General features: G+C 39.5%; 4 protein-coding genes, 1 long non-coding RNA gene, 3 other non-coding genes and 1 pseudogene across 17 annotated transcripts; 4 read left to right on the top strand and 5 right to left on the bottom strand.

Moving 5' to 3' along the window:
- The first annotated feature begins 25,033 nt into the window (after positions 1 to 25,033).
- On the top strand, positions 25,034 to 60,779 carry HEXB (hexosaminidase subunit beta). The gene is made up of 14 exons (XM_008962826.2): positions 25,034 to 25,444; positions 29,231 to 29,376; positions 33,504 to 33,569; positions 36,553 to 36,599; positions 36,856 to 36,966; positions 44,721 to 44,822; positions 53,007 to 53,136; positions 55,011 to 55,191; positions 56,087 to 56,173; positions 57,785 to 57,857; positions 58,291 to 58,465; positions 59,919 to 60,009; positions 60,136 to 60,240; positions 60,609 to 60,779. Exons 1-14 carry the CDS (start codon positions 25,146 to 25,148, stop codon positions 60,664 to 60,666), a joined length of 1,671 nt encoding a protein of 556 aa, XP_008961074.2. The 5' UTR covers positions 25,034 to 25,145; the 3' UTR covers positions 60,667 to 60,779.
- GFM2 (GTP dependent ribosome recycling factor mitochondrial 2) lies at positions 60,695 to 106,582 on the bottom strand. Its single transcript, XM_003810463.3, has 21 exons — positions 106,445 to 106,582; positions 103,188 to 103,274; positions 100,408 to 100,492; positions 98,876 to 98,933; positions 98,354 to 98,451; positions 90,864 to 90,989; positions 90,067 to 90,155; positions 87,217 to 87,305; positions 85,629 to 85,689; positions 85,202 to 85,381; positions 81,034 to 81,114; positions 79,507 to 79,655; positions 78,020 to 78,160; positions 77,836 to 77,935; positions 76,290 to 76,479; positions 72,520 to 72,596; positions 69,768 to 69,906; positions 65,447 to 65,626; positions 65,146 to 65,261; positions 61,884 to 62,066; positions 60,695 to 61,274 (listed from the first exon to the last, which is right to left on the bottom strand). The coding sequence occupies exons 2-21, from the start codon at positions 103,248 to 103,250 to the stop codon at positions 61,146 to 61,148; spliced, it is 2,334 nt and encodes a 777-aa protein (XP_003810511.1). The 5' UTR covers positions 103,251 to 103,274; positions 106,445 to 106,582; the 3' UTR covers positions 60,695 to 61,145.
- LOC112439874 (U6 spliceosomal RNA) lies at positions 64,605 to 64,710 on the bottom strand. Its single transcript, XR_003028107.1, has one exon. It is a non-coding gene; the product is annotated as a U6 spliceosomal RNA (small nuclear RNA).
- Positions 106,583 to 106,730: 148 nt separating the features above from the next.
- Positions 106,731 to 116,414, top strand: NSA2 (NSA2 ribosome biogenesis factor). 2 transcript variants are annotated; one of them, XM_003810473.6, is made up of 6 exons: positions 106,731 to 106,870; positions 108,438 to 108,625; positions 108,721 to 108,871; positions 110,133 to 110,312; positions 113,364 to 113,556; positions 116,106 to 116,414. In XM_003810473.6, exons 1-6 carry the CDS (start codon positions 106,868 to 106,870, stop codon positions 116,171 to 116,173), a joined length of 783 nt encoding a protein of 260 aa, XP_003810521.1. In that variant the 5' UTR covers positions 106,731 to 106,867; the 3' UTR covers positions 116,174 to 116,414. The 2 variants fall into 2 exon arrangements, with proteins under 2 accessions (XP_003810521.1, XP_034815842.1); XM_034959951.3 differs by lacking the exon at positions 116,106 to 116,414 and adding an exon at positions 111,816 to 111,924 and having other exon boundaries at positions 113,364 to 113,491.
- Positions 116,415 to 117,230: 816 nt separating this feature from the next.
- Positions 117,231 to 210,046, bottom strand: FAM169A (family with sequence similarity 169 member A). 9 transcript variants are annotated; one of them, XM_003810466.7, is made up of 13 exons: positions 206,674 to 210,046; positions 181,488 to 181,622; positions 180,013 to 180,112; positions 178,921 to 179,006; positions 174,378 to 174,549; positions 152,979 to 153,158; positions 144,312 to 144,440; positions 143,649 to 143,761; positions 140,728 to 140,767; positions 140,018 to 140,168; positions 135,177 to 135,333; positions 122,433 to 122,636; positions 117,231 to 121,510 (listed from the first exon to the last, which is right to left on the bottom strand). In XM_003810466.7, the coding sequence occupies exons 1-13, from the start codon at positions 206,854 to 206,856 to the stop codon at positions 120,962 to 120,964; spliced, it is 2,199 nt and encodes a 732-aa protein (XP_003810514.2). In that variant the 5' UTR covers positions 206,857 to 210,046; the 3' UTR covers positions 117,231 to 120,961. The 9 variants fall into 9 exon arrangements, with proteins under 9 accessions (XP_003810514.2, XP_034815836.1, XP_008961071.1 ...); XM_034959945.3 differs by having other exon boundaries at positions 206,088 to 210,044; XM_008962823.3 differs by lacking the exon at positions 206,674 to 210,046 and adding an exon at positions 205,253 to 205,573.
- Positions 118,798 to 118,902, top strand: LOC112439891 (U6 spliceosomal RNA). The gene has a single exon (XR_003028121.1). It is a non-coding gene; the product is annotated as a U6 spliceosomal RNA (small nuclear RNA).
- Positions 138,028 to 140,002, top strand: LOC103784767 (actin-related protein 2/3 complex subunit 1A-like; annotated as a pseudogene).
- A 12,567-nt stretch (positions 210,047 to 222,613) lies between the features above and the next one.
- Positions 222,614 to 222,738, bottom strand: LOC112439971 (small nucleolar RNA SNORA40). Its single transcript, XR_003028189.1, has one exon. It is a non-coding gene; the product is annotated as a small nucleolar RNA SNORA40 (small nucleolar RNA).
- A 15,786-nt stretch (positions 222,739 to 238,524) lies between these two features.
- LOC129397762 (uncharacterized) lies at positions 238,525 to 243,001 on the bottom strand. Its single transcript, XR_008625364.1, has 2 exons — positions 241,945 to 243,001; positions 238,525 to 240,218 (listed from the first exon to the last, which is right to left on the bottom strand). It is a non-coding gene; the product is annotated as an uncharacterized LOC129397762 (long non-coding RNA).
- Between the last annotated feature and the right edge of the window lie 4,276 nt (positions 243,002 to 247,277).

The raw sequence follows: 247,277 nt of genomic DNA, 5'->3' as shown, positions 1-247,277 counted from the left end.
GAGGACAGTGGGGTGCAGGGACCTTCAACTTAGCTGGGCTCACTCATCTCATGCCCAACAGCCATTCCTCCCTGATAGCCAAACTCTAATTGTATCCCAAACAATATGTTCAGCCCTAAATAATGACTTGTGATTGATCAAAGCCAACGATTACAATCCTGTTCCTGTTACCAGGCAGTTGGTTTCCCAGCCTCCCTTTTAATGAGGAGTAGCTGTGTGACTCAGCTTGTGACAAAGAAATGTAAAAGGAAGCCTGCTAGGAGGTATCTGGGAAAATTTTTGCTTTTCTGTTAAAAGAGGCTGATATGGCCGAAGCCACCTCTCTCTCTCTTCCTGCTTCAAACATAGGTCATGATGCCTGAAGCTGTGGCAGCCAGCTTGTAGCTATAAGGGACAAAACAAGAGTGTCACAGGGACACCAGCCGTAATATCATCAAGCCACTAAATGGAGCCATCAGCTCCCACTCCAGATGCTCCCAATCCCAGTCAATGAGAAAAATTAGAACTTGTTTGCCTAAGCTACCCTTGGTTGTATCTGTTCTTCCTAGCAGCGGCTGAATGCAATCCCAATACAAAACTCATATTCTAAGAAAATGTTGCCTTTATGACTGGTAAAATCATATTTTGATTACCACTGGAAAAAAAAACATAAAAAATGTTCTAGTGCTCACAGATCTCATCAAAGAGGCCTCTGATCCCTGGGGATACACAAATTGCCATTCGAGAAGAACCAAACTAAGCCAGAGAAGCAACTACAGACAAGTAAGAAAGACAAGGCATTGACTGGAAGAAAAAGATCAACTCGAGAAAGCAAAAATATAGGAAAAAGACACCGGGCATAACAGCATCTCACTGGTAAAGGGAACATGGCAACAAGAAACCCATGGGTCAGTGAGAGAGAGAGAGAGAGAGAGAGAGAGAGAGAGAGTGGCCTTCACCCTTCATTCCAGACAGCACCAGCTGGAGCCACAGTGAGCCACAATGTCTGTGGGCGTCGGGGGCTGCTGAGAAGTTGCCTCTCTGGCTTTTGGGATGACAAGCCCAGAGCTATAGCACAGGCCAGTTGCTTCTGTAATAAGCATTTGTTAGATTACCCTAGCCTTCCAGAAGCTGAACATAAATCGAAATCCACAGTCCTTGAAATCAAGAGTTATCCTCTGACTGAGAACGAGAATGGGGTGAAATCAACAAAAATGGAAAGGAAAATCAGGAAAAACAGGAGGCAAGCCAGCTGGGGACCCATGTCTTCCTCTATCTTCAGAAATCTTTACTCCTTTAGTCCTGAACAGCATGACTCATATTTTTTTAAATAATATTTTCTATTGTTTTAGGACCTTTTGATTGAAGACAGTGGTGTTACAACAAAGAAGTCATGAATTCATTTTCTCTCTCTCTCTCTCTCTCTCTCTGTGTGTGTGTGTGTGTGTGTCTCTCTCTCTCTCTCTCTCTCTTTCATCTTGCCAATGTTGCCTAGACTGATCTCAAACTCCTGGCCTCAAGGGATCCTCCCACCTCAGTCTCCCAAAGGGCTGGGATTAAGGGTACAAGCCAGAACATCTGGCCTGCATGACTTATATTTGAAACTGAGTTCTACTTAAAGGAAATCCAATACGTAAAATTCCAAACCTACAAAACAAATCGAAAGATCAATAACTTTTTAAGTGGATAGTTCATTTTCCATACTGCAGGTTTTCTTCATAAAATGAGCTTTCCTAGTACATTTACTCCAAAATTTGAATTAAGCAGGAGTCTTGAGCAGCCTGGCCACATATAGCCAAATAGCAAGTGCTTCCTGGTTCACGAAATGACCTGTTTGTCCTCATGACAACCTTATTTGATCTTTATGACAACCCTACGATTACGAGAGGAATAGATACTCTTTCCAGAATGTTTTTTGTTCAAAGAACAAACATTCATTTAAAAAATAGGCTTACTTTTAGCTGAGCATTAAATAAATGTGTTCATTGTAGAGAAGCAGAAAGAAAAAAAGAAATCCTCCATACCCCGAAGAAAACCACCACGATTTTAAGCTTTTTTTTTTCAGTCTTTGTGCTGTGCACAGACATGGTAATACTCATTAGACAATTTTATTTTCAGACTTTTTTCACCTAACATTATAACATGAGTATTTTCTCAGGATATTCAGCTACTCTTACTGTCATTTTTCATGATTGCACAGTATAATTTCCATAATTATTTCTAATAATTGAAATGCTTCTTTGCCCATTTTGTTTTGAGTTACTCTGTCAGTGTCATTTAAGCAAAAATGTAAATGAATTATGCTACTAGAAAATGTAATAAGCTAATCATTCTCCCTATTGTTGAGGTTTGCTTCCTACCAATTATTCTCTGATCAACATCTTTATGTATAACTCTTTTTCTATATCTCAGGTGAATTTTTTTAGAATAAATTACTGGAGATCGAGCTACTGGTCCAAAAGGAATAGATGTTTTAAGGTGCTGTTTGCAAAAGTGCTTCCCAAAATGACTGTACCAATCTACATTCTCAAAATATCCCTTTGACCACACTGTCACCAGCATGGAGTAAGCATTTTAAGAAACATTTGCTTATTTATAGGTAAAAATCATATTTTATTATTATATTAATATGCACAGTTTTATCTCTGAGTTTGAACACCTTTCCAGAAATGTATTAACCAGCTATAATTTGGTTTTTTGTAAAGGATGTGGTCCTAGAGCAGAAACAAACCTCATTTTACTGCTGAGGAAACAAAACCTGGAGGAATTTAAGCCATTTCCCCAAGGCTACACAATTACTAAACTGGCTAAGTGAGGAATCCAACTCAGGCTTTTTGAAGCTGACCTAAGTAATTTCCCCTCCCCACCACCATCATACGGATTTTTTAATTCTTCAAACCTATCTGCAAGATTTAACAAAATAAGTACTTTTTAAAGTACACACTTCCAAGTCATAGCTTCTCTGTCAGTTTAGAACTCAGTAAACGAAGACCCAAGAACACATATGGGCATCTGCTACAGACCTAAAGTCAGTGTCTAATTACAAAGATGACCTCTTTCTTTCTTTTTCCTTTTTTTTGGGGGGGGTGGGGTGCGGTGGCGGAGTTTCGCTCTTGTTGCCCAGGCTGGAATGCAATGGTGCGATCTCGACTCACTGCAACCTCCACCTCCCAAGCTCAAATGATTCTCCTGCCTCAGCCTCCTGAGTAGCTGGGAGTACAGGCACCCACCACCACACCTGGCTAATTTTTGTATTTTTAGTAGAGACAGGGTTTTGCCATGTTGGTCAGGCTGGTCTCTATGTCCTAACCTCAGGTGATCCGCCCGCCTCGGCCTCCCAAAGTGTTGGGATTACAGGCATGAGCCACCGTGCCTGGCAAAAGATGACCTCTTTCTAATCACGTGCTGCCTGACTGCTCTTAGGCTTAAGACTTTAGATGCTTGCACAATGGAGATTCATACCATGTTGAAATACAATGGGCAAGCTAGGAGCAAAATGGAAAAGAATTAGTTTCTAAACAGAACTGTTGGGAGTCAAGGGTTTCAAAGTCAGGCAGAATTATGATTTGCAATCAGCAAAAATAGATCAATCCTATCCATTACATATAGATCAAGGGGAAAGAAATTAGTGAATTATCCGTGAAAATAAATACATTTAAGAAAGACCCAGATAGAGAAATAACCTACACTCTCATCATTTAAAAGATGGATTACTTAAAAATGGAATATTGGGGCCAGGCGTGGGGGCTCATGCCTGTAATCCCAACATCTTGGGAGGCTGAGACAGGAGGATTGCTTGAGCCCAGGATTTCAAGACCAGCCTGGGCAACATAGTGAGATCCTGTATCTACAAAAAACTTTAGGCCAGGCATGGTGGCACATGCCTCTAATCCCAGCACTTTGGGAGGCCGAGGCAGGTGGATCACCTGAGGTCAGGAGTTTGTGACCAGGCTGACTAACATGGTGAAGCCCCGTCTCTACTAAATAAAAAGAAATTCGCTGGGTGTGGTGGCGCATGCCTGTAATCCGAGCTACTTGGGAGGCTGAGACAGGAGAATGGCTTGTACCTGGGAGGTGGAGGTTGCAGTGAGCCAAGATTGTGTCATTGCATTCCAGCCTGGGCAACAAGAGTGAAACTCCATCTCAAAAAAAAAAAAAAATTTAAAAACTAGCCAGGTGTGGTGGTGCACCCCTGTAGTCCCAGCTACTCAGTACACAGTCTGAGGTGGGAGGATCACTCGAGCCCAGGAGATGAAGGTCAAAGTAGCTATGATCGTGCCATTGCACTCCAGCTTGGGCAATAGAGCAAGATTCTATCTCTAAAAAAAAAAAAAAAGAAAAAAAAAAGAGAGAGAGAGAATACTGAATAGATGGTGCTGTTAACCATTTAAAAAAGAATAAATTACATTCTCCCATTTCATGTAGTATGCCAAAATCAGTTCTGGATAGATTTACGTTAAATATAAAAATGAACTATAAAAAAACAAATTTAAGAAAAGTGGAAATCGATAATCTGATTTCAAGCTGGGAAAGCTTAAAAACTGAAAAGGACTCCATAAAGGAAAGGGTTACAGAGAGAAGTTTAAGACTTCTGAAGAGTGTCAGAAGGAGGGAGAGAGGGAAAAAAATCTAGCAAAACAAATAAAATTTTCCAGCTCATCGTCCAAGTTAAGAGGCAAGTATCAAGCTAAGGAGACAATGGCAATTAATAGGGCAGGAAGAGGATGAATATCTTTACTATGGAACTGTTCCTAATGAGAGGACCTAGCACCTGCAGGAAAACAGGATGCTCACACTCTCGTTGTGGGAGGGCACGACATATCCCATTATGCCCTCGGAGAAGTGCATTTGGGACAGTGCATACTAAAACAGACTCAAAAATAAGAGCTCATGCCCTTTGATCCAGTAATTCTACTTTTAAGAACGAATCAGAGGTCTACAAAAAGATTTTCACATAAAGATATTTATCACAGACTATGGTAGTGAAAATGTCTGAAAATTTAAAATGTCCCCAAATAAGAAAGTGGTTCAATAAAAATTAATCCATCCAGACTCATACCTTAAGGGAATATTTTATAAAAGGAAAAAGTTTCCTGGTATTTGCAGTGATAAAAGCAAGTGACAAAGCAATACAGGAAGCATGGCTAAAATTCTGTAAAATGAAAAGTACATAAGTAAACAGTGGTTATAACTGAATAGAATTCCATAGGATTTTTAAAATTTTCTTTTTTGTACTTTTTTTCCTAACTTTCTAAAAATATATATGGATATCTATACATGTCCTCATGCCCACGCACACTTTTCTCTGTGTGTGTGTGTGTGTGTGTGTGTGTGTGTAGGAGGAAGAGAGTTGTGCAATAGTAGCCCCGTGGACAGTGTTCTAGGCATCTCCCATGCCCCTGCTTTCCTACACACACATGTTAAAAACATATTCTTGGAAACCTACAAAGGACTATAAAAATAGAGACTACACAGGTGGGTTACCAGCTAAGCTTTCTTAATGAGAAACTGGGAAGAAGTGAATAGCAAGTTTGATGAAATCATATCTTCAGAAAGCTATAAATATTACAGAAGACAGATAAGAACATAAACAACTGCAAGACCAAAGACTCTGTGGAACAAATTCACTAGGAGAGAAGGGAAAATTTATATACCGAATTCTTTTTTTTTAAGCCAGTTCCCTGTGAGTGTCCAGTTTAATGACTGTTTAAATTATATCTGCAATTTTCTGAGTGGTTCCCTTACTTTTCAAGTTTATAAACCAACACATCAACAATTCTCAGTCAATGGAAGAGCATTTCTCTGGGGAGCTATGAAAATATACCTTGCATTTAAATGCAATAAAAAGCATGACTAAACATGCCTCTGTTCTTTATAACACAGAAGTACCACATCTGGTCATTAAAAAAATGCATTATACAGAGTTGTACGGATGCCAGATACTTATTACAGAGAACTGTTTTATCCATTTAGCCCAATTTTCCAGATGTTTTATTACTTGGAGACAGGAGAATTGTTGAAACTGATGATTGAAGCCCATTTATTTCCAGGGGCTCGACTGCAAACCATAGAAAGCATTTGAGGGACAAGTAATTTATGACAGGCCACAAGGCAATGCTTGAGGAAGGCTGTCATCTCAATGGGTCACAAATAATACCAACAAAGGACAAAACACCCTATTTTAGTAACCCCAGGCTTCATTTACAAAAATTGCCTCTTAGGCAAGCACTTAGTTGTCATTTCACATGCAAATGTGTATGCACATAATTGGAGCAATTTTCATAATAGTAGGTCAAGTTGGCAGTGACATTGAAAATGGCCCAGGTTGGCTCTGATTGGAGGCCTGGTTGTCATTGTCTGCAAGCTGGCAAAATTTTCACCTGGATCAGTTGGAAGTCTTGTCCTCATAAAGACAACAGGATTAAGTTCAGCAGGGGCAGGTGCCGCTTCCCCATCCCTTCCCCAACTCCCCCACTCCCTGCTGCCCCCAAAGTCACAGCCCTAAGAGGCCCTGCCCACACTGCAGAGCAGCAGCCTTGGGGCATTAGCAGAGCTGGCCTTGGCAGCCACAGTCATTGCTGCTAATTAGAAGGCACCTCACCATGGTCAATTCTCTCCCTCTGTCAATCAACCTGCTCAGAGCAGAAATAGGGACTAGAAAGGGGAGCAGAACCTTTTCTAGCTTCACTCTTCTGAAGCTAGAAGAGTGAACACACACACACACATATAGAGAGAGAGAACACACACACATATATACAGGGAAAAGCTCTCAGGACATAATGGAGACGTGTTCTTAGGCCACACTGAAAACTCATCTAAGTCAATGTGTCTAGCAGCAAGTGTTGGGGAATTTAGTTTTTATATGTTGCTATTTTTGTAAATGCTGGTAGCCTCTGGCATTAGAGACAGTAGGGTCTATAGATCCTCTCCCTGACAACCTTGCTACCAGGTTGCGTATATTACAGTGAAAGGGAATCTGACACCACATTCTGCCAATATTTGTTAACAAGCAGGTATTAATTTAAAAATTATTGGCCAGGCACAGTGGCTCATGTCTGTAATCCCAGCACTTTGGGAGGCCGAGGCGGGCAGATCACCTGAGGTCGGGAGTTCGAGACCAGCCTGACCAAAATGGAGAAACCCTGCTCTACTAAAATTACAAAAAAAACTATCCAGGCATGGTGATGCATGCCTGTAACCCCAGCTATTCAGGAGGCTGAGGCAGGAGAATCACTTGAACCCGGGAGGAGAGGTTGTGGTAAGCCGAAATCATGCCATTGCACTCCAGCCTGGATGAGAAGAGCAAAACTCTCTCAAAAAAAAAAAAAAAAAATTACCATACAGTCCATTCTTGTGAGTTTGGAAAAGGTCTCATCTGTCTCTTCAGGCATTACAACAATTCTTTGCCTGAGAGCTTCACTCCAAGGAGGAACAAAATATTCTAACCACAGAATTAGTCAGTTTTCAAGTTCAGTCAGGAGACAGAGTCCACAGGGAAGTGGGAGAAGACAGGGTCAAGTGAATGTCCAGAAGTCAAGTGCTGCTGCAAAGGCTTGGGCTGGGCTTGCTGGGTTTGCTTGTGTGAGGGCAGCAGGGCTGGTACAGTCTTTGTAGTCAGCCACAGATTTCAACTTGCATTTCACTAACTGATCCAATCATTCCCTAACCCCGTGTCGTTAGATTTCAACAACAGTATTCAAATCTGTACTTCTGGAGTGCATCTTCTTGATTAGGGCACTTCAGAGTCACTAATCATACCTAAGTGTGGATTCCTGATTAAGGGGTCCTCAAATACTAGCCGCCATCACCCCATCACACTGTCTATAATAGATTATATTAACATAAATCACCACACAGGTTATATAACATCCACTGTCCACAAGGAGTAAGACTGGGAAGGGCTAAATGGTTCTCAGGGGACAGACAACCTGTCCTATTGCTCCATAAAGTGACAGAGCCTGGCTCTTCAATATCCAGCCATAAAATGCCTTAATTTTGATCCATTTGGAGACTGGATTACCTGATAGGGACAAGAAACATTTACCTGGGAGAGGGCTTCAGGAGAGTTGCAGCCATACACCTCTTCCAGCAGCTAGGTTTTTTATTTTGTTTTATTTTGTTTTTTTGTTTTTGTTTTGTTTGTGTGTGTGTGTGTGTGTGTGTTTCTCAGCACCTTTGTTCTTTGATTTTGAATTCTGCTTTTCTCTTTTCAGTTCTGTTTTTTTTATAACTTGTTCATATATCTTCAGGACTGACGGTGGAGGAGGAAAAAGCAGTGCAGATTCAGGCTGCAACAGCAGAAGCTAACTTTTTCTTTGCTATGTAAGAGAATTTCAGAGAGGTAGCCTGGCCCCCATGGCAAGAGAATAGGATGTGTAGTTAGGCAAAGTGGAGTTCAAATCCTGACTCTCAGACTTCCTAGTAGTGCCTCTCTGAGCTTCATATTCCTCATGTGTGAAACAAGACCAGTCCTATGTACCCTGCAGCGTTGTTATAAGGGTTTGAGATACTGTGTGTAAAGAATCTGCTTTATAGCAAGGCTGTAAAAATAGTGGCTTTTATTAGCCCCCAGGGACCTCCTGCTATAAGCAGTGGACACATCAAGATACAAAGAAACACAAGTCATGATCAAGAATAGGTAACTATAGTGTAATTCATTAAATGTTCTGATGGTCTCCAATCTTGAGTGATTTAGTCTATGAAGGATTGTGTCTCCTTTTTTAAACTGTACACATATTCAAGTGCAGAAACTGAGACTAAACATTCATCTCTATGTTCATTAAACAATTGCATTTCCTTATTTGGATGCAAGTCCTCTGTCCATTTTTCTACAGAATGTTTATTGGTTTGTGCGGGCATTTTTTTCTTTTCTTTTCTTTTTTCTGAGACAGAGTTTTGCTCTTGTTGCCCAGGCTGGAGTTCAATGGCACAATCTCGGCTCACCACAACCTCTGCCTCCCGGGTTCAAGCAAGTCTCCTCCCTAGTAGCTGGGATGAGAGGAGCACACCACCATGCCCTATTAATTTTTTGTATTTTTAATAGAAATGGGATTTCACCATGTTAGCCAGGCTGGTTCCAAAGTGTGAGCACTTCATATAGTAAATATACTATGCCATCACTAGCTGTGTTTGCCATGGTATTTTTTAAAGTTCAAAGAGTACCTTTAAATTTAGGTTACTTTTTTGACATACAAAATTTAATTTAACTATTGTTTTTTTTCAGTTATGAGCATTATTCAAATCTAAGCTAAAAGGGAGACAGTCCTCCTTCTACCACAGATTTGATAAATATGCACTTTCAATTTCTTCTAGGTTTAAGTAACTTACCTCATCAATAAATCTGGAATTAATTTTGGGAGGACTGAGATAATTATCTAAATTGATTTTTCCCTAGGGAACTCATCAATTCTTCCTTTGCTATTTATTGAAAATCCTTCTCTTTCTCCCTGATCTGTCATGTCTCCTCCAGCATAAATTAAATTTTTACACCGAATAGGATCTATATCAGGATATCAATCCTACATCATCGATCTGTTTGCCTCTTCTTAAACCAGCACCATGCTGACTGTAGAATGTTGATAAGCAGAGCTGGGGATACAGGGTGCCAAGTGGCTGGCAGAGGAGAGAGGGAGAATTTCCAGGGAAGACAGTGTGGTCTTGGCATAAAGACAGCAAAACGGAAGTTCAGGGCCTCATAAGACAATGAAAAGTCATATCTCAATTTGGCTGAACACTGGGGTAAATAAGTAAGAGACTGGGGAGAAAAAGAACTAGAAGGTAGTGGGCGATGCAGAGACAGGCCAGGAGCCCCAGGTTAACAAGAACTTCCCATGTGCAATACCATAAGTGATATAAAACTGTGGAAGACGTGTTGATAGCAGCAGGAGGCAGACCAATCCTAGGCAGACGGGGTGGGTCCCCAGTGAAACCTGACCTTCAAACCAAAGAGAGTTTGAAGCCTGAAAGCCAAGGTACTAGTCTTGCATAAATCCATGGACTGATTGAGAACCTCTCTTCCTGTTTGGTGCACTTTCCTCTGATTGATCCCCACCCTTCACCTATTTTACATATACCTACACTTCCCTAATTGGTTTTCTTTTGTACACTCTCATGCCTACCTGTGAGTGGTGCCTTTGTTTTAGCCTCTTTTTTTTTTTTTTTTTTTTTTTTTGCCTACTCACAAACCAGTCAGTACACACTCCTTATTCTGAGCCCATAAAAGCCCTGGACTCAGCCACGCTGAGAGAAACCATCAGCTTCAGGTGGGGGACCACCCTCACGTCCCCTCTATGCTGAGAGCTGTTTTATTGCTCAATAAAATTATTCTCCACCCTCCTCGCCCTTCAATTGTCAGCCCAATTTCATTCTTCTCAGAGGTGGAACAAGAACTCAAGACCCACCAAATGCGAATACACAGAAGGCTGTACTACTGTGGCCCTCTGCCCTCTGCCAGTGAAGGGCAGCTGCCTCATGCAACAGGAAGTAGCAGCAGGGCCAAGCCAGCCCCCCAGAGCTGCCAGCCAGGGTGGGGCAAGATGCTAACAGAACTGTTAACATGCTGTCAGTCAGGCTGTGGATGGCAAGACTAAAAGAGCTAATTAGCACCCTGTAACACCCCCTCTGGGACTTTGGGGTCATGGGTGCACCTGCCTGGGCGCCACTGCATTCCTCTTGTTTAGATGCTGGAGTCCACTGTGGGAGTGGTTTGCAACACGCCTGGTCCAGCCACAAGGCCCACACAGAGCCTGCCCCTGTGCTGCTTGGAACAATTGGCTGGACCCTGCACTTGCTCGCTCACACACCCCCTCCCACCAGGGGCCAAGCACATAGTCATGGTGGCTGCAGGATCTGTACCAGAGTGCAGGCCAGGTGCAGCCCAGGAGGCCAAGTGGACAGAGCATCTCTGCAGCAATCCCAGGTCCCAGCAAGGCTGGCAGGAAGTCTCCTGACAGGAAGTCTTCAGCCAGCAAAGTGACCGAGAAAAGTCCTATGTCAATATTATTGTCATCCTCAAGGGATAGGATGGTACACAGAAAGACTGATGGTAAATAAACAGCTACAGTAAGGGACAACAATGCCACAAGAGTACTAGCAACAAAGTGTTCCAAGACCCATAAAAATAATAATCGTCTCCTCATTAATCTTATATATTCATCAGACCTTACGTCCACTGAACCCTTGAGTACTGGAAACAACCCAAACATCCATCAACTAGTAAATGGATAAACAAATTCCACACACTGAGTACTACTCAGCAATAATAGGAATAAACTGTGGATACACACTACAACCTGGATGAATCTCAAAATAATTACGCTGAGTAAAAGAAACCAGACAAAAAAAAAAGCCATATGATACATTTGTATACAATTCTAGAAAATGCAAACTAACCTGTAGTGACAGAAAGCAGATCAGTACTTGTCTGGATGGAAGGTAGGGCCGGGGGCAGGGAGGGGAGAGAAGGGTGAAGCGGAGAGATTGCAAAAGGGCCTGAAGAAACAATGGGAGTGATGGGTATGTCCAATATCTGATTGTGGCAATGGTTCCACCGCCATGTATCTAAAACTTACCAAATTGTATACTTTAAATATATGCAATTTATTGTATGTCAATCACACTCAATAAAACTGTAAAAATAAATTTTATCTTATACTTGCTGATTCTTGTCTAATAGATCTGGGCCAGAACTCAAACACTGATATTTTTTCAAAGCTCTCAAGATGAGCCTGATGCACAGTGAGGTTAAAAATCCCAGGTCCCATGATACCTGAGATGCTTCCTGGGTGTCCGATTCTGTCTGTCTGCAATGGGAGGACTCCTTGGTGAATGCTAGGAAAGTATTCTCCTCACATGGAGACCGGCGCCTTGGTGAGAATAGGTGGCGGCCGCTCGTTTGCTGTTGGTTATTCCTGCTTCTGTGCCTCACACTGGAATTTGGGCTGATGAGGTCTGTGTGGTTTGTTCCTGCAAAGCTTGCAGTCTGATCCAGGCTTCCGCTATCCCAACATATGTGATGCTTGTTCTCAGGCAATATCCCCCACCCTGACCCCTCTCTAGCGTCATGACACTGTGAACTGTCAAAGTGGTCACCACATGCCCCTCATCCATCTCCCTGCCTGTGGTACACACTGCGAGCCCTTCAGGGAATGTACTCCTTGCTCTGATAGGGCAGCCCTCCAGGGAAGTCCACTGTCCCCTCAGCTAACCAGCATATCTTCAACAAAAAAGCAGTTATTTTTCCACTTGCTTCTGGAGGCTTCCAGCTGAGCTTTCTGGTCCTTTGCACACTGCACAGCTCTTCGTGCCAATATTGCCCAGAGCACTTCCACCAGTGCCAGCTGCCTGCCTGTAAGTCCTGGTGAGAAGTGAGCCCTCACTCCATGCCCCAGAGTCAGGTCCACAGCCTCTGAAGCTATAGACCACACTGAATGCCCCTGACAGAGAGCAGAACCAAATTCCAATCCCTAGCCCCCAAGAACATTCTCTCTCACGAAGACAAACTCCCCACCTCTCTCTAGACTTCTTTAAAAGGGAGGAGAGGGCAGGCTGACATGCCAGCCGATAGCAATGCCCTTTTAGCAAACCCTGCACTGGGTAGCTAGTACCATTTCTGCTTCCCTGAGAGATGTCCTGTCACACCTCCTTGTTCATATCCACACGTCAAATTAAGTCCCTTGTCTATTACATTTTCCAGTCCCCTCCCGGTTCAGCTTTCTCCATCATCTCATATACAAGACAAATCGTAGAGGGTGGAAGGAAGGTTAAGAAGGACTATTTTTAAGAGGGGTAGGAGACATGCAGTTGCCAACATGAACTTTGCCCCCAGTCTGGAGACTTTGGATTTAGAAACCTTAGAAGGTTTGCTTCTTGTGGCATCAGAGCAGCCTTTGGTCACCAAAATGTTTCCAGAGGGATTCAGATTTTTTTTTTCTTAGCATCTTGGTACTTGGTCTGCATTAACAGATCAAATGAATACCCAAATTATATAAATAGTATTTATTCATAGAAAAGGTAGAGAATTGGGGAACAAGATAGTGTGGATTCCCACCAGATGGCACTGTTTAATAGATAAGGAAGAGAAAGTTGTTTTTGTGGCTAATTTTAGCAAAGCAGGGAGAAATGCTTGCCAGTTGCCAGAGCAGATTTAACTCCAAGCCCTCTTCTTGCCCTCTGGACAGGCCAGTTTAGCTCCCCCTTGCCAAATGGCACTCAACCTCAGTTTTCATAATTGCAGTGACAGAATTCACAAATATTTCGGGTTGCTTATGGGTATGTCATGAGAGTAGAAAAATGTGATCATCTAATTTCAGGAGCTCCGTCCCTGCCACAGAATGTTCCCACTTCTGCAGGAGTTAGGCAGCTTGGCTTGCTTGTCTGCCCAGGTCCTAGGCTGTCCACCCACCTCAACAAATTGTATCACTGTCCATGGGGATGCTGAAGTGGCTCACTAGGCATCCATCCATCTCCCCTCCTCCCAGTGTGTCCTCCTGTAGAACAGAGGCTGGCAACTACACTTCCCAGACTCCCTTGCTGCTGGGGTTCCATGTTCTTTAGTTTCTGCTCATTAGATGTGATTGCATGAGCCTTGAATTCAGAAGTGAGTTAGGTGGAGACTGAGACAGGGCATGAGGTATCCCTTTGCTGTGTAGACTGGAGCTGAAATGGTGTAATTCTAGAGTTAGCACCTATAGCAGAGGCTTCTCCATCCGGCATGCAGCTTCCTGGTCATGACAAGAGCAGTTACTCGAGGAATTTCAGCCAAGAGCCAAGTTCTTCAGCTCTCACAAGGATTCTGTGAGCCACTTGATACTCTGTAGTTAGTTAATTCCTCCTAAAGCTAGCTGGAGTGGATTCTGTTCTGTCAATCTACAATAATCAAAAGGGTCAGAATTTAGTTATACTCAAAGTGTGCAGATGAACCACCCAGAAACACCAACTCCAAAGGAATGGAGTTGGCATTCAGAAGTAGGGAAGTAAATATTTCATTTGTATAGGTGGGAACAGAGGAATTTTTAGCAGAATTACAACATTATTATTCATGTGAGTCTGGCACATTCTTATAGCAATTTAATTGGCTATAGGCCATGTTTCTTTTTGAGAAGGGTACATTTGACATTTTTTAACAGAGGGTGTAATAATCATTGGTTGTTTGTCATTTGGTCTAAACAAACTAGAACAAACGGGAAGTTAAATCTATAACAAGAGTCCAAGGTCATCAATTAAGACGAAAGGAGGTTTTCAGCCAGGCGTGGTGGCTCAAGCCTGTAATCCCGGCACTTTGGGAGGCCGAGGCGGGCAGATCACAAGATCAGGAGATCGAGACCAACCTGGCTAACACGGTGAAACCCCGTCTCTACTAAAAATACGAAAAAATTAGCCAGGTGTGGTGGCGGGCGCCTGTAGTCCCAGCTGCTCAGGAGGCTGAGGCAGGAGAATGGCGTGAACCCGGGAGGCGGAGCTTGCAGTGAGCTGAGATCGCGCCACTGCACTCCAGTCTGGGAGACAGAGCAAGACTCTGTCTCAGAAAAAAAAAAAAAAAAAAGAAGAAGAAGAAAGGAGGTTTTTATCTCAGATGCCATTTATTTATCTCCAGTCATTATACAGAATGAGAAAAATAAGAAAGCAAGATAATCTATAATCTGAGAACAGAAGTTGTAAGCATATGTGATGTGGATGACAGTCACATCTCTGTCAAGGCTTAAGGCATTTTTGGAGGTTCCAAAAAGCTTCTAAATTTTATTTATTTTCTCAGTTCTCTGTAACTAAGCATTGAATGACTGATAGATTATCTACCTATAAGTCTGAGCTAGAAATCTGATAAATTTCCTAAATTCCTCTTTTCCTCATTTCCCATAGCTAGCTGATCCACAGATATTGTGAGGATATTATCTAAATAAGTTGTGGTAAAGAAAAAATTATTTGGACACTTGTTAAAATGATAAGGAAGCCTTTATTCAGGACTATTCCAATAGGTGTCAAGACTATTGCAACATGGGAGTCAGATCAGGCTGAACTCTGAATATTGCAAAGACAGCTGGAGATTTATAAGCAACCAGCAGAGTGAGGGGGTCAGTGGATGGAAATTTATTAAAAGGAACCATCAAAGGTAAGAGGATTGTTGCTGAAGGCAGGCCAGGGTGATGAGACATCAAGGATGGGGATGAGAAATTTAATCAGGTATCGAGAGCAATTAAATATCAAGGGTGGGGGATTCTTACTAAACTAATTATCTGGATTCTTGCTAGAACTGGGCTATGGAGGTCCAGGCGAATGGGGGCCAAAGTCGAAGTCTAGTCCAGAAGAGGCTTAGTCAGGTCTCAGAGCCTGACTAAAGTTTGGTCAAGAGAGGGTCTTTGTCAGTTGATACATAAAAAAGTGCTCAGCACAGAGCAGCAAGAGGCTCCACTAGTTCTCTTTCTCCTCCTCATTTTGCTATTATGTGAGGCCATTCTGTGAAGGAGGAGAAAGCTCAGTGGATTTAAGTAAATGAAGGTCACTGCCCCTGGAGCACACACTTGAGGGTGCAAGTGATGTGGTCAGAGAGGTGGTCAGATGCCAGATTCTGCCACACTGTGCAGGCCATATTAAGGATCCTATATTTTATTCGAAAGACAATGGGGAACAAGCCATTGAAATGTTTTAAGCAAGGAAGTGATATGACTGACTTTACATTTTACAAAGATGACTTTGTTAGCTGTGTTTCCACAGCTGACTGGGGTCGGAGGGTGAGGTGGTGGTATAAGCAGCAAGTGGAAAGATCTCTCCAGGCCAACACCTAAAGTTCTACTTCATTCTTGTATAATCTCTCAGAGGAAATTGAGTGGGGAGGGAATCTTATGAATAGCAGCAACAAAAAGAATGAAGCATGCCTAACAGGAAATGTGAAAGACCTAGGTAGAGTATAAGACTTTGGTGACAAGCATAAAATAACTTTATAAATTAACAGAAAGTATTTCTAAGTGGAAAGCCCCAATATGGCAAAGATGTCAGTTTTCTCTGAATTGATCTATAATGTGAATGCAATTCCTATCAATAGCAGTTTTTGTTTTTTGTTTTGGACCTTGTCAATCAAGTCTTTAATTTCATATGTAAGGAAAAATTATTATTGTTATTATTATTATTAATACAAGTAGAGGAGTTTATTTGGGCCAAGCTTGAGTAGTGCAACCCAGGAGCATAGATTCAAATTGCCCTGAATATACACTCTGATTACGAACAGTTACAAGTGCACTTTATTTCTTGTAAAGACGGTGTCTCACTATGTTGCCCAGGCTGGTCTCAAACTCCTGGCCTCAAGCAATTAATCTTCCCACCTCAGCTTCTGGACTGAAGTCCCAGTCCAAAGTGCTGGGACTTTAGGCATGAGCCACCATGCCCACATGCAAATTTTTAAAGGGCAAGAAGGGGCTGGGTGCAGTGGCTCACTCCTGTAATCCCAGCACTTTGGGAGCCAAGGTGGGTGGATCGCTTCAGCCAGGAGTTCAAGACCAGCCTGGCCAACATTGTGAAACCCTGACTGTAGTAAAAATACAAAAATTAGCTGGGCGTGGTGGCACATGCCTGTGATTCCAGCTACTCGGGAGGCTGAGGCAGGGGTAGTGCCTGAACCTGGGAGGCGGAGGTTGCAGTGATCCGAGATTGCACCACTTCACTCCAGCCTTCATGACAGATGAGATTCTCTCAAAAAAAAAGGGGAGCGGTGCAGGAAGGTGGAAGAAGGGGCAGTTCCTAGTTGTTTATCCAGAATTTACATTAAAATAACATAAGCTATTGATTGGCTATACATTGTTCTCTGGTTTTTTGTTTGTTTTGTTTTGTTTTGTTTGAGACGGAGTCTCACTCTGTCACCCAGGCTGGAGTGCAGTGGCGGGATCTCGGCTCACTGCAAACTCCACCTCCTGGGTTCATGCCATTCTCCTGCCTCAGCCTCCCGAGTAACTGGGATTACAGGCGCCCGCCACCACACCCCGTTAATTTTTGTATTTTTAGTAGAGACGGGGTTTCACCATGTTGGCCAGGATGGTCTCGATATCCTGACCTCGTGATCTACCCGCCTCAGCCTCCCAAAGTGCTGGGATTACATGAACCACCGCACCCAGCATACGTTGTTCTTTGCATCACAAATTCCAGAAACATGAAGATAATGAATGAAGCAGCTAGAAAAAAACAAAATAAACAATTGCCCCCAAGCATAAAGGGAGGCCAGTTACACATTTGCATGACTAAGTTCCAAACTCTTGCCTCTCTGGGCCTGCAGATTTCACATAGGTCAGACTGCTCTGAGATATTTTCATTTTCTCTGGTGGTAAAGGAGAGATATGATAAATATCAGTTTTACTCTCAGATTCTATTGGGGCAGGACAGCTGTATTGCATTCTATTAAACAGTTTGCATTTCTTTTTTTCTTCTTTTTTTTTTTTTTTTTTTTTGGTACTACTCTCAGAGGTCCCTGCCAAGTTCAGCTCTCTTTGCCAACACCAGCAATTCAACAGTGCACCTTCATAACAGGTCTTTATTTAATCTTCTTCCTTTCCTGTCTCGCTCTCCCCACTGTCACTGCTTCTTTTTGGAATTATTTTCCAAAGAAACTACCTCAAATTAAGTCTTTTTTTATTATTATTTTTTATGCTTTATTCCAGTAGCTTTTGGGGTACAAGTGGTTTTTTGTTAAAAGGATTAATTATATAGCAGTGAATTCTGAGATTTTAGTGCACTGGTCACCTGAGTAGTGCACAATGTACCTAATGTGTAGTTTTCTTAGCTCCTTTCCCACCCTCCCCTTTCTGAGTCTCCACAGTCCATTATATCGCTCTGTATGTGGAAGGAAAAATTATTTAAAATAGGAAGAAATTTTAGAAATAAAACAATGTGTGTGCATGCTCTTCAAGATATCAAAGCATAACTCAAAATTATAATGATTTAAATAGTGCAGCCAGGAGCAGTGGCTCCCACCTGTAATCCCAGCACTTTGGGAGGCCAAGGAGGGTGGATCACCTGAGGTCAGGAGTTCGAGACCAGCCTGGCCAACATGGTGAAACCCCGTCTTTACTAAAAATACAGAAAATTAGCTGGGCATGGTGGCAGACACCTGTAATCCCAGCTCCTTGGGAGGCTGAGGCAGGAGAATCACTTGAACCCAGAAGGCGGAGGTTGCAGTGAGCTGAGATCGTGCCATTGCACTCCAGCCTGGGCAACAAGAGTGAAACTCCATCTCTAAATAAATAAATAAATAAATAAATACCATGCAATATTGACTGCATAGCAAGTGGCCCAGAAAGAAATATGCAGACCAACAGAACAGAATAAAGAGGCTCATCAGAACTATACAGCTTTATGAAAATTTAGAAGAAACTATACAACATGTTTTAAATCAGTGAGGAATAGCCTATTCAATATATGACATTTTCATGATTGGCTAGCCATTTGGGAAAAAAAAAAGCCTTACCTTAACTATGCACAAAAATAAACATCACCTGGAATAAAGCATACAATTCAAAAACAAAACTATAAAAGCCTTGGGGAAAAAAGTGAATTTTTATCATCGTTGAACGATCATGAATCCTAATCAGGACAAATCCCAAAACCATAAAAGGAAGACTGACAAATTTGATCTAAAAAAAAGTTAAAAGCTACCGTAAGACAACATACCACATAAATAAAGGTAAAAGAAAATTAACAGAAAGGGAGAAAATATTTGTAATATACAGCACAGATGGATACTCCATTTAAAAATCACGCATACAAATCACTAGAGAAAAGAAAACAACACAAAGGGCAAAAAAGGTTCTTAGTAGAAGTTATAAAATGGTTATTTTATTCAATCTCACAAGTAATCAAAGAAGTGTAAATTAAAACAACTTACAAAATTGAAAAAGATTAATAATGTGGAATGAGGTTGTAGAGAAATGGATACTCATACACTGTTGCCGTTTTTGGAGGAAAAATTGGCACTATCTACTAACATTGAATTGTACATATCTTAAGCCTTGGTAATTTGCTACACAGCAATAGATAAATAATCCTTGGGATATATAAACTGATACTTGGAAGTAGGATGCAGCCATAATGAACACCTTAAATATGGGAGTGATTTTGGAATCTGGCAGTGGACAGAAACTGGAATGACATTGAAGATAGGGTTAGTGAAAGCATGAGGTACCTTGAAAAGACTTTTAGTAGAGGTATAGGCTTGAAGAGACTCACTTTAAAAGAGTGAGGACAGTATTATTGGAAACTGGAGAAATAGATCCTTCTTATGCCATGGCAGAAAGATTAGCAACACAGTAGCCAGCAGTAATGTGGAAAGTAGATGTGTCCACCTAAGAGAATTTGTTATCTGACTAAGGAGATTGCCAGCTAGTGTTCAGGGTGACTTCTAGCATGTGAGCAGAGCAAGATATGCTAAAGGGAGGACTGTTGGCCAGGCGCGGTGGCTCATGCCTATAATTCCAGCACTTTGGGAGGCCAAGGTGGTGGATCACTTGGGGTCAGGAGTTTGAGACCAGCCTGGCCAACATGGTGAAGCCCTGTCTCTACTAAAAGTACAAAAATTAGCTGGGAGTGGTGGCCCACACCTGTAATCCTAGCTATCTGGGAGGCTGAGGCAGAAGAATCACTTGAACCCAGGAGGCGGAGGTTGCAGTGATCCGAGATTGCACTACTGCACTCCAGCCTGGTGACAGCGCAAGACTCCGTCTCAAAAAAAAAAAAAAAAAAAAAAAGTATGGCTTTCAGGCAGAAATCAAGTCCAGGCAACCCCAGGAAAACATGGTCTAAATAGGAAACCCAAGTTGTAATTATAAAATCCCTTAAGACCTCAGAAAGATCTATTGTAGTGTCTTAGAGTACCTTTCAATCAGACAAAATGTCCTCTAAATATTTTAACAGTATGACTGACAAATCCTCTCAAACAATAGAGCGTATCTTGAAGAGATGTGTGGAAGTGGCTTTTGTCTAATGGCATGAACTTCAGTAAGATTCACAAGGAACCAACACAGTCTTTAACAGCAGAAACACTGCCAGCATGAACTGAAAGGGATACTATCTTTCATGAAAAAGGAAGGATGACTCGCAAATCAGAACTGCCCACAAGGTGACATCAAGAGCCATAGGGAATTATTTTCAGTCTTTGAATCCGGATCAAGGAACTTCAACATTTGCCTGGCTGGATTTTGGAATTGCTGCAGACTCGTTGTTGCCTCTCATTTTTCCCTTTTTGAACAGGAATGTTTACAGTGGTTATTTTACACCTGTCCACCACTGTATTTTTGTGTCGGGGAGGAGTGGGAGGCAGATAACTTGGCTTTAGTTCACAGGTCTTCACACTAAGAGGAACTGTACCTGAAGAGCTTTAAGGACCTGCATCCTAGGAATCTCATCCACACCTGGATGTAATTTATATGCTAACATTCTGGATTTCAAGCTGCTTTTCTAAAGGGATGAGACTTTTGGGGTTCTTGGGAGAAAGGGAATGTGTTTTGCATGGAAGAAATAGAAATAATTTGTGGTCAGAAAGTATACTCCTCCCTTCAAAAGGTGGAAGCTAATTCCCCTCCCCTTGAATGTGGGAAAAATAAAAGCAAGGGAAAAATAACAGCAGGTACACATGTTAGGATTCCATTTTGGGGATATTTAGCACACAGTGCACCCAGGTGGAGAAACTTGATTCAGATTCTGATTAGACTAGTAGGTTGATGGTCTTTAATTAAAGGTTTGATTTTACCCTATAGAAAGTAAAAATCCAGTGACGCATTTTAAGCAATGGTGTTACGTGTTTAGAAAGGTCCTCAGGGAAACCAGATACCATACAAATGAATTCAGTGGAAACACATTTGCTGTAAATCCATAGTGGTCCACTTTTTCATATTTCAGTCATCTGGGGAAACTTTGTTTCAGCTCCATGTTGTTTCAATTCCATGCGTTAGCTTTAATTAGCTGTGGTATCGTGAGCAAATCATTTAGTTCTTCGGGGCCCTGGAGTCTCAACATAGTCCTCTAAAATGGGGACAATAAAACCTACCTCTTAAGCTGTTTGGGGATAAAATAAGAGGATGATAATAATATGTCTGGCACCTTGTTGTTGGTGAATAAGTTGTAGTGATTATTGCTTAGACTAATGGTGCTCAACAAGGTGATATTTGGCAATATCTGGAGACATTTATGTTTTTTACCACTGAGGCTCAGGGGTTGGGGGTGGTGCTACTGACGACCAGTGAGCAGAGCCCAGATAATGGCTCTACTAAACATCATATAATGCACACGACATCTCCCTAGAACAAAAAACCATCTAGCCAAAAATGTCACTAGTGCTGAGGTTGAGAAACCCTGATTTAAAATATAACCCAAGCTGGGTGTAGTGGTATAGGCCTGTAGTACTAACTATTCAGGAGGCTGAGACATGATTGCTTGAGCCCGAGCCCAAGTCCACCCTGAGTAACATAGTGAGACCCCATTTCTAAAAAATAAAATCTAACCCAACCATGAGTATGTTAATATTTTTCCCGTGTTATAGCACCCTTTTAAATAATGAGTCAGAGTTAATAACGGGGTGCAATAAAAAAGAGATCTGATACTTTCACAAGATCTCAGGGCTTGGTGAATGTAACTCCAAATCTTCCTGAAACCACCCTCCATCACCCTAATTCCTAAATGCCCACAGTCATTCCCACCGATAATTTATCTCTTCCTAGTCTTCTAGCCTTCAATTTCCTTGCATCTGAGATCCACTCTTAAACTCTTCGGTGACTTACTTCTAAGGAATATAATGTGGTAGCAGTGATGCATGTCACTTACAAGATTACGCTATATAAAGGCATTGTGGCTACCTCTTTGCTGTCTTTCTCAGATCATTTGGTTGGGAGAAGCCAGCTGCTATATTGTGGGTATGGCAAGTAACTCAGGCTTTCAGCCAGTAGCCAGCAAGAAACAGATCTGTTGCCAACAGCCATGTAAGTTAACTTAGAAGTAGATCCTCCGGGGCCGGGTGCGGTGGCTCACGCCTGCAATCCCAGGACTTTGGGAGGCCGAGACGGGCAGATCATGAGATCAGGAGATCGAGACCATCCTAGCTAACACGGTGAAACCCCATCTCTACTAAAAATACAAAAAATTAGCCGGGCGTGGTGGCGGGCCCCTGTAGTCCCAGCTACTCCGGAGGTTGAGGCAGGAGAATGGCGTGAACCCGGGAGGCGGAGCTTCCAGTGAGCCGAGATGGCGCCACTGCGCCCCAGCCTGGGCGATAGAGCGAGACTCCGTCTCAAAAAAAACAGAACAAAACAAAAAAAAGAAGTAGATCCTCCGGCACTAGCCAAGCCTAAAGAAAAAAACCTTCAGACAACTGCAACTTCATGAGATAATCTAATCCAGAATCACCCAGCTAAGACTCCTAAATTCCTGAACCACAAGAACTGTGAGATATTTATCTTATTATTTATCTGTTGTTGTTTTAAGCTCCTAAATCTTGGAGTAATTTGTGACACAGCAATAGATAGCTAGTATGCAATGTGAAGTTGTAATTAAGTATATAGTAATTGCAACAACATAAATTGATGATTGAATCTTGGAAACATTATGCCGTGCTTCCATTGACAGTAAAAAGTGGCAGTAAAGATGGATACTGCAAATTATATTTGTCTTAATTATAAGAATAGGGGAGAATAGTGTGCCACTGAAGTTTTCTTTTATGGAAGAATTTTAAACATGCACCATGTAGGGGTGGAAAGATGTGATACCTTTCCTTATCCATCATGAGTCATGGCTGACACTCTTATAACAAAAGAGCAGATTAACACAAGGAAAGCATAACAGATTTATTTAATCAGTTTTACATGACATGGGAGCCTTCAGAATGAAGGCTCAAAGACCCAGGAAAAGCTGCCTATTTTGATGTTTAGGTTTGATGCAGAGCAGACAGCCAGGCAGAAATGCGATTGGGCAAAAAGGATATGACCAACCTAATGGTAATAGAGAGGAGAAACCTGGCAAGATGTGTCTGTTCAAATTCTTCTTGGCCTCTCTGTGTGGTATTCCTTCCTCCAGGATACGGTGCAGGGCCACTCTGGAACAAAAGTCTTGAGAGCCACTATCAGACAAGGTAGGTCAGAGAACTTCTTTATGGCTGGCTCCTACAGAAAGACACGGCAAGATTAGAGTAATATTTCTAGATTTTATGACTGGCTTTGGGGGCATAGGGGCTCTAGTTTCTTCTTTTTTTTTTTCTTTCTGAGACAGAGTCTTACTCTGTGGCACAGGCTGGAGTGCAGTGGTGCGATCTCGGCTCACTGCAACCTCTGCCTCCCAGGTTCAAGTGATTCTTGTGTCTCAGCCACCCAAGTAGCTGGGATTACGGGCGTGTGCCAGCACATCCAGCTAATTTTTGTATTTTTAGTAGAGATGAGGTTTCACCATGTTGGCCAGGCTGGTCTCAAACTCCTGGCCTTAAGTGATCCACCTGCCTTGGCCTCCCAAAGTGCTGGGATTACAGGTGTGAGCCACCATGCCCAACAGTGGCTCTAGTTTCTGTGACCCATTTTGAAAAAGAGGAATTCTAGTTTCTATGGCTTGCTCTGGGGAAGAAAGGGGAGCAGGAGAAAGAAAGGCAGGAGAAGGTCAGAAAGATCTTCTGACCCTCTTTTCTTCAGTTCCAAGTATTCAACATGCCAAAGTGCCACACTTTGGGGTCTCATTTTCTGAGGCCCAATAATCATTACATTTCTTTTCTTTTTTTTTTTTTTTTTTTTTTTTTTTTGAGATGGAGTCTTGTTCTTGTTGCCCAGGCTGGAGTGCAGAGGTGTGATCTCCGCTCACTAAAACTTCCACCTTCCGGTTTCAAGCGATTCTCCTGCCTCAGGCTCCTGAGTAGCTGGGATTACAGGCGCCCGCCACCACGCCCGACTAATTTTTGTATTTTTAATAGAGACGGGGTTTCACTTTGGTGGCCAGGCTGGTCTCGAACTCCTGAACTTGTGATCCGCCCTCCTTCGCCTTCCAAAGTGCTGGGATTTCAGGCGTGAGCCGCCGCACCTGGCCTAATCATTACATTTCTTTGAAGTCTTTCCTTAAAGCTCTTCCACCCTCATTTTCAGAATACTTATATAGCAGATCTGTGGTTTTGGTCTGCCTAGCGTTTTCTCCTTCTGGTAAGAGAACACCTCTTCTCCCTTTGGCATCTCCAGTCCGTGTTCGTCATGTGACTTCACTGGCTCTTCCTTAGGGATGGGTTATGAAATCAAACTTGTCAGTTGGGATCCTTTATATCGGGACCGACACAGATGAGCCAAGACGTTCTCTCTCAGGATTTCTTGGGCATGCTCTGCCCCAGGCAGTTCTGATAGGAAGGCTTTATTGACCACAGCTGAAGTGCTGTTACAGAAAAGCCTAGACTTAGGAGCAAATAAACTCAGCTCTCATCTCGGTTATCTGGTGGTTGGGCTGAGAGGAGAAAGGTGCTCCCCAAGCTTGGCTTCTCCAGCTTCACCGAAGCCAGGGAACCACAGGAGAGCGCCCGCGTTGCCAGCGTGAGCGGCGACCCGGTGTCGGCCTGGCGTCCCGAGCCTGTGCACTGGGCCCTTTTCTTTTTCTTTTCTTTTCTTTTTTTTTTTTTTGAGACGGAGTCTTGCTCTGTCACCCAGGCTGGAGTGCAGTGGTACGATCTCGGCTCACTGCAACCTCCGCCTCCCGGGTTCAAGAGATTCTCCTGCCTCAGCCTCCCGAGTAGCTGGGACTACAGGCACCCGCCATCATGCTCGGCTAATTTTTGTATTTTTGTAGAGTCGGGGTTTCACCATGTTGGCCAGGCTGGTCTTGAACTCCTGACCTCAGGTGATCCGCCCGCCTCGGCCTCCCAAAGTGCTGGGGCTACAGGCGTGAGCCACCACGTATGGCCAGCACCGGGCATTTTTCTTACTTTAGCCATCCCGTGTTTGAGGTTGCTGTCTGGGCTCTGCTCCTACCCGAGGGAACCCCTGGAGGAAATTCTCGAGGTGACCTGGGCAGGGCGGGCTGGGCGAAGACGCGCCCGGGGCCTGGAGGCGGAGTCGGGGGCGGGGCTCGCAGTCATCTGACTCGGTGACTCACCCGCGGCCGCGCTTCCTCTGACCCGGGCCGGGCGGGAAGTCGGGTCCCGAGGCTCCGGCTCGGCAGACCGGGCGGAAAGCAGCCGAGCGGCCATGGAGCTGTGCGGGCTGGGGCTGCCCCGGCCGCCCATGCTGCTGGCGCTGCTGTTGGCGACACTGCTGGCGGCGATGTTGGCGCTGCTGACTCAGGTGGCGCTGGTGGTGCAGGTGGCGGAGGCGGCTCGGGCCCCGAGCGTCTCGGCCAAGCCGGGGCCGGCGCTGTGGCCCCTGCCGCTCTCGGTGAAGATGACCCCGAACCTGCTGCATCTCGCCCCGGAGAACTTCTACATCAGCCACAGCCCCAATTCCACGGCGGGCCCCTCCTGCACCCTGCTGGAGGAAGCGTTTCGACGGTGAGCGCTCCCGGCCCGGCCGGGAGTTGTCCTGGGGGAGGGGAGAGGCGGACCACCCCGGGGCGCTGTGCAGACCCTCACCACCCCACTGCGCAGACCAGAAACCGCCCCGGAGCGGGCAGGCGATCTGCCCAGCGCCACATGGACTGAACCCACGCTCTTGCCCCCACCCTCCTACTGCTTCTTAAGGGACACCTTGGGTGCTCAGGAACCCTGGTTTGAGAGCCGGATAGTAAGTGGAAGAGGGAGTTTGCTCTGAGGCCTTGTTGGGCAAATGACATGGACGGAGGGGACACCGGAGCTGGGGAGGAAAGTGACAGCTCCTTATTTGAAGGACGTTCAAAGGGATGTTACCCGAAGGGCTTAGACAAGCTCTCTTGAGGGACCAGGAATTCCCCAAAGCTGACTGTTATTTATAGGCCAGTTTCGCCCCCTTACCTCTCCTCCATCACCTCAAATGGCAGAAGTCCTCAGTTTCGAGCACTGCCTAAAACTGCCCTCTCTCCTAAAATCTCTTCCATATAAAATGTGACATGTTTGCATCTGACTACGTTTCTGCGGTCAGTGGTTAGGCAGTATCCAACTTTGTTTCTCAACACCAATCATGTTGCCTGCTCTCCCTGCTTCCTCTTTTACAGACCCCTAGATAGCGCCTCTGTCTCTCTCACCCTTTGGCTGCAGACAGGGTGAGTTTTGTCATGGGAGTCAGCCAATCACACCACAGACAAGGCAGGTTCCCCTGGGGAGATGTTTGAAGAAGCCACACACTGTCCCCTCAGTGTGAGACCTGTGTAGATGGGACTGTCATGAAGGCGTATCGTGCCCTGCAGAATTGTAATTTGGTGCTAACTGTACTGCCTCCTGGCATTCCCCAAGCCTGTCGCTGTACCCAGTGGATACTATAGAGCTTAAGTGTGCTTGCAGGACACTGAACAGGTGGGGAGGGAATGTAAAACTAACTGAATAATGTGTTCTGACCCCAGATAGGACAGGTGCCTAGGCTCAAGCTGCAGAGGCCCAAGATGCTGATGGCAGAAATGGTTCATTCTCTACAATCAGAAGGCTCATGGTTTCCTTCTGTTTTGTACAACTAAATGGGTATTATCAGTCTCTATTTTAGACACACACACTAATGAGCCTTTGGTATCCAATCTGCTAAGGCCAGAGTGGGGTTAAGATGTAGAACCAAAGTGTTTGGTTGCATTGGGATATTCAGAAAGATTGCATGGAAAGTACATGAAGGTTGTCTCAGAAGATCATGACTAGGGTTGGAAATCTTTTTAAAACAAACACCCTTATTATGTTTGCCTTGGAGTTCAGCTTGTAGAATTGGATTTTCCTTCTGTGTCATACTGCTAAGTAAAACAAGGACTTGGTAATACGCTGAACTGACTGTGACAAGAAAGCATGGGTGATGTAAGTTAACAATAGGTAGATAACCAGGACTTAAATCAGCTGAGATGGTTCGAAGGCAAGGCTTGGTATTTCAAGGCAGGTGCGGATGATTACCTGAAGAGTTTGCCTAACTCATGGCCTCTGAGTGAAGCAGCCATTAATTATGCCTGGCATTATTAGGAAGCAGGTCATAAAATGCGTTGGCCCTTATGGCTAAGACTTGAAGGCATGCATGTGAGCATTCTAGGAACTCAGGAGGAGCAGCAGGTATCTCAGAGTAAAAGCACAGTGGAGTTGGAAAGATTTGGAAATATGGGAGTGTTCACAAAGTGCGACGTGGTCAGGAACACACAGTCTAGGCCCCAGATTGTTCAGAATCACATAGCCCCTGTCTCTGAAGAGCCCAGGTTGTATCACAAACCTTGCTTTGAAACAGTGTGCTTTTTGCAGGCAGAGTTTGGCTGTTAGATGCATAGCTGCTTCTTTAGCTTCTAGAACAGCGTTCATCACATGCTAGTCACTCATTTTTAAAAATAAACAAATAGCTTCACTCCTTCATTTCCTGGAAGGCTGAAGTAACCCACATACCTTTGACATACTGCCTCACAGCCCTTTGAGTTTTCTGTTAGAATTTTACTACCTAGGGTCAAGGTTCTAAGCCAGCTTCCAACTCTGATCTCAAAGCTGCCAGCAGCTTTAATTTCTTTTTTAAAAAAATTTTAATTAAGGAAAAAATACACATAACATAAAATTTACCATCTTAACCTTTTGTAAGTATGTATTTCGGTGGTCTTAATTTCCTTTTTAATCTGTCAAGGTTTTCCTATGAGAAGGGCCCTCAACACCTACATCCATTCCATTCTTTCATTGGTTAACTTCCATACACTTCCAAACATGTCAGAATTTTCCGACCTCTTCTGCGAAAAAGCATAAGACGCTCTTACACATAAGTAGCATATATAACCTTCTGGCTTACCAAAATCTGTAAAATATTATTTAAACAATTGCCCTGAAGCCTATCTGATCTTTTTTATTTAGTGCCTTTACATTTTTATTTAATATTCTGATTTTTGGATACCAAAACAATTGCTCTGAAGCCTATCTGATCTTTTTTATTTTATGCCTTTACATAATTTTTATTTAATGCCTTTACAGAATTTTTATGTATTTAATATTTAATGCCTTTACAGAATTTTTATGTATTTAATATTTAATGCCTTTACAATATTTAATGCCTTTACAGAATTTTTATTTAATATTCTCTGATTTTTGGATACCAATAAAAGGTACTTTTTTTGTATTTAATATTTAATGCCTTTACAATATTTAATGCCTTTACAGAATTTTTATTTAATATTCTCTGATTTTTGGATACCAACAAAAGGTACTTTTTTTTTTTTTTTTTTTTTTTGAGATGGAGTCTCGTTCTGTCACCCAGGCTGGAGTGCAGTGGTGCGATCTTGGCTCACTGCTGCAACCTCCGCCTCCCGGGTTCAAGCGATTCTCCTGCCTCAGCCTCCTGAGTAGCTGGGATTACAGGCGCCTGCCACCATACCCAGCTGATTGTTTGTATTTTTAGTAGAGACTGTGTATTTTTAGTTTCACTATGTTGGCCGGGCTGGTCTTGAACTCCTGACCTCGTGATCCTCCCCGCCTTGGCCTCCCAAAGTGCTGGGATTACAGGCATGAGCCACTGCGCCTGGCCAACAAAAAGTAAATTTTAAAGGCTCTGGTGAGAATTCTGGACCTTCTTTTGGGGCTTTATATGTAAGCTAGGATACTTTTGCAGGAAGGTAACAGGAACTCTGACTCAATCTGGCTCAAACAATAGGAAAACTTATTTCACACATTAGGATGTCCAAAAGTAGGGATGAATTTAGGGCAAGTTGACTAAGTGGCTCAACAGTGTTATCAGGGATCCATATTCTTTCCATCTCTGCTCTGTCCACTTTAATGTAGTGGCAACTAGTCCAGCTCTCACATACAGAGAAACGAAGTTTTCTTGTGATTTGCTCAGAACTCCCCCTAACCCCCACATCCTATCACTGGTCAGAATTGGTTTTTCATTCCCAAGAGTGATGGATTACCATGATGGTTTCATTATTGGTTCTTAACAGGGGCTTCATATGTCACTTCAGAGTGTGGGGAAGCGTTTAAAATTCCCATGCCTGAATCCCATTCTCATAGATTCTGATTCTGAAGGCATGGGCGTTGGGATTTTCAAAAAACTTCCCAAGTGATTCTAATGTACAGCTTGGGGTGAGAATCTCTAGTTGGACTTACAATGGGCAGCATGGATTTGAGGAGTTAACTACAATGTTACTAGCACATCTGTTTTAAAAATTTGGCTAAAATCCTTTTAAAATGTGTTTACATTTATTTCTCAAACAGATATCATGGCTATATTTTTGGTTTCTACAAGTGGCATCATGAACCTGCTGAATTCCAGGCTAGAACCCAGCTTCAGCAACTTCTTGTCTCAATCACCCTTCAGTCAGAGTGTGATGCTTTCCCCAACATATCTTCAGATGAGTCTTGTAAGTACCTATGCAATGTGAGTGTATTATATCCCAGGTGCTCGCTGACGGACTTAAGTGCCAAAAACTGACTCCATGCTAGGAACCACTGTGAGTTCTCAACCAGTGAGTTTATGATTCCTATTTTAAAAATAACCTTTAAAGTCTGATTATAAAAGTAGTACATAGTCTTTGTGGAAAATTTATTAAGTACAGTAAGTGCAGAAGAAGAAATAAATCACTCATAATCCCAGCAGACAGAATTAATCACTGTCATTTTAGGTGTATTTTTTTGCAGAATAAAACATGTAAACATTTTATGTAGACATAAATACAAACGTGATAAGCATTGACATGAAAATGGCAGTAATTCTGTACATGTGCTTCTTGTATTTTTGTTGTATTTTTATATCATGCTTTTTTGCAAAATACATTATAAATTAAACATGAATTTCACTAGTTTTCTGTGATATCATTTTCAATGGCTGAATAATGTTCTGTCACTATAGGATGAGCTGACTTGGCTAATCTCTTTTGGACATCTAGGTAATTTCTTAACTTTTGTCTTTGAAAACATCTGTATCCATGATCTCTATTTATAATCTAATTTTACAGAAAGATAATGCAGAGCTGGGGGAGAGGGTGGGTACAGCAGTTTCATTTGTAATCTGCTGTACAATATAGTCAACATTTAGCTGTATGATTTTGTCCTCGTTGTTGCCTAAAACGTTATTCTCTAGGGCTTTTCCCAAATTGTTTTAGAACAAATAAGTGGGTGTGCCATTTCTATAGGGTATACTGCCTGAGAATAATGTGGAATTGCACCAAGGAATCAAAGAAGGGCAGTATAAGGACATGTGTAATATAAGATTCGTGCAAGAAAGAGCAGACAGAGGAACTAAGTGTAAAGATAGAGGCCAGACGCTATAGCTCATACCTGTAATCCCAGCACTTTGGGAGGCCGAGGTGGGTGGATCACTTAAGGCCAGGAGTTCAAGACCAGCCTGGCCAATATGCTGAAACTGCCTCTCTACTAAAAAATACAAAAAGTTAGCCAAGCGTGTTGGTGCATACCTGTAATCCCAGCTACTCGGGAGGCTGAGGCAGGAGAATCACTTGAACCCAGGAGGCAGAGGTTGCAGTGAGCTGGGATCATGCCGCTGCACTCCAGCCTGGGGGACAGAGTGAGACAGTCTCAAAAAAAAAAAAAAAAAAAAAAAAAAAGATAGGATGCCACAAATTTAGAGAAAAGAGCAACTCCATTACCCCCAGACTGCCTCACAGTTAAGTACATGTCTTCATCCTGCTGGTTTAGATGAGATTTCTCAATAATACATCTCTTTGAAAGAAAGCTCTCTTTCTCTTCAATTCCGTAGCTGTTCTTAGAAGAGAAATAGGAAAATTCACCAATATCAGGTATCATTTCAATTGATACTCAGCACTCAGACACCATGTGAAGTAGGTTTTGCAACCTGAATTGAGATGGAAATGGTCATTACGTTGCCAAGGAATCTTTGCTGTCCATTGGCAATACAGATAACAGATTGTAAATTCCACAAAATGAAATGTATCGAGACTAGAGAGTCATAGCTTATCTTTCAGTCAGTTCTACAAACCCTCTTTGTTCTGAAAGGGAAGTTTCTTGAGACAAGGTGATTGTGAAATTTTCAGCTGAAGAATAAACTACTTTTTAGTCTTTAGTTGATGATGATGATAAAAGTAACACATATGAATGGAAATAACAAGATATCAAATGTCCAGAGTGGGAGGACATGTTGGAGGAGGTGACACATGTTGAAGCACCACTATTTATTAAAAATAAAAATATGCATGCCCTGAGAAGTGGACTAGTTTTTACTGCAGATAAATGGACACATAAATCAAGGATGTTTGATGCAGTTTGCCTGTAATGTGAAGAACTGTCAATAAAACTCAATGTCCATCAATAGAGGAATGGCTAAATACACCTTGTCAATCTATACTAAACAGTATGATCACAACAGTTAAGAATAAAGAAGCAGTATTACTGAGAACACACATGGCGAACTGACAAGATAAACTGCTGAGTTGAACAAAGGAAGCTGTATAATTATGTGTAGAGGTGGACCCTGTTTATATATCAACACACGTGCAGGAACACACGCATAAAGCAATACTATATTTTCTCCTTCCGTGTACATCTATGTCAAGCCTAAGAAAATGCCCGTTAAGTATTTCCTCTGAGGAAGGTAGAGGGAGTTGGGTGAATATCTCAAAGGAGATTTTCGCCTTATCTATATTATATTGCTTTTAAACAGAATATATAGATATGTCATTTGTATATTCACCCTCCAAAACAAATGTATTTATGGTGCAAAAAGATATAGAATGGGCTAACTGAAAAGTCAGTGATACAATTCCTTTCACACTTCAGGGAAGTGATCATTGTTAACACTAATAACTTGGTTGTGAAGTAAAAATGGAAATTCTGTAGCTATGTGTCCATATATTTAGAAAACCAAATTTCTACTTGTTATATGTATTTTCCACTGAGTTGAATTACAGTCCTGTTTAATATCAGCCAGTTGTCAGCTACTAGAAAATAATTGGTATCAAGTATATGCAATATATTAATGTTTTTTAGGTGACTGTGCTATTTCTGGAAGATCTGAAAACTAGAATGTGGCAAAAAAATGTTTTTAAACAGTGACCAATGGAGCAGTGAGCTCTAGGTAGCTGATTAAGAATTTGATACAGGCTGGGTACAGTAGCTGACACCTGTAATCCCAACACTTTGGGAGGCTGAGGCCGGTAGATGGCTTGAGCCCAGGAGTTCAAGACCAGCCTGGGAAACATGGCAAAACCCTGTCTCTACAAAAAAAAAGAAAAGAAAAATTAGCCAGGCATGGTGGCACATGCCTACAGTCCCAGCTACTTGGGAGGTCGAGGCTGCAATGAACCGTGATTGTGCCACTCCACTCCAGCCTGGGCAGCACAGTGAGACTCTGTCTCAACAACAACACAAGAATTTGCTATAGATGTAGAGGAAACATAATTAGACTATGCTCATAAATAGCAATATAGTTCTTAGCCTGGCATTGGCTAACTCATCTAATGGAGTGTGGTTATCTAATGGAAAAGGCTATCTTGTCAGAAGACTATCACCTGAGATGCTCACACTACTGATAGAGCACTTTTGCCTACCTGCAGCTAACTATTCTGTGAGCATCTGAATGGTGGTGGTGGTAGAAGGTGATAAACCACCCCAGAGGACACAGTATTAAATCATTAATCTCCAGCCCGTCAGTGTCTTTGCCGTGGCAAAGTCCAAAGCTGTTACACTCTTTAGCTTTCAATCTCTTTACCATCTGTGGGTTTACTATGTGGTGGATTCCACTCCAGACCTCTCTAAAAGACTAAATGACTATTTGGCCAACCTTAGAGTGTGCTTCAAAGATTGAAAGTTTAGCCTCTCACCAGAAGCAGCTAACTGGAGTCCCATTCTGGATGATGTGAACTTTTAATTGAGTGGGACAAAGCTGAATTATTTTTATTGAGTGGGACAAAGCTGAACTAAGCTAAAGGGATTTGGAGAGTAAGTCTTAAGGCAGATTTGGATGATACTGAGGGAAGGTGGGTACAGGGCAAGTAGAAAATTCTGAAGGCAAAAGAGTGGAGATACTCTCTGGCCTTAAGGGGAGTAGATTTGAGTGACACCTAGGGCGTTACCAAGGATTAGTAGGAACTGAGGAATGTTTGCACTTTCAACTAAACTCTTAGCTTAACTAGGACCCTACTCTGTTGAGGAGAAGTTGGAGAGACTAACTCTCTTGGGAAAATGAGGAAACATGGAGATGACACCCAAATTCCCGTTCTGAGTGACTCAAGTGACTGGATGGTGGTGCTGTGACTCACTGAAATGAGGAACACAGAAGACCAGCAGGTTGAAGTGTGCAGAGGAGGGAGGGAAGAGTTCTGTTGGGGCATGTGGAGTCGAAGGAATCTGCAGGACATCCAAATCGTGATGTACAGGAGGCAGTTAGAGAAATAGGTCATGTGCTTGGGAGAAAATAATAGTCCAGAAATATCAATGACATGTTTAGGAAACTTATTGTGTGTCACTGAGGGATTATCAAAAGTGTGTGTGTGATTTTAAATCCTCAATACAGATACTTTACTTGTGAAAGAACCAGTGGCTGTCCTTAAGGCCAACAGAGTTTGGGGAGCATTACGAGGTAAGTTCCATGCAGTTTCATTGTTACTTTCCAGTAAAGGAAAATTTTCAGTTGGTGCTTTGTGAAATTAAGCACAGCAAAACTTTGCCGCCTTAGATCCTTTACAGAATGCTTTGTTATGTAGTTCCAAAATGATTTCCATTGAACGTGTACTACATAAAGCATGGGAGAGGTCAGCACAGTGGCTCACACCTGTAATCCCAGCACTTCGAGAGGCTGAGGTAGGTGATGATTGCCTGAGCTCAGAAGTCTGAGACCAGCCTGGGCAACATGGTGCAACTCCATCTCTACAAAAAGTACACAAATTAGCCAGGCATAGTGGCGTGGACCTATAGTCCCAGCTACTCTGGAGGCTGAGGTGGGAGGATTGCTTGAGTCCAGGACGTTGAGGCTGCAGCGAGCCTAGATCACACCACTGCATTCCAGGCTGGGCAACAGAGCAAGACCCCTGTCTCAAAAAAATACACATAAATAAATACAGCATGGGAGAAAATTCATTTGACCTCTCAAAAAATGTTTGAAGGTTATTACATTCCTACAGTGCTGTAATTCATTGATGCTCGTGGGACTGTAATGTTTATAGCACTACACATGGCCCCAACCTGTCCTGATTAGGGAATTTTGTTTCAGCTATCACTTCTGCTGACTTCAGAAGCAAGCATCTCTCTTCCCTAATTTTAAATTCCTGTAGATTTAGAAACATAACTAAGTTTGTATAAGGAACAGTGTCAAAAGGCAAATATGCTATAGAGTTGGTTAGAGGCAGTGGGCAGGGAGTAACTTGAAAAGCTTCTCCTGAGAATTTCAGGGTCTGAACTTCAAAGTTTGACCTCAGGACATTTGCTGTTCAAAAGTTTCTTTTACCTTTCTTTCTAGGCAGATAAGATACTGTACTGACTTCCAAATAGCAGAGTTTTTAGAAAGGGAATTTAAAAAAACATGAACTAACCAAATTTAGTCATTAAAATAAAGGCTTGGGGTTGATCATAGTCACTCACACCTGTAATCCCACCACTTTGGGAGGTTGAGGCAGGCAGATCACTTGAGGTCAGGAGTTCGAGACCAGACTGGCCAACATGGTGAAACCCCATCTCTACTAAAAATACAAAAAAAAAAAAAAAATGAGCCAGGCATGGTGGCGCATGCCTGTAATCCCAGCTACTTGGGAGGGTGAGGCAGGAGAATTGCTTGAACCTGGGAGAGGGAGGTTGCAGTGAGCTGAGCTGGCACCACTGCATTCCAGCCTGGGCGACAGAGCAAGACTCCATCTCAAAAAACACAATAAATAAAGATTTGGAATCTGACTCAGAGTGTTACCTAAAATAATCATTGTTATGCTATATATTTTATACCATAAGATTATAATTTTATTCAAAATAGAATATGAAAATATCTAGATATTTACTACAAATGTAATTTTATTTATGTATAATATTAGTGATTTTAAGCTTTTATTAGTCCAATCTGCCTGTCTCATCTGCGTCTGCTAAGGAGAAGAGATGCTTTTTTTTTTTTGAGACAGAATCTCGCTCTGTTGCCCAGGCTGGAGTGCAGTGGTGAAATCTCAGCTCACTGCAAGCTCCGCCTCATGGGTTCATGCCATCCTCCTGCCTCAGCCTCCCGAGTAGCTGGTACTACAGGCGCCTGCCACCACGCCTGGCTAATTTTTTGTATTTTTAGTAGAGACAGGGTTTCACTGTGTTAGCCAGGATGGTCTCGATCTCCTGACCTCGTGATCCGCCTGCCTTGGCCTCCCGAAGTGCTGGGATTACAGGCGTGAGCCACCGCGCCCAGCCAAGAGATGCTCATTGATGTTTGTTCTGATCCATACCAAAATAAAGAACTCTAGCAAGGCTGGGCACGGTGGCTCACGCCTCTAATCCCAGCACTTTGGGAGGCCGAGGCGGGTGGATCACTTGAGGTCAGGAGTTGGAGACCAGCCTGGTCAACACAGTGAAATCCCGTCTCTACTAAAAATACAAAAATTAGCCGGGCGTGATGGTGCACGCTTGTAGTCCCAGCTACTTGGGAGGCTGAGGCAGGAGAAGTACTTGAACCCGGGAGGCGGAGGTTACAATGAGCCGAGATCGCGCCACTGCACTCCGTCCTGCGTGACAGAGCAAGACTCCGTCTAAAAAAAAAAAGAAAAAAAACCACTCTTGTGAGTATGCAGTGACTAGATTTCTAGTCCAAGAAGTCTGTATTTTCTGTTTACCATCAGACTTTCAGAGTAATGTACTCTAAACTGATCATTATTGAATGTAATGTCACTTAACAGAAACTTTCAGACTTATTCTTCCCAGCATGAACCTGTACTTGACGAGGTTGGGGAGAGAGGAAGGCGTAGCAAAGATGACTGAACTGTTCTTAGGTTAAAAATTCCCTGGCTATATAGCTGTCAGCTAGAATGAGGAATCTGAATAAAGTCAAGGCCAGTTAGAAGAATTAGCCTGTCAACTAGTATATTAAGGGAATAATCCACTTGAGTAAAAAATGTTCAGAAGGTAGTCTTTGCAGCTATAAGTAAAATGCTGTATATTGTAAATTGGCCTTTATTTATAGTTTCATGGTTTTTCCAGCCATTTTTCCCTGTTACATTTAGATACCTTCTAAAAGTGACTATATTTGATTATAAAAATTCTTTCTCATGATGCCACAAATTTATCAAGGAACCAGTATTTTATTAAATTACTATTCTTCTTTTGTGTATATTGAAACAACCCCCAGGGTATGGGTACAATGAAGTAAAGCACTTTTATTAGATGAGTAGAGAAGTGCAATGGATTTTTTTTTTAATTTGGCTTTGATTTTAGAAATTATGGTAGAGGGTGTAGGTATAACAATATATTTTAGAGGATAGAGGTATAACACTATATTCAATTATATTTGCCTTACCTGGTTATGAGTCTGTTTGAATAATATAACTTTTATCATCTCAATTTGTTGATTTATAAATTAATGCAATAAATTTTACTTTCCTCAGGTTTAGAGACCTTTAGCCAGTTAGTTTATCAAGATTCTTATGGAACTGTAAGTATGATTATTATATGTTACTAAAAATTGTTAGACAAATTACTAATAGAAAAAAATGTAAACTGTTTAGCTATTGCTTCCTGAAGATTTCATTTCCCCAGATATTTGTCTTAGCCAGTAAATGTAAATTTCATACATTTTTGTTGTTCTGAATTAATATTTTATGAAATGCTTGTATAAATAGATGTAGTCTTCATTGAGTTCAAGACAACAGAAAATTCTAAAACTAAATCAAAATTTTATTTTGTCATAGTTCACCATCAATGAATCCACCATTATTGATTCTCCAAGGTTTTCTCACAGAGGAATTTTGATTGATACATCCAGACATTATCTGCCAGTTAAGATTATTCTTAAAACTCTGGTAAGTAATTACTTCATTCTAATCTATTGTCTATTCTGAAGATGTCTCCTTTATGTTGTAACTTTATGTTGGTTACTATTGTGTAGGTTGGAACAGGGGAATTTGTATAAGCACTGGGCATTCTTTCCTCAGTTCCTAGGGAAGTGTATTTCCTCAGCTGTGACGTGGAGGTCCCCTTGAGAATCACCCTCCTGTTTTCAGTGCGAGAGCCACGTATAACATGTATTTAGCCAACACTGTTAAGAGAAGGACAGTTTAAACACTGCCCATTGGCCCTTTACATATACTCCCATTTGTCAAATCATGTGTCTAGACTTTTGGTTAGGAATACATGGCCACCCGGGTGCGGTGGCTTACACTTGTAATCCCAACACTTGGGGAGGCCGAGGCAGGTGGGGATCACCTGAGGTCAGGAGTTCGAGACCAGCCTGGCCAACATGGCCAAACCCCGTCTCTATTAAAAATACAAAAATTAGCCAGGCGTGGTAGCGTGCGCCTGTAATCCCAGCTACTAGGGAGGCTGAGACAGGAGAATTGCTTGAACCCTCCCCGGGTGGAGGTTGCAGTGAGCCGAGATCACACCACTGCACTCCAGCCTGGGTGACAGAGCAAGACTCCGTCTCAAAAAAAAAGAAAAAAAAAAGGAATACATGGCCACCACACCATACTTCTAGTTAGTGCCCTTTAAATTTTGTGACCTCCTCTTACTTTTTTTGTAAGTGGCATTAGAAAGGAGTCCGGGAGCTCCTTTATACCTAGGGAACTATTCCAAAGGAATATGGAACCTCAGGGGTGGTATTGGTTAGGAAGGAGGTTGACAATAACTGTTTTCTCCTATGGGCTTTTTTTTATTGGTTAATCCCCACCATCACCTGCCAATTTGTAGGGGTGGGAAGGTTTCCTCCCATGTTTTTTTGCACCTTCACTTGATCATTATGATGACACTATGCTATTTAAAAATTATTAATCATTATTTTGAAACGGAGTTTCGCTCTTGTTGCCCAGGCTGGAGTGCAATGGCACGATCTCGGCTCACTGCAACCTCCGCCTGCCAGGTTCAAGCAATTCTCCTGCCTCAGCCTCCCGAGTAGCTGGGATTACAGGCATGTACCACCATGCCTGGCTAATTTTGCATTTTTAGTAGAGACGGGGTTTCTCCATGTTGAGGCTGGTCTCGAACTCCTGACCTCAGGTGATCCGCCTGCCTTGGCCTCCCAAAGTGCTGGGATTGCAGGTGTGAGCCACCGCGCCCAGCCAAAAATTATTATTATTATTATTTATTTATTTTTCTTTTTAGTTGAAGTCTTGCTCTGTTGCCAGGCTGGAGGGCAGTGGCGCAATCTTGGCTCACTGCAACCTCCGCCTCCCGGATTCAAGCAATTCTCCTGCCTCGGCCTCCCGAGTAGCTGGGATTACAGGTACACGCCACCACACCCAGCTAATTTTTGTATTTTTAGTAGAGACAGGGTTTCACCATGTTAGCCAGGATGTTCTCGATCTCCTGACCTTGTGATCCGCCTGCCTCAGCCTCCCAAAGTGCTGGGATTACAGGTGTGAGCCACCACGCCTGGCCTAAAAATTATTTTTACATTTACATTAATACTCTGAATTTTTTCTCCAAAAGACACTCTTGTCACTTTTAAGAAATAGATGCTTAGTGTAAAAAGTTTAAACAATATAAATGTGCATAAAATAGGCAGTCATCCCATAATTTCATTTGCCAAAGATTGACATACATTTTTATGTCCTACTTGTCTCATTTTAGACTTAAAAAATGAATATACTAAGTGGGGTATGGTGGCTCACGCCTGTAATCCCAGCACTTTGGGAGGTGGAGGCAGGTGGATCATTCAAGGTCAGGAGTTCGAGACCAGCCTGACCACCATGGTGAAACCCGTCTCTACTAAAAATACAAAAAATTAGCCAGGCGTGGTGGTGCATGCCTGTAATTCCAGCTACTTGGGAGGCTGAGACACAAAATCGCTTGAACCTGGGAGAGGGAGGTTGGAGTGAGCCAAGATTACGCCACTGCACTCCAGCCTGGGCAACAGAGCGAGACTCAAAACAAACAAAATGAATATATTAACATATACAATGTGACTTTTTAAAAAACTTAGACTGTACTTTTGCTACCCCCCACCCCCCCTTTTTTTGTGTGTGAGACGGAGTCTCGCTGTGTTACCCAGGCTGGAATGCAGTTGGCACAATCTCGGCTCACTGCTACCTCTGCCTCCTGAGTTCAAGCAATTCTCTTGCCTCTGTCTCTCGAGTAGCTGGGATTACAGGTGCCCACCACCACACCCGGCTAATTTTTGTATTTTTAGTAGAGATGGGGTTTCACCATGTTGGTCAGGCTGATCTTGAACTCCTGACCTCAAGTGATTTGCCTGCCTTGGCCTCCCAAAATGATGGGATTACAGATGTGAGCCACCACACCTGGTCTTTGCTACTCTTTTAACAGTTGAATATTTCATTTTATTTAGTCTCATGCTGATGGACATCTAAGTTAATTAACTATTATCATAAATACTACTGCAGTGTTCTTTTATACATATGTATTTGTACACTTGCTAAGATTATTTCTGCAGGATAAATTCTTAGAAGTGAATTTCTGGGCTTAAGATGTATATATTTTATTTTTTGGTACATTTTAACTTTTGGTATGTACTGTCAGGCTGCCTTCTAGACAGGTCGGTCATAGCCACATATGCTTGGCCAACAGTGTGGTACATCTTTGCCATGTTTGTTGCTGATCTAATGATAAAATATATCTCCTTGTTTTAATATGCACTTCCTTGCTTTTTAGTGAATATAAGCCTTTTTTAAAAAATATTATTTTTATATTTTATATTATAAACTGTAAGTTTCCTTTTTTTTTTTTTTTTTTTTTTTTTTGAGACAGTCTTGTTCTGTCGCCCAGACTGGAGTGCAGTGGCACGATCTTGGCTCACTGTAATCTCTGCCTCCTGGGTTCAAGCGATTCTTGGACCTCACCCTCCTGAGTAGCTGGGATTACAGGCATGCACCACCACACCCGGCTAATTTTTTGTATTTTTAGTAGAGACAGGGTTTTGCCATGTTGCCCAGGCTGGTCTCAAACTCCTGAGCTCAGGCAATCTGCCCACCTCAGCCTCTCAGGGTGCTAGGATTACAGGCATGAGCCACTGCGCCCAGCTGTAAGTTTATTTTCTATGTTTATTTTGTCATCTAGAATGTGAATACCTTCTTTATTGGTTTAATGTTTTAATGTTATAGTTGTCTATAGATTTGCCACTGATACTTTTATATTTGCTTATATGTATCTTATTTTTAAAATTTAATTAATTTAAATTTTTTATATTAAAAAAAAAATTTGTGTAGAGATAGGGTCTCACCATAATGCCTCAAACTCCTGGTGTCAAGTGATCCTTCCACCTTGGCCTCCCAAAGTGTTGGGATTATAGGCATGAGCCACCATACTCCACCTTATATTTATATTATATACTTACCCATCATATGTTGTTGTGAATTTTTTCTAAATTTCTAAATTTGTTTTAATAACTGTGTTTATAATGCCTGTAGACATTTACATTTTATTTATTTATTTATTTATCGAGACGGAGTTTTGCTCTTGTTGCACAGGTTGGAGTGCAATTGTGCGGTCTCAGCTCACTGCAACCTCTGCCTCTCGGATTCAAGTGATTCTTCTGCCTCAGCCTCCTAAGTAGCTGGGATTACAGGTGCCCGCCATCATGCCTGGCTAATTTTTATATTTTTAGTAGAGGCAGGGTTTTACCATGTTGGCCAGGCTGATCTTGAACTCCTGACCTCAGGTGATCTACCTTCCTCAGCTTCCCGAAGTGCTGGGATTACAGGCGTGAGCCCCCATGCCTGGCAAAATTTTTTTATTTTTATTTTTTAGCAAAGAACTCTGCTAACATTTTTTTTTTTTTTAAGAGATGGGGTTTTGCCACATTTCCCAGGTTGGTCTTAAACTCCTGAGCTCAGGCGATCCACCTGCCTTGGCCTCTCAAAGTGCTGGGATTACAGGCATAAGCCACCCATGCCCAGCCACAAGTGCTTTAAAGGGGTAGTATATTTCAATGTTATCCTTTCTGTCATTTTTGGCTTTGGGAAGTATGCTGAGAATCCTTCTCTACAACAAGGATATAAATATAAAAATAACCTCTTAAATTTTATTTTAGTATCATTATACTTTTTCTTATTAAATTCTTGATTCTATTAGAATTTACTTTAGTGTATCAAACCTATTAGGCATTTTAATTTTACTTTCCAAATGGTTAGCCAGTAATCCCCTCATTTCTGAGCAATCTACAATTCCCTATTGCTTTCAATGACAATTACTAAATACTAAATTCAGTTATAATTATTAAATACTAAATTCCAATAAATACGGAAGTTACGTTCTGAAGTCATAATCTTTACTAGTTTATCTTCTTGGGCCAGTACATGTGGTTTTAATTTCTATAGCTTTAGCAGTTTTTATTTTTGTTTTTGTTTGTATTTTGAAGTCTTAAACTTAGGGAAAAGTTGTAAATAGTGTGCAAAGAACTCCTATATACTCTTTACCCAGATACTCCAATTTAAAATTTTTATTATATTTATTAAATATTAAATTTATTTAAGCTGTATATTTGCTTTATTCTCCCTCTCTAAAAATACGTTTTCTAAACCACATGGGCACATATGATGCATCAATACCCCCTTAATATTTCAGGATGAATTTCTTAAAAAAAGGACATTTAATAACTTCAGTACAACCATCAAAATCAGGAAATTGACACAATACTGCATCTAATACGCAGACCCCATTCAAATTTCGATTGTTCCAACAATGTCTTTTATAGGTTCCACATCCCATCCAAAATCAGGTGTTCCATTTACTTGTATGTCTCTTTGGCCACCATTAATCTGCAACTGACTATCTTTCCTTGTCTTTTAAGACCATGACATTTTTGAAGAGTATAGGCCAGTTGCTTTGTAGAGTATGCCTTAGCTTGTCCATTTTCCAGAAGATAATATTCAGTTATGCATTTTTGGCAGGAATAAAGCAGAAATGATGCTGTGTTCTTCTCAGTGCTTATCAGGTGACACAATGTCTTATTTATTTCATTTCTGGTATTGTTCACTTATAACTTGCCTAAGATGTCATCTGCCAGGTTTCTCCACTGTGATGTTAATTAAAAAGCATTTTGTACTAACAAGTAATTAAGTATCTTGTGGGAGGAAATCTTGAGACCGTGTAAAATCCCATTCTTCATCCAGCGTTCACTCACTAGTTTTAGCATCCACAGATGGTTCTTGCCTAAATCAGTTATTATAAGGTGGCTACCGAGTGGTGATGCTTCTAATTCCATCATTCCTTCTATCATTTATTACTTGGCATTTCAGTGTAAGGTAGAGCAATCCCTTCTCTTTTATTTAAGTATTCGTTATTTTTATCAGTGTGGACTCATGGGTTACTATGTTATTCAGGATTGTAATCTGTTACTTTCCCTGTTTTTTTGTTTGTTTGTTTGAGATGGAGTTTCGCTGTTGTTGCCCAGGCTGGAGTGCAATGGTGCGGTCTCAGCTCACTGCAACCTCTGCCTCCCAGGTTCAAGCGATTCTCCTGCCTCAGCCTCCTGAGTAGCTGGGGTTACAGGCGTCCGCCACCACGCCCAGCTAATTTTTCTATTTTTAGTAGAGATGGGGTTTCACCATGTTGGCCAGGCTGGTCCCGAGCTCCTAGCCTCAGGTGGTCCACCCGGCTTGGCCTCCCAAAGTGCTGGGATTACAGGCGTGAGCCACTGTGCCCAGCCACTTTCCTTGTTTAATAGTCAAATTATCCCAGCTTTGGTCACTGGAAGTCCTTCAAGTTACCTCTTACATCCCTTGCAGGTTCCCTTTAATTTTGGAGCACTTTCTTACTTTTTGGCACATGATGTTCCAGGCCTGTCTTCCCTGTCCCGGTCTTTTCTGTGTCCTCAGACTTTTCTTCAAGGAACCCTTTTAGTGGTGAACAACATTTTGAAACCAATATCTAGGCTCTAGGTGTGCTCATTGCTACTAGGATGTCATTGCTTGTAGACCCTCTGAGCAGAGAGAGCTAGAAAACATGTGTACCTGTGTATGTATACATTTGTATGAATACACTCACATCTTTCCCTATTTCTATATCTATCAGGAGTTGGCAAACCATACCCCAAAGGCCAGTTCACCATCTATTTTCACAAACATGGGGTTTTGGTCTCACTGTCACCCCCAGGCTGGAATGCAGAGGTATGAGCTCAGCTTACTGCAGTCTCAACCTCCCAGGCTCAAGCAATCCTCCCACCTCAGCCTCCAGAATGGATGGGACTACAGGCATGTGTCATGATGCCCAGCTAATTTCTTAAAAATTTTTTAGTAGAGATAGGGTCTCACTATGTCATGCAGGCTGGTCTCAAACTCCTGGGCCCAAGTGATCTTCCTGCCTCAGCCTCCCAAAGTACTGGGGTTACAGGTGTGAGCCACCGTGTCTGGCCTCACAAATAAAGTTTACAGGAATATAGCCACGTACGTTTGTTTACATATTGTCTCACTCTACAATTGCAGAGTGGAGTAGGTGTAACAAACTCTATGGCTTGCAAAGCCAAAATATTTACTGTCTAGCCCTTTATGTAAAATGTTTGCCAACCCCTGGTCTATGTTAAAAACCATGAGTTTGTATTAATAAGCTCAATTCCAGTTAACACCTATATTTCTGGCTCCCTTCTCTGAGAGTGAAAACCCTCCTTTTATCCTCAATATATTTATCTGCACAATCCCCTTGTATGTAAAAGATGTCCTAACTCCATCAGCCAAATCCCTTCAGCCTTGATGAAGAGGGAGTCTTTAAGTTTTGATGATCTTGTTGGACAAATCTTCTCCCTTATTGTTTTTCATCTTTTAAAAATAGTGTTTATATTTTATATAAATATTATATTGGTTATTCCTCTAGAGTATATATAAAATTAATAACTCAATTTGCCCAAAAGTTTCTCTGGGGGAATTGTATTGAGTTTGCAATGAAATTCTTGGTTGGGACTCAAATTTCAGAACTGTGGGAATTATAAGTCCTGGTACTTAAATGAATGCTCCATTTTTCCTTTGCTCTATTCCCAAACACAGTGGCAGCCAAGAACCATTTTGCATTCTTGGCAGACTGCTACATATTGGGAATCTTGCTCTCCTCCCATAGAGCAAAGTTACAACTCACCGTCTAGAATAAATACAACATCTCCAGAGGCTTTTTGTATACTGATGTGTCATGTGAAGTATATATGATGAAGAATTTCTATTTCTTCTAATTCTTTCTTTGCTGAAAGATAAATTTTAGCCCGGTGTGGTAGCTCATGCCTGTAATCCCAGCACTTTGGGAGGCCGAGGCGGGTGGTTGGCTTGAGCCCAGGAGTTCCAGACCAGCCTGGGCAACATGGCAAAACCCTGTTTCGACAAAAAATACAAAAATTACCTGGGCATGGTGGTGGGCGCCTGTAGTCCCAGCTACTCAGGAGGCTGAAGTGGGAGGATCACTTGAGACTGGGAGGTTAAGGCTGCAGTGAGCCAAGATCATGCCACTGTATTCCAGCCTGGGCAATGGAGTGAGACCCTGTCTCAAAAAAAAAAAAAAGAAAGAAAAATACTAGTTTTAAAGGAAGCAGACATATTGGAAGCAGTTCCAAACGTAGATAGGTAATATGGATTGTATATGATATCTGCAGTATATAATTTTTAAATATATTTGCTTGCAGGATGCCATGGCTTTTAATAAGTTTAATGTTCTTCACTGGCACATAGTTGATGACCAGTCTTTCCCATATCAGAGCATCGCTTTTCCTGAGTTAAGCAATAAAGTGAGTAAATTGTATTGTACTCTGTCTACAAAAACGTTGGGTATAGTTTCATTACAAGTTTGTAGCTTAAATGTTTGTTCTTATGGATAGAATCAAAGTGTAAAAATCAGATGTTTATGGTTTTTAATTTTTTTTGGCTGTGACTTAGCATTTTACATCCATAAAACTTTTTTTGTTATTGTTATAACGGTTACTGTAATTGTTATTGTGAATATAAACAATCTCTGGGGAAGTGTAGATCAAAATTTAACAAGGTAGAAGCCCTGAATAATTCTCAAATTACATATGGTTAAGATAATGTATTTATCAAGTTGTCCAACAGTGTATTTGTTTTAAACATAATTGTTTGGAAATCCATAAATGACTATTTTTCTCTCTGAGAAACTACATGAAGTAGGGAATTTTAGAGGTGAGAGTGTTTTCTTAGAAAATAATGGTAGTCTCAGTTAACAGTGTTCAAATTGACTGTATCATGGACCAGTGGATCTGGGAGGGACCCTCAGTGTCCCCTAGTTTAATACCCCTGTAATACAAAGAAGGTACCTGACATCCAGAGAAATGATGTGCCTTGTGTAAAGTTGTGGTTAGGAAGGGACAGAGCCAGGACTCTAAATTCTGTCCTCCGGCCATAATTCCAAAACTTTCTCCAATGTTAGGTATGTAGGCTAAAATGTGCTAACAGCACTTGTGTTTTTGTTTCCTTTTGTTTTACTTTTTATTATGGCAAATTTCAAACATATACAGATACAGAATAGTTTAATGAACTCCCATGTTCTCATCATGCCAGTTCAAACATGAATACATGGTCAACCTTGTATCACTTAAACTCCTGCAGACAAGCCCTGCCCCATCCTGTTGTTTTGAATAAAATCCATCATTGTATCTCACTGTAAAAAGGCCTGTTCTTTAAGAAAAAATAACCATAATACATGATTGCAGCTAAAAAATTAAGAGTAATCTAGACAACTAATCAATACTCACATTTTGGGGGGAGGAGCCAAGATGGCCGAATAGGAACAGCTCCGGTCTACAGCTCCCAGCATGAGCGACACAGAAGACGGGTGATTTCTGCATTTCCATCTGAGGTACCGGGTTCATCTCACTAGGGAGTGCCAGACAGTGGGCGCAGGACAGTGGGTGCAGCGCACCGTGCGCAAGCCGAAGCAGGGCGAGGCGTTGCCTCACTCGGGAAGCGCAAGGGATCAGGGAGTTCCCTTTCCTAGTCAAAGAAAGGGGTGACACACGGCACCTGGAAAATCGGGTCACTCCCACCCGAATACTGCGCTTTTCCGACGGGCTTAGGAAACGGCGCACCAGGATATTATATCCTGCACCTGGCTCGGAGGGTCCTACGCGCACGGAGTCTCGCTGATTGCTAGCACAGAAGTCTGAGATCAAACTGCAAGGCGGCAGCGAGGCTGGGGGAGGGGTGCCCACCATTGCCCAGGCTTGCTTAGGTAAACAAAGCAGCCGGGAAGCTCGAACTGGGTGGAGCCCACCACAGCTCAAGGAGGCCTGCCTGCCTCTGTAGGCTCCACCTCTGAGGGCAGGGCACAGACAAACAAAAAGACAGCAGTAACCTCTGCAGACTTAAATGTCCCTGTCTGACAGCTTTGAAGAGAGCAGTGGTTCTCCCAGCACGCAGCTGGAGATCTGAGAACGGGCAGACTGCCTCCTCAAGTGGGTCCCTGACCCCTGAGCAGCCTAACTGGGAGGCACCCCCCAGCAGGGGCAGACTGACACCTCACACGGCCGGGTACTCCTCTGAGACAAAACTTCCAGAGGAACGATCAGACAGCAGCATTCACGGTTCATGAAAAACCACTGTTCTGCAGACACTGCTGCTTGTACCCAGGCAAACAGGGTCTGGAGTGGACCTCTAGCAAACTCCAACAGACCTGCAGCTGAGGGTCTTGTCTGTTAGAAGGAAAACTAACAAACAGAAAGGACATCCACACCAAAAACCCATCTGTACATCACCATCATCAAAGACCAAAAGTAGATAAAACCACAAAGATGGGGAAAAAACAGAGCAGAAAAACTGGAAACTCTAAAAAGCAGAGCACCTCTCCTCTTCCAAAGGATCGCAGTTCCTCACCAGCAATGGAACAAAGCTGGACGGAGAATGACTTTGACGAGTTGAGAGAAGAAGGCTTCAGACGATCAAACTACGAGCTACAGGAGGAAATTCAAACCAAAGGCAAAGAAGTTAAAAACTTTGAAAAAAATTTAGACGAATGTATAACTAGAATAACCAATACAGAGAAGTGCTTAAAGGAGCTGATGGAGCTGAAAGCCAAGGCTCGAGAACTACGTGAAGAATGCAGAAGCCTCAGGAGCCGATGTGATCAACTGGAAGAAAGGGTATCAGTGATGGAAGATGAAATGAATGAAATGAAGCAAGAAGGGAAGTTTAGAGAAAACAGAATAAAAAGAAACGAACAAAGCCTCCAAGAAATATGGGACTATGTGAAAAGACCAAATCTACATCTGATTGGTGTACCTGAAAGTGACGGGGAGAATGGAACCAAGTTGGAAAACACTCTGCAGGATATTATCCAGGAGAACTTCCCCGATCTAGCAAGGCAGGCCAACATTCAGATGCAGGAAATACAGAGAACGCCACAAACATACTCCTCGAGAAGAGCAACTCCAAGACATAATTGTCAGATTCACCAAAGTTGAAATGAAGGAAAAAATGTTAAGGGCAGCCAGAGAGAAAGGTCGGGTTACCCACAAAGGGAAGCCCATCAGACTAACAGCTGATCTCTTGGCAGAAACTCTACAAGCCAGAAGAGAGTGGGGGCCAATATTCAACATTCTTAAAGAAAAGAATTTTCAACCCAGAATTTCATATCCAGCCAAACTAAGCTTCATAAGTGAAGGAGAAATAAAATACTTTACAGACAAGCAAATGCTGAGAGATTTTGTCACCACCAGGCCTGCCCTGAAAGAGCTCCTGAAGGAAGCACTAAACATGGAGAGGAACAACCGGTACCACCCACTGCAAAAACATGCCAAAATGTAAAGACCATCGAGACTAGGAAGAAACTGCATCAACTAACAAGCAAAATAACCAGCTAACATCATAATGACAGGATCAAATTCACACATAACAATATTAACTTTAAATGTAAATGGACTAAATGCTCCAATTAAAAGACACAGACTGGCAAATTGGATAAAGAGTCAAGACCCATCAGTGTGTTGTATTCAGGAAACCCATCTCACATGCAGAGACACACATAGGCTCAAAATAAAAGGATGGAGGAAGATCTACCAAGGAAATGGAAAACAAAAAAAGGCAGGGGTTGCAATCCTAGTCTCGGATAAAACAGACTTTAAACCAACAAAGATCAAAAGAGACAAAGAAGGCCATTACATAATGGTAAAGGGATCAATTCAACAAGAAGAGCTAACTATCCTAAATATATATGCACCCAATACAGGAGCACCCAGATTCATAAAGCAAGTCCTGAGTGACCTACAAAGAGACTTAGACTCCCACACATTAATAATGGGAGACTTTAACACCCTACTGTCAACATTAGACAGATCAGATCAACGAGACAGAAAGTCAGCAAGGATACCCAGGAATTGAACTCAGCTCTGCACCAAGCGAACCTAATAGGCATCTACAGAACTCTCCACCCCAAATCAACAGAATATACATTTTTTTCAGCACCACACCACACCTATTCCAAAATTGACCACATAGTTGGAAGTAAAGCTCTCCTCAGCAAATGTAAAAGAACAGAAATTATAACAAACTGTCTCTCAGACCACAGTGCAATCAAACTAGAACTCAGGATTAAGGAACTCACTCAAAACCACTCAACTACATGGAAACTGAACAACCTGCTCCTGAGTGACTACTGGGTACATAACGAAATGAAGGCAGAAATAAAGATGTTCTTTGAAACCAATGAGAACAAAGACACAATGTACTAGAATCTCTGGGACACATTCAAAGCAGTGTGTAGAGGGAAATTTATAGCACTAAATGCCCACAAGAGAAAGCAGGAGAGATCCAAAATTGACACCCTAACATGACAATTAAAAGAACTAGAAAAGCAAGAGCAAACACGTTCAAAAGCTAGCAGAAGGCAAGAAATAACTAAAATCAAAGCAGAACTGAAGGAAATAGAGACACAAAAAACCCTTCAAAAAATTAATGAATCCAGGAGCTGGTTTTTTGAAAGGATCAACAAAATTGATAGATCGCTAGCAAGACTAATAAAAAAAGAGAAGAATCAAATAGATGCAATAAAAAATGATAAAGGGGATATCACCACCAATCCCACAGAAATACAAACTACCATCAGAGAATACTACAAACACATCTACGCAAATAAACTAGAACGTCTAGAAGAAATGGATAAATTCCTCCACACATATACTTTACCATGACTAAACCAGGAAGAAGTTGAATCTCTGAATAGACCAATAACAGGAGCTGAAATTGTGGCAATAATCAATAGCTTACCAACCAAAGAGTCCAGGACCAGATGGATTCACAGCCAAATTCTACCAAAGGTACAAGGAGGAACTGGTACTATTCCTTCTGAAACTATTCCAATCAATAGAAAAAGAGGGAATCCTCCCTAACTCATTTTATGAGGCCAGCATCATCCTGATACCAAAGCCTGGCAGAGACACAACCAAAAAAGAGAATTTTAGACCAATATCCTTGATGAACATTGATGCAAAAATCCTCAATAAAATACTGGCAAACCGAATCCAGCAGCACATCAAAAAGCCTGTCCACCGTGATCAAGTGGGCTTCATCCCTGGGCCGCAAGGCTGCTTCAATATATGCAAATCAATAAATGTAATCCAGCATATAAACAGAACCAAAGGCAAAAACCACATGATTATCTCAATAGATGCAGAAAAGGCCTTTGACAAAATTCAACAACCCTTCATGCTAAAAACTCTCAATAAATTAGGTACTGATGGGACATATCTCAAAATAATAAGACCTATCTATGACAAACCCACAGCCAATATCATACTGAATGGGCAAAAACTAGAAGCATTCCCTTTGAAAACTGGCACAAGACAGGGATGCCCTCTCTCACCACTCCTATTCAACATAGTGTTGGAAGTTCTGGCCAGGGCAATTAGGCAGGAGAAGGAAATAAAGGGTATTCAATTAGGAAAAGAGGAAGTCAAATTGTCCCTGTTTGCAGATGACATGATTGTATATCTAGAAAACCCCATTGTCTCAGCCCAAAATCTCCTTAAGCTGATAAGCAACTTCAGCAAAGTCTCAGGATACAAAATCAATGTGCAAAAATCACAAGCATTCTTACACACCAATAACAGACAAACAGAGAGTCAACTCATGAGTGAACTCCCATTCACAATTGCTTCAAAGAGAATAAAGTACCTAGAAATCCACCTTACAAGGGATGTGAAGGACCTCTTCAAGGAGAACTACAAACCACTACTCAATGAAATAAAAGAGGATACAAACAAATGGAAGAACATTCCATGCTCATGGGTAGGAAGAATCAATATCATGAAAATGGCCATACTGCCCAAGGTAATTTATAGATTCAATGCCATCCCCATCAAGCTACCAATGACTTTCTTCACAAAATTGGAAAAAACTACTTTAAAGTTCATATGGAACCAAAAAAGAGCCTGCATCACCAAGTCAATCCTAAGCCAAAAGAACAAAGCTGGAGGCATCACGCTACCTGACTTCAAACTATACTACAAGGCTACAGTAACCAAAACAGCATGGTACTGGTACCAAAACAGAGATATAGATCAATGGAACAGAACAGAGCCCTCAGAAATAACGCCATGTATCTGCAACTATCTGATCTTTGACAAACCTGAGAAAAACAAGCAATGGGGAAAGGATTCCCTATTTAATAAATGGTGCTGGGAAAACTGGCTAGCCATATGTAGAAAGCTGAAACTGGATCCCTTCCTTACACCTTATACAAAAATCAATTCAAGATGGATTAAAGACTTGAACGTTAGACCTAAAACCATAAAAACCCTAGAAGAAAACCTAGGCATTACCATTCAGGACATAGGCATGGGCAAGGACTTCATGTCTAAAACACCAAAAGCAATGGCAACAAAAGCCAAAATTGACAAATGGGATCTAATTAAACTAAAGAGCTTCTGCACAGCAAAAGAAACTACCATCAGAGTGAACAGGCAACCCACAATATGGGAGAAAATTTTTGCAACCTACTCATCTGACAAAGGGCTAATATCCAGAATCTACAATGAACTCAAACAAATTTACAAGAAAAAAACAACCCCATCAAAAAGTGGGCAAAGGACATGAACAGACACTTCTCAAAAGAAGACATTTATGCAGCCAAAAAACACATGAAAAAATGCTCATCATCACTGGCCATCAGAGAAATGCAAATCAAAACCACAATGAGATACCATCTCACACCAGTTAGAATGGCAATCATTAAAAAGTCAGGAAACAACAGGTGCTGGAGAGGATGTGGAGAAATAGGAACACTTTTACACTGTTGGTGGGACTGTAAACTAGTTCAACCATTGTGGAAGTCAGTGTGGCGATTCCTCAGGGATCTAGAACTGGAAATACCATTTGACCCAGCCATCCCATTACTGGGTATATACCCAAAGGACTATAAATCATTCTGCTATAAAGACACATGCACACGTATGTTTATTGTGGCATTATTCACAATAGCAAAGACTTGGAACCAACCCAAATGTCCAACAATGATAGACTGGATTAAGAAAATGTGGCACATATACACCATGGAATACTATGCAGCCATAAAAAATGATGAGTTCATGTCCTTTGTAGGGACACGGATGAAATTGGAAATCATCATTCTCAGTAAACTATCGTAAGAAGAAAAAACCAAACACTGCATATTCTCACTCATAGGTGAGAATTGAACAATGAGAACACATGGACACAGGAAGGGGAACATCACACTCTGGGGACTGTTGTGGGGTGGGGGGAGGGGGAGGGATAGCATTGGGAGATATACCTAATGCTAGATGACGAGTTAATGGGTGCAGCGCACCAGCATGGCACATGTATACATATGTAACTAACCTGCACATTGTGCACATGTACCCTAAAACTTAAAGTATGATAATAAAAAAAAAAGAAAAAGAAATGCTTTAAATTAAAAAAAAATATTCACATTTCTCCAAGTGTCTTTTCCTCTTATTTAAAAAATTATTTTAAAAAATTTGCAGTGGGATACAAAGAAGCTCCATAATTGTGGTGAGTTAATATGTCCAGTAATTCTTTTTTGATCTACAGGTCCCCTCTTCCCACCTTTTTCTCCTGTAATTGTTGTTGAAGAAACTGAGTCATGTGTCCTACAGTTTCCCACAGTCTGGGTTTTGCTGATTGCACCCCATAGTGTCAATTAACATGTCCCTGTATTTACTATAAACTGGTAGTTGAATCTAGTCTTGATAGAAATTTGATTTGCAGTGCTGGGAGACAAGACTGCTTTTCCGCAACTGAGCACTTATAGGCCATAGTTTGAGAAATGTGCTAAGGAACAGCTCACAACTTTAGTTACAAACAATATTGAGTTCTAATTTTTCAAGTGACCTATAAAGGGACTGAGGTAATCATTAAAAAAAACCAAGTCACTTATTCTAGAGCCTATATGGGAATTTTTCATCTGATAGTAATTCAAGCTGATAGTCCTTTGAAGGACAACAGCTCTGCTTTGTAATAAGGTGTGCATTTTGACTCTAAAATTGACAAGAGCAGTGTTTTCTGAAGTTTCACTTTGGAGACATTTGTTTTGTTGTATTCTTACATGGAAGTTGAAACAGCATGGTAGTAGACACTCTTGAAACAGGAGGCACTGATGGAGACAGATATTTCTACCAGTAAATCTGTGGTTAGCCCAAAGTATACTGAGAATTTATTGCTAAAATATGGTAAACAAATGATTTGACAAAAGCTATCATCCTTTGAGTATGTGTGACTTAGTAGAAATTTTCTTTCTGAAATTTTCTACTCCTGAAACTATGGCACTATATTATTTTTAAGTGAGTCATCTAATATCACATGAAACTAATACATTGTCATAGTGAAAAAATTAGCTGTCAAATATCAAATGCAAGCACAATTGTTAACAATTTCCAGGATCAAATCTACGTTGTACATTTTAACTTGAATACATATGGCTTTTACAGGGAAGCTATTCTTTGTCTCATGTTTATACACCAAATGATGTCCGTATGGTGATTGAATATGCCAGATTACGAGGAATTCGAGTCCTGCCAGAATTTGATACCCCTGGGCATACACTATCTTGGGGAAAAGGTAAGGAGTTGTATTTTATTTCATTTTATCTTATTTTTTATTTTTTGAGATGGATTCTTGCTCTGTCACCCAGGCTGGAGTGCAGTAGTACAATCTCGGCTCACTGCAACCTCCATCTCCCAGGATCAAGCGATTCTCCTGCCTCAGCCTCCTGAGTAGCTGAGACTACAGGCATGTGCCACCATGCCCAGCTAATTTTTGTTTTTGTTTTGTTTTGTTTTTTGAGACGGAGTCTCACTCCGTTGCCCAGGCTGGAGTGCAGTGGCATGATTTTGGCTCACTACAACCTCTGCCTCCCAGGTTCAAGCGATTCTCCTGCCTCAGCCTACTGAGTAGCTGGGACTACAGGCGCCCGCCACCACGCTAACTTTTTGTATTTTTAGTAGAGACGGGGTTTCACCGTGTTAGCCAGGATGGTCTTGATCTCCCCTCCTCATGATCGGCCCGCCTCGGCCTCCCAAAGTGTTGGGATTATAGGCGTGAGCCACTGCGCCTGGCCAGGAGTTGTATTTTATAAGTTGCAAAAGTGAATATTTGAGGTATTGCATTTCTTATTTTATGACCTAGTGTTTGCTCATTTTGTTCTTAATTGTGATTGGCCTATCAGTAACACTATTGACAGATACAATTCAATAACTACTCTGTGTCTATTGTGAGCAAGTCATTGTGATTAGGTACTGCCTAAAGTATAAAAAAGGGAATAAAAGAAAACAAAAAGTGATTACAAAAAGTAGAACATGATAAGTGAATTCAAGAAATGGTTTCATAGATGAGGTAACACTTAAAATGCTTTTGAGTGATCACAGAATATATTCATGTTTCTGGTAGAGGAAATGGCATAAGGAAATGTGTGCAAAAAGTGTAAGATATGCTTGACAAGTATGTAGCTGGAGTAGAGTGTAGCAGAGTAGGAGGCATTATAGGGTGGTGATTAAGAACTTTGGCTTTGGAGCCGGACAGCTTGGGTTTGAATCTTGCTTCTGCCATTATAAACTAGGTGACCTTGGGCAAGTTACAATATCTCATCTTCAGTTTCTCCATCTCTAAAATGAGAATTAGTAGTAGCTATCATGTAATTTTTTTGAGAATTAAATAATGTAAAGCACATAGCACAGTACCAAGCATTTATAATTGCTCAATATTATTAGAGTAGACATGGGGAATAGTGAGAGGTAAATCTGGAAAAGCACATTAGCGGGCCTTTGGTGAGGAATGTGAACTTCATCAGGACACACTGGAAACCAGTGAAAATTTCTGAGCAGAGGAGTAACATGATGGGAACCACACTTTGGGAAAACCTTTGGGAAAGTGACAGATTGGAGTTCTGGACCAGGAGGGTGATAGTGGGAATGTAAAATAATGGACAGAACTGAGAGACATTCTGGAAATATCCATAGAATTTGGCAACTGATGGACTCCAGGAGAGAGGAGGTATATACTCTAGGATGACGATGGTACCCTTATTAGAATACGAAAATCAGGAGAAGCTAGAGAAGGGAGCTTAAGGACTGCAGATGTTGTTTTCCGTTAGCTTGTATTTGAAGTACAGCTAGGATATTCAGTTGTATCCAGCAGGGAATTTGAAATATGAATTGAAGCTCAAGAAAAAGCGTTGAGGCAAGCTGAAGATTTGGGAGTTACTAACATTTGACGTAGATAAAATCTCAGATATAATGGGAAACAAAGAGGCAAAGAGACAGGATTCAGGAAACCCTTCTTATCTGGAAGAAATTACTAGCTCTTCGTAAACATGTTCATCTTTTGTGTATAAAATCTTGTAGCTTCAATAAAATGACGTAGTAAAATCATGTGGAAAACCAGATCTTTATAATGAGTACACTTCTTTTAAAAAGAATCTTAATATTTTCTTCTAGGTCAGAAAGACCTCCTGACTCCATGTTACAGTAGACAAAACAAGTTGGACTCTTTTGGACCTATAAACCCTACTCTGAATACAACATACAGCTTCCTTACTACATTTTTCAAAGAAATTAGTGAGGTGTTTCCAGATCAATTCATTCATTTGGGAGGAGATGAAGTGGAATTTAAATGTTGGTAAGATGATTCCTTAAAACCCCTTTAAAAAAAAAAAAAAAAAGAGAGGCTGGGTGCGGTGGCTCACGCCTATAATCCCAGCACTTTGGGAGGCAGAGGCAGGCAGATCACCTGAGGTCAGGAGTTCAAGACCAGCCTGGCCAACATGGTGAAACCCCATCTCTACTAAAAATACAAAAATTAGCTGGGCGTGGTAGTGGGTACCTGTAATCCCAGCTCCTTGGGAGGCTGAGGCAGGAGAAGCTCTTGAACCTGGGAGGAAGAGATTGCAGTGAGCTGAGATCATGCCACTGTACTCCAGACTGAGTGACAGAGTGAGACTCCATCTCAAAAAAAAAAAAAAAAAAAAAAATGGAATAAAAAACCGGTTGCATTGAAGTAGCTGTAGAGGGCTCCACACCATAAGGAAGACTTAAGAGTAACATGCCTGCTTATAAGGGTTTAAACTGGGCAACATGACTCCTGAGATGGTAGATTTGTGTAGAATGTACGTTTTGGTATGACAAAGTAAAGCTTGAGGAAAAACAAGAGGCAGAAGAAAATGGAGATTCAAAAAAAGACTACTGTGAAATGAGAACACCTTTAGTGAAAGAGGGCAATCTGATTAAATAGGAAAGATTTTTCAAATAAAAATTCTCTCTGCAAATAGCTTTAGATGGAGGAGAAAGGTGGTAAGGTAAAGAAAGCCATTTTTAAAGGAAATCAGCTTCTTGAAAAAATTGTTTGCAATGGATAATTAAGATAACTTGTAATTAAGTTTTTAGGCTTCTTTTTACTACCTACAAACTTTAATAGTTTTAAGTCTGCACAACTGATGTTAGGCATGTATACTGCTCTAAATAATAAACTAAGCATATCAAACTTCTAATGAAATTTTAATCACTTTTTGCTTTAGGGAATCAAATCCAAAAATTCAAGATTTCATGAGGCAAAAAGGCTTTGGCACAGATTTTAAAAAACTAGAATCTTTCTACATTCAAAAGTAAGTTGTTTGAAAGCCTATTTCTGTATTAATGCTTTTTGTAAAAGTTTATTTAGTAATGTGCTTTATTTTTACATTTTCTCTACATCCTTTGCCTAAGTGTAGATGTGAAAAATCACTAAAGGAGGCAATACCCACTGCTTGCTTTAAATCAGTAACATGGTGACTCCAAGTATTTTCCAATAGCTGTTGAAATATAGGAAGGCAGTCATCTGTTCTAAAAACTCAGCTTGGGCTGGGCATGGTGGCTCACACCTGTAATCCCGGCACTTTGGGAAGCCGAGGCAGGTGGATCACCGGAGGCCAGGAGTTCGAGACCAGCCTGGCCAACGTGGTGAAATCCCATCTCTACTAAAAATGCAAAAATTAGCCAGGCATGGTGGCAGGTGCCTGTAGTCCCAGCTACTCGGGCGGCTGAGGGAGAATCTCCTGGGAGATGGAGGTTACAGTGAGCTAAGATCGCACCACTGCACTCCAGCCTGGGCAACAGAGTGAGACTGTCTCAATCAATCAGTCAATCAATCCATCAATAAATATAAAACTCAGCTTGAAGCCCTGGCTACCCTGTGAAGTCTTCACTACCATCCAGCCCCTGGAATTCATTCCATTTTGTCAATTCCAGGAACATATATTTTACTATATACCTGTGCTACCCAATACAGTAGCCATAGCCACAGGTGTCTGTCCATATGTAAATTAATTAAAATTAATGAAAGTTAAAAATTCAGCTACTCAGTTGCATTAGCCACATGTCAAGTGTTCAGTAGCCAGCTGAGGCTAGTGACTGCCATACTGAAAAGTGCATATATATATATATACACATTTCCATCCCAGGAAGTTCTACTAGACCATGCTGCTCTAGAGGGATTGGCAAACTTTTTCTGTAAAGGGTCAGAGAGTAAAGATTTTAGGCTTCATGGGCCACATACAATTGCCCATGGACCACATACAATTTTTTTTTAACTTAAAAAAAACCTCAAATTTTAAAACTTAAAAAAAAATGCTTTACAAATATAAAAACCATTCTTAGCCCATGAGACATACAAAAACAGCCTGCAAGCTGTAGTTGCCAACCCTTATGCTGTACCATTTATTTGGCAAGCCCAGGTTCCAGCCTTTGCCTGTTCAGCTTTTTGTGTGATGCATTTAAGTGTTATTTATCTGCAGAGCACCTGGCATTATGTAAATATCTGTAAATATTTGTGGACTGATTGTCAGTAACTGTTACATGTAATTTATGTGATATGACAGGCTAGATCATGGTCCCTACCATTTTAAGACAGCCATAAAATTATAAGAGATTGCTGTTTGTACAATTTCCTGAGTTGCCTACCAACTCAATTTGAGGCCACTTCTTCCTATCTTAGGGGCATGTTTAACTCATTCATTCAGCAAATGATTATTAAACCCCCATACTATGTTAGGTTCTGTATCAAGTGCTAAAAAGGAGGAACTACTTGTGACACTTCCCAACTTGAGCTGCTTCTGCTATAAAGCTGAACTGTACTAAAAGGCACCTCTCAAAATGCAAGAAATCCTTGGTAGAAAATGTACGTTTTAAATATATTGTTAAGCTTATCTAAAATAACTATAATTTTTTTGTAATACTAGGGTTTTGGATATTATTGCAACCATAAACAAGGGATCCATTGTCTGGCAGGAGGTTTTTGATGATAAAGCGAAGGTGAGCATTGTGAAGACTGCATCTGATCAATATAAGAGACTTAATTATTTTTCTTGGGGCAACTGGGAATTTGCAAGTCTAACTACTAGTATTACCTTTCTAGTGTAGTTAGTGACCACTTTGGACCTCATAGTTCCGAGCTAGGTTTGGTAGAAATAAGACTAAAATGCAAGTCTCAGCTTTAGTTAACTGAACCTATGTGGTATCCATATATAAGCAAAAGTTAAATATTCAAACCTAAGGTTGATGAAATTTTTAAGTCCCTAAAATGAGTATCACATGGCACTAACTCTGAAGAAAAGAGGAAAAAGAAAATGCAGATTTTTTTAAAGGATCTTAGAAAATTATGTTCCTAGTAATAATGCCTTAAACTTTCAATTTCATCTACTGTTCTAGGCCTAATAATATGTATTGCAATTTGTAACGTTAATAGCTTGCGCCGGGCACAATAGTTGAAGTATGGAAAGACAGCGCATATCCTGAGGAACTCAGTAGAGTCACAGCATCTGGCTTCCCTGTAATCCTTTCTGCTCCTTGGTACTTAGATTTGATTAGCTATGGACAAGATTGGAGGAAATACTATAAAGTGGAACCTCTTGATTTTGGTGGTAAGTGAAGCAGTTGGTCCAAGTGCTGTGGGTTACTGTGAAGCTGATGGTAAGTGAAGCAACCATTGTTACCTTTGTTTTATGAGTTTTCTTCCCTAACCTCCCACCCCAGAAGTCTTTACCTAGATATTACCTACCAACTATCTTTTATGTTTGATCCTTGATTTTATGTGTTTTTTTTAAGTTCAGTATCATTTTAAACTCTCAAGAAACCATACAGTTGCCTAAATTCAAGAACTTCAAAAGTATTATAGATCCCCTTAGATTTTATCTCCATTTTCAATGATGGCTCCTCACTCTCTACATTCTAAAGGTATTTGATTGCATTAACCTTACATGCCCTCTTCTGAACTGCTTCTCCAATGTAAGACACCTAAGCAAAGCTATAGTTTTAGTTCAGTGGATTTCAGGCTGTGTTGTCTTAGGATTCTGAGGAGTAGAATCCTTGGTGGATGGGACAGGAGGGAACATCTGAAGGGTGGAGCTTCAGGCTCTCAGATCCCCTTCATAAAAAACATTCTAGTTTGTCCAATTTTGTACATTAGCCTTTAGTGCAAAATCACTGAAAAAGGATTTTGCTGTTTAAAAAAGTTTCAAAACCATAGGTCTATTAAGAATTGATAATTTTATATACAATGCATTTTATGAGGACCAAAAAGCGATAATTACTGATTTTTAAAAAGCATTAAGTGGCTGGGCACGGTGGCTGACGCCTGTAATCCCAGCACTTTGGGAGGCCGAGGCAGGTGATCATGAGGTCAGGAGTTCAAGACCAGCCTGCCTAAGATGGTGAAATTCTGTCTCTACTAAAAATACAAAAATTAGCCGGACGTGGTGGTGGGTACCTGTAATCCCAGCTATTCGGGAGGCTGAGGCAGAGAATTGCTTGAACCCAGGAGGTGGAGGTTGCAGTGAGCCAAGATCGCGCCACCGCACTCCAACCTGGGTGACCAAGCAAGACTCCATCTCAAAAAAAAATAAAAAACACACATTAAGTATTCAATTTCTGTTTTAAATGCCAAGAGGTAGAAATTAAAGGTAGGCATGGTGGTCACAGTCCACTAAAAAACTAGTATTCCAACTTCTATTCCCTGGCACACTACTAAATAGGCAACCAGGGATTTAAAAAATGGTTTCTGGTGTCCAGATAAGTTTGCATAAAACCAAAATAAAACTTTAATACTGGCCCCCTACATTAATCTATGGTGCTAACACGTGCTGTGAACCACGGGTCAGGGCTGGGGATAAAGTTTGCAACCATTTTTTTGGGGGGTGGGGGAAGAGGAGGGGCCATCTTTTTTGTGCCACAACCATTAGCATCTCCCAAGGTCCTGCTAACCACGGGCGAGAAATGTTGCCCTAGGATAAAGATGGAGGAAACAAATCTTGATGAAATATTGCCTCTGTGTATAAGCTTTGAACTTCTGAACTTAATTCAATGATTTTAATTTAGGTACTCAGGAACAGAAACAACTTTTCATTGGTGGAGAAGCTTGTCTATGGGGAGAATATGTGGATGCAACTAACCTCACTCCAAGATTATGGTATGGGATTTACCTGATAACATTTAAGAATTAAGGTGCCTTAGCTTTCCTTCTCTGTCTAAACACAAAAGTGCTAAACATAAATTTAAACTGCTTGGCGGGGGGAATGTGTGATTTAAATTTTAGGCCTCGGGCAAGTGCTGTTGGTGAGAGACTCTGGAGTTCCAAAGATGTCAGAGATATGGATGACGCCTATGACAGACTGACAAGGCACCGCTGCAGGATGGTCAAGTAAGAAATCTATTAAGTCCAGTGTGATTTTTAACCTTCTTATTCAGTGTTAGTTTTTTTTGCTATAAATAGAAATGTATGTTACCTAACAAATAGTAATTAGAAGAAACCAGGAATTATTTTTTTGTAAGTAATAATACCTGTAAAGAAGATATATTCAGACTTGTGACTGTTTTATAGATACAAAAAATGTTGGTGTAACTTAGAACTCCATCTTGCGTTGCTTTAATTTTCTTCCCTTATTTTCAGTAATGCTGTGATTTAGTGATTCTAAGTTTCTAAGATGACATGAATATCAATCTAAAATATCTTTATGAATGATATCAATCTAAATCAATCTAAAATATCTTTATTCATGTTATCTACAGACGTGGAATAGCTGCACAACCTCTTTATGCTGGATATTGTAACCATGAGAACATGTAAAAAATGGAGGGGAAAAAGGCCACAGCAATCTGTACTACAATCAACTTTATTTTGAAATCATGTAAAATAAGATATTAGACTGTTTTTTGAATAAAATATTTTTATTGATTGAACCTTTGACCCTCTATCTTATTACATTTAGAGGCCTGGCATCTTTCTTGTGAGACAAGCTTAAGGACACAAAAGAAACACAACTTTGTGATACCACTCTTCTGAAGGCTACTTATAGTAATAACTTCATAGATGAACAGCATGATTCAGGTACAGTGGCTTTAAACATCAAAGCACATTTCTCATTATATAAATTAAAACAGGTGGCTCCAGTGCCACTATCAAAGCTTAAGTTATATCTTTTATCTAGTTCTCTGAATGTACTGAAACAGTACTTTATTTGTCCAATAAATAAAGCAATAAAAATTGTTCTTACTGAAAATGAAGTAGCTAGGTGCTCCTGAATTTCTCTCCAAAAACTAAAACATTTAGGTCAAACCACTTCTCCGGTTGAGCAGTGTATTTTGATCTTGAGGATTCATGGCTTGATAAGTAGATAGTTCTAAGGCAAAAGTAGCTGAGCCTGATGTTAGCGTTCGAAGCACAGTTGAATAACCCTAATCAAAATAATTTAAGTCATTTATATTATCAAATTTAAGCCTCAAGTTTCTCTTCCTGCTGACTATCTTTTGACTATTAGGGAAAAGTGATGTTGCCACTTTTGTGGCTTAGCCATATCACTTCCTTCAAACAGATGATTTAACTTTTTTCAGGGTAAGTTGGATATAAAAATATTGAGGACAGAAAGCAGAGTAGTGCAAGTGTGCTGCAGATGTATTTGTTAGATGGCTCTGCCCTTCCTACTACTCTGCTGGCAACCCAGGTGCCTGTCCTGGAGCAGAGGAGGCTGACGGGAGAAGAATGATAACTTGCCTTAAAACTGACAATGGTGGAAATAAGATAAATGCTTGGCAGGGAAAAAATGGTCATATAGGCTGGTACCACATTTTGGGACTGTAAATACCCCCTTGTAGTGCTATAATCCCTGGATTTCGCCAACAATTTAAATTCAAAGTCCTAACCATTCCTGCTGGTTGAAACGAAACTTAACATGTATTCTCTAAATCAAAGCCTTAATGTTTCTTTCAGGTTACTGATTGTCTATTCATTGGCATATAATATCCCCTGAATTAAGAATATGTACTTTTCAGTTACAAAGTACCTACCATAATTTCTGCTAAGGGAACAAATCCAATAACAACTTTGTTGTCCTGGCGAGTCTGAATTTCCTGAATGTTTCCTCTTCTTTGTGCCAGATCTGCCAGGACAGGGCTGAGATAATCTCTAGCTACTGTAACCTCAAGATTCATCAGAGGCTCCAAAACTTGTTTATCAGCTTTCTTCAGAGCCTAAAGAAATTAAAGAATGTTAACTTATCTTTCATAAATAAAAACTTAAATACAGCCTAGAGCTCATACAAAAAGACATAAGCTTGCTTTAACTCTCTCTTTAAAGGTAACGTTTTATAAGACGTCAACAACTATAATATTTGCTTGTATAATAAGCATGATAACAGAATTTATAGATCTTTTGTATGGTATGATGCAAGGGGATGTTTATAAAAAATGCCTGTGAACATGTGGTCAGAGTCACAGAAAGTCCTCCCCTTTCAAAGATTCATTTGTTCATATTTAAACCTCATGTTTCTGTTCCTGATGTCTATAATTACAGTCCATGCCATGCCACATGCCAGAGACAGCAATAAAGGGGAGAGCTTAAAAAAAAGGAAAAATTTAGTGCAATAAGGTAGTAGAAACATTATGTAAAATCTTTTCTTATTTAGAATCTTAGATTTCAAAGGCCAAGAAGAACATGCATATATAAAGAATGTGGAAACTGAAAATGTCTTTCAGAATAAAATAATGGAATTGAAAAGGATGTAAAAATTAAGAGAAAAAAATCCTAAAACAAAGAAAAAGATTAAATTCTGCATATCTAACTAGGGCATACCATGCTCACAGAACTGTTCTTAGTCCTCTTTTCACAATCTTTTCCTGTCAATATTACCTATCTCGAGAGCTTCAAAAACGACTTCAACATGGCTTCCTCAAAAACGTTAAATCCTATGCAGCCCATAGTTTGAGTGCTCCAGTCCTGTACTCCATTGGCCTGCTTTGGGATAGTGTCTGAATATCCGGCAGCTCTCCAACATGTCCCACACTGAGCTCATCATTTTCTTCTCCAAACACTTCTATGCACATCCCTTTTTCTGATGATGACATCAGTAGTCTTCAGTTCACCTTTGACTTCCTTTTCCCCAAGTAAGCTGTAAGATTTTTTTTGTTTTTCCCATTCCTATTGCTGGCATCCTAGGTCAAACTTAGTCCATTTCCTGTCCTCTACTATCTCTTCCCTATTCAAATCCCTTCTGTACTTTGATACTTCTCTCTTCAAAACCTTTAAATTATGCTCCACCATTCTCAGAACAAAGTTCAAACTCTTTAATGTAGTTTTTAAAGTTTTCTCTACAGTCTGAAATCATTTTACTTTTTCAACACACAACTCCCCTGCCTTCATCTGGTACTACAGTTAAAAGGACTCTTATCTGTGTCTGGAATGTCCCCCACCATGCTCACGTCCTCCAAAATCATCTCAGCTCAAATATAAATCTTTCCAAGAATCCTCCCCAATTCCCTGCTTCCTACTACTTTCATGGCATTCACCCATTTTATCTAATACTTTGGCTATATTTAATTCTCTTATGAAATCACAAGCTCCTTTAGGTAGAGTAAAATATAATCCTATTTGTGTCCTTCTCAGTGCCTGGTGAACTATAAGCACAACACAGATGACTCAATAAATACATGAAGCACTTACAAGCAGAGAGGAGATTCCCCATTAGAAGAAGCTTAACAAGGGTAGCAGTACTTCCATTAGGAGTGTTTTGTTTGAAGTAACGAATTAACACTAATGACTAAATGTAAGCCCCCATAAAGTTAATTCTTGTTCTCTGGCATAATCTTATTAAAAAGGCAAATGAACATGGAAATGCAGACTTTATTTTTAGAAGGCATATTACATTTTGAAGGACAGGCCAATATATTGAGGGCTTGGGGTCAATTTAGAAACTGCATTATTTTTCAGATTACCTTAGTTTCAATATTAAAACCAATTTCCAGAGAAACTTTAAAAATTACTTGGGGATGGGCATGGTGGCTTACACCTGTAATCCTAGCACTTTGGGTTTGGGAGGCCGAGGTCGGCAGACTGCTTGAGCCCAGGAGTTCAAGACCAGCCTGGGCAACATAGTGAGACCTTGTCTCTTAAAAAAAAAAAAAAATTTTTAAATTACTTGAGGGTGAATTTTCTCAACAATATCGTCATAACTACTTTGCAGGTAACATTTCCAACATACTCTTAGGTGAACAATATTTAAACTTTTTTCAAAGCTTTGTTTTTAATCAAAAAGCTTTTTAAGAAGTATAAATTTAAACTCATGTCGAAGAGATATCAAGTTTGGCTTTCTTAGGTTAGGGGTTTGGAATACTTAAATTAACTTTGTAATTTCGGATTCAAATAAAACTACAGAAAACTGGGTCTCAAACACAGTCCAAGTATTAAAAAATGGCTATAAAACCAAGTATAAATAATGCAAAAGCAATCACCTAAAAAATTAGGGTAGTTCAATGCTGAGAAGAATGCATGGAATCAGCATTCAGCATACCACACTCCTCGGAGTTAATCCAGTTCTGGTAGGTTAATGAGGCAGGAAGCGGAGGGTCCACGACACTTAAGGACAAACTCCCCAGATAACCACACCAAGAAGACCACATTGCTTGATGCTTTGCGAAGAGAAGGTGCTTAGCCTGAATCTGTTATTCAGTGGGACTTAACTGGTTTCAATGGTCCTTGATTAAAGCAATCTTTATAATTTAATATAAGTAGAGAAATATATGGAACTCTATAAGAATTTGCATGTCATCCTTGTGCAGGGCCATGCTAATCTTCTCTGTATCGTTCCAATTTTAGTATATGTGCTGCTGAAGCAAGCACTAAAGCAATCTTATTTGAATAACAATCTCCAAAACTGGAACCAATATTGGATCTTCAGTGTTCTTTAGATTACAGTCCATTTTGGGCCAAGCTAACCTCAAATCTGGCTTCTACTCAAACCTACCATGCTTGCCTCTAATAGCTGTCTGTCAGGGATGGGGAAAGCAGAAATGTCACTTAAGGAAGCTTGCCTCTTTATCAGAGTATATTCCAATAGCAATCCATGTTACATAGTAATTTCTAAGATCCTCTTTGAAATAAAAATCTGGTGATTAAGAAATCAGAGATTCTCCATGATAAGAACTCTTGTTGACCACAAGGCTGAGGAGGCAAAGACACAAGATAAGGCTCTGTAAACACAGCTGTCTGCAAGATCAGTGGTACTATACTCAGAAGAGTCACCTTAAAGCCATAAGGATTAGGATAGTTCTATACCTTTTGCACGCATCTTGAGACACAGGCAGAAATCATAGTTGTGGAGGTGCCAGGATGAATTGTCAGGGAATGTAAAGTAATTGCTACATCCTGAATTGGGGATCCAAGCAATGGTCCTAGACAAGGGAAAAAAATTGTATCATACTCTGCTAGATGTGAAGTGAGAAGTAACTGAGAAGTGCAAAGGAATAGGGAGAAAACACTAACAAAGTTAGGAAAAAGACTGAAATAATCTGTAATATAAGGAGTGATTAAATGGTTGAGTGGGATACTAATGCTTACTCTCATTTGAGTGTCTTACCTTGGAGACATGCGCTGTGAATTCCATTTTCAATGGCCTCTTGGGAGACCTTCAAAAGGCCTTCATTGATACTTTCAGCATACTCAATCACGGGCATAACAGATGATGTTTCAATTGGCCTTGCTTCCACTTCTACAGTCACAAGATGCCTTTTGTCTCCTAAAGTTCTATCTAAGGTATCTGTAAACAAATTGAATATGGCACCTCAGAGATTAATTCTGGAAAGGTATCAAGGTACTATAAACAGCAAAATTATCATCAACAAGCTCAGGGTCTCATACAAGATAAAGTGGGAGAGAATATTAACAATGGCACTAAATACAGTATAAAAATCAGAGTAAAGAGCTCTACCAACAAAGCATCTGCTTCTATGTTGATCAATGTTAAAAACCTGCTCTGTATCACCTATTGTTTTAACATTAAGATATGCTGAGGCACATGTTACAACGATTATACTTTTAAACTTTTCAAAATGTCTTGTAGGTGATTGAAATCCTCTTAGTTACAAACTTTTATATTAAAAAATATATTAAATGATAAAACCTTTACAAATATAAAAGGTAAGCTAATGAAAATTAAACAACTTTAAATCCTGACAACCCACAAAATGTTTTATATTGTGTATTTTTCCAGCAATATTTTATGCACTTACTGTTTACAATTTCTTTCCCAAAAAACCAGTAAAGTGTTTTTGGTAAGATTGAAAACAGCATCTCTTATTTGCTAAAAACCAACAATCTCCAATATTTTACTATGTCTGTTACCAATCTCCAATATTTTACTAAAACAAAACTATGCCATATTTATGTGAGGGACCATGTAATGCAGTGATTCATGGCCCAAATTCAAAACTAAGAATTATAGTCTATAATTCTTCATAATTCCTTTTTATGCTCACGTTTTATACTGTGAAACATTTTCTATTTAAAATTATACAGGCTGGATGTGGTGGCTCACACCTGTAATCCCACCCAGCACTTTGGGAAGCCAAAGTGGGAGGATTACTTGAGGCCAGGAATTTGAGACTAGCCTGGGCAATGTAGCAAGACTCCATCTCTGTAAAAAATAATAAAAATTAGCTGAGTATGGTAGTGCACACCTGTAGTCCTAGCTACTTGGGAGACTGAGGCGGGAGGATTGCTGAAGCCCAGGAGTTCAAGGCTACAGTCAGCTAAGATCTTGCCATTGTATGCCAGCCTGCTCAACAGAGCAAGACATTGTCTCAATATATACATGTTTATATATAAATATACGTTTATATATGAGTATATATATATTTATATACAAGCTAAAAATGAGCATTCATGAAACCTAAAACTACTAAAGAGAGTATTACCAATATTTAGATGCCTTCTGAAGCAACCACTATCATATGTTATCCTCATTATTTTCTTTAGTGTTATATCACATATGCATGTATTTCTAAGCAATAGTTTACTTCTGCTTCATTTTGAATTTGTTATGCCATATGTATACGGCAACTTTTTTGTTCCACGTGTTTGGGAGAGTCATCTGCACTATTTTCCGACTCCAGCCCTACTCCCCAACATCTAACAGTCAGCACTTGGCATTCCACTATGAGGAAGACCCCTCCCTCCTCTTCCCTATTTACCTATGTATTATTATAAGTATGAACTTAGAAACTATTTTTTCCCAATGGTCTATACTTGGTATTCAAATTAATCCAGATTTGGCCAGCAGAGTCTCTTCAAGCTGGTTCCTGTGTCCTTATATACCCCCTCACCATCATTTTTTGACCATTTCCTCTCATGGATAATAGCTATTATCTCATGGATAATAGCATGATATTCCATTATCCTTTTTTATGTTTTATTTCATTTTTAATTAACAAATAATTGTATATATTTATGGGGTATGTGATGTTTCAATACATGTATACATCGTGGAATGATAAAAATCAGGCAAATTAACATCTATCATGTCAAAAAACTTATTTCTTTGTACTGAGATTTAAAATATAAATTATTAACTATAGTCACTGTGCTGTGTAACAGATCATGAGAACCTATTTCTCCTGTCCAGCTGAAACTCCGTACCCCACTTCATCAACATCTCTCCTTTCCCCAGCTTTCCAATCCTCAGCCTCTGGTAGCCATCATTCTACTCTTCTACAAGTTAGACTTAAAAGTTCCACATATGTGAGATCATGCCCATCGCACCTATTTTTGATAGTTTCTTGTTCCTTACTAACACAAGTGGCCCTTGAATAATGTGGGGGCTAGGCGTGCTAAACCCCCATGCAGTAAAAAATACATGCCTAAATTTTGACTCCCCTGAAACTTAACTACTATAGAATACTGTTAACAGGAAGACTTACCAACAAATAAACAGTCAATTAACACGTTACATGTATTTTATATTGTATTTTTACAATAAACTAGAAAAAAAAGTTACCAAGAAAATCATAAGAGAAAATATATTTACTATTTATTAAGTAAAGGTAGAACATCATAAAGGTCTTTATCCTCGTCATCTTTGCACTGAATAGCCTGAGGAGTAAGAAAAGGAGGGGTTTGGCTTGCTGTCTGAGGGATGGCAAAGGCAGGACAATAATCCATGTGTAAGTGTACCTGCATACATACTTTAAACCCATGTTGTTCAAGGGTCAACTGTACTTTCTATCGCCTCTCTTATTTCTTCAAAGATAGTATTTTATATTCTACATCTCATAATTCCAATAACTGAAGCCTTTGCTGGTATGACTACCTATTGTTTCTATTGCCTTTTTGCTCGTTGTGCTTTTTCTCATGGTTTTCTGATTTAATTTTATTATGAGTTAATATTCTTTTATGTGTGGGGTTTTTTTTTTTTTTTTTTTTGAGATGGCGTCTCACTCTGTTGCCTGGGTTGGAGTGTAATGGCACGATCTCAGCTCACTGCAACTTCGCCTCTGGGATTCAAGCAATTCTCCTGCCTCATCCTCCTGAGTAGCTGGGATTATAGGCACTCGCCACCATTCCCAGCTAGTTTTTGTATTTTTAGTAGAAACGGGGTCACCATATTGGCCAGGCTGGTCTCGAACTCCAGACTTCGTGATCTGCCCACCTCAGCTTCCCAAAGTGCTGGGATTACAGGCGTGAGCCACCAGGCCTGGCCATGTGTGGCATCTGAGGCCTGGGTTGATGATATCTTTGGAGAAGCCCTTTTTTCCAGGTTCCTTGGGATACTACCAAGCCATGAGCACTTTACACTAAAGAACTAAGTTCTTCTTGGTCTGGAGTTTTTCAGGGCACACTGGTTCTATGAACTTAGGCTAAAGACCTGTATCAGAAGCCTATGATTACAAATTCTCAGAAATCTTGTTCCCTTACCATACAGCCAGACAAGCAAGTTTCCTTGCCCTCTGCTTTTGTGGAAAGGACTTTTCCTAGTTAATTCTTTCCATGAGGATATGGCTCTCAAGCACTAGGTTAGAGACAATTACAGATTCTTCCAGAATAACTATAGCCTATAGTGCTGACTTATTTTCCCAGATTACTACTCCTGCTTCCTTTTTGACTTCTGGAAAATTCTATTACATTCTAGTCAGCTCAGACATTAAAAGTTGTTATTTTGAGTTCTCTAGCGTTTTTAGTTTTTCCAGATAAACAGTCCAGAAAGAGAACGCCTCATGCTATTTGCTCCTGTATTCTGCTTAATTTTTAAAGTTTCAGTGAAATGTAACCATCAGGACTTCTCACAAACTAATGAGGAACTTGAAAGTACCTGGTTATCCTAAACGTCTTTTTTTTTTTTTAAACAATTTCCCACAAACCTTTCCACACTTTCTTCTTGGGGGTGAGTAGCAATAATTGTTGTCATGTTTTTTGGCTTAAGGGAACCAAATTAAAATCATATGTAGAAAAATTGTGAGTTTTTACATTTGGGAATAGAAGTATAAAAACTATAGTTTCTCAAGATTACTATCAGCATAGAATAATCATATTTATTAAGTACTGAAACTGACTTTCTACTTTTACTTTATAGAGTAAAAATAACACATTGACTTCAAATTCTTAGACTAGTTCTGATAGTGAGGACTGGGACAAGCCATCGATTTCAGTGGCTTACTCTATTCCATGACCACTGAAAAGGACACTTGGTTGATGAGTGGTCATCCAGGAGATGTTATGGCTGATAATGAAATAGGGCTTTCTGTATTCAAAACAAAATCCTAAAAAAACAAAAAAAACCCACATACATAAAAACTGTCTCCTCTGATAGAAGACATTAGTGACTATGAACACTGCTTTCAGCAACTAAATAGAGAAAGAAAGACAGAAAGAGAGAAAAAGCAAATCCTAAATGTTTTACTTTTTACCTGTGGCACGAACTGAGTTTAGGATGGTCTCTCGATATGCCACCTGGAGAGGCCCGAGATAGGTCTCCAGTCCATATTCCCTCTTGATTCGATCATGAATAATCTCTATATGTAACTCCCCCATACCACACAGAACAGTCTGGTTACCAGAGGAATGAAATAAAAGATTAAGGGTAAATTATATTTATTGCAGAATACTATATAAAAGTATGATGTTAATACATACTTATTTTTAATTAATTACAGTTTCCTTTGTAATTCTTTTTGGCCGGGGGCTTTTACATCAAAACATTGCTTTTGACTTTTCTGACTGGAATAATGAATCAATAAACAATGAATTACCTGGCCATTCTCTCCTTCTTCTTTGATAGTTGAATTATCTGCTGGACAAGTAGCATCTGGCTAAGACTAATGATGCCAACACTTAGCTAGATACCAACACTTCCCAATCGCAAAGCCAAATTTCTGGCCAATGGAAGATGAATATAATTGATGTGGACAGCTTCTGGGTGGTGCCTATAAGAGGAGGGTAAAGCCCCTTTTATTTTTTATTTATTTATTTATTTTTGAGATGGAGTTTCACTCTTGTTGCCCAGGCTGGAGTGCAATGGCATGATCTCGGCTCACCGCAACCTCCACCTCCCAGGTTCGAATGATTCTCCTGCCTCAGCCTCCCAAGCAGCTGGGATTACAGGCATGTGCTACCACACCTGGCTAATTTTGTATTTTTAGTAGAGATGGGGTTTCTCCATGTTGGTCAGGCTGGTCTCGAACTCCTGACCTCAGGTAATCCACCCGCCTCGGCCTCCCAAAGAGGTGGGATTACAGGCGTGAGCCACCGCACCCGGCCAAAGCCCCTTTCTTAACGAAAATGTAGGCAACTGTCATGACACATCAGAATGAGGGCTATACCTTGTAAATGGGGGGAATAACCTTTGTAAAAAACCTTTCCCAACAACATGGGCATTTCCCAATCATCCAGGGCACTTTACAGCTTTGTAAGCAGTCAAAACCTTCAGACTAGCTTGAACCTTCATATGAGGGAGAAACTGACTTTTATCTTTTTTGAACCAATGAAGACTAAGGGTATTAGCGTATTAGCTTGAATCTATGGAAGGGACTGGAGACTAAAGGTCAACTACATGGACAGTATGATCAAGCCCCAATAATAATTCTGGCCACCAAAGGCTCGGGTGAGCTTCCCTGGTTGGCAATACTCTGCCAAGAGGGTAACATGTCCCTGAGGATAAAGGAAGCATTGCAAATGTTTAAAACCCTCCCAGACTTTGCTCTAAGTGTCTCTTTGGCTGATCCTAATTTAAATCCTTTTGCTGTAATAAAACTGTAATCACAAATTTAAAAAAAAATCACTTGGTATAGGACTGCTATACTTTAAGTTAAAAAGTGAACTATTTGGGGAAAATAGTTGTAAAATAATACAAATAAAATGACTTGTTTATAGGTATCTGTACATATATACTTGCAAAACTATATTATGCTGCTGCATAACAGCACAACAGAAGAACATATGTTTGGGTGAAAAGTGTGAAAGGCTATTCACCAAGTTTTCAGTGGTTACTCTGCAGAATGAGATGGAGGAACAGAGAAAGGGACTTAATTATTTACTTGGTAGATTTGTGTATTATTTGCTTTTTTTTTTTTAAACGTAGTGCCAGTTTTTATTTTATTTCATTATTTTTATTTATTTTTTTCGAGACAGGGTCTCGCTCTGTCACCCAGACTAGAGTGCAGTGGTATGATCACAGCTCACTGTGGCCTTGACCTCCCAGGTTTAAGCAACCTTCCCACCTCAGCATCCTGAGTCGCTGGGACCACAGGTGTATGCCATCACGCCTGGCTAATTTTTTTTTTTTTTTTTTTTTTTTTTTTTTTTTTTTGTAGAGACAGGGTTTCCTTATGTTGCCCAGGCTGGTCTTGAACTCCTGGGCTCAAGCAATCCTCCCAAAGTGCTGGGATTACATTTCAATTATTTAAATAATAGGTTTTTTAAAATAAAACATTTCTGTTTTAATTACTGTTATCATACTCTTCAGTATCAATTAAACTAAATTACTACCTCATTTGGCTGGCATTTTGGGAAAACAAAGTACTCCATGCTTTTCCAGGTTAACTAAATCAGTTTATCCTTTTTAAAGATAAATTTATAACCTTTTTAAGAAACTCCTTCTAAAATCTTATGTAAACATTACCCTGTCCTCCTAAAAAGATGCAGAATGTAATTTAATCATTTCTTGATGAATCAAAACATCTGTTCTACTGTGCTATATTATACAGCACAGTTCTGCACCTACTTTAAAACTCCACTTCCTCTCACAGTGTTACACTGTAGTCTATCACTTCTCTCCCATTTTAGGTGTTTTACTGTCTTCAAAAGCACCTTCCAATCCTCCTTCTAGTATGCTTCTTTTATAAGCCTTAGCGTAAAAGGCTCAAGGCTTTGCCTTGATTAAACCTTATTTCAAAATTTCACAAAAAGCTGTCTTCAGGAATGGTAAAAAATGTTGGGAAATAGTTTATAAATGTGAAGTGTAATTATATAAGGAAAATTTGCTTATTTAGCTTGATAGTCAACATAAAAGCAGAAATTTGTATTATGAGAGAATTAAAAAAGAAAGGTTTTTCTTTCAGGACACAGACTTAATGTTTTAGACACACACACACACACACACACACACACACACACACACACTCTTATAGAAAGGCTTCTGGAGTTTAGCAATAATATACCTACTTGTCCAGAGTCAGGATCTAGCCTCACTTTCAAACTGGGATCTTCACGCTGAAGACATTTCAACGCATGTTCCAAATCTATGGGATAAACAACTGTTATCTTTACATTTCATTTTTTAAATAATTTATTATATGTTCTAGTGGGTAAAACAGATGGATAAGCAGACAAATTTTGAAAAAGAAATTTTGACCAGGTGTGGTGACTCACGTCTGTAATCCCAGCACTTTGGGAAGCCAAGACAGAATGATCGCTTGAGCCCAGGAGTTTGCGACCAGCCTGGGCAACATGGCGAAACCCCGTCTTTACAAAAAAAGAAAAAAAAAAAAAAAAAGACAATTTCAAACAGCCATACATACTGCAGAGACAAAAACAAGCTGATATAATAATAATAATGGGAGGCTACTTGAGATTGAGTGGTCTAGGAAGGCCTCTCCAGGATGACTTAAGTAAAGACAGAAATGAACAAACTATAAGCAAAATCCTGAAGAAAAGGAATCCCAGATAGAGGGAATGGCTATACAAGGAACAATCTGCTGTTGGGAAAAAGAGCAAGAAGACTAGCAGCTAGAGATCAGTGGGCAAAAGGAAGAATAGCATCAGATGAGGAAGGAGATGTGTGGCAGGGATCATATCATGTAAGGTCTTGTAGGCCATGGTGAAAAGTTTGGGTTTGCACTGCGAAGCCACTGAAAGGTTTTAAGAGGAACAGTAACATCATCTGATTTTATTTTCCAAATATCAATTTAGGAGCTGACAAAAAAGTAAAATGCCTTCAGAAAAACTGGCAATAATGAAGTGCCAAAAGGAGGCTAAAATTACATCATGAATAAACAGGTACTAGTATAACTCTATGATGAATTATCACAACCATTGAGAAAATAATGTATATTTTAGATGGCATTAAGTATGCCATCTAAAGTGATATTTTAATACACTCAATTAACTGATAAGTATACTCTCCCTCTTTTTATAAAAGAAGTATGTTAGAAGTTCCACAGACAAAGTGTAGCTAAAGAAAAGAGCTGAGCACTGGATTAATGAGCTAACCTTATCAGTCACACATTCAAAGTATCTTAGGTATACAAACCAGGCCTTTTAGACCCACACTATCCAAATGGTAACCACAGCCATTTGGGGGTATTAATGTTATGAACTGCCAGATGCTGTAAATGTAAAATAAACACCAGGTTTCTGAGACTTACTGTGAAAAAAAGAATGTAAAATATCTCAGTAATATTAATAATTTTAATATTGTAAATAGTAGTAATTTTAATATTGATATATTGAAATAATATTTTGATATATTATGAAAATTTATTTCACCAGTTTGATGTGGCTATAAGAAAATTTTATATTACATATGTAGGTCACATTATATTTCTACTGGACAATACTGTTCTAGACCCCTGACATCCCAAAGTGGGCTCCAAGGACCAGCAACACTGGTAATGCCTGGAGTCTGACAGAAATGCGGAATCTTAGGTTCTGGACCTACTGAGTCCAAGTCTACATTTTAACAAGAATCCCAAGAGATGTGTATGCACGTTCAAGGTTAAGAGGCATTATTGTAGATAATATTTTATTTTAAGCACATACAGATAAACAGAGTACATGCGTATGACACTAAGTGACTTTTGGAATAAAAATAACTTTTACTGTAAAATAAATTATTTTAAAATATTTGTGATGTTAGCATTGTAACAGGTATCGAGGGTTATAACTGGACCATGGGGTAAGTACAATAAAAGCACAAAAAAGAAACATGTAGATCTGCTTGAAAGAAGTCTAAGTAAGGGAGCTTTGGTAAATCCCTTCCTCTTGGGGGCTTAGGACCCCTGAGCTAATGCCCACTAATGAGACTTTGGATATCAAACTTTTTCTCCTAAAGTAGTTAAAGGCTTGAGTTCTTAGATGCAAAACTGGCTGGTGCAATTTAACTGCAAGCCCACAATTTGAATTTAGGTGCTCATGCTGCATCTGAAATATAAAATGACTCTCAAATATATTTCAAAGAATCCATGGGTTACTTTGTTTGGGCAGCCCCTGCTCTTAAGTGCCTGGCCACTCCTGATACAACCAGCTTGGTTAACTTTGATATACTTAGGCAGCCAGATGCATCATCACCTGATCCTTTTCCACTAGAATAAAAATTATACCTAACTGTCCTCAAGGCATTTAAAGTAACAGAAAAATTGCTGTTAGGCCCATTTTAACTTGAATGCTATTCCTTCAGCAAGTGGACACAAAAAGACTCAGTTTCAGTTTCCTTCAGTACTGGGGGCTGTCTTACATCTATATTCAGATTTCTTTCATGTGAACTCCATTTGGGGAGGTGAGCAACTGTAACCTCTACTGGACTAGGGATCTTCCTTCTTTCTCCCTACAGGGTCCTCAGGAAGATAAGGGGAGGCAATAGAGATTGCTTTTGTTCTCCCATAATCTGTGAGTCCAACTTGTTTTCAAAGGAAAGAGGGCTTCTAATGCCACTTCTAGAACCAGAAGGTCTGTCCTTAAACAAACAGTCTAATATAGGAATTCAGTGAGAGCCTCATAAAGTGTGATGCTTGAGGTGAGACCTAAAGAAAGGGTAAACATTTTCCAGGCAGGTTAAGTTCATGGGCTACTATTATAATGCAAGAGAGAACAGAAGAAATGAAATAGCGATGCAAAAAAGAGCGCGGTACCTTCAGGAAATCACAATTATTTTACTGTGGGAGCATAAGGTGTGGCTAGGTACTATAGTTTTATTCTAATTTGGGTTAAAGAAGAGGGTCAAAATGAAGGCGGAAGTTTCAAGAAATGAAGCCAGGCAAGAAGGCTGTGGCAGAGACTACTAGCAGCCTTCCACTCTACTCTGCTGCTGCCTACTTAAAAGGCTGCTTTTACCAGACTTCCTTGCAACAGGCTGCCATATGTCTCAGTGCTGGCCAATGACATAGAAGAAATCTTAAGAGAAAAGGGTTATATCTTCTTCCTTCCCCTTACTCCTTTCTGTTGTCAGGAACTCCAAGGTGATGCCCAAGGCTCCAGGAGCTATGCACTCAGGCAGGACAAAAAGATTAGAGCCTGGATCCCTGATAACATTGTGGAGCCACTCTAATCCCTGACTACCAATTCAAGGCTTCTGTTAGGAGATAGAGAGAAATAAATTTTTGTCCTATTAAAGCAATTGTTATTTGGGGGTTTTCTGCTATATGTAACCAAATCTAATTGGAAATTATAATTGGAATCATGGGTTTTACATACCACACTAAAGAGTTTGGGTGTGTGCTAGAAGTAATGAGAAGCCACTGAAAAAAATCTGAGCTAAAATGCTAAAGAACAAAGTTACTAACAAAAGGTCAAACAAGATTATCCACAGTATATAAATATCTTCACTGAGTTCTAGAGGTTGAGGTAGAAAACAAGGTAAAACAGCATTTTATACATGATGATGACAAACTGAATCGGTTATGAATCAGTTACTGTCTAATCTAATATACTAGAAGGGCAGTTCTAAGGCCAATTACTTAGAATCCCATAGATAGCACTACAAGAGTAAGGAAGAATATGAGAAGAATGGCCAAGAAATAAGAAGAGAAAAAAATGAAGGCATTTGTAAACATCAAAACATCTTAAATAAAAAACAAGACCAACCACAAGAAATGTTTACCAATATATTCAGATAAAATTTACCTCAATCATATAAGAAATCTCTTGAGGGTATATTGCAACTATTTTATATAAATTATCAGCACACTAATTAGTTGACACACTAAGACCATTTATACCTGGCTGCTTAGACAGTGATGGGGGTTCTATGGTACAGAAGAAAACAGGTTCTGGAATCTCCACTCCAGCCAATAAAAGTCTCTCTGCTTCATTGTTTTGTCTGTGCTTCTTTTCTCCCTCCCGTTTGGCTCTACGAGCTGCAGCTAATGCGCTGGACTTGGATGAGACAATGGTGTCTCCAGTGGCAGTCTGCAAGCAAACAAGATGACTTGGAACAAAAGTGGCATTTAGCAAGTGCTCATCTTCCACCAAGAACCACAATATAAGAAAACTTTTTTGTGGCCCTTTCTTTTCATCAGAACTTAAAAGAGAAATAAAATTCAAAAAGCTCATTAATAACTTTGCATAAGTAAAGCTAATTTAACTTGCATAAGAATTCTATCCAAAATACTATTGTAATAAATTCTAACAAACAATAAAACACACACACATACACATCCAAAATCATTTGGCAAAACAAATGTACCTTCCTAAATTTTCAATCATGACAAGACAGGTTAGGGAGAAGTCCATTAGAGTGTTCTACCACCCATAAGAATTTATTCCTTTTTTACAGAAAATCTCCTATTAACTAAAATATATAATTAACCAGAATACCCTTAACTGTGCAGATTGCTGGCTTCCATGTAGAGCCCAGTTATCTTTTAAAAACTGTAATTTCACTTCTAAACTTTTATATTGTGAAGTTCTGTGCCAGTTTCCTTCTCTGTAAAAACAATCCTACTGAAGCAATAGTCCCAATGTATTTGTAGAGCTTCTTCAAATACATACAAGGAGCTCCTGCCTTCAGGGAGATAGAGGGGACATTCCAATGCCAGAAGTCCAGTGACCAGCCTATAGGAATTTTCTACTGAAGGATCTTCAAACTTGAAACTAGTCATGAAGAGTTAAAATGTTTAAAATAACAATGTTTACTACATAAAGGTCAATGAGAAAATATTTGATTTAATCCATATAAATGAAATATCCTTAGTTTTAACCCATGAAAAATAAATACAACATCAAGTATTTTCATCGATTCATCCTACAATAGATACATCCTCCATAGATACAATTATCTATGGAGTGTCTACTATATGCAAGCACTGATCTATGGACTGTAGAGCATTGAACAAAAAAGACAAAAATCCTTGCTCTCATGGAGGCTTTACTAACAAAACATTATAACCTGATCAGTTATAAGTCTAGGTTAAATTTTTTGCAATGCTCAAGATAGGAATAAACCCAATGGGAACAAAACAATATTTTATATAAACTTAAAACACACATATATGTATATACATATATATCCATAAACAGTATGTTATTTTACTTGGATTTGAACTTTATATGAATACAATCCATCCTGTCTGTGGTCTTCCGTAATTTACTTTTCTTCCTAGTAAATGTATGAGATTCAGCCATGTTGACAAATATGCCACAATATTCTTTATTCTACTATTGATAGACATTTGGATTGTTTATGGGTTTTTGATATTACAAGTTGCTTACTTGTAATTAAATATTTAAGCTGTTATTTCCTAGAGAAATCATTTGGTCACTTACATGTTTAAGCCCAACAGTCAAAGCAATGTTACCAGCAGTCAATGAAGGGATTTCTACATGTTGGTCAGCAAACGGCAAAAGCAGACGACTTATTCTCTCCCTGTAAAATCACGATTTTATGTTAGTAAAAGTATTTTTAAAGAAGTGCATACAGTTTTATAAAATAATCTGAGCTTCTACTTACGTGCAGTTTCCATTAATATTATGAATGGCCAACTGGGGTTTTATAGTGCCTGAGTAAATGCGCATAAAAACCAGTGGTCCTCGCTGCTTGTCATGGAGAACTTTAAATGCCAATGCACATAAGTCATCCTTATACCACTGCCTATAAAATAAACATTCCAAAAAGGCCTATAAAATACACTTCCCATAACTGCAGAAACTTAACCTTAATGTCCCCAAAGATCTATTTTATCTTCTAGTAGAGCTACTTAGAGCCACTAAATAATGTCTTTGTTACGTAACTCTCTTCTTCCATTGACTAAATTACTCAATGGAGATCTTACCATTAATTCCTCAAAACTAAAAATAACAGATTCTCTTCCAAATATTACTTCTATTTGTGAATAATTTCATTGCCAAGAGCTCTCTCCATGAAGGCTATACCTGGGAATATCACACCACTTATCAAGAAATCTGCACAGGGTAAATAAATAGGTACTTTCCAATTACTGCTTTTACGCTCTCCTTCCACTTTCTGTTCACTACATAACCATAAAAATCTATACTATAAACTTGAAATTGTTCACATAACCAACACTCTTAACAGAATGATGTTCTTAAACTGGTAATCACTGGTAAGTTTTAGAATTGAGTTCTCCTGCAATTGCCAAATTTTGCGCATCTAAGGAGAGCTCCATATTTTCATTAGTTTCAAAGGAATTCCTGACTTAAAGTAGTTTAAACACTTCTATGACAGAACTTCTCCAATCTTATTCCCATTCCCTCCAATTTTTAACTTTAATACATACTAATATAGAGCTTACTATACCAGGCACTGTTCTTTGTGCTTTACTAATCATTTAATTCTTATAAGAACACCATGAGATAGGTCCTATTCTTTGCATTTTATAGATGAGATGTTAAGGAACTTGGAAAAGCTAGGATTTAAATCCAATAGTACAAAGCCTGTGCTCTTCACCATCATGCCTCTCCAATTTAGAGATATGAAAAGTTATTAATGTCAGGATTAAGATAATTAAAGTCCATTTCTCTGCCATTTTACACATTGCTTACTCAGATTTTAAAGGACTTATTACTTAAGTACAAAGCTTTTAGTGACAATAGGACTAAAACAATGACCTTTCTTTATAGCCACAAAATATTTTGAGCTTATGAAAAATCCTGAAATCCAGATGAATATAACTATAGAATATTTAACAAACATCCCCAGGATATCACTTTTCTAAGACTAAGATGGCAGGGTCAACACTTACACTTTTACACAGTGAAAAGACATACCTCTTAGCTCTATGTGTAAGACATCTCTTTTTACAAGAGATGAAAAATGTTCCTTTCAAGCAAAAATTACTATGATTCCTTATTACATCATTTGCAATAACACTCACCACTATTATTCAAAAATGGTGATTTAACTACTTTTCATAAAAGTATTTGCCTACTTGTTTCTTCAAAGCTATAGAATTTTAATATATGTGATTGCATACTTACAGAAATTCATAGTTACACTCTTCAGGTGAAGGTAAGTACATAGTAACAGCATCTAACAAGGGCTGTATCCCTTTGTTTTTCAGGGCACTTCCACAAAGCACAGGCACTGCTGTCTGAGCTAGTGTCACTCTATGTATTGCAGTCTGTAGCTACAGAGCAGAGATACAAATGAGCATTTATTTTGTGTACTGGTCTTGGCCAGAAGCTCAAAATTAGAGGTTTTCTCTAACCAGCCATGTAACCAGCACTCCTCATCGCACCTTCATCATTTTGTTGGCTTAGTTTTTAACACTCATCACTATCTGGATGTTAGATATTTATTAGTTTATCTGTCTCCTATTCGCTAGAATGTAAAATCCATATAAGCATTACCCCTGGAAATACTGCTAAATCCCCAGCAACAAGAAAAGTGGTTAAAACAGGTGCTTAAAAATATTTCTTGAATAAATGAATATACTTGTGATTTAACCTTGATAGTCTAACAGAGGAACTGATCATAAATAAAATATGTAAATCTGAGTTACCATTCTTCAAATAAATTAAATCCATATTAAACAAAATCCAAGGGAAAAATGAGAAATCCAAGTAGGAAAATTTTTAGATTTCAAAAAAACAAGAAAAGCTTGAGTGTGTTTGCAAGCTATTATTGGTGGGTCAATTCTACTTTAGATTGTGAGCTCTTTGAAAACATAAATCATGTTATGTGAAGATAGGGTACAATAAATATCACATTTAAACACTCAAAAATGAACAGTTTCAAAATTGACATTTCATTCAAAAGAAAAAATACTTTTTTTCATTCTGAGTGGCTCAAAAACATGTTTCAGCTCTTGTGTTTTTAATTCTTTTAATGACTACTAAGTGAATTTGCTAGGCTCATCTTTGGCTCATTTTACAGATTATTACTTAGAAACACTTTGCTTGGCAACTCTTAGGTTTCATAAAGAAAAATAAACAGTAAATTTGCCAAATTCCATGGGGAAAGTCCCTGGCAGAACAAAACAGAGTTTCCTTCAAGAAATCTGTCATAATTCAGTTACTATCAATATTTTAATTGCCTCTTCTCTGGCTTACTGTATGTCAAAAGACAAAAACAAAGAACTGTAATGAGTTTCCATGAAAAATTTAAAAAGATTCAGAAAATAATGTTCTCAGAAAAATGGTAATTGTAGTAGCCTGAAACAACAGTAAATTTTAATATAAACTTTCTGTGATTTCCCTAAACATCCTCAGAGGAATTATCAGAATGAAAAGACTACAGAGAATGAGTAGTTAACTGATGCGGACTCAATAGAAGTTAAACAGATTCAATTTTTAATTTTGTAAAGTATATATGAAAGTAATAAATCACTGCCATTAAGTATTGTATTAGTAGTGACTTTAACTTAATGTTCTCCTAACTTTAAACTTACCACTTTCTAATAATATGCAAAGTTTAAAAAAAAATGCACACACATCAAAGGCAGAGAAATCAAACTACGTCCAATTAGTAAAATTTTGCGAAAGCCATTGAATAATAAAATTTACCTTTTCAGCTGGTAACAAATCAAAATTCTCACTAAATTCTTCTAAAACCAAGTCAGCAAATTCATCATCCAAATCTGCAACCTATAGAGAAAGGTTTTAGAGTTCTATAACTTGCATTTACTTTCATTAACTATTAATTTGTCCAAACACCATAAACAGACAATATTCAAATATTTCAAGACAGCTACCTTACCTAGGCCAAGCAACTCTTCACTTCTTCTAAAGAGATAAAGAAAAATGTTTTTCTTTGAAAGGAAAAGAAATGGAAAACTAAAGATACTATTAGGAGTTTCCTAAATTCACAGAAAGCCAGAGCCTGATAAAGCATCTTAATTAAATGCTATCAGTGTGCTCAAAAGAAATCAAAGAAAATGTGCAACTTACAATGATAGCACATACAATGGATTGGCCTTTCTTAGATAAATCTGGAGGTTTTAGTTTATAAAAAAGTTTCATCTGGTTTTCCTCTAATATTCTGAATGTTCACCAGATCTCCCAAGACAGTCAAACTAAGAGAATTAATGTTGCTGTAATCCCGCACTGAAGAAATACATTTATGTTAGGGAAGGGAGGCGTAGGCAATATTTCAATAATAAAAATGCAATTGTCTATTTCACATTCTTTTCATAACCATCCGACTATACGAAATGGGATCATTCAGCTGACAAATTAATAAAACAGCTTCAAAAGCATATAACAGTACAAGGGAGCAAAACGTTCAAACTTGGTAAAAAAAAAAAAAAACCACACTGTTAACAGGATTAAGTACCTAACCATGGTTAGCAGAAATGTACCTAACCATCCTTCTGGAAAGCATTATATGTGATGGTTAAGCTCAGCTTCTGGAATCAGACTACCTAGAAATGGCTCCACCACTTACCCACTTGTTCAAATTTTGGTCAAGTTATTTCACCTCTCTGCCTTAGTAACTCACTAAGATGATAGTAGTATCTACTTCTTGAGGCTGTTATAAAGATTAAATAATCAATTCAAATTATGCTTTAAGAATATATACTCTAGTGTATAATAAGTATTAGCTATTATTACTGTGCACCTTCAATATTGGAAGTTGATTCTATTCCACACTGATCTTATCCACTAATTTAAAGGAAAATTTTAAATTAAGGCAAAATATACACAACATAAAGTTTACCATTGTACTCTTTTTTTTTTTGATACGGAGTCTGGCTCTGTCACCTAGGCTGGAGTGCAATGGTGCGATCTCGGCTCACTGCAACCTCTGCTTCCTGGGTTCAAGCGATTCTCCTGCTTCAGCCTCCTGAGTAGCTAGGATTACAGGCGCGTGCCACCACGCCCAGCTAATTTTTTTGTATTTTTAGTAGAGACAGGGTTTCACCATGTTGGTCATGCTGGTCTCAAACTCCTGACCTCGTGATCTGCCCACCTCAGCCTCCCAAAGTGCTGGGATTACAGGCATGAGCCACCAGGCCCAGCCCACTGTACTCTTGCACAGTTCAGTAGTGTTAAAGTACTTTCACATTATTGCACAATAAATCTCCAGAACTCTTTTCAACTTGCAAAACAAACTCCATACACATTAATTAAACAACACTCTATTCTCTCTGCCCTTCCCCAGCCCATGGCAACTGCCATTCTACTTTCTGTCTCTGAATCTGGTTACTCTGGATCCATGGATTTGGGTTGCTTCTACCTTTTGGCTATTGTCAAGAATGCTGCTAAGAACATGTGTGTGCAAATATCTCTTTGAGACTCTTTTCAATTCTTTTGAGTATATACCCAAAAAGTGGAACTGTTGGGTAATATAGTAACTCCATATTTAATTTTTTGAGGAATCGCCATATTGTTTTCCATAGTGGCCGCAACATTTACGTTCCTACCAACAGTGTGCAAAGTTATAATTCTCCACACCTTTGCCAACACCTATTTTCTGTATTTGACAGTAGGCATCCTAATGGGTGTGAAGTAGTCTTATTCTGTAAATTTTATACATACTTATGTATTTCTTATAATTAGCATATTATTAGCTACTGACAGTCTCAGATTCTTTCTGAGATTTCTGTCACATACTATCACATCCTAGAAGACCATGAGACATGGGCAAGTGTGTGTTGGCTCCTCAACTAGATTACAAGATCCTTCTTAAGTTTATTCTTATAGCTCTTCTGTATTAAAACAACACAAACAAACTCAAAGAGGAATGAATTATTAATAAACGTCAATTCCACTTTTATATCTTCTATGCTCCCCAAATTAAAAAAGCAGTATAACAAAGCGGGTAAGAGCTTTAGCTCTAAACAGATTAACCTGGGTTCAGATTCTAGCTCAGCCACTTTATTAGCTGTGTGACAACTTATTTAAGCATTTGAGCTGCTGTTTCCCCATCTGTAAAATAGGGACAATATAAGGTTCTTGTGAGGGTTTAATTAAAAAGTATATGTAAAGCACTTAACCTAGCACAGAGTAGGCCCTCATTAACTCAATAACAAAAATAACAATTATTATGTTAATGATAAAGTTGCAATGATTACTACATACAGTCAGGAATCAGTTAGTGACAGGGATAAGTTCTGAGAAATGTGGTGTTAGGTGATTTCGTCATTCTACCAACATCATAGAGTGTACTTACATAAACCTAGACGGCATAGCCTGCTTTTACACCAAGGCTATGGCCTATTACTCCTAGGCTACAAATCCGTACAGCATGTTACTGTACTGAATACTGCAGGCAACTGTAACACAATGGTAAGTATTTGTGTATCTCAACATAGAAAAGGTACAGGAAAAATATAGTATTATAATCTTACGGCACTGTCAACATTCATGTGGTCTGTTGTTGACTAAAATGTCATCATGAAGTACATGACTATACTTAAAAAAAAAAACTATGTACAAAAGATAAGTGAAAAAAAAATTAATGCTGAATAAATTTATTTGGACCAATTCAATTTAGAAGTGAAAAATCAAGGGCTCTGATTCAAACGTTTTTCTCTACCATAATATTCAAGAAATTAAGGTATGTTTTATTTATTGCCGTATATACTAACAATATAATATAAAATTACAAATATTAACAATCTTGCTATTTTGAAGATTATAATTTTGAAGTTGGATGAGGCCCAGAGCTATATACCAACTATAAAATTGACGGTTTTAAAATTTTCTAAATAATTTGACATCTGGTGAAAAGTAAAGTAAAAGACATGCATATCCTTTGACCTAGCAATGCTACTCGTTAGTTTAATCCTAAAGAAACTATTGCCCATGTGCACAAGTAGATACAAAAATGTTCATAGCCACATTGTTTGTAACAGCAAAAAAGAGAAACAACCTCAAAGCCCATCCACAGGAGAATACCCAATAAAGTGTGGTAAAATCATATATTATAACAATATACAAGATTGAAATGAATAGACTATAACTACACATATTTGCAACATGGATAAAGTTCCAACAATGTTGAGCAATGTCATAAAATACAAACAGTAACATCTCATTTATATAAAGTTCAAAACATGTAAACCTAAGTTCTTTAAGGATTTATGGTAAACTAAAGAAAAGCAAATGAGGCCCGGTGCAGTGGCTCACACTGGTAATCCTAGCACTTTGGGAGGCTGAGGTGGGCGATCACCTGAGGTCAGGGGTTCGAGACCAGCCTGGTCAACATGATGAAACCCCATCTCTACCAAAAAATAAAAATAAAAAAATTAGCTTGGAGTGGTGGTGCGTGCCTGTAATCCCAGCTACCCAGGAGGCTGAGGCAGGAGAATCACGGGAACCTGGGAGGTAGAGGCTGCAGTGAGCTGAGATCGTGCCACTGCACTCCAGCCTAGGCCTCAGAGCAAGACTCCATCTCAACGAAAAGCAAATGAAAGAGAAATATTGAAATAATAATTTGGGGGACAGGTAGATGATTAGTGGGAGAGAAAGATGAACAAAAAATGGCACATAGCATTTACATTGTATTAGGTATTATAAGTAATTTAGAAATGATTTAAAGTATACAGGAAGACATGAATAGGTTATATGCAAATACTACATCATTTTATATCAGGGACTTGAGCATCTGCAGATTTTGGTATCCACAGGAGGTCCTGCAACCAATCCCCGAGAGATGCTAAAGTATGACTATATTTTAAGATAAGTGGTGCACACATTGGTGTTCATTTTATCATTCATTATACTTTACTTGTTCAATTAAGGCATTCCTTGCTTCAGTTGTTTCCTTCAGCAATTCAGGATCATTCATTTCCAAGAGGGGCTTTCTCTCAAAGTCTTTTCCATCATTTGAATTGCAATTCCAAAGAAGTTTTTCTTTCGTTACTACATCCACCACTCCTTTGAAAGTTTTGGCTTCACCAATTGGTAACTGTAAGTCAGAGTGAGATTAACATTATTACATGATCACTCACTGAAAACTACACTGATGACAAGTCTTTTCTAATTGTACCATTTTCCCCAAAATGTCTATTATCACCATTACTATAATCTGTGGCTATTTCTATTTATACCCCAACTTCTTCAAAAATGATGAGATAGCTTTGGAAATGTATATATTGTCACAAAATAAATTAATGAGGAAACTGAGAAGAAGCTGATGCTATTAACCAATTTACCTGTAAAAGCAAAGGCTTTGCCTTTAACTTCTCTCTGATGCTTTCAACTGCATACTTAAAGCTGTAGAAAGCAAAATAATTATAGTTAAAAACATGGTTAAAAATTCTTTACCAAAGGTATCAAGAGAGGAAAAAAAACTCTTTCAGGTTTTAAGAATGTTTTCTAAAATTTTAACTCACTTTATTCTCCTTAACGCTCACTATTTAACAGTTTTCCATAGGAAAATGTCTGGAATAAACTTTTATGTCAATTTCAGGTATCAGTAATTACCCTAATCCAGCCACAGAGCTGTTTAGGGTATTATTATTGTGAGCTTCGCATAACTGTACTTTGCAATTAACATTAAATGAATTGATCAAGGTAACAAGGATAATAAAGTGCAGTTGGGATTCCAATGCAAGATTGGTGATAAGCCAAGGATTCTTTCTTCTACAACTAGGTTTACTACCATACAAGGCAACCAGCTTTCTTCCAAGAGCCTGCCTAGTCTTCGGCATTCTTCACATCGTATGCTATGCTATTCATTTCTATGCTAACACTGCAGCTGGCTACCTATAGAACACATGCCATCTTTGGCACACAAGCTGATTTACATGCAGGTCATTCCGGTCCCATTGTTTTTCAGAACCAGCCTATTTTCCAGTCATATCCCTCCCCATTGCCAATGGCACTGCCTGACAATAAATAGGTACTTCCATCTACCACAAGGAACTCCAAGCAGAAAAGGGTCAGAACTTGAGGCTAGTACATTTTAAAGGTTGCTGGGCTATTACTAATCAAGACAAGGTTCTTTAAACAAACAGCCTCAGAATTACTATAGAGAGGGAGATAAACACAAAGCATATTAATTACTGTGTAGTTTTAGGGGAGGTATAGTTTATGTTTCATTTTTGCCATTCTCCCATCACAGGCCACAATCTCTCCCTATCACATTTGTTCTAGAATTTTTAATATTCTTGATTCTCTCCCTTTCACATTTTCTCCAAATCTTTCAAATATTCTTGATTATCTGAATTACATTCCCAGGACAATGCATCCACCACTCTGTAAGTCTCTGACCATGACCAATACATCTCAGCATTAACTCTCTTCTGCCCCTACATGCAGGTCTTACAGCATCTACATTCTCTTCTTCCAGTTCTTTATTGACAGTATCTTACCCAGTAGCTAAGAAAATCAGAGAATATGGAAGAACACCTTCAAATGCAGGAAACAGTTCTCTATTCTCTATCTTTAGCGATGATGGAAAGCGCCATACCTTCAGCAATATAGGGACTATACTACAGTTCTAAAGAGAATCAATGGAATCATCAAGAAGCCACTTTGATCTCAGAAATATGATTCAGTCTCTCTATACTAGAAACAGGATGATTCACCATCTATCAGCTATTAGTCCCAAATTGTTATATAACCTATGGATTAGCTGCTTTGAATTTTTTTATGGGAATAAACTGGGATTCCATGGAATATTTATACCCTATAATACAATAGGAAAAAAAATAGCTATTCCTAAATTTAAGTTACAGTTCATTAAAAGCTCAAATTGTAGTTTCACCCTGATAAGCCAATGAAACACATTTCAAATACCTTGCTCCAGTTTTGTCCATCTTGTTTAAAAAACAGATTCGAGGTATATTGTGTTTATCAGCTTGCCTCCATACTGTGAGAGTCTGGGCCTAAAGCAAAGATGAGGAAAAAAATACATACTGAACAAAAGTAACTATGTTACTAGACCTGGAATGAAGAGATCCAAAAATCTACTGTCAGATAAATTGGGCCCTATTCTAGCAGAGAATTAGTGCAACTGCACTTATATTTTTAGGGTCACTCTTTAGCTATCAAGTTAACACAGCCGGGAACGTGATGAAGTGTGAAGGGGAGTGTGCTTCAAACCACTTGAGAATACTCTGGGTGAACTAGGTGGCCACACAAAGAGAATTAACACCTCAGGAGGTACTGAGAATCATGGAAAGTGAACTTAACTGAGAATCAGGAGACCTACTTTTTGTTTGGCTTCACTTTTCCTAGTAAATGTCATATGACACTGAACTCATTTAATGTCAGGTTTCTGATCTATGAAATAGGAATTTTGCCTTAATTATTTCAGACACTTATTTTGAGGTAAAAGAAATATAGGAGTGTACTATAAAGCAGCCAGTTTATTTTTTAGGTAAAATTTATATACAATAAAGTACAGATATTAAGTGTATACTCAATGCGTTTTGATAAAAGTACGTTGTACTTAGTACGTTGTACTAAGTGGGGTAGTAGTTTGTAACTACTACCCCACTTAGAACATAGAACATTCTATTACTCCTGAAATTTTTCTCATCCCTGTCTCCTATAAGCAACCTGTCCTGATTTCTGTCACCATAGCTTCAGTGTCTTATTCTTGAACCTCATACAAAATAGCATGGCTTCTTTGGCTCAACATGTTTTTAACATTCATCCACACTGTTAGGTATTTCTGTTCTTTTTAATTATACATACGTACCAGTTGGTTTTCCTATCCACCAGGTGCGGTGGCTCATGCCTGTAATCCCAGCACTGTGGGAGGCTGAGGCAGGTGGATCACCTGAGGTCAGAAGTTCAAGACCAGCCTGGCCAACATGGTGAAACTCTGTCTCTATTAAAAATACAAAAATTAGCCAGGCGTGGTGGTGTACGCCTGTAGTCCCAGATACTCGGGAAGCTGAGGCACAAGAATCGCTTGAACCCGGGAGACAGAGGTTACAGTGAGCCAAGATTGCACCACTGCATTCCAGCCTGGGCGACAGAGTGAGACTCCTGTCTCAAAATAAAATAAAATAAAATAAAATAAAATAAAATAAAGAAACTTCCAAATAGTCTTCCAAAGTAGTTGCATTATTTTGCAGTCTTTTTAATTTTTTTTGAGACAGGGTCTCACTCTGTTGCCCAGGCTGGAATGCAGTGGTGCAATCAAGGCTCACTGCAGCCCCAACCTCCCTGCTGGGCTCAAGCAATTCTCCCATCTCAGCCTCTGGAGTAGCTGGGATGACAAGTGCACGCCACCAGGCCCAGCTAATTTTTTTTGTATTTTATAAAGATGGGGTTTCGCCATGTTGCTCAGGCTGGTCTCTAATTCCTGGGCTCAAGCGAACCCACCTGCCTCAGCCTCCCAAAGTGCTGGGATTACAGGTGTGAGCCACCATGCCTGGCCTCTATTTTGCAGTCTTATCAACAATGTGTAAGATTTCTAGTTGCTCCACATCCTCACCAACATTTGCTATCACTCTTTTTAATTATAAGCATTCTTTTGGGTGTGAAATTGAATCTGTGATTTTAATTTGCATTTTCCTGAGGACTAATGAGATTATACATCTTTCATGTGCTTACTAGTCATTCACATGTGTTCTTTTGTGAAGTGTCCAAGTTTTTTGTCCATTTTCTTCTGGGTTATTATTGATTTATAGTTCTTCATATAGTCTGGATACAAATCCATGGTTATAGATACGTACTATAAATACTTCAGTATTTATTTCCCAAGAACAATCATATTCTCTTATATAACCAATACTATTATTGCATTCAGGAAATTTAATATTTGTATAATATGTTTATCTAACATTACAAGTATCTTCTCATAGTCTATTCCTTGTGTTTTTAATTTTTTTGTTTTAATGAACAGCTGTAATTTTGATAAAGTTCCAGGAATCAACTTTTGTTATTTATGTTTCATGCTTCTTATGTCCTCTAAGAAATTTTTACCTACCCCAAGGCTGTAAAGATATTTTTCTTCTAGAAGCTATGTATACATAACAACACTGTGATCCACTCCAAATTAATTTTTGTGTATGATGAGGTATGTGTGTGAGGCGTGGAGGGTGAATATCATAAATTTTCAAAGAACAAAAACATATTGCAAATCAAAACAAAAAACTCCCACCATTCCACCTGCCAGCTAAAAGCTCATCCATTGTTTAAAACAAGTGCCTTCTCCTTCATGAATTCAGCAACTTCCTATTCAAGCACATTTCAATCTTGTAAGTAATGCAATCTGTTTGAATGATTAAACGTCAAATTTATCTAAAGTTATAACAACAGAAAAATGGAACTATTAGGAAATAAAGTGACCCAGAAAGAAACAGAAATAACAGTGTATAATCAATCTCACACCACAGTGTCTTCTGCCAGAATCCATTAAACTATGGCAGGCTAACTTGTTAGCTCAAAAGTAAGGTAGAATCTCTGATCTCTCAAAGTTCTTGACACTAGCTTTCCTGTTTCTCCTTTTACTATGAAATATCTGAGATTACATATAGATTACATCTCAATATAAATTCTGATTTCCTTTTAACATTATTTGATTTATGTGAACTTACCAAATAGATGGTTACAGTTAACTAAATTTGATATATTCTACTTTTTAAAAAATCATGCTGTTCTAATTCCCTTTACTTTGGCAATATTATTTACCTCTACACCAGCAGAGGCATCAAATACAGCCACTGCACCATCCAACACTCTTAGGCACCGCTCAACCTCCAAAGTAAAGTCCACATGACCTAAGAAAAAGATAAGATGTATAATGCCTTCTTTTTAACAAAACCATCATATGATCCAGCAATCTCACATCTCACTCCTGGGGGGGGGGGGGGGGGTGTGTGTGTGTATATATATGTATATATATAAAGGTATTGAAAGCAGAGTCTCAGAGCTATTTGCACACCCTCCATAGCAGCACTGGTAGACAAAAGGTGGAAACAACCCAAATGTCCACTGATGTATGAATGGATAAACAAAATGTGATATACACATACAATGGAATACTACACAGAATAAAAAAGAAAATATTGTAGCACATTGTCACACGCTACAATATGAGAAAATTTGAGGGCTTTATGCTAATGAGATAAGCCAATCACAAGAGGACAAATACGGTATGATTCCACTTACATAAGGCATCTAAGCTAGTCAAATACATAGGTATACAAAGTAGATAGTGGTTAGCAGGGGTGGAGGGAGGGGGCAAAAGGGAATTGTTGTCCAATGAATATAGTTTCATTTCTGCAAGATAAAAAAGTTCTGGACATCTGTTTCACAGCAATGTGATTATACTTAACACTACTAAACTGTACACTTAAAAATGGTTGAGATGGTAAATTTTGCAACACATGTTTTTTTACCACAATAAAAAGCAAAACAAAAACCCCAGAAAAACAAAAAAACTCCAAATGACGCAGCATCTCTGTGTTACTGGAATCGTACCATACCTGGTGTATCAATTAGATTGACTCTATAACCTTTCCAATCAAATGTAACAGCAGCTGATTGAATAGTAATGCCTCTTTCTCGCTCTTGGGCCATGAAATCTGTCACTGTGTCTCCATCGTCAACATCTAGCCAGGAAAAAGATGATCAGTTTAGTCTTAATAGCAAGTGTATTTTATTCGTGCTCAATATCTACCTGACACAGTTTAACCTGCCTTAAGAAAAATCTTTCCTAAAATATTTGGTTTAATAGAGCCTTTACTCTTTCACTAAGTAAATCCTCATGGTAGAAAAAGTTTTTCAGCTAGATTAGTAATTTTGTCATAAAAGGAATTTTTCATCAAGATGAAAATCCTTTAAGTTTACTGAACTTATTTTACTTACTTACTTCTTTTATTTCTTACATAGCTTAACTATCATTACCCCCTTTTTATCTGATGTCCCTCCCTCCTGATCCCTTGATAGGAGGCAGAGTGGTACAGTGAAAGAACACAGACAGACATAGCTTTAAATCCCAACTTTACCACTTAGCACTCTATGATCTTGAGGCAAACTACTTAACCTAGTTTGTAAAATAAGGCTAGTAAAGCCATCCTTGCTGGGTTGTTATTATAAGGATGAAAGGAGACAATATATATAAAGTACCTAGTCTAGTAGATGATAAATGATAGCCACACGGAATGAGGTAGAGAAAAAAATTCATCCAATATTAAATTATCCTTTACAAACCCATCTCATTACTAAATTTTCCAAAGAGAAGGGATTTAGTTGTACAAGTGCAAGTAGTCTCATAGAACTTCTACAGTATAAAGTCACAAAAAAACTATCCTGAACTTTATCCAAAAAGTTCACTGAAATTATTGTGCAGTAAAATTCTGTAGTTGAATTAAGCATATTATTCTAATTAAATTTATAGACAGTAAAAGAAATAAACAGTTGATCTTTACCATTATCATGGCCTTATACTACCATTTATTTCAGCATTAAACCCCTAAAACGGTAGCTAGTTGCCCCATATATGTGTATGTGTATGTGCATATGTATAAATATGTACACACACACATAATCTAAACACCAGAGGAGGAAATAGCAAGAAAAATGTATTTGACAGCAACTCAAATATAACTCTATGTTAATACCTATAATTGTATTAGTGTCAGTTATTCCCAACATCACTGCCAAAGAAAATAATATCATTAAGGATACAGACCAAATAACTAACTATAAGTTCTAAATGAGACAGTAAGTTTTAAAAACACTTACACAGTAGTAAGCATTTTCACAATTATAAAGATCTTTATTTCACATTATCTTTATGATTATTCATATGACTAATAAAGTCAACCTTGGATCAGCAAGTTCTACAACAACCTGGATAGTTTTTAGGCTATGGTCTGAACTAGAAAAGAACTTCAAAAGATAGCCGTACAAAAACACATGGACAATCACTGCAGTTTTGCACTCAGAAAGCCCCATCCTTAGGGGAAGGAGGAGAGCCCCACATCAAGGGAGCACCCCGTGAAACAAAAGAATCTGAACAGTAGCCCTTAAGTGCCAGATCTTCACTCTGACATGGTCCACCCAAATGAGAAGGAACCAGAAAAACAATTCTGGTAACATAACAAAACAAGGCTCTTTAATTCCCCCCACCAAAAATCACACTAGCTCACCAGCAATGAATCCAAACCAAGACAAAATCTAAATTGCCAGAAAAAAGAGTTCAGAAGGTCAATTATTAAGCTACTCAAGGAGGCACCAGAGAAAGGTGAATACCAACTTAAAAAAACTGTTTAAATATTACAGGATATGAACGGAAAAATCTCCAGAGAAACAGCCAGCATAAATAAACAATCACAACTTCTGGAAATGAAGGACACACTTAGACAAATGCAAAATACACTGGAAAGTCTCAGCAATAGAATTAAGTAAGTAGAAGAAACAACTTCAAAGGCCAGGTGTGGTGGCTCACACCTGTAATCCCAGCACTTTGGGAGGCTGAGGCAGGCAGATCACTTGTGGTCAGGAGTTCAAGACCAGCATGGCCAACATAGTGAAACCTTGTCTCTACAAAAATACAAAAATTAGTCAAGCATGATGGTGTGTGTCTATAATCCCAGCTACTCAAGAGGCTGAGGTGGGAGAATCGCTTGAACCTGGGAGGTGGAGGTTGCAGCGAGCCGAGATTGTACCACTGCACCTTAGCCTGGGTGACAGAGCAAGACTCCATCTCAAAAAGAGAAGAAACAACTTCAGAGTTCAAAGACAAGGCTTTTGAATTAACCCAACCTGACAAACACAAAGAAAAAAGAATTTTAAAAAAATGAACAAAGCCTCTAAGAAGTTTGGGATTATGTGAAATGAGCAAACCTAAGAATAACTGGCATTCCCAAGAAAGAAGAGAAATCTAAAAGTCTGGAAAATGTTTTTAAGGAAATAATCAAGGAAAACTTCCCTGGCCTTGCTAGAGATCTAGACATCCAAATACCAGAAGCTCAAAGAACACCTGGGAAATTCATCACAAAAAGATCATCGTTTAGGCACAGAGTCATCAGGTTATCTAAAGTCAAGACAGGAAACAATTTTAAGAGTGTGGGGAAAAAACATCAGGTAACCTATAAATAAAAACCTATCAGATTAACAGCAGACTTCTCAGCAGAAACCCTACCAGCTAGTAGGAATTTGGGTCCTACTTTAGCCTCCTTAAACAAAACAATTATCAACCAAGAATTTTGTATCCAGAGAAACTAAGCTTCATAAATGAAGGAAAGATGTAGTCTTTTTCAGACAATCAAATGCTGAGAGAACTCACCACTAGCAAGCCAGCACTACAAGAACTACTAAAAGCAGCTCTAAATCCTGAAACAAATCCTCAAAATACACCAAAATAGAACCTCCTTAAAGCATAAATCTCACAGGACCTATAAAACAATAATACAATGAAAAAAAAAACCAGGTATTCAGGCAACAAATAGTGACAATAGTACCTCACATCTGAATACTAACATTGAATGTAAATGACCTAAATGTTCCACTTAAAAGATAAAGAATGGTAGAATGGATAAGAGTTCACCAAGTACCTGCTGTCTTCAAGAGACTCACCTAACACATAAAGACTCACATAAACTTAAGGTAAAGGGGGGAAAAAGATACTCCATGCTAATGGACACCAAAAGTGAGCAGGAATAACTGTTCTTATATCAGACAAAACAATCTTTAAAGAAGCAGCAGTTAAAAAGACAAAGAGGGATATTATACAATGATAAAAAGACTAGTCCAACAGGAAAATATCGCAATCCTAAATATATATGCACATAACATTGCAGCTCCCAAATTTATAAAATAATTACTACTAGACCTAAGAAATGAGATAGCAACACAATAATAATGGGGGACTTTAATACTCTACTGACAGCACTAGACAGGTCATCAAGACAAAAGGTCAACAAAGAAACAATGGACTGGCCAGGCGCAGTGGCTCATGCATGTCATCCCAGCACTTTGGAAGGCTGAGGTAGGCGGATTACCTGAGGTCAGGAGTTCAAGACCAGCCTGGCCAACATAAAAATACAAAAATTAGCCAGGCATGATGGTGGGCACCTATAATCCCAGCTACTTGGGAGGCTGAGGTAGGGGAATTGCTTGAACCCGGGAGGTGGAGGTTGCAATGAGCCAAGATCGCACCATTTCACTCCAGGCTAGATGACACAGCCAGACTCCATCTCAAAAAAGAGACAATGGATTTAAACTATATCCTAGAACAAAAAGACTTAATAAATATTTACAGAACATTCTTCCCAAAAACTGAAGAATATATATTCTATACATCAGCATGTAGAACATTCTCCCAGATAGACCACAAGACAGGCTACAAAACAAGTCTAATAAAGTTAAGAAAATCAAAATTATATCAAGTACTCTCTCATATCATAGTGGAATAAAACTGGAAATCAACTCCAAAAGGAACCCTCAAAACCATGCAAATACATGGAAATTAAATAACCTGCTCCTGAATGATCATTGGGTCAACAATGAAATCAAGATGGAAATTTAAAAAGTGAAACGAAAAGCTGGTTCTTTGAAAAGATAAATAAAATTGATAGACCATTAGTAAGATTAACCAAGAACAGAAAATATCCAAATAAGCTCAATTAGAAACAAAACAGGAGATACTATAACTGATACCACAGAAATACAAAAGATCACTCAAAGCTACTATGAACACCTTTACGTGCATAAACTAGAAAACCTAGAGGAGATGGATAAATTCCTGGAAATATGCAATCCTCCTAGATTAAACCAGGAAGAAACAGAAACTGAACAGACAAATAACAGTGAGAAGGAAATGGTAATTAACAAGTTGCCAACAAAAAACATCTAGGACCAGATGGATTCGCAGCTGAATTCTATCAGACATTCAAAGAATTGGCACCAATTCTATTGATGCTATTCTACAGATAGAGGGAATCCTCCCTAAATCATTCTATGAAGCCAGTATCACCATAATACCAAAAGCAGGAAAAGACACAACAAAAAAAGGAAAACTACAGACCAATATCCCTAATGAACACAGAAGCAAAAATCCTCAACAAAATACTAGCTAACTGAATCCAACAGCATACCAAAAAGATAATCCACCATGATCAAGTAGGTTTCATACCAGGAATGCAGGGATAGTTTAACATCTGCAAGTCAATAAATGTGATATATCACATAAACACAATTAAAAACAAAAATCACATGATCATCTCAATAGACTCAGAAAAAGCATTTGACAAAATTCAGCATCCCTCTATGATTAAAACCCTCCTCAAAATTGGCATAGAAGGGACATACCTTAAAGTAATGAAAGCTAACTATGACAAACCCACAGCCAACATTATACATATATGTGTATATACATATACACATACACATACATGCACACCACATTTTCTTTGAAAATGCACATCAAAAGCACAATGCAATACCACCTTACTCCTGCAAGAATGGCCACAATCAAAAAATAACAGATGTTGGAGTGGATGTGGAGTGGACATATACACCACATTTTCTTTATCCACTCATTGATTGGCATTTGGGTCGGTTCCATATTTTTGCGAATTGTGATGTTATAAACATGCGTGGTCAAGTATCTTTTTCGTATAATTATTTCTTTTCCTCTGGGTAGATACCAAATAGTGGGATTGCTGGATCAAATGGTAGTTCTACTTTTAGTTTTTAAAGGAATCTCCACACTGTTTTGCACAGTGGTTGTACTAGCTTACATTCCCACTAACAGTGTAAAGTGTGTGTGTGTATATATATATATATATATATATACACACACACACACATATACACACCATGGAATACTACTCAGTCATAAAAAAGAACGAAATAATGGCATTCGCAGCAACCTGGATGGAACTGGAGACCACTATTCTCGGATGGAATTGGAGGCCAGGATTCTAAGTGTAGTAACTCAGGAATGGAAAACTGACATCATTTGTTCTCACTCATAAGTGGGATCTAAGCTATGAGGATGCAAAGGCATTAGAGTGATACAATGAACTTTGGGGACTCAGGAGAAAGGGCAGGAGGGGAGTGAGGGATAAAAGACTACACATTGGGTACAGTGTACACTACTTGGGTAATGGGTGCACCAAAATCTCAGAAACCACCCCTAAAGAACTTATGTAACCAACCACCTGTTCTCCAAAAGCCTGTTGAAATAAAAAATAAAATAAAATAAGCCTTAGGGGAGAAAACTGTTAACCTAGTTGCTTTTTAGAATATAAAGTCTAAGATTATCTTTAATTATAAATATAATAAACCAGTTATGATAAAGACATAAAATTAAGGGCAATCACAGAGAAAATGTGTGTGTATATAAAAGAGAGAGAGAACATTCTATGTGGGTTCTATTTTTATATATTCAGTTTCTTGGCATCATAAGATTGTGTACATGTCTAGTTTACCTTACTATGAGAGCAAGGTCTTGATATTCTCTTTTTTAACTGTAAATAAGTTATTGCCATGACTTTTGTAGGTGATTTTTCAGCTTAGTGACTATAATTACTGTAAAGCTTGATTTCCTTGTTATAATAAACTGCATTAGTTTGAAATAAATAAATAAAAACACATGGAATATTATTCAGCCTTATAAAAGGAATCTTCACTTGAGCCCAGTTTGAGACCAGCCTGAGCAACACACTGAGGCCCTGTCTCTACCAAAAATACAAAAGTTAGCCAAGTGTGGTGGCACCTGCCTGTAGTCCCAGCTACTCAGGAAGCTGAGGCAGGAGGATCTCTTGTGCCCAAGAGTTCAAGGCTGCAGTGAGCTGTGACTGGGCCACTGCACTCCAGCCTGGGCAACAGAGCAAGAGCCTATGTCTCTAAAAAAAAAAAAAAAAAAAAAAAAATTAAAAAATTAAAAAGGAATCTTGACACATGCTACAACATGGATGAACCTTGAGGACACTGTGCTATGTGAAATAAACCAGTCATAGAAAGACAAATACTTACGATTCCATTTATATGAGGTACCTAGAGTAGTCAAAGTCATGAAGAAAAAGTAGAAGGATGGTTGCAAGGGACCGGGGAGAGGGGAAAATGGGAGTTGTTTAATGGGTATAGAATTTCAATTTTGAAAGATGAAAATGTTTTGAAGATTGGTTGCACAATAATGTGAATATACTTAACACTACCGAAATAGTTAACACTTAGAAATAGTTAAGATGGTAAATTTTATGTTTTTTTAACTACAATTTAAAAGACGAAAGATAACTTGGTTAAGGATTAACAAAATCCTCTTTGATGTGAGAATTTAACTTCTGGTTACTTTTTTTGGTTCTTTTCTTCTAGAAACCAGATAACAGAGGTATGTCAACTACATTCCTAGGCAATATAACTTATGGAAAAAATAACTTCTGATTGGTAAACTAAATCTGAATTGCGAAGAACTATAAATGAATTATATATATAAGTACCTTATGGAGATACCGAACTCTGGGCTTCCCTGTGTATGGCATATACCTTAGGTGACACCTGGAAGCTATGCCTATGAAGTTATAACAAGAGACATTCATTCCTATGGGGCATGAATCTTCTAAGCTAGGGTGGCTCCTATGAATCTTGTCACCTTGCATCTAATCCATTACTCTGGAGCAGCCAAAGAAGATAGCTCCCAGATAGCTACGGGGACTGCTATAAGGACTCTACTAGAAAGAAACACCTAATGCTGGTCTGTTGGTAAGCTGTGGTTCCTGTCCTGTAGCATTCTGAGTAGACGAGTGTCCAGTGGGGCCTATGATAGTCTTATAAGTCTGAATATTTAGTTGAATCTAAGAAGACCCTTTGGTGGGTATTGCAACTATCTTATCTTTAAATTGTGGATTAGACATCAGTAGCTCTATGCCATATTCAAGGTGTGTAGGTTGACTTGTTAACCTAAATATTTTCCAATGATGCTTTTGCTAATGGGGGGGTGGGAAGAGGAGAAATCCATTCTAACCTCCCAGTGATCTTGTATATCCGGAATAGTACAATATTCTTTCTGTGGTGGTAGTTTTGCCTGCATCAATATGAGCCATAATTCCAATATTACGGATTCTGTTTAAAAGGAAAAAATAAGGTAAACTTTACTAAAATTGTAAAACCAAAGTATATATGCTATCCAAATTTCAAAGCTGGTATTTCTATAATTTATAAAACTGTGTAAAAACTAGAAAAATGGAAAACATTTAGACTATATCCACATTACTCTGATAAGATAGCTAAGTAACAAAAGGGCTAACTACAACCTACAATTTTGAGACTATCTTATATTCATTCTATGAAAAGTGTGCTGTTGTTACATTAAAAATTTTTAGCATTAAATTGAGAAAAAATAGCTAAGATACATTATCAACATCTACTTAAAATTGGCTAGGGCAGAAAGTCATAGAAATTACAGCATTCACTCTTGTCCATCAGAAAAAACCTGTAAATTTTCGTGACAGTCTATGGAAAAGCATGATATAATGATAGTACTTACTTAGCTATGGGAGGATTGATGATGGAATGAAGGGATTTGATATCATTTCCTATTAAGCCTAATGAAAAGAAAGTTAAAATTGAACTGTTACATTTATGAAATTTTCCTTTAATTTATAAATGAAAGACTTTAAAATAACCTTAAGCAAATACTGTAATTCCAAATAAAGTAAAATTCAAGCTAAATAAATCTAAAATGAACTAAAATTTATTTCCTTGCAATGTATAAGGAAAGCTATGGATGACAATAAAACAAGGTAAAAGTTTTAAACATCAAGTTCTAGATCATATCCTCAGAAAAATACAGATTCACCCCAATCTCTGCCACCTACTTCACTTCCATTTACAAAATTGTAGAATTAGAATAAATGCTCATAATAATAATCTTAAGGCAATGATCCTGAATCAAAGAAAAAATTTTAAATGCACAGTCCTATAAACCTGCCTTTTCCAGGGTTTGAAGAGCTAAGAGTGATCCTCATGTCAGTTGATAATGAATTATTATACAATTTGGAACTTGCCTTCCTCAGCAATCCCAGGACACAATACCTTTAAAGACAGCCTGGGAGGTTTCACTGAATAGAAGCTATAACAATTTAATACTTTTGAAAGGCCAAGCAGTATTTCTTAAATAAAAAAGTCCATATGGCTTATTCTATGCTTAATGTATAGTTTACCAATATTAAGAAGTAATTTCTAAAGAAACAAGGCAGTTACATTTGTAAATTTAATTAAAACCTTCCTGTTATTTAAACCATTTCTCCCATGTTTCTATAATACAAAAAGAGAATTTTATATTATTTTTGAAACTTCATGGTGGTTTGAAGATCAAAAGATAATCTATACTACTACAGTTAAATTCATATTAGCCAAATTCAGAGACCTAGATACACACCAATAACGTAGCCCATTAAATTAATCTGCCCTTGTAAGTCAACAGCCAATCAGTATTTTTATTCTATTATTCTCACATGACAAACACAGTAATGAGAACAGCAACAGAATTAAACTAGTTTCATAGAGTCTACCATACACTTGCTTGTTTCAAACACAGAAAGGACATTCAAAAGTAAGTCAACTCCTCCACCTTCCAGCTTCTGATGCCATGTATCTAACCTAAACAATCCCAAATACTTAGCCAAACTACTTATAACAATCCCCAAAATAAATTATTCTAGTAAATCTCTCTTGACAGAAAACACTTGCATAAAAAACAGAAATAAACTAGAAAAAGAAATTCACAAGAGCACTCTACAATTACACTCACATGTTAAACTTGCAAACTAGCTACTAAAGCCAACAACCTTTCCTTTGCTCAGTTCATCAGCGTGTTCCTCAGATAAGGAGCACAACTCTACTAATATTTCCTTCTGGCACCTATCTGAACACTCCCGCCCCTAATAATCTCAAGGAAATAGCCAAGAAGTAAAAAATGGTTACAGAGCCCTAATAAGGGAGATTCTTGCAAACAAGAGAGAGAAAAGAGATAAAGCAAACAGCTTAGATAAAATTAGAAGACTCTAACATTTGTACCTGGTAGAGAACTGCAATTTCTTCCAAGCGGCACATGTGGCTTTAATCTTTTTAAACTTGCTCTTATTTTATAGCAGCATATATTCTAGTAAAGAGAAAAAGAAACTTGACATTAATTTTATTTTAGCATCACTTATTACAGTGTTAATATTGTAATTACGCTTTGTCAGAAGATAAAATATTTTGTATAGCTTTAAAGTAGTCCTAATTTATTAACTCCAATTCTTTTAAAAAGTGACAATCCAAATATATCCTAGGGGAAAGAATAAGGATAAAATTAATACTGATTTGCTATTTTGAGCTGACCTTAAAACAATGGTTTTCCTCAACCTGCAGCATTAGCATGGGCTGAGGGCTTGTTTGAAAAACATGCTTAGGCTCCGATCCAGACAAGAGAATCAGAAACTCTTGGGGATGGAGCCAAACAATCTGTTTAAACTAGCTCTCCAGGTGATTCTAATAGCTACAGATTGAGAACCACAACCCTAAAGTTCCGAAAGTCAGAAGCTGAGTCAGAAAGGTTAAATAAGGTATCTCACCCAGAATACACCTTGGTTTTCCTCTACATCTGCTGAAAGGTCTGTAGGGGGCAATGAACTCTAAAACCATTAGTTGTTTTCAGGATTTATTACAGTTACACATTAGAGTCATCTGGAAAGCTTCTTGAAGACACGGGGGTGGGGAGAGAAAATGAGAACTGGAGGAACTGGGCAGTGGCATTTAAAAAAAATTCCCAGGGTGTCTCCAATGTAGCATTCAACTGAGAATCACTGAGTGAGAGCAGGTCTGCTTAAGGCCAAGCCTACCTCCTCTACCTTAGCTGCTTACCTAAACTTCTCATGTTCTCATGTAAAGGCTGAATATTCTCCACCTCAGTTTATGCCCAGACCACTACATATACATTTAATAGCTGCCAATGTAGTTGGAATTGTTAGTGCATGTAATGATTTAGGGCCACCACAATCTGCTTTTTGTTTCATGAACTGCATATCTGTGCGATCTATATTATTAGAAATAATATAGTTACCAAGTTTCTGGCAATAATATGCTACTATCCTCAGAAAATAATTCCACTGCATAATGACTAGGATAAGACCCAGTGTCTATCACAGCGTGCATAGTCTGAAAGTGTCAGCAATAAAAGCACTGAAGAAAAACTGGGTAACTCCTTGGGCCACTTAATGAGATCACAAATGGAATACAGAAATATATCTTCTTCAAAATGCTGCTCAGGTGATTTTTAAAGTAGCAAAAAAAAATTGTAGATGAATGGTAAGGCTTCTTAGCAACAACAACAAAAAAACTGTAGACGAATGGTAAGGCTTCTTAAGGGTTACAGGTTCTCCCATACAGCAGTCATACCCTATCCACAGGGGTTATATTCCAAGACCCCCAGTGGATGCCTGAAACCTCAGATAGTACAGAACCTAATTACTATCAATCAGAACATGGTTCTGTTCATGTCTTCTGCCCACAAATTGAATACCTTTTCCATCTTAACTAAGCTCTTATCATGTTATGTGACCATAATTTTTGCAGTTTGAAGTGCAACAGTAAAACTAGCAAAAATGTCTTTTTCTTTCTTCACAATTTCATGGATAGAAGATTCATTCCTACCACAGATCTTAGCAACCTCAGCATATGATTTGTTTTTTTCCTTATTAAGCCAAGAATTTTCACCTTTTCACTTAAAGGGAGCACTTTATGGCTTCTCTTTGGCACATCCAAATTGCCAGCATCACTACTCTTGCGCTCTGGGACCATGATTAAGTAAAATAAAGGTTACTTGAACACAAGCACTGCAGTATCACAACAGTGAATCTGATAACCCAGATGGCTACTGACTCATGGGTGGGGAGTGTATACAATGTGGATATGCTGGGCAAAGGGATGACTCACCTCCCAGGTGGGATTAAGTGGGATGGCATGAGATTTCATCACAGTACTCAGAATGGCACACAATTTAAAACTTATGAATTATTTCTGGAATTTCCCATTTAATTTTCAGACCACAGTTGACTCTGAGCAACTGAAACAGCTAACAGCAAAACCATGAATAAGGGGAAACTATTGTACTCCCTGTTAAGTCACTGAAGATAAAAAGAAACAACCCAAACAAGCTTTAAAGTAATCTCTCACTTAGCTATAGATAAAAAGGGTATTATTATGTTTGAGGTTTAATATCTTTAAGTATACTGAAGATGTGATAGTTTAGAAAATAATTTATAGTGTTTTGAAGAGGATTCAGGAGTCAGACCAGAGCTAAAGACTAAAACAATGTTCCTGAGACAAATATCAGACTGCCGAAGAAGCTGGCTTCCAACAGCTCTGCAGAAGACAGCCAAAAGTAGTTGTATCAACCATTGTATAATTATGTTGTACTTTGATATTAAGAGAAACTTTATTTCATAAGAGTCTCAATCCATGGATACTTAATATTACAAAGCACATTATTTGTTAGTAGTTTAAAGATGTGCATTAAGTGATGACATTCTTAGATATAAAACCCTACCCCTCCTTCAAAAACAACTGGCATTTTAGTACTCCATGAGACCAGTATTTAGCTACAGCTGTTCTTTTACTTTTAAATTAAGGTAATTTCCTCTTATATTTCTTAATAAATTAAGGTAATTACTTTCAAATTAGTTTAGCTTGAAGATTTCCAAAGGTTATGACTCAACTAAGTTTGGAATCAACAGCTGATGAGATATACTGGGCATTTTAGGCAGTAAAGGAGCTGAGGTTGTTAAAGGACATTTAATTTTATAAGAAATGCTTACATTAATATACACACTGGGTATTGTCTGATGACTCATTGCAAATATCCTCAAGTTGGTCCACATCTTGATCCTCCAAACTGTTATTGTCTGAAAAAATAAATATACAAAATCAAAAAACTAAACTTATGTATTACATGTCAGCAAGGCATATGTAAGTTAGACATATGTAATATGCATGGTAAAATGTATTACTTTTAAAAAGTCGGAACAATATTTTTAGCTACCAAAAATTCAATGCATCATTCAGAAAATGAAAATTCTGATTAAATATGAGAAATATGGTTTTTAGGTTTAAAATGTCCCTTATTTGTCAATGTAATGTTTAAAGAAAGATATGGCGATACAGTAGAAATCAACTTATTGAAATTACAAAACATTGTATCAACCAAAATGCATTGTTATGTAAATGTATAGAATTAAGCATAAAAAGCTAAGCATCCACATATTAACTTGGTAATTTCTAATTGGCAGTAAAATTTATTGATTCATTTGTATACTCTGATTTTCCTACCATACCATGTAAAAACTAAATCATGTAAAAAATATATAAAAGCAAGTCCTCTTCCTCTCTGATTATAGAAACTAAGCATCTTTAGTTTAAAAACATTTGCTAAATATTCACTATGTTTCAAGTACAATATCAAAGCTATTAGAAATATAAGGACGCAGCTGAGACTGGGGATGCTGGGGAGACAGACAGACCATGTTAAACCAAGCTTGTCCAACCCGTGGCCTGCAGGCCACATGCGGCCCACGATAGCTTTATATGCAGCCCAACATAAATTCGTAAACTTTCTTAAAATATTATGAGTTTTTTTTTTACTTTTTTTTAGCTCATCAGCTATTGTTAGTTATCATTAGTGTATTTTATGTGTGGCCAAAGACAATTCTTCCAGTGTGGCCCAGGGAAACCAAAAGATTAGACACCCCTGTGTTAAACCATTGTGATCCATATGTTATTAAGATATGTGAAACCTCATTACTACTCCTAAGTCTGTTCTTTTCTGGATCTTAGCTAAGAAACATTCACTACTCTTATTTAGAAAGTCATCTAATACTTACATTTGATTTCCTAAATATATTTGAATCTGTTCCCTTTGTTGTTGTTTTTTTTTTTTTTTTTTTGAGACAGGGTCTTGCCCTGTCACCAAGCCTGGAGTGCGGTGGCTTGATCTCAGCTCCCTGCAACCTCTGCCTCCTGGGTTCAAGCGATTCTCCTGCCTCAGCCTCCCGAGTAGCTGGAACTACAGGCATGTGCCACCACACCTGGCTACTTTTTGTATTTTTAGTAGAGACGGGGTTTCGCCATGTTAGCCAGACTGGTCGTGAACTCCTGACCTCAAGTGATCTACCCACCTCGGCCTCCCAAAGTGCTGGGATTACAGGCGTGAGCCACCATGCCTGGCCTTGAATCCATTCCCTTTTCATTGGTAATGCCAAAGTTCAGGGCCTCATAGTCTCTCCACAGTTGTGACTGTAATAGACATTTAATAGACATTTTCCTCTTCTTTAACTCAGTGGTTGTCAATAAAAAGATAATTTGCACAACCCAGCCCTCCCCCGCCCAAGCCTATTCGTTCCCATTTATTCAACAAGAATTTACTGTGTGTCTGCCTACCCACTGCTTTCTAGGTATCAGCGTTAATGCAGTGAAAAAAAGACAACAATCTCTGCCCTCATACTGCCTCTACCGTAGTCAGGGGATACAGACAACAAACAAAAGTAACGAATACAATACATAGTCTCTCCCATGATGATAGGGTGCTGTAGAGAAGAATGAAGCAGGAAAGAGGAATTGGGACAGTTAGAACTGTAAGTAAAGAGATCAAGGAAGGCATTCAAACAGTGACATTTAAGCAAAGACCTGAAGTAGATGAGGGAGGAAATTCAGGGGATTGAGGGACGGCGGGGAGGGGCACATTAAAGGCAAAGAGATTATATAACGTACTGTACCTAAAATATACAAATGCTAGTTACTATTTCTGGTTTTAAAGAGAATGATGAGATCACCTTAGAAAATGGAGCCTTAAAAAACTGCTTCAAAGGCCGGGCTCGGTGGCTCACGCCTGTAATTCCAGCACTTTGGGAGGCCGAGGCAGGTGGATCACCTGAAGTCAGGAGTTCGAAACCAGCCCGACCAACATGGTGAAACCCCGTCTCTACTAAAAATACAAAAATATTAGCTGGGTGTGGTGGCGAGCGCCTATAATTCCAGCTACTTGGGAGGCTGAACCAGGGGAATCGCTTGAACCCGGGAGGCAGAGGTTGCAGTGAGACGAGATGGCGCATTTGCACTCCAGCCTGTGCGACAAGATTGAAACTCCGTCTCAAAACAAAACAAAAACTGCCTCAAAGCCGGGCGCTGTGGCTCAAGCCACACTTTGGGAGGCCGAGGCGGGTGGATCGCTCGTACCCGGGAGTTCGAGACCAGCCTGGGCAACACGGTGAAACCTCATCTCTACAAAAACTACAAAAATCAGCCAGGCTTCGTGGCGCGAGCCTGTAGCTCGCTACTTTTGAGGCTGAGGTCGGAGGATCGCTTGATCCCGGGAGGTCGAGGCTGCGGTGAGCCGAGCTCGCGCCCCTGCACTCCAGCCTGGGCGACTGGGCGAGATGCCGTCTCAAAATACCCATAAAAACAAAAACAAAAACAAAATACTGCCTCAAATACAAGCACTAAGAATTAATGAAAGTATTCTTTTGGTACAGTTCTTTTTGTTCATCAACTGAATCACGCTGCAAGCTGTGAAGTAATTAAGGGAACTTCTGCAACTGTGCAGTAAAAGGGTAAACCTGGCAGTGTATTTAAGTAGACGTACTTTCTGGTAGTTAATTACTTCTTGACACTAGGGGGCCACTAAATACAAGTCCACTCAGCATTTGATTCGGTGCACCAAAATGCCTCAGAAATTTCTGGAATCAGTCCTGTACCTCCAAAAAACCAGAATGTTATCTTCTTCTTTTCTAACAGCTGCAAAGGCCCAGTAGTTCCATTTTTCTGTACACTAAGTTTTCATTCCTCAGTATCCTTCACAATCATGCACACATTACACAGAGTGACCGGAACAAAGATGAGTCGACTTCGCCGAATGATAGAGAAAAACTTCCATACTGAGCGAACACCGAGGGGAGTCCGGAGGCCCTGTTGTCCTCCTCCGTGGCTGGCTGTGTCCGTCGCAGCCTGAAAGGTCAGCGGTACCCAGCGCTGTGACAGGGTCACAGGCGCGCGATGTCTCACAGCTCGGAGCAGTACTCACCTGGCATTAGGCCGCGTGCCGCAGGCCAGCTCTCACCGCTGGGCTGTTGAAGCAGGAGGCGCGAGCCGCGCCAAAGTCTGCAACGGCCTCAAGTCTCGACGCCAGCCTAGGCAAAAGGCAATGTATCTAAACGAAAAGAAAATAGGCTTTCTCCGCTCTACCGCCTCGGGCAGCCACACCTCCACACTTCCGGCGGTGTACCGGCCAAATGCCGCCTGCCAGCAACTTCCGTCCTCCTAGCTAAAAGCGGAAAACAGAGGCTCGGAACCGCTGCGTGGTTCTTGCTCTTCACTCGGCCGTTTTAAAGGGTGACCCTTTCCTGTCCCGGCCTGCGTGGCGTGGGCTTGTGGGTCTTTGAGACCCGAAAATTGAGAGCGTTTTCGCACTCCAGGGGCTGCTCCTGGCGGCTCTGCGGCCGTCACCATGGTAAGGAGGATGCCTCGGACGCTCGCGACACACAGCGTCTGAGTTAGTGGGACCTGAGGACTCTGGGGCGCTGGGGTAGGGGGTGAGTGGTGGTAGGCGGAAATGAGAACTGCCAAGAGAAAAGGATGGTAGACCCGTGGGGTGGGCTCTGAGGAGTGGAAACAACTTCACATTCGAGACACAGACGGTATTTGCCAGAACACAAGCTTTGGAGCAAGATTTTACTCTGTCCTGTTTTCTTTTTTCTTTTTGATCCACCGCTAAGACTCCTAAAAATTCCTGATTTCACCACAAGCGTGGTTATCAGCCCCAGAGCCTAATGGGAATATGGTTGTGCCTTGTACAATCTTAGATGTCAGTCCCGCTCCCTTCATTTTACTGCTGAGGAAACTGAAGGCGTCCTTGCCAAAGACCAGACAGCTAATGAATTGCGAAGCCGGGCTTAACGGCCCAGATCTAACTGCCAGGTCCTTTCTCTTTCTGTTACGTCTCTATAATCTGCGTTTCTTTGCAAAATGGCATTCCATACACCCTTCATGTGATGGCTGCAAAGTTTATGTGATAGCAGTTGGTAGCAGCACACCTTGTTGGTTGTTACTTAACATTGCTCTCTGTGCTGGAGTTGGCTTTGTTATCATTTTTATTTTTGCAGCCTTAAAATACGAATAGATTCCGCCTGGCCGCGTGTTTAAAACGTGTCTAAAATGCAAAAAGCATCCCATACATTGCTGGTGAAAAGAAAAATAATGCACTTTTGGAAAACGGTCTGGCAGTAAACACACGTCCACATGAAGACTTGCATGCAGTTGTTTATTGCAGATTTATTCGTAATCACCCAAAACTGGGAACAACCCTGATACCTATCATCTGGTCAGCGGGTAAACAGTGGTGTATCCATACAATAGCATACTACTCAACAATAAAAAGGATTGAAGTTCCTATACCTGCAGCAAATTGGGTGAATCCCAAAAGCAAGAAACCAGATTCAAAAGGCTATGTACTACTGTTGATCCCTGTTTCAGTCTGGGAAAGGCGAAACTGTAGGGATAGGTATCAAACTGAGAGTTGGGAAAGAGGATTGACTTAAAAGTTACATAGGGAATTTTAGGGGGAAATGGAAATTCTCTGTATTTTGATTGTGGTGGTTACAGAACTGTGTAGTTAGGAAAAACTTAGAACTGTATACCTAAAAAGGACAGGTTTTACTGTGTGTAAATTATGCTTCAATAAAACTGACTTAAATTTTTTAAATGTGAAATGAAGGTGTTATTAAAAAAGCAAATTATGTCAAGGAAAAAAGATACTGTAATCAGTTCATCCCTTTTGTGGTCCAGTAGATTTTGGACCACTCCCTAATGAGATTATTAGAGATGTAAGTCCTGATGCCTCATATCATTCAAGACCAAAATTTAACTTACATCATGTGAATAAACTTAATGGTGCAAGAATCATTTAAGTAAGTGAACATTTGGATGAAACAGGGTCTTTGTGCTATGTAAAAGAAAGCATTTTAGAATAATTGTCAGTACTTTAAAAAATTAAAATAATATTTCTTCCATCATTATAGCCACAGAATGAATATATTGAATTACACCGTAAACGCTATGGATACCGTTTGGATTACCATGAGAAAAAGAGAAAGAAGGAAAGTCGAGAGGCTCATGAACGTTCAAAGAAGGCAAAGAAAATGATTGGTCTGAAGGCTAAGCTTTACCATAAACAGCGTCATGCTGAGAAAATACAAATGAAAAAGACGTAAGTGGTCTCATTTATTTGTCATAACAAGTTAACATCTTTTGAGTAATCATTATTAAAACAGATAATCTTGAATCTTTTTTCCTTCTTGGTAGTATCAAGATGCATGAAAAGAGAAACACCAAACAAAAGAATGATGAAAAGACACCACAGGGAGCAGTACCTGCCTATCTGCTGGACAGAGAGGGACAATCTCGAGCTAAAGTACTTTCCAATATGATTAAACAGAAAAGAAAAGAGAAGGCGGTAAGCAATAACAATTGAAGTCTTTGTTTTGTTTAGGAGAATTACTTAAATTCAAATTTGGGGTTCTTGTTTCTCGGTTTAATTTCAAACATGAAGTACAGCTGTTATTCCCATTATTTAGATGTTGAAGTCTTTGTAAATTTAATTAAAAACTTGCTTTCTCATCATAAGGTTTTAAAATTTAAGTTTTAAAAAAAATTTATTAGAATGCCATATGAAATTTAAAAGCTGGTAAGGAGTGAATTTCAAATTCAATATTTGTCTTCCTGTTTGAAAACCCACAGTGCTATGCAGTCATAAAGAAAAATACAAATGCTTCTTATTTGTGCTGCCCTGTAGTGCCAAACTTGGTTAAAAAGTAGAATGGTGGAAAACTCCCTGAGTTGTCACAAAAAATGTGGCTTTTTAAAACACCTGTAAATAGATTAGCAGAAATCCAGATAAAAGAATATGCAGTATTTATATTTAAAGAATTATTTTTACTGCCTTACACTATTTCAGTTTTTTCATAGAATTTGCACTCAAGGGAGGCATAAAACATCTGGTGAGGATTTTGTCTTGCTAGTGATTACAGATCCATCTCGGGAAGAAATACAGAGACATATTAAGAGGTGGAAACACTCTTCCAGTGTTATGCTATTAAACATTAGTAAACACATATACTGCTTATAGAAGTCACTATCGGCTGGGCACCGTGACTCACGCCTGTAATCCCAGCACTTTGGGAAGCCAAGGCAGGTGGATCACCTGAGGTCAGGAGTTCAAGACCAGCCTGACCAATGTGGTGAAACCCCACCTCTACTAAAAATACAAAAATTAGCTGGGTGTGGTGGTGTGTGTCTGTAGTCCCAGCTACTCGGGAGGCTAAGACAGGAGAATTGCTTGTACCCAGGAGGCGGAGGCTGCACAGTGAGCCAAGATTGTACCACTGCACTCCAGCCTGAGCAACAGAGCGAGACTCCATCTAAAAACAAACAAAAAAAAATCACCACCACATTACAGGTTTCTTACCCATAACACAGCATTAAGATTTTTAGCTTAAGCCAACCATTTATTTAACATACCCATGATATATAAACTTGTTCTGTTTAATTTGCAGCTTATGAGACAATACAGACCTCTAGAAGACGGTTGAGCCAAAAATGTGTTGATGGTCAAGCAAAAAAAATAGATCTATTACTTTGTACAACTAAAACATATTTGACTTATTCTCATTGTCCTTTAATAACAATATAAACTTTTAACTGTGGCATATTTTTAGGGAAAATGGGAAGTCCCTCTGCCTAAAGTACGTGCCCAGGGAGAAACAGAAGTATTAAAAGTTATTCGAACAGGAAAGAGAAAGAAGAAGGCATGGAAGAGAATGGTTACTAAAGTGTGCTTTGTTGGAGATGGCTTTACAAGAAAACCACCTAAATATGAAAGATTCATCAGGCCAATGGTAAGTCCTTAGAAGAGTGTAATGACCGAAATATTAGTTCACTTTGTTAAATCGGATAAAGAACATTATCATTTCCTGAAATTCTTTAAATTGATGTGGAACAGGTTGAAAGATATTTTTATGCAATTTCTGTTATTTTAAGTTATTGACAGAAGTTATTTAGTACTTTTTCCACTAGTCAAAAATCTTTAGCCCAGTGCGGTGGCTCACACCTGTAATCCCAGCACTTTGGGAGGTTGAGGTGGGTGGATCACCTGAAGTTAGGAGTTCAAGACCAGCCTGGCCAATGTAGTGAAACCCTATCTGTACTAAAAAATACAAAAAATAAGCTGGGCGTGGTGGCGGGCGCCTGTAATCCCAGCTACTAGGGAGGCTGAGGCAGGAGAATCGCTTGAACCTGGGAGGCGGAGGTTGCAGTGAGCTGAGATCACGCCATTGCACTCCAGCCTGGGCAAGAAGAGCAAAAATCCGTCTCAAAAAAAAAAAAAATCTTTTCAGCTTCGTGAGAGATTTGAAAAAGTAGTATCATAAGACATTGTCAGTGAATTCTGACTTTTAAACATGACATATTAGAATCTTCATTTTCCACAGTCATATTTTCCTCATTGAACTAGTGATCTACAATATGCCTGATATTGTCTAGGTCTCAAAACACTTCTTGTCTTTGACAGCAGTTCGAAAACCTGAGTAGGACTGTTTTATAAGAGTCAATTCCAGTTTGATAAGGAAAGTATCTAAATGCTCTTGAAAATCATTGAAAAGCCGGGCGCGGTGGCTCACGCCTGTAATCCCAGCACTTTGGGAGGCCTGATGCAGGCAGATCACGAGGTCAGGAGATCAAGACCATCCTAGCTAACACTGTGAAACCCCATCTCTACTAAAAAAAAAAAATACAAGAAATTAGCCGGGCATGGTGGCGGGCGCCTGTAGTCCCAGCTACCTGGGAGGCTGAGGCAGGAGAATGGCGTGAACCTGGGAGGCAGAGCTTGCAGTGAGTGGAGATCATGCCACTGCACTCCAGCCTGGGGGACAGAGCAAGATTCTGTCTCAAAAGAAAAAAAAAAGAAAAAAAAAGAAAATCTTTGAAAAAAGGAAGATAACTTAATATAGCTTAATTTCTGTTGAAGGCAGCAATAGTAATGTGACCCCAAACTTCCCCACCCCTGGGGAGAAACATAGTTGAAGATATATTTTTGCAAAATCCCTTCAAAGAGACTGAACTATTCTCCCAGTTAGATACACAGCCTCAAAAAAACCAAGTATCAGAGAGAGGAAAGTTGCAACATGCCAAAATCCTAGTGTTCAACCTGAGTAATTTTTTTTTTTTTTTTTTGGGACGGAGTCTCCCTCTGTAGCCCAGGCGGGAGTGCAGTGGCACGATCTCGGCTCACTGCAAGCTCCGCCTCCCGGGTTCTCGCCATTCTCCTGCCTCAGCCTCCCGAGTAGCTGGGACTATAGGTGCCCGCTACCACGCCCGGCTAATTTTTTTGTATTTTTTTGTAGAGACGGGGTTTCACCGTGTTAGCCAGGATGGTCTCGATCTCCGTGATCCGCCCGCCTTAGCCTCCCAAAGTGTTGGAATTACAGGCATGAGCCACCGTGCCCGGCCAACGTGAGTAATTTTTAATAGATTAAAATATTGGCAAATAGCCTGTTTCTGTAAATAAAGTTTTAATGGAACACAGTCACGCCTGTTCATTTACATATTGCATAACCCCTACCCCTAGAATTGAGCAGTTGCAACAGAGGCCATATGGCCTGACAAAGCCTAAAATGTTTACCTATTGGGTTCTTTACACAAAATGTTTGCCCACCCCGGATTATATCATGGACTCGACTTGTTTTGGTTTCATATTCATAGTCTGAATATATTTTGGTAGCCTTAACAGTTCTACAGGGAGAGAATATACAAGTCAGGCTATTCTAGGTTTTCTGTAGTTTCACAGATTTGTCATTATAATCAGATGGCATCCTGAATGGTGTCAGTTTCTTACAAGCTTGATTAATGAGTCTGTTACTAAGAAACTGATTTAGTGATTTTTCCCCCCATCCCCATGCACACAAAAATCAAGACTGCAAAATGTTGTGACGTTTAAAGTACTACACCCTAAAAGACCTTATTAGGTTGACTGGGTGACTCCATAACCAGTTTCTGTAACAAAGACTCCTCTGGGCCTCCTCCAGTCTCATATTACCATCAACCTAAAGAAAGCTGACAATCCACTCCTTTTTTCATCATGGAAGGTAGCTGAGGTATATAAAGACTTGGAATCAGGATATTAAGGTTTGAGTCTGTTTACCACTCACCATTTAATCTGGAAACAAGTCATTTAACCTGCTGATCCTTGTTACATCATTCGAAAACAGAGGAGAGGAGATGTGTTTGTTGTGAGGTTATTGTGTTTAAGTGAGCCAGTTGTGAGCTAGCATAGTGGCCTGGTATATATAAAGTCCTTAGTAAGTCTAAGTGGTAGATGACTAGACAGTAAAAATCTGAGTATGTTGCTAGGTAGCTATTACAGGGTGAAAAAAAAAAAACTTTTCAGAGGCTAGCTGTGGTGGCCTGTAATCCCAGCACTTTGGGAGGCTGAGGTGGGTGGATACATTGAGAGCCCAGGAGTCCAAGACCAGCAGGCAACATGGCGAAACCCCATCTCTACCAAAAAAAAAAAAATTAGCTAGGCATGGTGGTGCGTGCCTGTAGTCCCAGCTACTCGGGAGCCTGAGGTGGGAGGATGTCTTGAGCCCAAGAAGTCCAAGCTGCAGTGAGCCAAGATCACGCCATTGCACTCTGGCGTGGGCAACTGGGCAAGACCCTGTCTCAAAAGAAAAAGAAATTCTTAAGTATCTGTGTGGGTGTTTTCCCCACATATTTATACTGTAACCACCAGCTTTTTACTCTGTAAAACATATTTTGTTAGCTTCTTTAAGATGACATTATTCAACCATAGTTTTTTGGAGATGGTTGAAAAAGATAAGCGAAAACGACCACTACTCATCACTGTTAACATTTTGGACGTAAACATTCTTATGTTGTGTTTGACTTACTAGGGCTTGCGTTTCAAGAAAGCCCATGTAACACATCCTGAACTGAAAGCCACCTTTTGCCTACCAATACTTGGTGTAAAGAAGAATCCCTCATCCCCACTGTATACAACTTTGGGTGTTATTACCAAAGGTACTGTCATTGAAGTAAATGTGAGCGAATTGGGCCTTGTGACGCAAGGAGGCAAAGTTATTTGGGGTAAGTGAATTTTTGAATACAGGGCTGCTGTGTTCTGCAGTACTAATAGAAATACTATTCAAGTTGATGTATTAATAAAATATACAGCAAATTTTTTTAATGCAGTAGAGCTAAAACATTGTAAATCAGATGTAAATATTTAGTAAAAAATACTTTATAGAAAAAGTAGTTATAAATACAATTGTTTTAAAATTTAGCTTACTGGTTTTAGTTACATAAGGTGTAATACATTCTGCTAGATTTATTTTGATCCTTTTTAGCCAGGCACGGCAGCTCACGCATGTAAATCCCAGCACTTTGGGAGGCTGAGGCGGGTGGATCACCTGAAGTCAGGAGTTTGAGACCAGCCTGGCCAACATGGCAAAACCCCATCTCTACTAAAAATACAAAAAAATCAGCCGGGTGTGGTGGCGAGCACCTCTAATCCCAGCCACTTGGGAGGCTGAGGCAGCAGAATCACTTGAACTCAGGAGGCGGAGCTTGCAGTGAGCTGAGGTTGTGCCACTGCACTCCAGACTGGGAGACAGAGCAAATCTCCATCTCAAAAAAAATTTTTTTAACCTTTTTAATAAAAATTATTATAAGGGAAGCAGATGCAAAGTTATAACTAAGAAATAGTGTAAGAAAATAGAATAAATTAACCATGAGCAGAGGAAGGGAGGCATATATCAAACATATTTTAAAAGTGAGGTCAGCTTACATGAAGTATTAGCCAATGACTAAAGATGTCTTCCGTAAGAAAAAATTTCTTTTGCCGCAACTTTATATTATGTAAATACTTCTTATATTTACATGCTAACATTAAGAGAAAATACCTATTAAATTTAAAGAAATAGAACTATCTGTCCCACGTAGGTAAACTGATCATTGAAACTGCCAGGAGCGGTGTCTCAGCCTGTAACCCCAGCACTTTGGGAGGCTGAGGCGGACAGATCATCTGCAGTCAGGAGTTCAAGACCAGCCTGGCCAACATGGTGAAACCCCATCTCTACTAAAAATACAAAAATTAGCCAGGTGTTGTGGCCCACACCTGTGATCCCAGCTGCTCCAGTGGCTGAGGCAGGAGAATCGCTTGAACCTGGGAGGTGGAGCTTGCAGTGAGCTGAGATCATGCCATTGCACTCCAGCCTGGATGACAGAGCGAGACTGTGTCTCAAAAAGTAATAATAATAATTGAAAGTGATTTAACACAGTTTAGTTCGTTCTGTTAATTCCCATTAACAGGTCTCAGAAATCATGTAGAAGCTTCCAGGCTCTAAAAAGCCCCCTCGCTATCTGGGCGCAGTGGCTGACACCTATAATCCCAGCACTTGGGGAGGCCGAGGCAGGCGGTTCACTTGAGACTGGAGTTGGAGACTAGCCTGGCCAACATGACAAAACCCCGTCTCTACTAAAAATACAAAACAATTAGCCAGGTGTGGTTGCGGGTGCCTGTAATTCCAGCTACTCGGGAGGCTTGAGGCAGGAGAATCACATGAACCTGGAGCTTGCAGTGAGCTGAGATCATGCCACTGCACTCCGGCCTGGGAGACAGAGCAAGCCTCCATCTCAAAAATAAGTAAAATAAAAATATTTTGATCCTTTTTAATAAAAATTCTTTATTACAAGGGAAGCAGATGCAAAGTTATAACTAAAAAAAATTGTAAAAAAAAAAAAGAATAAATTAACCATGAGCCAAGGGAGGCATACAACATATAATCACACTAGATCAGTAATAATTAATTAAAACAGAAATGTGTCATGCAGTAATTTTAAACGCCCTCATTTGCTTATTTTCTACCTTTAGTACCCAGATCCAATTTCTTTGAAAGGGAAGAATATACGCTACAACTTCTTCAGTCATTGGTTTATACTTCATGTCAGCTGACCTCAGTTTTAAAATATGTTGTTACCTTGACTTGAAACTCATTTGAAACTTGATACATTTTCCAGGAAGAATTATGTGAAAAAGTGACAATGCTCAGGTCAATCCACAAAAGCCTGTTAATGCAATGTACTAATAACATGGAGCTGGCCATTATTTGCAAAAACACTACTTGTATGAAAATTGTATTCAGAACTCAAATTTGTCCTTAAATGATTGAATTTTGTAAAATCTCATTTATCCTTTATGGTTCATTTCTTATTTATTGAAAGTGGTAATTAGAAATATTTTAGGCATGGCTGGGCGCAGTGGCTCACACCTATAATCACAGCACTTTGGGAGGCCAAGGCAGGCGGATCATTTGAGCTCAGGAGTTCGAGCCCAGCCTGGGCAACATGGCAAAACCACATCTCTACAAAATACAAAAACAAAAAAATTAGCCAGGCAGTGGCGTGTGCCTGTGGTCCCAGCTACTCGGAAGACTGAGTGAGGAGAATCGCTTGAGCCCAGGAGGCAGAGGTTGCAGTGAGCCAAGATCACGCCACCACACTGCAGCCTGGGGAATAAGAGTGAAACCCTGTATTAAGACAAAAAGAAAAAAAAAGGCAAAAGTTATATTCTTTAAAATTAATTTTTATTAGCTAACAACCCTCCCTTTTCCCTTTTTTGGTTTTGTTTTCCTTAGGAAAATATGCCCAGGTTACCAACAATCCTGAAAATGATGGATGTATAAATGCAGTCTTACTGGTTTGACAGCAATTTCATATATAATTATTGAGGACTACACACCAATTGAAGAAACTGCCATTACTGTGATGTTTCTGAATACTACCAAACAGCCATACATGTCTGCAATGAAGAGATTTATTAAATTGTAAACATTAAAGTGGCCCAGTTTTATAAATGGTCTTTATTTTGAAATATGCTTTGACCCCATGTTCATAAAACTGAATGATTGAAAAAAAGCAAATATACAAATATCCTACTTCATCAATATCTGCATTTGTGAGTGGGTATTCAGCAATTTCCTGAAAAAACCACCAGTGTTCATTGAAAATGCCTTTCAAAAAGGTTAATACACAATTATGTGTCTGAGAATTTAACTGAAGTATCTTCTACCTCGTTAATCATTAATCCTAAAAAAGGTAGCATTAATACAGATGTTAAGTTTATAGTGTTTGTTTACACTACATGTGAGAAGACACTAAAAAAGTTCAGAAATCTTAGAGAAATCTTTTCACCTGTGAAATCCAGTACAGCAAAGGTCTAGTGAATTCACATTCTAAACATTTTTTTCATCTCATTTACCATGTATAATAATACCTACTTGGCACTATTTTCTACTTGAATCATGAAAATGAAAAAAATATACTAAAGTCTTTGTACTCTCTTAGCATTTTCTGTATTCTAAACAATATATTTATACTTTCAGAATAGTATTAAGAATTAGTTTAAGTAACTCCAGCTAAGTTTTAAAAGGAAAAAGAAGACTGCACTGATTCCCTGAGGAGAAATTTATTTGCAGTTACTTAGATGATGTAAAAAGGTAAGGATTTACGGTTGTAACTTGGTGAAAGCACTTTTGTGATCTGTTATATGTTGTGGTTTTAAGGATGGCAGTATATTACATTAATCTATAATCCCCACATTGTTTTAAATTATTTTTTTTTAAAGAAGTCTGTCTTCAGAGTACAACCAATGTGATTAATTGTGCCTTTAACAAAGTCATTCAATGTCTAAACAAATTCAGTATCTGAAACATCTTCATGAGGAAAACTGAAGGAAAAGAATTTAAAAACACAGACCAGGAAACAATCACAAAATATAGGTTTAATTACTACTTTTAAACTTAAAAAAAAATAAAAACCAAGAAAACAAACATAGGTACTCCAGTAAGACTTGCTACTCTGAATAATGTAACATTTTTTCTAAGTTCTATAAATATATACTGGAAGTTTTAGAACACATACAGACGTTTAGGAAAAGAAAGGCTAGTTCCTTGGAAATGACGATCCAGGATGATACAATCACTTGATGACAGAAGGTAAGCCTTTCTTACAATTAGATTTTAGCAGATAATTTTGCCACTAATATAAATGGGTGATGTGTGGATCACAAGTTCTAGAAGGCGAATAAAAATACTGACTCCAGGTAATTTCTGGATACTACAAAAATGAAGTTTGCTTGTTTTTTTTAGAACCAAAAATACTATCTTGTAAGGTACAAAGAAAGCTTGATATTAAGTATGAAAACATAAGCATAACATTTGTAACTAATCACACCCATGAAAGACTAGATGACACCTGAAACATTTTTCAAAATACTGTAACACAGATGAGTAATATTAGTATAAATTTTTTATGTACATTAAGATCTGTTTCAGTTTGCTGGTGTGACCAAACCTTAGAAGGTAATCCCAAGGGATAAAGCAGAACATAAGAGCAGATATTTAGATATTAGTACAGGCTCAATTTGATGCAATCATAAACCTTCAAGATTTCTAGTCACTGAAACCCCATTGTAGGTAGTGTTCTGGAGTCTGCTATAAGTAAATCTTTAATGACTAGATGTTTTCCTTACCATCTACACTGAATGGAAATACCATGAATATAGACACATTTTAAGTAGAAGACTGACGTTCTAAATCATGCTGTTTGATTTTATAAAAAATCATAATAGACCCTCTCACCTTTAAAAGTTGTAGAGGAGCTTTATAATAAATTCTTAAATATACTAATTTCTGTGATGTCTAGCAATTGAATAATTTAAACTTGAAAGAACTAAAATACTGCTAATAACCATCTGCTTTATATTACACAAGGAAATATACACGTATGTACATAAAAAGTGAACTCCCTTCACAAATAAGTTCACAAAGGACTATGTGTAATGTGACTGGACATTCAACAACTAGACTAGCCGGTTGAAATCACATTTTCAGTCCTCTGTAATTGTGAAATTTTTTCTAATGCCTTGCAAAAACTACAGATAACTGATTAAGTTCATGTAGGTTCCTTATTGAAGATAAATTGTGGTATAAATTCTATACTCAAGTTACTGAACATGAGAGTTAGGTTTTTCCAAGTGATCTAACTTTTCCCTCTATAATCTATAAACCCCAAAATAACAATTTCTGTCAGAGATAATCTGTAACAGAAGTGTTCTTGTGTGCTGAACAAAAAACTTCTAAATTGTTTACAATTCACTTACTGTTTAACCCAAACAAGTTTAACAAGAATAAGTTTATACTGTTAGCCCCCAATGGTCATATATGATTAATAAACATTTTTTGTAAACTCAACTATATTCACACATCAAGAGTTGAGCCAGTGAGCTCAATCTTTAAAAAACTACACTTGTCTAAAGAAAGTCTTTTAGTGCTCACTTCGGCAGCACATATACTAAAATTAGAACAATACAGGGAAAATTAGCATGGCCCCTGTGCAAGGATGACACAAATTCATGAAGCGTTTCCATGTTTAAAATAATTTGAAAAGAAAGTATTTTAAACAAACCCAAGTAAAAATAAAATATCTACAAGTGTTTTCAAATCTAAGAAATGAAACATGTAAAGATTAAGAATTTACTGAATCTTAACAGAATATTTCCCTTTGTGATATTGACAGAAGTTTCTCATAAAATGTACAAAACAGCATAAATGTTTGGTAGATTCACTAATAGTAGTCATACTTTTTTTTTTACTTAGTATTAGCATTTGTTGAAAAAATAAATGGCCAAAGTGCTTTAATTTTCATTTAGAATGAAATAATCTGGCTTACCTTTGACTAATTAAAGAAAATATAGGGTAATACAATTGTTCAAAATCTAACACAAATAGGAGCGTTTACTATTTTTGTCTGCTTTAAGATTTTAACTTAACTAATTAGATCGAAAATACCAACATCCCCAAACAAAATTTACTGACCTGACATCAGCTTACTATAGACTGAATAAACTTTCAACATCAGTCCTTAGCTACCTCAAATAATGACACAAAGTCTTAATGTTTCTTTTGCATAAGGATCAAGATCAAGCTATTTTTAAAACAATTTAAATGGTCTCAAAACATTCTCCAACTTAAGTGCAAATTTCAGTACACATAATATTTCCAAAGAGTAGAACTTTTTAGATTATCTTTGGATTCTAATAACCATTTTGTCCATTTTTAAATAAATTACAAAAAATAACAGTTCAGTGTTTTTTTTCTTCAAATTTTCCTAGGCCTTTGTTATGGCAACACAATATACACTTAACAGGCCAGCTTGCAACCAGTACTCAGTACAAATCAAAGGATGATTGAAGCCTCCAATATGATTGAAGCCCTTGTAACCACAGCTCCCCCAAAGGCAGTTTACCCCTGCCATATAGGTCTAACACTGGGGGCAGTTTTACCCCTGCCATATAGGTCTAACATTGTGGGGTGCACCTCCAAACCTACCCAAAAATGGACATCAAGGGCATAAGCCGGCAGGCAGGAAGATCTGTTGATTGGAGAATCACTCCATGAGTTACAGAAGTAGATGAAAGCTGTGGGGGAATATAAATAAGACTGTAGAATTAGGGAGGTGGCAAGATTTAAGGAGATGCCTTAGGAAGGAGCCTCATACTTCTGAAATATAGATGTTAACTGGGTTGGGATAAAAGTAAAATCTCCAGCTTAATTTATCTATCTGATCAGGACCAGAAGTCCAAATTAAACCATGTCTCCAAAGTATAGTTGTGATTTTTACCTGATTAAAGGTGAAAGTGAAGTCTAAACTTCTAGGCGTCTGCACATATGCAGACAAAAAAAATTACAGCAAACTAATACTTCAAATGAAATTTTAAATAATTAGTCCCCACATGCCACAGTTAAATCCCTGACAGTACTGTTAACATCAGATGATAGAATCAATCAGAAACAGATTTTATGTGTACCTTTCCATAGATAGTGAAGTCAAAGGAAAAAACTGCATCTATATCTAGGATTAAGAGGCCAAAACCAAAATATCTTCATGAACCTTTGACCGTAAGTTTCTGTTTTTGTGCTCTCATTTACTTGAAGTTATATTTTTTCTAATTTATTGACACTTATTTTTGTTTAGGCATGCCTACATTTAAAAAAATTGGTGATTAGTTTTGAAATTTAAAACTTCTAGAACCCTCACCAAGTTTTACTATTAAAACCCTTAGTATAAAAGATTTCTGTGATCCTTATAAGTAATGGAAATCCTACTACTTTCACAGCTTTTTAATTATATTTTTGAAATAATGGTCAGATGTACCACCTGATAAAGAAAATATAATATGATCTGGTTTCCCAAAATTGAAACATGGTTAATAAAAATAAAAAATTGCATTTACCAAAAATAGCCTGAAAAATTAAAAACAATGGTGAATTCTACGTTCTAAAGGGAAGCAAAAAACTGCATAGTAAATAAGTTCAAATTGAAATTTTGGAAATTTTTGTCCTGTGCCTCATGCTGTTTATTAATTACCATATTTTAAAAACAACAACTATGTTACAAAGAAGAGGATTTATCATCCACTTTTCTTCTTCCTTCAGGTCAGCTTAGCTTTCTTCTTAGCAGGTCCTTTATGCCCTTTGGCCTTTCTTCTTAAATTCCGCCTGTCTACCACAGGCACTTCCACTTCTATTTCCTCTGAGCTGCTATCCACAGCTTTTTCTGCCGATTGTGTAAACTGATCCAGTTGCTCGGAAGATGCTTCAGACTGCTCCTCTGACTGATTCTTCTGTCCTGCATTCTGTGAAAATGGCACGTCTTCAAGTTCAACCTCTATCAAAGAACTCTGAGGAAGAGCAGTAGATGTTTCCTGGGGCTCAGATACCCCCTCCTCACCCTGGTCTTCCAATGAGGAAGTAGTATTAGGAGACAAATTCTCAGAGACCGGTTCTTCGGAAAATTCAGCTATCACAGAGTTTGGAAAACCACCATCAGATCGTTCTTCATTTGACATAGTAGCAACATTGTCTGAACTCCCAAGATGTGCTTTCTTTCTTGGAAGTAGGGACAATTTCTCTTCCATGTGCCCCTTTTCATCAGATGTGCCTTCATCCATCAACATTTCTGAGTCAGGTATACGTGGGGTCTGAAAATTAAAAACCTGGTCAACAAATAAACTTGTACTACAGTTCTAAAAATAAATTCACAGGCTCTAATATGCAGTGACACTGAACTACAATTTAATTCGGTATTCATTACTCAAAATCGAGTATTTTTTTGAATTTCTGTTCTGCTAAATGTGTATATATTCTGAATACAACTCAATTTCTTCAAAATTGTGTCACATGGTAATTTTAATACTAAGTTATTACTTTGAGGATATAATGAAATAATTATTTCATAATTAAGACACATTAAGCTTCATATCAAGATTCTTTAAAACCATGAATCAACTCAGTTTTTTTAGTTTCCTGGTGTTACTGGAGCCAGAACCAAAAATACCTTGGGACTTCACTGTGCTACCACACTAAGTTTGACTACGATTTCATTAGATAAGTTAGGGCAATGGAAGTTTTATTCTTTTACTTAGGTGAGACACTAATAATGCCATACAACAGTTTTTTAGCCATAAGTTGTAATATTCAAAAGTAACAAAATTAAATTTCTTTTAAAATACTCCAACAAGTTTTTTCCCCCACTAACCTAATCTGTCTGCCTAATTAAAACAAATATAAATTACTGTTTTGGTCATAGTCTATGTAACAAATATAGGTACTCAAATATTTGGTAAATAATGCTTTATCCAATTTTCTAAGCATTTCCTAACTACAAAGTATTAAAAGTAATAAAACTCATTTTGTTACCACATATCAGATATGAATAAGGTGATTATTTGAATTTATAGAATATTACTGATTTTCTTATAATATCAAATCTAGTATAAAAGTTAATCTTCCTAAAGCACTGTACATGTAAAGGTGGAAGCAAATATATATACCATGCACCCTCCTCGCTAATGTCACCAACACTGGTAAACTTTATTAAAAAATAGCTCATTGCCCCCTTACCTTATCTGGTGCATCTACCTCAGGGGGTTTTGAAGATTCTACCACCAGTGGAACAAGATTTGTAGAGTCTTCACTGGAATTAAAAGGCTGCAATTTTAATTCTTCATCTAAAACTTCACTAGTGGAGTCTTCCTCTTCTGTTATAAGTGAGGTCTTAAGAGAATCGTCCATTATCTCACCATTCATAGGCTCTAATTCAGATTCCTACACCATGAGGAGAGAGGGAAAAAGTAAGGACATGATTACAAACTAACTTATTTGTCATGCATGACGGGTCCCTTCTCAGTGCCTACCTATCCTACACCAAGACTCAAATTTACATTATAGGACATGGGTTAAAGAACAGTCTTACTGGGGGAAGGAGGAAACTCATAAGGCAGGATCAGCAAAATAAAATAATCCTGAGTACCCCGCACTCCCACTGCTCTTAAGGAAAGATGGGGCAGGACCAGGATGCTCTGTGGACACACAGTGTGGGTCGGAGATTCAATGAAAAGACCCTACCCACTTGTTGTTCCTCCTTCTTAGAGGGCAATCATGGAAAGAACTTTTTCAGGAAAAAGGCACCAGACAGAGTATAGACTTGACGCTAGCTCTTTACATAACACCAGCTGTTCAGCATCTGGAATCTTTGGGGCCTATGGGAAATTACAGTTTTCTGTGCCAGAGGTAGGAAGCACTACCAGTCTTATGGGAAGTTCAGTTTGGGTGCTGCATCTTGCTGGGAGGAGAGAGCCCTAGTCTCAGTCAACACCAGGGTCATTTCTGAACAGTCCTGCTCCTTGCATATCATTAAAGTATGGAAATGCTATTTGATAACATGAACTCTCCAATTTCTAAAATTCTCCCAATGTTTATCCATTTACTTCTATTTAATATCAAGTATTTCTAATCCTGACATTCTAATAATTAAGGGGAATTTTATTACCATTATTAAAATTATAAAACTGATGCACTCAAGTGTTCACAAATAGATTTGACTTTGTGTAGGACCCCTAAAAGCATATCAAGGAAATTTTTCCAAAAGAGAAATCACGGATTTTAATTTTTCTATAGTAAAAAATTTATTAAATTGTTCTAAAATAAAAATTGCCTATAAAATATCTATTTTATTATATCATATGATACACAGAATAGAGTTCACACAGAAGGTAATATAAAGCTCATATAAATGACCAGAGTGGGAGAGAGATATAAATCTAGAGTTACTGGTCATTCCCATAGATAAAACAGTTGAAGTCATGAGATCGGATGTATTTTCAAAAAAGAGAAAATGAACCAAAGTTCAGAAAATCAAGGACTTTTTCTAGAGTGTCCACAATAAGGGGGAAAAGGCAAGTAGGAGAAGAGTCAAAAAATAAAAATAATACTTCAGAGACAGAAAAACCAAGAAACCAGCATGGCCAATATGGTGAAACCCCCTCTCTACTAAAAATATAAAAATTAGCCAGGCATGGCGGCACTCGCCTGTAGTCCCAGCTACTTGGGAGGCTGAGGCAGAATAGCTTGAACCCAGGATGCAGAGGTAGCAGTGAGCCAGAGAGATCATGCCACTGCAGTCCAGCCAAAGGAGACAGAGCAAGACTCGTCTCAAAAAAAAAAAAAAAAAACAAAAAACCAAAGTGCAATAGTGTTATAAAGTGAGGAGACTAGAGAACTTCAGGAAGAGAGGGTAATCAACCCAGGCTAAAAAAAAAAAAAAAAAAAAAAAAAATTAGGCTGGGCCACGGTGGCTCACACCTGTAATCCCAGCACTTTGGAAGCCAAGGCAGGTGGATCACAAGGTCAGGAGTTCAAGACCAGCCTGGCCAAGATGGTGAAACCCCATCTCTACTAAAAATACAAAAATTAGCTGGGCATGGTGGCAGGCGCCTGTAATCCCAGGTACTCGGGAGGCTGAGGCAGAGAATTGCTTGAACCTGGGAGGTGGAGGTTGCAGTTAAGCCTAGATTGCACCACTGCATTCCAGCCTGGGCAACAGAGCGAGACTCCGTCTCAAAAGAAAAAAAAGAAAAAAAACCCCACAAATACGTATTTCCATAAACATCTAGATGCATACAAATCCTGTTTTTAAAAAATATGTGCTTTTCTTTAACTTCCTATATGTGCTTTTTTTCATTTTCCCAATTTTCTACAATAAAAGTACCATTTAAAAATATAGTTTCCAGCCAGGGGCCGTGGTTTATGCCTGTAATCCCAGCACACTGGGAGGCAGAGGGGAGAGGATCACTTGAGGTCCAGAGTTCAAGACCGGACTGGCCAACATTGGCAAAAACCCCATCTCTACTGAAAATACAAAAATTAGCCTGGCATGGTGGCACATGCCTAATTCAAGCTACTTGGGAGGCTAAAGCATGAGAATCGCTTAAACTCAGGAGGTGGAGGTTGTAGTGAGCTGAGTTCGTGCCACTGCACTCCAGCCTGCGTGACAGAGAATCTGTCTCAAAACACACACACACGTATGTATATATATAGTTTCCTATCAAATAGTGGGATAAGGACATGAATAGATAATTCTCAAAAGAAGATATACAAATGGCCAACAAACATGGAAAAATGCTCAACATCACTAATTGTGATGGCTAATACTGTCAACTTGATTGGATTGAAGGATGCAAGGTATTGTTCCTGAGTGTGTCTATAAGGAGATAACCATTTGAGTCAGTGGACTGGGAGAGGCAGACGCACCCTCAATCTGGGTGGGCACCATCTAATCAGCTGCCAGCATGGCCAGAATAAAAAGCAGGCAGAAGAACGTGGAGAGATTAGACCAGCTTAGCCTCCCAGCCTACGTCTCTCTCCTGTGCTGGATGATTCCTGCCCTCAAACATCAGACTCCAGGCTCTTCAGCTTCAGGACTCAGACTGGCTTCCTTGCTCCTCAGCTTGCAGACAGCCTATTGTGGGACCTTGTGATCATGCAAGTTAATATTCCTTAATAAACTCCCCTTTATATATACATCTGTCCTATTAGTTCCATTCCTCTAGAGAACCCTAACAGGCTTTGGTACCAGGAGTGGTTCTAGAGGAACAGAATATTAAGGATGGAGTTCTTTCATAGGTTTTGGGGTTTCTGAAGTTGGCTCCTTAATATGATCAGACACCAAAATGCTAAGGACTCTACTTCTAATAGTACGGAGAACACTGATAGTCTTTGGCATGAACTGTTTAGAGTTATGCAAAATAAATGCATTTGACACTCCTGATACACCGCTCGTGAGAGGGAAGAAGTTTGGTGACTCTAAACATAATACCTTCGACCATATGGAGAACCAAGGAACATAATGAAGTTAGTTGGCTGCTCCTAAGTTCACTGGACAAAGTGATGAAAGACAATGATGAACTCAGGAATTCTAACTCCTGGCTTCAAAAGCAGATACTCGCTTTAAAAGCCCCAAGTGAGAGTCTTATCTCCTGTAGACAAAGAGCTGAAATTGTGGAAAATCAGACACAACCTCTTATCATGTAAGTGGCTGACCTGCAACGAAAGGTGCATGCACAGCCTCGCCAGGTGTCTACTCTTAAAGTGAGGGCCCTGACTGGAAAAGAATGGGACCCTGCAACTTGGAATGGGGACATGTGGGAGGACCCTGATGATGCTGGGGACACAGAGCTTGTAAACTCTGATGAGCCTTTTTGCCAGAAGAAACAGCTTCGCCATCCCCAGTAGTGGTAACATCACCTCAGGAGAGGAGAAACAGCCCTGTTTGCTTCTAGACCTATAACTGGACTAAAGTCCCGGTGGCCTCCTAGAGGTGAAATTCAGAGTGTGACCCACAAGGAGGTGTGCTATACTTGAAAAGAACAGCTAGAGTTTTCTAATTTATATAAGCAGGAATCTGGAGAACAGGTGTGGGAATGGATGTTAAGGGTGTGGGATGATGGTGGAAGGAACACAGAGTTGGATCAGGCTGAATTTATTGATTCGGGCCCACTAAGTAGGGACTCTGCATTTAATGTTGCTGCTCAGGGAGTTTAAAAAGGTTCTAATAGCTTGATTGCTTGGTTAGCTGAAATACGGATTAAAAGATGGCTCACTCTGAGCGAGCTGGAAATGCTGATCTCCTTTGGTTTAATGTAGAGGAAGAGATCCAAAGGCTTAGGGAGATTGGGATGGTGGAGTGGATTAGTCACTTTAGACCTACTCATCCCAGCTGGGAGGGTCCAGAAGATATACCCTTGACCGATGCTTTGCGAAAGAGATTTGTGAGGGCAGCATGTTAATCTTCAAAGAGCTCTATGATTACTCTTCTCTGTATGCCAGATCTAACAGTGGGAACTGCAGTCACTCAACTACAAAATTTAGAACGGGAATAATTGGATCCTGACGTGGCAGAGGCCAAGTGGGAGCACTCAACCATCAAATGCAAGGTGGGCGAGCTACCATAATGGACCGCAGAGGCAAAGCAGCAATCAGAATAATCTGACTTGTGTACAGCTTTTGCACTGGCTAATTAATCACAGTGTTCCCAGAAGTGGAAATGATAGGAAGCCTACTGAATTCCTACTTAATTCATATAAGTGGAAAACTTCCAGGTCGAGTGGACAAAAGCCTAATCTGAATTATTAAAAAAAAAAAAAGAGAATCACAGCCCCTCAATTTCCAGACTTGAGCCACTTTATAGACCCAGAACCCCTTGAATGAAACCCCTTGAGGAAGGACCCCACTACAGTAGAGACAATTTATGCTGTGAATCTTTCTCCCATCCTTCCCCAAGGAGACCTCTGGCCTTTTACCAGGGTAACTGTGCACTGGGGAAAGGGAAATGATCAGACATTTCATGGACTACTGGACACTGGCTCTGAGCTGACGTTGATTCCGGGGGACCCAAAACGTCACTGTGGTCCTCCAGTTAAAGTAGGGGCTTATGAAGATCAGGTAATCTAATGGAGTTTTAGCTCAGGTCTGACTTACAGTCGGTCCAGTGGGTCCCCGGACTCATCCTGTGGTCATTTCCCCAGTGCCAGAATGCATTAATTGGCATAGACATACTTAACAGCTGGCAGAGCCCCCACAATGGCTCTCTGACTGGTGGGGTGAGGGCTATTATGGTGGGACAGGCCAAATGGAAACCATTAGAGTTGCCTCTACCTAGAAAAACAGTCAATCAGGCTGGGGGCGGTGGCTCATGCCTGTAATCCCAGCACTTTGGGAGGCCAAGGCGGGCGTATCACCTGAGGTCGGGAGTTCGAGACCAGCCTGACCAACATGGAGAAACCCCATCTCTACTAAAAATACAAAATTAGCCGGGCATGGTGGCACATGCCTGTAATCCCAGCTACTAGAGAGGCTGAGACAGGAGAATTGCTTGAACCTGCGAGGCGGAGGTTGCGGTGAGCCAAGATCGTGCCATTGCACTCCAGCCTGGGCAACAACAGCGAAACTCCATCTCAAAAAAAAAAAAAGAAAGAAAGAAAAATAGTCAATCAAACACAATATCACATCCCTGGAGGCACTGCAGAGATTAGTGCCACCATCAAGGACGGTGCAGGGGTGGTGATTCCCATCACATCCCGGTTCAACTCTCTCATTTGGTCTGTGCAGAAGACGGATCTTGGAGAATTACAGTGGATTATCATAAACTTAACCAAGTGGTGACTCCAATTGCAGCTGCTGCACCAGATGTGGTTTCATTGCTTGAGGAAATTAACATATCTCCTGGTACCTGGTATGCAGCCACCAATGATTTGCCAAATGCCTTTTTCTCCATTCCTGTCCATAAGGCCCGCCAGAAGCAATTTGCGTTCGGCTGGCAAGGCCAGCAACACACCTTTACTGTCCTACCTCAGGGGTATATCAACTCTCCAGATTTGTGTCATAACCTTGTTCAAAGAGACCTTGATCGCTTTTCACTTCCACAAGTTATCACACTGGCCCATAACATTGATGACATTATGCTGATTGGATCCAGTGAGCAAGAAGTAGCAAACATACTGGACTTATTGATGAGACATTTGCATGCCAGAGGATGGGAAATAAATCCGACTACAATTCAGGGACCTTCTACCTCAGTAAAGTTTCTAGGGGTCCAGTGGTGTGGGGCCTGTTGAGATATTCCTTCTAAGGTAAAGGATAGGATGCTGCATTTGGCCCCTACTACAACCAAGAAAGAGGCACAGCACAAGTTGGCCTATTTGGATTTTGGAGGCAACAAATTCCTCATTTGGTTGTGTTACTCCAGCCCATTTATCGAGTGACCCAAAAGGCTGCCAGTTTTGAGTGGGCTCCAGAACAGGAGAAGGCTCTGCGACAGGTCCAGGCTGCTGTGCAAGCTGCTCTGCCACTTGGGCCATATGATCCAGCAGATCTAATGGTGCTTGAGGTGTCAGTGGCAGGCAGGGATGCTGTGAGAAGCCTTTGGCAGGCCCCCATAGGTGAATCACAGCGGAGGCCTCTAGGATTTTGGAGCAAGGCCCTGCCATCTTCTTCAGATAACTACTCTCCTTTAGAGAGACAAGTGCTGTTTGGAGCCTTTGGCAGGCTCCCATAGGTGAATCACAGTGGAGGCCTCTAAGATTTTGGAGCAAGGCCCTGCCATCTTCTGCAGATAACTGCTCTCCTTTTGAGAAACAGTTCTTGGCCTGTTACTGGGCTTTGGTAGAAACCGAATGCTTGATTATGGGTCATCAAGTCACCATGTGACCTGAACTGCCTATCATGAACTGGGTGCTTTCTGACCCATCTAGTCATAAAGTGGGTCATGCACTGCAGCATTCCATCATCAAATTGAAGTGGTATATATGTGATCAGGCTTGAGCAGGTCTTGAAGACACAAGTAAGTTACATGAGGAAGTGGCTCAAACGCCCATGGTCTCCACTGCTGCCACCCTGGCCTTCTTTTCCCTAGCCTGCACCGATGGCCTTATGGGGAGTTCCCTATAATCAGCTGACAGAGGAAGAGAAGACTAGGGACTGGTTCAAAGATGGTTCTGCATGATATGCAGGCACCACCCAAAAGTGGACAGCTACAGCCCTATAGCCCCTTTCCTGAAGGACACTGGTGAAGGAAAATCTTCCCAGTGGGCAGAACTTCGAGCAGTGCACCTGGTTGTGCACTTTCCAAGGAAGTAGAAATAGATAGATGTGTGATAATACTGATTCATGGACTGCAGCCAATGGTTTGGATGACGGTCAGGGACTTGAAAGAAGCATGATTGGAAAACTGGTGACAAATTTGGGGAAGAGGTATGTGGATGGACCTCTCTGAGTGGTGAAAAACTGAAGATATTTGTATCCCATGTGAGTACTCTACCAAAGGGTGACCTCAGCAGAGGAGGATTTTAATAATCGAGTGGATAGGATGACTTGTTCTGTGGACACCACAAAGCCTCCTTACCCAGCCGCCCCTGTCATCACCCAATGGGTCCATGAACAAAGTGGCCATGGTGACAGGGATGGAGGTTACGCATGGGCTCAGCAACATGGACTTCCACTCACCAAGGCTGACCTGGCTAAGGCCACTGCTGAGTGCCCAACTTGCCAGTAGCACAGACCAACACTAAGCCCTTAATATGACACCAGTCCTTGGGGTGATCAGACAGCTAATTGGTGGCAGGTTGATTACACTGGACCTCTTCTATCATGGAAAGAGCAGAGGTTTGTCCTCACTGGAATAGACACCTACTCTGGATATGAGTTTGCCTCTCCTGCACGCAATGCTTCTGCCAAGACTACCACCCGTGGACTCGCGGAAGGCCTTATCCATCATCATGCTACTCCACACAGCATTGCCTCTGAACAAGGCACTCACTTTACAGCAAAAGCAGTGTGGCAGTGGGCTCATGCTCATGCTCATGGAATTCACTATTCTTACCATGTTCCCCATCATCTTGAAGCAGTTGGATTGACAGAATGGTGGAATGTCCTTTTGAAGTCACAATTACAACGCCAACTAGGTGATAATACTTAGCAGGGCTGCGGCAAAGGTCTCCAGCAGGCTGTGTATGCTCTGAATAAGCATCCAGTATATGGTACTGTTTCTCCCATAGCCAGGATTCACAGGTCCAGGAATCCAGGGGTAAAAGTGGAAATGGCATCACTCACCATCACCCCTAGTGATCCACTAGAAAAATTTTTGCTTCCTGTCCCCATGACATTACGTTCTGCTGGCCTAGTGGTATTAGTTCCAGAGAGACGAACGCTGCCACCAGGAGACACAACAATGATTCCATTAAACTGGAAGTTAAGATTGCCACTTGGACACTCTGGGCTCCTCCTACCTTTAAGTCAACAGGCTAAGGAGGGAGTTACAGTGTTGGCTGGGGTGACTGACCCAGACTATCAAGATGAAATCAGTCTACTACTCCACAATGGAGGTAAGGAAGAGTATGCATGGAATATAGGAGATCCCTTGGGGTGTCTCTTAGTATTACGATGCCCTGTGATTAAGGTCAATGGGAAACTACAACAGCCCAATCCAGGCAAGACTACAAATGGCCCAGACCCTTCAGGAATGAAGGTTTGGGTTACTCCACTAGGAAAAAAAAACATGACCCACTAAGGTGCTTGCTGAAGGCAAAGGGAATACAGAATGAGTAGCAGAAGAAGGTAGTCATCAACACCAGCTTCGACCACGTGACCAGCTGCAGAAACGAGGACTGTAATTGCCATGAGTATTTCTTCCTTATTTTGTTAAGAACATGTTTGTGCATGTATACATTTGTACTAAGAAAATATCTTCATTTTATTTCCCTTTTCCTTTATCATGTGACATAAGATTTATTGACATCATATCAGCAAATAAGTGTTTATGTAATATTATTTGGGTTAGGGGTTTCCACTTGTACGAATGACAGTTGTATTATGTTAGGCATAATTATTACCTTATTATTGTCTTTATTTGAAGATTATGTATGATCTCAGGAAGTGTGTATGGGTTCAGGCTGACAAGGGGTAGACTTGTAATGGTTAATACTGAGTGTCAACTTGATTGGATTGAAGGATGCAAAGTATTGATCCTGGGTGTGGCTGTAAGGGTGGTGTTATCAAAAGAAATTAACATTTGAGTCAGTGGACTGGAAGAGGCAAACCCACGCTCAATCCAGGTGGGCACCATCTAATCAGCTGCCAGCATGGCCAGAATAAAAAGCAGGCAGAAGAACATGGAGAGATTAGACTGGCTTAGCCTCCCAGCCTACATCTTTCTCCTGTGCTGGATGCTTCCTGCTCTCAAACATCAGACTCCAGGTTCTTTAGCTTTGGGACTCGGACTGGCTTCCTTGCTTCCTTGCTTCCTTGCTTCCTTGCTCCCTTGCTCCCTTGCTCCCCACCTTGCAGATGGCCTACTGTGGGACTCTGTGATCATGTGAGTTAAAACCCCTTAATAAACTCCCCTTTATATACATCTATCCTATTAGTTCTGTCCCTTTAGAGAACCCTGACTAATACACTAATTATCAAGGAAATGCAAATCAAAACCACAATTTGATACCATCTTACCCCTGTAAGTATGGCCACAATAAAAAATAGATGCTGGAGTGGATATGGTGAAAAGGGAACACTTTTACACTACTGGTAGGAACATAAACTAGTACAACCACTATGGAAAACAGTGTGGAGATTCCTTAAAGTACTAAAAGTAGAACTACCATTTGATTGAGCAATCCCACTACTGGCTATCTACCCAGAAAAAAAGAAGTCATATGAAAAAGACACTTGCACATGCATGTTTATAGCAGCACAATTTGCAACTGCAAAAAATATGGAACCAAGCTAAATGCCCATCAACCAGTGAGTAGATAAAGAAAATGTGGTATATATAGGCCAGGCACAGTGGCTCACACCTGTAATCCCAGCACTTTGGGAGGCCGAGGTGGGTGGATCATGAAGTCAAGAGATCGAGACCATCCTGGCCAACATGGTGAAACCCCGTCTCTACTACAAATACAAAAATTAACTGGGTGTGGTGGCATGTGCCTGTAATCCCAGCTACTTGGGAGGCTGAGGCAGGAGAATCACTTGAACCAGGGAGTTGGAGGTTGCAGTGAGCTGAGATCGTGCCACTGCACTCCAGCCTGGCGACAGATCAAGAGTCCATCTCAAAAAAAAAAAAAAAAAAAAGTGGTATATATAGACCATGGAATACTACTCAGCCACAAAAATGAATGAAATAATGGCATTCACAGCAACCTGCATGGAGTTGGAGACCGTTATTCTAAGTGGAGTAACTCAGGAATGGAAAACCAAACATCGTATGTTCTCACTCGTAAGTGGGAGCTAAGCTATGAGGATGCAAAGGCATAAGAGTGTTATCATGGACTCTGGGGACTTGGGGGAAAGGGTAGGAGGCGGGTGAGGGATAAAAGACTACACATTGGGTACAGTATACACTGCTTGGGTGATGGGTGCACCAAAATCTCAGAAATCACCACTAATGAATTTATCCATGTAACCAAACACCCATCTGCTCCCCAAAAACTACTGAAATATTACAAAAATAGGCTGGGCACGGTGGCTCAAGCCTATAATCCCAGCACTTTGGAAGGCCAAGGCGGGCGGATCACACGGTCAGGAGATCAAGACAATACTGGCTAACATGGTGAAACCCCGTCTCTACTAAAAATAGAAAAAATTAGCAGGGTGTGGTGGCAGGCGCCTGTAGTCCCAGCTACTCAGGAGGCTGAGGCAGGAGAATGGCGTGAACCCAGGAGGCAGAGCTTGCAGTGAGCCGAGATTGTGCCACTGCACTCCAGGCTGGGTGACAGAGCGAGACTCCATCTCAAAAAAAAAAAAAAAAGAAATATTACAAAAATAAACATAAAAATATCATTTCATGAGGGTGGGTATGGTGGGTCATGCCTGTAATCCCAGCACTTTGGGAGGCCGAGAGGAGCGGATCAGGAGTTCAAGACCAGCCTGGCAAACATGATGAAACCCTGTCTCGGCGGATCATGAAGTCAGGAGATCAAGACCATCCTGGCTAACATGGTGAAACCCCATCTCTGCTCAAAATACAAAAAATTAGCGGGGCGTGGTGGCGGGCACCTGTACTCCCAGCTACTCAGGAGGCTGAGGCAGGAGAATGGCATGAACCCAGGAGGCGGAGCTTGCAGTGAGCCGAGATTGTGCCACTGCACTCCAGGCTGGACAACAGAGTGAGACTCTGTCTCAAAAAAAAAAAAAGAAATATTACGAAAATAAACATAAAAATATCATTTCATGAGGCCGGGTATGGTAGGTCATGCCTGTAATCCCAGCACTTTGGGAGGCCAAGAGGAGCGGATCAGGAGTTCAAGACCAGCCTGGCAAACATGGTGAAACCCCGTCTTGGCGGATCACAAGGTCAGGAGATCAACACCATCCTGGCTAACACGGTGAAACCCTGTCTCTACAAAAAATACAAAAAAATTAGCCGGGCGTTGTGGCGTGTGCCTGTAGTCCCAGCTACTCAGGAGGCTGAGGCAGGAGAATGGCCTGAACCCGGGAGGCAGAGCTTGCAGTGAGCCGAGATCGCGCCACTGCACTCCAGCCTGGGCGACAGAGCGCTACTCCGTCTCAAAAAAAAAAAAACAAACACAAAAATTAGCCGGGCGTGTTGGTGTACCTGTAATCCTAGCTACTCGGGAGGCAGAGGCAGGAGAATTGCTTAAACCCAGGAGATGGAGGCTGCAGTGAGCTGACATAATATATGTCATTTCATGAAAGAGAGGAAGCAGGAGTAACTTAAATCAGAGTAACTTAAGAAAACAAAATTAGCTGGGCATGGTGGCTCACGCCTGTAATCCCAGCACTTTGGGAGGCTGAGGCGGGCAGATCATCTGAGGGAAGGAGTTTGAGACCAGCCTGGCCAAAGTGGTGAAACCCCGTCTCTACTAAAAATACAAAAATTAGCTGGGTATGGTGGGGGGAACCTGTAATCCCAGCTACTTGGAAGACTGAGGCAGGAGAATCACTTGAACCCAGGAAGCAGAGGTTGCAGTGAGCCAAGATCACGCCACTGCACTCCAGCCTGGGTGCAAAGAGCAAAACTCCGTCTCAAAAAGAAAAAGAAAACAAAATTGGTAATATAATTTCACTTATTCACCTGCCTGCTAGACTTGGCAAACAGCTGAAAGATTTTTTCAAGAAACTTATGAACATATGAAAGAAGAAATAGAGAATCTGTGGAAAGGAAAAGATTGAAGATACTAAAGAGAAAAATGGAAATGGATAGAGGAAAGAAAAAAGAAGCTGGGGATAAATACTTTAAAGCTGCAGAAATCAACCCAGATGAAGAGTTTACTTAGTTACCAAGGGTTTATATATTTTTTTCTAGTGTTTAAAAAACATGAATTTAGTTATTTTTCCAGAACTTTGTGAGATCAACAGTCATCAAATTTTTTTTTCTGGATTAGTAATTCCTATCCCTCTAACTAAAATGGGGGTGCCACTGAAGGTTTATTGCACCTGAAAGCATTTTAACTGGTTCTATAAGGTAGATCTTATATCATTTGTGTATGTGTGTTTTAATTTCACAAATTAACTTATACTTTAAATGCACCGAAAGATCTTACTAAACATCCCTATTTTATCTTCGATATAATTCAAACTTTTATAAGCTCAAACTTTTATAAACACAATCATATTTGTAATTTTATCCTCTCCCCAACTCTAGTACCTGACCTTGCTTAATATATATGATTTTTAACACTAAACGCAATTTCTAACACTCTAAAATATAACGCTATACTTTTCTAACAACATGTGATTAAGAAAGGTAAAATTTAGTTTACTTTTTTTCATTTTGCTGAATAAGTGATCTCATACCTTTTCACCATCTTGCTTCTCTTGCTGTGGCTGGGTTTCCAGTGCTGGCCGTGCATCTCTATCACTGCTTTCATCCTCAAATTCAATCCCTCTCTGTTCAGGTTCTTCTTCCAGGAATTCTTCTGAGCTCTCTGATGGGCGTGCAGTAGACTCCAATCTAAAAAACAAAAGAAAACCATTCTGACTTGTTTTATTAAGGATAAATATAAAATCTCAGAAGTCCTTTCTTAAAGTAACATTTTAGAGAATCAACTATGTTGTCAACAACTTCAGATTTTACAAGTCTAAAACCAATCTCTTCATCCTCTTATAATATTACCATCTTCTCAATTATGTAAACTAGACCCTTCTTCTTTTATTCTATCCATATCTTAATGGATCTTTTTTTTTTTTCGAGATAAAGTCTCGCTCTGTTGCCCAGGCTGGAGTGCAATGGCGCAATCTCGGCTCACTGCAACCTCCACCTCCCAGGTTCAAGCGATTCTCCTGCCTCAGGCCCCGAGCAGCTGAGACTACAGGCACCTGCCATCACACTCAGCTAATTTTTTGTATTTTTAGTAAAGACAGGGTTTCACCACGTTAGCCAGGATGGTCTCCACCTCGTGACCTCGTGATCCACCCATCTTGGCCTCCCAAAGTGCTGGGATTACAGATGTGAGCCACAGCGCCCAGCCTGAATCTTTTTTTTTTTTTTAACCTCATTTATACTGAAGGACCATGGATCTTATTCTATTAGAATGAGCATATATCCCAGTTTACCTGGAGCAGTCCCAGTTTACAGACTTTTGTTCATAATTATGGATACTGGCATAATTATTAATAATGCTCCTTTCATTCTCAAAAATGTCACCTTGGACAACACATTATATGGTTTAGTTCTAACTCCAAAACTGCCTTTCAAATATATTCCTGACTTTCTATGCCCATTTTCACAGCTCTGCTTCAGGCCCCAGTTCTCTCTGGACCACTGTACTTCTCCCCAGTTCAGCTTCAGACTTGTAGTACATCTTCATCAAGGCTTTCAAAGAGCTGGCTTTCTAATGCACATTATCTACACCTGTGATAGCCCAGCTCAGAAACGTCTGGTGGTTCTCTATAAGCTCAGTGAATAAAGTGTACCTTCTTTGAAAGCCTAACATATTTGTTTGTGTTTGTTTTTGTTTTTGAGACAGAGTCTCCCTCTGTCACCTACGCTGGAGTGCAGTGGCGTAATCTTGGCTCACTGCAACCTCCGCCTCCTGGGTTCAAACGTTTCTCTTGCCTCAGCCTCCTGAGTAGCTGGGATTACAGAAGTGTGCCACCACGCCCGGCTAATTTTTGTATTTTTAGTAGTGACAGGGTTTTGCCATGTTGTCCAGGCTGGTTTCGAACTCCTGACCTCAGGTGATCCACCTGCCTCGGCCTCCCAAAGTGCTGGGATTACAAGCATGAGCCACCGTGCCCAGCCTAGACCCTTATAATTTTATTTACCTTATTCATCAGTTATCCTTAGTAACATCCTTCCTAGCTTTGTGCCTTTGCTCATGTTAGAGCTTTAGTCGAAATCTGTAGATACAATAGCCACGAGACACACTTGACTATTTCACATTTAAATTAAAATTAAATGAAACAATTGAGTTCTTTAGTTGCACTAGCCATATACTTCAAGTGTTCAATGGGCACACTGGCTAATGGCTATCATACTGGGCAGTGTAAATACAAAATATTTCCATCACTGCAGAAAGTTCTATTTCTCAGCCTTGGTGTAGATAAGGGGTCAGCAAACCTTTCCTTTAGGCATCGTGGGCCATATGGTCTCTGTTCCAAACACTCAACTCTGCTGTTCCAATGCAAACATAACTAAAAATATATAAGCTTAATAATATATAAAAATATATATGCTTAATAAACAATAAAAATATATAAGCTTAATGAGCATGGGTGTCTTACAATAAAATTTTATTCACAAAACCAGGTGGCAGGCCAGATTTGGCCTACAGGCCACAGTCGGTGGACCTTTACACTAGAAAGTCTTCTCTCCCAGCTCTGCTTGTTGAGTTTCTACTTATCTTTGAAGCCCAGGCCCAAATGCCAAATCTCTCCATTCCCTCAATTAGAATCCAACACTCTTTCCTCTGTATCCACAGCATTCTGCACTTTCCGTTACTGTTCTATCGCAATCCGCCTTACGGTGCTCTTAACTGTGTACATATCTCTCTTTACCCCTAGGCAGTCAATCCTTTGAGGGCAAAGATGATGTTTTGTTCTTCGTATGTTTCAGCAAACAGTCAAGCGTAAACTCCTAACTATTCTGTTTATGAAAAGCAAACAAAACTCCACAATAATTCTGGGAGGTTCAATCTAAAATATATTGTTACCCTTCTAAAAAGGGTACTATATCAAAATATTGCTCACTGAGAAAACCACAGTTTTCTAAACTCATATTTTTATTACTAGATTTAAATATTTCCTTATATCTATCTTTAACATTACAAATTTTCACCAAAACAAAACATTTACATACTTTATTACCCAAATTTAAAATTATTTGTATAAGGATTAGCACAGCTACAGAATTCTCTACTTGACTAAAATAATTTGACAGTTAAAATGGCAAAGTTATGAATTAACTAAATGGTTGACTCAGGAACAGTTGGCAGAACTGTTAGGGCAGAAATCTTATTTTATTATAAAAGTTAGAGTCTTGCTTTAAGATTCAAAGAAAGAGGATAAAGCTGAGACTCAAGTGTTCTGTTGATTCAGTTGGCAACTAAATTCCTGAAGGAATTCACTGTACTATTTATGGTTATCACTAATTTATATCCAATAGCCCAGTAAAATGAATCAATAAAGTAAAATTGAGGGTATTTTAAAACTGACTAGAGCCCTGTTCACATCGACTGCCCAGAGTCCACAAATCCTCTGCTCCAAGACCGTCCGGACTGCCCCGACCCCAGCTTTCTCTCCTTTGAAAACACTAAGAATAATGTCACTGCATCAGTTTTTACTAGAGCCAATCAACTGTCGTGCCTGAAACAGGGATCGTACCCAGACTGCCCTCAGTGTCAATAATCACGAAGTGCACATCTATAAGAAGAATGGGCACCAGTGTGTGAAAGCTCACGAACTCAAGGAGCACAATGGACACATCACAGATATTGACTGGGCTCCCAAGAGTGACCACATCGTCACTTGTGGGGCAGACCACAATGCCTATGTCTGGAGTCAGAAAGATGGTGTCTGGAAGCCAACACTGATGATCCTGAGAATTAATCGCACAGCTACTTTTGTGAAGTGGTCCGCCCTAAAGAACAAATTTGCTGTGGGAAGTGAAGCACGACTCATTTCAGTTTGTTACTTTGAGTCTGAAAATGCCTGGTGGGTGAGCAAGCACATTAAAAAGCTGATTCGCTCCACAGTCCTCAGCTTGGATTGGCATCCCAACAATGTTTTGCTGGCAGCAGGATCATGTGACTTCAAACACAGAGTGTTTTCTTCCTACATTAAAGAAGTGGATGAAAAGCTGGCCAGCATGCCCTGGGACAGCAAGATGCCTTTTGGGCAGCTGATGTCAGAGTTTGGTGGCAGTGGCACTGGTGGCTGGGTCCACGGGGTCAGCTTCTCCGCCAGTGGGAGCCACCTGGTCTGGGCCAGCCACGACAGCACCATGTCTGCTGCTGATGCCTCAAAAAGTGTGCATGTCTCAATCTGAAGACGGAGTTCCAGCTGCTCCTGAGTGTGTCGTCTGTCTCACACAACAGCGCCGTGGCTGCTGGCCATGACTGCTGACCAATGCTCTTGAACTACGATGACCGTGGTTGCCTGACCTTTGTCTCCAAGTTAGACTTTCCAAAACAGAGCATCCAACGCAACATGTCTGCCATGGAATGCTTCTGCAACATGGACAAGAGGGCCACGACTGAGGGCTGCAACATGGCTTTGAAGATGCTGCACCAGAATAGCATCACTCAAGTCTCTATTTATGAGGTGGACGAGAAAGATTGTCGCAAATATTGCACTACTGGCATCGATGGAGAGCCATGACAATTTGGGATTTCAAGGATAATTTGAAGCTGAGTGAGCCTCCGCCATCCAGCATGACAAACTATGGCTGACTGCAGCTGTGCCGTGGCACGATGGCTAGGAAGCCAGCCCCAAGGAAACACTGAAAACACACATCACGCCAATATCATGTGGTTTTGTTTGAATATAAAATTGGTGAAAGTGTTGGTTTTTTAAAAGCAATGTTTTTGTTTGTTTTTTTTTTGCAATTTCATTCCATTCTTGACCAAAGCTTCTCTTTTAAGTAGTTTATTATGGAAAACTGTCACACTAACTTAAAAGACAGGGAGATATGTAAACTGTCCACTAGAAAATTAAATAAAAGAATTGAATGTGGGGGGAAAAAAAACTGACTATATCTCAGCATTACTTAAAACCATACCATCAAATTCAGCGTGGTGATAATGACTAATTTGGGATAATATAGTCACTAGAATAGTCTCCTGGATTTTCACACATGAAGTGAGTTTATGCCAGTCTCTTATTAGCAGCTTCTCCCAATAGCATTGTCAAGGTAACACTTAGCACTGATAAACAACTAATAATCTTGTACAATAATTCAAATATAAATAATTCAAATACAAACTGCTACACCAAAGTCATCTGCTACACAAACAGTGTAATCGCCTCTACCTTAAATGCTAAATACCAAAAAGTATATTAAAAGTATACCAAAAGTATAATAAACAATATAAAATAGTATATATTATATATAAAATATTAAATATTGATAATATAAAAGTATAAACAAAAAATAAAAGTACAAATAAAAAATGAGAGTAAAATCAACAATTATTTACTTGTTTATTGAAGCTGTAAGTGAAGTCTGGGAGGTCTTTTCATCTTCACCTTGAGAACTGCTAAATTCAGAATCCTGAAACCGCTTTCCAATCTTTGGCCGCTTTAGATTACCACTTCGAGTATGAGTGGAAACAGATGTTTTATCATGACCTGAGGAGAAAAACAGCAAAACTGCACTTAATTGATTATATATTAAAAGGACTACCTATTAAAATACACAGAAATGCAAGAACTACACTAGTTTACACATATCCTCCACATTACACAGGTTCACCCTCCCCTCACTTATGTCAGGCTAAGAAAATTATTTTATAATTTACATCTTTTTCTAAATTATGTAACTTTGTCAAGTTATATGAACTGTGTAAGTCATTCCTCACGTTCCATGTTATCTTGGGCTTTGCAAAGTGTTTTTGTATTTCACTTGCGTTCCCCCCCAATAATCTTGGAAAATAAACAACGTAGACATTACCATCCCTATTTTATAGCTAAGGAAACAAGGAAGAGAGAGGTACAATAGCTTACTCAGTGTTCACATAGCAAAATCAGTGGCAGTGGTGGCATGAGAACCCAGATCTAGATTTTAGAGCTGGTTAAGTCTTCACTTTCTCAGGGTGACACACCACACACACATGCATGCACACACACATACACAGCCCTAATTTGAAGTGTCTCAAATACTTACTGATATATCAGTTGAATTTCTTACCTTCAGAAGTGCTTGCAAAGGCATCTTTTAGAGAATCAATCTAAAAAAGAGAGAGATTCAAACCCAAAGTTTTAGACTATTTTTTCTCCCTATGGATCTATTTCACTTATAGTTTCAAAGAAAAACTTGTAAAATGTTTTCCAAATAGCACTTTTTGTTAACAACATTTACTTTAAAAATAAAAAGGTTATAGTTCAGCTTCAGTTTAAAAGACTGAGAACATATGCAAGTCATCTAATATGTCATAGTGTGTCCACTAGTGTCTCCTAATTCTGTCCTCAGCCACCTTCTCTGCTCAGTGCACATGCTCTCCCTTCACTATGCTTACTTCAGTATCTGCTTATTGATGAATTCAAATATGAGACTTAAGCCTCCAAACTTTCTTCCTGATTTCCAAAGCTTTATTTCCAATGAAATATCTCCCAGTGGATGTCCCATCCTATTTCACACTCAATCATTCCCAAAATGAACTTTATCTTTCCCCAATATTATTCCCTATCTTGCTTAATGACGATTCAGTCAGTCATTCTAGCCAGAAAACAGTGAGTCAGTAATGACTTCTTCCTAACTCACATTTAATCAATCACAAAGCCTTTCAATTTTAACTGAAGAATCTCTTAAAACTGTCCTGTCCTTTGTACTACCATTGCTTTAGTTTATATCTTTAGTCTCTTGAACCAACTATTCCAACAGCCTCCTCACTCATATCCCTCGTTCTAATCACATCCCATCTACACCCCTCCACCCTGATGACAAAGTGATACTTTCGAATCACAAATTGTACCATTTTTTTGATTTAAAAAAAAAGAGGAAAAAACTTTTAATGGCCAACCACTGCTTAGAATACAAATTCTCAACCTATTCAATAACAAATACCTCTTTCATATCAAACATGCCATTTCCCTTACATCTCTGTAACTTTTTTACATGCTATCGTCTGGAATGCCCTAAGAAAATTCCCACCCACCCTTTAAAAGTCATCCTCTCCTATGTACCTCCAATTACTTGCTATAATAAAGCAATTATTATGCTATAGTATATTATATATTTCCAACAATGGACCATCTAGTTCTCCCATGTCTAAGAACCATATCTTTATATGTCCAATGCTTGCCATAGTAACTACTTTATTCATCCATTACATGCTTACTAAAACTCCACAATATAGTGGGCACACAGCCTTCAATTTATAGAACAAAAGCAAGGGAGCAATTGTGATAAATCATATGACAAATATCTTGCTTCAACCAACTTGTAGTCCAACAAGAAAAGGTTAAAATGTAGATAAAGATGAATAAATAAAAGGTGCAAAAAGTGTAAGATAAATAATAGGAAAAAGCAGGTAACAATACCATCATCACCTAAAGAATAAATCATGTAGTTGAAATAAACTAAACTATTTGTGGCTACTAACAAAAAGAGATATAGTTTAATATGATAAACATTTCCTTCAACTATTTAAAACATTAAAGTAATATGAAGAATATGAATTTCTAAAATCTTAAATAGGTTAGATTCTAAAATCTAATTTATGCTGTCAACTGTATGATATAGTACCACTGTCATATATTCTCACTCAAATGACACATCTAAAATTATTTGGCTTAGTATTAAAGTAAATCATTGCTCTCGTTACATTTATAGGAAGAGTAGATTTTCTACTTTCCTTGATTTTATAACTGGCCAATACTAAATGAATCTGTGTATCTCTCAGGAATTTGGACTGCAGTAGAACAGGAGCTTATTCTCAAGTCTGAATTTCCAAAAGTAGGGGGAAAAAATCCCAAGAATCTAACTCCTTACATATATTGTTATTCTTAAAAATGTTTACAAATTTGCCACTCAAATAGTCAACTCTCATGCTAATTAAGACAGAAAATAAGCACAAATAATTCCCTAAAGCAGTTGTTTCTAACACTCACCAAAAATAAACTTAGATACACACGTACAACATATGTAGTGTTTCTAACACTCACCAAAAATAAACTTAGATACACACATACAAAAATATGACTGTAATAAATGCCATCCCCCAAAACCCTAGACTTCTAGAGTCCCATCAATGGGCCGTATTTTAAGCAATATCAAGTTCTAGAAGCATCAGTTCTAGAAAACATCAGTTCTAGAAAAGGACCTGGTAAGTCCTGTGGAGTTTGGTAATGGGACCTGTCCTTCTACTTTCAGGATATCTAATATTTGCAAAGTGCATTACATTCTACAAAGACTAGCATATACAGCCTCAAACTTTACAACATAACAACTTCATAGTCTTTCACCTACTAATTCCACTTCTGGAAATTTGTATGTTAAGATAAGTAATTACATATACACAAGGATTCATATATAAATGTGTTTGCTCCTGGGTCATTTAAAAATGTTAAAAATTTAAGGATCCTACGTTAAGGAAACAAATAATGATAGTTACATAAAATAGATAATAGAATAGTGTGCTGCTATGTAACAATCACATTTTAATGATTTAATGCCATAGAAAATGCTTCCCATATTACATTAATGGAGAACAGCAGTTAGAAGCAATCCAAGAGAATAAAAATAAAAATACAATATATACAGATACATGCTTTATAATATGCGATATTAAATATATATGCAAAAATTTTAACAGTGGCTATATCTGAATAGTGGGATTATAGATTTTTATTTTCTTCTATATTATTTTATGTTTATTCTAAATTACCTTTAAATTAGCTCATACTTTTAACATCATTAAAATTATTTTTCAAAGAAAATTAAAGTCCTTAGTAATATTAACAGAAGATGCCAGGAAAACTAACACAGTAGAAATTACATAGCTTTGTTGAATGAACTATGACATTTAAAACTCAAATATAACCTGTATCTATTTTTTAAAAGCACAAAAATTTTATTTACAACAATAAACATATAGACAGTGTACCTACAGTTAGCTGCATCTCACTAGACTGATTGTCTTCAGTTCTTGCTTCATATTCTGGAACAGATGCAGGACCATATTCTCCAGACATAGGTCTTTTAGGTTCATTTTGAGAAAGTGCTGCGTATAGAAGAATTTTAAAAACTGTAACCGAATCAGTATTTGGTTTTAACTCTAACATTGTACTGATTTTCCTAAAAGCTCTGAAGAGCAGCCTGGACAGAAGGGTCGCGAAAATCTAGGTGTGAGATGTTCTCTTCACCAATATCCTATAATGCAACATTGCCATTATATACAATGTTAAATAGTTATTTTAAGTATTTAGTAGCTTTGGGGAGAAGTGCATGAGATTAAGGGGTACTTTGGACCCCCTGGTGCCTATTCTATGCCGTTTGAGTAATCTACGTTTATTTCTTACCCACCAATTCCTACTGGGCTGTTCTAGGTCTCCTTGTTACTAAGGACTCAAAAGTTAATACATTACCAAAATTCAAACCTTAGACAAGAGAGTCTGTTACTAGAACAATCACATTATAATACACCACCACTCTGGACTCTAAGACACAACCATTATTAGCCTCTGCTTTTTAAACTGGACTTATGGGCCAGCAAGGACAGGCTACCAAAAATAAATAAACTGAACTTATGTTCAAACTGAAAACACTCTTACCTGGAATTTTAAGTGCTTCTCTTTGTAATGCTCTGGTGACTGGTATTCGCTGGTACCAGTGTCCAACACCTTCAACTTCCCAAAGGAGTTCATGGTCTCCTGGATACTTCTCAAAGTATTGCTTGCAAGCTGAAAAACACATTTAGAATTTTCTAGAAATCCCAAATATCCACTGTTTTGAAAAACAGGAGTTGAAAAGTAAGCTTCCCAACTCACTTAACGGGGCTAGCATAACCTTGATACCAAAACACCAGCAACACAACTCAAGTATACAGTAGTTTCATTTATAAATAAAAATTCTAAATAAAAATCCCAAATAAAAGTTTTAACACGACTGAACAATAAAAATCCTTTAAAAATGTGCTTCGCTTTTTTTTTTTTTTTTTGGAGACGGAGTCTTGCTATGTCACCCAGGCTGGAATGCAGTGGCGCGATCTCAGCTCACTGCAACCTCCGCCTCCTAGGTTCAAGCAATTCTCCTGCCTCAGTCTCCTGAGTAGCTGGGATTACAGGCACCCACCGCCATGCCTGGCCAATTTTTGTAAAAAAAGTGCTTTGCTTTTAAAGAAAAAAATGATTAAATGTTACGGAGGGACATAGAAAAACTGAATAAAAAGACTGTCAGACTCAATAGTATAAAAATACCAGTTCTCATCAAATTGATCTATAAATTCCATGCAATTCCAAACAAATCCCAACACAACTTATTTTTTAATGAAACTTAACAAAACTTGATCCCAAATTCAAAAATGAAAGAACAAAGGATAAGAAAATATTCAGTATGTACAACTATTATACATGAATTTAAAAGCTCCAAAAAAAAAAAAAGAAATAATATTCAGGTCAATTCTGAAGAAGAAAAATAAGGATAGAGACTTGTCCAAGTAGATACCAAGTATTTGAAACAAGTACCAAGTATTTGAAACCAAGCATTTAAAACCATAGTAATTGAAACAACCTAGTATTGACAGAAGGATATATAAACGGACTGGGAGTGGGAGGGAGAAGGAGAAGAAAAATACCAAAAAACAAACAAACAAAAAATCCACAAATAAGTCACAAAGAAACTCCACTAGGAAAGAACCACACATACACTACAACTTGCCAAATGACAGAAAAGGCATTACACTTCAGCAAAGAATGGATAAACTACTAAAATAATGGTGCTGAAATAAAAATCCATATAAAAAAGCAAGTCAGATCCTGACCTCACATCAACATAAATTCTGAACAAATTCTAAGACCTAATGTGAAAAACAAAATGTTTAAAAGAAAACATAGGAGAATACCTCTAGGACATTAGGGTTCAGATGGATTCCTTACAAAAGACACAAAAATCACAGTCCATGATGAAAAATTATGATCTATTAAGATTTAAAACCTAGTATATCAGGACTGTGCAACAGAACTTTCTGTGATGATAGACATGTCCTATTACCAGCACTGTCCAATACAGTAGCCACTAGCCACATGTGACTACTGAGGAACTGAACTTAAACTTATATTTAAATTAGTGATTACTGTATTGAACTGCACCATTCTACATGAAAATGATACCAGAAAGACACAGATTAGGAGATATTTAGAGTAAAACAAACAATTAGTACTCAGAATATATAAAGAATTTCTGAAATTGAATTCAAAAGACAAAGTTATCCCAAAGAAAAACTGACAGAGACTATGAACAGGAATTTCACACCTAATGAAATCTGAGTGGTCAATAAACAAAGATAAAGATGATAAACCTCACTAGCTGCCAAGGAAAGATAAGATATGATTTTCACACCTGCAGGATATGACAAGCACCAAGAAGAATAAGGGAAATGGAAACACACACTCTGCTGGTGGGATAATAATTTTGCAACAGTAAAGTTGAAGAGACTTTTATGATCCAATTCTACTTCTAGGTATAAACCCTAATTCCTTATACAGATGCTCCCTGACTTACACTGGGGTTACATTCTGATAAACCCATCATAAATTGAAAATACCACTAAGTCAAAAATGCATTCACTACACCTAACCTATCAAACATCATAGCTTAGCCTCACTTACCTTAAATGTGTTCTGAACACTTACAGTTCGGAACACAGCCTTCAGCCTATAGCCGGGCAAAATCATCTAACACAAAGCCTATTTTATGATAAACTGTTGAATATTTCACATACTTTATTGAATACAGTACTCTGTAGAGTATTGGTTGGTTGCCCTTGCGATCACCTGGCTGACTGGGAGCTGCGATTGGCAGCCACTGCCCAGCTTCATGAGAGAGTATCATACCACATATCATTAGCAAAAGAAAAGATAAAAATTCAAATGACTGTTTCTACTGAATGAGTATCACTTTTGTACCATCATAAAATCAAAAGCCAAACCATCATAAGTCAAGGGCCATCTGTACATATGCAAAAAACATTTGTAACATTCATTACAGGACTACTTTTAAACTAGGATGACCGGACACAACCTAAGTGCCCAACAGTAGGGAAATATATGAATAAACTGTAATATGTATGTAATAAAAATACTGTGTAGTATTTAAAACAAATGAATTATGGCTACCTAAATCAACATTGATAACTCTTTTAAAAATGCTCAGTAAAAATGTGGGCCAGTAAATGAACAAAATGATGCCACGTATAAAAAGTTTAAAAACACACTAAATAAGGCTAGGCACAGTGGCTCACGCCTGTAATCCCAGCATTTTGGGAGGCCAAGGTAGGCAGATCATGAGATTAGGAGTTCAAGACCAGCCTGATCAACATGGTGAAACCCCATCTCTACTAAAAATACAGAAAATTAGCCGGCCATGGTGGCTACTCAGGAGGCTGAGGCAGGAGAATCACTTGAACCCAGGAGGAGGAAGTACAGACACAGTGGAAAACAGTTTGACAGTTCCTCAAAAAATGAAACACAGAATTACCGTATGACCCACCAATTTCATCCTCAGGTATACATTCAAAAGAAGTGAAAGCAGAGACTCAAACAGGTATCTGTACACCAACATTCACTGAAGCATTATTCACAATAGCCAAAAGGTAGAAACAACCTAACTGTCCATCAATAGATGAATGGCAAAACAAAATACTGTATATTCAAACAAAAGAATACTATCCAGCCATAAAAAGGAATGGAATTTTGATACTGTATATGCTACAACATGATGGACCTCAAAGACATTATGTTTAATGAAGTAAGCCAGACACAGAAAAACAAATATTGTATGATTCCATTTAGATGAGGTAGCTAGCATGGGCAAATTCATAGGGACAGAAAGCAGAAAACAGGTTACCTACCAGAAGATGGGGGTAGGGGAAAAGGGGAGTTAATTGTTTAATGGGGAGAAAGTTGATGTTGCAGATGACTGAAAAGCTTTGGATATAGACAGTGGTGATGGGTACAAAACACTGTGCATAAGAGCCACTGAACTGTTCACCTACAAATAAGGTATTATGTATAATTTTTTACAACAAAAAATGGTTTAAAAACTAAGAAAGCACACTAAATAATATTTTATAATGTTTACAGACATAAATATGAAACCATAAGTAGGAAAATAAACACTAACTTCAGGAGTGCAATTATCTCTGGGGAGGAAAGGAGAAAGCAGAGTGGTATTAGGGAAGGGTTCAAAAAGAACATCAATTGTATCTTTTATTATAATCAATAAATATTGTATTTAGTTCTCCCTTACACTAAAACAAATATGGCAAAATCTTCACATTTGTTCAATCTAGACTTGGTACAGAAATTAGGACACTAGTCTATCATTTTTTTCCCTGTATATTTGAAAATATTTCTCATATGTTCTGGGTTTAGTTTCCAAAACTAAAAGGAAGGAAGAAGCTGGAGAAAACCAACACAACAGGCCACAAAACAAAACAAAAAGACATGGCTAATAAACCAACTGTTGAGATAAAATAGAACACTGATAAATACTTCCAAAAGGAAAGAAAAAAGGAGAAAGAACAAATGGGACAAATAAAGAATAAACAGTAGGATGGGAGATGTAAACTAAATAATTTCAAAACTTACTTGCAAAAAATGCACATGGACTAAAGAAAATGAAAAGGCCATGAGAGAGAATTAACAATACACACATATAACAACTCATATCCAGGATACATAAAGAACTCATAACTCGGCCGGGTGTGGTGGCTCACGCCTGTAATCTCAGCACTTTGGGAGGCCGAGGTGGGCGGATCACGAGGTCAGGAGATCGAGACCATCCTGGCTAACACAGTGAAACCCCATCTCTACTAAAAAAAATACAAAAAATTAGCCAGGTGTGGTGGCAGGCACCTGTAGTCCAAACTGCTTGGGAGGCTGAGACAGGAGAATGGCGTGAACATGGGAGGCGGAGCTTGCAGTGAGCCGAGATTGTGCCACTGCACTCCAGCCTGGGTGACAGAGCGAGACTCCGTCTCAAAAAAAAAACATAACTCATAACTCAGTAAGAAGGCAAGCAATTCAATACAACATAAGCAAAAGATGTGAACAAACACTTTACTTGTTCTACCCTTTTTTAGGGTAGATGATTATCCAGTAATTACATGAAGAGATACTCAAAAATCTTTAGTCTTCAGGAAAACATAAATTGAAACCACATAATGAGTGCTTTCCACTTACTACTAGGAATGATTAAAATTAAAGAGATTGACAAAACCAAGTGTTGGTGAGTACACAGAGCAACCAGAACTTCCACATACTTATACTAACGGGAATGCGAAATGACATAACTACTTAGCAAATAGTTTTGCAACTTCTCAAAGTTAAACACAATCATAAAACCCAGTAATGACACTCTTAGGTATTCGCTACAAAGAAATGAAAACAAACGTCCATCATACAAAGACATTTTCATGCAGCTTTATTCATAATAGCCAAGAAAGGAAAAAACCCAAATGTCTATCAACAGGCAAATAAATTGTGGTATAATCAAAGGGAGGAATACTCAGCAAAATAATAAAAAATTTAAAAAGGAATGAAGTACTGAGACATGCAACATCAATGAGCCTCAAAAATAAGATGCCAGACATAGAAGTAGAGATACCATATATTTCCATTTTTCATGAAACTCTAGAAAAATCTAAGTGGTACTGACAGAAAGCACATCAGTGCTTGCCTGGAGTGAGAGTTTGGAAGGGAAGGAAGCCGGGGGACTGGTGCACAACGGGAACTTTTGGAAACAAAGTTATTATCTATCTAGGTTGCCTCTACAGTAGCAAGGGTCCATATGTTTGTCAGAAGTCATCAAAAATGTACACTTTTGTGTACGGTACATGTAGGCTGGGCGCAGTGGCTCACGCCTGTAATCCTACCACTTTGGGAGTCCGAGGCGGGTGGATCACGAGGTCGGGAGATCGAGACCATCCTGGCTAACACAGTGAAACCCTGTCTCTACTAAAAATACAAAAAAATTAGCCAGGCGTGGTGGCGGGCACCTGTAGTCCCAGCTACTCGGGAGGCTGAGGCAGGAGAATGGTGTGAACCCGGGAGGCAGAGCTTGCAGTGAGCCGAGTTTGTGCCACTGCACTCCAGAGCCTGGGTGACACAGCGAGACTCCGTCTCAAAAAAAAAAAAAAAAAAAAAAACCAGTACATATTATTGTATGTAAATTATAACTTAACAGATATTTGTTTTTGTTTGTTTGTTTGTTTTTTGAAACAGGATCTGGCTCTTTCCCTGAGTCTGGAGTGCAGTGGCTCACTGCAGCCTTGAACTCCTGTACTCAAGTGATCCTCCTGCCTCAGCCTCTCGAGTAACTGGGACTACAGGCGCACACCACTAGGCCTGGATATTTTTTTTTTTTTTTTTTTTTTTCCTTCAGACAGAGTCTCGCTCTGTCACGCAGGTTGAAGTGCAGTGGCACAATTTTGGCTCACCACAAATTCTGCCTCCCAGGCTCAAGCAAAATCTGGTGACTCAGCCTTCTGAGTAGCTGGGATTACAGACATGTGCCACCATGCCCAGCTAATTTTCGCATTTTTAATGGAGATGGAATTTCACCATGTTGGCCAGGCTAGTCTTGAACTCTTGGCCTCAAGTGATCTGCCCTCCTCGGCCTTCCAAAGTGCTAAGGCTTTATAGGAAGATAGAAATTAGCTGATAATCATCTGTAAATCATTTGGTATTCAATTTATTTATCATTAGAATCACAGAAGAGAGTAAGTGCTAAGGGATTCTGCCTGCAGTGGATGTCTTTGCATCTCTCCTCAAATTCAGTAAAGCAGTAATTAGGGGGTAATGCATTTTAGGACTACCCAAGGACACACAATGCCCATCCCACTCTCATGTATGGATTTAGAGAGAAAATATGATTCAAGATGGGCATCTAATTCTGTACTTGGTTCCTGTTTTCTGGATTGCTTTTGGTATTAAAGAAGGTGCAGAAGATTTGGAATAAAAATATTTTTTCAGTGGAAATAAATGTCAACTGTTAGACTGAAATCAATAGTAAATTATACTTTATAAGAGTTTCTAGGTTAATTACTATCCAGAATTAAATCTTACTTCATTGAGTAGTTGTATACCTTTACACAAATGCAAAAACAAACCCACTAATGGTTTTAAATCACCAAGTGATATGTCCATAAAATGGAATACGGCATTGACAATAAATGGAACTATACGAATCCATATGGATGAATCTCACAAATATAAAGATGAGTAAAGAAAGCAAACTGTAGAATTCATACAGTATGTATTTATAGTTTTTAAATATATAAAGCAACCTGACATATTGTTTGAGAATACACACGTATGTATTACAAGTCTAATAAATGTATGAGAAAAATAAAGCCAAGTTAGGTACAGTACTCATCCCAGGGAAGGGGAGTGAGTCTAATTGGGTAGAAGTACATAGAAGGCTTCGACCATATTGGCAACAAGCCATTTCTCATGGATGGTACATGCTGACATAGTACATGAGTATTTGATATCTTATTTTTATTTCTTTTTTTTTTTTTTTGAGGTAAGCTCTCAATTTGTCACCCAGGCTGAAGTGCAGTAGTGCAATCTCGGCTCACTGCAGCTTCCACCTCCTGGGCTCAAGCAATTCTCCCACTTCAGCCCCTCAAGTAACCGGGACTACAGGCACAAGCCACCACACCCAGCTAATTTTTTTTGTAATTTTTGTAGCGATGGGGTTTTACCATGTTGTCCAGGCTGGTCTCGAATTCCTGAGCTCAAGCGATCCACCCACCTCGGGCTCCTAAAGTGCTACAATTACAGGCGTGAGCCACCATGCCCAGCCAATGCCTTACTTTTTAAACTTTTTTTTTTTTTTAATTGAGGTGAGGTCTCACTATGTTGCCCAGACTGGTCTCAAACTCCTGGACTCAAGCAGTCCTCCCACCTCAGCCTTTGGAGTAACTGAGATAACAGGCATATGCCACCATTCCCAGCTTCTTTATTTCTTTTTGTATGTCTGAAATTCATTTTTTGTTAATTTTAAAAGCTACCATAAACAAATAACCCCCCCAAAATGGTCAAAGGATCTGAACAGATTTCTCCAAAGAAGATATACAAATGACCATTAAGCACATGAAAAGATGTTCAACATTAAAGCAAAGCAAAACTATGAGATGCCCCTGCACATCCACTAGGATGCCTGTAATAAAATATACAGATAACAAATGTTGGTGAGGATGTGGAGGGCTGTAATAAAATACACAGATAATAACAAATGTTGGTGAGGATGAAGATGTGGAGAAATTGTAACCCTCATATAATATTGCTTATGGGAATGTAAAATGCAGCAATCACTTTAGAACAAGTTGTGGTACAGCCATACAATGGAATATTATGCAGTCATAAAAAGAAATGAAGTACTAATTTATGTACAACATGAATGAACCTTAAAAACATGCTAAGTGAAAGAAGCCAGACACAAAAAGCCACATGCTGTATGATTCCATTTACATGAAAAATGTCCAGAATGAGTAAAACTACAGAGACAGAAAACAGATTAGTGGTTGCTACAGGATGAAGGGGAAATGGATGGTGACTGTGAATTGGTACAGGGTTTCTTTTTGGAGTGATAAGAATGCTCTGGAACTGCTGGCTATGATTGAACAACTATGAATATACTAAAAACCACTGAATTGTACACTTTTAACAGGGCAAATATTATGGCATATGTTGTTTTGTTTGGTTTTGGATTTTTTTTTTTAGATGGAGTCCTGCTCTGTCACCCAGGCTGGAATGCAGTGGCATGATCTTGGCTCACTGCAACCTCTGCCTCCCGGATTCAAGCAATCCTCCTGCCTCAGCCTCCCAAGTAGCTGGGATCACAGGCACATGCCACCACGCCCAGTTAATTGTTTATTTTTAGTAAAGATAGAGTTTCATCATGTTGGCCAGGCCGGTCTCGAACTCCTGACCTCAGGTGATCCGCCCGCCTCAGCCTCCCAAAGTGCTGGGATCACAAGTGTGAGCCACTGTGCCCAGCAATTGTATGGTATATGAATTACATTTATAGTTTTTTAAGACTGCCAAACCCCGAGAAAACAAATACATAAGGGCACATTTGCCAAAGTAAGTTCCAGAGAGCCTAAGGTTCCAAATTTATGTGATACTGATATATACACATTTACCGTATTTTGAAGAAATAAGTCAGAAGTGACACAAAGACAAGTTTATTATTTTTTAACTTAGTCCATTTACCTGTGTACATGAGAGAAGACAGTGGATACCGCAAGCCAAGCGCATCTTCTGTAAAGGAATCAACAAAGTCCTCCAGCATGTGAAGCCCAAAATCTTTACCTCTGTATTTCTTTCTTAGAAACATTGTATCAAGAACTGGCAATTGGTAACTTTGGGTAAGAAAAGAGGCACATATGCTTCCTGCAGTAATAAGAACAGAAACCCAATAATTTCTCACATTAAAAAATATACATACATTTAGTGACATGAGTTAACAGTCTTTCTAAAAAAAGTTTTCTTCTATATCAAAAAACGTTAAATATATAAATGTTATAATATAAAGTGTTTTTCAGCTACTATTAGACATTACAATGTATAATGTGATAATGAAAGGAGCTATGTATTTTATGTTTGCTAGTAGTATCATCAAATATAGGACAAATAGCTCAGTACCATATTCTAAAATATATACTTCACTATATGTATTATATATATACCATCACTGTCTATAGACTCATGCAACTCTAAAACTCATCAACTATTAAAATTTCAAATTTGAAGAGTATTTGAAGACTATCGTTCCAACCTTAGTACCTGAGTATCCTTTTTTTTTCTTTGAGGATGTCTCTGATCTGTATTTTTTTAAACATTCATATTTTCCCTCTACATTTTTCCTAATGAGTACCATTTCATTTTTATCTACTTGATGATAGTAAAGAAGTGAATTAGTTCTCCAAATTTTTAAGGACTATAAATTGGGGCGAATTGGAAACATCTGTCTTAGACATGGATAAAATTTCCTGTAGATACAATGCTGAATACATTTTGTATGTTTAAAGTTAAACAGGAGAAAAAATTTGTAGTTTCTATATATCTCTCTCCTTATTATACAGCTATGCTGATTTGTCTTTTAAGAACCCTGCTCTATATCTGGGTTTTGACCATTCCAATAGTTGTATTAACTCCTTTAATATATCAAAGTAGTTTACAAGTTGAGGGAACGTGGTGGTGTGTCATACTTCCTGTTAATTTTAGAATTCATAGTTATCAGTCATTATTCTATCATTTTTGCCTCAAATAAAATAATCTATTATTCTCAGATTATTCATATGATTTTGGATAACTCCAATAATGTAGTTCAAACAAGAAACAAAATGTCAAACATCTCACAAATTGTCTTACCAATCATATCATTTAATGAGTTGATCAATATAACAACTTTTTTCAGTTCAACCAAGTAATATGAACTATTTATGACTGAATTGGATTACTTACATAACTTTCTGGAACAATCTCGGAGACTACTGACTAATTTAAATTTAGAATAGGTAATGCATATGGTAATATACTTAGATATTTTTATTTTTTTTCTTTTTTCTTTTTCTTTGAGATGGAATTTCACTCTTGTTGCCGAGGCTGGAGGGCAATGGCACGATTTCAGCTCACTGCAACCTCCACCTCCTGAGTTCAAGCAATTCTCCTGCCTCAGCCTCCCAAGTAGCTGGGATTACAGGCGCCCGCCACACCTGGCTAATTTTTATATTTTTAGTAGAGACAGGGGTTTCACCATGTTGACTAGGCTGGTCTTGAACTCCTGACCTCAGGTGATCTGCCCCACCTCAGCCTCCCAAAGTGCTAGCGTGAGCCACTGCACCCAGCCAATATACTTAGATCTTAATTGCTGACATTTAGTTACGCTATTTCTAAGGGTCTAGATTTCTTGTACAAATCTAACAATCTTGTCAGAGGCGTCTGAACTAGCACAACTCCATCTTAAATAGGAACTGGGTAAAATGAGGCTGAGACCTACTGGGTTGCATTCCCAGACAGTTAAGGCATTCTAAGTCACAGGATGAGACAGGAGGTTGGCACAAGATGCAGGTCATAAACACCCTGCTGATAAAACAGGTTGCAGTAAAGAAGCTAGCTAAAATCCACCAAAACCAAGATGGCAATGAGAGTGACCTCTGGTTGTCCTCACTGCTACACTCCCATTAGCACCGTGACAGTTTACAAATGCCATGGCAACATCAGGAAGTTAGTTACCCAATATGGTCTGAAAAGGGGAGGCATGAATAATCCACCCCTTGTTTAGCATATCATCAAGAAATAATCATAAAAATGGGCAACCAGCAGTCCTTGGGGCTGCTCTGTGAAGTAGCCATTCTTTTATTCCTTTACTTTCCTAATAAACTTGCTTTCACTTTATGGACTTGCCCTGAATTCTTTCTTGTGCAAGACCCAAAAACCCTCTCTTGGACCCCTTTCCGGTAACAGTCTCATCAACAAGCTTCAAATTGAAGGGTTTTCAGAGTAACAATAGCAGTGATCATGAAATTAACACACATTATAAGTAGTGGTAGTCAAGTTTGAAGTACAAAGCAAAAATGAATGAGAAGAGAAAGCACTGTCTAGTTCTAGTTCTCAATACAAAGTCTGAGGATCTATGGTTGTTCATTACATGCTTCAGGCTCCTTACAAAAGAATACTACTGAAATGCAGAAAGTTTCTCATAAATTGATTTTTTTTTTCTATTTTCACAGAAACATTCCTTCTAGTAAAGGGAAATTCCAGTATCTCAGACTAGTGTTAAAATGGCCAGTTTATGGAACAAGCAGTGTGTTCACAACATTTAAATTTCTTCTACTTTTTACTTGCCGTGTACATGTTCCTTTCAGAAAATCAGAAAATCATACTGGTTCTCTTCCTTCACCTACACTTTACGTATTAATACTTCTGCTCTCCAGGGTCTGACTCATACAAATGCAATCAAATAAAGAGCAGAAAAACTTTCCATATTATCAGGGACTTTTAAGATCCACCAAAAGCTGTGGATTTACCTAGTAAAGCAAAAACTATAACCTGCTGTCTTAGGTAAAGTTTTCATTAAATTTACTAGCTCAGATTACATTTAATTTAGCATTGCACATGTCAGATTGTTTATATTCCTCAAAATTCCACATTTTTCTATGTGCTCTGAGTATTGTTATTCACCCCCCAAGACTTCTGCCATTTATCCAAATGCTGATGACTACTAATGTCTATCTTTAACCTCTATAAAGCATGAGACTTCAAAATCAAGAATGAAAGAGCTCATCTGAATGTAAATAAAACAAAATCTACTTGATCATCTCAATAGCTGGAGAAAAGCATTTGACAAAACCCAACCTTTCATGATAAAAATACTCAACTTCCTCAACCTAATACAGGGCATCTACAAAAAAACCACAATTAACATGATAATGGTGAACCACTGGATATTTCCTCCTAAGATCAGGAAAAAGACAAGGATATTTACTCTCACCACTTGCATTCGACACTGTACTAGAGGATCTAGCTAGAATAATTAGGCAAGAAAAAGAAAGAAAAGGCATTCAAGATCAGGAAGCTAAATGCAAAACAGTCTCTATTTGCAGGTAACATGATCTTACATATAGAAAATCCTAAGGAATCCACTTAAAAAACAAAACTATTAAAACTAATAAGTTCAGCAAGGTTGCAGGATACAAGATCAATATATAAAAATCATTTGTATTTCCATACATTAGCAATGAACAATCCAAAAAATGGAATTAAGAAAACCATTCATAATACCATCAAAAAAAAATAAATTTAACAACAGACATACAAAACTTGTAAAATAGAGATTACAAACATTGTTAAAAGAAATTAGAGAACACCTAAAATAAATGGAAAGACATCTCATGTTCATGGATCTAAAAACTTAATATGCTAAGATGTCCATATTTCCCAGTACAACCTACAGACTCAAAATCCTAGCGAATTGTTTTGCAAAAAATTGTCAAGTTCATCCCAAACACACAGGAAAATAAGGAGCCCAAATAGCCAAAATAATCTTGACAAAGAACTTGTCAAGACTGATTCACACTTCCAAATTTCAACTTACTACAAAGCTAGAGTAATCAGGACAGTATGTTACTGGCATGGGAACACATACACAGATCGAAGAAATAGAACTGAGGGTCCAGAAATAAACTGTCGTATTTATGGTCAATCGATTTTCAACAGGGTGCCAAGACAATTCTATGGGGGAAAATCATATATTTAACGAATGCTGCTAGTACAACTAGATATCCAAATGCAAAATAATGATGTCAGGTACCTTCCTAGAATCATATACAAATTTTAACTGCAAATGGATTCTAAACCTAAATATAAGATCTAAAACTACTCAAATTCTTAGAAGAAAACATAGGTGCAAGCCTTTGTCACCTTGGGTTAGGCAGAGCCTTCTTAGATATAACACCAAAAGCACAAGTGACAAAAGAAAAAGTAGATAAATTAGACCTCATCAAAATTAAAAACTTCTGGGCTTCAAAGAACATCATCAAGAAAGTAAGACAACTCACAGAATGGGAGAAAACATTTCCAAAGTATGTATCTGACAAGGGTCTTGTATCTAACACATATGAAGGGCTCTTACAACTCAAAAAGAAAAAAAAGACAACCCAGACTGAAACTAGATTAGTGGTTTCAAGGGACTGTGGGGTAAAGGAAATGGGAAGTGATTGCCAATTAGTACAGGGATTCTTTCTGAGGTGATGAAAATGTTCAGGAATTAGATAGTGGTGATAGCTGTATAAATATATGAATATACTAAAAGTTACTGAATTCTACACCGTAAAAAAGTTAAGTCTATGGTCTATGAATTATAACCGGATGAATCTCAAAATGTGCTGAAAGAATCCAGACCCCGCCCCCTCCACCCAACTGCCAAAAAGAGTATATACTGTATGTCCTTATTTATATAAAATCCTAGAAAAAGCAAACTCATCTACACTAATAGGCAGCAAAGTGTTTCCTCGGGAACAAATGGGAGAGAGGAATAGATTACAAAAGGGCAAAGACAAGATTACAGATATGTTTATTATCTTGATTGTGGTGACGGTTTCATAGCTATATATATATATATATATATATGTCAAAGCACAATTTTAAACTTTAAATATGGGCAGGTTTTCGTATGTCAGTTATATCACAATAAGGCAGGGGAAAATGTTTTTAAAACAACCCAATTAAAAATGGCAAACGATGGCTAGGTGCGGAGGCTCACGCCTGTAATCTCAACACTTTGGGAGGCCAAGGTGGGCGGATCACCTGTGGTCAGGAGTTCAAGACCAGCCTGGCCAACATGGCAAAACCCGTCTCCACTAAAAATACAAAAATTAGCTGGGCGTGGTGGCACACACCTATAACCCCAGCTACTCAAGAGGCTGAGGCAGGAGAATCACTTGAACCCAGGAGGCAGAGGTTGCAGTGAGCTGAGATTGCACCACTGCACTCCAGCCTGGGTGACAGAGCAAAACTCGTCTCAAAGGAAAAAAAAAAAGGCAAATTATTTGAAATATTTCTATTCAAAGAAGATACACAAATGGCCAATAAGCACGCAAAAAGATGCTCAACATTCTTAGCCACTAGGAAAATGCAAATCAAAATTACAATGGCACAGCTACTTCGTATCCGCTAGGTGAACTATAATCAACATGACAAATAGCAAGTGTTGGCTAAGATGTGGAGAAACTGCAACCCTCACACATTGCTGGTGGGAATGTAACATGGTACAGTCTCTATGGAAGACAGTTTGGCAGTTTCTCAAAAGGCGAAACAGAGTTACCATATGACCCAGCAATTCCACAACTACATACACACTCCAGGAGACTTGAAGACATGTCCAAACAACAACTTGTATACAATTGTTCATATCAGCATTGTTCAAAATAGCAACAATGACAAAAAACAGAAACAACCCCAAACTGTTATTTATCAACTGATAACAAAACTGGTGTATCTATACAAGGTAATACTATTTGGTCATAAAAAGGAATGAGGTGCTGATACATGCTACAATATGAATAAAACTTAAAAATGTTATGCTAAACAAAAGACGCCAGACACAAAAAGTCACATATTATTCATATAAAATAGATTAGTGTTTGTTGAGGGCTGGGGCCTAGGAGTGAGGAGGAAATGGGGAGAGACTGCTAATGAACAGAGTTTCTTTAGCGGAGGGATGAAAATTATCTAAAATTAGCTGTGGTAATGGTTTCATAATTCTGTGAATGTATTTTTAAAAACTGAATTGTATCCTTTTTTTTTTTTTTTTGAGGCAGAGTCTCATTCTGTTGCCCAGGCTGGAGTGCACTGGGCCGTCTTGGCTCAATGCAACCTCCACCTCCTGGGTTCAAGCAATTCTCATGCCTCAGCCTCCCTAGTAGCTGGGATTACAGGTATGCAGCACCACACACAGTTAATTTTTTGTATTTTTAGTAGAGATGGGGTTTCACTGTGTTGGCCAGGCTGGCCTCAAACTCCTAACCTCAGGTGATCCACCCACCTCAGCCTCCCAAAGTGCTGGGATTACAGGCATTAGCCACCGCACCCAGCCTGAATTGTATATTTTAAATGGGTGAATTGTATGGTATATGAATATCTCAGGTAGTTGTTAAAAATGTAAAAACAAAATATCAGCTTACAAGTGACTCCAATAAACCATTTATAATCAGATTTTGCAGACAGCCCCAAAACCTACTCTACCTAGTTTACCAATTTTTTAGTAAACCTCGCCCCTACTCGCCCACTCTAGGAACTCATGTTTGACTCTTCCTTCACAGCCCACGTACAATCCATCAGAAATCCTGCAGGAATCACTTCATAACTAATCTCAAACATGATCACTTCTTACCACCTCTACCCCATCTCCCTTGTCTAAGCTACTGTCACCTCTCACCAGGGCTTCTACAACAGCCTCTTAGCTAGCTGAACTCAACCCTGCCATCTCTGCAGCACCCAGAACCCCTGCACCCAGTTTCCCACAGAGCAGCCAGATTTGCCTTTTTAAAAGACAAACCAGATGTTACTCCTATACCCAAAACCCTTCAATAGTTTCCCATAACCTCCAGAAAAAAATTCAAATTCTTTCTTTGGCCTAAAAAACCTTTCAGGATACAGTCCCTGCCTCTCTCCTAATCCATATCAATCACTATACTCTGGCCACACTGCTCTTACTATTTCTGAAGTATCCCAAACTTGTTTCTGCCTCAGGGCTTCTGCATTTTCAGCTCTTTGCCTGAAAATTTCTTCCCTGATCTCACTATTCCATCACTTCATTCAGACAGACTTCCCCTAACTATTCCGTTTAAAATAGTACCTGCTGTCCCACACGTTCTATTCTTTTAATTTACTTTGGTTGTCTTCACATCATCTGACAGCATATCATCTACTTGTCCATTCATTGCTATGTCTCCTTCTAAAATCTAAGTTCTAAGAGGACAGAGCTTACAAAATATCTATGACTATCTCTCAATTTCTTCCTCTTGCTCTTTCTCACACTTCCCCCACCTCCCTTTCCCTATCTATATGCACTTAAGATCAACTTTTTAATAAATGAATAAATTTCAGCGACACCATTCAGGTCTATGTATTGAATTCAAGAACAGATATTCTGCCACAACTGAGCAGCTGCTTCTTCTCATAGAATCACCATTCATTCTTTGTCCACCCAGGAATATGCCTTCTCTCCCCTTAAAACTTAACACCTCATGAAGCCATCAGTGTGTGACTGTCTCCATTGAAGACATACATAAAGTGAATTTCAGATTCAGATTATCAGATTCAGATTATTCAGAAATTCAGATTATCCTCAGATGAGCGAACCTGTCATATACCACTAGGTATTCTCATTACAGTCTTCATGCTCTATAAATTAGTTAAGGCAATGCTAGCTGCCGTAACAAACCAAACCTGGAATGTTTAACATAATAAAAGTTCCTTTTTTGCTCAAATTAACAGTTACACGTTCCTGGGAAGTGGATGGTTTCCTCCTCACAATCATGCAGGAACTGCTTCAGTTACCTACTGCTGCCTAAAAACCAGCCCAAAACATACTGGCTTAGAACTAAAATTTATTTCCTATTTATCACAACTCTCATAGGGCATCAGCTAGGGCACTGGGATGGCAGAAGATCCAATGGCCTCACTCCTACAGTGGGACAGTCTGTAGCGGCTGCAGGTGGAAGAAACAGCTGGGCTTGTCAGCCAGAGCCTCAGTTCTCTTCAATGGAGCTGCTGGGGTCTCTTCACCTCAGAGTAGTCTCCAGGTCGTTGTATTTCTTACATGGTGACTAGCTTCTAAGAGTGCCAAAGTGGAACCTGCCAGCCTTCTTAAGGCTGAGCACAGTGTTATGCATTCTCCTGGTTAAAGCAAGTTATAGGGCCAGCCCAGATTCAAACAGGCTACACAAGGATGTAAATACTGGGAAGTGTGGTCCACCAGGGCCACCAAGTTCCTTTTATCCTGTGGCTTCCTCATCCCTTACATCTTCAAAGTCCTCTGTATAGATGAGGAAAAGGAATGCATCTTAATCACTTTGACACAAAGTCACAGGCATCATCTTTTTCATTATTTTGTAGAGAACTAGTCACACAGCCCCATGTAGTTGTAACAGTGACTGGAAAATAGAATCCCTGACTGGGCAGCTCTGGCCAATGACTAGAATATAGAAAATGAACCACAAATATTGTATGGACAGCTAGCAGCCTCAGCTAACTTTCCTCTTATCTCTCAGCAGATCAACATTTCCTTGTTAACTCTCAGGTCATCAGTGGTCACATCTCAGGAGACACTACCTTTTGCCAGGATACTCCCTCCAGTAATGTTTGGTTACTTTAGGCTGTTTTCAGTGTCATTTCCTCATACCAATATTCACAAATACACTCACTTTATACAACAGTTTTGACTGATCTCATCCACGCTGTAAAATTACTTTAAGTATTCTGGGGCCCACATAAATATCCATACCTCTTCCATGTGCTCCAACTTACATTTCTATGTTATGTCTACTTATATATGCCTTAGGGACACATATGCCCATGTCAAAATTGAACTAAAGTATTATCAAACTACTCCTCTTCTTCTATTCCCAATCTTAATTAACAGCCTCCCACCAATACCTAAGCACCCAAGCCAAAGCCATTCAGATTCATCACTAGTTCCTCCACTCCCCTCCTACACACTATGGAGTTACCACACTCTGTCCACCTGAAACTCTCCCTCAGATGTTCCCTTCTCCACTCCTACTGGTGCTTTCCTAGTTCTGGTCCTTCATTCACCTGAACTACTAAAACAGCTCTTTTAATTGACTTCCCTGACTTTAAAATACAATTTTCCAAGTGCTCCCAACAGTATGTCCCTAAAATATTTAATCATGTTACTTCTACATAAAATTATTTGATAGCTTCCTGGCCAATAAAATGCCACACTTCTTAGTAGGACACTTAAGATCCTTTGCAATGGGACCTCCATCTTCACTTCTCCTACTTGTTAGTCCCACCACCTTACTCAGGATGTAGTTCCAAATATGCCCTAAACTTTCATGACTCTCTGCCTTCTGCATATATTTATATTCCATTCATGTTTACCAAGAATGTTCTTTCCCTTCCCCCTTCTCTTACTGACAAACTACTTACCCTTCAAAACTACTTTTAAATATCACTTTCCCAGTCACACCTCCCTCCAGGCAAAATTAACTACTCACTTTCAAAGACTGCTATTGTTGATACCTCAAATATATTACTTACAAAACTGAATTTTGATTATCTAATAATACAGCTTATCGACTATGATGTTGTGGGTTTTCTGTCTCATCCACTAGATTTTTGGTGCTTTCAGAACTGAACCCATGACAAATCATCTTTGTGTTTCCACTGAAGTCAACTCTATCTCTCGAATAAACAGAACCCTTATTGGCAAGCAAGTGGTTTTTCAGATAGCTAGAACTTCACCTCAACAAAGCAGCCATCTCGTTTCCCAATGATACATTTCAGGTAGCCACAGAGTAGTACAGGACTCTCACATGCCTTTGCACATTTCCCAAAGACAAGAATCACACCTAGACAGACTCAAGTCCTTAAAATATAATCACACTCTCCCAACAAAAAATTCAGCTGGGTTTCACTTTTAGCTATACTATCAATCCTTATAATTTTACCTCACAATGTTTGTTATTCCTTAAAATAACCTTAAAAGGCCCAGAAATCTGAATTTTAGTGAACAGGAAGTGAGTAATCTGTCCAAAAAAGTAGGGAAGATCATGGACATAGCCCCTAGTAAAAGGTCTGGAAGCCACAAGGAAAGCTGACGAGTAAATGTGGACAAGAAAAAATGCTTCCATTACAAATCACCTCAAATGAAGATTACAAAAATCAGAAATACACTTCCTGGTATCGGTCATAAATCCCTTCAGTAGTGGGCTAAACTGATTTATAGTAGTTGTTGACTAGATTGTTCTTCCCCAAAATATTAAGTCTTCAAATTGGATCAAGGCAATTGACAGTTGAAGCCAAATAACAATGAGTACTTCAAAAATAGTGACTAATGGCTTTTTTTCATTCCCGTTGTTATGGAGATTGCGTACCCACTGCAGAGTGCTGAAGATGGGGTAGCCACGAGGTTGCAAATTCGTGAAGAATCAGCATCATGTTTGGCAGCTGAGTATTGGAGACAGGAGCCTGCCATGAGGTTTTGAGAACAGAGTGCTGTTTTAGAGCTGGCAGCAGCATCTCAGCCCAAGAGAAGGTTATATTCCCAGAGGATGTCAGTCCCAAGGACCAGTAGCTGCCATCAGTTTGGATTCTGAAAACTAACCGGCATCAACACTGGGTGTAGAAACATGCTTGCCTTATGTATCAGAGGACATGCTCAGCAGATCCAAGAGATATATTTGGCAACTTTTTCTAGAAAAGGCACATTGGGTATCATTCATTACATTCTTGAGTTTTTTTGGTTTTTTTTTTTTTTTTTTTTTTTTGAGACAGTCTTGCTGTATTGCCCAGGCTGGAGTGTGGTGGCACAATCACAGCTCATTGCATCCTCAATCACCCAGGCCTAAGCAATCCTCCCACCTTGTAGCTGGGACTATAGCTCACAGCACACCTGGCTAAAATTTTTTTTTTTGTTAAGACGGATTCTCTATGTTGCCCAGGCTGGTCTCAGGCTCCTGGGCTCAGATGGTCCTCCTGCCTCAGCTTCCAAAGGCACAGGCCAAGTTGTAGCTTTGTCCCTTGCCATCATGCCCAACAAGAGGTTCTATACCTTTTAATGAATTGACTTTCATAAATTGGTTATGTTGGTGGGCAAGTTCTTTAAGCTGGAAATTGTAAATTCCTCCTGAAATGTTTTTTCATGCAGTTACTATGAACTAATACTACAATAAAGGATGGTCTTGGGTGTCAAAAAAAATATATATATAGTGACTAATGATAGTGACCTCAATTGTGTTCTCTGAGCTTATCTACACTAAAATACGGTATGCTATTTACACAAATTTGCATCTTTATATACTTCTTGATATAGGCCAAAAGTCACAAAACTTCCACTGAATTAACCAGTGATTTGTTTTGTATTATTTTAGTAACTGTATGAGACTTTTTCATTAATCTTCTAATTAGCATAGCCCTTTAACAGATAGTCCTGATCATTCCAGGCTGAGAAGGATTTATAAAGTTCAGCTAGTTTTGTGGTAGATAGTGATTATACTTTGGACATGGCCTCATTTTTTTAAATGTATACTTCTTGTTTTTAATCAAAGTCATCCATAACATTGTTTAGAATACAATAGTCGTATAAGACTTAAGAAAAAAAAAAAAGCAGCTCTGTGACCACTTTCCTGATACACACACATACACACACACACACACACACACACACTTTCTACACCCCAAAAGCAACCATTTTGAAGTCATTTAGCTGATATTTTCGGTATTTACTTCTACTTCTCTAAGTAACTTACTATACCTCTTGATTTCTATTTCTTGATTTTTCCATTTTAGGCATAGATAGCTAGAACTTGGAAGGTGAGAATTTAGCTCTTAAATACATTCACACACCCCAATCTCAACTCCAACATAAACACACTTCCCATACAAAAAACCCCAACACCCCTAAATAGTAATTTGTGATTTGTTAGATCAATTTTCAGTATTTACATTATGACTATATAAATGCTTTTGACAACTGAGCCATATAGTATACCATGAATGTTTATTTTTATCTTTATTCTTATACTTTTTGATTTCCCTTAATAATATTTATTACTATCTCTCTTATCCTCCAAAGTCTCCAGTAACTATGTAAATCTTATCCCAATAAGTTCAAATACATCAGGTATTCTATGAACTCTATCTTCTTAAATCAACGTCCCAGAGCTTTGTGATCTGCTCCAATCTAGATCAGTCAATCTTTAGAAAAAGAAATGTCCAAAAGATCATTCCGCAATGATGGAAAAGTTCTGTATCTACTCTGTCCAATGCAGTAGCCACTAGTCACATGTGGCCATTGAGCTCTTAAAATGTGGCCAGCATGACTGAGAAACTGAATTTTAAAATTTAACTTCAACAGCCACATAAAGCTAGTGGTTTTAACAAAGAGCAGCTCCACAACTGACATAGCTGTGATGTTGGATCTCCTTTCTTTTCTCTCTTAGTTTCCCGATCCCATCTTTCCTTCTTGATTTTCTTTATCTTAGGAGAGCACAAACTCTACTCACTTCCAGAAAAGGGGTATATAAAAGGTAAATTGTTTTAAGACTGACAGTCTAGAAATTTCCTTCTTTCACTCTCACTCTTTATTAATTTGACGGGGCACAGAACACACTGGAAATCACTTTACCCTTGGTATCTTAAAGGCATTATTCCACTTCTAGTATTCATGTTGCTGTTGAGAACTCTAGTAACGTTTTGATTCTTGATCTTTTGTCTAAATCATTCTCTCACTTTATGGAGGCTTTCAAAATCTTTTCTCTATTCCAGATGCTCTGAAATTTCACAATAATCTTGGTATGAGTGTATCTTAATTCATTGTGATGGATGCTCAATGGGCCCTTTTAATCTGGAAATGTGTGTTCTACAGTTCTGAGAAATGTTAGTGAATTATTTTATTGGTGATTTTTTCTCCTCCAATTTGTTCTCTCCTCCTGAAACATGTATTATTTAAATAATCCCTCTAATTTTATCATCTCTTCCTATTTACCATAATTTAGGTTTGTTTTTTGTTGTTTCTGCACTCCTTTCTGATCAACCTCCTCCAACTCTATTGGATTTGTTTTAGTTTCTAAGAGCTCTGTGAACATTCTTGTTCTTATTTCATAAATGCAATGACTAACTTTTCCAAAAATTGTAAGGGCCACATTTTTTGCATTGTCTTCTCCTCCAAATCTCTTTTACTCTCTTTTGCTTTAATCACCATTTTTCACATCAGTGGCCTTCCTTACCTATGACTATCTGTTCATAATTAAGAATGAGATATTAAAAAGCTAATTAGAAGCTCTGTGTGTATGGTGGGGCTTGCTGGCAATGGACCTCACAGCAGGATGATATGGCTGGAGCCTTTCCTAGGGGAACCATTTATATTGGTATTTTTAGTTTCTTTTTTCTTTTGGCCTGGTCAAACTCCTCAAAGGAGACATTTTTGCTCATGTAGCCATAAAATAATTTTGAAATACCATATATTCACACATCCTTGTGATATCTAAAAATTTTCATCTAAGTTTCAATCAATAATTACAGAAGATGTTATTTCTGACATATTGTTGACTTTTAAAAAACTATTTTAAAAACAATTGTAGACTTATAGAAAAGTCACAAAAACATTACAAAGAGCTCCCATATACCCTTCACCCTAATGTTAACATCCTACATAGCCAAAATACTATTATCAAAACCAGGAAATTAACATTGCTATAATACTGTTAGCTAAACTACAGACTTTATTCAAATTTCACACATCATTCCACTAATGTTCTTTTCTGTTTCAGAATCCAATCCAGAATTCCTTCCTGCATTTAGTTTAATATATCCCTAAACTCTGGTCTTTGATAATTCCTCCATCTCCCCTTGTCACTCATAACCTTGACACTATGGCTGATTGTCAGTTACTTTATAGAATAACTCTCCTAATTTGGCTTTGTCTAATGTTTTCTCATGAATGAACTGAGATCATAAATTTTGGGCAAAAATGCTACAGAATGATACTGTGTCCTTCTCAGTACATCATATATCATGGGATACATGATGCTGATATGTCTTATTACTAGTGATGTTAACCATAATCTGTTAGTTAACATGGTACCTGCCAGGTTTCTCTGTGTAAATTTACCATTTTTCCCTTTGCAGTTAATAAATAACATTGACTTAAAGAAAAACAAAACTATTACATCCTTCTTTTATATGTATCAAATGGACTCTAGAAACTATAATCAATGTGATAACTGTTACCATCCACTGAACAAACTATTCCTTAACACAGTTTTACACTGTTCCTTCTTCTCCTTGCACTAATATTTCTATGATATTTATTCCACAGAATGTTATCCTGATGTAATATTTTTATGCATGGAAGTTTACTGATTATCCAATCATTTTTCTCTACAAGAATATATTTGTATATAAATTCTAAAAATATCTTGTGATCCTAATGTTCTAAGTATTGATCCAAAAGAAATTTGGAATTATTATAATTATTATATTAGTATACAACAAATCAAAACACATATATCGGGAAAACTAATTACTAAGCAAAATAAAACCAAATATTATTTTAAATACAACTGTTAATGAAATAGATGGAGCTTATCTTTTTTTTTTTTTTTTTTTGAGATGGAGTCTCTGTCACCCAGGCTGGAGTGCAATGGTGCAATCTCGGTTCACTGCAACCTCCACCTCCCGGGTTGAAGCGATTCTCCCACCTCAGCCTCCTGAGTAGCTGGAATTACAGGAACCCGCCATCACGCCCGGCTAATTTTTGTATTTTTTTTTGTACAGACGGAGTTTCACCATGTTGTCTAGGCTCATCTTGAACTCCTGACCTCGGGTGATCTGCCCACCTTGGCCTCCCAAAGTGCTGGAATTACAGATGGGAGCCACCATGCCTGGCCTGGAGTGTATCATTTTTTAATTGGTTTATGAGTTCATGAATTACTTACTACCAGAATGAGACAAAGTTCAGCATTAATCCTATTCCTATTTTTTTATTTTTATAGATATAAGTGCTTAAGAACCTTGTTCAAATAAGAAGGAACCAGAAAACCCTTCGTTATAGCAATGTAAGTGTCCTTAGTTATGTGCCACATATCACACAGTGATCTATTATAAAAAATTATCTTTAATAATCTGGCATTATTAAACACAACTCAAATCCTCTTTCATTTTTGTTGAAAACAAATAGAAACCACCTGACTTACAAAAGAATATCATCTAATTATATCCAGTCACTTTTACACTACCACAAAACTATTTAGAGGCCTCTCCCTGCCTTCTTTTTTCTTTTTTTAAAGTGGGACTTCCAGACCTTTTTACAACTCCAGATTAGCAAGATAAAGGTTAGATGAAAGATATACCTTCATTTTGTAAAATGGGAGAAGGAAGATAATTTATTCCCTAACACAAATGTTGCCACCATACCTGAAAGTCTTCATGTGCCCCCAGGAGCATGTCTTTTCCCAGAGCAAGGCTGGGGTAACTGTCCAGCTGTGCTGCATTAGGGAAGGAACTTTCAGCCAATCCTTTTCTAAAGCGCCACCTCCCAGAAGTAGCTAGTGTTATAATGACTGAACTTTTTAAAGGTTCTAAAATATAAATGTGGTGCTTCCTGCCTCAGGCAATGGCATCTTAGTATTCAGTTACTACATAATCTACCCTTTTCCCAGATTATAAAGTTTTGTTGCTGTTACACTCCCCTCTTATTCACTTCGTCATGTGGGATTTAAGCTGTTTAAAAATGTCTTTGGTGTCATTCTGGTGGTGTTGCAAGAGAGAGTAGAGGCTGAGGCACGTGTTCAACCCACCCTCTTTAACCAAAGCATTAGCACTATAGCCACACCCTGCCTACCACTAGCAATATAAACTCCTCAACATGCCATCCAAATTTTCACTATAAAATTCTGAGAAAAGTTTGCAAGAGTACATGTATGACTTATACAGACTTTGAATACAAAGTTCTACGCCTGAGGTCAATGAATTTTGAATGGTGTCCTGAATAAACTAAAAATATTACATAACACTTAGTATAGCAATTATTGTAAAACTTAGTATAGAACAATTTTTTCTTCTTTTACGCTCCCTTCTGTGTCATAAAAAGGCTTTCTCTGCAGTTTTCATCCTTTTATAAACTATTTTTGCAGGTAAGTTTTTGTTACACATGAAGTACTCAAACGGAACGACTATAAAATATCTGATTTTGCAACCATGAACATTTTCTATTATCTTTCATCAAGTGCTTTCCTTTAAGTCTTTAGTGCCATGCCATAAGATAAAGGTATTTGTGGATTTAGCATCTATGGTTTCTTGTGAATGCAAGGCACCACGCAGGTCCAAGATAGGCAATAATTTGTCATTTTCCTATGACACAGATCTAATCTCTATTTGTTGCTAAGCCCGTGTTTTATGAATTAAGTTATATAAACACAGGTACAAAGAAAAGTAATAGCAAGATTTCCTTCCTTAAATAGAAAACTAAAATACTTGAGAGGCTGAGGCAGGTGGATCAATTGAGCCTAGGAGGTTGAGGTTGTAGTGAGCCATGACTGCGCAACTGCACTCCAGCCTGGGCAACAGAGCAAGACCCTAGCTCAAAAAAATAATTAAACGACCCTCTACAAGAAGCCCGGCAGGCGTGGTGACTCACGCCTATAATCCCAGCACTTTGGGAGCCCAAGACAGGTGGATCATCTGAGGTCAGGAGATCGAGACCAGCTTGACCAACATGGTGAAACCCCATCTCTATGAAAAATACAAAATTAGCCGGGCGTAATGGCACGTGCCTGTAACCCCAGCTACTCAGAAGGCTGAGGCAAGAGAATCGCTTGAACCCAGGAGGCAGAGGTTGAAGTTAGCCGAGGTCGTGCCACTGTACTCCAGCCAGCCTGGTGACAGAGTGAGACTCCATCTGAAAAAAAAAGAAATATGGGGAATAAAATACAGATCACTTAATGATTTATTCCCTAAGGTGGTAGCATTTTGAATGTTCTACCAAAAGTAATTACTGTATCAACTTTGTTAATCTAATGGTCATTAGGAAAAAGTAAACAGCACAATATTAGAAAAATTAAATAATTCCATTTACCTAGATAAGAATCCCCCTCACACAACAACATAAAAAGAGAGGAAAGAGAAGCCCTTGATGATGGGGCACTTGCAACTTGACTTTAGGATTACAGATTACTATAAAACTACCTATAATATAGGAAAAGAAAGAAGTAAACTATAACTCTTCAATGTCGAACATGATGTGCTCAATAAATATCTTTTATTACTAGTCATGATCTGTTGCTACAAGCCTAAAAAACTGACAAGGATAATGAAAACCAAACTTGATAAGTAGAGGGACTGTTAACTATGGATCCTGTGAAGATGTGCTCTAATCCCACTAAGCAATAATGACAACTACAGAAAAAAATACTAACTATCCCAGTGGATTGTGGGGAAGGTGCCAATAGACACAGGAGATTATGAGAAATACAATGCAACGGGTGTCTACTATTAGGAACTATCATTAAATAATTCCTAGCCTTAGAAATGTTATTCAAAAAAACTGCATATATCCCAGTTCACTATAGATCATGTACCTGTCACCATGACTATACATCACATATCTATTTTTTTTTAAACAGGGAATACATAATTTTTACAGTCTGTATTTAAGGAATAACAAGATAATGCCCAAACTTGAAACTATAATGTCTGAAAATTAACCTACTAAGAATAAATCATAAAAGCATTTGACCCAAAATATTGATATATAAATGAGTAGCTGAAGAGTTTTGCATTTTCATAATTTCGCCTATTGAGAAATAATCTTTATTCCTATATAGCATAATGTCTCAGGGTCATACACTGGGGCTTTGATGACAAAACACTACCTGCATTTACTCTTATTGAATCTTCTCTTCTCAAGACTCCAAGAAATAAATCTTCCTTTACTATCTATCGTAGTCTTTCAACTTAACAACCTTTCTCTTAAATTCAACTTTTCTTTTGAAAGCCAGACCTGAGACCAAGGATTTCTGCCCACAGACAGTCCCCACTTCTAACCACAGAATTCAGAAAACTTTAGAGCCAAAAGAAGTCTCAATGATCATCTGTGGTCAAGCCTAATTCCCTTATTTAAAGGAGAAAAGTAAAAGCCAAAAAAAGACTGCTACACAACTTACAAGTTAATAGCAATACTATAACAAAACCCAAAATCTCTTTGATACTAATATTAGATTTTGTCTTAAGATAATTTCTGAGTTGTACAGTAGACTAAATAGCGAAGTTTCTAAAGAATAGATTGACTTGTCTGAAAAAGCTGTCCCAATTATTTCATTAATAATTTCTTCAAACTCAAACTCATCAGCAGTCTTGAGGTATGCAAATGAAAAAGAATAGAGAGTAACTAAGGTACAGATTGAATAACCCTTACCCAAAATGCTGAGAACCAGAAGTGACTGGATTTCAGATTTTGGGGGGAATGTTGGAATATTTGCATTTTCCTTACTTGTTGGGCAACCCTAATCCAAACATCCAAAATCTGAAATGCCCCAACAAGCATTTCCTTTGAGGGTCTTGTTGGCGCTCAGAATGTTTCAAATTTTGGAGCATTTTGGATTTCAAATTTTCAGATTAGAGATATTCAATCTGTGTATTTTCAAATTTCTTATGAATCCTTTCACTGTCCTCGACTTGTGAGGAGTGTGGTATACGTCAAGTTATAAATCATTTTGCTTTGTTCTGCTTCCTCCCTAGAGCTTAAGCACAGATTTGAACCAGCCATCATAACCAAAAACATTATGAGACACGGACAGATCTCAAGAATTAACCATGACTTGAAATCAGTGACAATACCTTCAATCTCACTCAATGTTCTTTTTCAAAAATATTTGATGAAAGAATCAATTACGTTAAGTAAACAACTGTTAGTCAAGGAAGTAAAAACTTATTTTACCAATAAATTAAGATAAATTCAGGAACCACAAGCAACTATTTTCTGAAGCTTTCCTTCAACTGCAAAATAAACACTAATTTAAAATTTTTTTTTACTTCATTTGTAAGACTAGGTTTGAAACATTTGGTGCTTCTGCAGAATTGTTTGAAAATATAAAACATCATATAAATAATGAGAAAAAATGAAATACACCTTAAAGAAATGAGCTCACTACATTAAAATAACAGTAGAAAAAAAACAACCAAAAAAACGCAAATATCTTTATAAGAAAACTATCTACCTAACCCAAAAAACAAACAAACTGTAAGTCTCTCACAGTGATCTATTTCAGGCAAAGAAGAATTTATATAGTTTCTTGAATTTCATTGTACTGTAAGAGAATTTGACCTCATAAACAAAGTCTCCTTTTTCTATCAAGGCTATTCTATGTCCTAATAGCCCCATAAACTTATTTGCTATTTTAAAAATCATAAATAATAAATGATTTCACAAGACTTTCATTCAACTACAAATCTTCTTAATAAAGATTTTATCTTTTTGCTACTAGTGTAGAAAAAAGTATTACATATATATCAGTATATATATGAAATATGTTTATATAAATACATACTTTGTATGTTTATATACTTTATATATATAAATATAACATATATATATATACACACACACACACACACACACACATCAGAAATACTTCCATCACAAGGTGTTTAGTATTTGTTCTGGACAATTTCTCTAAAATATTTAAATTATGTTTAGGTTTCCTTTGTAGAAAAAACACTTCCAGCCTGAATTAAATGGCTACTGATTCAAAGGCTAGTATAAGCCCACTTAACTCCATTGTTATCTGGTACAACGGGGAAAGAACTAAAATAGTAAAGATGTAAGACAATTAGAGATATATGGAAGGGACTAAAAGTGGCAGATACAGTAGCACCTGGAAACTCAATGCTATAAAATAGTTAACTACCAGAACAAGCAGAAATAGAGGCTAGGTGCCAGAGAAGGAGCCTCAACATGCATAATAAGAAGAGCACACTCCTGCAGTTAAATACTGATCAGAAACACTAAATAGGAAGGCTGTGCCTTTGTGTGTCTTTCATAGAAAGAAGCCCTCAATACAAAAGTATAAACTAGTTGTGCTCCAAATGTCTATCAGGTAGGAAACTCCCCTGGAGCCAGTATTAGAAACAAAAAGCCTCCAATTCCCACAGGAATTGCCTTATATAAAATAAATCACAAAGCAATTAATTCACACCCCAACTGCAAACATTAAAACATTTAAAAACAACAAAGTGATGTCTTCTCTGCAATGCACACTAAATTTCCATTGAAAACTCTTTCTCCTCATGTATAATCAGTATTTTTCTGAAGTTACAAAAGTTACTGGTTCTATTTCAAATTTATACAAGAACAGAGACAATAAAGGGCACTCAAAGTATTTACCTAAAGAAAAACCATTTTAAACTGCACATCAGTTTTTTATTCTTGGGAAAAAATGACCTTCCTTTTATGGACTATACGCACTAATTCTCATCACAAATGTGTACTAATTATGGGATCAAGGTATCAGTCACAACTGTTCATTAGATCAGCAGTGAATTTGGTAGGATCTTTAGACTGGATGTGACCAGAAGAACTAAGTTTGGAAAATCTGAAATGGAAATAAAAAGAAACTAAGTGTATTCTCTGTGAAAGGTCTTTTGGTCAAGGTACAAAACAAGGCAGACTTTGTTCTTTGATGGTCACAAGGTGTGGGTTGTATGTGCACACAGAGTAAGTAGGTTAGAGCTTCCTGGCTCCAGCTGCTCTAGGGAGCTGAATGAATGGGAGTACAGGTAAAGCAGGTATGAGGTTGCACTATTTTTTAAGGATAGGGTATAGTTGGCTCTTACGATCAGAAACCCAAACTTTAGAGTAACAATTTCAAAGCTGTTTGTATTTACTAAATATATTAAAGCATTTTGTTTTTCTTGGTAATTAGCCAAGTTGCCCTTTCATATGTCAGGCTGAATGAGGTGTGCTATGCATAAACAGGCTATGCATTTGGGCCACAGGTAGACTGGGGTTTTAGAAGGAACCTGTAACAGTAACAGCAACAGGAATCAAAGTAAACAACAACTTTTGGAAACGTGAGGGCTAGAAGATAGACAAATATGAGGTTCAACATACAACTGTGTCTCCATATATATGGAGAAATCTTCTTCGGGATCAAATGTTTATTTTTATTTTGTTTTTTCAAAACACTTTCCCAACAATCCTCACTGTCATAGGATGGTAGAATCAAAGTACTCCCAAGAAATACTAATTAAAATCACCTCAATTTGCATGCTAGAGATTAATTTAACAGAGATATTGATACAGTTGGAGGGGTCTAAAATAGAGATTTCCATAATACACAGTTTAAATAACTTTTAAAGACTCACCTGTAGGCTTAACTGAATAAAACCCAATGGCCTCTCCTTTCTTCCACAGAATCTTAGCATAATCAGTACTGCTATGACACAGGAATGGGATCTCATTTCTCTCCATTTCCTGTTTTCTATAAATAATTCGATTCAGAACATACAGAACCACTCTCTCCCCAAGAGTGCTCACCTACAAAGAGAGTCAAACACCAGGCACAGCAGTTATAATATGCATCAATCGCAAGATGCTATTTACTTTGCTCCCTGCTCCCATACCTCATACTGGAATTCAAAGCACTTCAAATGCATTCAAAACAATTTGCAGAACATTTTATTACCACAGAGATGAGACTAATCATTCACATAGATTACAATCCATTTCCACACACACATATTATGCATAGAATACTGCCTTTCAACAAAATTCTAAATCGGGCAAAAAACAGGTCCCCAATGTACCAATCCCGAGCATGTCTTTCAGCACTCACCATCTTCTTTCTGCTTCCAGCTGCCCAGATCCAGGGTCTTACCAACCCTAATCACAGCCCTCACTATAGTGAACTACTTCAACTGCTTTTCAGTCTCCACATTAAAAAAAAAAAAAAAGGCAGAAGGCAGCTTAGTGTTATCCCCTGAACACTTTAAGAACAATTACATCATTTGGTGAGGGAAGCCATAATTACACTCTTGGGAAAGAAATGTGTCTCATCTTTTCCTGGTAAAATGTTCATTTAATAGCCCTATCTTTGCTGTCAACAAAGACGGGGATACCAAAGAAGTCTAATAAAAACATACTTAGGGCAGTAATAGAACAGAAACAGAGTCTCACTTCCTACACACAGGGCTACATGGTCACAGGGACCACACCAACACTCAGAACTTTCTGATATCAAATAGTGAGGTGTTCCTGATACACAGGCCAGTACGGGGACTCATGCCTGTAATCCCAGCACTTTGGGAAGCTGAGGTGGGTGGATCGCTTGAGCTCAGGAGTTTGAGACCAGCCTGGGCAACATGGCAAAACCCACCCGTCTCTACAAAAAATACAAACGTTAGCCAGGTATGGCTGAGCACACCTGTAGTCCCAGCTATTCGGGACGCTAAAGGGGGAAGATCACTTGAGCGCAAGAGGTTGAGGTTGCAGTGAGCTGTGATTGCACCACCGCACTCCAGCCTGGGCGACAGAGTGAGACTGTGTCTCAAAAAAAAAAAAAAAAAAAAAAATCTGTACATAAGCCTATATTCCCCCAGGTCTCTTAAAACAACTTCAGGCTCTAATTAGTTTAGTGGATAGAGAAAAGATTGACCATATACATATACTACTCTCAAAAATACCCCTGGCAGGGGATCTCACATAACAAACATAGGAAATAGCAGCCGACTAGCAATAGCTTCCAAGACAACCCATTCCTTCCTTGAACCCACAGTTCTGACCAACAACAATTCTTCCTTATTCAGAGCTGAAATCTATTTCTCAAAGACTATATTTTGATATTCTGCAGCCACATAGCCTATAAATATTTGAAGATAGAGCCATGATGTTCCCCTAAATTTCACAGCAACGTTAAACATGGTTATAAATGAAGGAAAAGGCTAATCTAACACAATTTGGGGTACTCTTGCCATTTCAGTGCTCTCTCTCTTGAAATTGTTCCAGATCCATAACATCTCTCTTCATGTTCGGGATGTGGATTTCATGAAGATATTTTGAAGGTGCTGCTGAGACAATGGGGCTTTTCTATATAAATAAAGTTTTTATTAGCTTTTTTGCTTATCTGGATTTTACTGCTAATTAATTAAAGCCCAATACTTTTTCATACGTACTGTTGTTTCAGTTTGGTGTTCATGGTGTACAGTTAATTTTTTGAACCTATAGGTATTACATTTCTCCCTATTTAATTTTATTATGTTAGATCTTTCTCTTTGTTTTTTAATTCTGCCCTTCACAGATTAGCTCCTCCATTCAGCACAGTGACATGCAGAATTGATAAGCATGCCTCTAAGTCACTGACAAAATGAAGGACACAATGGACAAAGTCTTGCAGCATACTACTGAGGACCTCCCGTCCATATAATTGAGCATCAGTTTCCAGGTACAGAGAGGTTTATAAAAATAAAGTCAACTTGCTCCAAGTTAAGTGTTTGTTAAGTACAAAAAGGGTTACACCCTTCTGTAACTTTACCAACCAATTTTTCCTTACTGGCCAGGATTTGACTGGAATAGCAGTCCCCCTTCACTGATTTCTCTATTTAAGAGGGAACATAGGCCAGGAGTGGTGGCTCACACCTGTAATCCCAGCACTGTGGGAGGCCAAGGCAGGTGGATCACTTGTGGTCAAGAGTTCGAAACCAGCCTGGCCAACATGGCGAAACCGCATCTCTACTAAAAATACAAAAATTAGCTGGGCAAGGTGGCACACACCTGTAGTCCCAGCTACTCGGGAGGCTAAGGCAGGAGAATTGCTTGAACCCGGGAGGCAGAGGTTGCAGTGAGCCGAGATCATGCCACTGCACTCCAGCCTGGGTGTCAGTAAGCCTGTGTCAAAAAAAAAAAAAAAAAAAAGAGGGAATGTTGTCCCTAAGGTAACTAAGGCTGAAAGAGTCCACATAGTTGTAGTCTTATTTTTGGTTTTGACTCCTCCTCTTTTCCCAATCCATATCTGGAGGTTTCAGTTTCTCCACTTGAACAGCAAAAGCTACAATATACCATCATATTAAGATTTTCCCTTCTCCTTCTCCGTCCTTTAGCCTTCATATCTATAATATGCCAAACCTCAGTCATGTTAAAACACATCAGAATGCTTATTTTCTTGACATACATACTTCTTTTCACTATCAGAACTGTTCCTGAGAACACATTATACTCCTTTATTGCTATCTACTCCTCCAATTTTACAGCTTTATGCAGGGATATAATTCCCTCCTCCCCTTCAGTTTTTGTTCAAAGTTTCTTATCAGACTGGCAGATAACCAGGTACACACATTCTCCGAGCCTTCAGCGGATGGGCCTACCACTTTGGGAATCTTAAGACACACTGAAGAATTAATGCAATATCCAAAAGTTACTAATACTTAATAATACTAAGTGCATTATTCTCTTATCCTCCCATCTCTTTCAAAGTTCCCAACTCAAAGGGAAGAAATAAAAACACCCTAGTAACCTGCAAGTTTCTTCAGTTTCTTTTTTTCCTGCTGCCACTGCCCCTTTAAGCAAGCATTAAGTTTTGCTTTTCTGTGAATTGGAGTAACAGGATAAAAATTTCTTGATATGCTTTCCTTGTTTCTTCTGACTGGTTCAACTACCCACAAAAAAAATGAACAGTAGCTGGAACCCTGTGAATCTGACAAGTTTTTACAGAGTTGGCCTATCCTAGAAGTGTTCTAAAGGAAGAATATCAAGACACATATATATTTCTGTTAAATTCATTCTCCTGTTGGCTGGGCGTGGTGGCTTATGTCTGTAATCCTAGCACTTTGGGAGGCTGAGGCAGGTGGATCACTTGAAGTCGGGAGTTCGAGACCAGCCTGACCAACATGGAGAAGCGTCGTCGCTACTAAAAATACAAAATTAGCCGGGCATGGTGGCGTATGTCTGTAATCCCAGCTACTCGGGAGACAGAGGCAGGAGAATCGCTTGAACCCAGGAAGCTGAGGTTGTGGTGAACAGAGATAGCACCCCACTCCAGCCTAGGTGACAAGAGCGAAACTCCATCCCAAAAAAAAAAAAAAAAAATTCATGATCCTCATTAAGGGTCTCTTTCTTTTAGGATTAACAAGACACTCTATACTTAATTAATGAATAGTACTGCTTCTCCAAAAAGTCAGTATTCTTTTTAAGTAAGCAAAGTCTAATGCACTTCTACCAAGTCAGTTTCCTATTTCTCCAATATTATTATAAATCTCACTCTTCCAGCCACCAAAGATTTCATCTTTTTTTTATTATGCCCTGCCTCCTCAAATATGTTACATCTTGGTTTCTATGGATTTTCCATATCCTGTCCTATTTATCCTCCAATAACTAGAGCACCAGAGATGTCTCTTAAACCCTTTCATCTCTAGCATGAAAACCAGCTTCCTTCCTGCAACATTCTTCAGCTGGCTGCCTTCTACTATAACCCTGCCGAGGTTGGAAGCTTGCTCTCTCCTGAACCTGGTCATTCCACTGTTAGGAACACTATATAGACCACCTAAAGAGGCCCTACTAATAAACAAGTTTCCTGGTCAGTCTCTCCTAGAGACAGAAGCTAAACAATCACACAAAGGGAACTAGCTTTTCCTCTATCAAATAAGAAAATCAGAAGCTAACGTGGATAAAGGTAGCCAAAGCTCAACTAACACATAGGTATTCATTCTTCCTCACCCAATCTCAGATACTTATAGAATCACATAAAAATGGAGGAAGCCCAACCTGAATGCTGGCTTCATCTTAAGAATGAAATTCTAGGGTTTAATATAACCTGATTATTTTTAAATGGGGAAGAGCTCAAAAACTATCACTGTTTACAGGAAACACTGTGAAATGGCCTCAAAAGAAACACTCAAAATTAGAGGATCTTGTTACCTGCTTAAGCCCCTCTCTTGAAGGAACAGATGTTTTCACAATATCATCAATAGCCCACCACTGATCAGCAAGGTAAAGTGCCACAGCTAAAATAGAATAAATAATCATTAACACTTGAGTTTTAAAGTACACTTTTAGACTTAATAAGGCCATACTGTACTATAAAGTATCCATATACTTTATATTTAAGAGTATCTATATAAACCTTACCAAATAGTAATATTGTACTTTGTAGCCTCATTTATACCATTTTTATTTCACTGATATGGTTTGGCTACATCCCCACCCAAATCTCATCTTGAACTGTAATCCCCACAATTCCTACATGTAGAGGGTGATTCGATCATGGGTTGGGGTGGGGGATCCCATTATCACAAGATCTGATGGTTTCATAATGTTTGACTGTTCCTCCTTCACACACGTGCGCACACACTCTCTCTTGCCTGCAACCATGTAAGACGTGCCTGCTTCCCCTTCTGCCATGATTGCAAGTTTCCTGTGGCCTCCCCAGCCATGCGGAACTGTGAGTCAATTTTTAATTTTTTTTTTTTTTTTTTTGGAGATGGAGTTTCACTCTTATTGTCCAGGCTAGAGTGCAATGGTGTGATCTCAGCTGACTACAACCTCCACCTCCTGGGTTCAAGCGATTCTCCTGCCTCAACCTCCAAAGTAGCTGGGATTACAGGCATGTGCCACCATGCCCAGCTAATTTTGTATTTTTAGTAGAGACAGGGTTTCACCATGTTGGTCAGACTGGTCTCAAACTTCTGACCTCAGGTGATCCACCCACCTCGACCTCCCAAAGTGCTAGGATTACAGGCATGAGCCACCGTGCCTGGCTATGAGAGTCAATTAAATCTCTTTCTATTATAAATTACCCAGTCTCAAGAAGTTCTTTATAGCAGTGTGATAGCAGACATTCATCCATCAAACATGTAGCTATAAGCAATTAAGAATTACATTTTAATAAAATTACAATTTGAAACACTTTAAAAAAAAAAACCAAATTCCTTCATGTAGCTACCTTTTAAATAAATTTCTAACAGTTTGGAGAAAAATTCCTTAACTTATAAAAATTAAGCAAAAAGAGACCTGTCAGTGAATCTTCAGGTGCAAAGAGAGCAAGAATTTTCTGGGTCTGATCTCCACCATAAAGAGGTACAAAGCCTACATTTGACAGGCTAATAGGAATCTGAAATGACAAATTAATAAAGATTAGTGAACAGTCTGTTAAGAAAATACATTAATCAATCTTTTATCAAAGTAGTAAATATTTCCTATGTTAATTTTAATTTATTTTATAGGAGACATTATTTCTAGTCTCTAAAAAAAGAGTAAATCAGATAGACTTCCCTTTTGGAATAATTTTATTGTCTTAGGGAAAATATGAAAAGTTGTTTCATAAATATTATTATGTATCTAGCCACACATCTGAATAAAAACCAAAGCTATAATATGGCCCATAAAGTCATTTAAAAAACAACTATAATTTATCATCTGTTATTTAGCCTACTTGAGGAAGATATTCCATTATCTAGTTAAAAAAAAAAAAAAAAAAAAGCAGGCCGGGCACAGTGGCTCACGCCTGTAATCCCAGCACTCTGGGGAGGCCAAGGCGGGCGGATCACAAGGTCAGGAGATCGAGACCATCCTGGCTAACACAGTGAAACCCCATCTTTACTAAAAATATCAAAAATTAGCCGGGCATGGTGGTGGGCGCCTGTAGTCCTAGCTACTCGGGAGGCTGAGGCAGGAGAATGGCGTGAACCCAGGAGGCAGACGTTGCAGTGAGCCAAGATCGTGCCAATGCACTCCAGCCTGGGCAACAGACCGAGACTCCATCTCAAAAAAAAAAAAAAAAAAAAAAGGCAGTCAAGTAAATTAATTTTTCTGGGAAGATACATGCTACTAATATCCTTTAACATTTTTTTGCCTTCATTTAATCCAACACTTATTCCCTATTTAGAGATAACATTACAATTCAGAGAATTATAAAAATATTGGTGCTGGGGAAGACTTTAAAAAATTCTTTAAGTCATCTCCAGAAGAAAAATCTAAGGCCTAGAGAGGTTAAGGAATTTGTCCACCACAGTTCACAGTGAAACTCTAATGGTTCCAAGTCTAATGATCTTTCTATCACAAAATATTATAATTTACTGACTAGAAAATTTGATTTTACTTTTTTAGAAAAAGGAAGAAAAGATTCATGGCACAAAAAATATGTAATTTAGTGTTTTGCTGATTTTTTAATTAAAAAATTTTCTAAACTCACAAATTCCAAATCTAAAGTAAATCTGAAGCAGCTCAAATATAGTAAACAGTCTTAGCAAAACTGGTGGTATTCTCACATATAATTTTAAAGCCATAAAGTCAAATAGCAAAAACCTGTGGAGTTTCTCTTTTTAAAAACTGATCAACCAATATTTATCCATTTTACTGAATAGATTTCTGTAAAGATTTCAAAAATTAATGATTAACACTTAAAATGATTTTTTTAAAAAAGGATATTTATTTCATGTATAAACTGAACTGAAAAGATTGATGGCAATCACTGCAGAACACCTTACCGTAATATTGAGAAGAGAAAAACACTCTGGATTTTCAGGGTCCCCACACCTTAAATCTGACATGTAATCTTCAGCAGAATTTTCCAATTCCTCATGGCTGCAATTTTCCAGCATATCCACAGGGAATGCCATCCTCTTTAACAAACAACATGGAACAAACAATTCAGAATATGAAACGCCATCTTCCTTTACTCACAGAAAATAAATTTTACTACCATGTTGCCATATTTTGTTATAACAAGATTTTTCTGTTTCACTTTGCCCGCAGAATACAACTTGAACCTGCTGATTTAACCATGCATGTCAAAAAGAAAACTTTCAAACATTATTCATTTGTATTAAAAACAGGCAATGAAATAAATTAACAGATACGTCCTTACATAACAAATATGGTCACATAGGCATAAGACATATTTATATGTACATACACACAAAAATACACATATAAATATACTCTCATAAACCACTCAACATAAAAGTCACTGTAAAAGGACACGAGAACTTGTTGGAATAATGAAAATGTTCTACAATTGGATTGTGATGATAGTTGCACAACCCTATAAATTTCAAAAAAAAAAAATCTAAAAAAAATCACTGCGGGCACAGTGGCTCACGCCTGTAATTCCAGCACTTTGGGGGGCCAAGGCAGGTGTATCATGAGGTCAGGAGTTCAAGACCAGCCTGGCCAAGATGGTGAAACCCCGTCTCTACTAAAAATACAAAAATTAGCCAGGCATGGTGGCAGATGCCTGTAATCCCAGCTACTGGGGAGGCTGAGGCAGGAGAATTGCTTGAACCCGGGAGGCAGAGGTTGCAGTGAGCCAAGATTGCACCACTGCGCTCCAGTCTGGGTGAAAGAGTGAGACTCTATCACAAACAAACAAACAAACAAAAATCACTGAATTGTACGGTTTGCAATAGATGAATATTATGGTATATTATAAATTATAATTCTCATATATATAGCTTTTTTCTTTTTTTTTTTTTTTGAGATAGAGTTTTGCTCTGTCACCCAGGCATAAGTGCATTGGTGCAATCATTGTTCTATGTAACCTTGAACTCTTGGGCTCAAACAATTCTTCTGCCTTGACCTCCCAAAGTGCTGGGATTACAGACACTAAGCCACTGTGCCAGGACTATCTTGCTGGGTTTTTTGTTGTTGCTGTTTTTTAAGCAAGATTTTAATGGGGAAACACTAAAGGTTTTAACACTAAAGATTAGAAAAACAAGGACTCCACTACTATATAACATTATGTAGGCAATGATCAATCCAATTAGACAAGAGAAAGCAATTAGAGGCATAATAACTGGGGTGGGAGTAGGGTAGAAGCGAAGCTATTGCTATATCTATTATTTGCAAATAATATACTTAACTGAAAAATTCAAAAGAATCCATGAAAAAACTATTCCAAGCAACAAGAAAATTTAGTAAAATAGGACATAAAATTAGCATACATAAAGACACCAGTCTTCATACATACAACGTAACAGTAAGAAGAAATAACGGGGGCGGGGACAGCAAAGTAAAAATAGAAAAAGAAAGTATAAATAGAGATGAAGACCTCATTTACAACAGCAAAAATCAAAATAGGCTTAAATTCAACAACAGAAACAGTACAAAATCTATATAAGGAAAACTACAAAACATTCCTGAAAGTGAACAAGACAAAAGAGAAACCATGTTCTTGGAAAGAAAGCTTCAGCATCATAAAGGTACCGGATCTCCCTAAGATAATCTATTAATTTAATGCAATCCTAATGAAATACCTTTAAGGTTTTATTTTTTCCTGAGGCAAGAAAAGTTGATTATAAAATTAATTTGAAAGAACAGACAAGCAAAAATAGCTAGAAGAATGCACCCTGTCGGAGATTAAAACATCTTACAAAACTTCTATAATTAAAACAATGTGATACAGGCATGTGAATCAACAAATGGAACAAGATATAGAAATACACATACCTATGGAAATTGAGTATGTAATAATGGAGACATCTCATTTGGCGGGGAAAAGACTTTTTTAATAGGTAGTATTATTTCATTGGTCTATCTTATTTTTAAATGAGACATTAATTTTGCTCATTTTGAACTTCTTATATTTGAAATCATTCAGTATGCTCTTTACTGTGTTAACTCTCTTCACTCAACACTACTTCTGTGAGAAACATGAACACTGTTGCATCTATCAGTTAATTTACCCATTATACTGCTGATGAACGTTTGGCTATTTCCAATATTTGGCAATTATGAATAAAGCTGCTATAAGTACTCCTGCATGAGCTTTCTGGTAGACGTACGTGGTCATTGTTGTTAGGTCTATATACCCAGGCTAACCAATGTTACTGAAAGTGAGACAACCCTACTGCATCCTGATGTGATTCAACAAGAAAATCAGACCTAAATCTAACCAAGCCATTAGAGAAATATGTTAAATGATGCCTTAAGTATGCAGTCAACCAAGTTTAGAATAACTCAGTTTCTTCCAAATATATGACATGCAGTTTATAGAAAAAAAGTAAGATGGAAAGAAAATATAAATTAAAAGTAACTTAAGAGACATGTCAATGCACTGCAGAGAGTATCCGGATTTATTTACTCTTGAAAATTTCAATGACAAGGCCGGGCACAGTGGCTCATGCCTGTAATCCCAGCACTTTGGGAGGCCAAGGAGGGTAGATGTAGATCACTTGAGCTCAGAAGATCAAGACCAGCCTGGGCCACACAGTGAGACCTTGGCTCTACAAAAATATGAAAATTAGCCGGGTATGGTGGTATGCACCTGTAGTCCCAGCTACTCAGGAGGCTGAGGTGAGAGAATTACCTGAGCCCAGGAGTTCAATAACGCAGTGAGGTATGATCGTGCCAGCCTGGGTAACACAGTGGGACCTTGTCTCAAAAACAAAAACAAAAAAACAAAAAAAGAAAAGAAAAGAAAAGAAAAATTTCCATGATAAAAAATTAAATAAAAAATAAACTTATGGGCCAGGCACAGTGGCTCACGCCTGTAATCCCGACACTCTGGGAGGCTGAGGCAGGTGGATCACAAGGTCAGGAGATGGAGACCATCCTGGCTAACACAGTGAAACTCCGTCTCTACTAAAAGTACAAAAAATTAGCTGGCTGGTGGTACACGCCTGTAGTCCCAGCTATTCGGGAGGCTGAGGCAGGAGAATTGCTTGAACCCAGGAGGTGGAGTGTACGGTGAGCCAAGATCGCACCACTGCACTCCAGCCTGGGTGACAGAGTGAGACTCCGTCTCAAAAAAATAAAAACAAAAAATAAACTTATGATCTAAATCAAATACTAAGCTATTAGTTCTTAAAGGAAGTATAAAGTTAGTATAGAATATCTTGTTTTAAAAGTTACCTAGTTGGCATTTACCCAATAACCTCTTCAATTTTTATTTAAAACAGTTTTATAAAGGGGAAGGCAGAAGATCAACTAAAAGTTACTTTCCTCTTTGAAATGACCTTCAAACTTATTTTATCACAAAAGTATCAGAAGGCAAGAAACTGAAAATCTAATGGAAATACCAGAGAAACACCAAAAAAAGAGATAGGATTGACATACACTGTAACAGTTAATAACTGAGTATGTTTTTCTGAATTTTCAAGATATGATGATAAGAGGAACTATTTTTACCCTAATCTGAAAGTTAAGTCCTAAGGACTTTAAAACTTCATGTACATGCCGGGTGCAGTGGTTCACGCCTGTAATCCCAGCACTTTGGGAGGCTGAGGTGGTTGGATCACGAGGTCAGGAGATCGAGACCATCCTGGCTAACACAGTGAAACCCCATCTCTACTAAAAACACAAAAAATTAGCCGGGCGTGGTAGTGCGTGTCTGTAGTCCCAGCTACTCAGGAGGCTGAGGCAGGAGAATTGCTTGAACCTGTGAGGTGGAGGTTGCAGTGAGCCGAGATTGTGCCACTGCACTCCAGCCTGGGTGACAGAGCGAGACTCTGTCTCAAAAAATACAAATAAATAAATAAATAAAACTTGATGTACATATGGTTGGGAGCCTAATTTTATATAAATATGTACATTTCTACATCAAATTGATTTTTAAAAATCAAAACTTAAAAACAGAAAGCACAAATTCATTTCAACTGTTAGTAAATGTAAATGTCTAAATTAAAGAGAAGGTAAGAAAAACTTGTGAAATGATTTGGGAGTAATACCACAAGATTTGCAGCCAACTTTTCAAAAGCCTATGAATTTCAAGAGAGATCAACCAGGAGCTTATGCAAGTAAGATGTTATAGGTAGAAAAGGATCACAAAATAAAACAGTAGCTCTATTGTGAAGGAAGCTTCTTTGTTAGCTTGGGCAAATCTTTGTATTTCTATCAAATTCAATATGTAAAAGCAAACTAAGGAAATATAACATTATGTTCTATAGTCAGACCTAACAATTCCAATGAAGACTAAAATTGTAGATGAAATTATAAACACGAAACAAATGGTCAATAGTGGATAGAAGTAGTATGACTAGGAAAACAGAACGTAATAACTGTTTTTCTTCTCTTATGGACAAGACTCCTAATATCAAATATCCAAATTGTATCAAAGACTCAAACATACAAGTAAAGCACTAAGACATTTATTATACCATATCATTGACTAGATGAGGCTCAAGGATTAATGTCATAGTATTCTCCTTAAATCAGTTCAAAAGATTCACTTGAATATTAGCTACCAAAACAAAGTATGGATGAAACACATTTAAATTTTCATTTACTAAGAGCAATTGTAATCTAAAGAATGAAATGCAAATTTGTATTTGAAGACTGCTGCCAGAAACTTTGTCTATAAAAGCATAATCACAACCACATAAAAATAATATGGCAGCATAAAGAATACAAAATGGACATAAGAGTTTGATAGAACAGCAAGTTCAAGTTCACAAGTGATTTCTTTTTCACTTACTGTTACTATGATACTATGGTTCTTAGAAGATTTTAAATGCTAATTTCATATTTAAAATTCTAAATACGCATGTTATTTTAGATTGATCACTGAAAAGGAGAAAATTCTATTAAATAAGCAATAGGTCATCTAAATAAAGAATCCAAAGTCATAACACAGAATCACAGAACTTTAGGGTAGCAAACAGTCTTAGAAGTCTTGGCCTCAGCCTCCCAAGTAGCTAAGACCACAAGCACACACCATCGCACCCAGCTAGTCTGTATTTTTTATAGAGATGAGGTCTCCCCAGGTTGCCCAGGCTGGTCTCAAACTCCTGGGTTCAAGCGATCCTTCCGCCTCAGCCTCCAGTGTGATTATGTGATTACAGGTGTGAGCCACTGTGCGTGGCCCTAAGAGGCTTTAGTTAAGAGTGGTATACAGGCCCACCCTACTACGTCATGGCAGGGGTGAGACTGGAACACAGGACAGGTGTCCCTAAGTCCACTGATCTTTCCTCTATCCCAGTGTTGTCCAAACCTCAGTAATTTGCATACCACCATCAACATTTTTCTGAGTGTCAAGTGCCGTATCACTATATAATATTTTTCTCAATTCACTTAAAAAAACAAAAAAATAAAACGCATTCTTCTCATCCCATCCCTGCTCCCCTTTTATAATTGTGGTAAAATATACACAACAAAATTTACCATTTTAACCATTTTTAAGTATACAGTTCGGTATACTCACAATGTTGTGCAACCAGCACCACTATCCATTTCCAGAACTTTTTCATCACCCCAAACATGGTCTGTACCCATTAAACATTAACTGTCCATTCCTTCCCCCCACTACCCCCTGGTAACCTCTATTTTACTTCCTGTCTACGAATTGGACTATTCTAGGAACATTTTAAGTGAAATTATAGAATAACTGTCCTTTTGTGTCACGTTTATGTCACTGTACATAATGGTCACAAAGTTCATCCACGTTGTAGCATGTATCAGAATCTCAACTCATTTTTTAAGAAACATTTTATTAACCCTAAACTATTAAGACTTGCATGTGGGTACAACAATAAAGGGAAAAATATTAAGACCTATGAAACCACCAATTTGATATATTAGATTATACATTTTCCTAATCAGCATTAAATTTCCTATAATTTAAATGTTCACCTGAATATAATCTAAAAATATCTACCAAATCGCCAGTAGTATGTCAGCACATTAGAAAACACAGCACTATACAAAAACACACTACTACAGATCAAAGGCAAGTAGAATATCACTAAAGTGTGAAAACAGAAATTAGTGATTCTTCATTCTCTTTTTCAAGTAAGGTTTTTTAACAGAAAAAATGACTTCTCGGCTTATTTTTATTACTGTCAAAGATTTTTTTTCATATACAAAATGTTACTTAAATACAAAACAACCCTGTGTCCCAGAGTCTGACAATTTAGATAACCTCAAATTTGCATACAGAAGAGCACCAGGGGAGAAACCCCTTAGTTAAATGTTGTGATTTCTGAACACGGTTTAAAAACAACTGTATCCATCATAGCTTTTAATATGAAAAAAACTGGAAAATACTTCCCTAATTCCAAAGGCCCAGACACACACACACCTATACCTCTCTTCCAAAATATTTTTATGTTTGCAAATCTGTTCTGAAATCCATTACTTTTGTTTCCAGTCATTCTCAGTGCTAAATTTTATTCGAATTTAAAGGAAGATGAAAGAATTAGAAATTATTATTATAAATCAGTAAAAGCAGCAGGTAACATTTACTGAGAAATATCCCTTTATCAGGCTTTAGAGAGACTGTCACATTTACTATATAACAAGGAACTCCTATCTGCCCCATTTGATAGATGAAAAAACAGTTTTGGAGTTCAAGAGACTTGACTAACATCATACCACTAGTGAGACTAGAGAAATATGAACCTAGGCAATCAGATATACTTTTAAATATAATTATTTTTATTAAATATGCAAAATCAAATATAGTATTTGTCATGGTTACATAACATTTTCTTTTGTAAAATATAATGATTATATTATTAAATATTCTATTCACATATTACACGAGAAAGAGCACTAGAAATGGAATTCTGTGACCTTGGCTCTGGGGTCAGCTCTGCCGCTAACTAGCTTTATGACCATAGGCAAGTTACTTACCCTCTTTAGGCTTCTGTACTCTCATTGGTAACGTGATGCAACTGGACAGGATAATCCTAAAGACCTTTTCACCTCTAAATGCTTGGAATTTTTTTTTGTTTGTTTTTGAGTCTTGGTTAATTTAAGACTATGTAAATTGCTAGCCTAACAGTGGTTCTGCTACTACAGTTTAGAGAGGCAGCGGAAGGGTGGTAAAGTTCCAGAGAGAAATATAGGTTGCTATGATAAATCCCTTGCTTCTCTCTCTTTTTTGTTGTTTTTAAGCTTCTGTTCTATGTTACGTAACTGTAAAGCTGTCAGATCAAATTCTGTCAAGTACTTTATGCTCTGTCCATGAGATAAACCAAAAGGCCTAACTAGATTCTACATGAATGAGAAAGCTTAATGTAGCCTTAAGTGAACTCATCAAAAAACTGACACAGAATGGACAGCGAAGTGTAAAAAGTGTCCAAACTAATTTACAAATTAAGCGAATGGTATGCTCATTAATCCAGGGTAAGCTGTATAAAAACATAATACCAAGACCTCTTATATAAGAGATCTAAGATCATGAGCATCTGCTATATTGTATCTACCTTTTAATAATTCCTTTTTCCCAAAAAAAATATGTATTTGACAGAATGGATAACCGTAAGAAAAGCATGAAAAGAGTTAGAAAACAAATTTATATTATTGTGATTTTTTTCCCTATTTATTGTTGATTACTGGATGCCAACTATATTCTGAAAAGATGGGAACATATTCTACATGTTCAGCTCATAAGTTATTTCAAGATTCTTACAGGTTACTGCTATTATTTGGGGGCTTTGTGGAGAGAGGCAGACCCAAAAAGAAGTATGTACACTATAGAGCTGAAAGAATTCTCAGGGAAAAAAATAATTATCTCAACCAATCCAATTCATGATCCTACCTCTCACAATTGTCTCTCCAACACCGAGAATAGGTTAGGTATCCAGGCAACATAATCAGCAATGCTCTCAACCTTATTTCTGAACCTTATTATGATTCCTCTCTTGATTCCTCCCTTTTCTGTTTTCTAACATCATTTCCTTCCCTAATTAACCTGGGCCCTGTACTACATCAGCTCAACTAATCCCTTTACCTTACTTTTTCTTCTATCGCTCCTGCCCTACACAAGGTCCTAAACGCTAGATTCCTCTAACCACTCATCTTTTTCTACTATGAGAGCCGAGTTTTTGAATATGACAAAATAACTGCTACAACTATCAAAATCTCAGATGGGCCTCAACACTGTTCAGCAATCCTTTTCTGTTTTCTGGGAAAGTAAAAACATTTAATTATGTATGGGTTAGGACTGTCTATAAATTAGGTAATGGAGCAGGAAGTTGAATGGGATTCATATCTGTTAGCTCTTCTTATTTCAAGCAGGAAGCAAAACCATCTTTTGAAGTTATAACCACTAATCCGATAGTGGACTATGTGCCAGGTTCTATTCCGAACACTTCACGTGTATCACCTGATGTAACTTTTATCTAAAACCCATGAGGTGGATGTTTTAATTCTCTTCACTTGGCCGAAAAGGAAACAAAGACACAAAGTGGCTGAGTAACTTGTTCAAGGCCACACTACTAGTAAGCAGCAGAGCTAGTATTTGAACCCGGCAGTCCAACTCCAATGTCTGTTTTTTTCCATCACATTGGTATGTCTGAAAGCACAGCATCTCAGGCAGCCCTAATATGGTTAAAGATTGCTTAATATATGTCAGGGGAAGTGTTCCAAGTATTCTTTCCAACTCAAGGTTTAATTCTCTCTTCATGTACAGGAAAATACTCCTAGATAAGAAATCATTTAAGCATGAAGATACTGCGTATTTGGTATGTTTTAGGCCTTCAAAAGCAAAATCCAGCTATATTGCAAAGGATTTTGAGAGTGTGTGAAAGCTGGTAGAAAATACTGGTTAAGGGAGTGTATTCTTGAGCCAAACTAACAGGATTACTAGCTATGTAACCATGGGCAAATTACCTGAACATACAGAACACATAGAGGAAAATTCCTTCTGGTTGAGAAAGGAATAAACTGCTGCAACTAATAACTAGAAATCAATCAAAACTTTTGCATCTAAAAAGAAAAAACTCAGAGGCAAATTATAACCAGTATGACTTATACAATCTAATACCTTAATACAGACGAATAATGCAGTGTTTTTTTTAAAAGCTAAGATGCAAATAAATAAGCAAAGGTCATGAATAGAAAATTCATAAAACAGGAAAAACAAACCACTTCTTTTTTTGAAAAAATGCCTACTTGCATTAGTTTTTTGCTTTGTTTTTGTTTGTTGTTAGAGACAGAATCTCACTCTGTCACCCAGGCTGGAGTGCAGTGGCACGAACATAGCTCACTATAGCCTCAAACTTCTGGGCTCAACAATCCTCGTACATCAGCCTCCTGAATGGCTAAGAATACAGGCACATGCCACCACAACCAGCTAAGTTTTTTAAAAGATTAATATATCTGTACAGCAAAGTCTGGAAGGATACATTATAGTGTTAACAGTAATTACTCCTGGTAAGGTGAAGGAAGAAGAGAGAGGGCCCCAAGGCAGGAAACACAAGAGAAGAAAGTCAATTCCCCTTAGGGCCTCCTTCCTCCAGTAGCTTACTTCGTAGTGCAGTCTCTCTTGGATACGGCCTATCTTGTGATAGGCAAAATTTGGGTTACATGCCTCCATCCTAATTCCAAGGGAGACAAAATATCAATTTTTAGTGTTCCACCCTGGGGAGCCAAAGCAGGACTCATAAGGCTGAAATGAAACTCATAAAGTTATTTCAAAGGTGCTCAACATTTGGAACACAAAATACATACTGAATTACCACACCCAGGAATGGATGATAAATCATTATCTTACTATCTATATTCTATGAACAGGAAATAGAGAATGCTACTTACTTGCCTCAAAACATTTGCAAAAGCCTAACAATAAATTAATAGATATTTAAGAGAGAAAGAAATAGAAATGGGCTTGTAATTGAAGCTTCCACATGATCCTACTACATACTGTAGTACAGTAAAGTAATACATTTGCCTGTGGAATGTGTCAGCAACTCTGGTACTTCACAACCCAGACTACTAAATACTCTTTATAAATCAGCAGTGTACAAAGCTCAGGAAAGAAAAAATAAGCACTTAAATTAATAAATCATAAAATTGTGTCCATTTCAACACTGACAATATAAAATTTCTTACATTATACCTGGCTTCTCTACCACGTATCTGACTATACAGGGACTTTAGTAAAGTTAACAGGGATTGGACATAGTAAACCTCCAGGATACAACCAATTTTTAAAAACACGAGTCTAACTATATGTTCACTGTTGTAGATATTTTTAACATAAAATATCACAGAGATTTGTCTCATTTAGAACAATGAAGACTGATGTTTTCATTTTAAAGGAAACATGTCTAACTCACAACAAAAGCAAAAAGAAACCAAAACTTGGCACTTAATTTTGGCATACCATTTGCGAAATATTCTGCTGAGTCACAATCCCCATCACTACCCGACCAAACTCCCTAGTATTTTCACTAGACAACTAAGAAATATAACCGTGGGCTGCCATTATATAGCAGAGTATCTCAGCAATTTGGAAAAATGGCAGCCCCTGAACCACAGGCTCTCCAATTCTGTGCTTTTGGGCCTCTCCAACTCTGCACTTGGAGCTATGGCCTCATTAACCTGCTTGTGCTACTCTCTTGCAAACTCAGGTAGGCTTATTTACCCAGATTCAGTACAATTCTTACCTCTCATTGGCAGCAGGCCCATGGGAAGAAGGCACAAGAGATAGTAGTCTTATCTAACTTCAAAGCATATTTACTAAATAAATGAATGACTGAATAAAAGTTTGTATAAATAAACCAAACACTGGTGCTAGGAGGAAGAGCTGCCACAGATGAACAAGAACATGCTGCTAGATAAAAAGTAACAGATGTCCTTTCAAGAGGCAGATAGTGGGGAAGACCCTCAAAAAGAATATGCTGAATGGATGACTGAAAGTACACCAAGAACGGCAAGTAGTTGGATTTACCAAGAGAGTTAAGGTATATAAAGGCAAATGGTGGTGGAAGTACTAGGAAAATAAATTAAGGACAGAACATAGCAGGCCAAGAATCCCAGATTAAAGAATTTAGACTTCACTTGGTATACAAGCAGCAGGCCATTAAGGGACCTTGGGCAGGGAAGAGACATTCAAGGCTATTCTTTAAGACAAATTACCTGACAGCTACATATAGGTTGGATTGGTAGGAAGAACTGAAGGGAGACAAGTTGAGGTGCTGTTATGGTAAGTACCTTGTGCATAAATCTTTTAATATACTTATCACATAACAATACATAATACATAATAATGTGGTTCATTTTTCTTCATCTGTCTCTCCTACCAGGCTCAGACCTCCAGAGAGAAAGAATCTACTTTTTCAGCACATGTAAAAAGTGAGGATGAGCCAAATGATCACTGATAGCCCTTCTCATTAATAACATACAGGTCTACAATGGATTACTTTCCTTCCAAGCACTTATAGCTTAGCTGGAGATGGAAGCTAGGAAGAAAGGTCTTAATTTACAAAAGGATAATAACCTCAAAATGTCATTTACAATCTTTTTTTAAACTCAGAATGTATTTTCTGATGATAATAACAAGAGAACCACCATTTACTGATTGCTTATCTTGCACCTCGCATTGTGTTGAAACACTCTACACATCTCATTCCTCGAAATGATCCTATGAATCAGGTATTCCTACACACCCTTTCTGAATGAGGAGTCTCAGATGTGGAGAGGTTAAGTAAGCTGTCCAAGTTCACACAGTGAGGAAGTGGCCAAGTCCAGCTCTGAGCCTAGGCAATCTGTCTCCAGAGGGGTTTAACCTGGTGGCCAGGTTTAAAGGTCAAGACAACAGGCCAACATAATCCATGATGTATCTAAGTGTAATAAAATTAAAGAATATAACAACCAGATTATTCAGTCTCTGCTTAGGAGTTAAATGTTTTCAAACCTTGCAATATAGTTTCTTCGGACTTTCTATATCTAATCACTGTGACCCATCTTCTTCAGAATTTTTTTTTTTTTTTTTTTGAGACAGAGTCTTGCTCTGCTGCCCAGGCTGCAGTGCAGTGGCGCCATCTCGGCTCACTGCAAGCTCCGCCTCCCGGGTTCACGCCATTCTCCTGCCTCAGCCTCCCGAGTAGCTAGGACTACAGGCACCTGCCACCACACCCGGCTAATCTTCTTCAGAATTTTTAAATGGTTACTACGCAATAAAAATGAAGCCAAGTGTTTTAAAGCTGAAGTTAAAAAAAAAAAAAGAAACATAAAAACTGATGAAGTAAAATGCCTACCCAATATATCTTTTATTTTTAATTTTTGTGGGTACATAGCAGTGCATATATTTATGGGATACATGAGATATTTCAATCCAGGAAACAATGCATAATAATCACACCAGGGTAAATAATCATATATAGGTCAGGTGCAGTGGCTCACACCTGTAATCCCAGCACTTTGGGAGGCCAAGATGGGCAGATCACCTGAGGTTAGGAATTCAAAACCAGCTTGGCTAACATGGTGAAACCTCGTCTCTACTAAAAATACAAAAAATTAGCCAGGTATGGTGGCGGATGCCTGTAGTCTTAACTACTCAAGAGGCTGAGGCAGGAGAACTGCTTGAACCTAGGAGGTGGAGGTTGCAGTGAGCCAAGACTGCACCACCGCACTCCAGCCTGGGTGACACAGCGAGACTCCATCTCAAAAATAATAATAATAATAATCACATCCATCACCTGAGGCATTTATCCTTTGTGTTACAAACAACCCAATCACATTGTGTTATTTTTAAATGTAGAATAAACTGTTGACTATCATCACACTGTTGAGCTGTCAAGTGCTAGATCTTCTTCATTCAATCTAACTATGTTTTTGTACCCACTGACCAGACTCACTTCCTCCCACCACCCACTACCCTCCCCAGCCTCTGGTGACCATCACTCTACTCTCTATCTCCATGAATTTAATTGTTCTAATTGTTTTAGCTCCCATAAATGAGAGCATGCAAAGTTCATCTTTCTGTGTCTGGCTTATTTTACTTAACATAATGATCTCAAGTTCCATCCATGTTGTTGCAAATAATAGGATCTCATTCCTTTTTATGTCTGAATAGTACTCCATTGTGCATATGTACCATATTTTCTTTATCCATTCATTCGATGATTGACACTCAAGTTGCTTTCAAATCTTAGCTATTATGAATAGTGCTGCAATAAACATGGGAGTGCAGAAATCTCTTTGATATACCGATTTCTTTCTTTCTTTTGGGTATATACCAAGCAGTGAGATTGCTGGATTATATGGTAGCTCTATTTCTAAATTGTGAGGAACCTTTAAACTGTTCTCCATAGTGGTTATACTAATTTACATTCCCACCAACAGTGTACGTGGGTTCAATTTTCTCCACATCCTCACCAGCATTCGTTACCGCCTGTCTTTTGGATGAAAGCCATTTTAACTAGGGTGAGATGATATCTCACTGTAGTTTGTTTTTTGTTGGCTTTTGCTTTTGTTTTTGAGACAGGGTCTGCTCTGTTGTCCAGGCTGGAATGCGGTGGCACAATCCCAGCTCACTGCAGCCTCCATCTCCTAGGCTCAAGAGATCCTCCCACCTCAGCCTCCCCAGTAGCTGGGACGACAGGTATGCACCACCATGTTCAGCTAATTTTTTGGTATTTTTTGTAGAGATGGGTTTTCACCATGTTGCCCAGGCTGGTCTCGAATTCCTGAGCTTGAGCAATCTGCCCACCTTGGCCACCCAAAGCGCTGGGATTATAGGCATAAGCCACCGTGCCTGGCCTTACTGTAGTTTTGATTTCCATTCTGCTGATGATCAATGATGTTGAGTACCTTTTCATATACCAGTTTGCTGTTTGTATGTCTTTTTTTAGGAAATATCTACTCAGATCTTTGGCTCATTTTTTAATCAGATCATTACATGTTTTCAACTATTGAGTTGTCTGAGTTTCTTATATATTCTGGTTATTAATTCCTTGTCAGATAGACAGTTTGCAGATATTTTCTCCCATTCTGTGGGTTGTCTCTTCACTTTGTTGTTTCCTTTGCTATGCAGAAGCTTTTTAACTTGACATGATCCCACTTATCCATTTCTGCTTTGATTGCCTGTCTTGTGGGGTATTGCTCATGCAACCTTCGCCCACGCCTATGCCCTGGAGAGTTTTCCCAATGTTTTATGTTAATGGTTTCATAGTCTGAGGTCTTGGATTTCAGTTTTTAATCCATTTTGATTTGGTTTTTGTATATGGCAAGAGATACAGGTCTAGTTTCATTCTTCTGCGTATGGATATCCAGTATTCCCAGCACCATTTATTAAAGAGATTTTCCTTTCCCCAGTGTATGTTCATGTTACCTTTGTCAAAAATGAGTTCACTGTAGATGCGTAGATTTATTTCTGGGTTCTCTATTCTGTTCCATTGGTCTATATGTCTGTTTTTACGCTGGTACCATGCTGTTTTGATTATTACAGCTCTGTAGTATAATCTGAGGTCAGATAATGTGATTTCTCCAGTTGTGTTCTTTTTACTCAGGATAGCTTTGGCTATTCTGGGGTCTTTTGTGGTTCCATATACATTTTAGGATTTTTTTTTTTCTATTTCTGTGAAGAATGTCATTGGTATTTTAATAGAAATTGCATTGAATCTGTAGATTGCTTTAGGTAATATGAACATGTTGACAATATTGATTCTTCCAATATATGGACATGAAATATCTTTCCATTTTTTATGTACTCTTCAATTTCTTGCATCAATGTTTTATAGTTTTCATTGTAGACATCTTTTACTTCCTTGGTTAAGTTTATTCCTAGGTATTTTATTTGGACAAATATTTTATTTGGACAAATATTTCTTTAATGAGTTACTCCAAAATAGAGCTAGGGGAAAAATAAAATTCACTACATTGCACTATAGTTTTTTAATCATCCATTGCTGAAGGACAGAGACAAATAAGAAGACCTTGAGATTTCGATGATACTAGATTAAATATGAACCATAACCAAGGTTTTTTTTAAGATTAAATAAATTTTCCATCTAGGGAGGGAAAAACATCCCTACATTTTTCATGGATCAGACAGTATCTGCAGTGTTTTATTCCCTTCCAAGGGGCACATTTTAAGAAAAAAAAAAAAAAAAAAGGCCAGGTGCAGTGGCTCACGCCTGTAATCCCAGTGCTTTTGGAGGCCGAGGCGGGCAGATCACAGGGTCAGGAGATCGAGACCATCCTGACTAACACAGTGAAACCCCATCTCTACTAAAAATACAAAAAATTAGCCTGGTGTGGTGGCGGGCGCCTGTAGTCCCAGCTACTCGGGAGGCTGAGGCAGGAGAATGGTGTGAACCCCGGAGCCGGAGGTTGCAGTGAGCCGAGATAGCACCACTGCACTCCAGCCTGGGCCACAGAGTGAGACTCCACCTCAAAAAAAAAAAAAAAAAATCACACTGCAAAACTGGAATGCCTCCAACGGAGAAGGCCAAGAGGGCAAAGGATCTCGAAACCATGGTACACCAGATAAGGAACTGAAATTGGGTGAAATAATTCTCACTGGGGAAGGGAAGCAAGAAAGCTACCCTTGGCTGGGCATGGTGGCTCACACCTGTAATCCTAGCACTTTGGGAGGCCACGGTGGGCAGAGCCAATGAACTCACAAGTTCAAGACCAGCCTGGGCAACACGGCGAAACCCCGTCTCTACAAAAAATTACAGGCCATGGTGGTACGCACCTGTAGTCCCAGCTACTCAGGGGGCTGAGGGAGAATGACTTGAGTCTGGGAGGCAGAGGTTGCAGGGAGGTAGAGGCTGCAGTGAGTCAAGACTAGACTGCACCACTGCACTCCAGTCTGGGTGATAGAGCCAGACCTTGCCGCGAAAAAAAAAAAAAAACTACCCTTAAAATATTTGAAGAATCAATATGCTGATGAAAAGTTTAGAAGTTTAGACTTATTCTGTATATCTTTAAAGGGTAAAAGAACTGAGACTTTCCAACAATAAATTCTACCCAAAAATGAATTAATTACAGTGCATGAAAACATGACCAGCCAACAAACTAGTCAAAGAATACTGTTAGTTACAGCTGGTATGTTTCCAACTAGAGACAGGAGAAACTTCTCTCTGCCCATTGTAAGTACTGTCACAGGCACAAGAACTTCCCTTGGGTCTATCCAAGCCAGTATGCCATTTTTTCCATCCATAGATGCTACTCGGATACAAAAAAATTAGTATTCTCCAAACAAAATTTATTCAGAATCACTTCTATTTCCTCTTTCATGGTTTGAAATTAATTTCAAGTATTTTTAGATATGTATTATATTCTAAAGCCAAATATCAAGATGTCTACAATTTGGGTACTTCATGGAATACTACAGTCAAAAAAAAAAAAGAACAAGGCCAGGCGCGGTGGCTCACGCCTATAATCCCAGTACTTTGGGAGGCCAAGGCAGGCAGATCACGAGATCAGGAGTTTGAGACCAGCCTGACCAACATGGTGAAACTCCGTCTCTACTAAAAATACAAAAAAATTAGCTGGGCGTGGTGGTAGGTGCCTGTAATCTCAGCTACTTGGGAGGCTGAGGCAAGAGAATTGCTTGAAGCTGGGAGGCCAAGGTTGCAGTGAGCCCAGATCACGCCACTGCACTCCAGCCTGGGTGACAGTGCGAGACTCCATCTCAAAAAAACAAAAAAACAAACAAAAACATCGTGTCCTTTGCAGCAACATGGATGCATGCAGATGGAGGCTATTATCCTAAAGGAATTAACAAAGTAAGAAAAACCGAATACCACATGTTCTCACTTATAAATGGGAGCTAAACGCTGGGTACACATGGACACAATGAGGGGAACAACAGACACCAGGGCTTACTTGAAGGTAGAGGGTGGGAGGAGTGTAAGGGTCAAAAAGCTACCTATCAGGTACTATGCACACTACCTCAGTGACTAAATCATTTGTACACCAAACCCCAGCAACACGCAATTCGCCCATTTAACAAATCTGCACATGTCCTCCCGAACCTAAAATCAAAGTTGAAAAATTAAAAAGTAAAAAAAAATTGGGGTACTTTTTTGCTAAATTTAGCTATATTTTCCACTCATGAGTATAAATAATACAGAACAACACCATATCTAAAATTAGAAGACAGCCTTTTAGTTTGGGATCCATAAAAGCTATAGAGGGGGCTAACATTAATTATTTTCCATTTTTAAAAACAAAACAAGGCTGTGCATGGTGGCTTACACCTGTAATCCCAACACTTTGGGAGGCCAAGGCATGTGGATCACCTGAGATCAGGAGTTCAAGATGGGCCTGGCCAACATGGCAAAACCCGTCTCTACTAAAAATATAAAAAATTAGCCAGGCATGGTAGCACACGCCTGTAGTCTCAGCTACTCAAGAGGCTGAGGCAGGAGAATTGCTTGAACCCGGGAGGCGGAGGGTGCAGTGAGCTGAGACAGTGCCATTGCACTCCAGCCTGGGTGACACAGCAAGATTCCATCTCAAAAAAACAAAAACCAAAAAACATACATTTCCCCTACATTAATACACAAACTAACAAAAAATGAAGGTTTTCTCTTTTTTTTTTTTTTTTTTTTTTGAGACAGAGTCTTGCTCTGTCACCCAGGCTGGAGTGCCGTGGCACAATCTCAGCTCACTGCAACCTCCACCTCCTGGATTCAAGCAATTCTCCTGCCTCAGCCTCCTGAGTAGCTGGGATTACAGGCACATGCCATCAAGCCTGGCTAATTTTTGTATTTTTAGTAGAGACAGGGTTTCACCATGTTGGTCAGGCTGGTCTCAAACTCCTGACCTCGTGATCCACCCGCCTTGGCCTCCCATAGTGCTGGGATTACAGGCGTGAGCCACCACGCCCGGCGAAGGTTTTCTTAATTTTTAACATTTCTATCAACTCAACTTGTGGTTGTACTATATCTCATGTAAATCAAAAGCTGTGATTGATGAGTGATAGATACATCATGATTTTTTTAAATAAGGAAGCAAATAACTGCTTTGAAATGTATCTCAGCTGAGCATGGTAGCTCATGCCTATAATCCCAGCACTTTGGGAGGCTGAGATAGAAGGACTGCTTGAGGCCAGGAGATCAAGACTAGCCTGGGCAACAAAGCGAGACCCCATCGCTATTAGAAAAGAAAAGAACCTCAACGAAGTGTCATACATGGTACATGGGGTGGGTGTAGAGAGATAATAAAAGGGAGAAAAGGTAAGAAGATGAGGATCACTGAACTAGATACTAAAAGCTATCCTAATTCCACTGATAATAATATTAGTAGCTCACCATTAATACATTATCACATTGAGGTAATTCTGTCAACAACATTTTGAGATAAATTCTGTAATAACCACTCTTTTACAGATGAGGAAACTGAGGCCAGGAGAGATTCAGTATCTTAATAAAAGGCAGCTAGAAACAGCAAAGTCAGGATTCAAACCTATGCCTATGGGCTTAAACTGTAGAACTGCACTGAGTAGTAACTACTGTTGATGGAAGTATCAGAATAAATTAATCAGGTATATCACAAGCCAATCCAAACTTGAAAGCACTGGTATACATGTATAAAAGCTTTTAGACTACAAAATTCTTTATTAATATGGTTTAGTACTTTATCTTTCATTGCATAACAATAAGTCAAACTCACTGACTTTTTCTCCACTTCTATGAATTACTAAATTGGCTTCTGTCCTTATCACTATATTAATACTACTACTCATAAGATCTCCAATAACCCTCCAAGTCCCAAATTCAATTGATTATTTTCATTCTTACTCCTCTTGACCTTATGACAGACTACACCAAACTGACCACCTTCTGTCACTTAAAAGTTTCTGTCTTTCCTTGACACTCAGGACAATCTGAGTTTCTGGAGAGGGATCTAGGCCGATAATACAGATTTGGGAGCTACCAGTGTATATATTTGGTAAATGGAGCCACTAGACAGGATAAGATTTCTAAGTAAGAGCAAGTGGAATAGCCAAGGCTTATAGTTAGGTGAAATATTCTTCTTCTCTCTCTTCTTCTTAGTTTCTTTCAGCAACTGACCCCTCTCCTCTGCACAATCCATAAATGCAGGGATCCCTCCAAATGCAATGTAGCACTAAAAAAAAAAAAAAAAAAAAGTCTAGGCTGGACGCAGTGGCTCATGCCTGCAAACCCAGAACTTTAGGAAGTCGAGGCAGGCGGATCACGAGGTCAGGAGTTTGAGACCAGCCTGGCCAACATGGTGAAACCCCGTATCTACTAAAAAGCACAAAAATTAGCCAGGCATAGCGGCGTGCATCTGTAATCCCAGCTACTCAGGGGGCTGAGACAGGAGAATCCCTTGAACCCAGGAGGCGGAGCTTGCGGTGAGCTGAGATTGCACCACTCACTCCATCCTGGGTGACAGAGTGAGGCTCCTTTTCAAAAATAAAAACAGTCTAATAAATGGATTTGTTCCCAATTCGTATTTTCAAAAATTGTGTGCATTTAGACTTCGAGGAACCTTTTAACATTTTAATTCATAATATTTCACCTAACTATAAGCCTCAGTTATTCCACTTGCTCTTACTTAGAAACCTTACCCTGTCTACTGGCTCCATTTACCAAATATATACACTGGTAGCTCCCAAATCTCTATTATCTGCCTAGATCTTTGATTCATATTTGCAACAGTTCACGCAATACCTCTACCTGGATTCTCCCTCAGGAAACCCAAAACTAAATAACGTATATCCAAAGTTGACCAGACATAGTGGCTCCCAGCACTTTGGGAGACCAAGACAGGCAGATCGCTTGAGGTCAGGAGTTCAAGACCAGCCTGGTAAAACCCCATTTCTACTAAAAATACAAAAATCAGCCAGGCGTGCTGATGGGCACCTGTAATCCCAGCTACTAGGGAAGCTGAGGAAGAAGAATCACTTGAACCTAGAAGGCAGAAGTTGCAGTGAGCCAAAAAAAAAAGTTAACTTCTCTCCCTCTACAATCCTCTCTTCTTCCTCTCCCCACATTGTATGTTAACAAAGCAACCACCTACCCAGTTGTATGCTAAAACTTATTGAAGTCATCCTTTCCCTTAACACAACTCTTCATTGATATCATTAACAAAATTGGGTGATATTATCATTATGCACATGTCAGCCAATGAGCTTTATATACTACTTCTACTCATTTCAATAAGCTTGCAAGGCATGTCTCATACTCATTTTATAGCTAAAGAGGCCAAGCCTAAGTAACTATCCCTCATTTACACAACCATGGCAACAGAGCCCTGGTGCCCTGACTTAAATCCAGTCTGTGTGACACCAAAGCACATCTCTTTCCACCTCAAATACTGCCTTTCTACTGCAGCAGATGTGTCTCAACTCTAGCCCCTCCTCTGTCACCTCCATAGCCACAGCTTTGCTTCAAGGCTTTGCCAAGATTATCATAAAAGCTCGTATCTTTTCTCCACTCCAATCCAGCGTTTAAACTGCTATTGGAATGCTCTTCCTAAAAAGAGAGAGAGAACCCCATTCTGTTCATTCCTTCCTTTGAAAACCCATTATTGGTTCCCCATCACCATGGAGCAAACCTCATACACATCCATTCACAATCAGGCCCCAACCCACCATGGGACCTGGGCCAGATCAACTGACTTCCCTGTTTTCAGAACAGGACCAGTTATAACTCTATGCTTTAGCATTTGCTGGGACTGTCTCTCGTCATATCCCACATCCCCAAAAGCTTCTGACAAGTTCTCACTCATCCATTGTTCAAGACCAAGTTCAACTGTCACCGCCTCTGTAAAGCCCTTCCAGAGTCACTCAGACAGAATTAATGCAGCCCTCCTCGGCATGCCCCATATCACTTTGTTCAGTTCACTCACAGGACAGAATTATCTGCTTAATGTTTGTCTCATCTTTAAGACTGAATTTCTAGATTACTTTGCACATTCATGTTTTTGTACCCAGCCTAACAGTACACATTACAAGGACTACTGGAATGAATTTTCCAAATTAAACTAATTCTATACCTGAGAAGTTACAAATAAAGTGTGACAACATGCAACTTGGCACTTTTTAAAAAATGCAATTTGCTAAATTTGTTCCCAACTCGTATTTTCAAAAATCTTTGTACAGTTAGACCTTAAGGAATTGTTAACATTGTAATCCACAATACTTCACTAAACTATAGACTCCGTGACAGTAGGGTCTGTTTGTGACCTACAACACACAACAGACACTCAATGTTTGTGGAATAAATGAAAGCTATCTTTGTTTAGTCTAAAACTAGCATCTTATTGGAACAGCTAGTAACCAAAACTGTATTCATTTAAAAAAAAAAAAAAAGGCGGGGGTGGGAGGAATCTAGGTACGTCACAAACTTTCTAGCCCAAAAAATAGGTTAGCATAGATGAGTAGTCCCCTATACAGAGCATGTAAAGGTTAAGGTATCATATACCAACTCTAAAACTCCATGAGTCTAATAAGCATTCTAGGATATCTCTGATAAATTATTAGTTTTTCCCTTATTATCTTTAAATCATCACACCTTTTCCTTAATAAATTCTATCTTAAGTGATTTTCTTGTTATCATTGAAACAATTGTGAAATATTCCTACTACCACTGAGGCATACCAAATTTAGAACTTAAATTTCAGAGCTAAATATACAAAAAATAATGGCATGTGAAGAGACTATTGTCTTAAATACAATAATCACACAATTCCTTTTTTCACTTAGAATCATAAAATCTTAGGGGAAGGAACATACAAGTTTTGTTTAACTTCCTACCCAAACAACAATCCTTTATACGGAATCCTTGACAGATATTGTGGGAACCACTACATGAATACTCAACTCTCTTATGTTGTACTTACCTTTAAAAAGTAAATCTTACTGAATTTTTAGGCAGATGACTGAACATAGTATGCTTAAGGCTTAAAACGGAGTATTTAGGTAGGAGCTAATAGAGAAAAATATTCGATTTTTCTTTTCAATTTCTCAACCATCAGTAAATAATGCTCAAAATCTCAAGCAACTTCAAAGACAAAAGCACACCAAGATCACTTCCAAACTGGAGTCAATACAATCTTACCAATTCAGTGAACTTCTCTGACTTGTATAATAACAGAATCAATGTAAAAGTTTAAGAGTTGTGTTTGACTCAGCACTGTTATTTGCTAGAAAAAAAAAAAATCTCATTCCCCATAGGCCTAGGATAGGTCCAGACAGGTCACCTGCAATCTCTAGCAGGCAATCTTTGCTTACTTAAATTCCCTAAACCAAGACTCATCTCTAAATGTCCAAGGTTCTTCTCACCTCCATAATTCTCCCTATAGAATAAACATATCTATAATGGGAAGCACGATATTTTTGCCAGGGATGGTACACAATATGTAATCACTTGTTTGAAGACAAAATTAGTGGGAGAGTCTTCAACAAAACAGAAAATAAGAAGTTTAATTTAATAAGGAGGATGGCATGGAAACTTTACCTCAAAAGCACTTAATTATTTTGTTTTCTCCAAATCAAAATCCTTTGTTGGATATATATTCCATCTTGGTGTTTCACTGTTGTTGCCCAGGTTGGAGTGCAAGGGCACGATCTCGGCTCACCGCAACCTCTGCCTCCTGGGTTCAAGTGATTCTCGTGCCTCAGCCTCCCGAGTAGCTGGGATTACAGGCATGTGCCACCACACCCGGCTAATTTTGTATTTTTAGTAGAGACGGGGTTTCACCATGTTGGCCAGGCTGGTCTTGAACTCCTGACCTCGTGATCCACCCGCTCTGGCCTCCCAAAGTGTTGGGATTACAGGTGTGAGCCACCGCACCCGGCCTATATCCCATCTTTATTAAATAAATACCACTTGTAATGACATGAATACTATCTCAAAGGTCAGACTAATTTGAAGCCTTTTAGAACCTAAAATCCACAGGTAAAACACCTTAATTTATGGTCACTCATGTGGAAGGTCAATGTTGCTACTCACATAAGCTATCTCTAAGTTCCCCAAACAGATCCCCATCATTAACTTAGAGAAAAGTCCACTATAATAGCTACAAGATTTCTGTGAAAGACGATCATGTTTTATCTTTGTTTGCGCTTCAAGTGTTAGGACAAACGGACTTTTCCCAGGTGCCTCTCGCCATCTCATTCCTTGCCTTTCCTCCAAAACAAGCAAAACTAAAACACTAAAAATTTTAGTCTGGTCCATACTAGTCACTAAAAATCTTTCCTCTTGTAAACACTTTATAGTACGATAAGGGACGTAGTTTGCAAAGATCATCTGTACATCCTGTGTAAAAAATAAAAACGCATGGCACACCAAACCCAGATCCACTTCGGTGAATTCCCTCCAGGGCCCAAATGTGTGCATTATGCAACAGCCAGCACTCCCGATTGTAATCCCTGTCTGTGATGCAATGACAAAATATAAATGGCTTGGGTATAATCTGCTCAGTTCGTAAGTAGTAATTCGCAAGAAGCCAACGAATTAAAAGAATTCCCAAATTCTCAGGAACCTTGAAAATGACAAATTGTGTCACAGTTCTCTGAGAATCACAATGAAAACTTTCCCTTCTGGAAATTTTTTGGAAATATGTCCCTCCGGTCCCAATCCCCCAAAAAACCCGTACACACGTTTTAATTTACGTTAGGAACGGCTCTCCCAGCGGGGGAGGGTGACCTGCATCAGGTGGTTATCTTCGAATCCACCCGATACGATACCCACGCCGCTTCCCAGACGCTGAAAAGCCAGTGAGATGCTTCATCCTTTCTCCCCAAGGACAGTCATGGGAGTCAGTGTAATCCAGACCCCCGAACCATAAACAACCCAGGGTTCAAGGCTTCACCTCCTGAGGCACAGGCCTCTTGAAAAATGGCATAATGGAGAGCTGAGAACACAATTAGGACAAAACTGCAACGACCAGCATTCCAGAGGAGGGAGAATCATACAATATCTGTTCCAAAAGTAGTTACAGGTAAAGGAAGGCGGTCAGAGCATCTCTGGAGGCCACCTGGTCGGGTGAACCGAGTCTAAACGCTGAAGTTCCACACCTCCCCGAGTCCGCGTCTCCCCAAGCCAAAGCAATCAGCTCGCACGCCAAGCATCCAGGTGGGGAGAGGGCGAGGGGAGGGGGCGGCAAGCCGGAGCTGCGAACCGGCCCGCGGCGGAGGCGAGCGAAGACCGGCATTCCCTCACACAAAATGGTGGCGCCGAGGCGGAGGCCGGCGCACCTGGGGGCGCCACACGCCCTACGGGATCCCCGCAGACCGCCGCCAGCTGGACGCGAGCCCCGGGTCCAGGCGGCCCGCACTGGTCTGCGCCAGGCCCAGCCCGCAGGGGCCGCCCACAGCCGGCGGCCCGCGTCGCCGCTCGGTGTCCGCGGGTCTGGTGCTGGCGGGGACGCGGGGCCCGGCGCGGCCGTCTCGGCCTCACCCAGCGGTCCGCGCCGGGGATAGGGAGCGCACTCACCTCAGACGCGCCCCGGGAGCCGCTGGAAGAGCCCGGGAAAGGAGGCGGAGCCGCGCGAATGAATGGAGCCGGCGGCTGCTCGCTGGCGACCTCCGGCCGGTCCCGGGCCGCACAGCTCGCGGCTGCCAGGGCGAGTGCGGCTGCCTCCCGCTCGCCCCGGACGCCCGGCTCCTCGTCGCGGGTCGGCCGCGGCCCACCGTGCCCTCCGACGACGTGACGCACTAGCGCCGCAGCGCCTCCAGCCTTCGCTTCCGCTCCGCGCCCGCGCCCACCGCGAATCCCCCCGCCCGCCAGCGCGGAGCAGCCCCTCCTCGGAGCCTGGGACGCCGCCCTGCCTCCCTCCAGCCCCGGCTTTCAGGCGCCGGCCCGGCAGGTGCGGGCTTGGCCAGCCCGGGGGCGTCACGCGGCCCCCGCCTCGCCACCCGCGCCCCCTCTCTCCGCCCCGGCCGCCGTCACCCGGCAGCGCGACGCCCAGCTCAGGCCGATGGCCTGGTATTAAAGAGTGACCTTGGCTTAGATATAAAAATAGATGCGGTTAAGCCGCGGGGGCTGCAACGCTGATTTTGCGTATTCCTTTAATGCCGACCTTCGCAGGATTCTGTTCGCATAGCCCGGTGGAGTTCTCCAGCCCCGCGTAGGCCCTCCTGAAATTTACCCAGAGTGGGCGCGGCCATCCCGGCCTCGGGACAGGGGTGCAGAGGGCACGGGCGAGGACCGCCGGCCTCCGCCCCGCCACTTTCATCCTAAACCTACTGCCACTTAGGTGCATGCAAGTTAGAATCGTGGGCTGCTTTCACAGTCTACAGAAGTCCTAGAGCCCGGACTTTCATCTGGAGATGTCAGGGAAATACCAAATTCCTGCGCTGACCTTTTCTCTTTCACCGTTTAACCGGTACAGACTAACCCTGACCCAGAAAGACAACAGGGTTCCATCCGGCTTTCCTCCCCTGCCTCTCCCAGCTCTATTCTACCGTCTTATGGCCTCTGGCGCCTTTGCTAATTACACACTCCTACTGAAAATTAGCCCTCCAGCATTTAAAACATGATAAATTGTCTTTAAGGTAATGCGTATTGTAGTCTAAATATATTTAATAAGTGTATTGAGAAACAATATTGTATCTAAGTATTAATGTCAAGACTTTCTTTTACTCATCATCCAAGAACCGTAGCATTATGTTCAGCTCATCCAGAAAAGTTGGAAATTGCTTCTTTCATTCCTGGGAAATATTTAGCAATCACAATACCAACTTTCACGAATTTACTAATGATTAGCAAAATTAGCAAGATCAAAAAATACTTCAGAGAATGCTTGTTGATATAGATATATTTGACCCTGATTTTTAAAAAAAGGCTTTTCTGCCATATAAGAATCTATTGTTTCATTTGTATAATATTTAATTAGCCAAAATCTTTACTGTTACACATCATTTACCATTTTAATGAAACTTAATGAATTAGATTTAATAGAGCAGGAATTTGGGGTAGTTGGGTTCTACCCATAGCCAGTGATGAATGAAATTATATGACTTGTATTTACATTTCTAGAGCTATGTGTAAGTAGGAGTCCCCAGGGTAATCCCAAACAATTGCCATTTGGGGAAGCTTTGGCTACCAGACTATGCCCTACAGATGTTGAAGCCTCAGGCCTTAGTGTAAAGCTAACCAATACAACTTGTTGATAATATTTGAAATGCCTGGGTGTGATTGACTCTTAGCTATTGTTTTAGAAGTATGCGGGTATTTGTGCCTGGGTCAGGGAGGCCTGGCTCCCAGATGTCTGGCTATTCTGGTAGGAGACAGAACTACATTCACCCAGACCTATAAAAGAAAAGGTCCAATTTTTTCTTTTTTTTTTTTTTTTTTTGAGACAGGGTTTCACTCCCACAGCCTAGGCAGGCTGGAATGCAATGGCGCGATCTCGACTCACTGCAACCTCCGCCTCCCAAGCTCAAGCGATTCTCCGGCATCAGCCTCCGGAAGAGCTGGGACAGAGGTGCACACCAACGCACCCCGCTAATTTTTGTAGAGACGAGTTTCGCCATGCTGCCCAGGCTGGTCCTGAACTTCTGAGCTCAAGCGATCCGCCCGCCTCGGACTCCCAAAGTGCTGGGATTACAGGCGTGAGCCACTGCGCCAGGCCTGATTCTCTTTTCGCTACTTGCAAATGACACTATTTTTGAGAGTTTTTGGTTTTTTCTTTTAAAATCACCATTGACTTCCCTCTTTGGCTGAGATAAATTTTGCTTATCTTAGTAGGCAAAGAACAACAACTAAAAACATGAGCCTTTGTCAGATTAGTATATGCTGAAAATTGTTACCACAATATTTTGAAATATGCTTTGAGGCTTTTTTCTGAACCGTTTTTAGAGTAAAAGGATTATTGCTTTGGTTTTTGTTTTTGCAGTGCTTGCTTTAATTATTACTTTGTTATTAGCAAAGGAAACATGTTAAGAGTTCGTTCTGATTGTATTTTTCCTGTATGTTTAAAGAGGAGTGGAACCATCTTAAGTAAAAGAAGTTTGCCACAACCCTGGATTTTGGAGGTTACTAATACACATGACCCAGAAAAGAGCTCTTTAGTTGCACTGGGGAAGAGGAATTCTTAATAGCTAAAATCATAACTGATGTTTTTGACAGCTAACAAATTGCCAGGCACTCTACAGACTTCTTTATGGAAATTAATTCACTTAATCCTCTTACCATCCTTGCAGGTATACACTGTTACCCCCAGTTTACCTAAGAGGAGTCTTGAGGCACACAGAGAAGCTAAGCAATTTGCCCATGGTCACACAGATAGTAATCCTAGCATGTTGGCTCAAGAGCACACTCCCTTAACCAGAATTCCATACTGCCTTAAATGTGCACAAAATCCTATACCATATGGATAAATTTTGCTTTTGAAGCCCTAAAACATACTAAATGTCCTATACTTTCAAGTTTAAATAATTTCTTAGATCTACTATTTTCCCAGACAGGAAGGAAGAATTAAAACCCTAGTTAGAAAGAAAACTTGTAAAAACTTCCTCTGGTATATACTAAGCAAAATTTATAATCTGTTAGTTTTTGAAAAGCACATTTTTCATTTTTACATCATTTAAGTGTAATTGCTCTCCAAGTCCCGCCCCCCAGTTCCAGGGCATAATTACAAGTTTTCATTCTGTTTATTTAGTGCCTGGAAAAGACACATTTCCTTAGAAAGATTTATCATCATCTTTGACCCTCCAATAAGACATAAATGTGTTGGGAACAGGCCCCCCCAAAATCTCGCCATAAACTGGCCCCAAAACTGGCCATAAACAAAATCTTTGCACTACTGTGACATGTTCGTGATGGCCATGACGCCCACGCTGGAAGGTTGTGGGTTTACCGGAATGAGGGCAAGGAACACCTGGCCCACCCAGGGCGGAAAACCGCTTAAAGGCGTTCTTAAACCACAAACGATAGCATGAGCGACCTGTGCCTGGACATGCCCCTGCTACAGATAACTAGCCAGAGCCCATGCCTTTATTTCAGCCCATCCCTTGTTTCCTGTAAGGAATACTTTTAGTTAATCTATAATCTATAGAAACAATGCTTATCACTGGCTTGCTGTCAATAAATATGTGGGTAAATCTCTGTTTGAGGCTTTCAGCTCTTGAGGGCTGTAAGACCCCTGATTTACCACTCCACACCTCTGTATTTCTGTGTGTGTCTTTAATTCCTCTAGCGCCCCTGGGCCAGGGTCTCCCCAGCTGAGCTGGTCTCGGCATAAATGGGTAGATTTAGAATCCATCATATGTTTTAAATACATAAAATCACAGGGATAATTTTTTTTTTTTTTGAGACTGAGTCTCACTGTGACGCCCAGGCTGGAGTGCAGTGGTGTGATCTCTGCTCACTGCAATCTCCGCCTCTTAGGTTCAAGCAATTCTCCTGCCTCAGCCTCCTGAGTAGCTGGGATTACAGGCACGCACCACTATGCCCGGCTAATTTTTTGTATTTTTAGTAGAGATGGTGTTTCACCATGTTGGTCAGGCTGGTCTCGAACTCCTGACCTTGTGATCCACCCGCCTCGGCCTCCCAAAGTGCTGGGATTACAAGCGTGAGCCACAGGAGAACATTTTAATAACTGAGGTAGCCCAGGGATTTCTAGATTGAAACTATTAGCCAGTCAGCTAACTAGTTAGCTAATAATATCAGCCATGGCAATGTAGAAAGACAATCTTCCCTGCAGGCACTAAAAGATGAAAAAGGACAGCTATCCTAGAATGCTTGATTTCTTCCTTTGGTATGTAAGAAAACACATCACAGGAATACTTTCAGAATTAAAAGCAGTGTTTTGACTGAGTTTTATTGGTCAAACACTACTATAACTGCAGATTTCAAATTCCTGAGTGATACTGTGCCCTGGGGGGAGAAAAGAACCTGAAGAAAAGAGAAATAAGTTTGAGAAGCCCAGTTGCATTTGTCTTGCTGCTTGATTTGCTTTAATATGTGGTAGAAGGACAGAGAATTTGGTAAGTTTAGTTTGGGTTTAAAAGACATAAAATGTACAATTTTTCATATTATTAATGAAAAATCACATACATATTTACATCCATGGTACGTACTGCAAGTTGCTTAATTAATATCCATTCTCTTCTTTCTTTAGGACAAACCCAATTTTGTTCATGGTGGCAATGTGCCCCACTAAAACCGTTTTCCTCCCTCAGACTCCTCTAGTAGCTGGGATAGCCATAGGTCATTTTGGCCAACGAGTTGTAAGCAGAAGATTATTAGATGTGTCTTCCAAGAAAGCTTTTATTTTCTGATAAAAGAGGGTGGACTCAATCGGCATATACCTTTACCTTTTGTCAAACATTTGTACTTTTTCCTTCTTCCTGTTTGGAAGGAAGACTTAGGTCTGGGAGCAGAGCAGCCATCTTGGAACAATGAGCTGATCATGAGAATGAAATCCATGTATTAATATGCTAGAGCCAAGAGACGGGAACCTGGGACAATGGTGATGTTATATGGCTGCTACACCAATTCCAGGCTGCTCACCTCCAGTCTTCTCTGTTACTTACCAACAATCCTAACTAATTCTCAAAGTTAAACACTGTCACTTTCATATAGCTAGAAAAAAAGAATACTTCTAGAGTATGTTTACTATACCATATATATTTACCATCCTTTGGCCGGCCATGGTGGCTCATGCCTGTAATCCCAGTACTTTGGGAGGCTGAGGCAGGTGGATCATTCGAGGTCAGGAGTTTGAGACCAGCCTGGCCAATATGTTGAAACCCTGTCTCTACTAAAAATACAAAAATTAACTGGGCGTGGTGGCAGGCACCTGTAATCCCAGCTCCTTGGGAGGCTGAGGGAGGAGAATTGCTTGAACCTGGGAGGTGGAGGTTGCAGTGAGCCAAGACTGCACCACTGCACTCCAGCCTGGGCGATAGAGCAAGACTCAGTCTCAAAAAAAAAGAAAAAAAGAAAACCAAATACCACATACTCTCACTTACAAGTGGAAGCTAACCATTAGGTACTCATGGACATAAAAATGGCAACAATAGAAACTGGGGACTTGTGGGGGGAGAGAGAGAGGGAGCAAGGGTTGAAAAACTAACTACTGGGTACAATACTCAGTACCTGAGTGACAGAATCATTTGTACCCCATACTTCAGTATCATGCAATTTACCCATGTAATGAACCTGCACATATACCCTCTGAATCTAAAATAAAATTTGAAAAAGAAAAACAAATACACAGAAAAGTATAATTAAATTTCGCATTTTTAGTTAAAACAAGTAGAAGAATCAGGATGTAGAGAGGGATTCTTTTTTTTTTTTTTTTTTTTTTTTTTTTTTTTTTTTTTTTGAGACAGCGTTTCACTCTTGTTGCCCAGGCTGGAATGCAATGGCACGATCTCTGCTCACCGCAACCTCTACCTCTCGGGTTCAAGCGATTCTTGTGCCTCAGCCCCTCAAGTAGCTGAGATTACAGGCATGCACCACCACGCCCGGCTAATTTTGTATTTTTAGTAGAGACAGGGTTTCTCCATGTTGGTCAGTCTGGTCTCGAACTCCTGACCTTAGGTGATCCGCCCGCCTCGGCCTCCCAAAATGCTGGGATTACAGGTGTGAGCCACCGCACCCGGCCCGTAGAGAGGGATTCTAAAATTAAAATATTTGGTCCGTGTTTTATAGGCAGCAACCTGGCATATATATCAAAAGTAATGAAAATATGGATATATTTCCCATAATACCACTCCTGGAAACTTATCCAAAGAAATACTTAAGAAAAAAAAGTTATGTGCATGTCACTGAATGATGTCACTGAAACTTTTTTTTTTTTTTTTTAAAGCCAAAATGTACAAATACAAAAATGTCTAGGCTTGGTGTGGTGGCTTACACCTGTGATCCCAGGACTTTGGGAGGCCAAGGCGGGCAGATCACTTGAGGTCAGGAGTTTGAGACCATCCTGGCCAACAGGGTGAAACCCCGTCTCATACAAAAATTAGCTGGGTGTGGTCGTGGGCACCTGTAATCCCAGATACTCAGGAGGCTGAGGCAGGAGAATCACCTGTGCCTGGTAGGCAGAGGTTGCAGTAAGCCAAGATCACACCACTGCATTCCAGCCTGGTCAACAGAGTAAGACTCTCTCAAACAAAAAAAAAAAAAAAAAAAAAAAAAGGATATTTAATAATAGGTATATTGCTATTCATCAAAGAAATACAAAATTTTCACCTATATTATTGCAGACAACAGGGGGCATTTTATAAAATTACTAATAGCAACTTGCAAAGCATATTGGAACATCTATACACTGTAACAGTTTGGCAGAAAGTGGAACACCTGTCTGGATGCAATGTATCATGATCATCATTGTCATTGTTGCTGGATTTCATTTATCAAACGTTTATATGCTAGACATTGTACTAAATATCATACTTAAGTTATCTTATTTAATGCCCACAATATCTGCTTGATGTAGATACTATGATCCTCATTTAACACATGAGGAAACTGAAGCTTAGAGAAGTGAAGAAATTAATCCAAGGCTATGGAACAGGAATTGGACTCTTCTTCTGAAATACTCTAGATTTTGGAGACTAGACCCTAGACTTAACTATACTGTTTTTCAATCAGTATATATCTAGCTTCTAGAAAATATTTATATTAACACTCTCTCACCCAATATTTATGCATTTATTAATTCAACACGTCCTTTGAAATGTCTGTTATGCCAGGCACCATACTAGATATACCCTGTGATGTGATCATGTAACAATGGAACAGGCAGAGCCAACAAGAAGTTGACCTATGAAACCATGGCTTGTAGCAGAGTGTTGGGTACCAAGAAATGAAGCTGCAGAAATAGGCAGGACCTGTTATTCTTTAAAAAATCCTGTTCAACCATGGTAAGGAGTATGGACCCAGGCCCAAAGGTAATGGAAATCCATTTGTATTAGTTTGTTTTCACACTGCTGATAAAGACATACCCAAGACTGGGCATTTTACAAAAGAAAGAGGTTTAATGGACTTACAGTTCCACGTGGCTAGGGAGGCCTCACAGTCATGGTGGAAGGCAAGGAGGAGCATGTCATGTCTTACATGGATGGCAGCAGGCAAAGAGAGAGCTTGTGCAGAGAAACTCCCCTCTTTAAAACCATCAGATCTTGTGAGACGCATTCACTATCACGAGAACAGCACAGGAAAGACCTGCGCTGTTAATCACTAATTTGATCCCTTCTCACCTGGTTTCTCCCACAACATGTGGAAATTGTGGGAGTTACAATTCAAGATGAGATTTGGGTGGGGACACAGCCAAACCATATCACCATTTAAGGAGTTTAAATTTCAGAGTGACAGGACCATATTTGCATTAGTAAAGAGATGACAGTCTGATCTAGAAGTGACAGTGAGGATGAAGAGAAGTAAATAGATTCTAGAGCTCAAAGGTGGAAAGTAGAATCAACAGGGTCTGGCAAAACAAGCAATATAATAGAGAAGGCAAGCAAGACCATCAGGGTCCTGGCTTGAGCCACTGGATAAATAATGGTGTTATTTACTCAAATAGCAATCACTGCAGATAAGGATTTGGGGAGTAAAATTATGAGTTCCATTTTGTCTATGTTGAGTTTTTATGTGCTTGTAAGACATCCAAGTGGGGACATCTAAAATAGTGAGATCTTCAGGACTTCAGGGGAAATATGTAGACTTAAGGTATATTGATCAGGAGATGTCAGCATAGGCATGGTAATTGAAGCCTTGGAATGAGTGAGCTTGCTCAGAGAGAATGGCGGGGAAAAGCACAGGTCCAGCCAAAATCTTATAGGGACCACAGAAGATCCTGCAGGAGAAACAGCATGGTCAGAGAGACAAGGGAGAGTGTGATAGCACAGAAGCCAAGAGACAGAGGTGAGTCGGCAGTGGAGTTAAATGCTTCCTTCAGAATTCATCCAAAGAAATAACTAAGGATAAGCCCAAAGACTTGCCTACAAGACTATTTCAATACTGTCTGTAATGGGAAAACATTGGTAGTGGGGAAAGGAAGGGGGAATCCAACAGTAAGATAGTTGTTAAATAAATGTTGGTACATCCATACAATGGAATGTTGTGTAATCTTTAAATCTCTTTTCTGAAGAATATTTAATGACATGGGAAAATGTTAAGTAGAAAAAGCATCTGTTTAAAAATATGATCCCACTTTTGCTTTTAAAATTATGCTTAATCATACAGATATATTCACAGAATATTTAGACCATAATGATATGCAATATATAAAAATGTTAACACCAAAAGTTGGAAATGGATTGGAAACAGGCAAGACTGGGTAGTGGAATTATTGGATGAGTGGTTTGTATTTTGTTGATTATATTTTTCTCATTTTCCATGCTGAACATATAGTCCTTTTACACTAAGAAAAATCTTAATAGGTTTTTGGTTAAGAAACTTATAACACATAACACACAATATGCAGTGATTAAATTTTTGTTTTGGTTTGTTTTGTTTTTTCGAGACAGGGTCTTACTCTGTCACCCAGGCTAGAGTGCAGTGGCACGATCACAGCCCACTGCAGCCTTGACCTCCTGGGCTCAAGCTATCCTCCCACCTCAGCCTCCTGAGCAGCTGGGACCACAGGCGTGCACCACCATGCCTGGCTAATTTTTGTTTTTTGTAGAGACAGGGTCTCCCTGTGCTGCCCAGGCTAGTCTCAAACTTCTAGGCTCAAGGGATCCTCCTACCTTGGCCTCCCAAAGTGCTGGAATTACAGGTGTGAGCCACCATGCCCAGCCCAGTGATCAAATATTATACTTGGAGAAACTAGGTACCAACATGGTACAATATGTGTGCTGTAACATTAAGTTATAGCAGGTTATATTACTTTATAGAAAGATGCAGGATAAGGACTTGGTAGAAGAACTGTCAAAGATAAAGCTGGGGCCGGGTGTGGTGGCTCACGCCTGTAATCCCAGAACTTTGGCCGGCCTAGGTGGGTGGATCACTGAGGTCAGGAATTCGAGACCAGCCTAGCCAACATGGTGAAACCCCGTCTCTACTAAAAATACAAAAAGTTAGCTGGGCGTGGTGGCTCACGCCTATAATCCCAGCTACTCAGGAGGCTGAGGCAGGAGAATCACTTGAACCTGGGAGGCAGAGGTTGCAGTAAGCTGAGATCGCACCACTGCATTCCAGCCTGGGCAACAAGAGCAAAACTCCATCTCAAAAAAAAAAAAAAAGATAAAGCTAGACACTAGTTGAAGACAGCAAAGACAGATTTTATTCAGTAATTAACTGTGGTAGGGGAAACAGCTAAGTTCAACTGTGAGTTGCACAGAGGTGTCTTGGAAAATGGGGGAGTAGGGAAGAGGAGCGGGCCTGGCCCCTGTAGCGTCACAGAAGTGAAACATTACAAAAAGTGGGGAAGTGAGGTAGGGTCAATATCCATGTAATTAGGCCATCTGATTCTGCCAACTGGCATTTATCCAAATTAGGCTTCTACCCTCCCTCAGAGTCTGGGAGACAGAGGCCTTATCCTTCTTCATAACATCAAAGGAATGGGTTTTCAGGGCCTTGACAAAGACACTCCTGAGCTGTAGAAGATACACATCCATCTCAAAGGGACAAAGGGAGTTTTTTCAAATAAATGCTCTGAGAAAGGGATGTGAAGGGCCCATGACCGGGTGTTGCTGGAACAAATGGTAAATTCTTTTGGCAGCCTTGAGCTTTGCTAGACTGGAAATCAAGGTGGGCCAGGTCATCCCAGGCACATGGCCTTAGGATGCTAAAGCAATGTCAGCCTTTGATCAAGTCTCTTAGAGCAGGGGTTTAGATGGAGATGTTTGTGCCAAATATGCAGTTCTCAAGACCTAAGGTATCCGTGATCAAAGGGTGGGGACAGATCCAAGACAGGCGGAGCAGGTCCTTTTCCTGCCCAGCTGGGTAAAGGCCTCTGCCCTGTTAATCATGGAATAAATGAGTCCCTGGACTTTAATGTTTGCCCAGTGCCCCCTACAGAATCAGTTCACAGATGAAGGGACATCCTGGGAACACATGCCATATTGTCCTTGTTCTGAGGCCTCCACACACAGCAGGGCCTCACACAAGGTCACGCACACACCAGAGAGGGCACAAGAAAAGGTTGAAAACCTGCCCAGGTTCTGCATGCCAAGCCAAGTGCCCTAACTCTAGGCTTCATCACCCGGAGGAAGAGGTGCCATTTTCTAATCTGCCTGCCCATTGGAAGTACCTTTTCTTTTATATATATATATATTTTTTTTTTTTTTTATTATACTTTAAGTTCTAGGGTACGTGTGCACAATGTGCAGGTTTGTTACATATATATACATGTGCCATGTTGGTGTGCTGCACCCATTAACTTGTCATTCACATTAGGTATTATCTCCTAATGCTATCCCTCCCCCCTCCCCCAACCCCACAACAGGCCCCAGTGTGTGATGTTCCCCTCAGAGGAAGTACCTTTTCTAATCAGAACAAAGTGTCCTTCTATGCTAATGTGACCCTAACTGCATTAGGTTTGACACTGGCAGAAAGATTCAAGATAATTTGGGATCATCTTTTATAGGGCCTTATAACAAGACATAATTCATTATAATTGAAAATTAATTTCAGTACATTATTTTGGTTTTTGGTGGAATAGTCTATACTTTGAGGACTTGTTATACACTCAGTTAGTCAAAACATATGTAGTATTTATACCTGTAAGTGTTTGCTAAAGGTAGAGAGCCATTATCATCCCACCTCCCTACCTCCATTCATCCTCCTGCCCCTCCCATTCCCCCACCCCTCTACCACCAGCTTAATTTACTAATTTAGAAAAATATTGCAAAGCAGAAAGCAACGACGTTACTGCTTGGCTTTCTTTATGTCAGTTTAGTTGCCCAATTGAGGAATTTGATTAACAGCTAAATTCTGTACTGTAGATAATGCTGGAACTAAAAATGCTTTCAAAGTAAAAATTTGCATATGGAAGCAATCGATGTTGTAATAAAATATATATATATAAAGCAAAGACTATTCCAACTTCAAAAAACAAAAATCAATCAAACAAACAAAACCTGTGAAACTGAATACTCCAACTTGACAAGGATGACTTAAAAAAAGATCAGGCAAAACATTTGAATTCTTTTATATTGGAAAGGAGCCAAAATGAGAGACAGGAACAAAGATGAACTTTCAGCTCAAACAAAGACACAACCCACTGGGAAAGGCATGTTCTGCCAAGGCTTAGAGAAGGGACTCTCTTTTTCTTCCCCCATATCAAGGCTGACACAATACACAAAGTCTCTCAATTTTTCATCCTGGCCTTGATCTGAAAATGCTACAGCGAAATGGATTAGTGCTGGGGTGGGGATGGAGTGGAACTAGGCCTTCAGTGTGGGGCAGGCTTCCTTGGGCTCTCCAGTTTGCCCTGGTTCTCAAGCTTCAGTATCAAAAATGCAGAGACCTGGGTCTTCTCTCTCGCTGCCTGGGCAACACAGGGAGACCCTGTCTCTACAAAAAATAAAAAAAAATTAGCCAGGCATGGTGGTGCATGCTTGTGGTCCCAGCTGCTCAGGAGGCCGAGGAGGGAGGTTAGCTTGAGCCCGGGAGGTCAAGGCTGCAGGGGGCTGTGATCGTGCCACTGCACTTCTAGCCTGGGTGACAGAGTAAAACCCTGTCCAAAAAACAAACAAAACAAACCAAAACAAAAATGTATTCACTGCATATTATGTGTTATGTGTCAGAAATTTCTTAACCAAAAACCTATTAAGATTTTTCTTAGTGTAAAAGGACTATATGTTCAGCATGGAAAATGAGAAAAATATAATCAACAAAATATAAACCACTCATCCAATAATTCCACTACCCAGTCTTGCCTCTTTCTAATCCATTTCCAACTTTTGGTGTTAACATTTTTATATATTGCATATCATTATTGGTAGTGAGATTCTAATCCAGGAAATCAGGAATGGGACCAAAGAATTTTAAAATAAGCAATACAGGTCTATCTTTATCAAAACTCTTTATAGCTGGTGAGAAACTGAGACAACAAAACGTAGTATGTCTATGGTGTAGAGAGAAAATGTTGATTAAATTGTTCATCAACTCTCATAGTTCGTTTGCAGATTCTTTAGAGCTTTCTATGTACAAGATCATGACACCTCAAATAGAAATTTACTTTCTCCTTTCCAATCTTGATTGCTTTTATTTCTTTTGCTTGCCTAATTGCCCTGGCTAGAACATCCAGTACAATGTTGAATAGAAATGATGAGAGAAAACATCCTTGTTTTGTTCCTGATCTTAGGGGAAAAGCTTTCAGTCTTTAATCATTAAGTATGACGTTGGATGTGGGTTTTTCACAGATGCCCTTTACTGGTTTTTGTCAAATTTTTTTTCTGTGTCAATTAAGATTATCTTGTGATTTTCTTTTACTCTGTTAATTTGGTGCCTTCCATTGATTAACTTTATTTATTTATTTATTTTTTGAGACCAAGTCTCACTCTGTTGCCCAGGCTGGGGTGCAGTGGCACGATATCTGCCTCCCGGGTTCAAGCTATTCTCATGCCTCAGACTACCTAGTAGCTGGGGCTACAGGCGTGAGGCACCATGCCTGGCTAATTTTTGTATTTTTAGTAGAGGCGGGGTTTCACCATGTTTGCGAGGCTGGTCTCAAACTCCTGACCTCAGGTGATCCACCCTCCTCGGCCTCCCAAAGTGCTGGGATTACAAGTGTGAACCACCATGCCCAGCCTGATTCACTTTCATATGTTGAACAAACCTTGCATTTGTGGGATAAATTGAGTGGTCATGGCATGTCATCCTTTTTATATGATGCTGGCTTTGATTTTCCAGTATTGAGGAATTTTGCACCCGTGTTCATAAGGGATACTGGTCTGTAGTTTTCTTTCCTTGTGATATCTTTGGCTTTGTTATCAGAGCCATACTGACCTCATAGAATAATTTAGGAAGTATCCCCTCTTCTATTTTTTGACAGCATTTAAGAAGGACTAGTGTTAATTCCTCTTTAAAGGTTTGGCAGAATCCAGCAGTAAAGCCATCTGTGCTTGGGCTTCCTTTGTGGGTAGTTTTGGATTACTAATTCTTTTTACTAGTTATAGGTCTACTCAGATTTTCTTGAGCCCATTTTTACAGTTTGTGTATTTTTAGGAATTTGTCTATTTCATCTCAGTTATCTAATTTGTTGGCATACTAATCATAGTATTCTCTTATATCCTTGTTATTTCTGTAAGATCAACAGTAATGTCTCCTCTTCCACTCCTGATGTGAGAAATTTGAGTCTTCTCTCTTTTTGTTTTATCAGTCTATCTAAAGACTTGTCATATTTTGTTGATCTTTTCAAAGAACGAATTTTTGGCTTAGTTGACCTTCTCTATTGTTTTTCTATTATCTATTTATTTCCATTTTTTTTTTTTTTTTTTTTTTCGAGACGGAGTCTTGCTCTGTCACCCAGGCTGGAGTGCAGTGGCGCAATCTCAGCTCACTGCAAGCTCCACCTCCCAGGTTCACACCATTCTCCTGCCTCGGCCTCCCGAGCAGCTGGGACTACAGGCGCCCGCCACCATGCCCGGCTAATTTTTTGTACTTTTAGTAGAGACGGGGTTTCACCGTGTTAGCCAGGATGGTCTCGATCTCCTGACCTTGTGTTCCGCCCGCCTCGGCCTCCCAAAGTGCTGGGATTACAGGCTTGAGCCACCGAGCCAGGCCTTATTTCCATTTTTTATTTACTTCCTTCTTCATGCTTTGGATTTAGTTTGCTCTTCTTTTTCTAGTTTCTTAAGGTAAAAGGTTAGGTTACTGATTTGAGATCTTTCTTCTTTTCCAATGAAGATGTTTACATTTCATTGAGAGGGTATACATTTCCCTCTGAGCACTAGTTTTGCTGCATCCTCTAAGTTTTGGTATGTTGTGTGCTTGTTTTAATTCACTTCAAAGTATTTTTGAATTGCTGTTGGGATTTCTTCTTTGATCCACTGTTTACTTAGGAGCATGTTGTTTAATTTTTACAAATTTGTTAATTTTTCAAATTTTCTTATGTTATTATTTCTAATTTCATTCCATTGACAAAGACATACCTTATATAATTTTCATATTTTAAAATTCATTGAGACTTGTTTTATGGCCTAAAATATGGTCTATCCTGGAGAGTGTTCCATGCGCCCTTGAGAGCAATGTGTATTGGGCTGCTTTGCAATGGAGTGTCCTATATATGTCTGTCAGGCCTGGTTGATAAACAGTATTGTTCAAGTCATCTATTTCCTCACTAATTTTCTGTCTAGTTGTTTTACTCATTATTGAAAGTGTGGTATTTAAGTTTGACTATCATTGAATTGTCCATTTCTACTTTCAGTTCCGTCAGGTTTTGCTTCATGTATTTTGGGGCTCAGTTTTAGGTGATTATGTGTGTATAATTGTTATATCTTCCTGATGGATTGACCCTTCTATCATAAAAAATGCCCTATATCTAGTAATTTTTTTGCATTAATGTCTACTTTGATCCTACTGTAACTACTGTAGTTCTCTTTTGCTGTGTGCATGGTATCATTTTCCATCTTTTTAATTTCAACTTATTTCTTTGATGAATAACTTTTTATATGCTTATTGACCACTTGAATATCCTCTTTTGTAAAGTGCCTCTTCATGTCTTTGTCCGTTTTTTATTTTCATTTTTGTCTCTATCTTATTGATTTGTAGCAGTTCTTCATACGTTATAGATACAAGGCCTTTGTAGACTGTACTATTGCAAATGTTTTTTCTGCTTTGTAGAGTCTCTTTTCACTTTTTTCTTTTTTTTATTTAAAGTTAATAATTTTTATTCAAGGAATTCCATGTTGTGATTTCTTCCACTGTCCATCAACTTCACTTTAGATCCTCTAAAGAGCTGGAGTCAAAAGATTTATCTTCAAGTTAGCCCTTTTTAATAAAACTGATGCTTATTTTAATCCAGTTGTCCTGTCAGCCCATAATTCTTTTATTTTGGCTTCTGTTATCTCCTTTTAATATGGATATACTGATGAAGACTTCAAAATTCACCAAGAATCCTTGGGATCTAATTTCTTCAACCAATTTACTTTAAGGTCCTTTTTACTGTAGGTGGTGGATCTGCCTGGTTCTCAATTTGACACCCTTCTATTAACATGAATGAGTTCAAATTATATTTATTCCTAAGTGATCACACTTAAGAATGGTACAGATGTGTGGAATATGCCAATACCTTTAACTCCAGACATCATCAAGATAAAGCCTTTAAAACAAAAAGCCATCGTATGTATCAAGTCAATATGAAATTGGAATGCAAAATTAATACTGCTGAGGATTTCCCTCATATCCCATGCTGTTTAACTACCTCTTCTACAGTCCTAGAATCAATTTTTTTTATTAAGAGACAGGGTCTGGGCCGGGCGCGGTGGCTCATGCCTGTAATCCCAGCACTTTGGGAGGCTGAGGAGGGCGGATCACGAGGTCAGGAGATCGAGACCATCCTGGCTAACACGGTGAAACCCCGTCTCTACTAAAAAATACAAAAAATTAGCAAGGCGTGGTGGTGGGCACCTGTAGTCCCAGTTACTCGGGAGGCTGAGGCAGGAGAATGGCGTGAACCCAGGAGGTGGAGCTTGCAGTGAGCCGAGATCGCACCACTGCACTCAGCCTGGGTGACAGAGCGAGACTCCGTCTCAAAAAAAAAAAAAGAGACAGGGTCTGTCTTAATAAAAAAAAAAAGCCTGTTACCCAGGCTGGAGTACAGTGGTGCCATCAAAGCTCAGTGCAGCCTCCAACTCCTGTGCTCAATCCTCTTGCCTCAGCCTCCCCTTCCTGAGTAGCTGCAACCACAGACACATGCCCCAGTACTCAGCTAATTTTTAAATTTTTGTGGAGATGAGGTATTTGTTACTTTCTTGCCCAGGCTGGCCTTGAACTGCTGGCTTTAAGCAATACTCCCACCTTGGTGTGGGGATTGCAAGCTTGAGCCACTGTGCCTGGCCTGGAACCAACCTTTATGGCTATCAATACTCCCATCAGTTAACTGTCTCAGGTATCATAATATCCCTTATATGTATCAAAACTCATACTGAACAATGAGTTCTGGGTTGCAAAAGAGAATTTATTTTTGCACCTATCCATAAGCCTTTGTACACAAGTTAAACAAAAACATACATGTCACGCACGTCCGTGTAAAGAGACCACCAAACAGGCTTTGTGTGAGCAACAAGGCTGTTTATCTCACCTGGGTGCAGGCGGGCTGAGTCTGAAAAGAGAGTCAGCGAAGGGAGATAGGGGTGGGGCCATTTTACAGGATTTGGGTAGGTAGCGGAAAATTACAGTCAAAGGGTTGTTCTCTGGCGGGCTGGGGCGGGGGTCACAAGGTGCTCAGTGGGGGAGCATCTGAGCCAGGAGAAGGAATTTCACAAGGTAATGTCATCAGTTAAGGCAGGAACCGTCCATTTTCACTTCTTTTGTGATTCTTCAGTTACTTCAGGCCATCTGGATATACGTGCAGGTCACAAGGGACATGATGGTTTAGCTTGGGCTCAGAGGCCTGACATTCCTGTCTTCTTATATTAATAAGAAAAATAAAACAAAAGTGTTGGGGTGGTGAAAATTTTTGGGGGGTGGTATGGAGAGATAATGGGTGATGTTTCTCAGGGCTGCTTCTAGCGGGATTAGGGGCAGTGTGGGAACCTAGACTGGGAGAGATTAAGCTGAAGGAAGATTTTGTGGCAAGGGGCGATATTGTGGGGTTGTTAAAAGGAGCATTTGTCGAATAGAATGATTAGTGATGGCCTGGATGTGGTTTTGTATGAATTGAGAAACTAAACAGAAGACACAAGGTCTGAATTAAGAGAAAGAGAAAAACAGGTATTAAAGGACTAAGAATTGGGAGGACACAGGACATCCAATTAGAGAGTGCCCAAGGGGGTTCAGCGTAATTACTTGCTTTGTTGGTGAGTTTTTGGGCTCTATCCTTGACAGAGTTTTTTTATGTTGTCATACACAAGGCCAGACTGATTTAGGTGAAAACAACACTCTTCATTAAAAAATATACAGAATCCCTTTTTTTTTTTTTTTTTTTTTAGCAGTGAGTAAGTCGAGGCCTCGGCGATTTTGGAGGAAAGAGAAATGCAAAGCCAAAAATTGTTTGTTAAAGAAGGATTAGAAACAGCTAGGAAAGAGTGAGTGAGATTGACAGTGTGGTGGAGACAGCTGGGGGAGGTATTGTATTTTTAGTAGAAATAGGGTTTTACCATGTTGGCCAGGTAGGTCTCAAACTCCTGACCTCAAGCGATCTGCCCACCTCGGCCTCCCAAAGTGCTGGGATTACAGGCATGAGCCACCATGCCCAGCCAAATTTTTGCTTATTTGGGCTGTTTTTTTTTGTTTTGTTTTTTTAACATAGCATTATGGCAATGACTGACTAATACATTAGATATTGCCTACTTCTTCTCCAAAGTGGTTGTCCTAACTTTTACTCAAATCAGCACTATGTTAACATTCCCTTTGCTTTACATCCTCCCTTTGTCAGACTTTTAAACTTTTGAGTCGGATAGATGTACAGTATCTTCTTAGTGTGGTTTGAATGTGCATTTTCATAATTACAATAAAATTGAGAATATTTTCATATGTTTATTGACCATTTGAGTTTATGTTCCTATTTATTGACTGTTGATTTCTTATATATATTCTTCCGTACATTTGAAAGATTCAAGAACAAGTTTAAGAAAGAAAGAAAAGCAAAATACAGAATAATAGATATAAGGACACACGTGTGTGTGTGCTCATGTATATTCAATACATATATATCAATATATGTTTTTATATGAATAGTTTGTTTTTGTTTTTTAGGCAAAGTCTCACTCTGTCACCCAGGTTGGAGTGCAGGTAATTTTTATTTTTTGAGACAGAGTCTCACTCTGTCGCCCAGGCTGGAGTGAAGTGGCATGATCTCGGCTCACTGCAACCTCCACCTCCCTGGTTCAAGCAATTCTCCTGCCTCAGCCTCCTCAGTTGCTGGGATTACAGGCACACATTACCACGCCCAGCTAATTTTTGTATTTTTATTAGAGATGGGGGTTTACCATGTTGGCCAGGCTGGTCTCGAACTCCTGACCTCAAGTGATCCACCCACCTCGGCCTCCCAAAGTGCTGAGATTACAGGCATGAGCCTGTATAGTGTGTGTGTGTGTATATATATATTTTGTTTTTGTTTTGTTTTGTTTTGTTTTTTGAGACGGAGTTTCGCTGTTGTTGCCCAGGCTGGAGTGCAATGGTGTGATCTCGGCTCATTGCAGCCTCCGCCTCCCAGGTTCATGCAATTCTCCTGCCTCAGCCTCCCAAGTAGCTGGTACAGGCATGTGCCACCAAGCCCGGTTAATTTTGTATTTTTAGTAGAGATGGGGTTTCTCCATGTTGGTCAGGCTGGTCTCAAACTCCCGGCCTCAGGTGATCTGCCCATCTTGGCCTCCCAAAGTGCTGGGATTACAGGCATGAGCCACCGCACCTGGCCCATAGTATATATTTTTTTAAATTAAACAATAAAGTTGAAGAATTATTAAAGGACATTTGTAGTAAACTGTAAAAGCAAACTGACAAAACTTGTAATTTGTTAAAAAAAAAAAAAAAGTGAAAAAGTAAAGTAAGAATAATGTTCCTGATGTGGGTGTGGGGAGATGCTTAACATTGCTAGAATTTTGGTGGAAATGAGTAGGACCCAGAGAGTCAGCCAGATGGCCAAGTGAGATTGGATCTCAAGTGAACTCCTGCAAAGTCTTTGATCTCCCTGTGGTAAAGGATTAATGGCCCATGAAGCATAAGTCAATGAACTAGATCAGTAAAACTTCAACCCTGCTGCATGCTAATATTACCTGAGAAACTTCTAAAGTAAGGATCTAGGGCAGGGTGCAGTTCCACATGCCTGTAACCCCAGAACTTTGGGAGGCCAAGGCAGAAAGATTGTTTGAGCCAAGGAGTTCGAGACCATCCTTGGCAACACAGTGAGACCCCCGGTATCCACCAGAAAAAAAAAAAATTAGCCAGGTTTGGTGGCACATGCCTGTAGTCCCAGCATTCAGGAGGCTGAGGCAGGAAGATGGCATGACCCCAAGACTTTGAGGCTTCAGTGAGCTATGATCGCACCACTGCACTCCAGCCTGGGTGACAGAGGGATACCCTATCTCAAATAAATAAATAAATAAATATCTTGGCTGGACGCCATGGATCACTCCTGTAATCCCAGCACTTTGGGAGGCTGAGGCAGGCATATCACCTGAGGTCGGGAGTTCAAGACCAGCCTGGTCAACATGGTGAAAGCCATCTCTACTAAAAAGAAAAGAAAATCGGCCTGGTCCAGTGGCTCATGCCTGTAATCCTAGCACTTTGGGAGGCTGAGGCGGGTGGATCACCTTAGGTCAGGAGTTCGAGTACAGCATGGCCAAGATGGCGAAACCCTGTCTCTACCAAAAATACAAAAATTAGCCAAGCGTGGTGGTGGGCGCCTATAATCCCAGCTACTCAGGAGGTTTAGCAGGAGAATCGCTTGAACCCGGTGTGGCAGGGCAGAGGTTGCAGTGAGCGGAGATCGCGCCACTGCACTCCAGCCTGGGCGACAGATTGAGACTCCATCTCAAAAAAAAATTAGCTGAGCGTGGTGGCAGGCGCCTATAATCTCATCTACTCAGGAGGCTAAGTCAGGAGAATCACTTGAACCCCGGAGGCAGAGGTTGCAGTAAGCCAAGACCAGGCCATTGGCCGGGCGCGGTGGCTCACGCCTGTAATCCCAGCACTTTGGGAGGCCGAGGCGGGCGGATCACGAGGTCAAGAGATCAAGACCATCCTGGCTAACATGGTGAAACCCTGTCTCTACTAAAAATACAAAAAATTAGCCGGGCGTGGTGGCGGGCGCCTGTACTCCCAGCTACTCTGGAGGCTGAGGCAGGAGAATGGTGTGAACCCGGGAGGCAGAGGGTGCAGTGAGCCGAGATGGTACCACTGCACTCCAGCCTGGGCGACAGAGCGAGACTCCGTCTCAAAAAAAAAAAAAAAAAAGATCGCGCCATTGTACTCCAGCCTGGGCGATAAGAGTGAGACTCCGTTTCAGAAAAAAAGCTTAGGATGTACCTCAGAATAATTGATCCAAAAATCTTTCTTTTTTTTTCTTTTTTTGAGATGGAGTTTCACTCTTGTTGCCCAGGCTGGAATGCAATGGCGCGATCTCGGCTCACTGTAACCTCCACCTCTGAGGTTGAAGCAATTCTCCTGCCTCAGCCTCCCGAGTAGCTGGGGTTACAGGCGTGTGCCACCATGCCCGGCTAATTTTTTTTTTTTCCCCAGGCTGGAGTGCAGTGTTGAGATCTCAGCTCACTGCAACCCCTGCCTCCAGGTTCAAGCAATTCTCCTGCCTCAGCCTCCTGAGTAGCTGGGATTACAGACGCCCGCCACCATGCTCAGCTAATTTTTGTATTTTTAGTAGAGATGGGGTTTCACCATGTTAGCCAGGCTGGTCTCGAACTCTTGACCTTGTGATCCTCCCGCCTCGACCTCTCAAAGTGCTGGGATTACAGGCGTGAGCCCCCACACTCGGCCCTAATTTTGTATTTTTAGTAGAGACAGGATTTCACCATGTTGGCCAGTCTGGTCTCAAACTCATGACCTTAGGTGATGCCTCGACTTTCCAAAGAGCTGGGATTATAGGCGTGAGTCACCACGCCCGGACTGATCCAAAATCTTAATTGAGATTTTGCAGAAGTCGTGGCTCTGGAAACAGTATTTTAAAAAAAATTGTCCAGGTGATTACTATGAGCAGACAAGGTTGAAATTCCACAATACAGATGCCAATAGGTAAGACATCAAACAACACTGTTTGGGAAAATAAGATTTTTTTGGCATGCAGTTATTATGAGGTTTTAAACTTTAAGTGTAATGAAATTAGGACAAAGTTGTAGATTTCTGTTAGGTGACATCAACAGAGGGTAAAAGGAAATTATAACTTAAAAAATATTTCTATCTCAAAATAAAGTTTCTTTGAATAACTTTCATTCAATGATTATTTATTGAGAATCAATGACATGCAAAGCCTTGTGCTAGAGCTGTGGGATTTTTAAAAAATGGCTGGGAAATGGCTCTTACCCTCAAAGTTGTTTCAGTCTAGTTAAGAGATACAAAGAATTAGAGATAAAACAGGGCAGAAATAAATGCCAAAGTGGAAGAAACAAAGTGTATGGGAACACTGAGGAGATTAACACTGGTGAAGAGGGTGGGAATGGGGAGTCTTCATGGAGAAACCAGGATTTGAACGCAGTTTGAAGAATGAGCAGGATTTCAGAAGGTGGAGAAGTTGGGAAGGGGCAGAGTCCCAGTCTGGGGAACAGTAGGAGCCACTGTTGATACTTGGAGAGGTATCCATCCAATCTATCCATCTCTCTGTCTCTGTCTCTCTCTCTCTGTTCCTCTCTCTATATAGTGTGTATGTAAATTATATACATACATATATAATACATGTTACATATCTGTATACATAAAATAAAATCTTGAGATCCTCAACTCACCATGCCAAAGGGAAAGTTAAGCTTGGGACCTGAGTCACACAAAAACTGCTTTCCTTTAGTTCACAGATAGCTGTAATTTCACATGCTTACTTTGTCTTATGTAAACTGTAGATGTGAGCACAAGTCAAATGTGTAATTGCCTTTTCCCTGACTCCTTTTTTTCACATGTAAAATGTAGATTCACTGGGCGCTTAAAGAAAAAAAAAGGCCTCACAAGAATATGACCGCTTGCCTCATTACCTACCCTCTGCCACTTCTTCCCCTTTCCTCCTTCCCTTCCTGCTCACTATTTCCCCTTTAAATATTGAAGTCCTCCGAACCCTCTTTTGAGGGTTTCCTCTTCTTTTCATATCCTTTGCCCATTTTTCTATTGGGTTATTTTTATTTATCGTTTTGCAAGACAAAGCACAGGACACAGATCCTACTGTGACTTGTGTTTCTTCTTCCTGGGTGTGTCCTCAACCTTGACAAAATAAACCTCTAAATCAATTATTTGCCTCAGTCACTTTTTGGTTTACACATTACATATGGGTTATATACATATACATATGTACATGTATATACACATCACATAGGAATAAACTAAGCAATTGTTTGGGTATATAATTACATATATATTTGATATATTTATGGAGGACCTATCTAATGTCTCTAATATACTGTGTCTATTTATTTATACATTCACATATATGTTTGTGTGTCGCGGGGGTGTGGGGTATGTTTACTCTTTTCCCCCCCTTTTTGAGACAGTCTCACACTGTCGCCCAGGCTGGAGTGCAGTGGCTCCACTGCAGCTCACTGCAGCCTCAACCTTCCCAAGTTCAGGTGATCCTCCTGCCTCAGCCTCCCAAGTTGCTGGGACTACAGGCATGCACCACTACATCTGGCTAATTTTGCTATTTTTTTCTTCTTCTTCTTTTTTTTTTTTTTTAGAGAGATGGGGTTTTGCCATGTTGCCCAGCCTGGTCTCAAACTCCTGAGCTCAAGTGATCGTCTCCTCCCACCTCAGCCTCCCAAAGTGCGGAAATTACAGGCAAGAGCTGCACCCAGCCATGTTTACTCTCTAATGTGTGTTGTTTTTATTCAAAAACTGCAGTGCTCCCTTGCCTGAGACCTTTTGCAGACTTCCCATCACTTACCGGGTTAAGTGCAAGCTCTTTGCCTGTTGCGCCAAGCCTATGTGGTCAGGGCTCCGTTTGCCTCTGTCTCCAGCCTTCTCTTGAGCCACTCTGGCCACTTTTCAGAGGGATCTACAGTGGGGGAACGAAAGAAAGAATGCTCCTCCTGAGCACCTTCTTCCAAAGTGGAGTCCTTTCAGCAGTTGTTTTCAAGATTAATATGTCAACAAGACTACTGTTACAGGGATAATGAAAAGACCTTAGGGAAGCAGCATGAAAGCAAGACTGTGACCATGCAGAGAGGGAGCCAAAGGGCAATGCCTGCTTTATGGGCTCCCTCCCACACAACCCAGAGACAGAGCCACCTCCTCCCAGACTGACTTCCCCATGTTTGGACTTGGCTTTGATGCTGCTGTAGTCATACTGAGAACTTTATAAACTGCCCCTAGGTCCTTGAACAAGCCCAGCTGTTTCACATCTCTGTGACTGTACTCATTTTCATCCCTCAAGCTTGAATGCCCTTACCTACATGGTCTGCTAGGCAAACTCTAATCATCTTTCAAAACTCAGCTCATGCAACATTGTTTTTTTCCATGTGGGGACCACAGTGAGATATTCCCCACCCAGTGATTTAGAAATAAGATTGCCACAAAATAACACAAGCAAACCACATATATCATAAACGCGATTAGCCCTCTGGAGGAGAAAACCAAGCAATTGTGTATAAATATGTAAAGAATTTAGAAATTCTCTAATTTCAAAAAGAAAAAAAGGAGAAAGTGGTGTTGGATACTCTCAAGGACAGAATATGGAAAGAACTCCAATGTAATAAACAGAAAACCATTAATTAATTGTATTTGCCTTGATTACAGCGAGATCATGTGAAGAAAAGGGTCTGGTAAACCCAGGAAACACAGAGTTAGGGTGGGGATGGGGGTAGATGGGTACACATCATTAATTTCCACTGCTATATATTAGCCTAGCATATGAAATCAATTATAATTTATCTTCTACTGGTAGAAATTAAGATGGTTTTCAATAGTTAGCCATAATAAACAATGCTCAATGAGCATTTCATTCATGTCTCCTTGTGCTCATGAGCTCATATTTTCTTTCTTGAGACGGAGTTTCACTCTTGTCACCCAGGCTGGAGTACAATGGCGCGATCTCGGCTCACTGCAACTTCTACCACCCTGGTTCAAGCGACTGTCCTATCTCAGCCTCCCAAGTAGCTGGGATTACAGGTGCATCACCACACACAGCTAAGTTTGTATTTTTAGTAGGGACGGAGTTTCACCATATTGGCCAGGTTAGTCTCAAACTCCTGACCTCAGGTGATTCGTCTGCCTCGGCCTCCTAAAGTGCTGGGATTCGAGGCGTGAGCCACTGTGCCCAGCCTCATATTTTCTTTTTTTTTTTCTCTTCTTTAAAATCAAGACAGGGTCTTGCTCTGTCTCTCAGGCTGAAGTACAGTGGGGTGATCATGGCTCACTGCAGCCTTAACCTCCTGGGCTCAAGTGATCTTCCCACCTTGGCCTCCCAAAGTGGAGATTATAAGCGTAGGATTGTAAGCGTGAGCCACTGTGTCTGGCCTAGCTCATATTTTCCCAGGGTATGTGTTCAGGAGTGGGATTACTGAATAATAAAGTGTGAACATATTCATCTTTATTAGATAAGGTCAAATTGTTCTTTAAAGTGGTTGCACCAGTTTATGCGGCCACCAACAGTGTAATAGTGTTCTTGTTACAGAAATGAAAGACGCCTGAGGAAAATGTAAGCAGAGAGGCTTTTTGTGGTTGACCTAGAGTGATGCATGAAGTAGGTATTCAGAGTAACATTTTGCATTATAGTGAGAAACAATCTGAATTTTAGTAGTAAATTGTTTTACCAATTGTACATTTATGTAATAAATTAATAAAATGCTGTAAGTTTAAAAAACAAACAAAAACAAAAAACAAAAACAACAACAAAAAATAGCGTTCTTGTTGTTCTGTATTCTTACCAACACTTGGTATTGTCAGACTTAAATGTTTGATAATTGGATGCAATGGAAATGCTATCTCATTACTGTTCTACTTTGCATTTCTTTGGTTAGTACTGAGATTTCACATCTTTTTATATGGCTATGGCCACTTGAATTTCCTCTTATTTCCATATCCTTTGCCCACTTTTGTACTGGATTATTTTTATTCTATTTATTGTTTTGTGGGAATTCCATATGTCTATGTATGTATTGTGAGAGAGAGAGAGAGAGTGTGTGTGTGTGTGTGTGTGTGTGTGTGTGTTGGGTTTATTCTCCTGGTTCATAGCTTGCTTATTCATTTAAAAAAAAAACCTCTCTGTTCCTCAATTTTCCCATCTGTAAATGTGTATGTAAATTATATACATTATTAAACAATGTATGTAATGTCCTATAACAGTACCTAGCATATTAGAAAACACAATATAAACATTTGTTTGTATTATTATCAGCATCTTTGGATGAAGTTTTAATTATTTTTAAAGTATCTTTTAATAAATAGAGAAATTAAAATTTTAATGCCTACATTTATAAATATTTTCCTCTATAGCTTATGCTTTTTATATCTAACACTGGCTTTTTATATTTACTCTATGCTTTGCCCATTCTCTTTTTTTTTTTTTTTTGAGATGAAGTCTCACTCTTTTTTCCCCAGGCTGAAGTGCAATGGCACGATCTCGGCTTACTGCAACCTCCGCCTCCCAGGTTCCAGCGATTCTCCTGCCTCAGCCTCCCGAGTAGCTGGGATTACAGGCACCTGCCACCACACCTGACTAATTTTTGTATTTTTAGTAGAGACGGAGTTTCACCATGTTGGCCAGGCTGGTCTCAAACTCCTGACCTCAGGTGATCCGCTCGCCTCAACCTCCCAAAGTGCTGGGATTACAGGCATGAGCCACCGCGCCCGGCCAATGCTTTGCACATTCACGAAGTGTTTTCACTAATTGCAAACTTTCCCATCAAACACTCTAGAATCTATTATAATTGGGGGAATATGGAGAATACCTAAATCATTTCCTGAGTGTTTTAAAGGATGATGATTGCTTTTCTAGATATCATCATGAATACCAAAGCCATGCTTTTGTTCACTGAGTTTAACTCCCTAAAACAAGGGTTTTTAAAATCATGATGTCTTGTTGAACACATACTGGTGGTTCTTGTATGGTATTCAAATTTTAAATTTCTATTTCTGTATGTGCTTTTTTTCTTAGAGACAGGGTCTTGCTCTATCACCCAGACTGGAGTGCAGTGGTGCAGTTATAGCTCACAGCAGCCTCAAACTCTTTGGCTCAAGTGATCGCCCTGCCTTAGCCTTCTACATAGGTAGGACTACAGGCACACACCATCACACTTGGCTAATTAAAAAAAAAAATGTTTTTATAGAGACAGGGTCTTGCTATATTCCCCAGGCTGGTCTTGAACCCTTGGGCTCACGTGATACCCCCTGCCTTGACCTCCTGAGTAGCTGGGCCACCAAGCCCCACCTTTTTGTTTCTGTTATTTTCTTCCCCCATTTTTTCCCAGCATTGCAAATGCCCCCATCTTTTCAAATGCTGATATTTTACATATATACCAGAATTATTCTTCTTTTACTCTTGTAAATCTTACTAGACTGCAACAAATACATAAATACTTTAACAAAGACCACGTCTGTTCAGTGAGCTGAGTTGATTTGCTGTTCTGTGAAATAAAACCTTACACAACACATTAGCTATGTATTGTAGTCATCTTGCAATGTCACTCTTAGCGGTGAAAATCACTTCCAGAACCCTCAGTGGTGGATTATTTCCTTCTGTTCTATTGAAGACATTATAATACTTGTTGGGAAAATTTCATGGCTACAAAAGTGGTAGCAGTCACTATTCAGTGGAATTGTTGGCAGATACAGAGCAACCCTGTTGAAACACAGAGAGATCAAGACGGGCTATAAGCCACAAAACTTCACAGGACAACTTTGATACCTGAAATAAATGCTGTGGAAGTTCCAAAGCTCCTTCCTGAAGAGAAGTCCTGCTTTGCCTAGATACCTCAGGGATTTGTCTCCAGAGCTCCAGTGGTTTCTGCTTAGCCATAAATTTTAAGAATTTTAGCTTTCATGATTAGTTGTCTACTTTGCCACCTTCTTGGGATTTACAAAGAAAAGTGCTTGCACACCAAACCCTCCTCAGAGAATATATACGGAATTTTCTGTCATTCAATTTATATCAGAAATTTAGCCCAAATAATATATATTCCAGGAAGATTACTGTATTAGTCCATTCTCGCATTGCTATAAAGAAAATCTGAGACTGGGGAATTTATAAACAAAAGAGGTTTAATTGGCTCATGGTTCTGCAGGCTGTGCAAGAAGCATGCAGCATCTACTTCTGGAGAGGCCTCAGGGAGCTTTTACTCCTGGCAGAAGGCAAAAGAAGAGCAGGTGTCTTACATGGCAGAAGCAGAAGCAAGAGAGTAAAGGGGGAGGTGCTACACACTTTTAAACAACCACATCTCATAAGAACTCACTCACTGTTGCAAGGACAGTACCAAGGGAATGGTGCTAAGCCATTCATGCAAAATTCCCCCGCATGATCCAATCACCTCCCAACAGGCCCCATTCCAACATTGGGGATCACCTCTCCCACCAGGCCCCGCCTCAGATATTGGGGATTACAATTTTTTTTTTTTTTTTTTGAGATAGAGTCTTGCTCTGTCATCCAGGCTGGAGTGTAGTGGTGCAATCCCAGCTCACTGCAACCTCTGCCTCCTGGGTTCAAGCAATTCTCCTGCCTCAGCCTCCCAAGTAGCTGAGATTACAGGTGCATGCCACCAAGCCTGGTTAATTTTTGTATTTTTAGTAGAGCTGGGGGTTGGTCAGGCTGGTCTCGAACTCCCGACCTCAGGTGATCCACCCACCTTGGCCTCCCAAAGTGCTGGGATGACAGGCGTGAGCCACCATGCCTGGCCCCCTGAAAAGAGTTTTAAAGGAACTGATATATTTATTTCTTTCCAATTGTGAGACCCATATAATAGAATACATTTACCTTGTTTCCCTGGCCAGGAAGTTCATCTCCCAATTTAAATTTCAATCATAGCTTCTGTGTTAAATGTTTGTCATTAGCACATGTGGGTTCTATTTTCACCTTGGTCCTGATTTTCTATCCCTATTTTCTTGTCTTACATTATGTCCCAGATGTCTGTCTGGGTGATCTGAGTGATCACTGGACCTGATCACTCTTCAGATATTCAGAATCACTTACTGTCTTCTCAACATCTCAATTAGGATGTCTACAAGAATCTCAAACTCAAAATGTCTAAAACTGCACCAATTCCCCACCTAAAAACAATGAACAAACAAAACCCAGCTCTCTTCTTCCTCTGCTTTTCCCAACCCCAAAGAATGTTAATACCATCCGATAGCCCAAGTCAGAACTTTTTTTTTTGAGATGAGGTCTCACTCTTGTCCCCCAGGCTGGAGTGAGTGCGATGGCACGATCTCAGCTCACTGCAACCTTCGCCTCCCAGCTTTAAGCAATTCTCCTGCCTCAGCCTCCCAAGTAGCTGGGATTACAGGTACCTGCCACCTTGCCTGGCTAATTTTTGTATTTTTAGTAGAGATGGGGTTTCACCATGTTGGTCAGGCTGGTCTTGAACTCCTGACCTCAGGTGATCCACCCGCCTCCTCCTCCCAAAATGCTGGGATTACAGGTGTGAGCCACCATACCCAGCCAATAATTCTTTTTATTTATTTATTTATTTATTTATTTTTTATTATTATTATACTTTAAGTTTTAGGGTACATGTGCACAATATGCAGGTTAGTTACATATGTATACATGTGCCATGCTGGTGTGCTGCACCCATTAACTCGTCATTTAGCATTAGGTATATCTCCTAAAGCTATCCCTCCCCACTCCCCAAGAATTCTTAGTCATCCTTAATCCTTCTCTTTTTCTCATGCTCTGTGTCTGTCAGGATTTGCTAGGTTATGCTGCAGTAACAAACAGCCCCAACTCTCAATGGCTTAACACAACAGAAGTTTATTTCTCATCCTAACTACTGAGTTAGAGCAGACGCTCTGCTCCACTCTCAAACCAACTCTAGGATCCAGGATGATGGAGCAGCCACAATCTGCAACATTTTTGTTTACCACAAGAGTCAGAAAAGAGTTCCAAAGGGTTTCCTGTTGGCAATTTGATGCTTAGCCCAGAAGTGACACATATTACCTCTGCTAGAGCTGTTAATAACTGGCTCAACCACCCAACCACAGTAGGTCAGAAAGTATAACACTATCAGGTGCCCAATAGAAAAATTAATAAGCAGCATTATTGACTACTACACTCAGGATGGACTCCCCAGAAGCAGACCCTAAGATGAAGATTCATGTGAGAGCAATTTATTAGGAAGTGTTTTGAGGAAAAAACAATAAGGAATCAGGGAAGAGAGACAGGGAAGGAAGGAAGCCAAGCAAGTGTTCAACAGCAAACAAAATCCCATAGAGGATAAGGTAGGCTCAATCCCACAGAGCAATTCTGGAGACAGTCATACCTCAGAGCGGTCTGGACTGGGGCAAGGAAGCTGGAGACTTTAAACTTCTGTACCAGGAGTCATTTGTAGGGCCCTTGCCAGGGAGATGTAAACCCTAGGCATTTCTGGATCTCCTTGCAGATATTGGCTGTTGGAAGTGAAAACATGGCATGAAATTGGTAAAGGGATCCAAAAGCACAAAGGTGGAGCATTAATACACTTCTGTTACACAAACCCCAATCCTATAAATCACATTATCCTACTAGCTCTATATCCCATACATTTCCTAAATCATCCATTTTTCTCTATTCTCTAGTTGTCCCTCCCTCAAGTACCCCTTGAGCCTGTCATCCTTGGTCTTCTGCCCTATTGCAACCAGGATACTGAACTGCACTTTTGATATCTCTAATCTACTCTTCACACTGTAGTCAGATTGTTTTTTCTGATCCAAGTGGCTTTTCCCTGGTGATATCTCAAATTCATCATGCCTGCTTTCTATTCAGCATACAATCCCCATTAAGCAGATGAGAAAACTGAGGCACAGAGAAGTTAAGTAACTTGCCAATAGTCATTCAGTTAGTAACTGGCAGAGCCAGACTATGAATCTAGTATCCATTAACCCCAAAGCCTTTCCTATTGTATTTCACTGATCCTGGATTGTGATTAATTTCCCCACTTTGTCCTGATTACTACCAGTTCTATAAGCTTCACATACAATTTGTTTAAAACCAAATTTATCATCTTACTTACCTCCCTCACCAAATGCCTCTGCTCCTGAGATTCCAATGTCAATAATGGCCCTGCCATCCTTTGGTGTTACGCTTGACTCTTCCTTCTTCTTTCTCTATTGTTTGAAGTTATTTCCACAGTTATTGTACTTCTGACTCCTAATGCCCATTGCTGCAGGTAGGGCTGGCTTTATATGCCCTAAGCTGTGGTATACAGAGTACCCAACAAGTACCCATATGTGGGAGGTCCTGGAGCTGTGCCCAAAGAGGGCTCATTAGCAGTAGATAGCATTCCAACAATACTCTGCGCCAAGAAATGAGATCAGAATCCAGGGAATGAAGCCAAACTTGGCTAGTCTGTTGCCAAGCTGGAAGTTCTTGGACACGGTTATAAGCAAAGGGAAAGACGCCAGTAGAGAGGGAGAGATTGACTGATGATGAAACTGAGAGAAGCAGTAATGGATGGGGCAGACTCCTGGGGGAGGCGATCAAAAGGATCGCCATATGTCTCCTTGGGAGTGGGCTGGTTCTGATGATTGGGGTCTTGGGGAGAGGGAGTTATATGCATGGCATATACTAGGTGCTCAAAATAGTACTGAGAGGCCTTAATGAAAATATCTGTCCTTGAAGATCGAGACCATCCTGGGCAACATGGTGAAACTCCGTGTCTACTAAAAATACAAAAAATAGCTGGATGTGGTGGTGGGCGCCTGTAATCCCAGCTACTCGGGAGTCAGAGCCAGGAGAATGGCTTGAACTCAGGAGGCGGAGGTTACAGTGAGCTAAGATCATGCTACTGCACTCTAGCCTGGTGACAGAGGAAGACTGTCTCAAAAAAAAAAAAAAAAAAGAAAAGGAAATATCTGTCCTCTGTTCCTGGAGGCAACTATTTTGAACTAACTTAGCTTAAAAACAAAAAAAAAAACAAAAAAAAACAAAAACAAACAAACAAAAAAACCCCTGACATTTACTTTCATATTTCTAAGTAGTATACTTATATTATTTCTTGACTTATCAACTTGAAACTACTAATTTCCTATTAGGTGGATGGATCACTTTGTCTGTTATATTACTACCCTCTACTTCTCCTCCTCTTTCCCCACAGTTTAAAAAACTCTTGGATAAATCAGTAGTCCGTGTAATATGTAAATATGTACTGTCAATGTAACTATGGTTTGGTGATGATCCTATTCGTTGTATATTTTATCTTGTACAAATTTTTTTTTTCTGGAATTAATAGTTTAAGACATTATGTATTCCATGTACCTATCTTTAATGTTTCCTGAAGTGGTCCATCTGCTCTGTCAATTTTTGAGGTTTTTTTCCCCCACCATGCTGAAGCATATTAGGTAATTGATCATTTCCATATTTTCTTGGAGTCCTCCCTCCCACAGTGCCTTTCCCACTGCTGCAGCCTGGACCGGTGCTGCAAAGCCCTAGTGCACAAGCTGTCACCCTGAGATCTTCTGTACTACCACACTGTTTCTTTTCTGTTGGGGCTCCTTTTTCTGGATCCAGTGAATTCTTTTCCTTGGTTTGGTCCACCCACATGGTTTGGTCCACCCACATACTTGATGCATGGTTTGGCTGGGTAATTTTAAGGGCAGTACTCCACTATCTTCCACTATCCAGTTGTGTTGAGAAGTCTTATGGCACTCTGCTTCTTGTTATTTTGTTATTTTAGAGGTGAGAGCGCTTTCTTAGAAAATAATGGTAGTCTCGCCGGGCACGGTGGCTCACGCCTGTAATCCCAGCACTTTGGGAGGCCGAGGCGGGTGGATCACGAGGTCAGGAGATCGAGACCATCCTGGCTAACACGGTGAAACCCCGTCTCTACTAAAAACACAAAAAATTAGCCGGGCGTGGTCGCGGGCGCCTGTAGTCCCAGCTACTCGGGAGGCTGAGGCAGGAGAATGGCGTGAACCCGGGAGGCGGAGCTTGCAGTGAGCCGAGATCGTGCCACTGCACTCCAGCCTGGGTGACAGACCGAAACTCCATCTCAAAAAAAAAAAAAGAAAAAGAAAAAAAAAAAAGAAGAAAAGAAAATAATGGTAGTCTCAGTTGACAGTGTTCAAATTGACTGTATTATGGACCAGTGGAGCTGGGAGGGACCCTCAGTGTCCCCTAGTTTAATACCCCTGTAATACAAAGAAGGTACCTGACATCCAGAGAAATGATGCGCCTTGTGTAAAGTTGTAGTTAGGACGGGACAGAGCCAGGACTCTAAATTCTGTCCTCCGGCCATAATTCCAAAACTTTCTCCAATGTTATGTATGCAGGCTAAAATGCTAAAAAAAAAAAAAAAAAAAAAAAAAAGCATTTGCGTTTTTGTTTCCTTTTGTTTTACTTTTTATTATGGCAAATTTCAAACATATACAGATACAGAATAGTTTAATGAATTCCCATGTTCTCATCACGCAGGTTCAAACATGAATACATGGCCAATTTTGTATCACTTAAACTCCTGCAGACAAGCCCTGCCCCATCCTGCTGTTTTGAATAAAATCCATCATGATATCTCACTGTAAAAAGGCCTGTTCTTTGCGAAAAAATAACCATAATATGATTGGTTGCTCTGCAGAGTTTTACAATTGCCTTTTTATTCCTGATGTCCTGAAATATTCACGATGTTAGACACTTAGAAGGGCCTTTCAATGTGGAGAGTCTGCATCCCTCTGGGAAATTTTCTTGTATTTTGCCTTGAAAATATTTCTATCTTTCCTTTTTTTCTTTTCTCTTTCTATAATTCTTGATCTTCTGGATTGATCCTCTACATTCATCTCCTTTCTGTTCTGTTTTTTATTTTTTATTCTTTGGATACGGAGTCTCGCTCTGTCGCCCAGGCCAGAGTGCGGTGGCATGATCTCGGCTTACTGCAACCTCCGCCTCCTAGGTTCAAGTGATTCTCCTGCCTCAGCTTACCGAGTAGCTGGGATTACATATGTGTGCAATCACGCCCGGCTAATTTTTGTATTTTTAGTAGAGACGGGGCTTCACCATGCTGGCCAGGCTGGTCTCGAACTCTTGAACTCTAGCGATCTGCCCATCTTGGCCTCCCAAAGTGCTGGGATTACAGGCATGAGCCACTGCGCCCAGCCCTGTTCTGTTTCTTTATCTCTATTTTTTCCCCATTTACTGGAAGATAAATGGCTTCCCAGCTTTTTGACTAAAATGTTCAATTTCAGCTTCCCTAAGTTTAAATTTCCAAGTGTTCTTTCTTGGCTTTATTTTTTATTTTTTATTTTAGACTGTCTCACTCTGTTGCCCAGGCTGGACTGCAGTGGTGTGATCTCAGGTCACTGCAACCTCTGCCTCCTGCATTCAAGTGATTCTCCTGCCTCAGACTCCCGAGTAGCTGGGACTACAGGCACCCACCACTATGCCCAGCTAATTTTTGTATTTTCAGTAGAGACAGGGTTTCACCATGATGGCCAGACTGCTCTCGAACTCCTGACCTCAGGTGATCTGCCCGCCTCGGCCTCCTAAAGTGCTGGGATTACAGGCGTGAGGCACCATATCCTTGGTTTATGGATGCAAAAACTTCTGTTATTTTCCCAATGGTATTATTTGCTTATAGGTTTTGTTTTCTTTTGTTCTTATTTGCTTCCATCAGGTTAATTTTTCTGCTTGTTTTGTTCTCTCTCTTCGTATTGGGATTTTATCAATTTTTTTTTGTTTCTAATATGCAATATGCAGCATCCAGATGCCATTTAAATATCAATATGAATTGTGACCTAAAAAATAGGAAGAAAAAAAAGAAAAGATACTGAATGATCAAGTTCAAAGAGGTGTAATAAGAATAATATACATGTGGGAAGAATCCTATGCAATGCCATTAAAATAACTTTGGAGCCATGCAGAAAGACAATTACAATATCTTAAGAAAGCCACAAAGGTAACATCTAAACAAGGAGCAAATAACAAGTTATAACCTATGTGAAGTAAAGTTAAAATGAAATAGCAGATTCAAATCAGACAGAAGAAGAGCTAATGTGTGACTTCAATCCAGAGAATGTGTAAGCCCACGACCAGTCCTTTTAAGGTAGAAAGCCCTATTTATAGGCTCATAATGTCTCAGTAGTGATTTATGAAAAAATCAAATTCTGAGTCTCAGCTAAAAAAATCTCTCTGGTTGATGTATAACTTCAGTAGGCTGAGATAAGGACCTCCATGTGCTTAGGTATAATTGTGTTTTTTTGTTTTTCTTAATTAAAAAAATTTATTATTATTATTTGAGTTGGACTCTCACTCTGTCACCCATGCTGGAGTGCAGTGGCGTGATCTTGGCTCACTGCAAACTCCGCTTCCCAGATTCAAGCCATTCTCCTGTCTCAGCCTCCTGAGTAGCTGGAACTACCAGCATGTGCCACCACGCCTGGCTAATTTTTGTATTTTTAGTAGAGACAGGGTTTCGCCATATTGGTCAGACCGGTCTTGAACTCCTGACTTCAGGTGATCCACCTATCTCGGCCTCCCAAAGTGCCAGGATTACAGGCATGAGCTACTGTTCCCGGCCAGGTATAATTGTTTTATGGATATCATTTGACTCTGGAAAAATTAGAATTTAGCATTAAAAATAAAGTATATGGCCGGGCATGGTGGCTCATACCTGTAATCCCGGCACTTTGGGAGGCCGAGATAGGTGGATCACCTGAAGTCAGGAGTTCAAGACCAGTCTGACCAATATGGCGAAACCCTGTCTCTACTAAAAATACAAAAATTAGCCAGGCGTGGTGGCACGTGCTTAGTCCCAGCTACTCAGGAGGCTGAGACAGGAGAATGGCTTGAATCTGGGAAGCGGAGTTTGCAGTGAGCCAAGATCACGCCACTGCACTCCAGTATGGGTGACAGAGTGAGAGTCCATCTCAAATACAAAAATACAAAAATTAGCCAGGTATGGTGGCGCATGCCTGTAATCCCAGCTACTCGGGAGGCTGAGGCAGGAGAATAGCTTGAACCCGGGAGGCAGAGATTGTAGTGAGCCAAGATCCTGCCAGGGCACTCCAGCCTGGGACAGAGCTAGACTCCGTCTCAAAAAAAACAAAAAGTATATTACATCTATAATATTAATATTCTTATGTTAAGATTAAAAATACATTATTAGGCTGGGCGCGGTGGCTCACGCCTGTAATCCCAGCACTTTGGGAGGCCAAGGCGGGCGGATCACGAGGTCAGGAGATCGAGACCATCCTGGTTAACACAGTGAAACCCTGTCTCTATTAAAGATACAAAAATTAGCCACGGGTGGTGGCGGGCGCCTGTAGTCCCAGCTACTCCGGAGTCTGAGGCAGGAGAATGGCATGAACCTGGGAGGCGGAGCTTGCAGCGAGCCGAGACCACGCCACTGCACTCCAGCCTGGGTGACGGGGCGAAACTCCGTCTCAAAAAAAAAAAAAAAAAAAAAAAGGACATCAGTTTTTTATTGTTGTATAACTAATTACCACAAACCCAGTGGCTTACGTGTATTACTGCATAGTTTCTGTGGATGAGGAGCCTAGGCTGGGTCTTCTGCTCAGGCCCTTACAAAGCTGTGCTCGAGTTACTGGTTGTATTTTGATCTAGAGGCTCAACTGAGGGAAAATTCACTTCCCAGCTCATTCAGGTTGTTAGCAGAAATCAATTCCTTGCTGTTTTGCAGCTGAGGACCCTGGCTTTTTGCTGGCTGTTGGCTGGAGGCCTGTATCAGGTTCTAGAGGCATCCACAGGTTCCTAGAAGAGTCCGCAGTTCCTTACCACACAGGCTTCTCCAACATGCCTGCTTATTCCATCAGGCCCACAAGGAGCATTTCACTTCTGTCTGCTGAAACAGAGTCTCATATAACATAACATAACATAACATAACATAACAACATAACATAACATAACAACAAAACAAACGTAACATAACATAATCACAGGAGTGACATCCCATCATCTTTTCCATATAATACAACCTGATCAAGGGACTGACATCCCATCACCAGTCCTGCCAACACTCAAGGGCAGGGAGTGTGGCAAAGCATGAATACCAAGAGATAAGGAATCACGGGCACTTACCTTACAGTCTGTCTGCTAAAAAGAATGATCTGTATATGTTTGGTACTTAAAGTCCCTGTAGTGTTTAAGAAAATTTGGCAAATTGGAGTATCTAAGAGACCAGCTTTGTGGTCCCAATTTAGAATGAATGAGTAATTGATTTAGATTTGGAATTTTGAGTTGAGTTGTAAGAGAGTTTTAATAAGTTTAGAAATTATATTGGACCATTTAAAACAACTTAACATCCACCATACTTATATGTTTACTGTCTTACAAATATTAGAATTTCTAAGTACTTGAAAGGGTAGCAGCAGCCAGTCTCCAAAGACGGCCACCATCAATGCATGTTCTTCGTGTATGTGCATTCTGCTCCTGATAACAAGAAGAGGAGTTTCCTTCTCCTCTCCTCTGGGCTGACCTTGTAACTGGCCCTGATCAAGAGAATGTGGCAGAAGGGACATTCTGGTCATTAAGCCCAGGCCCTGCAAGGACTGATAGCTTCTACTTTCTGCCTCTTACAGTGCTCTTTCTTGGAACCTAGCTGTTATGCCATGATAAAATAAATGATATACCTGATTGCAGAATATATAAAGAACTCTATTTATTTATTTATTTATTTATTTTGAGACAGAGTCTTGCTCTGTCACCCAAGCTGGAGTGCAGTGGTGTGATCTTGGGCTCACTGCAACCTCTGCCTCCCGAATTCAAGTGACTCTCCTGCCTCAGCCTCGCCAGTAGCTGGAACTACAGGCCCACGCCAGAACGCCCGGCTAATTTTTGTGCTTTTAGTAGAGACAGGGTTTCACCACGTTGGCCAGACTGGTCTTGAACTCCTAACCTCAAGTAATCTGCCCGCCTCCACCTCTTAAGTGTTGGGATTACAGGCGTGAGCCACCACACTCGGCCATATAAGGAATTCTTAAAACTCAATAACAAGAAGACAAACAACCTGGTTAAAATAAATGGGCAAATTTTTCAACAGACATTACTAAAGAAGATATAGGAATGGATAAAAAGCATATGAAAAGATGCTTGGCCAGTCATGGTGGTACACGTCTGTAATCCCAGCTACTCGGGAGGCTGAGGCAGAATTGCTTGAACCCGGGAGATCCCAGTAAGCTGAGATGGCACCGATGCACTCCAGCCTGGGCAACAGAGTGAGACTTCATCTAAAAAAAATGAAAAAAAGAAGAAAAGAAAAGGTGCTTAACATCATCAGTTATTAGGGAAATGCAAATTTGCAAATTAAAACCACAATGAGCTGCCTACCATTTCACACCTACTAGAATGGCTTTAGTTGAAAAGACAGACAATAACTAGTGTTCGTGAAGATGTAGAGAAAATGGAACCTTCCTTCATGGCTGAGACAAAGTAAAATGTTGTAGCTACTTTGGATAAAAGTTTGCCAGTTTCTTAAAAAGTTAAACATGTGTACTAAACATGGCTTTTTATTCTGATGTTTTGACATCAGGGGCCTTACAGATCCTGTGTAGACTGCAACTCCCAGGGCTAGCCAACACCTAGAAATAGCAAACAACTCATCTTCCATGTGCAAACCAATGAATCCTAAGCCTATTTCCTAATTACCTCCTCAGTTGAGCTCTCACACATCTTGCCACTATTCCCCTGCCCTAATCACCTCAGGGCTGGGTGCCAGATAATTACAAATATTCTCTATGCCCCAGAGTTCAGTTCAAATTGGCCAATCCTAAACCTGCTTACCTGGCCTCACCTGTTCCTGGGGAAACCAGAATAAAGGCTCTTGCTCCCGCTGTCCCGACTGACCCTGCCGCTCCCCCATGTGGCCTGGCATGGTGGAGCACACACTCTCCTGTCCTGGGAACTGTCTCAGTCTGTCTTTTCAAGAGCAGTCATCTCCTGATCTGTTGGCCTCTCCATACCTGGATAAAAATAAAATCAACATTTTAAAGCAATATGTTTACCATATGATCCAGCAATTTCATTCTTAGGTATTTACCCCAGTGAAATGAAAACATATTTCTATACAAAAATCTATACATGAATGCTCATAGCAGCATTATACGTAATAACTACAAAGTGGAAACCACCCACATATCCATCCAATGATGAATAGAGAAACAAAATGTGTTCTATCCATACAATGGAATACTTACTCAGAAATGAAAGGACTGAACTATTTATAAATGCTAAAACATAGATGAACCTGAAAATAATTATGAGTGAAAGGAACCAGGCACAAAAGACCACACACTGTATGATCACTTTTATAGAAATGTTCAGAAAAGACAAATCTATGGAGAAAAAAGAGTACATTTGTGATGGCCTTGGAGCTGCAGTGGGAACAGGGGTTGACTGCTAACGAGCATGATGGTTTTTTTTAGGATTATACAAATATTCATAAATATTCTAAAACTGGATTGCAGTGATGAACAGTCTGTAAGTTTGTTAACCATCATTGAATTGTACACTTAAAATAGGTGAGTTTCTTTTTTTTTTTAAGATTTTCTTTTTAATTATACTTTAAGTTCTGGGGTACATGTGCAGAATGTGCAGGTTTGTTACATAGCTACATGTGTGCCATGGTGGTTTGCTGCACCCAACAACCTGTAAATTTTTTTTTTTTTTTGAGATGGAGTCTCACTCTGTTGCCCAGGCTGGAGTGCAGTGGCACAACCTCGGCTCAACTGCAACCTCCACCTCCCGGGTTCAAGTGATTCTCCTGCCTCGGCCTCCCGAGTAGCTGGGATTACAGGCACACACCACCACACCCAGCTAATTTCTGTATTTTTAGTAAAGACGGGGTTTCACCATATTGGTGAGGCTGGTCTTGAACTCCTGACCTCATGATTCGCCCGCCTTGGCCTCCCAAAGTGCTGGGATTACAGGCATGAGCCACCATGCCCGGCCAACCTGTAATCTACATTAGGCATTTCTCCTAACGCTATCCACCCCCTAGCCTCCCATCCCCCAGCAGGCCCTGGTGTGTGATGCCCACTCCCGTGTCCATGTGTTCTTTGTTCAACTCCCACTTATGAGTGAAAACCTGCGGTGTTTGGTTTTCTGTTCCTGTTAGTTTGCTGAGAATGATGGTTTCCACCTTCACCCATGGCCCTGCAAAGGACATGAACTCATCCTTTTTTATGGCTGCATAGTATTCCATGGTGTATATGTGCCACATTTTCTTTATCCAGTCTATCATTGATAGGCATTTGGGTTGATTCCAAGTCTTTGCTATTGTGAACTGTGCCGCAATAAACATATGTGTGCATGTGTCTTTACAGTAGAATAATTTATAATCCTTTGGGTATATACCCAGTAATGGGATTGCTGGGTCGAATGGTATTTCTAGTTCTAGATCCTTAAGTAATCACCACACTGTCTTCCACAATGGTTGAACTAATTTATACTCCCACCAACAGTGTAAAAACATTCCTATTTCTCCACATCCTCTCTAGCATCTGTTGTTTCCTGACTTTCTGATGATTGCCATTCTAACTGGAGTGAGATAGTATCTCATTGTGGTTTTGATTTGCATTTCTCTAATGACCAGTGATGATGAGGTATTTTTCATATGTTTGTTGGCTGCATAAATGTCTTCTTTAGAGAAATGTCTGTTCATATCCTTCGCCCACTTTTTGATGGGGTTGTTTGTTTTCTTCTTGTGAATTTGTTTAAGTTCTTCGTCGATTCTGGATATTAGCCCTTTGTCAGATGGATAGATTGTAAAAATTTTCTCCCATTCTGTAGGTTGCCTGTTCACTCTGATGATAGTTTCTTTTGCTGTGCAGAAGCTCTTAAATTAGATCCCGTTTGTCAATTTTGGCTTTTGTTGCTATTGCTTTTGGTGTTTTCACCATGAAGTCTTTGCCCATGCCTATGTGCTGAATGGTATTGCCCAGGTTTTCTTCTAGGATTTTCTTTTTTTTTTTTTTGAGACCGAGTTTCGCTCTTGTTGCCCAGACTGGAGTGCAGTGGCGCGATCTTGGCTCACCGCAACCTCCACCTCCCAGGTTCAAGCGATTCTCCTGGCTCAGCCTCCCACTTCCTGAGTAGCTGGGATTACAGGCATGTGCCACCATGCCCAGCTATTTTTTTTTGTATGTTTAGTAGAGACGGGGTTTCTCCATGTTGGTCAGGCTGGTCTCGAACTCCCGACCTCAGGTGATCCGCCCACCTTGGCCTCCCAAAGTGCTGGGATTACAGGCATGAGCCACCGTGCCCAGCCCCTCTTCTAGGGTTTTCATGGTTTTAGGCCTTGTGCTTAAGTCTTTAATCCATCTTGAGTTAATTTTTGTATAAGATGTAAGGAAGGGATCCAGTTTCAGGCTTCTGCACATGGCTAGCCAGTTTTCCCAACACCATTTATTAAATAGGAAATCCTTTCCCTATTGGTTGTTTCTGTCACGTTTGTCAAAGATCAGATGGTTATAGATGTGTGATGTTTTCTCTGAGGCCCCTGTTCTATTCCATTGGTCTATATATCTGTTTTGGTACCAGTACCATGCCATTTTTGTTACTGCAGACTTTTTTTTTTTTTTTTTTTGTTTTTGCGACAGAGTCTCGCTCTGTCGCCCAGGCTGGAGTGCAGTGGCACGATCTTGGCTCACTGCAAGCTCCGCCTCCTGGGTTCACGCCATTCTCCTGCCTCAGCCTCCCGAGTAGCTGGGACTATAGGCGCCCGACACAATGCCCGGCTACTTTTTTTATATTTTTAGTAGAGACAGGGTTTCACCGTGTTAGCCAGGATGGTCTTGATCTCCTGACCTCGTGATCTGCCCACCTCGGCCTCCCAAAGT

Source organism: Pan paniscus, chromosome 4, assembly GCF_029289425.2.
Source record: "Pan paniscus chromosome 4, NHGRI_mPanPan1-v2.0_pri, whole genome shotgun sequence".
Taxonomy (NCBI): domain Eukaryota; kingdom Metazoa; phylum Chordata; class Mammalia; order Primates; family Hominidae; genus Pan; species Pan paniscus.
The sequence above is the reverse complement of the archived record's forward strand: the minus strand, read 5'-3'. Positions and strand labels throughout refer to the sequence as shown.

Bases quoted from the DNA above. Each gene is read 5' to 3' on its own strand.
- HEXB (XM_008962826.2), top strand. From the start codon at position 25,146: ATGGAGCTGTGCGGGCTGGGGCTGCCCCGGCCGCCCATGCTGCTGGCG. The intron at 29,377-33,503 runs GTAAGTACCTAT...TCCTCAATACAG, and splicing joins CATATCTTCAGATGAGTCTT to ATACTTTACTTGTGAAAGAA. The intron at 60,241-60,608 runs GTAAGAAATCTA...TGTTATCTACAG, and splicing joins CACCGCTGCAGGATGGTCAA to ACGTGGAATAGCTGCACAAC.
- GFM2 (XM_003810463.3), bottom strand. From the start codon at position 103,250: ATGTGGACCAACTTGAGGATATTTGCAATGAGTCATCAGACAATACCC. The intron at 72,597-76,289 runs GTATAAATGGTC...TTTATCCCATAG, and splicing joins ATCACTGTCTAAGCAGCCAG to ATTTGGAACATGCGTTGAAA. The intron at 61,275-61,883 runs GTAGGTACTTTG...TATTTTGATTAG, and splicing joins TTCCCTTAGCAGAAATTATG to GGTTATTCAACTGTGCTTCG.
- NSA2 (XM_003810473.6), top strand. The intron at 108,872-110,132 runs GTAAGCAATAAC...GCATATTTTTAG, and splicing joins AGAAAAGAAAAGAGAAGGCG to GGAAAATGGGAAGTCCCTCT. The intron at 113,557-116,105 runs GTAAGTGAATTT...TGTTTTCCTTAG, and splicing joins AGGAGGCAAAGTTATTTGGG to GAAAATATGCCCAGGTTACC.
- FAM169A (XM_003810466.7), bottom strand. From the start codon at position 206,856: ATGCACCTAAGTGGCAGTAGGTTTAGGATGAAAGTGGCGGGGCGGAGG. The intron at 144,441-152,978 runs GTAAATGGACTA...TGTGTTTTTCAG, and splicing joins GTCTTCTCTCATGTACACAG to CTTGCAAGCAATACTTTGAG. The intron at 121,511-122,432 runs GTAAGGGGGCAA...TTTAATTTTCAG, and splicing joins AGGTAGATGCACCAGATAAG to ACCCCACGTATACCTGACTC.